Source organism: Canis lupus, chromosome 7, assembly GCF_011100685.1.
Source record: "Canis lupus familiaris isolate Mischka breed German Shepherd chromosome 7, alternate assembly UU_Cfam_GSD_1.0, whole genome shotgun sequence".
Classification (NCBI taxonomy): domain Eukaryota; kingdom Metazoa; phylum Chordata; class Mammalia; order Carnivora; family Canidae; genus Canis; species Canis lupus.
This window is the reverse complement of record NC_049228.1, coordinates 6,178,888-6,467,245: the sequence shown is the minus strand read 5'-3', so window position 1 is coordinate 6,467,245 and position 288,358 is coordinate 6,178,888. Positions and strand designations below refer to the sequence as shown.

The window sequence follows — 288,358 nt, the reverse complement described above, 5'->3', positions numbered from 1 at the left end:
ACGATGTTAACCTCTGAGTTTTAGTTAGGGATTGTGAATTTTGATTGAATACATTTTTTTTAAAGATTTTATGTATTTCTTCATGAGACACACAGAGAGAGGCAGAGACGTAGGCAGAGGGAGAAGCAGGCTTCCTGCAGGGACCCCGATGTGGGACTCGATCCCGAGGACCCCGGGATCACCACCTGAGCTAAAGGCAGACATGCAACCCCTGAGCCCCTCAGCCCCTCAGGCGCCCCTGACTGGATACATTGGTATCTCCAAGGCAGTGTGGCCTTCACCCAGGCCCATATGAAGCTCGCCTGCCATTGCACAGAGCATGACTCCAGCCTCTTGTCTGAGAGAGCAGCACCCCTCGCACTCCACAGCATCTGGGCCCCCCAAGAGTGAAACCTGGGTGGGCTGGAGTGGGCAGAGGGAGGAGTGTTCTCCTAGGGTCGCTGCACCTCTTCCCCGGGAGACCCATCTTGGGGCAGAGACACTTTCAGAGCCCTGGAGACCTCCAAGTGTGGATTCTCACGTCTTCTGCTCCCCTGGGCCCCTGACTTCAGCGAGGAAGGGCGAGGGTCACTCGAGGGCAGATCTCTTCTCGACAAGTCCCGCTCCTCTCTGCCTGTCCCTGGGTGAACCTGAAATGGACACGAGGAGCAGAGTCGTTTGGGTGGCTGGGAACAGCACTAAATTTAGCAAAACTGTAGCTGGTGGGGGGCCGGCCTGTAGTGAGCCAAACTCAGCCCCGAGTGGACTAGATTTATAGTCAGCAACGCAGCCAGCGTCGTCTCTGCTTGGGCAAGTCTGTGGTTACACAGGATCTTTCCGTTTCTAAAGCCTGGAAGCTTGTCAGCCTGTCCTGCAGGATCTCCCTGGCTCTGCCCCTGGAGGCTTGGCTCCACCTCCACTGTCCCTGGGGATTTGGTCCCTCCCACCCTCCCTCACGTGTCTGGAATTCTCACTTCAGGACGTTAGCCTTGGCCTGCACATTCTTCCGTGCCTCTTGGCCGCCTGGCCAGTCTTGATTCCCAAGGCCGTGGAGAGCAGACATGAGCTTCGGTGGATTTCTCCGTAGGGCATCCGGCGGCCTGGGACACCTTTTGGTCAAGATCATTGACTAGAGCAAAGAGAGGACCTTGCATGAACGAGGTTTTGAGGGACCGAGAGGTCTGTTCCCTCCACTTGAAGTGAATTACAATGTGGAGTGATGGGGAGTGGGGTGGGGAGGGCTGCGAGACTCTTCAGTAGTTGGCGGTTTCTTTGGTTGCTTCGCATTCTGCCCTGATGTGGACCATATCTGGAAGGAGGTGTGGGTTTTGTGAAATTGGAGAGTGGAGGTCCTCTGGTGACAGGTCATCTTCCTGTCCTGGACCCTCTCCTCCCAGTTCTCGGATCTCATGGTGGCGGCTTGCCTGGGGGAGCCTCTGATTGCCTCAGTGTCCTGGGAGATTAATGACCAGGCTACATTTTCACAGCCCTTTCCAAAGTGGACGGTTACACTTTGGCCGGGGCTGGGGTCTTGTCTGTGTGACACGATTTGTTGTTAGTCTAAGGCAGTGGTTCTCCTCCAGGGACATTTCCCCAGTGGACTTTTAGAAAAGTGTGGGGACATTTTTGGATGCCACAGTGGAGGACCAGGAGGGGGGTCATTGGTGTCTAGTGGATAAAGGCCAGGGATACTGCTAAATGTCATAACAGTGTACAGGGCAATCCTCCCCACGAAGAATTATCCAGTCCGAAATGTCCACAATACTGAAGTCCTGGCATAGGGGGACAGTCTTAATAATGGAGCTGAGAGGTCATTTCTTCTAGATCCCTGTTCTATTAGAAATGATTTGGGGGCGAGGGCACATGGATGGCTCAGTGGTTGAGCATCTGCCTTTGGCTCAGGATGTGATCCCGAGGTCCTGGGCATCGGGCTCCCTACATGGAACCTGCTTCTCCCTCTGCCTATGTCTCTGCCTTTTTCTCTGTGTCTCTCACGAATAACTAAATAAAATATTTTAAAAAAAATAGAAATGACTTGAGGGGCGCCTGGGTGGTTCAGTTGGGTGGGTGTCCGACTCTTGATCTCAGTTCGTGTCTTGATCTCAGGGTCATGGGTTTGGGCCCTATGTTGGGTTCCACGCTAGGTGTGGATCCTACTTTAAAAAAAAAAAAAAAGAAGAAGAAAGAAATGGTTTAAGACCAATTACCTTCTTCCTTTGTCCTCCAGCTTCTCCTTAGTATTTACGGTGTCTTTCATGAATTGTGTTCAGAAGGTTTCCCGGGAATTGCTTAAACCATAGATGGTACAGCTTCTCCTTGAAGCCCACCATTTAATAAACACATGTGTACCCCAGGTCGGTCATAGCGGTGGTTTGATGCAGCTGTGGCTCTGGCACACCGAGATCACCTACAGCGTGGGCGTGTTTAGATGCTGATGCCTTTGAGATGAACTTTGAGTGCAGCAGGGAAGCACTTCCAAGCAAACATCATGTGGAATGATGGGGGCTAGCCTGCCTTGCAGAGCTGAGTTGTGCTTGCTGAGTTCTCTTAAATGCAGATAATATATTTATTGCCCTGGAGAACACGATGTTGCTTACCAGATAAAGCATCCAACCTGTTGCCAGATAACTTCAGCAGCTGGGCACATCTCTCATGTGCTAGCACCCCTCTCCTGCGGTCGGCAAGGCTACCCTAAGGCCAGAACAGGGCAATGAGAACTCTCCCCAACTGAGGACCTTAGCTTACTCTACATGGTGGTGGGGGTCAGGGGGGTGGCTGTACATGGATTCTAGAATGCACTGGCTTTTTACATTTCAGAACAAGCTTCAAGGCTCTTCCCATGTGACTTCACGACTTTACTCATTAGCAGCGAAGGCATGACTGGAGCTTTACGGTTTGGGGGAAGAAGAGGCAATGAGAATGGCAGCAGGGCAGAAGCCAAGGGAAGCCGGGCAGCATTGGAGATGGACAGTTACTCCCCTGGGTGCACTTGACGTCTGTCCCCCAGGTCACTTCTCAGTGTTGTTTGTCCACTGACCCACACACTCCATTTCCATGTGTTCTGGTGAGACCGAGATAATTTTGGATGAGCCCAAGCCAGTTAGGAAGGTAACTCCACTTAGGGGAGTAAATACAAATGATGTTGGGGTTATTGGGGTTACCCGTTTTGTGTTTTAACTCAGAGTTTGCTGTCTCCCTTGGTTGGTGGAATTCACTGGAAGATGGATTAGTTGGCTGATCCTGATGTCCCTGGAGTTCAGGTTCACTGCTTCCCTTATTCTCAAGTACAGGACGAAGATGATGACTGTGGGCTCAGGAACCAGGTTCTAGATCACTGCTCGCTGGGCAGGCAACTAGGGCAGTTGAAACCAAAAGCCTCCCGAGTCCTAGTCAATGATGGTAAACATCTGAATGCAATGAACAAATGAGGGTGCGAATATTTAGAAAGTCACACCCCATAAAGAACCTCCGGGTAAGCCCCGCTTGCTCATCCCAGCCACAGGCCTGAGCACACCCAGGGTCACATCCTCTTATTCCATGATCAGCTGAAGTCACTTCCTTATGTACCCAAGGCTGCCCACACCCAGCCACTATTTCCTGCCCTGGGTCAGGAAGTGCCCATCACCCCTTTCATAACTTCTTGGTAGCTTGTAGTCATCTCCCAGCACGCTGAGCCTTCTTCCAGCTTAGCTACCATCTTGCTTTCCCAGTCCTGTGCTTGTTTTGGGATCCTTGGCTTCTGCTTGGACTTTGGCTTCCAGGCCCGATTGACTTCAGTTGCCCAGCAGCCACTGGAAATTTCAGCCCTGGGGTTGCTGATTTAGAGCTGTGTGCGCGCTCAGGCTTGGTTTTCACTCCCTTCAGCCCTGCTCCTACCGCTTCTGTGTCATGTTAAAAAATCTTATTTCTCATAAAAATTACTCCGTCTTACCACATGTATCTATAAAACCCAAATACATTTTCAGACTCAGTCACACAGAACATAAAGATTGATAAGTTAATTCAGAGTTTTAAAAACATGTTAACTTTATAGGCTTCGGAAGTTTGGTAGAGTAACCTCTCTGCCATTTGCTAAAGGCAATGGGAAGGTGATCAGAAATGTTTATGTGTCTTTTCTATTTCGTGAGTGTAGATAGTAGATAGAAATATCTCTTGGTGTTAGAGCAACAACTCATTAGGATAAAAGTTCATTTTTCCTAGGGTTTTTTTTGTTTTGTTTTGTTTTTAATCTTGCTAGCTATTTTTTTAGTATATTTTTCTTTGATAGATACCACACATACAGAAAAGCAAACAGTCCAAACACCTTATCATAAAGTGTTTATAGCCTATAACCAACATCCAGGCCAAGCAAAGAAATAGAAGATTATTAGAGCCCCCGCCGAAAACGCCTTGTCCTTCTTTCCAGTTACTAACCTCCCTTCCAAGGGTAGACACTATTTTGACTACTAAAATTTACAGATCAGTTTGGCCTGCTTTTCAACTTTATATAAATGGACATTCTCTTTTGTGCCTGGCTTCTTTCACCCGTCATTTTGTTTGTGACATTCATCCACATTGTATGTTATTGCCGTTTTCCATCCTGCGGGCTGTGTAGTATTCCATGTTATTAATAGACCACAATTTATTATCATCGTATGGTTGATGATGTTTGGACTGTGTGGATATACACCTAGGAAAAGAACTGCTGCATCATAGTTTCAGAAGATCGTGCCAGAGTGGTTGGACCAATTATATTCCCACTAGCCGCCTAGGAAAGTTCTGGCTCCTCCATGGCTTTGTCAGTATCTGGTACTATATTCCTTTTCCATCGTACTCATGCTGGTGGGCATGAAGGCGTGTTGTACTCTGCTCTGAATTTGCACTTTTCCTGAAGCTGGACATTTCAATATCCTCTTGGGAAGGGACTGTTCAGGTCTTTCGCCCTTTTTCTATTGGGTTGCCTGTCTTTTTCTCATTGGTTTGTAGGAAGCTCTTCATATATTGTTGAATATTTGTATTGTAGATATTTTCATCCTTTACCAGCATTTGGTGCCCATATCTTTAGTGATATCCCCAAGGTTAAGCCACGTGAAGGCTTTGGGATTATGTGTAAAAGTCTGTACAGAGGTCTTTTATTCTTTGTTAGGGATGCTGGGCTTGTGGCTTCATTCTGTCAATACTCCCCTCCAAAGGCATTGTTGGAATGTTAGTTATGAGGGGTGGGATGGAGACTTTTGAAGTTCTTGGAATACTTAGGTGCTGGCACCTTTGGGATCCCCTAAAAATAAAGATTGTGATATCCAGGTGCCTGCTATGTGCCATACACTGTTGTAAGCATTTTGCATTGTCTGTCTCGTTTATTCCTCTCATATGCTTAGTCGTTAGTTACTATTATTAACCCCATTTTCAAGTGAGGACACAGGCTCAGAGATTTTATCATTACTGAGTGTCACATAACTAAGACTCTGGCTGCAGAGCTCATGCTCCATAACCATTGTACTACCTAGAAAGTTGCACTTCCTAAAATTGATGTTCTACTAGAGTGTCTGGAACCATGCCTGGCACATAATAAGTGCTCAGTAAATACTCGTTGAGTGAAATAATTTGACAGTGTTGAGCCGAAGTCTTCGTTGAGTGGAGAAGTTTGTCCTGGCAGCAGATGTGTTGGTATGAGAAGTAGTGTTCCATCCTGCTGTGTGGCTTGCCTAGAGCAGTGACTGTTGCGGTGTAGACATCACAGTGGGCATTGGTGGAGTGAGTGATGCAATCACAGACAGACTGTAAACTCTGCTTTGCCAAAGGGACGAACTCAGAAGACGCTGCAGGGCCCAGGGCCAAGGCAGGCGACATCATGGGGGGCTGCAGTGATGGTCCAGGGAGAATCCAGATCCTGGCTAGCTGTGTCCTGGTTGTACATCAACAGGATAGCCCAGCATGTGGAAGCAGAACCAGGGTCCAGTGTCAGCAGGCGAGGCTGTCCCAGTTACGGGCAGTGAGGTCAGAAGAGGTCTCGGCAGCGGTGCAGGGCTGGCCGGGCGCAAGGTCAGGTACTCCAGAGTCACAAGGTTGCAAGCAGTAGAAGTTCAGGCCGGCAGGAAAGAGAGCCAGGGAGTGCTTGGAGGGAGTCATCCTCTGGGCTGGGTTCCCCTCCTGAATGAGGCCTTTCTTCTCAGGCTGCAGAGTGTCTGCGAGGAATACACCAGACCTCAGCACAGGGTGATCCAGAGACTTCTCCTGTGCCAGAGCCAGCAGCGGCCTTCCCGAATGTGTTGTCAAACCCTTTATTTCATAGGCGAGGAAATCGAAGCCTCAGAGTGTGAGGTTATGGGGAGCCAGTGGGAGAGCCTGCGTCAGAAACAGTGGGCACTGCAGTTTCTGCCTCCTTGTGTCTTCCTCAGAAATTAAGAGGTGATAGAAATGGTGATACTGGGAAGGAGAAAGGAAAGGTGAGAGCCTTAGAGAAGAACAAATAATGGGGAGAGTAATGGAGGAAGGAGGAGTCGAGTGACCCCGGACAAACCCAAGGGGCAGCATGAGTGGTGGGCTTTGGGGAAGGAAGCTGCTGGCATGACAACTGCCACCTTGACTCCAGAATGTAAGTTCCGTGAGGACAGAGTCTTTTTCATGTTTACTGAAGCGTCCCACACAGAGGGGTGCAAAGAGGGCGAGGACTTTTTTCATTGTGACAAACACCCATCACAGAGATTTACGGTCTTCTCCATATTTGAGTGTTCGGCTCAGGGGCACTAAGTGCATTCACACTGCTGTGCAGCCACCACCTCTGTCCGCCCACGGAGCTGCTTTCATCCTGCGAAGCTGAGACTCTCTGCCCATTAGCCAAGGCTCCCCACTCCCCCTCCCGCTGGCCCCCCGGCAGCCACCGTTCTTCTTTCCATCTCCAGGAGTTCAACTCTGCTCAGGACTTGTGTAAGTGGAATCCCACAGTCTTGTCCTTTTCGTGACCGGCTTATTTCACTTGACATAATGTCTTCAGGTCTCTCCATGTTGTTGCACATGAGCAGAATTCCCTTCCCTTTAGGAGCTGAATGACGTTGCGTGGTACGGATATACCCCATTTCAAGTATCCGTGCGTTCATCGATGCACAGACCTTTTTATGGTTTTCTGATCAATGACCAGACTGGGTCCTGGCTTTGTAGGCTCTCCACAAGGAACTGTTGGATAAATTTTAGTCCTGTTGAACGTGAAGGGACAGTGGGATACTGAGGTGGATGGTCCAGCAGGCATGTGTGGCAACTCAGGTCTAAACGGGGCGGGGAGGGCGGAAGCCAGTGGTGTGTGAAGAATACACGTAGGGCCTGGGGGCCGAGTCATGGGCACAGGGGCCTGGGCTTGGGACAGGTGGAGCTGAGTCAGGAAAGATGCAGGAACGGTGGTCTCAGGGTTGTGTCATGTACTTAGGATGACGGTTTCAAGAAGGGTGCTGAAGAACATCCAGGTCAAGAGGATGGGGTCTGGGGAACGGTGCTGGAATTGGCAACCAGCATCGATGAAGCCAGCCAGCCCTTGAACTCGGCTCCGTCTGACATCATTTTGGAATGAAAGCCCTATGGAGTGGTAGTGGGTGGTACAGGCCCGAATGTGCCTTCGGGGGAAACTCGCCTGCAACAGCCAGAGCTGTTGAATGCTGAGACACCAGCGCTAGCAACAGGTGTGAGGCAGCAGCAGAGAAAGGCAGGAGGCTTGGATCAGCCTCAGCCTTCAGGAAGTCTCCAACTTGCGTATGGCCTTGGAGTATGGTTGGGCTCTGTGCTGTGAGGAGGAGAGAGAGGGGCGCCCCGAGAGGAGGAAAGTGGTGAGGGAAAGAGCTGGGGGTGGTGGAGAATGGGGGTGTGCATGGGGATGGTAAGGAGAGCAGATCAGTGAGGCAGAGGGCTTGCTGGGGAACGTGGGACATAGGGTCGGCTCTTCTGTTATTTTCTCCATTTTCAAGATGATGGCAGCTGGAAAGCTTGAGTAATTCTACGTCTAGAGTGAGGCCAGAGCCTTATTTATAGTTACCAGACACCAGAGAATCCCCCAGGACAGTCCCGCTGCCCTGTAAGTATAGTAGAAAAAATATTCTGTCCTGGACACCAGGGGTTGTGAAGATTTGGTGGCGTGCGACGGCCTCGGCTGGCCCAGATGTGAGCGTGGCCCGGTCGGAGGCGTGTGATGGAGGATCAGAGCCTCCGCTCCACGTCACCTGGTGGTCACTGTGCCCCTGGCGGGTGCCAGCTGCTGGGATATAAAGCAAAAAGTCTGCGACCTACAGAGGAGGAGGTGAGCCTGGGCCGCTCCTAGACTTCACCTGAGTCTTCCAGACTTTCCTTCCCGCAGAACCCTGGGGGAGTAGTTGGACTGAAGACCGAGAATGCGGATGGCACAGCTGCCACCATCTCACACTCCGGGAAGCCTGTACACAAATGCCGAGCTGCCCACGCGCTACCCTGGGGCCACGCAGAAGTCTGTGCTCTCCTACATACCCCTTCGGAAAAAGCAGTTTGGTACATTCTTCTGTACACCCACAGGGTTGGCCCGAGATCTTAAGGAAATATTCAGAAATGGCTTTTAAAGATAATATCCAGATAACCCCCTCCTAAATCCGGCTACCTAGAAGCTATTTATCTCAAGGAAAAGGCCTGGAGCATTCCCACAGGATGCAAATGAAGGCTTCAAGCCTGTGGCACGTGAGTCCTTTGTACAGGGAACCAGTCAGATGCTGCCCCCCAGTGCAGGAAGCAGGGCGGAGGATGTGCGGCCGGAGACGCCAGGGCCCCTACCTACCTCCTCCCGAGGACCAGGGTTTTCCTGGCACAGCCGAGGAGCGCGCAGCATCGCCCTACCTGCCCCCAGCTCTCTCTGAGATGCTGGCAAGGAAGCCAAGACCCCAAAGGAGGCCTTGGATCCTGTGGGCTTGGGCTCGTGTTATCTGGCACCGACGTGCACGCCAGCCCAGAGAGGGTTCCTCTCACTTCCAGCCTAGTCTGGCTCAGCCCCTTCGAGAACCAGGTTTCTGGGAGCCTTACCTACACATCAACGACAAAAAAACCCCACAGCACTAGCTAAATTTATCGAGTGTTTACGGTGTTCCAGGTGCTGTTCTAAGTGTGTTCTACTTTATTAACTTGTTGCACCCTTACAGTAACTCTGGGGGATCGTCGTTTGACAGATGAGGAAACTGAGTCACAGCGAGGCATAGTATTTTTTCCGGAGATCAGCCCAGCGAATGCCAGGTGGGGACATCGAACACGTCTGCCTCCAGAGCCGGTTACTCTTCAGGGAAGACGGCCCCAGTGGGATGCGTAGGAGCCACCAGAGGCCAGAACAGGGAGGTCACTTGTTGACCAGTCAGACTCCTAGATCCGGTTTCTCCCTGTTGGAGCCGGCTGCCCCTGTCGCTTCGGGGAGGGGACTGCTGCCTTGTTGTATTACCCAGGCTTGCCAGGAGGATTAGCCTCTTCCTCATGTCAAAACAAGCCAAGCAGGAAAAAAAAAACCAACAAACAACCCCTGACTTTGAGCAGAAAGAGCCGTGCAGCTTACCCCCCAGGAAGGGAGACCCCAGTGCAGAGGCCCCTGAATGTGTCTGGTTTGTCCTTGTCACAGCCACGTGTTATTCCGAGGGACCACGAGAACTCTGGTTTCACAGGTCAAGGGCCCAGGCCTGGGCCACTTGGTGGCCAGTCTCCATAGCAGCCGGCATCTTCTCTGTTCTCCCCCCCAGCCCCCCACCACCCTCATCGTCGTCGTCACACCCTGTGGGATGGGACAGTGTCCTGGACGGCTTAGCCCCCGCCACCCGGCCACCTGTGGGCCTGCCCCAGCTTGGCCCCACGGCTGCCTCTGGGACCGCAGCGCAGCTCCGCAAGGCCCCGTCCTCCATCTGCGGGAGGACAACGCAGAGTGCGAGCAGTGGTTTTCTTTATCTTTTTTTTTTTTAATTTTTTCTAATTAAAATTTTTTTTTATTTTTTAAAAATTTTTAATTTTTAATTTTATTTATTTTTTTTAGTGAGCAGTGGTTTTCTTTTTCTTTTTTTAATTTTTAAAATTTAAAAACATTAAAAAATTTTTTTAATGTTTTAATTTTAATTTTTTTATTTAAAAAATTTTTTTAGTGAGCAGCAGTTTTCAAAAACAGCATTTTTTTTTTTTATTGCCGCGGAACGTTTCCTTCAGATAAAGCGTGACTGATAGGTACAGAACATGATACAGTTCAAAGCAGAGGGATACATTTTCAAGAATTAAACAAGAGGAAGAAAACCTCAGGCCAGACTTCTCTCCAGATTATTCCCCGGGCCCGCACGGTGCTGCTTCCGTGCTTTTGCACGCATCATTCCTGGCCTTTGGGTTCCTTCCATTTTTATTGGAAGGTCTGGATTTGTCAGATTCCCCCTCCGCTTCTGCCTCCCTCGTGGAACCTCTTAGCCTCCGGTGAATCTTGCTCTCCCCGGGTTCCTACCGCGTTTATTAACTGTTGTAATTACTGGGCTCCCCTGTGTTGCTCAGGGGCGGCTGAAAGGAATTTATGTGTGTAAGGTGTTTGTAAATACACATGACGTTTACATATGCTGTGTGTCCAAATATGTAGGTTCGCATGCACGTTTGCAGGTTTGTCCGTACACGCGCATGTGCAGATGTGTACATGTATGCACACGCGTAACCTGTAAGGAAAGGCCGCGCCTCTCTGCCCCCCCAGCACCTGGTATGTCATTGGCCCCTCGGTAAAATCTTAATTGGGGGGGATCATCTTCTGTGTCCGCCCGAGCATCTTGCCCACGTCAGGGACCCAGTGAAGACCAACGTCCCGTGACTGCATGGTGTGGCCTGTTGCGCCTGGGAAGTCCTGGTTCTCGCATCTACCAGCTGTAACCTTGGAAACATACTTAGTTTTTTTTTATCAGTAAGATGGCAAGGATAATGTGCATCTTCCACACGTATTTTTCGAGTGCCTGCTACGTCCTGGGGAGGGTCCTAGGCCTCCGGGATTCAGCAGCTGACAAAGCACACAAGACCCTGTCCTCGTGGCACTTACATGGCAGCCGGTTTCAGGAAGAGGCCCCAGAATGGCTACGAGCAGAGGGGGAGGCAAGAGTACCTTCTGCTGGTCAGAGGTGGAAGCGTTTTGTGGGTGAGGCTGCGCTGACTGGAGGCTGCCCGGGTGCCTGTATGGGGCACAGGGACTCCCTGGGGGGAGCTCTGTGAGGGGAGGCCCCCTGATTGGCCCGAAAGGGCAGCAACAGGGCTCTCTCCTCACTCCCGTGCTGACCAGGAGGTTCCACACCTGCCCTGTGCAGACGCGGCCTCCGCGGGCACCGTCCAGGTAGAGGCACCGTCCAGCTGGAGGGGCCCTCGTCTGAGGGCCACGGCGCCAGAGCCCTGTCCTGCCTGTGCCCCCGTGTGACGCCAACTTCTCTGCCCCAGCCCCCCTGTATGTTGCCGAGGGCTCACCTGACCCTGGCGCAGGGGCATCCTGGCTGGAGGGGGGCCCTGTGGTCCCCTGGCCACACAGAGGCTCCAGCCACGCAGCAACAAGAGGAAGAGGCCATTCAACTCACCCCAGAGGTTCTCCGCCACCACCAGCTTGTGCCAGAGGGGGGATGCAGGGGTCTCGAGCCCCCAGCACGGTGGGGTTAGATTTGCCTGCCGAGTGGCCTGGGCTTAAGTGCAGATGCTAAGAGGAGACGCTGTGGGTTTGGGTCTCTGACCACCTCTCCCTGTGACAGTGGTGGCTGCCAGTATGCACGTCCCCTTCGTGCTTTCTGCTTTCTTCCTAGAATGGGGGCGGGCAGCCTTGGGGGATGTTTTACCTGCCCCTTCCACGCCTTTCTTTTCCCAGTGGGAAGTGCCCGCTTTGGGAAGTCGAGGCGGGTGCTGGGCAGTGGCCACCCTTGTATCTGGCTCTGTGCGTGACTGTGGTCACCACTGACTGCCCTGCCAGGCCTCAGAACTGACACCTGCCTCTCCACCAAAGACGCCCCACATCCGTGGCAGTTTGTCCCTCACTTAGGGTGATTTTTTTGAGTAAGTTTTACCTGCTATGCTTCGGTTCCCTCATCTATAAAATGGGACTGGTAGTAATTGCACTTACCTCATAGGGTTGGGGAAAGGATTAAATGAGACTATAAAGTGCTTAAAATAGTGCCTGGCTCATGGTGAGTGCCCTGTGTCTGTTAATCCTAGATTACTTGCCACGTTTGTGTCGTGTTGGTGGGCCTGTGTGGCCCTGGGACCACGAGCTGACCGTGGGCAGTAGGTCTTGGGTGTTCTGTAGTCTCGGTGCCTTAGCCCCGGGCCTGGTCTACAGTAGGCATTCGGCAAGTGTGTGTTGAGAGTGCGGGGGCCTCGGATTTGGGCCGAGAGGTGGGTAGGCAGATCTGAGGACACCGTCCGGGAGGATGTGGCAACTCATGTCGGAGGGGGTGGATTGAGGCCAGATGCTGGGGGGCGGGGGGCTTGAACGGTAGGAGGATGCCTAGGCCAGGCACTGGGGAACCAGAAGACCTCGGAGCAGGAGGAGGACATGGTGGGCCAGGATTTCAGGGAAGATCCTGGTAGAGGACTCTAGAGCCCGGACGGTAGAAGAGAGAGCCTGGTGCTAGCGGGGCCACCAGTTAGGAGGCGTTGGGGACACAGCTGGGAGTCACGAGCTGTGTGGGCAGGCAGTGTGCTATCTGCTCCCCCCCCTCCCTCCTCAGCGCCACGAGGAACCAGGCCAGCCCGTCGTGACCTTCCCCCCCCCCCCCTCCGGCCCTGACTGTTCCCAGCCCTGGTACTTGACTGCGTGCGTCCCACTCACTCTGACACACCTTCTGCAGGTTGCCAGGTTACCGCAGCCCTGTGCTGCGTGAGTCCTTGTGCCGCAGCTCCGATGCCACTTCACTCTCCCCCCCGCCCCCCCACCCGGCACTTTCCAGCCTCTCTATGTCTGTGTGTTTATTATTTTAATCTTAAAGTGAGAAACAGCGAGGTTGCTGGAAGTAGGCCACGAGCTTCTATTTGCTCTTCTCACCAAGGACAGGCATGTTCCCAAGCCCTGGGAGCGGAGCCCCGGAGCCCCGGGGGAGGGAGGCGTGAGGCCGAATGTGGAGAAGAAGGCACGGGTGTGCTCGGGCTGGCCCAGGCCCGCGGCCCGCGGCCCGCGCCATCTTGTTCGCGGCCTAGCCTGCCGCCCCGGCCGCCCGGCCTCGGGGGGCTCCCCGGGGGCTCCCCAAGGGCTCCCCGGGGGGCCGGGAGCTGTTCCCCAGCCTCGCCATGGCTGGGGGGCCCTGGGCCCGGCCCCCCCCGGGCCGCCCTGCACCTGTGTAGCCGTGACACCGAGCTCACCCTGCCTGCCCGCGGCCTGTGAGTCTTGGCCACAGCTGTTTGTGCGGGGCGGCGGCTGGATCCGAATAAGGAAGCTGCTCCTCGCCAGCCTGTGTCAAGCACCTGCTGCATAGGGAGTCTTGCGTCTGGAATCCACTCTTCAGGCAGGCAGAGTGCGGGATCCACCGTAGGCCCCCCTGGGCAGCGGGGTGTAATAAAAATAACTGCCATTTAATGAGTGTTTACTGTGTGTTGATCCGTGTGCTAAATACTTCGTATATATTATCTCATTTAATCCTCACGGTAATCGTGTGTCACAGCTGTTCTTAGCACTCTTTTATGGATGAAGAAACGGGTTAGTTAAACTGGCCCCGGGTCACACGGGCGGGGATTGGGAGTCTCCCTGACTCCTAGGCCCCCACCGTCAGCCCCGATGCTCTGCGGCCTCCCGTGCGTTAGGATGTGTCGTCTGTGCATCTGGACGTCCTGGGTCCGTTATTATTACTCTGCTGCTCACGGGCTGGGCCGTCCAGGCTGACTCCCCTTGCTTTCCTCATTTGCTCATTTGTAAAAGGGAAGTAAGTGTGTATACTTCCCAAGGCTTCCAGGCAGGATGCAGTTAGGGTAGTTGGTCATAAAACTGCTTTGTAAACTGGAAGGAGCTATACCTACATAACTCATTTAAATGAGTTCGTAGTAAACACCTATTTTGGAAATACTTGTCTACAAAGAAGACGTAGGTATGTTTGGCTGCCCGTTTTAATTTTTGGATTTGTTTGTTTGTTTGTTTTTGAGAAATGTGCTGAGTCCCACCTTCAGACCAGAGGTTGTCCATTGTGAAAATAGGGAGTAGTTCATTAACGAAGGGTAGGCGTTCAGAGGAAGTTTCCTAAGAGGAAGGGATGTCACTAACATGTCTAGTGCAGCGGTTAAGAGGCTGGGCCTGCAGGTCCGGTTACTGGCTGTACATCCTTGAGCCTGCTCCTCAGATCCTAACTTGTAGAGTGCCGGCAATACCAGTCTTGGCCTCCTAGTGCCATTGTGAAGACCGAGTGAGCTGTGAGGCCTGCCATGGCCCGAGCACCAGGCCTGATGTTGGGACAGGTCCTTCATGGATACTGAGGTCCATGTTCATGAGGAGGAGGATGTGGTTGGGGTACCTCAAAGGCGAGGGGCATCCCAGTTTGGGGACTTGGCCTTAGTTGAGGGCTCTTTCAGGAGGGGGACAAAGGGAACATCCATATCTGTGGCACCGAGGGCCAAGGCCACAAGGCATCGTTGGTAGGAAGCCAAACTCCAGTTAAGGGCTTTAAGCCAAATAGAGGCTCTGCTACTGTTCCTCATCTGGGGGTCAATAGGGGTTGAGGCTGTGGGAGAGGGAGGTAGCCTCTGCCTGCAGTTCTGTAGGCCCTCAGAGAGCAGGCCAGGTCTTAGAGGTCAGCTGGCCGGATTCCAGCTCGGGTCTGAGCAGGTTACGAATCAGCAGGCGGGGAGGGATGCATTCCACAGTGTAACTTGGCTTCGTCATCTTGGCTATAGAGCAAAGTTTACTCACAAAGAGTTTTTTTTAAACTTGGTACTTGGTTCTTTGCGTGAGAGAAACGAGACAGGGGGCCACAAGTTGGGGAAGGAGGTGGGAAGGGAGGTTAACGTTGGGAGTGGCTCGCTGGGACACATTTATCGAGGCCTTGCACAAAGCTGATATGTAACAACTCTTGAGTATAGCCTGATGGTAAGAGGTGGTCAGTCAGTAATATCTGGGCATTTTATGATCCTAAAATGAAAGGTACATGTTGGTATTTTGGATATTTAGAAGTAGGCCCCAAAGAAGTTGTACTGTATTTCCACTCTGGTGTTCATTTGTCCATTCGGGCAGCGAACGATTACTGGAAACAGATGTGCCATCGTGGTGGCATATAAAGGGCCACGAGACGCAGCCCAGGTCCACGAGAAGCTTCCTTGCAGTTAGGCTGTTTTATAACTGCTCCCAAATCATGTTAGCTCTGGAGGCTATTTTGGGAACTCCTTTGGTTATGAACCATATCTTATATTTAATTTTGATTCTCTTTCTCCTTCTGTCCTGGATTCAGTAACAGCATCAACAAACACTGTGTGCCTGGCGTTGTCTTAAGCGTTGCAAGTATTTAGAGGAATCAGAGATAACTTGCTAAGAGCTCATTAATTAGCTAGACCCAGCACAGCCTCCCAAGGACGTTGGGCCTTCCCCAAGTAGCCACCACTTTCTGTGTCTCAGAGGACCCTGGGCTTCTGTCTGGAACATATCAGTACCTGTAAAATATCTGGAGCTGGGCCACAAGGTGGAGGGCTTTGCCCCCTCTTCTTTTTGGTTGGTGCATGTTTGTAATAACAGCAAGAATGTCGGCCCACCCCAGGGGGCGTCTGGAGGTGCCACGGCTGCAGCTTTCCACCTACCTCCTGGGGGCTGTGGATGTTACCCCTTTGCTCCTTTCTCTTTATCTGCCACTGGATCAGGTGAGGATACTCTTCTACTCTTTGCTGAGCCAAAGTCCAGTTAATAGCCGTGGGGAGCTGTTAGTCTCTGGTCTTTGGGTTCTCTAGATGAGGATGGGTTTGACAGTGGTCTTCCCACCTGTGGGGTGAGGACAGCAGATTTCTTCTCCTGCATTCTTAGCCTTACATGGGGCCATAGGGAGAATCGTGGAATGGACCCCAGGGTTCAGGGTTGGGGTTCACCATTCTAAGCCTGGCACATTCTTAGTACCGTGCAGCCAGAGGGCAAGGTGATCGTCCGTGTTTGTGAAAGCACAAGTTGGACGTCCCTTTGGTAATTGCTTGAGGAAGAGAAGTACACTCACATTTGACAGGTCTGGATCAAGGGAAGGTGAGAGTAGCAGAAATCTCAGAGGATCAGGGCATGCAGGGAAGGACCTTGGACAAAGGAGCCCGTTTCCAGTGTGTTTGTCAGGGGCTCGGGGTGGTCATGTCGACAGGGAGGCCTGCTCTAGCCCCAGCAGCCAGTCAGCAAGTATTGATTGAGTGCCGCTGGGAATTTAGCTTCTGGAAGAATGAAAGGATTCCAAAGCTTGCCTGGGCCCCATCTTTGAAATGTTCACGCTGTAGGTGGAGGCACCGGATGAACACACGTGATGATACACGGTAGCATGTTACCAGGCTCTCAGTTATAACAAGGGTTATACGTGTTGTAGGTGTTCGGAAAAGGGGGAACGTCATGGTGGCCGACGTGGGGCCTGCCTGGGAAAGAATAGAGAAGCAAGGGAGGTGGATTGCTTCATCTTGGAGAGACCATGGGCCTCACATTCTAGGCCAGCGCCAGCAGTGTCTGAGCACCTTCTCCTTGCAGGAGCTTGGCTGGGAAGAAAGGATCCATCCAGGGAGCATCCAGGAAAGGGGGGCAGATAAGCTAAGGATCAGAGAACAAGGCTGGATCCCCAGTTAAGGCAAGTGGAGCAGATTAGCAGACATACTACGTGTGAAAGCATCTGGCTTAGTGTATGTCGTATAGAAACAATTCAGCAGAGGTTTACCCGTCCATCCCTCAGATCACGATGAAGACAGGCCCAAGGAAGACACCAAAGTGAGGTTTTAAGAGGGGTGCTTGGCATTAGGGTGGGAGTGGGGCAGCAGGGCAGTGGCACTGGGGGATTGAGCCAGAGAGAGGGAGGAAAGAAGCAGGCTCTGCTGGAGGTCAGTCTGCTGTCCCTTGGCCTGCTAGGGCCGCTTCTGGAGTGTTGTCCAGTTGTTGATTCCAATTAGGAGGGAAAATGTCAACCTAGAGCTGGTACAGAAGAGAGCTGCTGGCCTGTGAAGATGGTTAAAAGCTGGCACTATTGATCCCGGAGAGGGAAAAATCTCGGTGGAGGGGGTTTGCTGGGCATGGCTTTGTGTATTTAAAGGAATGTCACATGATGTGGGTGTCAGGCTTATGCTGTGGCGCTCCAGAGGGCGGCTCTGGGGCCAGTGGGTAACAGTGCCGGAGAGGCCGATGTTGATGCATGGGACTTAAAATACTCGCCCAGTGTTTGAGCCTTAAAAGACGTGACTGGGGAGCCGGTGGGTGACCCTGTGAGGTAGGGAGCTCTTTCAGTGTGGCTGACAGTGCTTACAGGTAAGCTGAGTGGCCACCACGCACGGACACTACTAATAAAAACGACAGCTACCCCTCAGCGAACTCTCGGGTACCAGGCCGTATTACCACGTGCTTTACTTGTAGGGACTCCTTTGCTCCTCACAGGAACACTGGGAAGGGGTGTGAATAGCTTACTAGCCCCACTTTACAGGGGAGAAAATTTAGGCAGAGACAGTCACCCAGCCGGGGTCCTCCATTTTGGCCTTGGACACAAGGCCGATCTTGTGATTGGTGAAAGGTGAGGCCAGGTGACCTCGAGGGTACCTTCCATCACCAGGACTCTAAAGGCTTTATCTGGAGGGTCATCCCAGGCCATTTGCATGGGGCTGGGTCACTCTGTTGGGTTTGGGGCAGGATTGGTGATTGCCACTCTCAAGGTGACTTCACCAGGCGTGCTTTGGCCTGACTGTGAGGACAGTGGGCCGGCTCCGCGGGGAGGTGTTCCATTGGCTGTTGGGCTCTTGTCCCATGTCCTCCGGCCCTCTAGTGACTACAGATTCTTAGAAGCACTAGAACCACCCAATCTCATATCACCCAGCCCAGAAGCTTCTTGCTGGTACCGTCAGCGCACCTGCCTCCTGGTCTGCCCCCACCGCCCAGCTCTGCCCCTCCAGGAGGGCGCGGAGTGATGCTTAACGTGCTGTGGCCTGGAAGGGTGGCGAGACTCAAGCCCCCTCATTTGGGGGGCCCAGGTTGGGATTAAGGAGCCAGTTGTCTTCCTGATGCCCTGCTTTGCTTTTGCAGATCTGGGAAAGCCCTGCCGGTCAAGGTAGAGTTCCTTAAAATGTGCCTGGCACTGTCTCTGACACACACAGCAGGCCCCATGCACACTTTCTGGGGTAAATAAATGGTCCATTGTTGTAGGAACGTGCCGGCTTTTCCAGTACTCACCTGGCCCCTGGAGGTTTTGTAGTTTTCAAAGGGAGAATGTCAGTGAGGTGGGGGGCTCCACTCACCCCAAATTACATGGTATTGGGGGAAACTTCCTAATGTAATCTTTTGTTTTTTAAGGCATTAAAAAATGCTGCTCTGCTTTGGGGGGAAGAACATTGGCCTCAAGGGCCCACAGCAGATCCTAACCTGAGAGTAAACTGCTGCTGCCCCCAGCAGTCCCAGAGGGCCTCAGAAAGCAGAACCCTCTAGAAGAATGTTGCTCCAGCACTCTTCCTCCGTCAGTAAGACAATCACAGGACTGTCTCTCACCCCCAAAGCTTCTGGTCAGCAAACCCTCCCTGCTCACGAGCTCTCTGTAGGCAGAGGATGTGTTCATTGTCACCATCAAAGATTTTTGGAACCTTACTTTTGGTAAGGTTTCATGTTACGAAAACAAGATCCTGAAATTGAAAGCAGGGTTATGAAAATGCATCCCAGATATCGCCCCCAAATAGGACATTAACGATTACGTTTTAGAACGGCCCCCAGCCCCTCTCCCACCCACCTCAGCCCCGGAGGCCTGGTACGTGCTCCAGCTCCTTGGCAAGGCTGGCACTTCGCTGAAAGCCCAGACTTGCACGCTGGCGTGCATGATGGCCCCGGTGTCTCTCCTCTTCCTTCTTAGGCTGTGGGTATGGGCACGGGCATGCCCCTGTGTGGGGGGAGAAAGGCACTGTGGAAATTAAAGCTCAAGTCAGAGTTGTGTGGGGAACCCCCGGTCCTACTGGGGGTTTGTGACTCCTGCTGTCTAGATCTGACTCAGCTAAGCAAAGCAATAGTTTGTTCTGGAGCAGGAAAGCAACTTCATTTTTTTCAGTGACATGGTGCTACGCTTGCGTGTTCCCACAAAGGTCAGTACAGCTCCATGAGTCATCAACTGTGCAGGTTCCGCCTACCGGAGAGACCTCTCCTGCTGCCCGGAGCTTCCCTCCTGGGTCAAGATAAGGAACCCCAAGAGCAGCAGTAACACCCGAGGGTCCCAGCCTGTGCTGGAGGCACCTGGGCAAGACCTCTGACACCACCCCCTCCCTGGTCACGCCTGGCCTGTGGCATTGAGCCCACGTTCCGCCGTGCAGGGATGAGATAGGGCTCCCTTCAGCCCAACTCATGTGGCCCGGCCACACGCCATCTCTGGGGAAGTTCTTTCCATCCGTCGACAGGGCCAGCATTTCCAGAGCAGCCGGCCAGGAGGCGCGTTGGGTCATCCCCGAGTCCCAAGCCGACTTTGTCCCCCAGTGTTTAAGGCAGCCCTGGAAGCCCGAGGTCTAGGGATTTCTGGGCTGGGGGGTGGGGGGAGGGCTTCGGCCCATGGGGTGAGTGGCTCGCTCCACGTCCATGCATCGTCAAAGTAGCTGGCCCCATTGTCGGCCTAGGTTCTGCACGAAGCTGAGCTGGGAGCGCTCTGGGGCAGGAGCTTACGTTTAATGGTCAGTGGTCTAGCTGCCATCCCAGGCCTGACCATCCGTCCCCCCTTCTCCCTCTGCCCCCAGCAAACAAACACGTCCCGTCCCTCTGTTTCCCTTGGGCATATTCCATGAGGGAGTCTCTTGGTGCTGGGGCTCCTTCCCTTGTGATGTGAATTCGGGACTTGACTTGGCCTTCGCTCATCTTCCTCCCTCCCTGCAGCCGTGGGAGTCCCGTGCTCTCAGGGCCAGCGCCTGCCAGGCCACTGACTGTCTGCTGCCTGGCTCCAGCTCTAGCAGTGTCCGTCTGCGTCTCACCCCTGCCAGGACCTACCCTCCAGCACAGGCTGTCCCCAGCCCTTGTCTCGGATTTGCACTTGGCACGTGGTCCTGCATTGTGTCCTTGGAGTGTTTGTTGTCACTGCTGGGCCTTGTTTTACTTTAGCTCGGCCACCTGGGTAGAAGTGCCGTGGTCCCCTGGGCTGGGGGCTGGATGGGCACAACTCCTCAGTGGCTCTGGGGTGCTGGTTCTAGGACACTGACAGATGCAGGCTCTAGGCCGACCACATCATGGTCATTTTTATTGATTGAAGCGATTGGCAGCAGTGTTCCTTCAGGAATCCTCTCCCCATCAGACTTCTAATCTAGGAGTACCATGTCTGACACCTGCCTCCAACCCAGTACGGATTCAGACGTTGTCTAATTATATAATATTTGCAGATTCTCTGTTTCTGTTTCTTCATAAAGTACCCCGGGGCTAGACATGCTCTTATCGAGTATTTCACTGTTCTAGCAGTTTGGCTTTTACTTGGCATCTCTAACCTTTCTTCTTCAAGCCCTTCCTCTGCCTTGGATCTACCACGGGAACATACTCGGTCTTATCTACTAGCGTACCTTCTCACTACGAAGCCAGGCAGGTTGTGCTTGGTTAGTATTTGGATGGAAGACCAAGAATGGCCAGGGAGTGTTGGTCTTTCGAGGTGATAGTAGGCCTTTTCTTCCAGTGCCTGAAATGGTACCATGCCCAGAATTATCATTGTCTGTCATCACTGTTTTCATCATCGTGATAGCTGGCATCAGTTGAGCACTTACTTTGGCATTTTTTTTTCCCCTGAATCTTAAAAACTGTTATTGAAGTCTAATTGCCATACAATGTTTGATTAATTTCAGGTGTACAACATATTGATTTGACAATTCTATACATCACTCAGCGCTCGACACAATAAGTATAGTCAGCGTCTGTCGCCACGTTATTACAGTATCATTGACTATATTCCCTACGCTGTACTTTTTATCTCCAGGACTACTTATTTTATACCTGGCAGTTTGTACCTCTTAATCCCCTTTATCCATTTCACTTACCCTTCCAGTCACCTCCCCTATAATGGTTGTTTTTTTTCTCCATATTTGAGTCTGGTTTTTTGTTTGCTTGTTCATTTATTTTGGTTTTTTTAGATTTCACATGTAAGCAAAATCATATGATTTTGTCTTTCTCTGACGTATTTCACTTAATACCCTCTATGGCCATCTGTGTTGTCAGAAATGGCAAGAGCTCACTCTTTTTTTTATGGCTGAGTGATACTCCATTGTATGTGTGTGTGTGTGTGTGTGTGTGTACCACTTCTCCTTTATCCATTCATCTATTGATGGACACTTTACATATCTTGACTATTGTAACTAATGCTCCAGTAAACATAAGGGTGCATGTATCTTTTCAAATTAGTGGGTTTTTTTCATTTCCTTTGGATAAATATGCAATGGAATTACTGGATCATATGGCATTTCTATTTTTAATTTTTTGAGGAACGTCTGTACTGTTTTCCACAGTGGTTGCACCAATTTACATTCCCACCAGAAGTGAATAAGGGTTCCCATTTTTCTACCTCCTTGCCAACACTTGTTAATTCTTGTCTTTTTGACACCAGCCATTCAGACTGGGATGAGATAATATCTCATTGTGGTTTTGACTTACATTTCCCTGATGGTTAGTGATAGTGAGCATCATATCATGTATCTGTTGGGCATCTGTATGTCTTTGGAAAAATGTTTATTCATATCCTCTGCCCATTTTTTAATTGGATTGTTTGGGGGGGGGTTGGGTATAGAGCTGTATAAGTTCTTTATATATTTTGTATATTTACTCCTCATTGGATATATCAGTATCATCTCTCATTCAGTAGGTTGCCTTTTTATCTTGTTGATGGTTTCCTTTGCTGTTGCAGAAGCTTTTGATTCTAGTGTAATCCCAGTAGTTTACTTTTGCTTTTGTTGCCCTTGCTTGAGAAGACGTATCCCTGAATATGGTGCTGAGGCTAGAAGATGACTGCTTATGTTTTCTTTTAGGAATTTTATGATGTCAGGTCTAACATTTGGGTCTTTAATCCATTTTGAGTTCATTTTTGTGTATGGGGTGAATAATAGTCCAATTTCATTCTTCTGCATATAGCTGTCCAGTTTTCCAAGCATCGTTTATTGATGAAAAAATTATTTTGCCTGTTGTGTCTTTTTGTCTCCTTTGTCATACATTAATTGATCATATATACATGGGTTTGTTTCTAGGCCTTCTTTTCTGTTGCATTGATCTATGTGTTCTGTTTTTGTGCCAGTACCATGCTATAGTTTTGATTACTGGAGTTTTGGGTAGCATAGCTTGAAATCTGGGATTGTGGTATCTCCAGCTTTGTTCTCAAGATTGTTTGGGCTCTTTCGTGGTTCGATAGAAATTTCAGGATTATTTGTTTTAGTTATGTGAAAAAATGTAACTGGTATTTTGTTAAAGATTGCATTGAATCTGTAGATTGCTTTGGGTAGTATGGACATTTTAACAATATTGGTTCTTCTAGTCCATGAGCATGGAATATCTTTCTATATGTTTGTGTTGTCTTCAGTTTCTTTCATCAGAGCCTTAACAGTCAGTGTTCAGAGTATAGGTCTTCTTTGACCTCCTTGGTTAAATTTATTCCAAGATATTTTATTCTATTTGGTGCAATTGTAAATTTGATTGTTTTCTTGATTTCTCTCTCTGCTACTTCATTGTTGGTGTTTAGAAATAAACAGATTTCTGTTTATTAATTTTATTAATTTTATATTCTGTAACTTTACTGAATTCATTTATCCGTTCTGATCATTTTTTGGTGGAGTTTTCAGGGTTTTCCAGATGGGTATTTACTTGCTGGGCATTGTGCAAAATGCTTCTCTATCTTGTAACAGCCTTACCAAGAAAGCCTGTAGGTGTGGATGCAGCTGAAACTAGAAACATAGAAGAGAAATAAGTTGTTCAAGTCTACATAACAAGTAAAGGGGCTATACTAGAAGTTAGATTCAAACCTGTCTCATTTTTTTAGTCTGAGTTTTTAACTGCTCTCTGTGCTCTCTTTGTAGTACATACTCACTAAATGTTCGTTGAATGGCAAGATTGCTCCAACAGTTTGGTCTCCATTGTATCACTAACCAAGATGAAGACAGCACCCAACATCTTTTTGAATCCTTATAGTGGTAGGCTCTGTACTAAGTGATTTATAGCAGTTAACCTATTCAGTCTGCACAGACCAGTGAGGAAGATTTTCCCCATTTTGCAGATTAAGAAACTGAGACTCAAGTAGGCTGAATTAACTTACCCAAGGTCACACAGCTAAGTAGTAAGCAGGATTTGGATGCAGGTTCTGTCTTACACAGTATGAATCTGTTCTTCTGATCACTGTGTTACTGTCTACAAAATACAGGACTCATTTTTACCACTATCCTTTTATTCTTCTTTAGATTTCTTTGTCTATTCTTGTTCCTCCTTTTCCTTCTGAATGGTCCAGACTGGGGCCTGCTTCTTAGGCTATGCCTGTCCACACTGAACTCACTTTGCAAAATTGACTCTTCAATTTATATTTTCTTAAACTTGTTGGCAAATCCTCATATTAAAATCGCCCGATTTAAGATTACTGCTCCGTAACACAATAATAGAGCTATTTGTCTGTGTTTCTGGCCCAAGGAATAGAATGGGGCACCCAGAAACAGATCTGTACGTATCTGGACACCCGACTGATGACTGAGGAGGCACTGCTGAGCAGTAGGGAATGGACAGTCATTTTAATAAACAATGCTGAGACAGTTGGCTATCCACAAGGAAAGAAATGAATCTTGACCACTACCTCACTTCATGCACAAGAATAAATTCCGAAGAGATCATCCCACTATGTGTGCACCTTAAGACAAAGTAAAACTCCGTCTACGAGATAACAGAATATCTTCATAACCGTGAGGTAGCCATATATTTTTTTAGGAAGACACCAAAAGCACTAGCTATAAAGGGAAAGATTGATGAGGTGGATGACATTAAAATGAGAAACTTCTGATCATCAAAAGACATCACTGAAAGAGAAAAGATAAGCCGAGTGGAGAAGACACAAGTAGTACCTATAAGTGCCGAGTGGATTTGTACCCAGAATATGTAAAGACTCCAAGAAATCCACAAGAAAAAGAACTCCTTCCCTCAAAATGGGCAAAAGCATGTCCGATACGTATAGGATTGAGAGCCAGTTCCAGGTTTCAGCCGTTTGTCCTGGATCATTGGCACAACCTGGTGGCTGGCCTTGGGAACTCTTTAATCCCTCTGCTCTTTCTGACATTTCCTTAATGTGTGGACTGTGGGCTCTTCCTCTCGCATGTCCTGACGCTCCCAGCTGTTCATTCTGCCACAAGTGCCTCCTTTCTCATGAATACGTAATACAGAAATCTCTTCCTCTTTTCCTTTGGGTTGTTAACTTTTGATCAGCTATTTTAAGAATATTTCTCTCCGGCTTCTTCCTCCCCACCCCCACCCCCATCACTTTTTTCATTTCCCTTTTTGTACCTCCTCGTTTAGCCCTAAAAACTTATGGTGGTAAAAGTTATCCTGAGATATCTGAACGTGTTTGGGGGACCAGGCTTGTTCTGTGGGCTCCAGAGGCAGAGCAAAGACTGGAAGCTGGTAGCTACTTACCTGGAGAGAGATTTCATCCTAGCTATATTTCATCATCTGAGTCCTCCAAAGGTGGGATGGGAGTTACTGAGCCTGGGTGAGGCTGGACAATGCTTTGGTCATAGTGTTATTCTTGGAGGGCTCTGTGCCTTGGTGGGGAGCTGGAGTATCCCTTCTAATTTTACCAATAAAGCCATGAGCAGACTCTTTGACAGTGTGCAGAGTAGCAGCTCCTGACTGGGAGAGGGGGCCAGTAAATTGGAATAATTCTCTTGTCTTTCTGGTGAAGATGAGGCACAAATACTAGTGCTTTACCGGCACCTGGCTGGCTCAGTTGGTTAAGCGTCCAACTCTTGGTTTTTGCTCAGTTCATGATCATAGGGTTGTGAGATTGAGCCCCGGCCAGTGCAGAGCCTGCTTAAGATTCTCTCCCTCTTCATCTGCTTCTCCCCTGCTAAATATGAGCACTATAATGGTATCATATATATTTAAAAATAATTCTGAAGCACCCCTCCACTGATAGCCATCCACATGGGGCTAGTTGACAACCATTGACCTGATGGGTGAGATTTCTCTCACTTTTCTCTGTATCCATTTCCTCCAGTAGCAGCATCTGTGAGGTAAAGTTCTTCTCTGCAGTCACATTCTTTGTTCTTTATTTTCTTAAAATCCTCGCTCTGGCAGTGCTTGCTCCGTTTTTTTTTTTTTTTTTTTTTTTTTTTTTCATAGCAGACGTTTCATATTTTGGATACATTATCACAAAGAAAACAGATGAGAAGCTCTGCAGGTATGTTTTGACTCTTAAAAGTTTTTGACAGTGTTTAAAAATTGAACGTTTAATTTCAGTCTGTATTTCCACCTTCACCCGAAAAGCCCAACGATGCGGGCTCTCGATGGCCTCCGTTCGCAGATGGCCCCAAGCAGGCAGGGCTGGGGAGGGCTGCCGGTGAGGACTGGGTGTCCTCCTTCCACTTGGCACACTCTCTCCCCAGCCGACTTCACTCCTTTATAACCTGCCTCCACCCCAAAGGCATTGGGGTTCGTGACTTCCTGAGGTGGGTAACGTGGGCTAGCCAGGGAACGTAAACGAGTATGTTTAATGTTATTTCAGTTGGAAAATGAATTCCAGCTTTTAAAGAGCAGGTTTTCCAAATACCATTTTGGGAATGCTGGTAAGGGTCCTCAGCTAGCATGTGTAGGTCTTCGGGCGATGGCCTGCGTCTTCTCCTGTACCGTATGTTGGCTTCACACCTTGAAGGTACCTAATCAGTGATTCACCTCGTGGGGCCACTGGGTGCCTGTTGTCTGCTGCTTCCCAGGTAGTGAGCCCAAACCCTGTCTCACGGTGGACCACCTGTCCACTTATCTAGATCACCTACTCTAGCCCTAGACACTTGCGTGGAGTTTGAGATCAGCCCCCGCCCTGCACGGCTACCCTGTCTTGAGAAAAATGATTTCTTTCCTGATTAAAGATCCGGTTCCCGCAGAGTAGGCCTGAATGAGGAGAGGGGAGGACAGAGGCCTACGCTGAGCCTGCGTTCCTGACGGATGCCCACCACACTGGCGTTTGGGGCAGTTACAGAGTGATTGCATTCCAAAACCCTGGACGGGGCCTGGGTAAAAGTTCAGTTCATTCCCTGTAAAGAGAATAATTCTTTGTCGTTGGCATTTCGTAGTTTTGACCCAGATCAGTCAGAGGCCACAGAGAGCTCGCGTGTAGCGTGTGCGTAGCTTCCCGGGCCTGTCGCTGCGGAGAAGCTGAGGGGAGCTGGAGACCTGCTGGGCTCAAGGCGAGGCCCTGCCTTTTCAAGTTCGCCGTGGCCCAGCCTCCCCAGGCTTCACGGGGTGGACGGTGGACGGAAGGAGCCAGCACCTTCTCCTCGCGCAGCAGTTATCTTTACCCCCTGAAATCAAACACTGCGTGCAGCACCCTGTAAAACTTCCTTGTAGACTCGAGCGTGCTTGCTAAGTAAACATCCTCCCATGTTTTTAGAACTGAACGCATTTCTGCTTCCTGGTCATCCCATTTGGGGTTTTTCTGTTGTAGGCACCACGCAGAACCAGGGTAATAGAGGGAACACCTAGAGCCCGGGGACAGGGGTGCCTGAAATGACTGTTTCAACCCTAGTAAGATCATAAGAAGAGTAACACGGTCGTGGGAAGAACAGGCAAAGACTTAGAAGAAAAGCGAAACGAAACAAAACCTCCCTGGACACAGTGTTGTCATGATGCCGTACAAGTCAGAGCTGGGCTCTGCTGAGTCCCCGAAGTGGAGACCTTCCCCTGCACGGACGCGCACTCACTTGTGCCGCGTGGTTGGAGACCACAGTCGGAGCTCTCTCGGTAAATTCCGTGGCTGTGTGTGGCCCTCCTCTGACCCTTACTTGCTCCTTGCTCTGTCTCTCATGACTTATTTGCCTCTTCTCTCTCACTTCCACCCACCCGTGACATCTCCATCGCCATGGCAGTGAGCAGCCACGTCATTCACCAAGTTCATGGGGTGATGGGCCAACTCTGCTGAGCCCTGCTTCCCTCTGGTTCTCCCTCCTGAGGCAGGAGGCTCCCTGGCAGGGCTCAGAGCCCTTTGTTTATTTGATCCTGGGCTCTTGGATAAATCAGGAATGTCCTGACATGAACTTAGGCATGTTTTTCTTCCATGGAAAAGGAAACGACGGCAAATGGTATTTAAGTAGACAGAGGACCATTCCGAGGGACTTGCTTTAGTGCCATCAAGGCCACATTCCTTTGGTCATCAGACCAGTAGGTGACTTCTTTATTGGCATGCACTACCCCGGAGCCCAGAAGGTGTGAATTTGAAGCACTTTCCCCCCTGCTGGGAGCCTGGCACAGATGCCCTGGGCTTCTTTTAAACCCGTGGAGTGCCATGGTCGTCTTCCAAGTGGTCTTCTTTCTGCTGGGTGAAACGTTGGCCCTGGGTAGTTGCCCGAAGAAGGCTGCTTGGGAAGCGGGGTGGAGAACGAGGTGGCCACCTGGCCTCTCGTTCTCAGGTCCTCCTCCCAGAAGTCGCAAGGTTCTTGATGTGATATACCTTATGAGTCAGCCCTCCCAGGACCCGAGTATATCGCTCACTCCTGGTCCTGCCTAGGCTCAGATGGCGCAACTGGGAGTCAGAAACCTATGCGGATCTGCATTCTTTGGACATAGTGGTGTCCCTGGGTCTTTCTGGGTCTACGGGGTCTAGCGAGTGGCTTCTGGGCTGTTGCGGAGACATTTCTGGGTCTGGGAGCAGGAAGACCTTGGGAGCTTACATGCTTAGCTGCCATGGAGGCCTGTCAGTATCCAAAAACAACCCCAGGCGGCCTTCAGAGCGCCAGTGGGAAAGCCCCGTCCCCGTGAGAGTTTCCAGGTGTGGGCAGGCCTCGAACCACCATCATGGGGGCAGTGGGGGAGCTGGCCGGTGCTCATCTCACCAGGCTGCTCACCCCGGGGAGAAGAACCCAGCCGTTGGCCACTCCAGGTCCAGGCTTGGCTGCTGCTCTGTTTTGCTGCTTTTCATGTTGTCAGAGGATCTTCTTGGGAACAAATGACTCAGCAACCTGAATCTCTGGGACTGAGTGGCCTAAGCGCCTTTTGAGAAGTGATCGGACATTTCCACCGAGGCCCTAAAATTCTGAGCCCGGAAAGAATCAAGATCCAGATGGGTTTTACTCTGGATTCTTCAGGCTGCAGTTCATTGCGGTTTCTCCAGTTCTTGCCCCGATGAAAGGATAGCGTTCGTGGGGTAAGCAGGCAATGTTTTAATCACACTTTTGGAAATTCCAGGAAGAAAAAGGTCCTGGTTTGTGGCCAAAAAAGCAGAAAACAACAAAAGTCAGCTGCGGGTCATCATTCTGGACCTGTCCGTGGCAGAAAGAGTTAACAGGACGATGGTCTCGGGGTGAGGGCCATTTTATTCTCCTGTCTGGGAGAAGCTCGTATGGTTCAAGAAAAGATGAGGCAACGTTCAGTGTGTGGGACAGCCCTGTCTGGGTTGCGGGCGCTGTCACTCAAAGAGTTAAGCTAGTCTGGTGGTTGGGAAGCCCTCAGGGAAGGCGTGAGCCTGCAGGGACCAGGCCCTCTCTGCCCCAGAGCAGTGAGGTGTATGGGGTAAAAAAAAAAAAAGAAAAGAAAAGAAAAAAGGGCTGAAAAGTGTGGTCAGGGAAGTGGAGTGTAGGCCCAACTTTTTTTTTTTTTTTTTTTTTTTGCCTTGTTTGACCAGCCTTGGCACTGCCCTCCGGCTCTCCAGGGGAAAAGCTGCAGTTCTGCTCTTGCAACACAAGGAGCAGACTGGAGAATTTAGATCTGCGTCACAGAGCTCAGAGAGAGAGAGAGAGAGAGAGAGGAGAGAGAGAGCGCTCCGTCGATAGGTCTGCTAGCAACAGCCGTGCTGCAGCAGAGAGAGAGAGAGAAATCAAGAAACAAGTCATAGCAACACCGGGCACCAGGTTCTGCTAGCTCACTTGCCAAGCGTTCAGAAATCTGTCGGGGGCTGGAGGCCTCTGGGTAGCCCGGGCTAAGGAGATGACACGCAAGGTGGCACGGGCGGTTCCCGCGGGGGGGAGGTGGGTGGTGGTGGGGGGCAGGGGTGGGAGCAAGAGGTTGCGGGGCGATGGTGGAAGGTTTAACGGGACCAATTTCTGGAACATTCGGGACTGCGGCACCCTACGGCCAGACCGAGATTTGGGTCTGCGCAGGCGACGATGGGTGGTCCGACGGGCTTCAGGACTTGATGGCGTAACCCCCTTCTTCCCCCACGTACGTATCTGCTGGGATCGGGGGCGATGTCTCTGCGTATGTGGGTGCTCTGTCTTTCTCACCTTCTTTCTCGCTTTTTGCTATTTTTTTCTCTGAGAGAGGGTTTTTTTTTTTTTTTTTCCTCCACTTTAATTTCTTTTCTCTTAGTGTCAGCTGCTCAAGCCTGACCGGGGTAGAGGAGAGAGGAGCAAGCTGTCCCTGGCGTCCCACCTGACCTCCCAGCCTTTGCCCCCATTTCCTTCTGTTGGACAGACAGACAGACAGACTGGTTTACCAGGCTGTTTGGGTGTCAGCGTCTGTCTGTCCGTCCATGCGACCCTTCGGTGGAAGGTAGGGAGTGAGGAGGAGAGGTGCTGGGAGGAAGGTGAAAGGCACAGTTTTCCAGGGGTTGCCTCGCTGCAACGTTGGGCCCCGGGGCACCTGGGGCTGGTGAGGAGCAGGTGGGCAGGACGGGGCGTGGGCTGGGAGGAGTGGGGTGAAGCTGGGAGGTTTGTCACTGCGTAGTTGGGAAAAGTGGGGAATGGTGACGCAGTCACTGTTGCATCTTGTTAGGAGCTCCAGGGGGACAGGTAGTGAGGCTCCCGGCATCTGTAGGGCCAGCTGAGAGGGGTTAAGGAGGAGCTGAGAAGGGAAGCTAGCATTTAGAGATTAAATGTCATCCTTTTGGCGTTGGAAAGTTGTTTACCTTGCGCTCTCTGTGTCTCCATGTTGGCACCCTTCCAGTTCACATGTGATGATGGCCTTCCTTGTACTGCTGCATCATTAACTAAGTGACTGAGCTGGCCTTCCATTGGCCAGGGGAGGGCTCTCCCTCCAGCCGCTCCTTCCCATTGGTGGGCGGGCCAGTGGCAGGTGAAAACCTTTTTTTGATTGGTTGAGGGCAGGGTATCAAATCTGAATTTGCATTTCACTTGCTTAAAGGGGAGGGGGGAGCAGCCCAGCAGCTTTCTAAAATCTGTTTAGGGGTGTGCGTATGCTCCTGTGTCTGCCTGCCTTTGGCTGACCAGTCGAAGCCTCTTCCTAAGCCTTTCTTATTTCATGCACTCTGAGGGAGAGGAGCTCAGGGTGCCCCAAACTTTTTTCTTTCTCTCTCTCTTTTTATTTTTTTCTTTTTTTTGAAGGAGGGGGTGTAGGAGAGATGGGTGCGCAGAGGGTCGACCAAACTGGAAGGAAAGGTTTGTCCTTTGGTCTGGTGTCGGAAAAGGGGATTTTCAGTCTGCCACACCTCAGTGTTGCGGCACAGTAATTCTTGGCTCCCCTGGAAACGCTCGGGCAAGGTAGGACAGAGCTGCTGCTGCTGCCACTGCCACCACCATGGGCTTCCTGCTGCCTCTGGGCTGCTCCCCGGGGACGAGAGATTTGCATTGACGGGGCTGTCCAGAGCTGAGCCCAGTGTGGGAAGGACCTGCCTTCTGGAAGCTGCTGCTCCCTGGTGCTTGGAAAGGTGAGGACGGGAACCAACCCCAGGACGTAGCTCGGAAACTGCGTATTTGGTGGGATTTCTGGGGAAGCCACTGGGCCACGAGAGGCGTGGAGGTCCCGGGTTAGAAAGGTTTGTCGTTCTGGGGAGCGAGGAGAGTGAGAGCAAAACTAGGGCAGCAGGCTGTTCGCCTGTGGCTGGGGGAGGGAGACTTGGAAAAATGAGGGTGCTGGCTCCCCATCGGGTCCTTGTGGCAGGTGGCAGGTTTATGGGGAGGGGGTTTCCGAGCCCTGCGCCTTGCGCAGTGGCCCCCGCCCGTGACTGCGCATCCGGGAACGCAGTGCGCCCTGGGTCGCCGGCCTAGGACAGCACCGCCCTTCTTATTACATAACGGAGGCACGGCCGTGCCTTCTCGGCCCTTCTTTGCAACCCTGCCTCTGGGCTCCCCGGGGCCCATGGAGCTGGGGAGGGTCTGGTTGGGAGCAGTGGGAGACTTGACTCCCTCGGAGGGTCAGCTCCGGTCCAGGAGCTCGGTCTGAAGACAGAAGTGGGCTGCCGTCCCCCCCTTGGGCTACGGAACGCAGAGTGTCCTTCGGGATGCCCTGCGTCACCCGTGGCCCCCAGGACCTGTCGGGGGCATGGGGGCGATGCCCTTCTTCTCCTCTTAGGCTCTCTGCGTTCTGAGAGGAAGTTTCTGACGGGAAAGACGTGACAATCGTAAGAGTGAGGAAGGGTGGGGTGGGGGGGCCCAGCTGGGAGGTGGTTGACAGCTCATTCCCCCTGCCACTGGCTCCTCTTTCCTTGGGTGGGTTGGTAATATTTTTGGACTCCTTTTATCCTAAGGCTGCCATTTTGAAGGCATTTCTGCTGGTCTCCGACATGGTGGCGTTGGTTTTTCTGGTCCTGCTGTGCCAGTTCCGCAGAGTGGGCGGGGGGCGGGGGCTGTGACGGAGGAGGGGAGGGGGGGCAAAGGCGCAGCAGAGGCGGGCGCAGTGGTGGCTGCCGCAGGAGGGTGGCCCCAGGGGCAGGACCGCCCAGTCCCACCCTCGGACACGGCCTTGGGTGGGGGGTCCACCCCCCGGGGTCTGGGCTTGGCCAGAGGGTGGGCGTTGCCAACAGAAGGCCTGGGTCTCCCGAGCCCTGGTCGGCGTGAGGCTTAAGGCAACCCAGAGGAAAAGCTGAGGGTTTTTTGGGGGGGGCGGGGGGTGTAGTGGAGACAGACACACGGCTGCTCATCCCAGACGTGTCGGACCTGTGGTGTGTGCACCCCCCCCCGCCATAGGCTCTGTCTCCGGCAGCGTCTCTGTGGGGCCAAGGCAGCTTTGAGGATTTGTTCGACGGCCCTCCCTCCTTATTGCTTCCCTCCTCTGCTCCTCGTCATGCCCCCTGCCGGCACCCCGGTTCCAGCTGTCGCCCTCGGGTGAGGCTCCCTGCTGCCCGTCCCTCTCCAGGCCCCTCTGCGTGCAGCAGCCATCTTGTCTTCTCTTGCTCAAGAGCTTTAAAATGGTTTCTCATCGTTTCCAGAGTAAGACTCCCTCCTCTGTAGCACGGTGCCGACGGCTGTCTGCAGCCAGCCCTAGCTCTCCTCGCGGGTCTTACTTCCCTGCGTTTCCCCGGCTGGACCACCTGATTCCCACAAAACCAGGCAACTTACTTTTTCTTGCTTTTCCGATGCCTTCTGGTTTTCACCACTGGTGTTCCCCGTGACTGTTGGGCCCTACCGCACCCACCTGCGGCAGCCCGGCCGCCCTCCGTGGACCTTTCTGGAACCCCTTTCACGAAGAAGCAATCCTCGTAAGGGCCCCTCCTTGCTCCCTCCGGCCAGGCCGTCACACGCTGTGTCCTTCTCGTGTGCTTACGTCGTCGTCTCCATGGCCCTCAGAGTGTAAGTCTTATGTCACCTATTAGATGGTGAGCTCCAAGAGGCCGGGCAACGAAGAAGGAAAACACTTACTATTTGGTGCCTTCTGTTTGCCAGGTACTACGTCAGGCTCTTGCACGGGGCTTATTTCATTTCTTGCTTGTTACCACAACCTTGCGAGGAGAGGCCCATGGCTGGTAAGTGTTCTGCTCATGATTAGAACTATAGCCTATTCTCCCAAAGGCTTTGCAATTTTTTTTTTTTTACCTGTCAGTTGTCAGTGTCTACAAAATGCCTCTTGCAAGGTAGATTCCTCAAAACGGGCCTATTTAAGGAATTTTGTACATCCCTGATGCTATATGGGACGTTGGGTGGCTGACCTTCCAGCGCCCGAGGTCCATGCTACCCTCTCTGCTACCTCTTTCATTTTCTCCTCTTCCTTTGCAGTCAGGTTCACCCAAGATGATGACTTTCTTTTTTTTTTTTTTTTTTTTTTTGGTTGGTTTGTTTTTTGTAGCTGAACTTGGTGGATTAACAAAGCTCAGTTATCCTGGTTACCTTCCTCCTAGAAGAGGAGGTGGAGGTGCGATGGTTGTAGCACCTTCAGAGCAGAATGAGCTCCAGAACCCAGGATCAGTGGGGATCCTACAAGGGAGGGAGCAGCGCCATTGCACTTGGACAGCCCTAGGTCTGCATCCTGACCCTGCCTCGTCTTGCTGGGTGGTTTCTCTAAGGCTTAGTGACCTTAGTCAGTGACATGGAGCCACTACAGTCTGCACAGAGATGCCTAATACATTGCCAAGCAAATAGGATCCCAGCAGAAAGTGTTACACCTCCTCTCCCCGTGCCCAGCTGTTTTATCGGGGGCTTAAGACGGGAACGTAAGGGGTGGCTGGAGAAGGAATGGGGGGAAAGGGAGCTTACATGCCTTCAGTGGTATCAGAAGCAGAGGCAGGGGCGGAGGTAACCAGGCGGTAGGCACCTGAAGCCTACGAGATGATGCCTTTCCCCCACCTGGAGTAAGACCCCTGTGACGTCAGCATCGGGAAAAGGCCGTGGGAGTGGAGCTGTGAGGACAGGGCAGGTGGTGGCAGAGTGAGGGTTAACCAGTGGTCCTTCCTGGGAGCTTTGCGATACCAGGGTAGTTTCCCTTCTTTCTGAACGGCGGTGGTGGCTGCCTGCTTCCTGACGCCCTTGCATCCCGTGGGAGGGGAGTTGGGCACCCTGAAGCCCCTCGTCACCAATTCCGGGGCTGCAGAGCAGAGAGTGACGACAGCCCGTGAGTCGTCAGCCGACGGCAGTGGGGACCCTGGTGACGACTGCTTTGTTGTTTTTTTCCTCTTTGGATGATGACTCAGTGTGTCGGGAGCTGGGAGATGGAGCGCTCAGCCGAGTGGCCAGGACGTTCTGTCAACATGAAAGCAGCAAAAACAGCTTGTCAGGGCTTGGAACCGACCTTTGGGCTGGGGTCACTTTCAGGAAGGGCTTGGCAGAGAAGACCACTTCCGGGCATCGGGTGGGGGTGACACCAGACACCCCAACGGGCCTCTGTGGACTCTTGAATTTTAGAAACCAAACAGAAAATGCAGCTGCTTGTGTTATTATTATTATGCGCTTGGCAAACAGAGCCACTTTTCAAGCTTCTCTCGCTCGTCCCAAACAAGAGGCACCTTCTCAGGGCCAGGAAACCTTCTGGGATTTCTCATCGTGGCCTATTGCCTTGGATAGAGGGTGAGTCCCATCTCAGGTAGGGTGGGCCTGGTGGTCTGTAGTGAACACTGGCGTTCCGGGGGCCCCGGGAGTGAGTGCCCATCATGGGGATGTAGCATCTCAGGTGTCCTCTGCAGCTGTCACGCGAAGATGGCAGGTCCACGTCCCAGCCTCGAGCTGAATGAAGGCCAGCTCTGGGGCAGCCTGCTTCAGCCTCCCCTCTCCGTATTGTCCCACATCAAACTTCTCCCCTTTCGTGTTCTCCAATTCCTCCTTGGGCGAAATCGTGGGCCTCAAGTCCTTGACCTTCGTGCGCATATATGTGCGTCATCATGGCGGCTCAGGGTTCTAGGCTTTTCTTGAATCTGCAGCACTGCGCTAAGTGCGCGTGACATTCCCCCCCGCCCCGCCCGCCCGGCCCCGCCCAACCACATCAAACCAGGCCCAGCCATGCCTTCTCGGGAGCGAGGGACCTGGACCTCCACCGCCACCGAGTCGCGGGCAAACCATCATCCTCAGCATCTGGCTTCCCTTCTCTACTCTTCTCTGTCCCTCGGCCTTGGCCGGACACGGAGAAACAAACAACTTGTGGGGGGAATTGAGGGGCTGCATGGCCCGGGACCACTCTGCCTGTGCACCCCCTTGTGCCATGTTTCAGGCTCACACTTTCCTGTCAATGATGCTTAGCACTGACATTTGTCACCGAGCACCTCCTCCTCTCCCCAAGGACCTCCCAGCGTGACTCATTTGGGATCTTTGGAGGGAGTGGCTTTGGGGCCTTGGGAGCCAGAGAGAGCGAGGAGACCTGGCCGAGGTCACGGTGAGGGGTACGCAGGGCAAAGGACAGGAGCCGGCTGTCCCTGCCCAGAGCGCAAGGGCAGCCCCAGCCCATTTGTGTCATGTCTTTTTGGGCCTGAATAGAGAACAACGTGACCTAAAAAAAAATGGTATGTACGTGGATGTTAGGTCCTTTGTGTCTTTGTCTAGAAGCTGTGCCTATGACGAGAGCCCAGATGCTGTACTTCCGAGAGCTCTCAGTTGTGTCTCAGGTTTGTTTTCCAAGAGGTGGTAGGCCCTTCTTGGTGAGACCCAGTGCCCAGGGGGTCTGGCCTTCCTTCAAGACAAGGGGCCCAGCCTTGCCTCGTTTCTGCCATTGGCTGGTGAGCAGCAGCCGAGGGCCGTAGGCCCCGGGGCCTCATATTAGCCCCAAAGGGGACCCAGACCGAGGCCTGCGCAGTCCATTGCTTGCTTGCTTGGCCCTGAGCGCCAAGCCTACCTGCCTTCTTTCTGCTTCCTCCCCACAGAGAACTCAGAGGAGTTGTGCTCCGTGAGTAGGTGACGGCCTCTTGGAGACTCCGGCTAAGCTGAGGATGGAGCTGGTGTGCAGAAGGCGGCCACCATACGGCCGCGTAGAGTGGCCCCTCTGCGTTTATTTGGAACAAAAGGAAGGAGATGCCTGTCAGCCTGGCTCTCTGCAGTAAGTACCCGTCTGCATTTTTTTATTCCTTCAAACATCGGAAGCGATAGATGTTTATTGAAACCACCCAGCTGCTGTGCCTTCTCCTTCCTTTCCCTGCAGACCCCTGCCCCTGGTCCTCCAGCAGAGAGGACGAGATCGATTTTTCTAGTGCTGCTGAAGAGCTGCAGAGAGGCTAGAGCTCTGTATTTAGCCCCTGCGCGCCGCCCTCACAATTCAGGAGAAGTCGATTTTCCCTAAAACGGAGCCAAAGCCCGTGTCCCTCAGTGCGGCGTTATTAATGGGCGGACGGGAAGGGCCCCGCTTGCCCTCACTGCCCCCAGCAGGGAGGTGAGGCTCTCAGCTGGCTGGCTGGGGGAGGACGGTCTTTGCCAGCATCTAGCGTGGTTCTCTGCCAAGTTCTAGCTCCAAATCTCTAGGCCGCTAGGAACCTAGACTATATATAGCATTGTGCTAAGCAATTCTTATCGGACATGTCTGCCCTCCCCTGCGGGAGAGGAGCCCTTCTCCCAGGGAACCGGAACCTCGAGAGTGTGAGCCATCATCTCCGAGGGGGCCTTTCGTTCCAGGAAGCGCTGTGTGTCTGTGTCTGGTTCCGGGCTGCCGAGCGTTCTTTCCTTTTCCCTCTTCCAGACGCTGATAGATCGGAAGGTCTGATGTGGGAGGCGGGCCAGGAGCGGGGCTGATGGTTCTCGCTGGATTTGGGGGTTTGGAGGAGGACAGGCAAGAGGCTCGAAGTGTGGCCGACGGCACGGGGTGGCCTGCGTCACCCCCCAGCCCCTTGCGTGTCGCCTTGGTTTCCTGTTAGCCTTGTTTTGCCCCTGGACGCCCTCTGACCTCTTGTGCTTCTTGTGGACCTCTCATCTTCCCTGCCCTCCTCTACCTCTTCCTCCTCCGTCCTTTGGTTTTTTTGTTTGGGATCTGACGGCAGATGTGGCTGGGGCCTCCTGCGACCGTGTCTGCTCCCTGCCCTCCCCCGCCGTCCATGCGTCAGGGGTTTCGGGGAAATCTGCCGTCAGTCCGCCGTCCTCAGGGCCGGGTGGCAGAGGGCAGAACGGGCCAGATGTTTGCCTCTCCTCCCTCTCGTAGGTGCGGCGGGGCCACCCGCGGCTGTGGTTCTGTGGCCCCAAGTGCTGAGTGATGTGACATGATCCAGTCTTGTCAGCGAGTCATCACCGCCCGGCTGCTTATTGGAAACCAGATGGCTGTAAGAAAATGCGATTTAACCCCTTCTCTGCCTCCCAGGTAAGTCAGGTGTGGGCCGCCTCCTCCGGCCTTCCCCTGGCCCCCTTGTCTTTTTGCACCCGGACGGTTTCCTTAGTCGGGAGGGAATCCTCAGACGTCTCCATTCAGAGTCTCCCAGACAATGCCCTCTTCTTTCCATTCTCCTACTCCTGGCTTTTCTGTGAATGGGGTTAGTAACCAGCAAGGGCCTGGGGGAAGGGCCAAGTGATCCTCTGCGGGCGGCTGGGCTGCGGCGTGTGGGAGACAGCCAGGATGCGTGGCTGGGTGTGGCAGTCACCACGGCGACTGGTCTGGAGCTCTCCTTGCCCCCCCCCCCCACCCAGCGTGAGGCTCTGGGTTAGAGCCCCTTGGGTGCTGGGAGCCTGCGGCCGTTCCCTTCCTCATGTCCCCGGTGTGTGTTTGCTCTTACTCTAGATGCCTTTAGACATGTACGCTGGAGCTTAGACTGTGGCCTGGGCAGCGGACCTCAGGGCTCTTGCTCTACTTGAGGGGGAGGGTTGCTTTGGGGGGTTTTCTTCTTTGCTTGAGTGAGTGAATCACTTTTTCTCCTCTAGGCCCTCATTGCCTTCACCTTAAAAAAAAAAATTCTGGGCCTGGTAAACATTGCAGAGCATCTCTAGGCAGCTGACATAGAAATCTCTCTCTCTCTTTTTTTTTTTTCTCTGCCTCACTTGATGCTGGTCACAGGCATAGCAACGGTGATTAAAAATGATGGTGGTCCGCAGAACCGGGCAGGTCTGTCGCATTCTAGAGACAGTTCAGATCGCACACCGTAGGCGCTGGCCTGGCTCGCCGCCGCGCCGTCTCTCCTATGGGACGCATTCCGGCGGCGTCCTGGGCGAGCAGGGGCCAGGTTGAAGTTAGCCAGCAGCAGATTTGTCTGGGGGCTCAAGGTAAAATGGTTGGTGCTGGGCAATTTTATGATGCGCTCAGCTAATTTCCCGAGGCACCCGTGGGACCCCCACCTCTGCTCGGGTCTCATGGATATCTCCCCACCTTTTTCCCACTGTTGTCCTGGAGCGACTGGTGAAGCCTGCCCGTCAGTGTTCCATCTTCTCTTCTCACCATCTGAGATGCATCTCTGAGTTGGCCATGAGCAGCCCGAGGTCCTCACCGAGTGAGGAATCAATCCAGGGCTGTTGGGAAGAGTCCGGTGTCTCTTCCCTAAAGGAATTTGACAAGTCTCAGCCCCTCCGGGAGTAATGTAGGGAGGGTTCGCTAGGGGCGTTGGACCTGGAACGTGAATAAAGAGGAGAGATCAGCCTTGGTGCAGCTGGGGAGATGAGGAGGAGCCGGCCAAGTCCCTCAAGATGTGTCGGCCAGAACCTGGCCAGCGGCGGCTGCAGGGCTGAGGCCGGATGAAGCTGCTGGCCGTGCTCGGGAGCCTCTGCTCCCATATGTGTGGTGCAGCCCTGGGCCTGGCTTGGGGTCACTGCTGCTCCCATTCACAGCCCTGCCCTGCCCTTGGCAGGATTGAGATAACCAGAGTGGGAAGCAAAGGGAAAGTTGGTTTTGCTTCCCTATGACGCAGTTGTCTCTGGGGCCTCTGATGTTTCCAGAATTAGGGTGGATGCTTCCCTGTTGATTTTCCTATTTTTGTTCCTCATTTAGTTCTTTCCTCCCTGCTTACCAGCCTGGCTTCTACTGACATGACACGGGCATTATGTGTCACCAGCCCAAGCCAGCAGAACAGTTGGCATCCCCTGAGAGGGGGACCGGGCATATCTGGCACTTCATTCTCAACCTTTGAATCCCTGCAGTCCAGGAGCCAGGAGGCAGTGTGGGGCTTTTCCCTCTGGGGTCCAGCAGAGGTTAACAGAGCTGGTGGCACCGGAGCTGTGCTGGTGTGGCTTGGCCAGGAGGTGTTGGGGAGGGGCCCTGCCTGGGGACCTGATTGGTCAGCACCTTCTCTGTTCCGCTGAATCCTGGTCTGGTCAGGGCTGTGAATTGTTTAATGCATATCTTGGCTCTGTCCCCTGGCACAAGTGCCTCTGAGGCTGCAGCCCCAGCTTTAGAGAGGATGTGTACCTCGTGCTGGTCACTGTTTTGGGCACATTGCCTCCCTGTGAGCTATGTAAGAGATCCTGCCTTTTCCACTAGCCGGCTGTCCATGGGAGGCCCTCATTTTGCTTGGCTTTTCTGGGCCTGGGAGTGTCTGTGAAGAAAGCATAGGCTGAGTTTGGTTTCTAGCTGGCTCCTTCCATAGGAGCTGCTCACGAGCTGATAGAGCCGGAGAATACCTCCAGCCAAGGTCTGTGCAGAGCCTGATGCAGGAGTGTCGAGCCTGGGCAGGAAGGAGTGGGGGCATGGGGATGGATGGAGGCCCTCGGGGTCAGGCTTGTGCACTGTCTGACCAGGATCGAGGCGGGGGGTGGGGGTGCACTGGGGGAGGACGTGTCTCATGTTCCTCCAGCGTGGCCCCCTGCAGCCTGCAAGGGGCCTGCGTGTGCCCTCTGTAATGAGGCGTGAGGGTAGGAGACGGGCCCTGCCAGGGGAGGGGAAACTGACCTTTGCTCAGGGTCTCCCTTTGCTCATCTGATTTCATCCTCAGGAACCACATGAAGGAGGTGTCATTTCCCTTCTACAGTTAAGGAAGCCGTCCATAGCATGTGACTCCACCAAGGTCACACACTCAGCGAGTGGACTTGCTGAGATTGAAAGCCAGGCACTACTGATTCCAGAGCCCACACCTTCCCTTCACCCTCTTCTTGGGCTGAAGTCAGACATTTTTGGGAGCTAAGACCATCAGAGACGAGGCAGCCAGCAGAGCGGATGGCAACCCGAGGGAAAGGCCAGATCTCTAGGGGAACATGGCAGGCAGCGCAGGTGGCTGTGCAACATCCCCCTCTGGGGGAGGCCGGGCAGAGGCAGCGCCCTGGTGGTGTCCGCAAACAGGCGCGGCTGTGCATGGCCAACGCAGCCCTCCTGCACACACGTGTCTGGCCCCTGCTGCTTGCCATGGGCTGTGTGAGGTGCCGGGGACGCAGGGTTCCACGAAACCAGGCTTCCACTGGCGTGGGGGGAGGTCATTCATGATAGCGAGAAAGGGAGTTGGGAGATACATGATGTAGGCACACAGGGGAAGGGGGCCAGCCACACGCAGAAGCAGCAGGGATCCAGCTGTTGGTCCAGGAGGGAACTTAAGAGACTGGGGAAGCCGTCCTGACAGAGCCCCCTATGTGCTCAGACTGGTGCGGTGGCTCACCCCTCGCTTCTCCTAACAGCTGGCAAAGTCACCCAAGGTTCCCATAGCTTCCAGGAACGTGCAGCAAGTCAGGGATCAAGGTGGCAGTAGACGTCAAGCGTCTGGTCGCCGGCAGTGAAGGCTTTTCCGCCGGCCATGGTTGCTCTGGGCCTTCTGGCTCCCACTCCAGCAGGTGCCAGCTGGCGTCTCTGGCTCAGCCTCATCTCTGTGCCCCTCTTGTCCACACAGACAGGGGAACACCCGGGTTAGGTCTTCACCACGTCGCTGGTAGTGACTTGGGTGCCTGCAGGAGGCGGAAGTCAGCTCAGCCTCTCCGCCACTGCAGGTGGTTGCAGCGTTATCTCATAGGCAAGGGGCAGGGGGAAGGAGAGGGATAAGTCACCTTGTGCCCGAGGCTTGTGCACAAGATGTCTTGAGAGGTTGAGGCAGGTGGGTGGTGGCGGGAGATGGGGGAGGGGAAGTTTCCAGTGTGTGCGGCTGCAGGGCCCAGGACTTGTTTACCGGGGAGAGGCTGGCTGGGCTCGTGATGGGTCTGGCCGCGTGATTCTTCCCTCTTTGGCCCCGTGATCGAAGCCTGGCCCACCTGGACCTCAGAGACTGCCACCTGTGGCGGTGGCCAGTGGGGGAGGGGGGTCACCGAGGTCACACAAGGACAAGGTGTGCACCTTGGGCTGTGGTTGTGGGGGGCTCAGGGAAAGTGGGGCCTGTGTGGCGAGGTATAGAAGGCTCAGCTGTTCTGGCCCCGGCTCCCTTGGAAAAATCTTACTCGCTTGACCTGTCTGGGACTTGGTCTCTTTCTTTATAAAATGAGGGGGTGGAACCAGAATCTCTTCGAAGGTGCCTGCCAGCTAGCCCTGACGAGGGGTCTCCCTGGATGTTCTTGGAGGTATTTCTTCGGCAGAAACTCAGAACAGAAGAAAAGAGGCCTGAGTTACAGGCGAGCGGAGGGGCCTTGGACAATCTGTCCGAGAACAGCTCGAGTCCTTTCTTCTGAAGAGATGCTATCACCATCTATCAGGGTGGGCGGATGGAGATGGCCTTGCGGGGACCCCTCACTCCTGGCGGGGAAGGGGCCAGGGATTGTGTGACGGTGGCTGACAAAGGTCACCCAGGAGACAGAGGATATGGGCTCTGGCTCCCACCAAGGCGCCTGTCTGCAGATGGGCGGTATGGGAGCTGCTGGGGGGCTTGCTGTGCCACAGGGCCTGATTGCAGACGCCACCGTGCTCTCGGGGAGACATTCTGGCCTTTCCTGCTCTAAATCCGGGACACTGGGTCCTGCCTCCTGGGCCTTCCCTGTTCAGGGTCTGTGCCCCTTGCCGTCAGGAAGTTTTCCTTTATATTTAGCTATCTTTTCTCACGTGGTTGTTGAAGCCCTTCTATTTAAAAAAAAAAAAAAAAGAAGAAAAAAAACAAAAACAAAAATATCTCTGTTCCATTTTGGCTTTTTAGTCTCCAGTGACTCTTTAAAAGGTAGCAAAAATAGAGCACGTGCAGGCCAGCCCAGGGTCCCAGACCCTCACAGGTTGTTGTGATAAGGGCCAGCCTGGGCCCTGGTGGCCTCGGTCGGCAGCGCCCAGAGCTTCTCCGAGGCTGCGAGGGGAGGGGTCCCCGGGGCTACGGGCTCACACTGCACAATCCACCACTGAACAGGAGGCAGAGTTTTAAAATTAGCAACATTTCTTCAGGACGTTCTCTGCGTGCCGCTTTGCTGGACCCTTCCCTGGGCCTCGTAGCCGTGAGCCCACCCCGTGCCGCCCCCGGAGTGATGTGGTGAGCAGGGCCTTGGGCCAGGATCCAGTCAGGAGCCTGATCGATGAGTGACTGGCATCTTGTGCACGCGGTACAATGTTTTGCAGCTCTTTTCAGATTTGCTGCCTTGTCTGGTCCTCACACCGCCTGTGAGGGCAGTGGGTGGGATCCCCATGGTTGTTGAATCTGAGCCGCCGACGGCCCTGCTAAGATCCACTTGCACGTACTTGCAGAATTCGGGTCACCCCCCCCCCCCCCCGCCCCAGGTCCCCTGACTCCAGACGTCACTCCCTTTGGTTTTGGTGGCGGTTCCGCCGGCCAGTGGGGCAGGGATGGGGAGTGGGTCTTCGGCCCACTCTGACTTGATCTCTGTGATCGCAGATCCCTTTTCTACACATCGACTGGGGAAGGGAGCCTCAGGAGGGGCAGGTTCTACTGTTCTCGGATTCTTTCAGCTTCTTGGAGCTCTTACAAAACCTGGCTTGCGCTCCTTGGCCGGGAAGCCAGCCCTTCACCATGTGTTTCTGGTGAGACTTCCTACGTTTGGAAGCTTCTGGAATATGCAGTGCTTTTCAAACCATTCCAACACGTTTGTAGGCACTTCGTGCTCATGCCTATAGTCCTGTTGCTACCAAGTAGCTCACTTAGAAACGAGGCTTCATTGTGGGATCTTTCCCAGCAGATTTCTCAGGTGTGCCCAGAGCTTTGCCCAGCGTGTGCGTTGTGTGGATGTTACCTGTGTGCTGGCTCATTAATATACAGCACCCGCTGGAAGAATTGGCTGCTGTATGGTGTGAGATACTAGAACCACTGGCTTCAGCTCTGAATATCGCTTCCTGATAGAGCTGAAAAAGTGGGCCTGACACAAGGGGAGGAAGGTAAGTCAGAGAATGCCTAGACGACACCCTGGGTACCGAGTGTAGGCCTATTCTTGAGGAGGAGGCTCGAGGCCCAGCATGGACTGTATGTCTTCTTGGCCGTGTGGGCCTCTGAATGGCCTTATTCAGGTAGACCCAGAGCCTGTATGAAGGGAGAGAGAAGCGTGCGTCCCTATTTATAGCACGCTAACTCATGATGGCGTAGGCTCTCCTCGGGCATATATCTTGAAGGACGGGGGTCATGCAGGGTGTCTGTCCGTTTGTATTCCCCAGATGCAAGCTTGGCTCGAAGAGAAACCCCATCATGGGGAAGCCCCAGGGGAATTGTTTTTGCTGGACAAAGCCTTTGATAACTTTTGCGTGAAGGTTTGTCATATAGAACCCAGAATCTTCCTCTCCTCCCGGAGGATGGGAAGGAGGATGCCGGAACCCACAGTCGGGAGGTGATCCAGGCCACGCTTCAGGGAGAACTGGGGTGGCCCGTTTGCTCAGGGCTCCCGGAGAAACAGAGAGAGCCTCTTTATCTGGGAAGAGGGACTGGATGTCCCAGACAAGGTCCCTCCAGTGCCGAGTCTGTGTGACTCTCAGACCCGTCCCTGGAACAGCACAAGCTTTTAGGGTGCCAGGACCTAGAGTGGGCTCCGTCTTTTCTTTTTAGAGATATTATTTATTCATGAGAGACAAAGATTGAGAGAGAGAGACACAGGCAGAGGGAGAAACAGGCTCCACGCAGGAAGCCCGATGTGGGACTCGATCCCGGGTCTCCAGGATCACGCCCTGGGTTGAAGGTGGCGCTAAACCGCTGAGCCACCCGGGCTGCCCCGTCTTTTCTTGTCACCTCGGAGGCGAGCCTGACCTGGGTGGGAGGCACAGGAGCCTCGGGCCTGGAGCGCTAACCTTGTTTCTTTATGCAGAGAGGACTTCTGGAACTGACCCTATAGGACTGATAGTACTTGTAAATAAAAAAGGACAAAGCCATGTTGTCCCTCATCGCTGCCAGGGAAGGGCCGTGAGCTGCTGTAATCCTGCGTTTGTACCCCTGCCACCACCCACCCTCGCTGGTCCCCCAGCCCTAGGGAGCTTGGATAGGCCCTGGAGATGTGCATGAGTTGAGGGCTGGGCCAGGAAGCAGGGACGGACGTGATCTCCTGGAAGGAGGGTAGGAGATGGAAGAAGACTAGCTCAGGGCAGGCCCACGGCACTGCCTGCTGTGCAAAGGCACACATGTGCTCACGTGGGCAGCTATTTATTGGTCACCCCAAAATCTCAAACCAGTTAATGGCGGAAGGAGGGTTGCTTTCGTATGCAGGCTCGTGTATCCTTGGGTGTCATTCCTGTCTGCACATTGAGCATCTCAAGGCCTGGCAGGCTGGGGACCTTTCACCGGGGCCCTCCTGTCTGTAAGATCATGCTTGTTTTATATTGATTTTCTCTCCCCTCTCTTTCCTCGTTCCCACTCTCGCTCAGTCCTTAGGTCACGTGAATATTTGTCCGGGCGCTCGCATTACCATTTCCTTGGGATGCTGTTCTTTCAGGGTCTCTGACTGTCACTGAATGTGTTACTTTTATTTTTGAGTGTGAACAGACCCGCCTCGCTCACGGCGGAGGAGAGCCATCTCTGAGATGGGGCGGCTGCCCACGGAAGCCTCCTCCCGCCTCGTCCTGGAGTTGGGTCATCCAGAGACCTGAGGAGCCGGAGGTCAAGGGTGTCCTTGCTGGGCCCCCGCTCGGCCCCTCAGGGGTGGGGTTGCCCCCACCCCCAGCGCTACTAGCTCTCTTCTTTTCAGCTTGAGCCTGAGTTGTGGCCTTGAAAGTCTGAGACCCCACGTCCCCCTGCTAGGTGAGGACGACAGAGGGGAAGAGAACACATGCTCCTGGCCACTGGCCTCTCTCCAAGACAGGTGAACTCTGTGTTCAGAGAGGAGCTCATTTAATCTTTTGGCCCTCATGAAAGTTGTTTGTATTTTCTCTCCCTCGCTCTCCTCCCTCCTCTCTCTCCCTCAACGCCCCCGCCTCCACCCTCCAGCCTCCAGAAGAATTTAATCTGCTGGACAACAAACAATACTGTTATAAAACTTTGAAAACAAGAGGGTGAGGCCTCCCTGACAAGGAGAAGGGCATGCCGGGTAACGGCCGGGGGAGCCTGCCAGGCCCAGGATGGAGCCGGGCGAGGGCCCAGTTGGCCGGGTACCTGGGCGCCTGCCCCTGCCCAGCCCACCAGCCGAGACATCCCCAGTCCAGAGGGAAAGGAACCGAAACAAAGGCAGGGGCAGAGAAGCTCCCGAAAAGGGGAAGTTGTACATGTTCCCTTCTCTCTGATCTGATGGGAGTGTGCTAGACTGTGAAACTTCCTCCTCCACCCCTCCCCCGCAGCCTCCCTCCCCCCTCGCCCTCCCTCCCCGGCCTCCTCCCTCCACTCTCTGTTCCAGGTCCCAAGGCTGGCAGGCCAGGCCCCAGAGAGCAGAACAAGGCCGGCCTAGCGGTGTAGGGACAGCCACCAGCCGGCCAGCTGCAAGGGAGGCGGGCAGGAGAGGTGTCCCAGGTTAGCTTTGGAGTCTGGGCAGCCTTCCCGCCCACACCCGAGGAAGCCGACCCATGTCACGGGGTGTACCCCAGCCTGTGTGCCCTGCCACGTGTGTGCCCAGGTACTGAGTAGAACCGCCACTCTGAGGTTGGCAGGTCTATGCCCGGCGTCCTGGCACCTGCTGGGGGCCGTGCTCCGGGGAGGCCGTGGGGCTTGTGCCGATGGCGATGGCGAGGACCCGCTCTCCCTCCAGGAGGAGTGGGGGCTGAGCTCCGGAGCCCTGGAGCCTCCAGAGGGGCTCTGGGGACAAAGATGGACTTCCCCCAGCCAGTAGGCACGGGGCCCCGTGAGGTGGGCCCGCTGGGGTACTGTGTCTGCTAGTTACTCTTGGCCACTGAAGGCAGGGGTGAGGGTGACCCAGCTCCACCCGGGCAGGCGTGGGAGGGGGGGAGCTGGGCTCTGGGACATCTCCCCACAGCCTTCCCAGTTCATTTCAGCTGAGACTGAAGTTGCATGGCCACATCCATCTTTGCTACCGTGAGCACCTGATTGGGAAGCGATGGGGGAAGATCCGTGGTCGGCCTTTGGTGGGAGGTTGTGTGGACCTGTGAACTCTGTGGTGGGCACGTGTATGTGTGTAACGGGCCATAGCGTGCTTGCTTTCCGCTTGCTCTGCCTGAGCTGAGCCACTGCTGTCTGGGCTAACGTGGGGGCCTCTGTGCTCCCCCTCCCCTCCAACGTTCGGCCTCTGCACACCCCGCTATCTCCTGCTGCCCCCCGCGCCCACCCAGAGCATCCCGAGGCACCCCATCCTCCCAGCCGGCCAGCTAGCCCACCAGTCTGACTCTGGGAGATCTCCGGATGCAGGCCTTCGTCCATGGCGCCGAGGGAGGGACGGGGAGCTGGCGCTGCTGTGGAAAGCGGCTGCCTGGGTACCTAGGCCTCCGGACGGGCGTCCCAGGGAAAACCCCAAGTTGCTGCTGCTGAGCTCACGTGAGCTGAGGAGACTGTGACCTCTTGCCCTGTCACCTCCACAGGCATCTGAGGGGCTCAGTGGGTCTCGAGCAGGTTATTCCCACGTCAGGATCCAGGGGCCGGGAAGCGCACTGCTCCCTGGATGCTGAGCCCTCCTTGGGGGGCGCCAAGCGGCCAGGAAGAGAGCCAGCCCCAGGTTCTCCTCCTCCGTGGCCCCCCATCCACATACCCTTCATTTTATCACCCTTTCCTCTGATTCATTAACCACAGCTAGTTGGCAACAGGCCCCACCCTGACAGCTCAAGACAAAATGTCCAGGACACTGGGTCTGGCCCGGAGCCGACTGACAGGAAGCTAGGCCGGGCCTCTCAGTTCACACATACAATGGGCCAGGACCATCTGGGGGGTGCAGAACGGCCCCCGTCTCCCCAGGGGTCTTCCCCAGGCCCCTCGCTCCCCGGGAGGACCTTTGCTCGGGCCTGGAGCCTGGAAACCAGCATTCCAGGGGCAGGAAGGCTGTGCTCCTGGGCTTCCGGCGCCCCTCCCCCGCGCTGGCTGGAGCCCGGCTGTCGTGTAAGTAGCCGTGACTCAGCACCCAGCCCGCGGGCGGCAGAGGCTGCGGGCTCGCGGGAACCTGCCCGGCCTTCTGGATTTGAGCACGTCGTCGCCGTAGCACGGAGCGAGCCGGCAGCATTTGCTTGCTGGGGGGCCTGTGTCCTGGTGCCCTGGGTTTGCTGATGCGTCTCCCACACCGGGAGCCCTCTCCTCCCCGTTTTCCTCCCGTGTTGTTATTTTGTGGGCACCATGCCTGGCGTGGGATTTTCAGGACTTTAAAAGACACAGACAGCATCATTTCTAGAATGCAGTAGAAGCTCTCTTGGCAACCCCCAGACCGTTCTTTAACCCATGGCCTGTGAATTCTATTTAACCCTCCGATGTTTGTGTTTGGCTTGCCCAGAATCGGTTTTTTGTTTTTGTGTTTAAGGTATCTGACTTTGCATGCCTTTAGACAAAACACAGCCTCTCCAGGTCACTGCCCTGCTGCTGCTGCACGCCGTTGAGGCTTCTCTGGCCCATCCTGTTTCCTGTCCCAGACCTGGAGCGTTTGAACCGGTCTTCGTGAGCCGTCGCTCTTTTTAGGAGAACGGAGGGCCGTTCCGGGAAAGTGCAGGCCCCTGTTCTCAGAGTCTGGGCCGAGCAGGACTTAGAGCCACTGTGTTGTGATTCAGTGTGTGGTGACCTTTCCTCCACCCTCGGGCCCTGCCCAGGCAGAGGAGTGTCCACGGCACGAGGGGGTGGAAAAGCCTCCAAATAGAATGTCTGCACAGAAATGGACGGGGGCTGCAGCGTGCTTCCCGAACCCTCTTCCTGCATGGGGGCCCCTCCCAGAGCTGACACCCCCACCCCTGGGTTTTGGGAGGTTTTCCTTCCTGGCCAGCCCTGCAAACCCTCCCCACTGGCCAGTTTGCGTGGGGCCACTGGGCTGGGCGGGAGGGTCACACCATCCGCCTCTGACGGCAGAGCCCTAGGTGGCCTTCAAAGCTGGGTGCCAGGGAGAGCACACCCCTCCTGGCCCCCTTCAGAGCACCCAGCTACACCCAGCTCGGGAACGAAAACACCAGCTAGCTTCAGGTAAGTGAGTCATTGCTCAGCAGACTCTGTGAGCCAAAGCCTGGTTCTTCCGGGAGGGCTGAGACCCGAACAGAAGCTTGTATCCAGGGCGGTTGGAAGGGCGAAAGGCTTTGGTGCTGAGATGACTTTCTTCCCCCTCATCTTGTTTTAGATAAGTGTTCTGGTGATGTGTTGTCAGTGATGTCTCGCTTCCTGCAGAGAACGGAGTTGTAGAGCTCAGGTGGCGGGAGCCCAAACTCTAGTTCATGGCTGTTGGCGCCCTCGGTGACCGTTGCACCTCTGCCTTGGGCCGCTCCTCCTCTGAACTCTGGGCTGATGCTTCCTGGGCAGCAGGGGACACAGTAATTCAGCACCCTGGTGACCACGTGACATACGTGCATCCCAAAGACGCACAAGAACCAGGTGCTGTGAGAGGGTGTAACCAAACCCCTGGCTCCCCTGGGGAAAGCTTCAGGCGACCTGTGTTACTTGGGGGAGGGTTGAGGGGCGGGAGCTTTGGGAGGGTGGACTGAGAACGTCCTGGGAAGAAGGAGCAGCATATGGAGGAGGGGGCCTCTGGATCACGGAAAAACACTGTGTGGCAACACGTTAGGAAAGGTGCTGCGCTTACTGGCAGTTGGAAGTTGCTAAGGAGGGAGCGTACACCTGGAATCAAAAGCAGAAAAGCTAGAAGTACCCAATGTAGAGCTCCAATTGCCCCCCCCCCACGCCCTCCATTTCATAGGACCCTACAAAAATGACTATTAGTTTCCACTTACTTCCTGACCTTACAACCCTGGAAGTTACCTGCTTCGTGGGGTCCAGCTGTGGACAGCAGGTGTCCTCAATTGGAGCCGCTGCCTTGCTCTCCCATCAGTGCCTGAGGCCATGCAAAGGCCCTGGGCTCAGATCTGTGTGCTGGGGTCAGAATCTGGAGTCCAGCACAGGCATTGATGCGGTTCATCTCCAGCGCTTTCCCCACCCCACCCGCCCCTGACCACAGCCATGCTATGGGTGCAGGAGGACACAGTAGGCCAGCTCAGAGCACCAGGTCCCCCTCCCCCCCACAAAATCAGCTGGGCTCCTGTGGACCCAAGCTAAACACATTGTCCACATCTCCATGGCCATGCAGAAACCTTGCCGAGGACTCCCCCCGCCCCCGCCCTTGCTCACAGTTGAGCTCAGGAACATAGTGAGATGATAGAACAGCCAATAGAACAGCCACAGAGCAGGCCTGGGGGCAGAGGGGCAGAAACAGGGACCGCGGAGTGAGACGTGGGATCTGCTCCATGTCCTGATCACGTGGCAGTGAGCAGGCTCCTGAGCCACGTTAAGGAGCAGCTTCTCCCGCGAGCGTGGGAACAGTACCTGCTTCGTGGGACTGACATGAGTAGAGAGCCCTAACCCTCAGTGCTCGACTTTTATTTCCCGCCCTCTTTCCTGGAGCAGCATGTGCTGTTATTCCCAGGAGCCGCAGGAAATGCAAGCCTGCGTGCGGAGGCCTGCAGAGTGAGCGGGTCGAGAGCCTGGAAGGTGCAGGCTCCACTCCGTCTCCTCTTTCCTTGGTTGTGGCATTCCGGGAAATAGACATGTTGTCCCAGCCTCAGACAACCCCAAAGCGTCGCATTTTAGGAGATGGGGAAATCTCATGTGAACACAGGATGCAAATCTTCTTTTCAGATAGATTTTGAAAACAACATGAAACTCCGTTTTCGTGTTAGAGGATTATCTGCTTAACACAGTTTTAGGACACCACATTTTTGGGTGTCATGGCAGAGGATAAATAAGATTTGCCAGTGTTCCGGGCCTTACATAAGGCTGGGAAGGAGGAGCCCAGGCGCAGGGAAGAGTGGACCTGGCCCGGGTGAACTCCCCTTTGTGTACTGGCTAGAACCTCAGGGGCGGAGGGGGTGCTGCTTTCCCGAGGACGTGAGATAGCAGCAGAAAACACTTCACGTACTGTGAAATATTTTACAAAGCAGGGCAATGCTAATGAAAATATCAGTGCATTTTTCATAATAGCTCCGGGAGACTGTATTTTATCATAGAATAATCTGTTAGGACTGGTTGTGGAATTGAACATAATTAACTAGGCTTCATGAGTTTTGTATTGCTGCTGTCCATGTGAAGCCCCTGTCGGGACTTTAACATTCGTCCAGCGTCACTGGGTAGCTCTTTGCTGTGTCTAATGGATCGCGATGTCACGTCCCAAGCGGAACTCTGAGAAGACATACCTCCTGTCGAAGAGCCTGGCTCTTCCAGCTACACCTTCATTCTCTCTTCAGTGAGATCCTCTTCTTCTGGAAGCTGGTTTCACATGGTGGCTTAGATTTTTCCATCTTTGTATCTAGCACCATTTGAAATCAGTGTTTTAGGAGTAAGAATTGCAGCGCAGCAGAGGGCCGCCTGCAGAGGAGCTTCCGCTGGTGGGACAGGCGCCCTCCTCCTACCGCCCGAGCTGACTCAAGAGAGGAAGGCCTTGACAAGGAAGATGCACCCTAGCGTACGTGGGTTGTGGAGGGGTGACAGTGTGGGGAGGGTGTTGGGTTTAGAAGCATCTCTGCCTTTGAGCAGGGGCAGAGGTTGTGCCAGCTTGCAGCAGCCACCAGGGGTCACCTGTCCCTAGGGCCTTAGAGCGCAGGGCAGTGCTCCATGTGGTACCTGACTGTACCCGGGGAGGGGCGAGGCTGCAGACCCGGAGGACGGTTCCATCCACGTTAGCACTGCACCTGCTCCTAGACGCCCTGGAACATTCAGCTGCCGTTGCGGTGCAGCTGGAGTCAGACTTGCCACCGCACGGCCAAGTGCAGGACCCCCAGGAGCACCACCGGACCCATCTCTTACACAGGCTGACCGATTTCTCCTGGTGTTCAGAGTCTGTTTTTGTCTAGCACCATTTGAAATCGGTTATGATGTAGGGGGAAAAGCAGCAGCCTCGAAGCCTCATGCCAACTCTGGTGAGCGGCCGCCTGTGGTTTCTTGGAAGAAGGATGGGCAGAGAGTGGGGAAGGACGATCTGGCACTTTGTTCACTAACTTCTTTAGCTGCATCTATGATACCTTATTGCAGAGGTAAGAGAGAACATAATGTATTTTTTAAAAAACAAATGGCTACAATGTATCTGATGTCCTGGGTTGCATTTTGCTGAAATGTGGTGCTGTATGTGCTATAAATGGTGCTGTTGAATTATCTTTCTGTGCAGAGTCTATTCCTGCATCCTGACCTGAATAAATATTTTACTCTATTCTATTAGTCACATCTTTGTTTTTCTTCTGTCATTTCCCATTCATGATTCCATGATAACGTGGGGTCCTGAAAAGGCGACTTGCGATGCAGATTTTACCTACCTTCTGAGACTTTACGGAAGGTTACACAGACACACATTAAAAACGAAGCCAGCCCATTAAGACGAGACTGCAGTTCTGTGAGCCAAGAAACAAAAGGAGAGAAAAGATCACAGAAAAGAGAAATGTTCAAGCCTGGTGAAGGGATGCTCCTTCCTGATGGGGAAACTGAGGTTGGTTCCCGGTGGGCAGCAGCCCTGGCACCTCTGTGGTCAGGGATCCTTCGAGAAATTTTGTGTAACTGAACACACGTCACATGGCTGGTCAAGGAGAGCAGCCTGATGATTCTCGTTACTTTACAAAAGATGCAGGAGGTCTACTTGTGAATCTAAGTTTCTATGAACCCTTGAGGGCAGGGCGAACCAGTTCTGTAAGGTGTTCAGTGACTGGCCAGATTTGACTGTAGGGGGGCTTACACCTGGGGACTCTTCAGGGAGAAGGGCTGTGGCCCTTGAGTGAGCATTTGGCACCTGACATGTGGCCACCTGTGAGCTACCTGCAGTACTCGCATTCCATGCCAGTGGTTCACAGTAAGTGGTGGCAACTGTACCACCTGGGAAGCTTTCCCAAGTCCGCATCCCCCAGATGGCCGCCCTGCCCAGTGGGGTGGGGATGGGGGGTGGTGCAGCATCTGCTGGGAACACTGCCCAGGGGATGGGCCACACCCCCTCGCTGCAGCTGCAGCGCTATTTCGGGCTGTTGAGTGAAGAATCCATGTGCTCGTCCGCAGGAGCAGGATGTGATGGTGGGAATCGTTAAGACCCACAGTTGTACCAAAAAAAAAAAAAAAAAAAAAAAGGCCCACAGTTGTTTTACTCCCTTTTTGGCTAAGCGAGGTACAGGAGACCTGTGGGTATAACAGCTTTGGCTCGCTTGTAACTAATTCAACCGACTTTTGGTTCCCTGAGGTGTCCCAAGCTCCAGCCTCGGTTTACACATGAAGCAAGTAGGCAACATGGATCTTCCTTCCAGTTCCTGTCCCCAACTGCTAGACATGCTAGAAGGTCCAGTTCAGCATCAAAACAGCAAAACAATGACTCGAGACATCGTTTCCATAGAGGTGGCCTCTTGTGCCCTTAGCGAGTGCAATAGGGCCACGCAGCTCGGTCCTGAGGAGCAAAATGCATGCCCCATATAGCAGAGGTGCCTCTCACTTGGGATTCATTCATTCGCTTGATTCATCTAGATGCCACAGCTCTTTACCTAAAATTGCTGCTCCAAGGTAGCTCTTCCTAACAAATTGGTAAGCAGGATGTTTCTTCTGGAGACATCTTGAATCCAGTTTTTAGGGCCATGCTGTCCACTTAGGGAGAAAATGCTGTGTCAGACAGGAGTCCCCATTACCCAGGTTTTGCCACATCTTTAGCTGTAGGTGGGTAAGTGGAGAGAGGGAGGATTGGACTGAGGCCTCACACAGCTTGTCAACTGGCGAATACTTCCCATCTGTGGAAATGAGCGCGGGTGAATTAATAGGATGTGAGTCTGATCTGACCAATTTAGGCAAAAGAGAACGTGTGAAGTCTGGAACCTGGTAATTCACCTAAGATGTTGGCCCTGGGCTGCAAGAAGCTGGTGTATGGTTTTAGGGACAACTTAGCAGGTGGGGTATCCATGTTTGGGGCAAGGTTAAGGGCTTTGCTTGAACACAAGAAAAGTTCTAATTTGGGCGTATTCTTACTCACTAGGGCTCCACACTACCTTATAATTAGACTCACCCAAGTAGCCTTTAATGATTCTAAGGGTGCACCACATAGGGTCTGGTTATACTGTTCTGGGATTGGGACCTACCGTTTGGTCCCAGTTTCCCCAGGTGACTGATGTGCAGCCACTCCTCTGTGGGCTTGCTTCTAAGAGGCTTTCCTACACAACACGGGTGTGAGGACCCCTGGCGTGGGTGTAGGAGTGTCCTGTAACAAGTACAACAACTGGGGGTTGGTCTTAGCCTCCTTGGGCGGCTGTAAGAAGACACCAGGGACCCGGCAGCCTAGACACAACACGCACTTCCGGTCTGGGATGCTGGGAAGTCTAAGGTCGGGGTGCCTGCAGATTCAGGGCCCAGTGAGAGCCCGCGTTCCGCTTCAAGACACTGCCTTCCCAGGCCAGAGGAGCTGAGGGGTCGCTCCTGGGCCTCTTCACAGGGCCACTCATCCCATTCATGAAGGCTTGAAGGCTCTGCCCTCCTGACCTAATCCCTCCCCAGAAGCCCCACCTCCTAATCCTGTCACCTGGGGTGGGGGTGGGGGTGGGTAGGATTTTAACGTGGGGATCTGGGTGCCACTCAAGCATTCACACATTGTCTTAAAACACCACCGCCTCGTTTCTTTCAGTCCTGGAAGTGTGACATCATTTCCCGAGGCTGGACTCCAGGCCTTGGCAGGGCTGGGCTTCCGCCAGAGGTCCAGGTCCGAGGAGGATCCGTTCCTTTGCTTTTCCAGCTCCCAGAGCTGCGCTCTTGGCGCGAGGGCCCTGCCTCCACCCCCAAGGCCGGCAGCAGAGCACAGGGTCACACCGCCCCTCCTGCTGTCAGCTTCCCCAGGGCTCCCCTGCAGGGAAGCTGGTGATTACAGTGAGGGCCCCGCCCGGATCCCATGTGCCAAGGCCCTCAGCGCCAGAGGTAGCATCACAGGTCAGGGGCAGGGCTCCCAAACCACAGAGGGCAGGGCTCAGCCTCGGGCCCCAGCCGGCTCCCCGGACTCAGAATCTGCGTCTCAGCAAGACCTGCCTGCACACTAGAGCGGGAGAAGCATGGTGCCATGGGGTCCTGCCCAGGTGCTACCCAAGCCCCAGGCCAAAGACAAACGGAGGGGGTGTTTTCCCAGGAGCCTCTGCAGGTGGTGCTGGGTGATCAGATGAGTGGCGTTTCCCCAGGCACCGTGACGAAGTGCTCACCTAAAGGGCCGAGGTGGCCAGATGCGCCCTGAAGCCACCGGCCCTGAGCACCGGGATGCCGGAGCTCTCGCTTGGCTTCCATAGTTCGGCACAAGGCTTGCCACTGCCACATAAAATCGTTTTTTTTTTTTTTTTTAAGCTGTGTGAGGGGGATAAATGACGTAAACATAAGCAGCTTCTCCTGCTAATGTAAGTTTTACTCCCCCTGTACAAGTTTTCTTGGGATCCCAAGTCAGGAGTCCGGGCAGGTAACTTTCTCACTGTGACCTATACCTGTGGCGACTCGTTTGCCATCAGATACATAAGTGAAGGGAAGGAAAAAGTGTAAGGATCACAGCCCCCAATAGTCTACTTTTTCCATATTTAAGCAACAAGGGACAGAGCCCTTTTAAGATGTTGGATTTCACAGAAGGAAAGCAGCAAGGACCTAGTGAGTACTAGATCCAAAATGAAATTAAAAATTTCTGGGAATCACAACAATGACTGGAACCTCTGAATAATGACCAAGTTGGACGGACTCCGGGAATGGCCTATGCCCGCAGAGCCCACAGGAGGGCAGCAGTGCTACGCGGTATAAAGATTGACCCCTTTGGGGCAACCTTTCCGGAGGATCCTGGAAATGATGAAAGCAGCATTGCTTAGGTGGAAAAAAAAAAAATCCACGTACACAGGCACTCAATTTTGCACTGTTTCTGGAAGTCAGTAGACTATGTTACATCTTGCTTTTGAGTAGAAATATGCAAATGTTTATGCGAGGAAGCTCCTTCTTGGTTGCAGCTAGCTGTCAGGCATTACTAAATTTTAGAATACTTCAGTTGCCTATGGGTGGCTCAGGGGTTGGGCCTCTGCCTTAGGCTTAGGGTCCTGGGATCCTCGGGTCCTGGGATCGAGTCCCACATAATGCTCCCTGCAGGGAGCCTGCTTCTCCTTCTGCCTATGTCTCTGCCTCTCTCTCTCTCTCGATCATGAATAAATAAAATTTTAAAAAATAAATGAAGTAGGCTGAATTAATAAAACCCTAATTTGCTTTTGTAAATAATAAGCCTTTACTTTGTCACTGTAAATTTATAAATCGCTTTATAAATCACTAATGCAGAAGTTCTCAACCTTAGCTGCATATTATAATCACTTGGGAAGCTTAAAAAAAAAAATCCCATACACCCAGGCCACATCCCACACGAGGAAGGCAGGTGTCCTTCCAGACCCAGGGCACCCAGGGCGAGCAATGAGGGGCGGCGACCGAGGCCCCGAGGGCTGCGGGCCGCAGGGGAGCAGGTGCACAGCAGGTGCAGGCGAGGCCGGGGGGCAGCTGGGGTCTCCCCGCAGGAAGCCCTCGAGGAGGGCGGCAGCTCTGCGCCCCGGGGTGGGAGGGGGGCTCCCAGGGCCCGGCCCCCCGCACCGCCTGCACTCTGGGGGAGGACGCTCTGCCAACGCACACGTCGCCACCCATACGGTTCTCCACGGCTCACGGTTTATTTTTTGCAACATCTGAAGATCCACTTTTCAAGCAATGAACGGTAAAGACCCCTGCCCACGAGACTTCTTCTTTCACTGCAAATCCATTCTGACAGCTGTAGCAAACTGTTCACAGGTTCCAAGCGTTTCTTTCCATGTAATTCCATGGAACTTTCCATTTGAAGGTTTGCCCACGCATTTGTCAATATCTGACAAACAGAATTTATATTTACACATATACATCCGTTTCCCATATAAATCTACTAAAATGAAAAATCTAAATCTGAAGCAGAAACGACTATAAAAGTCCATATATTTTCAAAAGCATAATGATCTTTGGTTGAAAAACGCTCCATTTCGGCTTGTCAAAAATAAACAGTACAGCCATCCCTTGCTTCTAAGCAAGTGCTACGTCCCTGAAAAGTATGTGCATGGGGATTATAAAACTTCACCTCTGTGCTTAATTCAGATTTCCTCTTTCTTTATGTTCAAGCTTCTCTTCCCCAAGTCCCTGGCCAGATCCCCGAGGGAACACTCGCTGTGCCTCACGAACGGGCCTTTATCTGTAGGACAATTCTTAACTCCGGTCCGTGCTCCATTCCCAATCACATCCTTCTCCAGGAAACATTTCTTTGGCCTAATTTGTGCTACTAAATATATAAAAGTGCAAAACAAAACAAAACAAGGGGAAAAGCATCATCTGAATTCCAGGTGCCGTCCTCTGCCCACGGGGCTTCTTTGAGAGACCCTGCCTGGTGTGAGGACTCACAGGCCCCCTTCTGTTGGGCCCGAGCATCAGATGCTACCTCAGCTGTTTGCTTTTTCTGTCCCCTTGTGTGACCAAGGCAGAAACCCCGTTTTCTTTTCTGAAATACATGGCTGAATTTTTACTCGGGTTTTAGCCTGCGATGCTCTTAAAAAGTAAGATTCTGATGCAACCTGAGGTTATCTGATGGATATATTCCTGCTAAACTCACCCCTTTCACATGACATTGTTTAAGGCTCTCTGATGTCATACAGGAGTTTGCAACGGATTTTGAATTCCTAATTGATTACTCAGACTGCTTATTGATGTTCTAAAAAGCGAAGCACCGATGCCATACATTTTTTAGCTTCCTTAAATCACCAAGAAATTACAAATACTTAAAAAAATATATATATGCAATTCTATCCTCGAGCATTTTCCAACATTCTTAGTTAATAAGGAAGTCAAATGTTCAAAATCCCAATATGCAGTGTTCTTTTTTCTAATTTTTTTTTAAAGATTTTATTTCTTAGTGCATGAGAGACACAGAGAGAGAGGCAGAGACATAGGCAGAGGGAGAAGCAGACTCCCTCAATGTGGGACTCCTCACTCTGCTTCGATGTGGGACTTGATGCCACCCTGAGCTGAAGGCAGACACTCAACTAACTGCCCCACTTTTTTCTAGTGTTTAAGGGCAGAAGCAGCATACACATATTTGTAAAGGCATTTGACACTAAACAATATCTAAAACATAGAGTTGTTGAAAGAATGAATCAAGACTTGGCATTAATCTTTGAACAAAAAAGATTTTAAAATCCCCTTTTTTTTAAACAATGAAATGTAATTTATCTTGAACTATATAGTTCTCTACAAATGGAGTTATTTTAAAAATTATTTCCCCATGGGACGAGCACTGTGCACTCAGAGTGTAGTTTCCCCTGTCTCTGTGTCTCTCAGGATTAAATAAATAAAAAATTCTTAAAAAAGAATTATTTCCCCACTTATATACTAGCAGGCAAACTGTGCCGAGTTGTCCTTTAAGTGCACGTGTTATTTAAGGGAAAAGAGGCCAGAAGTTCATACCCAAATTCATACACTGTTCAAAGCAGCATCAAAGGATGGTGACTACATTCAAACCACATTAAAATGCTAGCGTTATGCCTTAAGGGTTGCATTCATGGGAGTGAAAAAAACTACAGAATAATTATAAATCCTTTTCTCCCCTTCCTGTTTTATTGATGTAACTGACATATAACACTGTCTATGTTTAAGGCATACAGCATGAATTGATAATGTATATATTCCGAAATGACTACCACAATCAACTTAGTTGACAGCTATCACTTTAGTCACAAAAATTTTTGCCTTCCTGATCAGAACTTTTAAGATCTGGGGCACAAAAATGAGTGGCTCAGTGGCTGAGAATCTGCCTTTGGTTCAGGTCATGATCCTGGGGTCCTGGGACTGTGTCCTGCATTGGGCCGCCCACGGGGACCCTGTTTCTACCTGTCTGTGTCTCTGGCTGTTTGTCTCTTTCATGAATAAATAAATAAAATCTTTAAAAAAAATATACATACAGCACTGCTACTGACAGTCACCAGGCCGCACGTTAATTAATTATATCCCAGTTCTTGCTAATTTTAGAACTGGAAGTTTGTCCCCTCTGACGACCTTCATCCAATTCTGCCCCTAGCACTGGCAACCACCAATCTGGTTTCTGTTTCCAGGAGTTTGTTGTTGTTGGTTGTTTTTTAGTTTCTACGAATAAGTGAGATCATACAGTATTTGTCTCTGACTTCTTTCACTTCGCAAAATGCCTGGAGGGTCCATATATTTTGTCCTCAAGAACAAGATTTCCTTCTTTTTAATGGCTGAATAGTATGCCACCGCATTTGTATACCACGTTTTAACAATTCATCTGTCCGTGGACACTTGGGTTGTTTCCCTGTCTGGGCTCTTGTAAATGCTGCTGCAGTAACAGTGCTACACAGTTATTTTGTTTCCTTTGCATGTATACCCATGAGTAGAACTGCTGGATCATCTGGTAGTTCTCTGTTCTTAATTTTTTGAGGAAGGTTTATACTGTTTTCCATAGAAGCTGTGTGAATTTACTGTGGATCTCAAAAGATAAACTGATGTGTAGAAACCATTTAGCGCATCTACTCTGCTGTCGTAGCTGATTTATCCTGGTATGCACTGTACTCCGCTCTAATATCACTTTTCCTATAAGGCGAGATAAAAAGTATTAAAGATAAATATCATTAAGTACATAAGTTCAATTCCAAAGTCTATTTAGAAAATTGACAATTAAAGAAACTGGAAGAGGGCCTGAACTAGGAAATAAATGACTTTTAAAAAATAATTTCAAATATGCTACTAGTCTCACTCTAGAAACCCTTCTATCCCTGTATTATATTTTTGATTCTCTCCAAAACAACAGAGCAGTATGACACAAAGTACATAGTAAATATTTTCTCATTTAAATTAAAATGAGGGCTAATGGGAAAGACTGGAGAGAAACACCTATTTTGCTTATACTGAAATTTTAAACCTGGCTCTGAGATGAAACTATTAAGAAGGTAACAATTCCACCAGGCTTCAGGTCTAACACTGCCCCAGTTAGCCCTACTGTCAAGCAAATCATATGTTTCACTAAGAAATTGTCTTCAATAACTAAGGGTAACATCACAATTTTATGGTAACGATAGACATCTTTCTAACATCTATTATTCTAGCCCAGTGCTGTCCAAAGAAATGTGCTGCAAATCACATGGCTTAAGTTTACATTTTCTAGATGCCACGTTAATAAAAGTAAAAGAGGCTAGCAAAGTTAATTTTAATGTATTTTACTTTTAACCCAATATACGTGTTATTTTACATTTTTTATACTAAGTCTTTAGAGTCTGGTGTGTATTTTATGGGTACAGCACAGCTGATACAGGACTAGGCACTTTGAAGTCCACAAGACTATCAACTATTGAATTGGAAAACACAGGTCCAGTCCCTGCCTTAGTGAAATGACTAGGAGGGACAGACGAAAACCAGCTCTGGACAAGTCAGCTGTTCACCAGTCTGTGTGCCACGGCGAACATTTCAGGGAGGCCTCCCCACCCTAAGAGCTAACTAATAACCATGTTAGTTTTGGGATACCCTCAGACTTCTTTGGCGGGGAGGCCATCAGATGAGCCACCACTGTCACAAAAATATACTTGTGATGGAGCCATTTCCGGAGGACTACTGTGAGCCAGTTGATATTGTGAGTTAGGACCGTCCGTGAATTCTCCATGACTGCCATATTCTTCTACTTTTTGGAGTCAGTACTTCTTTTGTTTGTACAGTGGTGGAATCCTGTTCTTTGAACAGAATTTTAAATAGACTCCAAAAGAGGAGAAAGACACAAAGGATTCACATAAATTTTAAGAAACACTTATTTGAGAGCACAAAGAAGCAGTTTAAGGGTGGTGAAAATCTAACCCTGGATTACTAATGATGGGTGTTTTATATTACCTTCAGCATCCAACAGATTACCTTCAAAGGTTTATAGACACCTTGAAGCTCCCAACAGACTGAAATCTACCTTCCTGGTTGGCTGTAGCCTTTGCAAAGGTCTAAGAAACCAAGAAGATTCACGGGACTGGGCGGGCTCCGACTGCCACTTCTGGTTGGTGTGTCCTATCTTCCTCTTGCTCCTGTGACCCAAGATACCACTCTGCTTTTACCAAGACATTGCCCTTCCTATTGGCCTTTGTAGAGTCTGCTCCCCAACTCTTGGCTGTAACACAAGGTAGCACCTCACACGGTAAGTGGTGAGAATCACCTCTTCTCTCCTCCTGGCCAGGGAGACACACATTCTGGTGCAAAGAGAGGAACACTTCCAATTCATTTCATTCGACAACCCAAAGTGGATTGAATCAAAGGGTCTAAGGCAAGCCAATTCAGTTTTTCAAAATCTAAGGAGTTTTTGTTTGGTTTCTCTTTGTACACTAAAAATATTCTGTTCATGGAAAACAGATAAATGCCTTTTTTAGAATTTTTTTTTGATAAATGCCTTTAAAGTTAATATTTATGAATTGAAATTGAATGCTTTTACAAAATTAAGTGAAATGTATTTTGGTTTCTGAAAAAGGATATTTTCCCTCCCTGCACTTAAAATGAACAGACTTTATGATTATTTCTCACTGGGCTAAAAAATTTCTGCCCTTTTGGGTTCACAGCTACTAAGAGGTCAAGGAAGCCAGACAGTCTGATAAAAGGACAATGGAGACATTACTCAGTTGGAGCCTGTGTCAAAGTAAAAGCCTACCAGGACATATTATTTAAAACAGGAATAGTATAAAAAAATCAATAATTTAGCAAAGGGAACAGGAATCTAAGTGTCTGCCTGGATGTTTACTGCCAATATATGTTAGTTCAGGGTACTGATATCTAAATATTCATTGAATATTTTCTGTTCTAGATAGGACATCTCTGACAAGAAACACACAAAACCAATACCTTTTAATGATAAAAGCAAACCTTTCTCTCATCTCTTCTTCTCAGAGAGAATTAAACTTTACTTCTCTGTGGCTCTCACCAGTTTGGTATGTGCTGAACAGAGGAAGGGAAGAGGGCTGAATAAAACAGTCATATCAAACCAAAAGGAAGTAGAACAGCGTCACAAGTGGGATAAAAATCAATGACAGAGGAAAAGGGAAGTGCAGCTGACAATTAGATTCATAAAATTACAACTTTCTGATTCTCATTTAGGTACTTGAAGCAGGAATTTCGTGTAAGAAGTGACTTTAACTCTGATGTCTTATAGATCACCCAGTAGATGAACAGATTCTAAGTTTCTGTGTAATCTGTTTACCTCTGAATCCATTTAGCCTGATGCTAATAAAATAAACTTTCACAGTAAGACTGCGTGAGGACAAATGGCCCTTTGTCTCTCACACCTCAGATTTAGACGGAATACACAGAGCATATGTTAAATCCATGCACTACTGTCTGAGAAGTCAATGTCGTATGTTGGCAAATTGAACACCAATAAAAAAGTCAATGTCATGACAAGGCAGACTTTTTCAGGCATGTCAAGTACAGTGTCCTCCTGAGGTATATCTGTTTGCACCCCCAGGGAAGGCGTCTGCAAATCTTACGACTGGACATCCCATTTTTCTGGGATGGATCTAAGGCTGCTCTCTTGACTAACTACAAAATCCTTTCTTATTTATCAGTCATTTAAATTTTCTTAAGAGTTTGTTGAAAGCTCAAGAATTTGAGAGCCAAGTGGAAAAATGTTCAAAGTTGATTTGATCCTTTGGTTGCTTTGCCCCATGTCACTACCCTCCCTACTGCCTCATCTGGCCACTGGATGTAGTAAATCCCCAAACCCCCTGTAACCTTCATTGAAGCACAGACAGCTTAAAACTTATAAAGTTACTGGATCAGTCATTATTATAGAAATACGTTTCAGTTATACCAAATAATAAGTATCCTTAATAGAAAGAAAGGAAAACCTATTTAGTCACAGGTAATAAACTGCATCAATTGTGTAAATAATTCGAATGGATGTTGGTAAACTCTCATTTCCCCAGGGATGATATAACCAGAGTAGAGAAAATCATGCATATATGAAATGAAAATCACTCCCCATATATGAACACATCAGTGTAAACCAGTGGCATCTGTATTCCTGAGCTATGTAGTCATGACAAGCAAAACAGGACTCAAGCCATCACAAAGCACAGGGCAAGGAAGGGCTGGGGACTCCCAGACCAGAAAGCATGGTGGCAGATTAGTTAAGAAAGGAAACTGGAATGAAGAAGGCAAGGGTGTGTTGGTGTGGCCTGCTTCACACGCCCTGGGATCCCAATCTATTCCTAGCTGGGACTAAGGAACAGACAACCTAGCAGAACACTTTGGCATGAGGCCATGTTCATCAAATAATTCATATAAGTTTGGTGCTCTGAAAAATGACAACTTACACTATTTGTGTCCTTTGGGATTGAGGCTGCAGAAGGGGAACTGTGTTCCCAAGTGATCACAAGTTCAAGTTTACATCAAAATCCATTCTGGACCAAGTGTTAGCAGGAATCTGGGCCTGTCTGTGCCTAGTGCCCTGCTTCTAGGGTTAGCCGCTAGAGAGAGAGAAGGAACTGCATGCACCCAAGAGTCTCATGAGGAAGTTTCGAGGCAACACCACTCAGGGGGAAAGACGATGGACATGAGGCAGTGCAAAGAATAAACAGAAATCTTGTTGGTTTTTTGGTTTGTTTTTTTTTTTTTTTTTGAAAAGCAACATAAAGCTAAACATTAGCCCACACAGTTTTAAAAAAAACAATACACACAGATGTGGCATTTTTAGAAAATTCAATTATCTTAAACGGGAAAAGTTTACCATTAAGTTTGATGGTGTTTCTTCACATTTCAAGAATATAGGTACAACAATAATATTCTCCACCCTGGTAACTCGGCAGCACTATCACCGCGAGCTCACTGGACACAGAATCTCAGATCGGTAATGCTACGGAAATCTTTCACCTGTGGTACACTGCTCAGATAATTGCTCACTTTTAAAAGACCTGTTAACAGTAGCTACAGAGAGTATCATTAACACTTGTTAAGGAACTTGTATGTGTTTTGATGCAGTGTTTTGTTTTGTTTGTAAATATATTATTTTTGTATTCATGAGAGACTCACAGAAAGAGGCAGAGACATAGGCAAAGGGAGAAGCAGGCTCTGTGTGGGGAGCCTGATGCGGAACTCAATCCCTGGACCCCAGGATCATGCCCTAAGTCAAAGGCAGACACTCAGCTACTGAGCCACACTGGTGCCCCCGACACAGTGTTGTTTAAACAAAGTAAGGGCAGAGAGCTATTTTGTTGTGTTTTTTATTTTAGAACCTATTTCTACACAAAAATTTTGAACTTGTAGAAATATTTCCCTGATCGTATTTCCTACTCAGAACGCTATGTATACATAATTTTACTGCTGATTTAGAAATCAAATATGCATATCATGTGTTCTACAAATATAAGATTGAAGACTCAAATGAAGGCACTGTGGGTATTAAAAAAAAATAACTAAGCAGGGGCGCCTTGGTGGCTCAGTTGGTTAAGTGTCCGACTCTTGGTTTTGGCACAGGTCCTGATCTCAGGGTCATGAGGTTTAGCCCCGTGTCAGGCTCCAGGCTCAGCATGGAATCTGCTTGAACTTCTCTCTTCTTTTCCCTCTGCCCCTCATGCTTTTGCACTCTATCTCTCAAATAAATAAATTAAAAAAAAGAAAAACTAATGTTTTAAAAATCTGAGCTCTTTATGAGTAAGTAATGTACTTTTATTACATAGCCTAAGCCAGATGATTAAATATATGAGAAAATATATCATAAAACCATGAATACCAAAGGTCTTAAAGTTATTTGTTTGATTTTAAAGCTATTTTCAAATCAATAGGGAAAAAACAAATCACTAAATATCAGAAATTTCAAAGCACCTAATTTGGTCTGTGTTCTGGAATTTATTCTAAGTCTTTCCTAAATCATTTAAGTCTGAGGCTTAGAAACCCTCCTCTGCTCAGAAGATATATACTGGTAAATTTTTTCTATTTTAAGCTTCCTCACCTTTCATTTATATAGATTAAGACACAGATAAAGTTAATAATGAGGTGCTTTGTAAATCTTACCCCTGTCAGCAACCCCCAACCATTTTACAGCAACCTAGTAAATTAAGAACATAAGAGGGAAATCAAATACTGCTGCTTTTCTTTCCCCAGTTTAACAAGGTAAGTAATGACTTAAAAAAAAACAAAAAAAGCAAATCAGATTGAGAACCCATGTAGCCTCTTACCTGAGTTACATAGATAAATGGAAAATTTCATTGTAAAAATTCCAGTGCATACAACTAAGTCTCCATAGTGAACAGTTCTAAATCTAATCTCGGCCACTAGTCCAATCTAGGAAATAGGGTCAAACTGGGTGGGAAAGGACCCAGAAAGGTCCATGATTTGCTATAGAACTTAAACCTCAAATCCCACAGAGATGTTTCTTGCAGTCCTAATAGCTGGAGCCACTCTGCAGAGAGGGCTCTGGGTGCAGTGACAGTACATGCAACCTAAGACATTTTTAGTAAAGAAATGCAACTGGGATGGCACACTCATGTAGGCACAGTTTAGAAAAACACAGCATGCAGGACAAACAGAAAAGCTGCACAAATTATGTCAAGAGTAAGAAGAACAATAAATTAGAAGGGATATGCTTTTATTTACCCTTTCTTCTTTTGTCGATACACTACGAACACGACGATGACAATGACTACAAGGCCAGCAGCTACAAGAAACCAGGAAACAAGAGTATATAACAGAGAACTGATTGTCAAGATTCAAAATTTAGCAGCAGAAATAAGTAAGTGTTGGTTGCATTTCAGTGGTCAGAAAAATGTTATTTTATTTAAGCACATTATCTATTTACATTTTGTCTGGACTCTTCACTATCCAAAGCTCATTCCCTGGAGTCACTTGAACAGTCCACAGTAAACCACAGAAGAATCATTGCTTAGTTTAGAAAATTACTCAAAGCATCTTTGGGACACAAACTCATGACCAATCATCCCAAAAACACATGTAGTGTTTAGTAGGCTTTGTTACTAAGTGGACATATATAGTATAAAAGGACATATATCCACCAGCAAAACATAGTGTATCATATACAAGGTCAGGCTGTTCTAGACTGGTGTACCTCATTTCAAGCTACATAAACTATAGACACTGAAAAGTTAAGTTTAAAATAATTTTAAAAATAAAATCAGTTAATTAAATAAACATATAATTAACACACTTTTTCTGAGTAATATTTTTATTTAAGTGGCATCAAAGTTTGGGGTACTTACAGACACAGAGAACAATCACAACAACAATGTATCCTTTGCCTGGGAAAAAAACGAAAACATTTTAAGGATTGTGCACATAAGGGTGTGCATCTAATTTTGATCAGATTACCTATACACTATGGCAACAGAACTATTCCTCAGTCTGGTTCTAGCACAAGTGCTAGCATGTCCAGTTCATTCTGATCACAGAACCCTTGGAATCGGATCCCATGTTTAGGCTCCACCTTGTAAAACTGACTCTTTGTTAGGAACTTTACTTTTGATTGTTTTGTGCTATAGTTACCATATCAGTAAAACTTAGGACAATTATTATTTAGTAGATTAGAAGAAAATTGTTTCAAAAGGGATTACTCCATTATAGTTGGTTTAGTTCAGTATTCATTCTATCGTTTGTGATTTTGTTAGAAATTCATACTTTTTCCACAAAAGTGGAGTATGTGGACTAAGTCATAGATCAATTTCCATTTGTCTATCACACAGATGTTAGTTGTAGAATCTTCAACATAATACTTTATCTTATCATCAACCCCTTCTGATCCTCCATCCCCTAAAACTAAAACATAATCCCAATTACCAAGGAAATTCTAAGTACATAAATGAAATGAAATACCAGGGCACATGGATAAAAATAATGCATAGAAACTTAAACATTGTTTTTGACTACCCAGAAGGAAATAAATCATACTACAAAATCTTAATTCTTAGCAATGATGTCAAGAGTACCCCTGCTTCTAAACTGCTATTATTTATATTAAAGTTCTGGAAGTCAAACATAAAATGTCACGTTTAAGTCTGATCTTTTCATTTCATAAGAAATTATCAAGTGCTTAATACCTTAAGATCGCACTGTTTTTACTGGCACAATGAGAGTCTGACTACAGTGTTCAGAGCAAATAGAACAAGCCTAAAGAGTCATAAAAAGGTTAACCATATGACGCTAGTCTAATATAAATAGAATAAATACTTCTCTTCATTTACGTATCAAGAAATCATTATATTTAACTGTCACAACTATACTTTTTTTTTTTCATATTCTTTAACATACATTGTGTGGACTATCTTAGCCTACGTGAAGTTTGCCATGCCAGTGTGTCATAGGAAAAACTAAATCAACCTGTAGCACTTTAAGGCATATGTATATAAGATACAAGGAGAAAGAAAACTGATCTACAAATTGCCATAAAAAATAACACTACCACATGGACAGCAAGTTATGTTTTATGTATTTTAACCTATATATAATTATAGCATTTAAGAAAGTTACCTCACCCTACTAGGAATCCTATTTGGGGAAGTACCTCTTAATTACATTGTCTATATGTATTCACACATACTGCTGCTTACATCTGCCATGGTATCTACACTATTAAAATAACTCCAAGTGTCATTTTTTTTAAAAGATTTTATTTATTTATTCATGAGAAACACACAGAGAGAGGTAGAGACATAGGCAGAGGGAGAAGCAGGCTCTGTGTGGAGCCTGATATGGGACTTGATCCCAGGACCCTGGGATCACTACGCCCTGAGCCAAAGGCAGATGCTCAACCACTGAGCCACCCAGGTGCCCCCCAAATGTCACTTATTACCAATTTGTGACATGCTGTTTCTTCTCTAACTACAGGTAACTGAAATATGATATTTACATAGAATGCTAGGGTCTCATAATACAAGGCTATTAATAACCAAAATAGTACCTGAAGTGTCACTAGGTGGTGTTTCATCACTGGGCTTGGGAGATCCTAGGGAAAAAAAAAAAAAATGGAAATAAGTTAAGAAAAAAGAGAGAGAGAGGAAAAAAATAAAGCTTGAAGACATCTAAATTCATAGGTTTTGAATTTTTGTCTTCAGGCAAAAACCCATAATTTTGTTTTACTTATATACATGAATGTTTCCCATTAAAAGTAGCATCATAAAATATTGTAAATTTGTATGTGATCAGCATTCTTCATATCCAGTAACATTTCCTGTGACAATAGTCTGTGGTATGTTATGCAACTATATCATAAGTATATTGTTAAAATTATGGGGGCACCTGAGCGGTCAGTGGTTGAGCATCTGCCTTTGGCTCAGGTCACGATCCCAGGGTCCTGGGATCAAGTCCCGCATCAGGTTCCTTGCAGGGAGCCTACTTCTCCCTCTGCCTATATCTCTGCCCCTCTCTCTTTGTGTCTCTCATGAATAAATAAAATCTTTTAAAAATTCAAGTATTTATTGTTAAAATAAATTTATGAAATTAATAAAATAAATTTATGAAAAAGCCATCACTAGCATCATACTCATTGGTCAAAGACTGAAAGTTTTTCCCTTAAGTTCAGGAACAAGACAAGAGGCCTGGATTTTCCACTTTCACTCAACATATTAGAAGTTCTGGTCAGAGCAATTAGGCAAGAAGAAGAAATAACAAGCTTCCAAGTTGGGAAGGAAGAAATAAAATGATCCCTGTTCTAGATGTTGTGACCTTTACATAGAAAACTCTAAGGATCTCTCTCTCTCTCTCTCTCTCTCTCACACACACACACACACACACACACACACACACAAAATTAGAATAAATGAATTCAGCAAGGCTGCAGGACACAAAATCAACACACAAAAATCAGCTATGTTTCTATATACTAACAATGAACAATTCAAAAAAGGAAATTAAGAAAACAATCTCATTTACAATAGCATCCAAAACAAACAAAATAGGAATAAAACAAGCAAGAAGGTAAAGGGCTGAAAACCACACAACGTAGCTGAAATGAACTGAAGATAGGTGGAAAGACATTCCATGTTCATGAATTAGAAAACTTAATATTATTAAAATGTTAATACTACACAGAGCAATCTACAGACTGAATGCAACCCCATCACCATCTTGAATATGCATGTTGCAGAAACAGAAAAAAAAAAACAACCTGTAATTCATACGGCATCTCAAGTGACTAAAAATAGCCACGATAATCTTGAAAAAGAACTACAAAGTTGGGAGGACTCACATTTCCTGATTTTAAAACTTACTACTTACTACTACAAACTACAGCAATCAAATAGAGAAGCAATTGGCAAAATACAGACACACAGACCAATGGAACAGAATAAAGAACTCAAAAAATAAACCCTTATGACTATGGTCAACTGATTTCACTAGGGGTACTAAGAATATTTAACAGAGAAAGAGCAAAATTTTCAACAAATGGTTCTTAGAAAACTGGATATCCAAACTCAGAAGGATGAAGTTGGACCCTTGCTTTACACCATCCACAAAAATTAACTAAAAATGGATACAAAACTAAATATAGAGCTACAAGTATAAAACTCTTAAAAGAAAACATACAGAACAAGCTTTGTGATGTTAGATTTGGCAGCTATTCTTGAATGTGATAACAAAAGCACAGGAAACAAAAGAAAAAATAGATAAACTGGACTTCATGAAAATCAATGGGCACTGATTTTGTCCATCAATGGACACTGTAAATAGAGTGAAAAGGCAATCCACAGAATGAGAGAAAACATCTGCAAATCACACACTTGATAAAGCACTAATACACAAAATATATGAACTCAAAAAACTCAATACCAAAAAAAAAAAAAAAAATTGCCAATTAAATGACTTGGCAAATGGGCAAAGGACCTGAATAGACATTTCTCCAAAGATCTGCAAAAGACAATAAGCACACGAAAAGACGACTAATCACTAATCATTAGGGAAATGCAAATAAAAACCACAATGAGAAGGTTGGCTCAGTATGTTAAGCTTCCAACTCTTGATCTCAGGGTTGTGAGTTCAGGCCACACATTGGGGTCCATGCTAGGCATAGAGCCTACTTCAAAAAAGCAAAACAAAACAAAACAACAAAAATCAATGAGATGCTACTTCACATGTGTTAGGATGGCTATTATCAAAGAACAGAAAAAGAACAAGTGTTGCGGGATGCCTGGGTGGTTCAGTGACTGAACGTCTGCTTTTGGCTCAGGTCATGATCCTGGGATCCTGGGATCGAGTCCCACATAGGGTTCCCCGCAGGGAGCCTGCTTCTCCCTCTGCCTGTGTCTCTGCCTCTCTTTCTGTGCCTCTCATGAATAAAAAAAGAAAATCTTAAAAAAAAAAAAAAAAGAACAAGGGTTAGCAAAGAGGTGGAGAAACTGGAATCTTACTGAGCAATTATACTACTGGGTATTTATTCCTAAAATACAATGTAGTGATCTGAAGGGGCACCTGAAGCCCAATGTTTATAGCAGCAATGTCCACAAAAGCCAAACTATGGAAAGAGCCCAGATGTCCATCAACAGATGAATGGATATAGAAGATATATATACACACACACACAAATACACAATGGAATACTACTCAGCCATCAAAAAAAAAGAAATCTTGCCATTTGAAATAACATGGATGGAACTAAAAGATATTAAACTAAGCAAAATAAGTCAATCAGAGAAAGACAATTATGATCTCATTTATATGTGGAATTTAAGAAACAAAATAGGATCATGGGGGAAGAGAAGAAAAAAATAAAACAAGATGAAACGTAAGAAACAAACCATAAGAGACTTTTAATCATAGGAAACAAACTAAGGGTCGCTGGAGGGAGTGGGATGGGGGATGGGGTAACTGGGGGTTGGGCATTAAGGAGGGCATTTGATGTAATGAGCATTGGGTATTACATAAGACTGATGAATCACTGACTTCTAGCTCTGAAATCAATGATACATTATATGTTATTTAATTGAATTTAAATAACATTTAAAAAAGAAATTGTAATCTTTGTGCATCACTGATGGGAAGGGTAACATGGTATGGCCACTGTGGAAGATAGTGTGGCTATTTCTCAGAAAAGTAAACACAGAATTACCATATAACACAAGCAATTCCATTCCTAGGTAGATAGATGAACCATCAAAACTGAAAATTGAGCCTCAAACAGTTACTCAAATGCTTTTATTCAGAGTAACATGATTCAGAATAGCCAAAAGGTAGAAATGACCCAAGGGTCTGTCAACAGATGAATGCATAAACAAAATGTGGTACATAATACAACAGACTTATTATTCAGCCAGAAAAAGAAATAAGTTTTCTATATGCTATAAGATGGATGAAATTTGAAAACATTATCCTAAGCGAAATAAGCAGAAATACATTATGCTAACTGCAATAAGCCAGAAATTACTCCACTTTTATGAGGTACTTGGAATAGTCAAATTCACAGAGACAGAAAGTAGAATAGTGGGTGCCAATGCTGGGGGTCAGGCTGCAGTGGCGGAAGGGTGGAGAGATGGAAAGTTGCTGTTTAGTAGGAATTAAGATTCAATTTGAGATGAAAACATTTTGGAGAAACACGTAGTAGTGATGGTTATAAATAATGTGGATGCACCTACTGCCACTGAGATGTACATTTACAATGGTTAAAATGGTAATAAAAGTTTATTTAGAGCAATTAACACACAGGGGCACTGCGCCTGAGTGGCTCAGTCAGTTAAGCATCCGACTCTTGATTTCAGCTCAGGTCATGATCTCAGGGCCCTGATACCAAGCCCCATGTCAGGTTCTATGCTCAGCATGGAATTTGCTTGTCCCTCTCTCCTTTGCTCCTCACCCACGCACTCTCCCTCTCTTTCTCTCAAATAAATAAATGAATAGAATCTTTAAAAAATTAATACACAGAATAGTCTATAAACATTTCTGAAAAAAAAGTGTTCCGCCAGATATTGAAACGTATCATAGTACTGTGATAAAAACATAATCTGGTGCTGGTGCAAGAACGTAGAGCTCAAGGGAATAGAAACAGGACTAGAATTTTATAATAAATTTGGCACTTGAAAATAGCTGGAGAGAAGACAACTTAATCAACAGATGTTCTTACTTTGCCACTGAATGGGGATGGGTAGGGTAGAGAGGGACCCTATCTCACTCCACCTACCACAATGAGTTTCAAATGCATCAACAAATTAAATGCAAAGAATGCAATCAGAATGCATGGTTGAAATATATGTTTCAGCATGGGGAAGACCTAAAGACTTTATAAAAAAAGACAAAACACATAGCCATTAGGGAAAAGATAAATATACCCAACTACACATATAAAAGGCCCCTGATGATATCTTAAAGTCATCATGAAAAAGGATGGGATATAATATATCTAAATACAACCCCAATCCATGAAGTGGAAAAAGTACAAGTTTTAGAAAAATATGAACAAAATGATGCCATTTTAATTTAAGAACAAAGGAAAACAAAACACAAAAATATATATAACTACACATAAAAGGATGCTTATGTACAGAAATAGATAAAAAGACACCCTAAAACTATTAAGTGATTAACTCAGGTAATGGACTAGAGAAAGAGAAAAAAAGCTAATCTTTTATTCTATATAAAAGCTAATCTTTTATTCTATATACTTTTATAGTGTTTGAAATCTTAGACTTATATTCATATACTACTTATGTATAAAACTATAAAAAGCAATCTATATCCAATAGTATAAAAATCTGAAAAAGAAAACTGACTAGTAAAATTAAGGCAAAGGAAAAAACCTAGAAAAAAACTGTTCATTTCATTAACAGGGCTTTCATTTATAATGAATTCTGACAAATCAACAAGAAAAATATTATAGAAACATAAGAGAAAAATAAGCAAAGGACATGAATAAATCAAAGTAGACCAAAAAAAGTTCAGCTTCGCTAATAGTTAGGGAAATGCAAATTAATATATGACATCATTTTTAACCCATCGCCTTATAAAGCTCTTAGTAAAAGTAGGATACAGAGTTGCTGATCCTGGATGACCTCAACTCAGATGTGTAGTCATATGAGGTGGCTTGGATTCTGAAAAAATTAATTTCTTTTGGTTCACCAACTTTATCGATACAAAATTATGGGTTTAATCTTGATTTCTGATATTAAAAAGATTGACCATTTCTCAAAGTGAAAATAACATACATTTTAAACTTTTTAATTCTACTTCTGGTAATTGTGCAAATATGTATTTGCACAAATACATCAGAATATATGCATAACAAAGTTTGCTATAGCTTTGTACTTTAAGATGTAAATTCCAGATGTTAAATGACAATAAATCATACAAATAATGGTGTTCAAAGATAGCAACTCTGAAATCTGGAAGATATTTCCTTCTGGCCATAGCAAAATATATATGTTAAAACAAGACAAGGACCTTCCTCTTCACTCATATTAATTCGAGTGATGTCATATAAGCTACCTTTAGGAACTTCTCATATGCGAGGCACTGTGCTGTTTTAAATGAATCCTATTAAAAGTTTGCCATCACTCCATGAGGAAGGCATTAAATCATTTTACAAATACAGACACATTTAACGTTTATATAACTTGCCCAAGTTTGCATATCTGTTTATATCTGTACACTATGGCAAATAGTTTTAGAATCGTGAACAATTTAAAAGTGGCTATCAATATGTTCTTTCTCTTTTCATTACTGAACATGATGAATGCATGTAATTAATTATTTAGAGGATTTTTAAAAATATAAGCAGGAAGGTACTAAACCTGAGACACTCGGAATTGGAGAGTTTGTACTGGGAGGACTCGACACTGGAAAACAAAATAATGTAAATGTATCAAATGACTGGGAGTTATTACCGGCACATAACACCAGGAATTTTAAAGATTTCTGGATATAAGCAGTAAGTTACTAAACCTGTATGACTCAAAATCGGAGGACTGGTAGTAGGAGGAATCAGCACTGGAAAAAAGATAATGTAAAATGGATCAGCCACCTGGGAATTATTGTGTTCTTTTCATTCATATGAAGTATGCCTTTCATTCTTGACTTATTTAGGTAGAAAGTCTCAGCTTCAATTTTCTGGAAAATGGCTATTCCTTTTTACACAGAAGAAAAGAGCCACATGAGAGAAATTTATATACATTGGTATATACATAACATGCAAAGACCCTAGCAGAATTCTTTTTGTCATTTATCTGTCAGGGAAATAAATCCAAGACAGAGTTAAATACTAAAATTGCTTCTTTTCAACTATCTGGCATCACTGATATTTAATGTCAAAGAAACAACATCATAATAATAAAAAAAAAAAGACAAGAAGGAAAACGATGTCCATTGTACCTTTAAGACACATCGGCATCTCAGGCTCCCAAGTACTGTTACTGCCACAGATTGCAAAATTGGTACTCTTATGGTAAAACCCTGAAAGGCATTCAAATTCAATTCTTGCTTTGTAGTAGTATTTCCTGCTAAATCCCAACACCAGTTTGCCATTTTCGGGGTCTGGAAGTGGACATCTGACCACTGAAAAGTAAAGAAATTCCAGAATTAATGGAAACCTGCGTTAACACAGGGACAGAAAAAATAATGCAAAGCAGTAATTTCCAGTGGGAAGAAACAGACAAGGAATGAAAGGCAAGTTGTTAATTAAGGAAAAAAAGTACCCAAGAACCCTGTATATGTATGTACATTTTAACTCCAGGGAAATGGATTTAGAGAAATCTAGTAACTTTTTTCCTCCTAGAAAAGACTCACATTATAGTTTATTGGCTTTCCTACATTTTTTCCCATTAGTGACAAGTTTTGAGAAAGGTCTGACCGCCACATACACATTTGGGGTAAGTTCAAGAGCAACTTTTGATCGTCCTTTGCTCTAGGGATTTTTTTAAAGGTCATGCTGACACTGATTGCAGTACCCTGCTTTCCCAGGAAAGCAGGAAACACATACTCTTCTAAGAAAGTAATACTTGAGCTCAAACTTAAAAGTCGAAAAGCAGGTAGTCATGCACACATACGCAGAAAGGTCGTTCTCAGGGAGCAACAACATACACAAACAGGGATTTGCAAGAAATGGAAAGGCCAGTGGACTTAGGGCAGCATTTTCCAAACATCTTGGCCTGCAGCCTAGAGATCAAATGGCACATTTTACCCTGTACACCAGTATGTGAGCACGCAGGCCTGAAATACAAGTTAGCCTCATGCCAGTGGACTCTGCTCAATTTCCCATTCTACTCTGCTTCTTACCAAGGAAACTACTGGTCATGACCTGATAGATCGCTCTCAGGATCTACTAAGGGGCTTGGCAGAATTTGGAACCAAAAACCAACACCACAGGGTTGGGGCAGGGACTACAACAGAACATCCTAGGACGTTCAATCTGACCAACAGACAAGGGCCAGAAAGAGGATAGCCTTTTCAACCTGAGGACTGCTCTTCCTCTGTTCCCCAGGGTTCTGACTTTCCATCAGCTCTCATTCCCCTTCTGCCTGAGGAACTTCCTATAGCAATTCCCATGGTGCAGGTCGGCTCATGACAAATTTCCTTGGCATGGGTTTATCTCAGAAGGTTTCATTTCATCACCTTCAGTCTTGAAAGATTTCTCCTTGACAGAGAATTCTAGATTACGCGTTTTGGGGTTTTTCCAGCATGCTAGCAGATACTGTCTTCCAGTCTCCACTGTTCCTCAGCACGAGTCAGCTGTCACTCTTACTTGGGGGAGGACACTGTGACATGTGTTTATTCTCCCCTCTTCCTGGCTGCTTTGCCTTTAACCTTTTAGTTCTACCATGATGTGTTTAGTTCAGTGGGGGTTTCTTGGTAAATTAGAACAATGTGTTTATCCTGCTGGGGTCAGACTTCCTTGGTTCTGTGAGGTTATTGTTTTGGGACAAATGTGGGTAATTTGGGGCCAATATTTATTCAAATCACCTCCATACTGCTCTTTCTCCTCTCTTTCTGAAGCACCAACAGCACGTATGTTGACTTCCTGCTCCCCTTCCACGGATCTGTAAGTCTCTCTCTTTCTAAGCATTCATTTCCAATCATATTCTCCTGACGTCAGGTTCACCGATCTTTTCCCTGTCGCGCTACACTGCTGTTAACTGCACTAATGGTTTTCCTTATGTTTGCTAGACACAGTTTACATACAGTAAAACTCACCCTTTTAAGTGTACAGCCGTATTAGGTCTGACAAATGCAAATAATCATGCAATCACCACAGTAAAGACACAGAAGAGTTCCATTACCCCCCAACATTTCCTCATGCCCCTTTGTAATCAACCCTCCCCACCTCCACAACCCCCTTCACCAACCAGCCAAACACTGATCTGTTTTCTATCTCTATACAGTTGCTTTTCCAGAATGTCATAATGGGACCACTGCCCCTGAGTATGGCTTGTTTCACTTAGCATCATGCATTAGAGATTCATTCCCGTTGCTGCATGGATTAGAGCACACTCCTTTCTATTGCTGAGGAGTATTCCATTGTGTGGATGTACCGCGGTTGTTTATTCACTCACCAGTTGAAGGACAAGTGGGTTGTTCCCAGTTTGGGGTGATTATAACTAAAGCAGCTGAATATTCTCACACAGATTCCTATGTGAGCGTATTTTCATCTTACTTGGATTGCTGAGTTGTATGGTAAGTGTATGCTTAGTTTTATAAGAAATCACCAAACTGCGTTCCAAAGAGGTTATATCACTTTTCATTCTTAAAAAAGTGTATGAAAGTTGCAACTGCTTTCTATTTTTACCAGTATATGGTATTTTTAGCTTTTAGTTTTAGTTTTAGTTTTTTTTAATTTCAGCCATTCTAATAGGCATCTAGGTATCTCACTGTCATTTAAATTACATTTCTGTAATCGCTAATGATATTGAGCAACTTCTCATGTACTTTTTGCCATCCATATATCTTCTTTGATTAAATAGATAAATGTAAACACTTTGCCCATTTAAAAAAATGAGCTGTTCTATCTATCTATCTATCTATCTATCTATCTATCTATCTAGTCCATTATTAGGTATGTGTTTTGTAAATATTTTCTCTCCAGTCCATGGCACTTTTTAAAAAATTCTTTTAACAGTGTTGTGTGACAGCAGACATTCTGAGCTCTTAAAAAGTCTGTCATTGATTTTTTTCTCCTTTAAAGGATCGTGCTCTTATGGTTGCATTTAAGAAATCTTTGGCTAGGTCACAAACTTTTTCTGTTTTCTAGTAAAACTTTTTTAGTTTTGGATTTTACATTTACATCCATTATCCATTTTGAGTAAACATTTTTATACTGTATTAACATGAATTAAGGGTTCTTTTTGATATTTTTGAATATTTATGTCCAATTATGTCCTGTACTTTTATCATTTTTCCATTGAATTGTTTGTGCAACTATGATAAGATCAATTGGACACATCTGGAAGGGTCTATTTCTGGACTATATTCTGTTCCATTGCTCTATACCCTTTCGACAATACTACACTGTCTCGATTATATGCTTTAATACTATATTTTATAATTAAGTCCTGAGATCAGGAAGAATGAGAGTTATAAAATTCTTTTCAAAAATGCTTTGAGTATTTTGTTTCATTAGTTTTTTCATTAATTTTAGATTCAGCTTGTCAATTTATATAAAAAATTCTGCTGCTTGGGCATCCTGGGTGGCTCAGTGGTTGAACATCTGTCTTTTGCTTAAGTCATGATCCTGGGGTCCTGGGATTGAGTCCCACCTACATCAGGCTCCCCACAGGGAGCATGCTTTCCCTCTGCCTATGTCTCTGCCTCTCTGTCTCTCATGAATAAATAAATAAAACCTTTAAAAAATTTTTTTCAAATAAAAAATAATTTAAAAATTCTTCTAGGATTTTTGTTGGGCTTGTGAATTTATAGATCAACCATGGAGAATTGACATCTTTATTATACTGAGTGTCTAATTCCTGCTACCAAATTTCTATTTATTAAGGTCTTCTTTCTTTTATTAAGTGTTTAGCTGTTTTTAGCCATTCAAAATCTTGCACATGGGGATCCCTGGGTGGCGCAGCGGTTTGGCGCCTGCCTTTGGCCCAGGGCGCGATCCCGGAGACCCAGGATCGAATCCCACATCGGGCTCCCGGTGCATGGAGCCTGCTTCTCCCTCTGCCTGTGTCTGCCTCTCTCTCTCTCTCTCTCTCTCTCTGTGACTATCATAAATAAATAAAAATTTAAAAAAAAATCTTGCACATGTGTTATTAGATTCATACACAAGTATTTATACAAGTTTGAAGTTGTAAATGGTACTTAAAATTTTTGTTTCTAATAGTTTACTGCCAGTATGTAAACATATAGTTGCTTTCTATACATTGATCTTGTGTCTTGCAAACTTGCTAAAACTTCAGTATTTCAAATCTTCTAAATAATCACCTCAAGCATTATATTTTATTTCTTTCTTTCCAGTATGCTCCTATTTCTATCTCTTGCTGAAGGTTGAATATGATACAATGCTGAATACAGTGGTGAGAGTAGATATACTTGTCTTCTTCCTACCTTAGGGGGAAATAAATTCATCTTTCTTCATTAAATATAATGCTAGCTGTGGCATTTTTATCAGATTGAGATAGTTCTGTTTGATTCCTAGTTTGCTGAGAAATGTTATCATGAAAAGATGATTAGTCAGCTGCCTTTTTTTAAACTTCTATTAAGATGATCATGTGTAGTTTTTCCCCTTCCATATAGTCTTGAGACGATAGATTGCACTGACAAATATTTGAATATGAATCAACCCTGCATTCATGGAATAAACCTTACTTGATTATGATGCATTTTTCTTTTCATATATGAGAGAATTTGATTTGTTAACATTTTGTAAAGGAGTTTTGGTTCTATCTTTATTATGGATATTACTTGTAATTTTCTTGCAAGGTTTTTGTTTGGTTTTAAAATCAGGGCAATGCTGTCCTCACAAAATGAACTGAGAAGTAGTCTCTCTCTTGTATTTTCTTGAAAAGTTCGTACAAAGCTATTATTTATTCCTTCATATTTGGCAGAAATCCCCAGTGAGGATATAGGATCTAAATAATTCTTTTTGTGAGAGGTTTCAGTTGTCAAATTTATAGGCATAAAGTTGTTCCCTTATTATTTTTTAAATGTCTGCAAGATATTTAGTGATGTCCTCTTTTTCATTATTGATACTACCAATTCGTATCTTCTTTTTTCTTGTCAGCCTGGCTAAAGAGGTTTATTCATTTTATTGACCTTCTCCAAGAGCCACAGGTTGGTTTTACTGATTCTCTCCATTTTTTTTTTCCTTTTAGTTTTGTTCATTTCCTCCTTTATTGTTTCTTTCTGTTCCTGGGTTTTGAGCTTAATTTCTTCTTTTCTAGTCTCTTCAGGTGGAAGCTTGAATCATAGGTTTGAGACTTTCTCTTTTTCTAATATAAATATTTCAGGCCATAAATATCTTTCTAAGCAATGCTTTTGCTGTATCCCACAGAGTGATATTTTGATATGTTGTGTTCTTCATTTTTTTTTCAATTCAAAACACTTTCTAATTTTCCTTGTGACCTCCCCTTTTACTCTTGGATTGGTAAGAAGTATCTTGCATAATTTTCAAATACTTGGGGCTTTTATAGAAATTTTTTATTTCTACATTCACTCCATTGTGATCTGATATAATCTGCACGATTTCAACTAAAAAAATCTTTAACTATCATATTATGATATGATAGTTAAACTACCATAGAATATGGTATTAAAGGATGTTCTATGAGAACCTGAATAGAGCAAATATTTTGCTGTCATTCAGTGGTCCCTTTCTTCCAAAAGTCAATCCCTTCCATAGTCTCTCTGCTTTTGGTCACTCTCTACATCCTTACACATTATTTTAAATATGTTTTATCCAGAGTTTATCATTCTTATTTGTGAGAGTGTTAGTCTTTTACAATTTGCTCTACCATTTCCTGTAGCCAGAACTCTCAGATTTCTTGATAAATAGAAATAGATAAAACTTACTTTTAAGCCAGTTTATGCTGAGCTTTTTGATGTTTCCAGGAAAAAAAATTCCTACCTCATGCATACATACAGGAGTATTTCACAATGTATTAATTAGAATGCCAAAAACATGTATGGTAAAGGCTGGGGAGTTCTATAAATAGAACTACTTTTGAGTCACTTTGACCAACATTAAATTATATCAGGGGAGCCTTAGTGGCTCCATTGGTTAAGCGTCCAAGTCGATTTCAGCTCAAGTTGTGATCCCATGCATAGTGAGACAGAGTTCTGCACTGGGCTCCCCACTCAGTGAGGAGTCTACTGGAGATTCTCTGTCTCTCTCTCTCCTTCTGCCCCTCCCCACCCTGCTCTCCGCCACCCCCCCCCCTCAAATAAACCTTTAGAAAATTAAATTAGAAACCAGTTTAATGGGAGCAGCAAGCACAGGTGGCTGTTTTGTTTACTTGGTAAGTATTTACTAAATATTTCCAAAATATTTACAAATGAAGAAGGAAAGAAATGGAAATATTACCTTTACACTCAGGAGGGTTACTACTCCATTCACCATCGCCAGAACAAATAAGCTTATTGTCTCCAATAAGTGAATATTCATCTGTTCCTTGTGACTTTTCACAGCTGTAAGTTACCACTTCATTATATTCAAATTCATCCTTGTGGCTATCAGAATATTTTCCATTTTCTATTTTTCCAGGTGGCTGACACAGTATCTCTTAAAAAGTAAGAATAAAAAAGGACATGAAAGGCAGAAGGAAAGGAAATGATTATGATACCTTCAATAAATTCATTAAGGCATGAATTCAAGCTAGCTATAAATCCACTATCCATTTAGAAGAAAGTTTCTGTGAGAAAATGTATTATTCCAAATTCGAAACCAGTAATGTAAACATGAAATTTTAGAAGAAAACTTTTTTTTTTGTTTTTTTTTTTTTTTGTTTGTTTTTTTTAAGAAAACCCGTTTTCTTAAATACTTATATAAGATCTCTATATAAAATGCCTAAGTTTATCTGGAAGGCCATTTAAGTTCTCATTATAAGAGATGCTGACAATTTATAAACAAAATCTTTTTAAAAAGAGAGAGGTGTTGACACTTTAATGAGAAAATATACTTGTGATTAAAAATAAAACTCAGTGCTAGTTGAGAAATGCTTTATAATTTATAAGTCACTTGACACTTGAACAACGTAGGGGTTAGGAGAACTGATCTCTTCATAGTTGAAGTTCCTCATATTTCTTTTGACTCCTCCAAAATTTAAGTGCTAATAGCCTACTATTGACCAGAAGCCTTACTGAAAACAAAGAGTTAACACATATTTTATATATGTATTATATACTATATTCTTACAATAAAATAAGCTAGAGAAAAGGAAGTGTTATTAAGGAAAAACATTAAGAAAATATATTTATAGTGCTGTACAGTTAAAAAAAAACACAAATAAGTGGACCTGCATAGTTAAAATTTGTGTTAGGGGTCAACTGTATATTCATTCACTAAATTAGTAGTTCCCAGTATCAAGATATTACTGTCTCTTTTTACTTTAATCCTTCCCAGTATCAAGATATTACTGTCTCTTTTTACTTTAATCCTTATGTGTCTACAGTGAAATTATCCAGATACTACAAACTGAGTGATAGCACAACAGACTGAACTCAGACATCTTCCTTTAAGCCAGATTTTGAAGAGATTTGCAAATTATAAAGCAATGCCACTATTCTTTGCTTTGGAAAATTCTGCTTTTTTAATAAAAAATATGTGGCAATATTAATATGCATTGAGCTTACAGTTCTTAAAAGTGAATTAATAATTATTTTAGGGCACCTTGGGTGGCTCAGCGGTTTAAGCACCTGCCTTCTGCCCAGGTGTGATCCTGGAGTCCCAGGATCGAGTCCCACGTCAGACTCCCTGCATGGAGCCTGCTCCTCCCTCTGCCTGTGTCTCTGCCTCTCTCTATCTCTGTGTCTACCATGAATAAATAAATAAAATCTTTTTTTTTAAGTTATTTTAAAAACTTCTAATTCCATTATAATGAGTACCAGTAGACATAGCCCACATAAAGAAAAGCTCTCTGTATTTTCTAATTTTAAAGCATAAAAGGATCCCAACAACAAAATTTTAAGAACTAGTGTTCTAGATTCTAACAAAAGAATATACTTACTTGTACACAGTGGGGGATCATCACTCCAAACCACTCTATTACTGTCAGTACTAGAAATTTCACAGTATAGATTTTTTTGTCCAACTAACCGAAAACTAAATGAGAAAAGAAAAAGTTATTGGATTCGTTAGCAGTTAACAAGATGTATATAATAATGAATGCAAATTTTACATGGTTGTTTCTCTGTGCTACAGTAGTTTGTGGCAGAAATTCTTTGAAGGGCATATAATGAGAATGCTAGCAGTATCTGTAATTTAACCAAAACAGAGTTTCTGCATTTAAATAAACACTGACCTAGAACTAAGACATCTAAATAAATCTGTCCTGTCAGTCTGGTCACTTTGCTATTTCCAGGATTCACCTTATACATTTACTTCTATGCCTATGCTCCTGTCATTCTTCTCCGTAAGGACAACAACCAAGTAGAGAGATTAGGCCCTAGAGTTTACCTGCCTGAATCTGAGTCCCAGATCCATTACTCACTTTCTATTTGAGCTCAGGCAAGTCCCTTACTTTTTCTCTCGCTCAGCTTTCTCATCTATGCAAAGAGGATGACAGTTTATACCTCAATGGGCTGTTTTGAGGATTCGATGAGATTGCATCTGGCATATACTGAGTGCTAGGTGAGTTTTAGTTCTTACTGATGATCTTTGGAGTATCTTTCTAGGAGTAGCTCAAGAATATGCCTATTCATTATCTTCCCTGATGATTTAAATTCACAGTACTCTCTTCTCCTTCTGAGCTCTCATTGTAATGATCATGAATCACTTTATTTGGCATTTCTCATTTACTATTTTCCTTTGACAATTCTCTGTACATATTTTGTTTCTCGATATGGCAACAACTTCTCTGAGGAGAGAATATGTCTTAGATGTTTGATATTCCCTCAAAGTGCCTAGCATGCTCTATTAACTACATGTATACCTTGCTTTATTGCATTTTACTTTATTGCATTTTGCACATACTGTATTTTTTTTTTTTTTTACAAATTGAAGGTCTGTGGCAATTCTGCATCGTGCAAGTCTATCAGAGCTATTTTTGCAACAACATTTGCTGACTTCCTGTCTCTATGTCAACAAACTATTTTTAAACTAAGTTATGTACATTGTATTTTTTTAGAGAGAATGTTATTACACATTTAATAGACTACAGTATGGTATAAACATTAACTTTTCTAAGGACTGGGAAATCAAAAAATTATTTTCACTCACTTTTTTGCAATATTCTTTTATTGAAGTGGTCTGGAACCAAACCCCTAATCTCTGAGGTATGCCTGTACAGACAACATGCTCTAATATTTCTACTTCATCAAGTTAAAAAATAGACAATGAAATTACCTGTACACATTTCCAGTTGACATTTCCCCCAAGGCTCACTCATTATTTCTCTATTATTATGTATTAGGAGATGATTCTGGGACAATAGGAAGGTAGTAAACACCAGGAATCTATCTCCCCATCTAACAATAGTTGTACTCTAAGAATCTATGCAATGTAACTATTTTGGAACTCTGAACTCTGATGATGGCTGACAACTTCCAAGGAAAGACTTGGACAGGTAAATTGCATTGATTTCAGTCAATATCATCTTCACGCAGTGTCAGGTATGCATCTCCCACTCCCAGAAGGCAGGTGTGTATGTGTTCCCGAAGCAGCTTAGAAGCAGTTTGGGTGAGCCGGAGGGAGGGGCAAAAAGAACCCTGTCCTCCAAATATTGGGAATCTGTGCTTTTATCACTGAATTCTACTTCTGATCACAGAGAAGCAGCCAACGAGGTGGGCAGCCACTCTTGTCATATCTACCCCTAACTCTCATAAGCCTCTTTTTAACAGTCTGAAGTGACTTCCAGAGGATTCAACTTCCAATATCCTCTGCTCTCCACATCATTTTTCACCTTTTCCCTCTCAGGAGCCAGACAGTGAAGACTAAAACACTGAAGAACAACTGCATATGTGGGGGAAATTAAAAGTGAGTGTGCATGACCAGGGAAAGGCCCGAGACAACTGAAAAGACCTTCAGTTTACGTGTCAGGCTGATCCTTGGCCCAGACATGTGCTACAACAATAATATAAAAGAGCAAGTCGGGATCCCTGGGTGGCGCAGCGGTTTGGCGCCTGCCTTTGGCCCAGGGCGCGATCCTGGAGACCCGGGATCGAATCCCACATCGGGCTCCCGGTGCATGGAGCCTGCTTCTTCCTCTGCCTATGTCTCTGCCTCTCTCTCTCTCTCTCTCTCTGTGACTATCATAAATAAATTTAAAAAAAATTAAAAAAAAATAAAATAAAATAAAAGAGCAAGTCCTAGGGAAAGGGTAGAATCGGATTTCCAGAATTACATTAGTAGATTCAAATGTATAGTTCAACAAAAATTACAAGGCATAAAAAAAAGAGGTAAGTTTGGTCCATTCAAAGGAAAATGTAAATTAACAGAAATTGCCCCTAAAAGTCCTAGTAGCGGAACTACTAGACAAAGACTTTAAAATAACTGCCTTAAAGATGCTCAAAGAACTAAAGAAATGTAGAAAGTCAAGAAAACAATGTGAGAACAAAATAGAAACATCTATTAGGTGACAAAAAAACCTAAAATGAAACTTAAGTGAAATTCTGGAGTTGAAAAGTTCAATAATTGCAATGAAAAATTCATTAGAGGAATTAAATACAGATTTGAGGATGCAGGAAAAAGAACTGGCAAACTTGAAGAGAGGGCAATGGAAATTATTGAGCAGAAAGAGAAAAGACTGAAGAAAAGTAAATAGCAAAAGGGACTGCTTGGGACACCAATTAGCAGACCAAGATATATACTGTAAGACTCTCAGAAGAAGATAGAAAGGGCACAGACAATATTTAAAGAAATGATTGCTGGAAACTTTCCAAATTTGATGAAAGATGTGATTATAAATATCTAAAATGCTCAACAAACTCCAAGTCAGATGAACTCAAAGAGACCCATAGTAAGACACATAATAATCAAACCTTCAAAAGACAAAGAGAGAATCTTGAAAGCTAGAAGAAAGAAGTGAATCATCACCTAAAAGGGACCCTAAATAAGATTAGCAGATTTCACATCTGGAATGTGGAGCCCATAAGACAGTGGGCTAACCGAATGTTCAAAGTATTAAAAGAAAAAAAAATCTGGCAACCAAAATTCCTTTACCCAGCAATACTGAGTCAGCTTTCAGCTCATGGTTGCCTTATACTGTGAATGGTGGCACAGTCAGCATGACGCTCTCCAAGCAGGGACCTAAACAAATGGCAGGAGTCCACAGGGTTTAGAGCCCTGAAATGGGGTCGCACTCCTGAAATAAAAATGCTGGTCACAGGCTGGGTGAGCATGGAGAGGTCGGAGACCACGGAAAAAGGAGGAATTGACTGCTTTTCCCTGAAGGTGTCCTGAGGAGTGGGCCCTCCAGCTAGGGGCTGGAGATAGGGAGGCTAACATTTTCATTCTCATCCTCTAACACGATATGGAAAGCCTTCCAGAAACAAAGCCATACAGAGCAATCTGGAATAGATTACTTAGCCTGGATCCCTGGCAAGGGTGGTACAATTCTGCCTTAGAGAAAGAAATATGAGAATCAATGCAACAGGCCCCTCCCCTAGAAGATCAGCAAGCACATCCAGCCAAGACAAAATTTACCCATCACTGAGAACTGTAAAACTCCAGTGCTAGGGGAAAATAGGACATAGAATTCAGTCTTTTCCCCAAGATTCTTTAGTCTTTCAATTTTAATTCTTTTCTCTTTCCTCTTACAATAAATTTCTTATTTTATGAACTCTTTTTTTTTTACAGGATCTTCTTTAATTTTCATCCAAAATACACCTAGAATCTAGTGTATGCCTCTGTTCTCTTCATCTTTCTGATTATATTCTTTTTTCCACTTTTTTGTTGTTTTTTTTGTTGCTGTTGTTTTCTTTTGTTAAAGTTTTTAAAAATTTTCATCTTTATAATTACTGTATATATGCAAGTTTTTCTTTTCTTTCTTCACAATTTTGAGATGTAGTTTCTCCTAAAAAAACCAACCAAAATACCCTCAGGATATAGTATATTACTCTGTTTTGTTCACCTATCTGTTTATATATTTTTTTCTGCTTGTCTTTTAATTTTCATTTTTACAGTTACATTCTATCCTTTTATTGTATTTAACTTTACTTTTGTACATATATAAGTTTTTCTTTCTTTAAAATTTGGGGATATGTTTTTCTAACAAATGGACCAAAATGGAATGCCTGGGTGGCTCAGTGGTTGAGCATCTGCCTTCAGGTCCAGGGCATGATCCCTGAGTTCCAGGATCGAGTCCCACATCGGGCTCCCTGCAGGGAGCCTGCTTCTCCCTCTGCCTATGTCTCTGCCTCTCTCTCTCTCATGAATAAATAAAATCTTTAAAAACAAACAAACAAAAAACAAAAAAAACAAATGGACCAAAATACAGGATCCACTGTATTGCTCTATTCTCCCCAACCTTCTTTTTTCTTAAAAAAATATTTATTTATTTATTTATTTATTTATTTATTTATTTATTTATTGGTTTCAAAGCTCTTCTGATTTGTTTAGTGTGTATTTCTCTGGGGCTGTTGTTGCCATTTTAGTATTTTGTTCTCTCACTCATTTATTCATCCATGCACAGAATGACAAGATGGAAAAACTTACCTCAAAAAAGAGAACAAGAGGCAGTACTGACTACCAGGGACCTAATCAGTATGGACATATATAAGATGTCAGAACTAGAGTTCAGAATAATGATTATAAAGATACTAGTTGGGCTTGAAAAAAGCAGAGAAGACATTAGAGAGTCAAAATCAAAAAGCCTATTAATGAGATGCGATAAAAAATAGAGGCTCTAGCTGCTAAGATAAATAAGGCAGAAGAGAGAATTAGTGATATAGAAGACAAAATGATGGAGACTACTGTAGTTGAGAAAGAGAAAAACAACTACTGGATCACGAGGGGAGAATCTGAGAGATAAATGATAACATAAAGCAAAACAATATTAGAATAATTTGGACCCCAGAAGAGTAAAGAGAAAGAGGGGCAGAAGGTATATTGGAGTTAATTATAGTGGAGAGCTTCCCTAATCTGAGGAAGAAAGCAGACATCCAAGTTCAGCAGGCACAGAGAACCCCTTAAAAATCAATAAAAATAGGTCAACACCCCAAAAATAATAGTGAAACTTGCAAATGTCAGAGACAAAGAAAATCCTGAAAGCAACTCAGAATAAGAGGTCCGTAAACTACAAAGGTAGAAACATTAGACTGGCAGAAGATCTACTGACAGAGACCTGGCAGGCCTGAAAGGACTGGCATGATATATTCAGGGTGCAAAGTGAAAAATATGCAGCCAAGAATACTGTATCCAGCTAGGATGTCATTCAAAATAGGAGAGATAAAAAGCTCCCAGGACAAACAGTAACTAAAAGAATTCCTGATCACCAAACCAGTCCTGCAAGAAATATGAAAAGAAATCTTTAAGCAGAGAGCCCTAAAATCACAAAAACCAGAAAGAAACAAACACAATACAGAAAGAGTGACTTTATAGGTAATACAAAGCACCAAATTCATATCTTTCAATAATTACACTGAATGTAAATGGATTAAATATCCCAATCAAAAGACACAGGGTATCAGATTGGATAAAAAAGGAAGACCCATCAATATGCTGTCTGCAAGAGACTCTATTAGACCCAAAGACACCTCCAGATTGAAAGTGAGGAGGTGGGAAATCTATTTATCATGATAATGGACATCAAAAGAAAGCTGGAGTGGCAGTCTTTATATCAGACACATTAGATTTTAAACCAGACTATAATAAGATGAGGAAGGACATTATATCATAATCAAAGGATCTATCTAACAAGAAGATCTAACAATTATAAATATTTATGCCCCTAACATGGGAGCAACCAATTAATAATGAAACTAAAGAAATACATTAATAATAATACAACAATAGTAGGGAACTTTAACACCCAACTCACTGTTATGGACAGATCATCTAAGCAGATTAATAAGGAAACAAGGGCTTTGAATGACACACTGGACCAGATAGACTTCACAGATATATTCAGAGCTGGGTCACAAATCAGGTCTCAACTGGTACCAAAAGACTGGGATCATTCACTGCATATTTTCAGACCACAATACTCTGAAACAAACTCAGTCAAAAGGTGAAATTTGGAAATAACTCAAATACATGGAGGATAAAGGGTCAACCAGGAAATTAAAAAAGAATCTTTAAAATTCATGGAAACAAATGAAAATGAGAATCCAACTCTTCAAAACCTTTGGGATGTAGCAAAGGCATCCCCTTCACTATATACTAATAGGGATGTATATAGCAAATACAAGCCTTTCTCAAGAAACAAGAAAGGTCTCAAATACATGACCTAAATGAGCTGGAGAAAGAATAGTAAATAAAGCCTAAACCCAGCAGGAGAAGAGAATTAATAATTAGAGCAGAAATCAATGAAGGAGAAACCAAAAGAAGAGTAGAACATATCAATGAAACTAAGAGCTGGATCTCTGAAAGAATCCATAAGATCAATAAACCCCTGGGCAGACTTATCAAAAAGAAAAGAAAAAGGACTCAAATAAATAAAATCATGAATGAATGAGGAGAGATCACAACCAACACCAAAGAAATACAAACAATTCTAATAACATACTATCAGCAATTATATGCCAACAAATTAGGCAATCTGGAAGAAATGGATGCATTCTTAGAAACGTATAAACTACCAAACTGAAACAGGAAGAAATAGAAAACCTGAATAGACCCATAATCAGCAAAGAAATTGAAGCAATAATCAAAAATCTCCCAAAAACAAGAGTCCAGGGCCAGATGGCTTCCCAGGGGAATTCTACCAAACATTTAAAGAAGAATTAATACTTATTCTTCTGAAGTCGTTTAAAAAAATAGAAATGGAAAGAAAACTTCCAAACTCTTTCTATGAGGCCAGCATTACACCTTGATCCCAAAACCAAAGACTCCACCAAAAAAAAGAGGATTAATGACCAATATCCCTGATGAAAATGGATGCCATAATTCTCACCGAGACCCCAACCAACAGGATCCAGCAGTACCTTAAATGGAGTATTCACCACAACCAAGTGGCATTTATTCCTGGGCTACAAGGGTGGTTCAACATCCACCAATCAATGTGATACACTACATAAATAAAAGAAAGGACAAGAACCATAGGATCCTCTCAAAATATGCAGAAAAAGCATTCAGCAAAGTACAGCATCCTTTCTTGATTAAAGCTCTTCAAAGTGTAGGGATAGAGGGAACATACCTCAATATCATAAAAGCCATCTATGAAAAGCCCACAAGAAATTATCATTCTCAATGGGGAAAAAAAGAACTTTTCCTCTAAGGTCAGGAACATGGCAAGAGTGTCCACTATCACCACTGTTGTTCAATACAGTGCTAGAAGTCCTAGCCTCAGCAATCAGACAACCAAAAGAAATAAAAGACATGTGATTGGCAACATGTGATTGGCAAAGTCAAACTCTTACTCTTCACAGATGACATGATGCTCTATGTGGAAAACACAAGAATCTTCTCTGGCCACAACGGGATGAAGTTAGAAACCTATATTAAAAGGAAAACCAGCCAAAAAATAAAAAATAAAAAAATAAAAGGAAAACCAGAAAATTCACAAAATTGTGAAAATTAAACCACATGCTTTTAAACAAGCAGTGGATCAAATAAGAAATCAAAAGGGAAATCAGGAAATGCTTTTAAGTGAATGAAAATGAAAACACAGCATACCAAAACTTATGGGATACAGTAGAGCAATGCCAAGGGGAGATTTAGGACCATAAAGGCTTACCTTAAAAAATGAGAGATCTGAAATCAACAACCAAACACTACAACTAAAGGTATTAGAAAAAGAAAAACTAAACCCAAAGCTAGCAGAAGGAGGTAAGTATTAACGATTAGAGAGCAGATAAATAAAATAGAGGGGAAAAACAATACAGAAAATCAATGAAACCAAAAGTTGTTTCTTTGTAAAGATCAACCGAATTCACAAACCTTTCGTTAGATGGACTAAGAAAGAGAGAAGACTCAATTTATTGAAAAAAAAATTAAGTGGAAACATTACTATCAACTCTACAGAAATACAAAATATAATACAGTACTATGAATAATCTTATACCAGCAGGTTTGATAACAGATAAAATGGACAAATTCCTGGAAAGACAAACCTACCAAAACTAAACCATGAAGAAACAGAAAATATGAAGAGACATAACCAGTAAGGAGACTGGATCAGTAATCAAAATTCTCTCAATAAAAGCTCTAGACCTGATGTTTTCACAGGTGAATTCTACCAAACATTTAAAGAAGAAGTGATACCTATCCTCCTCAAATTTCTCCAAAAAATTCAAGAGGGAAGTCTCAAATTCATTATGTGATCAGCATTAACATGATACCAAAGCCAGACAAAGACACTACATGGAAATAAAATGATCACTGTTATATGCCCCATCAGCAGAAAGGACAAAAACTACATCATCATCTCAACTGATGCAGAAAAAGCATTTGAGAAAGTTCAACACTCTTTTATGATAAATATACTGGATGAACTAGGAAGACAAGAAAACTATCTTAGGATAATAAAGACCACTCATGAAAAACCCACACTAAATATCATATTCAATGGTGAAAAGCTGAAAGCTTTTCCTCTAAGATGAGGAACAAGTCAAGGATGCCTGCTGTTACCACTTCTATTCAACACAGTACTGGAAATTCTAGCCATAGCAGTTAGGCAAGAAAAAGAAATAAAAGACATTCAAAACATCCAAACAGGAAAGTAAGAAGTAAAATAATCAGTTTGCAGATGATGTGATCTTATCTGTAGAAAACCCCACAGATTCCACCAGAACAAATAAAAGGGTTAGTAGCACTAATAAATGAATTCAGTAAAGTAGCAGTCAATATAAAAAGTCAATTAAAAAAAAATCAGATGTAGGGCCCCTGGTGGCTCAATTGGTTGAGCTTCTGATTCTTGATAATGGACTCAGGTCATGATCGCCGGGTTGTGAGATTAAGCCCTGCTTCAGGCTCTGCACCAAGCATACAGCCTGCTTAAGATCCTCTCTCCCTCTCTTGCTGTCGCCCACCCCCCATCCGCTACTCATATGTGCTCTCTCAAAAAAAAAAAAAAAAAAAAAAAACCCAAAACAAAAAAAGTCCTATACATTTCCATATTGTATTCCATTTACCCTTTAGGCGAACATTCTTCATAAATGCCCGGTGTCCCCAATATATATTATTAAGAGTCCTATGGAACAAAGGTTGTAATTCTTAAGCGCTCAGTATCTCTTTTTGAGATACTTAAACCTTTGTAGCAGTCACAAAAATCCAACTAACGAATCCTGATCAATATAATGGTCCAGGCTAACTAGGTGAATTTTGGCATGGTAACATCTTAGCATTATCTCAATATAAGAATATCTTCAGTTGGTAATTTGATCTCCCATTTCTATAAGCCCAACTTCAACTTTGAGAGTTGGTCATTTTAAATAGGGTGCATCTTGTTGGCAAAATGAAGTCATCATTGTTAATGCTTACAGGTATGTTTATAGTAAATATTATAGAATTTTGCTTTTCTTCAATTTAAATTTCTTTCTACTAATTACACACCTTCTCAGTTTAAATAAAAAGCCTGAGACTTGTTAGGCTCCAAGTACTCCTTCTCATATAAAAGGACAATGAAATCAACTTTATGGGAATGCTTAAGAAGAGAAGCATAACAAAAATGGAATTGGCAATTATTTATCTTATTTATTACATTAAGGAACAACTTACCCCTCATTACAGGAATATTGAATCTTTGAACCAAAGAGCAGAGATTCATCTACGAGGACTACCTGGCCATTGCTGGGTTCTCCTGGATGTAGACATGATTTTTCTAAAAGAAAATTTTTAAATTCATTGTTTCATAGCAATTTCAAAGCATCTAAAAATGTCTAAATGTTTAAATTAGCATATTTCATAGTAATTTCAAAACATTTAAATTAAAATCAAAATTCTACATTGCTCATCTGAATTCATGAGAGTATTATTTTATTTCTTTGACTATTATAAGGCCAAACTTAAGATTCAAATTCAACCAGGTAACCAGCTTCCAAGAGAGATTTTTCAAAGTCTGAAAAACTACACTGCTATCTAAAATGTACATTCACATGAGAAAACAATCACTGTATTAGTGCAATATGCAGCCTAAAATGTGTGAAATCTCTAGAACAATAAAAAAAAAGTTTTGTACACTTACTTGTACAACCCTCCTTGAGAGGGGTCCATGTATTATCAGGCTGACAAACAGAAGACATGGGAAGGAGAGGCCTAATAGGCCTGTATCCTAGATTACAGGTAAAGAATATCGTGTCCCCAGGGTCAAAGTTCATTTTGCTAACATTTGGCTTCATAGAGATGTATGCTGGACGATCACAGGCATCTAGGGATAAGAGAATGAGAACATGAAAATGAAGGATCTTATCTCTTTCACCAACCAGGCACTATGGTCTCCCAGCAGATTGGTAATACAGAAAAAGTGGAAAAATTCTTGGTGAGATTTTAAATGATTCTTCCATGTTTTTACTCAAGTTGAGATAGTATTTGAAGATATGGCTTGCTTATTTTCAGTAACATCTTACTAGGTTTTAATTTGTTAGGGAATAAGATGGAATTTTCTTTCAACAATAAAGTGAAGAAATAAAATCATTGGTTTAGGTTTTCCCCACTTTTTTCTCAGTTCATTTCAAAACTCACCTTTCCTCTAAGAAGCCTTCTGTAGTGGGATGCCTGGGTAGCTCAGTGGTTGAGCATCTCCCTTTGGCTCAGGGCAAGATCCTGCGGTCCCAGGATCGAGCCCTGCACTGGGCTCCCTGCACGGAGCCTGCTTCTCCCTCTGCCTCTGCCTCTGCCATTCTCTCTGTGTTTCTCATGAATAAATAAATAAAATCTATTTTTTTTTTTTTTAAAAAAAAGAAGCCTTCTGTAGTACACAGCACTCTGCCCTGATTCCTCTTCCATAGCCTAAGACAAACTAATGATAACTTGTCACTTCAGGCTCAGTCTCCTCACAGAAGGCAAGTTCCTAGAGGCCAGAGATCACAGATCTTCTTTTTCTACTGCACTCTGTTCTCAGTGGGTGCTTCAGAAATGCTAGAGTAACAAGGGATTATTACATAAGAATTATGTAGTTCAGAGATCAAGATAAGTAGGCATTGAAGTCTCTCATATAAGACTTCATTTTGTGTTTCATATGAGTGACTGAGCGTCTCACAAGTGAACAGACAACATTTAAATATCAAAGTTTACTACTCTGAACAGCCTTACAGGAAAAAAAAGCTTCCTTTTTGGGGCATTATTTTAAATATAATGTCATCTTCCTCTGCTGATCAAAGGATCCTTCATTCCTTCAACTAGAAATGTGATATAACCCCGTTCTAGATACAAATGAGTTACAACATTAGAAATCATGGAACCACCAAGAAAGAAATCAAGTAACAGCATGCCCCTGATTAAAAAATAGAAGTATTCCTTGTTTTATGCATTCAATTTCAGTAACTACCTTGAAAGCAGATAAAGATAGAATTCCAAATACAACTTTCATATATAGTGATTTGTATGGAAAAAGAAATGTCAGTTGGATGATTTATTCGTTCAACTAATTTGAAGTATTTCTTCTTCCTCACATGTGCAGTTATAAGACATGATTTCAAAAATGTGCAGATTTTACAACTGGGTTTGCAAGCTTTATACGCTTTAATAATTGAGTGCAACATCACATTTTTACAATAAAACTGCTTTCTTGCTCAGAACACTCAATGTTTTTTTTTATCCTCTGGCTACCCTTTCTTCTCTGGCCAGTTGCAGAGATGTTCGTCTCTGGGTTGCTGCTGCAATGTTCGTCATGGGTTGCTGTAGGAACTCTTGTTACTTCATTCTGCACATCCCTCTGGGTGACTGTGTATACTCCCTTGACCTCATTACAACTAAGAAGAGCTGCCTTCCAAATCCTGGTCTCCATCCTTGATCACTCCCCTGGGTGCCGACTGTATATTACCAATTGTCTCACCACATGCTCCACTTGAAATGTCATGCTATCTCAAATAATGTCTTGAAGCCAGTGTGGTCTCTTGATTCTTTACACTCATACACGCCCCACAGGTAAGACAGATGGGTTCTTAAATTTTTAATTCCTGAATAATTAACACACAGTGTTATATTAGTTTTCAGGTGTACAGTATAGTGATTCAACAATTCTATATATTACTCAATGATCATCAAAATAAATGTACTCTTAATCCTTCACCTATTTCACCCACTTCCTCACCCGTCTGTTCTTTATATTTAAAAGTCTGTTTTTTAGTTTATGTCTTTTTATCTTTGTTCATTGGTTTTGTTCCTTTGATTCCACACATAGGGGTGCCTGCGTGGCTCAGTTGGTTAAGTGTCTGACTCTTGATTTCGGCTCAGGTCATGTAAATCATGATGGGTCTTGGGACTGAGCCTCACATCAGGCTCTGTGCTGAGCATGGAGTCTGCTTGAGATTCTCAATCCCTCTCCCTCTGCCACTCCCCACCACTCATGCTTTCTCTCTAAGAAACAGCAACACAAACAAAATTCCATATGTGCCTGATATCATATGGCATTTATCACTTACTGACTTATACTTAGCATTATACCCTCTAGATCCATCCACATTGCTACAAATAGCAAGATTCCATTCTTTTTTATGGCTAAATTATACTCCATTGTATATATACACCACACCTTCTTATACATTCATATATCGAAAGACCCTTGGATTGCTTCTATATTTTTGGTATTATAGATAATGCTGCAATAAACATAAGGGTGCATATGTCTTATCAAATCAGTGTTTTCACATATTTAGGGTAAATACCAGTAGTGGTATTACTGGATTATATGGTAATTCTACTTTTAAATTTCTAGGGAACCTCCATTTGCTTTCTACAGTGACTGTACCAGCTTGAACTCCCACCAATAGTGGACAAGGAGGCCTTTTTACCCACTTCCCTATGCTTTTGATATTGCCATTCTGACAAGTGTGAGGTGATGTCTCATTGCTCTTTTGATTTGCACTTCTCTGATGATTACTGATATTGAACATCCTTTTTTGAGGCTCTTGGTCATTTGTCTTCTTTGGAGAAATGTCTGTTCATATCACCTGTCCATTTTATACCTAGATTATCTGGGATTTTTTTGGTGTTGAGTTGAAGACAGATGGTCTTCCTGCTTGATATCTGATCCACCGCTCTAATTCTACCTTTGCTTCAAGTTCACACCACTGTCATTTCTTCTCTAGAGTGCTATCAGCGTTTCTGAACAGGCCCCCTTACCTATCTCATCATCTTTCATTCATTTCATGTTTCACACTGATGCCAGAGTCACATTGATATGACAGTGACCAAAACTCTTCCAAGTCAGATACCTTACCATGACTTCCCTAATGCCCTCATGACAATGCCTAAGGGTTCCTTATCATGGCTAGCTGACTTGTAAAGCCTGTCCCTATCAGGGCTCTGCTCACTTTTGCATAATATTCTCAAGCCCTATTCGATTCCTTACAGTGTCCATTCAATTGCCTAAACTACATCAACACTCCAGATCTCCCTGCATCATTTAACTTCAGCTTTGACCAGAGATCCCACATTCCTCCCACCCCACTCATCTTTCAGTTTCAGTGACATGCCACTTCTTGTGGCTCTTGACATCTCTTATCAAAAAACTAGCTGACGTGTCCTCACGATGCTCCATTTACTTCTTCCACAGAATGCCTCATAGCCTAAGTCGTTATTGTTTGTACTCCCTCCGAGACTGTTACCTTCTGAGGACCACGTATGACATATCACTGCACGTGTAATGCCCAGCGCCACAGCTGAATGAGTGCAGTTAGCAGATCTTCTTAGACAAAAACTTAAATTCTTTTCTGCTCAGCCAATGTCTTCCAGAGAAATCACCAAATCATCATTTTTGTCTTTGTTGTTTTATGCCTCTCCTCAAACTTTTTCATTGGTTGAATGACAGCTCTTTCCCTTTATCAGAGTATTTGATTTCCCTCATGTCAAAATATTTATGTTTTCTTGTTTTATCATGGACCCAATATCCATTTCTGCTATTATTACAAACAGTATTTAACATTATCAAAAGAGAACTCCAAATAATGGGGTTTTTTTTCCCCCAAGTACGGTAACCAAAGATTCTACATCTTCTTTCTTAAAACAACAGTGGTCATATTATAATTTTAGCAATAGCGAACCTTCAGCACTACCTGTGTACCATTATTTTAAGGGCAATTTAACTAACTTCATACTCATCCTATGAATAGGATACTATTTCCCCCTCTGTAAGATGAGCAAACTAAGGCACAGCAGCTTAAGTAATTTGTCCAAGACAACATCCCCAGCAACTAGGCAACAGTGCTTCCCACCACACTCATCTGAAACCCTCCCGTGCTTCCACCAACACACTTAGCGATGTAGTCCTCAAGACATGGTCTTCTACTGAGTCTGGAAAAATTAAAGTAACCCTGGTTTCAATTCGCTATGTGTTAAGTCAAACAAAATGGCTCAAGGTGCCCTGAAAGAACAGATAATAACGTCATGTCTGAATTTTAATGATGGTGATTGTTCATTGCTGACTACCCTGTTGCTCTTCACAATGTTTGGCTCTGTGATCTAGTCCTCGGGCTCTCTCTTGCCTCCCTTGTCCTCCTGCTGCCACACCGGGTAGCTCTGCAGTCATCGAATGCCCCAGCCATGTCATATGTCCAAGCCTCTGATCAATCACACTGCTCCCTCTGCTCTGAACACCCTTCCTTCCTGCTCAGCTGTGGCTCCTGCTCAACCCCTGACTTCTTAACACTGAACCCAGTCAACTGCTCCTCTAGTAAGCATTTTCCACTTCCCCGGGAGGCAGTGCCCAGTCCCCTCCTCTTGGACTGTCCGCAGCATGGATCTTTCAGTCACTATCACAAGTTTTTGTGTTTAATAGTCCCCCTGGCTGACTCCATTCACACATGCAGCCCTAACACCAAGCACAGGATGTCCCTTGGAGGGGCTAGGCAAAACATCTGGTGATCAAAGGGCCACCGCAGTCAAACAGAACACCATGCTGAAGAATACACTGAGATGCATCTAATATTGAAAATAATCATCTTTAAGTTTCATGCACTGGAGAAAGATCTGGCCATGCAATTTCTTCTGTTGCCTATCTCCCAGTATTCTGGTAACCTAACAATTGGCCAGTTAAGGACTGATCTCTCTGCTTTATAATCTGCAGAGGAAGGAGACCAAGAAACTGCCCTGTAAGCAAGCACTTAGGGATCTTGGCTTCTTCATTAGAGAGAAAGGAAAGACCTAAAGACACCACTCACAACAGGAGATGGTGGGTTTTGTCCACCGAGGCAGAGACTCCTTCTGGAAGAGTAGGACTGGTCCCGAACTGGACAAATGTTCCCTTCTGCGATCTCACGCAGCTGGCAACTGAGTGCCTTGGAGATGGCGAGCCCCCAGGCACAACACTGTCTGCTTACAAACCTGCTTCTGGGCGTGGGAGCTGCCTCAAAATGGACATGTGTACTCTATTTCCGTATTTCCCTGCCGACATAATGAGGCCTCATTTGGGCTTTCTCTAATTTCATACCTATCCTGATTTTACCTTTGAACCTGCAACTTCCTTTTCCGCATTCCTAAATATCTGTGACCTTCCAATTTTCACCCTATTCATTGTATTTCCTCTCCTCCAAACAATATTCATGGTCTCCTTCATTGTTAGCTCCATAGCTAACCTCAACTTGATCCTTTTTAAAAACTTTTTTTTTCTTTTTGGTTTCTTTTTATTGCCACTGGCCCCTCCCCACGCTAATTCTCCCATGGAAATGAACTTTTGATGATCAGTAATAAAAGCAAGATGAGAGTACTGTGGGCACCACAGACTCTATATAAACAGTAGGAGACAGAGCCTCGCTGACATCAGCTGCCCCCGCCTTAGCTTAGGCACCACAGAAAGGCCATCCTAACCCTGGGTCTTTACTTTTTCCCTGGAAGCAGGAGGAGTTTTTTCTAGTAGCTTGATTATATTAAATTACTATATTTCATTTCCTGGTACTAAATAATTATACAAGAGTGTTGACACTGGGCAAAATATTGCAACTCTGGTACCACAAGTGTGGCAAGACAGACAAGCTCTGCATTCTAGCGGGGAAACCAGAAAACAGTTTTGCAGCGGTGACTTCCAGTCAGAGAGGGATCTGAGCTGGAGTGTGTGTGTCTGAGATAGGGTGGTTAGAGATAGGGTGACATCTCAAGTAAGCTTGAAGGAGAAGGAGCCTTATATACAAAGGGCGGGAGGAGAATGTCCCATATCTGAGGGAAAAGCAAGTACAGAGGCCCCAGAGAGTAAGAGTTTTGCCTAGGTCAGTAAGAAAACATTTCCCTGCCTCCAGCCATTGTTACATGCTATTAGAGAATCAAACTCCTTTCCTCCAGAGCACTTTTCTTGGGTTACTTACGTATGTTTCGATTTGTCTGCCTCACCCAATAAATTCTAGCAACTATTTCTTGACTGCCACTGTGTGCTGGCACCGGGGTCCTAACAGTCAGCAAACCCGCTTCTGCTTATATTTGTGTGAGTGCAAGCCGACCAATGGTGATATTAGGATCCTGGAAATGGACAGTTTTGTTTTCACTCACCAGCGTATCCTCAGGACCAGCACAGAACCTGGTACACACAAGGCAAATAGGTGCTGAATGAATGCTACTGATGAAAAGAATGCAGCATACAAACTGTACATGTAATGGGGTCCTAGAAAGTACTTGGGCAGAGAAACACAGGTTCAGATAAAGACAGAAAGAAATATGCCAAAGTACTAAAAATGGTGGCCCCAAACGAACTGCTTCTGTGTTCCGGAACAAGCAGGTCATCTTTAGCTCATATGTATATAATATAAACACTAACTGTTATTCCACGACACAATAAAACAAATGTAATGGATGGGCTTTCAGTTTCAGTTCATGGGTATACAGGAAAACCAGACTGACATGACTTATCCTGTATTTCTTAGGTGACTCATTTGTCAGTAAGCTACCAATGCATTCAGAATTCCCCTTAAATATGACCCACCCTTATGAAAATAAGAAGACAATGGCAAAAAGCGATTAAGTAATGGAACTGGGCAATGTCTATTGCACGGAAACAGGAAGATGATTCTATGTCCAAAGGGGGAAAAAAAAAAAAGACCAAAAAAACGGAAAAGGAACAGCCTGCCGACCAACGCTAATATGATCTCGGACAAGAAGACTGCTGTTTTTAGGTACAAAAAGCAAAGTGTGGGCATGGGCAGCCCTGGTGCAGCCTGGGGTGTGATCCTGGGGACCTGGGATCGAGGCCCACGTCGGGCTCCCTGCATGGGGCCTGCTTCTCCCTTTCCCTGTGTCTCTGCCTCTCTCTCTCTCTCTCTCTCTCTCTCTCTCTCTCTGTGTGTGTGTGTGTCTCTCATGAGCAAATAAATAAAATCTTTAAAAAAAAAAAAAGCAAAGTGTGGCTTTCCCTCCCCCTCTGGGCCCCAGGGACCCACCGCGTGCTCCCACCCAGAGTCCCCTCTCGCCCCAGCCCCCACGCAAAGCAAGCGGTGAACTTCCTGACCCCACACCCACACCCAGGCTACTTCCCTGCAGCACACGCCCCGTAACACCCAGCCCGTCACAAACAGCAGCCCTCTCCCCACGGCACCGCCCCGCCAGGGACAGAGAACATACCGCTCGCAGGCACACCGCGGATCCTAGGAACAGCCCCAGGCACTGGGCACGGACACCCAGCCCACCGCAGGCCCTGGGTCCGCGCTGCCCAGCCCCCTCCCCGGCGCGTCGGCCTCGAAACCCGCAAGCAATCGCCGGCTCGCAGCTCCACCAGGTGACCCCGCTGGCCGCGCCCAGCACCCGCAGGGCTCACCGCCCTAAGCCCCGCGAGCCTTCGGCCCCGCACACCCGCCCCGGGCCGCGCCGGCTCCCGACCCACCAGGCCAAGCTCCCGGGGCCCGGGCCCAGGCCTGCCCCCCCGCTCCAGCTCGCCTCGGCGGCGCACGCCGGCTCCAGGCTCTTACCCACAACCCAGGAGTGTAGCAGGAGGAGCATTAGGAAGCCCCGGAGAGGCTGAGAGCAGCGCGGCGAACAGGAGGGGCTCAGGGGGCAGCAGGGACCGCGGGTGCGCGGTGCGCGGGACGCCGTCATCTTGCAGGTGCCCAGCGGGAGCCGACGAGCCGGCCGGGAGGACTCCTCGCCGGGACGGGAACTGCACGCCACTATCCACCCCCCAGATATCCCCCGGCAGGTGCGCAACGGCGGGGCGGGGCCGGGGCGGAGCTTGGGGGGGGCCTGAGCGGAAGGTGGGCGGGGCCTGGCGGGATCGGGCGGAACTTGGGCTGGGCCTGGACGGAAAGTGGGCGGGGCCCGGCGGGATCGGGGCGGAGCCTGGGCGGGGCGTGGGCGGGCCTGGGCGGAAGCGGCTCGCCTTCGCGGAAGGGGCGGGGCCCGCGGGCGGCCGGGGGCGGGGCCGGGCCGTGGGACCCAGAGGCCTCCGCGGCCGGCGCGCGCGTGCTGGCGTCGCGCCCCCGGGTCGCCGGGCCCCTGGGCCTCGTCCCGCTGGCGACCCCGTGTGCGCGCCGAGCGGAGGCCCCCGGCGGCTTCGGGAGCTCGGCCAGCGCGCCGCCCGGGCTCGGGAAGGGCGGGAAGGGCGGGAAGGGCCGCGGAGCGGGCGGGGCCGTCGCCGCCGTCGTCCGGGGCCGGGGCGGAAGGGCGCGCCGAGGGGAGAGCGCGGAGCCCAGGCAGCGGGGTCGTCGAGGCGGCGGAGGGCGGCCTCCTGCCCGCGGCAAGGGAGCGCTTCCCTGAGGAGAAGGTAAGGGCGGGGCGCCCGGGGGGGCGGGGCCCGGCGGTGGACGCCGCCTGCAGCCCGGGGCGTGACCCCGGGGACCCCGGAGACCCCGGAGACCCCGGAGACCCTGCGTCGGGCGCCCTCGGGGAGCCTGCGCCTCCCTCTGCCTGTGTCGCTCGGCTCGCTCGCTCGCTCCCTCCCGCCCTCCCTCTCTGTGTCTCTCATGAGTAAATAAATAAAATCCAAAAAAAAAAAAAAGTTGCTCCGCAGGAGGGAGACCTTTTCTGGTGAAACAGCCTCTCAGTGGAAAATCAAGCGGGGAATGAAGAATGAGCCAGATCTGTTGGAGAGTTGCGGTTGGACCTGTGCGACTCCTAAGGGGGAAGAGTCACGTGGCCTGCATTGAAAGCGCGCCTGAGAGGAACAGACAAGTTCCTGCCCTGAGCTGGCAAAGCAGGAACTACTGGGGGGAGGGGGGCTGACACCCTCACGCTTAGGCTTTAATATATGATTATATATATATATATATGTATATATTTTAAGATCTTATTTATTCATGAGAGACACAGAGAGAGAGAGGCAGAGACACAGGCAGAGGGAGAAGCAGCTCCCAGTGGGGAACCTGATGCGGGACTCCATCCCGGACCCCGGGGTCATGCCCTGGGCTGAAGGCAGATGCTCCACCGCTGAGCCACCGCGGCCCCAATCTTAGCCGCTTAATTTAACTTTTCTGTGTGGTAAGTTTTCCAATGGTCAGGACTTAAACCACCAGTTCCACTTGGAGTTTATCCCAAATAAGTCGTCAGAGCTGTGACCGAAGATAGATGATCTTGGGGAAAAAGAATTTCCTAAGTGTCTAGCAAAAGTATAAGGAATTGTTGATAGGTGCCTTTCCGGTTAGGAAGGTCTATGCAGGAAGCACTTAAAAAAAAAAATTCCATGTGAGAAACTGCAATATATATGTGTCCAGAAAAAAGGACTCCCAATAAGCATTTGCCTTTGGTATTCCCAGTGAGCTACTAGTTGAAAATACTCCAGACTTAACTAATATCCATTGGAATTATGCGTTTTTCATTTTCCTTGTTTTTCCTTGTACTTTTCAGTTTTCTTTACTGACCCTGTGTCACAGGAATCAGATGAAGAAAAACATTTTTCAGTCCAACCTATATATCAACTGCTATTTTGTTCATAGAATGATGAGGGTTGAACCTGCATCACACAAAATTAAGGTATATAACAGAATAGTGATGGATGTAAGCTTTCTGTATTAACTTCAAAGAGAGAGAGGCAGAGATATAAGCAGGCTCCATGCAGGGAGCCCGACGCGGGTTGGATCCTGGGTCTCCAGGATCAGGCCCTGGGCTAAAGGCGGCGCTAAACCTCTGGGCCACCGAGGCTGCCCATAATGCCTTTGTAATAAACAGAAAATACTTCTTTCCCTAGAGAACATAAAAACTGATCTAGCTAGATTTTACTCTGATCTAATAGGAGATTTTGCTCTACATAAAAAAAAAGATGTGTGTATAAAAACATATATGAAGAAAGGTTAGCAGAAAATCAAATATTAACAGCAGTTACCACTGAGTAGTATAATTGTACGTGACTTATATGTTTTTCGCATCTTCAACCTGGATTTTGATATTCTTGTTAAGAAGACCATTCTGTGTAGCAAGAGCATTTGAAAATAAGAAAGGTGAAGAACAGACTTGTAAACAGAAATCCTAAGAGACACCTTCCTTTAAGTTATTGAGGCTATTTATATAGCTTTAGTGCAGACTTTTCCCCTAACTAGATGATGTGTGTTTCCAGCACAAGGAAAAGGCATATGGAGTGTCCAAGCTCCTGGGAGCACTTCAGCATCTTCAGGTGCACATGTTTGTATCTCTGTGAGGTCACTTCCAAGAAGTTACGAGTTTCACATCTTCCTCTGTTGAATTAGCTCCTTTCCAACAACATTTTAATTCAAGATGTTCTCCAGCATGAGAGTACTTTCTCAAGGAAGGGCACTGATATAACAGGATATTTTTATTTGGGTGACAGCATGAGTGACAAGCGAACCCCCCAGAATTTACTCATTAAAATCGTGTTACTAGCATTACACATAAGTCTGAGTTTAGAAGAAGTGTTTACGCCCTCCTTGGTGGTTGCTAGGTAGGGCACAAGAAAATACTGAGACACTGAGTAGATAAGAGACATTAAGGAATAAATTGACCTTTCCTCATTGCCTTTTTTGTCAAAGGAAGCCTGTTCTCAGTGTTGAGCAACTTGTTAGAAAGGCCTTGTTCCAGAAACATAAAGGTCCCTCATAACGCACAAAAAAATTCTGCCTCTTGTTTCTGAGCCATGGCATGGCAAGGGGAAAGTAAACAGGAGCTGGCAGTTTGGAGGAGGGTCAGCCTCAGAGAGCATGTCCTCTTTCCCTAACACAGTCAAGACTGAAAGAAGATGTTGTTTAGTCCAAGACGTCCAAACCCTTCCCTGGCCCTGCTGGAACCTCTCCTCTTCCTTAAGGCCAGGGGACAGACCCCTCTTGAGGCTCATCAGCTCAGCTGACACCCCTGTTATTCTTGCCACCTGATGCCTCATCATTGTTCTCTTTCTATCTCACGAGGCTTCCCAACATTATGTGTTACCTGCATCATCTTTCAACGTTCTCACGTCCTTCAGCTTGCAGCGGTGTCTTTGTAATCTGCCTCTTTACCTGTATCACCCTCTCTGTCCTTGTGCCTGGTTTGGGTGCCCAGGTCTTTTTTTTTTTTTTAAGATTTTATTTATTTTTTTATGAGAGACACACAGAGAGAGAGAGAGAGAGAGGCAGAGACACAGGCAGAGGGAGAAGCAGACTCCATATAGGGAGCCCGACGTGGGACTTGATCCTGGGACTCCAGGATCCGGCCCTGAGCTGAAGGCAGACGCTCAACTGCTGAGCCACCCAGGGATCCCTGGGTGCCCAGGTCTTAAGCAAGCTACAGACTGTGACTCACTCCTGGTCTACCACATGATCAACCTTTCTCCTGTAGAACTAATGGCCAAAATTCCAGTCTTAGAAGGAGATTGGAGACAAATTCATTAATGACTTCCTCCCATTTTATTAAAAGTTGATCCACAGTCAATGTACACAATTTGACCCATACCTTGATGTAAGAGAAAAATTCTAAATGGTTAGTTATAATGAATTTCTGATAAATTTTCTCTCAAATATTTATTTACACTTCTCATTTGATTAAGTCTCTATTCAGAAATTTAGGGAAATTTAAAAAGTGAGCCTTTACTCATAAGTTAGCACATGAGAAAAAAGAAGCACAATATATGGTACATTTTATAAATGACTAATGCATGTTTGAAGAATGCAGGAATGAGCAAATGAATACAATAGTGTTAATAGGCAAAATAACAAATGAAATACTGACTACTATAGGATATAAGTTTTTTATAAAGGAAACGGTTGTCATTTGGTGAAAACAAAATCAGAATTCAATATTATACAGTCAATATGATCTCTTTATAATCCTGCAAATGTAAAACAACATGCAAAGAAGCTTAAGAATACTAACCAGTGGGTGGAGGCTATTTCAGGTAATTCTTATATTTTTTATATTTTTCTTCATTTTCTATGTTTTTGATAATGAGTACTTAAGAGGAAATAGTTTGCTTTTAAAATATTGTTATAGACAGCAAGTGCTTTGAGTTTTAAAGAAAGACATCATTTTGGTTTGGAGCACTTAGAGCTTCTTGAGTAAGTGGATTCTGAGCCAGGTTATTGCAACTAAACTGGAAGAAAGGTAGTAAAATGTTTGGGAAAGTCACTTGGCAGGAATGAGGAGAAATTAAATGCTATTTTAAGCCCTCTTGTGAAATAGTTTTTAAGTTAACTTTTGCAGAGACAATCATACAGTCTCAAGGTCTCTGTGGCTTCTTCTTCTTCTTCTTCTTTTTTTTTTATTTATTCATGAGAGAGAGAGAGACAGGCAGAGGGAGAAGCAGCCTCCCTCTGCAGGGAGCCTGACATGGGACTCCATCCCAGGTCTCCTGGGCTGAAGGCAACACTAAACTGCCGAGCCACGGTGGCTGCCCTCTCTGTGGCTTCTATTCACTCAGCTGTTGTAGTGGTAAGTAGGCTGACAGTGGGTGAGAATGTGTTGCAGTAAAACTTTAATTTTTAGTTTGGTGATTTCTAATATTCAATTCTAAGTTGTGTGCCACTTTGGGTTGTAGTATAATTTCCCTTTCACCCCAATCCTGTAGCAAACAGCTGAACATTCAGGACAACAGCTATGCTAGTAAGCTGGTATCTGAATTCCTGGATTGCAGGAATGAGGTGTGGTGACAAGCCTCTGTGGGGGACAGATAGAAAGGACAGAGCAGTCGGGAGGCCAGCTGTGGCAGAGAATTCAGGGAGAGTGGGGAAGCAGAGGAGGGGAAGTCCAGAGTCTCCTCAGAATCCTGAGGTGACACTGCACATTGAAGGGAAGTGGGGGACTGGGAGGCACACCCAAGTGGCAAATGCGTGGGTTCCACAAGGAAAACGAAAGCTTCCTTCTCAAAGGTTCGTGGCATCACTGCACAAACCTGCGGAAAGCTTTGTGAAAACAGTGCCTGGGCACAGCGCTGACAGTCCTCACCCAACTCCCTGGAAGCAACCAGAGTCCCAAGAAAAACAACCACCAAGGCCTTTCCACTTCCTGAAGTACTTTCTAACTCCCCTGGTACCAGTGATGCAACTAGAGCATCATCATGTGCAAATCCTGTTCTCATTTTCAGTATTTGAGTTCCTGACAACATTATGAATTCGATATGTACAGTAGGTACCTGCTGTTTTCCTGATTTGTTTGCAGAGTTTGAGGTTGTATGCCGCTGTCTTCTTGAGGACTTAAATGGGTATTCTCTTTAGGTTTTTCATCTGTATTGGTGCTAATTGGCAGAGGAAGAAAAACAGGAAAATATCTTAGTTATATGTATTTCAGTCTTGGGGAAAATTAGCCAGCAGCTTTCATCTTGAAATTGAGGGCAGAATTTGACTCAAGTTTTTGCAAGATATGTAAAAGGAACACATAACCAAATCCCACCTTTCAGGACTAAGTCAAAACTCAGAAGTTTTGAAATGTGAAAACCATCCTGTACATTGTCAGAAGACTCTGAATTCTTATAGACAGGTGTCCATGCCTTAAAACAACACTTATTTCGAGAGTAATTCTGACTGGTAAATAATCATTTACTGCCCGATTGTGACATTTAAGCCTGGCAAGGTCAAAAGCTCTGTACGGCAATCTTACATAAGGCTTCCTTCTTCCACTTTAGCAAAGATAGTTCTGTTTTCTGTACAATTAACTCCCATGGTGTGGAGAGCAGCGGTCCTGGTCATGAGGCATATGAGGACTGAGAATAATTCCAAGGATTTAATCCCTTCTAAATGCCAATAACAGTCACGTGTAAATAACAATAGCTAACGTTTTCTGACCTTCATCCTAAACGAGGCACTGTACTAAGTGAGGTCAGGATGATTATCTCTATTTTACAGACAAGGAAAATGAGGTTTTGAGAAGGTAAGTGTCCTGCTGAGGGTTTCATACTAGTAAGTGATGTGAACACATCTCTTACTGACTGCAAAGCTCATGATCTCTGCCTCTTCCAGGGTTAAGCAAGCACTTGATTGTACATAAATGAAATGATAAGTGATTCAGTGCCAGTACCTTGAGATTTCAAATATGTTTAATAATAATAGGGACTTTAGGGGGATCCCTGGGTGGCGCAGCGGTTTGGCGCCTGCCTTTGGCCCAGGGCGCGATCTTGGAGACCCGGGATCGAATCCCACGTCAGGCTCCTGGTGCATGGAGCCTGCTTCTCCCTCTGCCTGTGTCTCTGCCTCTCTCTCTCTCTCTCTGTGTGTGACTATCATAAATAAATAAAATCTTAAAAAAAAAATAATAGGGACTTTAGGGAGGAAGCACAAAGAGCTGACTCATTACACCACTTACCAGTACTTCCTATTTACTAGTTACTCTTACCTTTTCTTGGAAATTGGAACAAGGAAGGGCATCATCCCTCACAACAGAAAGGAACTGAATCAGGTGTCAGAAGTGTCAGGGAAGACTGAATCAGGAGCCAAAGTGGTCACAGGATGAGGAAGAGCAAACAAGTGCCACACACAAGGAAGAGTAGAGGGTGGTACCGATAGGTGTTCTGGGAGGGCTTCCAGGAGAGATGACTACGTGGTTAGCTAAGGAATGGCTGAAATTGGTTTTGACCAATGAGTGGTACATGGGTGTGGGACAATGCAGCCTTAGTGAGTGCTGAAGGAGTGGCTGTCCACCTAATTGATGGTAGTTCCTGCGAACATGGAATTATGCAAGGATGCTTTATAGGGAACGGTCTTAATAGTTCTGTCACCAGTGAAGACTTGAGAGCTCTGAGTAAATGCAGGAAAGCTGGGTTATACAGGAATGGGAATGGATCAGAGGCAAGGATAAATGGGCTGTGAATGGAGGAATCTGACTATTATTCCTCAGATTATCAGTGCATGACTTACCTTGCTTAACCTTTGTCACAAATTATCGTGTAAATATATAGTGAGATATAAGGTATGCAGATGACACTTGTTTCTGACTAGTGAAAGGCCACTAATGCAAATCACAGAACCTGCTAGTCTGTGTAAATGGACAGGAATATTTTCACCAAACCTTAATAAGGACAGAGTCCCTTACAGAAATACTTTAATTTTCTTATAAGCTAGTAACTCAGACTACAGTAAAAAAAAAGGGAGGAATTGCCTACTATTCTCTAAAAGGATACTGGTTTAATGTACCAGAGTAGCTTAAAAAAAGATCAAGTAAAATTGATGGGAAGGAGGAATATTGAAAGAAAAAAGGAAATATTCCACCTTTGTAATGTATGCAGTTCTTGGTGATACAGAATCAGATTCAGTAGCAGTGGCAGCTGAAATTATTTCCAGATAGCTGAATGGGGTCAGGATTCTGAGTCCAATCATCAGGACTGAAGCAGTACCCCTGAACAATTTCCTCCTGTTGTGATTTTAAGCATGTCACTGAATTTCTCTGCTCAGAATCTTCTCTGCTTTGGGATAACAATGTTATTGGGCCAAGCTACCTCACAGTTGCTTTGGAAGCCAAAGAAGACAACAAATTTTAAAATATTTTGTAAACAAATATATATTAGCTGTTACTATTCTTATTAATCCTGACGACTGTACCAGTGGAAGTCAAAAATCATTAAATAAAAATGATTTTGAGTACCTATAGGTGGTCTCTGCTCACGAGAAGCTCATTTTCTGCTGGGGCTGAGGGGCCGGGGAGGAGTGTATTAGAGACCAAGGAGACAAGAGGATGTAATAGAGTGGGAAGTGCAGTGTGGGGCAGAGGGAGTGCACCCATAGACATACAGAAACTGGGAAAGCTAAGGATCGAGGAGGCATATGCCATCATCAGCCATGTGACACAAGTGTGAAGCAGGCTTGCTCCCCAAGCTCAGTGTTAGTATATTAAAAGAAAGAGCAACCTTGAAACCTATGGTAAGTTTAGGACAATTGAAGATATACTACCTGGTAGACGGTTGCAGCAGAATTCCCTGATGGAGGAGAGAGCTAGTTAGAGCCATCAGGTCCTTCCGTCTCGGATCACAACGCAACTGCCAGAAGGTGCCACTAAATAACAACACTGCTTTCTCCTGGACGCTAACCACCACCTCAGACAGCTGACTCCTATTTTGTAGCTCCTGTTTTCCCTGTTAACATCACTTCTGGCCACTTCACTCCTAAGTTGCTGGCTAAACAAGGCATTAAAAAAGTAATCTTTAAAAAAATAGCTTAAAGATTTACTAAAAAATTAAAATTTAAAATAGAAAGAACACAGACACAATCTCACTTTAAAATGCTGCTCAGTGGGGCCATCGTATTAAAGATTGCGTCTCTTCCTCACCCGTTCCCGAGCTCTCTCACTCTGCCCTGTTTTCTCCTAGCCTTTATCCCCCTTTATTTTAATTAATTATGTGTCTTGTTTCTAGTCTGTCTCTTGGCACTGGAATGAGAACTCCATAAAGGAGTCCATCTTCACTGATGATGGGTGCTTAACAAGCCTCAGAACTGTCCCTGGAACAGAGAAGTGATCAATAAATACTTACAAAATGAAATGTGTGTGCTAAACATCCTCTAAGAGTGCTACCACAAAAAACCTGGGTAGTTTCTGAGTTGTCTCCTGCATCAGACACAGACTTGTGCCTGCACCCCTCCAGGCCTGGTTTGATCCTGCGGCTCCCACAGAGCAGGCCTTCTATCCTGTTCTGTGTTTTGGGGCTCTGACGGAAACTGCATGGCTGTGGAAGCAAGAGCCAAGGTCCCCTCCACTCCTATTCTGTGCCTGTCATGTGGCTTCCCTCTTGTTTCCCTGATGGGGCCTTCCTGCCCTTCCTGTGAGAAATGCTTTAAATCCAGAATAGTCAGCTCACCCTATGTAGATGCAGCCACTTAGTCTTATCAGCTTCACGCACACATGGACATAGAACAATGATTAATTACCCAGCTGCTTCCACACCAGGATCTTGGGCATCCGACACTTCCTCGTGCTGATCTTAGTTATGTGTTATTTCTAACACAAAAATAAATGGCATTTTCTTATAGTAATCTCATATCCCAAGAAGTGAAAACAGGCCCAAAAAGTAAAGGCTTAGAGAAGTTTTGAAATGTTCATGGATTACATATATGTGATAGGTTCTCTGGTGGGTTACTTCGATGTTTGGGGGTTTACTCTCTAAGCTTTAAGGTTAAAGACCGTGATCTTACTCCCAGCCACATCCCTGGTCGCTACTGATCACAGAATGCTTGTGTGAGGCTGTCACACTCAGAAAGAACATGGGCACAACAGGGGCAGATTTTAAGACCTGGAATACATGAACATACACAGGGTGTATGATCTGAGGGTGTTTAGATGAGACAAGATAATTGTTTTGTGTGTGTGTGGTTTTTTTTTTTTTAATTTATCTAAGACAGGGGAGGGGAGAGAGAGAGAGAGAGAAGCAGGCTCCCCATTGAGCAGGAATTCCAGAAGACCAGGGATCATGACCTGAGCCAAAGGCAGATCCCCAACCCACTGAAGCACCAAGGCACCCTATCATTTCTAAAGAAATAATTTTTATGAAATGGCTATTGAATCCGTTTTGTGCCCAAGGATGATAATATGAAGAAATGGTATTAAGTTACATGGAGGAAACAAATCAATGCTAGACTTAAGAATTTGATCCTTCAATTGAACTAGGAACAGGCCATAGGAATGCAGAATGAAGTCCTTGGGAGAAGAGAGGATGGGAGAGGCAGTCATGAATGTTTCTAAGAGAGTCATTTGCCTGGGCTGGTTTTAACTTGATATATTGGTCTAGAAATAGAAAGTGAGAAGCCTCAACTACTTTAGTTCAACCTTAACTTAAAAAAAAATTTAAGACTTAAAACTGTAGTAGTACTAAAAGAGACTTTAAGGGGAAGAGGTTATTGATAGACTTGCTAATAGAAAGCATCAAGGCTACTTTTCACTTTTTTTATAATGAAGAAGAATGAAGTGTCTTTACCTATCAAGCCATAACATGTAGAGAATATTAGGAAGAATAAAGATTTAAATGTAAATCTCTGCTAATTATTTTATCATGAAATTGAGTTCCTGACTAGATTATAAGGTGCTCTGCTGTAATATTCTGCTTTTAAAAAGTGTACACTGGCCTCCTCTGAAAGAGCAACTTTAGTTTCTGTTAGGTTTGTTTTAATTAGGAGACTTTATTTAGAACATTTGCTATAGCAAGCTATTCTCTTAAAGGTATAAACTGTTCCTCATGGGTATAGAATTTATCATGGTTAAACTCTGATAGTATTGACTATGACCTTGCAGATTTTATTCTAAATAAATCAGCAAAGGGGTACCTGGGTGGCTCAGTGGTTGAGCATCTATCTTCCGGCTCAGGGCGTGATCCCTGGGGTCCAGGGATCGAGTCCCACATCAGGCTCCCCGCAAGGAGCCTGCTTCTCCCTCTGCCTGTGTTTCTGCCTCTCTCTGTGTATCTCATGCATAAATAAAATCAGTCAATCAGCGAATACAAAAGCTGGATATGTTCTCTTCCTAGTCAGAAATGTTTATTTAGATCTAATCCTTGTAAGGTTTTAGAAAGTTTAAATATTGGGGCACCTGAGTGGCTCAGTGGGTTGGGCATCTGCCTTTGGCTCAGGTCGTGATCCCAGGGTCCTGGGATAAAGTCCCACATCGGGCTCCACAGAGAACCTGCTTTTCCCTCTGCCTGTATCTCTGCCTCTCTCACTCTCTCTCTGTGACTATCATAAATAAATTAATTAATTAATTAAAAAAAAGAATAAATAAAAATCTTTTTAAAAAGTTTAAAAACTAGGTGGGTTTACAAAATATTTATTTTTTAATGCCCTTCAAAAAGCCTCAATTCTTTGACACTGGCAACCTGTAATGTGTGTGCCAGTGGGACACACTACGTAACTTCTAGTGCTTTGATAAAGTCTGCATACAGAGGTATGGGTTAGGAATGTTTCAGCAAAACTGGGATACCAACTGTCTTATCAACACGGGCAATTTGGAAAAATTTCTTCTGCCTATTTTCCCTTTTTGTAAAATTTGAATCCTTCTTAAAATTCTAAGCTTTTTTTTTTTAAGTGTTCTTATTGTCATATATATTGCTTTTAGTGTGAATAATTCTCTACCCATAATATACATCAAGGGCCTTCTTTATAATTATGGATTATTATATATCATGTAGTAGTGCTTTTTTTTTAAGTTTTATTTTACTTCTCTGTGGCTTCCAAAAGAGTAAGGTACAGTTACAATATTTTTTAGAAGAATATGGCTGTACTTACCGTTTTTGTATGTTAGAATTATTCAACAGGAAACGACGATGGGTGAAAGAAAGATTGCACCAAAGAAAAGGCCCAGGCAGTAAAACAGGGTCACTGAATGCATGGAAAACATAACCCATAGGTTTTAAACTCTAAATACCTAGTCCCACTAGTGGTTGCCAGTGAGTTTTTTATATGTAACTATAAATTCTACATTTAAGAAACACCTCACACAGGCTTACCTTTAAGAGTAAGTTTACCTTTAAACTGCTCCCAGCTTAATCTGGTGCATTAGTAGTATTACCACAAAGTTTTAGATAAGGGGTGAGCAGAGCAGTTTGTGACCTTTGATCCAGAGCAGCCTTTCAGCAAATAGGTGAGAACAGCACTGGAGCTCCTGCCTCCAGCACCCCAGGACCTAAAACTCCTGTCTTTGTGTAAGACACAGGCACAAGCTCTTCTAGGCAGCAAAGTCTACCCCTAAACCACTCCTCTTATGTAGGCAGGTCATGGAAATGGGCTTAGGAGATTGGGCTCTGTGGCTTCCAGTTTGTGCAAGTGGGCACAACTACCATCCTGAGAAGCTTCCCGGGTTATCAACCGAAGAGGAATTGTGCTCTCCAGCTCCATTGGAAAAGGAAGGATGCTTATTCATTTGTAACAATTCAAAGCCAGTATAGACACTTCCATAAAGGGGGCGCTTGGGTGGCTTAGTGGTTGCGTGTCTGCCTTTGGCTTGACGTGATCCTAGGGTCCTGGGATCGAGTCCCGTATTGGGCTCCCCACAGGGAGCCTGCTTCTCCCTCTGACTCTCTCTCTTATGAATAAATAAATAAAATCCTTTTTTTTTTTTAGTTTTAAGAAACTTCCATAAAGGACACTCACTCTACATGCCTGTAGGGATGCCAATCTTGCCACACTGTGGCCTGAATTTGGACTTTCTTTCCTTCCAGCTGGAATTGTAAGAGATGTTGATCTCTCATTTTACATTTCTTTCATTGTAAGTGAATACTTACTGTGAAAGGTGCTAGAGCTCCTCATCAAACCCTTCTCAAAACTTACCAGTTGTGAGAGCATCCCGTGTGCCTGAAGGGAAGACAAAAGCCAGGATGACACAAGTGTGGCATGCAGCATGATCAAACAGGAGCTTTCAGCCAGGGACAGATTCATCCTGATTTCTTTTCAGCATACAGTCTACTGTTTTTCTAATATAAAAAGCCATCGGTCTCCCTCACACAACTCATTTTATCTTGTGCACTCCACAAAGTATGTGTTTTTTTTCTGTGTTAACTTAATACTTTTAAAATAAAATAATTACAGCAGAAAATTTACAGAACAAAAGATACCATCTATAATCCTCCTATTCTGACATGTTTTGTACAATCCATTCTGGTACATTTTCCCATGCATCTACGTTTTTACACAGTAAAAACGTGCATTCCCATGCATTTACGTTTTATACAGTAGAAATCCAAATAAAGACAGAGCCAAATAAAAAGAAACTCTAGTGGATATATCAGTGCAATCCAAAATGTCTATTGTATAATTAAGTTGTTTCCAGTTTTATTTGTAATGAAGGCCTTGATAAAAATGCATGAAATATTTTTCAAATTAAAATATTCCATTAGAGTGGATTCCTAGGAGGGCTAATTGGTATGAATATTTGTATTATTCTCTCTATATATTCCATGTTTTTCATAGGCTTTTTGCCAGTTGCTGTGGTATCTTCAACATATGAGGATATCCGTTTCATCACATCCTTGATTTTTATTAGATATTCACATAAGAATTTTTCTATTGGAGATCCCTGGGTGGCTCAGCAGTTGAGTGTCTGCCATGGGCTCAGGGCCTTATCCTGGAGTCCCCCATGGAGTCCACAATGGGCTCCCTGCATGGAGCCTACTTCTCTCTCTCTGCCTCTCTCTCTCTTGAATAAATAAACTTTTTTTTTTTGTTGTTAAATAAAAAAGAAGGGATCCCTGGGTGGCGCAGCAGTTTGGCGCCTGCCTTTGGCCCAGGGCGCGATCCTGGAGCCCCGGGATCGAATCCCACATCGGGCTCCCGGTGCATGGAGCCTGCTTCTCCCTCTGCCTGTGTCTCTGCCTCTCTCTCTCTCTGTGTGTGTGTGTGTGACTGTCGTAAATTAAAAAAAATTTAAAAAATAAATAAATAAAAAAGAACCTTTCTATTGTCATTAACGTAATGGGGGGGGGGAAGGTATCTTGCCCCTTGCTTTTGCATTTCTTTAGTTTTAATGAGGTTAAAGTTTCCAGATTTACATGCAGGGTAAATATATTCTTTCTCCCTATCCTGCATTCTAAGATAGTTTCTGCATTTCCTTGCTCCTTTTTTAGTGCTGTGTTGCGTTGAACTCCGCTAAAGAAACTTCACTTACCTTAGAAAGGTCATGGAGACTTTTGTGAAGTAGGAGATCCAGGCAGTGAGATGGGTAGTAGAACAATAAGCCAACTTCAGCTGAAGGTTTTGAGAGACAATCTGGGTAGAAGAGAAAGAAGCTAGGTTCTCAGAAAGCAGTTGCATTAACACATGGATCCTTGGAGAACTGAAATGGGTAAAGTGGATTTTAGGATATTTTTTTTTAATTTATTTATTTATGATAGTCACACGGAGAGAGAGAGAGAGGCAGAGACACAGGCAGAGGGAGAAGCAGGCTCCAAGCACCGGGAGCCCGATGTGGGATTGGATCCCGGGTCTCCAGGATCGCGCCCTGGGCCAAAGGCAGGCGCCAAACCGCTGCGCCACCCAGGGGTCCCTAGGACATTTTTATAAGGGTCACATAATGTAATACTTCCTTGAGTCTTGCTGGGATATTCCAGTAAAGTCTTACCTTTTCCATGATTTCTGGAGTTAAATTTATTTAGTGGCCAGGCAATACTGTGTTATGGTAGTCTTGAGACTACACAGTTAAATATAGGCCATACATATTTTAGCATCATATTCTAGGCTTAAAGGGGAGCCCAAGATCACCCCTTACTGTGAGGAAGATTATATAAATCAGGTCTCTGGCATAACTGGGCCATTGAAATAGGAAATATGGTATTTTTGAGCATCCCAAGAAGTTCTTCATTCTGTGATGCTAGCATTCAAATAATTCTTATTTGGCTTGCTGTTTTCTCTCAAACTGCTCCCTGTGTATTCTTGCAAGTCCCTAATTGGTTTCCCCAGCTTCCTTTTTAGGAAGGCCTAGGGCTGGTATCTTGAGCAATTTACCCTAAGTCTTAAGGAAAATACTCTTTTTTTTCCCCCCTGTTTTCCATTGTCTTATGTTTGTTTGCCTCTTCTCACTAGAGAGTGGTAAGATTTCAAGGACCAGGTAACATGATAAAGAGTAGGAACAAGAGTGCAGGGAGAGGTACTTTTAGTCTGGGTCTGTTTTAACTCCAGAGGGATGAAAGGGTTTACATGTGAACATGAGAAGTCTACCCTAAGGTGTGAGTTCCAGGAATCTACTGGTTAATAGTTAGTTGGCCTAATCTAATTCTCTTTGTATGTATCTTCCTGACTCAGAACTGCTTATTGTCTGGTGTTTGGGAACTTGACCTGATAGCTTTCCATTTCATCATGACTCATACCGGGATTTTCTCCTCTGTTATACCCGGAGGACGATTCCATCCACATCAGCACTGTACCTGCTCCTAGACGCCCTGGAACATTCAGCTGCCGTTGCGGTGCAGCTGGAGTCAGACTTGCCACCGCACGGCCAAGTGCAGGACCCCCAGGAGCACCACCGGACCCATCTCTTACACAGGCTGACCGATTTCTCCTGGTGTTCAGAGTCTGTTTTTGTCTAGCACCATTTGAAATCGGTTATGATGTAGGGGGAAAAGCAGCAGCCTCGAAGCCTCATGCCAACTCTGGTGAGCGGCCGCCTGTGGTTTCTTGGAAGAAGGATGGGCAGAGAGTGGGGAAGGACGATCTGGCACTTTGTTCACTAACTTCTTTAGCTGCATCTATGATACCTTATTGCAGAGGTAAGAGAGAACATAATGTATTTTTTAAAAAACAAATGGCTACAATGTATCTGATGTCCTGGGTTGCATTTTGCTGAAATGTGGTGCTGTATGTGCTATAAATGGTGCTGTTGAATTATCTTTCTGTGCAGAGTCTATTCCTGCATCCTGACTTGAATAAATATTTTACTCTAATCAGTCACATCTTTGTTTTTCTTCTGTCATTTCCCATTCATGAAAAGGCGACTTGCGATGCAGATTTTACCTACCTCCTGAGACTTTACGAAAGGTTACGCAGACACACATTAAAAACGAAGCCAGCCCAATAAGACAAGACTGCAATTCTGTGAGCCAAGAAACAAAAGGAGAGAAAAGATCACAGAAAAGAGAAATGTTCAAGCCTGGGTGGAGGGATGCTCCTTCCTGATGGGGAAACAGGTTGGTTCCCGATGGGCAGCAGCCCTGGCACCTCTGTGGTCAGGGATCCTTTGAGAAATTTTGTGTAACTGAACACATGTCACATGGCTGGTCAAGGAAAGCAGCCTGATGATTCTCGTTACTTTATAAAAGATGCAGGAGGTCTACTTGTGAATCTAAGTTTCTATGAACCCTTGAGGGCAGGGCGAACCAGTTCTGTAAGGTGTTCAGTGACTGGCCAGATTTGAATGTAGGGGGGCTTACACCTGGGGACTCTTCAGGGAGGACTGTGGCCCTTGAGTGAGTACTTTGTGTGATATCAGAGACATCTTGAATCTGGTTTATAGGGCCATGCAAGTTTTAGGGTACACCCATATGGGGTCTGGTTATACTGTTCTGGGATCGGGACCTACACAGGTTTGTCCCAAAGTTTCCCCAGGTGACTGATGTGCAGCCACTCCTCTGTGGGCTTGCTTCTAAAAGGCTTTCCTACACAACACGGGTGTGAGGACCCCTGGCGTGGGTGTAGGAGTGTCCTGTAACAAGTACAACAACTGGGGGTTGGTCTTAGCCTCCTTGGGCGGCTGTAAGAAGACACCAGGGACCCGGGAGCCTAGACACAACACGCACTTCCGGTCTGGGATGCTGGGAAGTCTAAGGTCGGGGTGCCTGCAGATTCAGGGCCCAGTGAGAGCCCGCGTTCCGCTTCAAGACACTGCCTTCCCAGGCCAGAGGAGCTTAGGGGTCGCTCCTGGGCCTCTTCACAGGGCCACTCATCCCATTCATGAAGGCTTGAAGGCTCTGCCCTCCTGACCTAATCCCTCCCCAGAAGCCCCACCTCCTAATCCTGTCACCTGGGGTGGGGGTGGGGGTGGGTAGGATTTTAACGTGGGGATCTGGGTGCCACTCTAGCATTCACACATTGTCTCAAAACACCACCGCCTCGTTTCTTTCAGTCCTGGAAGTGTGACATCATTTCCCGAGGCTGGACTCCAGGCTTTGGCAGGGCTGGGCTTCCGCCAGAGGTCCAGGTCCGAGGAGGATCCGTTCCTTTGCTTTTCCAGCTCCCAGAGCTGCGCTCTTGGCGCGAGGGCCCTGCCTCCACCCCCAAGGCCGGCAGCAGAGCACAGGGTCACACCGCCCCTCCTGCTGTCAGCTTCCCCAGGGTTCCCCTGCAGGGAAGCTGGTGATTACAGTGAGGGCCCCGCCCGGATCCCATGTGCCAAGGCCCTCAGCGCCAGAGGTAGCATCACAGGTCAGGGGCAGGGCTCCCAAACCACAGAGGGCAGCGCTCAGCCTCGGGCCCCAGCCGGCTCCCCGGACTCAGAATCTGCGTCTCAGCAAGACCTGCCTGCACACTAGAGCGGGAGAAGCATGGTGCCATGGGGTCCTGCCCAGGTGCTACCCAAGCCCCAGGCCAAAGACAAACGGAGGGGGTGTTTTCCCAGGAGCCTCTGCAGGTGGTGCTGGGTGATCAGATGAGTGGCGTTTCCCCAGGCACCGTGACGAAGTGCTCACCTAAAGGGCCGAGGTGGCCAGATGCGCCCTGAAGCCACCGGCCCTGAGCACCGGGATGCCGGAGCTCTCGCTTGGCTTCCATAGTTTGGCACAAGGCTTGCCACTGCCACATAAAATAATTCCATTTTTTAAAAAAGCTTTGTAAGGGGGAGATATCTATTTAAGATGTAAATATAAGCAGCTTCTCCTGTGAACAGCAATTTTACTACCCATTTGCAAGACAGCTTGCTCCATATGCTCTATATTTGTGGCCATTTGTTCACTTTTCTAAGTGAGGAAGGAAATGAAAGAGGAAGGGGAAAAATGATTGACTACAGGCCCCAAAGTTATACTTCCCCCGTATTTAAGCAACAGGAACAGGGTTTACCCCTTATGAAAATGTTAATTTCACAGAAGGAAATACAGAAAGGCTTAGTTAATACTAGATCCGAAATGAAATTTAAAATATCCTCTGGGAATCACAGCGATGACTGGAACCTCTGAATGACCAAGTCGGAAGGACTCCGGGAACGTCATATGCCCAGAGAGCCCACAGGAGGGCAGCAGTGCTACGTGATATAAAGATTGACTCCCTTTAGTGCAAATTTTCCTGGATGGAATTGGAAATGGTTAAAGCAAAAATAAGCAGAGAAAAAATTATGTACGTGCACAGGTAGTTGGCTTTTCATTTCTGGGAGTCAGTAGACTATGTTAGATCCCGCTCTTGAGTAGAAATATGCAATTATTAAAATATATAAGAAAGTTCATTCTTGGTTAATATGTTAGCTGTCAGGCATTATTACTAAGTTTTCAAATACCAAAGCTGCCTATTTTTTTTAAAGCAAAAATATTCTGAAACAATGCAAATTCAGATTCCTGCCAATCCTCTCTCTCTTCAGCATTCCTACAGGAGACTTTTTGGTAGTTACCTTAAAAGCTCCTTTGTACATTTTATGCCAATTTGAAAAAGTATTCTGTAGTCTCTAGCTAAAGCCAAATACAGTTTAATAAATTGTTTTCTTATAGACAACCTAATTTTCATCCAGTGCTATCAGAAAGATTGCCTCTGGTTTTTCCAACCACAAATAGCCATGTTTCGTTAACTAGGCAACATCTTATGTCTCAGACTGTATTCTGATGGAATAGGCTCAATTTAAAAAAATAGCATTTCATGGAGCACATGGGTGGCTCGGTCAGTTAGGCGTCTGACTCTCGATTTCAGCTCAGGTCATGATGTCAGGGTCATGGGATCTAGCCCCGAGTGGGACTCCGAGCTCAGCAGAGAGTCTGCTTGAGAGTCTCTCTCCATCTCCCTCTGCCCCTCCCCCAACTTCCTCTTTCTTTCAAAAAATAATAAATCTTTCAAAAAATAAATAAATCTTTCAAAAAATAATTTAAAAGACCCAGCATTTTGTAAATATAAGCCTTTACCTTCAGTGTTTATATGTGGAAACGGCAGTGGAGCTTGAGAATCACTAATGCAGAGCTTCTCAACCTTAGCTGCATATTAGAATCACTTGGGAAGCTTTAAAAAAAAAATCCCTATACCCAGGCCACATCCCAGATCAAGTCCATGAGAAACTTTTGGGAGGTGGGACTCAGGCCTCTGCAAAACTCCCCAGGTGACTCCCATGTGTGACGGTGGCTCCAAAAATATCAAGGACGTTTAACAATCTGATTTAACTCGAATCTGGAAAATGACCAAGATTTTTTTTTCCCCCTGAACAAAAGCAAACCGTTATTATTAAACAAATCAGCTTTGATGCTCTCATTGTTGGGACATGGGCTTCCGGGTCCCCCAGTGTAGCCCTGATCCCAGGACAAGAAAGGCAGGTGTCCGAAGCCCCGAGGGCTGCGGGCCGCAGGGGAGCAGGTGCACAGCAGGTACAGGCGAGGCCGGGGGGGGGCAGCTGGGGTCTCCCTGCAGGAAGCCCTCGAGGAGGGCGGCAGCTCTGCGCCCCGGGGCGGGAGGGGGGCTCCCAGGGCCCGGCCCCCCGCACCGCCTGCACTCTGGGGGAGGACGCTCTGCCAACGCACACGTCGCCACCCATACGGTTCTCCACGGCTCACGGTTTATTTTTTGCAACATCTGAAGATCCACTTTTCAAGCAATGAACGGTAAAGACCCCTGCCCACGAGACTTCTCCTTTCACTGCAAATCCATTCTGACAGCTGTAGCAAACTGTTCACAGGTTCCAAGCGTTTCTTTCCATGTAATTCCATGGAACTTTCCATTTGAAGGTTTGCCCACGCATTTGTCAATATCTGACAAACAGAATTTATATTTACACATATACATCCATTTCCCATATAAATCTACTAAAATGAAAAATCTAAATCTGAAGCAGAAACGACTATAAAAGTCCATATATTTTCAAAAGCATAATGATCTTTGGTTGAAAAACACTCCATTTCGGCTTGTCAAAAATAAACAGTACAGCCATCCCTTGCTTCTAAGCAAGTGCTACGTCCCTGAAAAGTATGTGCATGGGGATTATAAAACTTCACCTCTGTGCTTAATTCAGATTTCCTCTTTCTTTATGTTCAAGCTTCTCTTCCCCAAGTCCCTGGCCAGATCCCCGAGGGAACACTCGCTGTGCCTCACGAACGGGCCTTTATCTGTAGGACAATTCTTAACTCCGGTCCGTGCTCCATTCCCAATCACATCCTTCTCCAGGAAACATTTCTTTGGCCTAATTTGTGCTACTAAATATATAAAAGTGCAAAACAAAACAAAACAAGGGGAAAAGCATCATCTGAATTCCAGGGGCCGTCCTCTGCCCACGGGGCTTCTTTGAGAGACCCTGCCTGGTGTGAGGACTCACAGGCCCCCTTCTGTTGGGCCCGAGCATCAGATGCTACCTCAGCTGTTTGCTTTTTCTGTCCCCTTGTCTGACCAAGGCAGAAACCCCGTTTTCTTTTCTGAAATACGTGGCTGAATTTTTACTCTGGTTTTAGCCTGCGATGCTCTTAAAAAGTAAGATTCTGATGCAACCTCAGGTTAACTGATGGATATATTCCTGCTAAACTTACCCCTTTCACATGACATTGTCTAAAGGAAGACACCTCTTTATTCAAGTGTAGGGAGAAGATGACCCATTGCCAGAATTTAGAGGGGAATCCAATTTCCTTAAAGAGTAGAGTCCCCTGCAAGGCCGCAGTGTTCACTCTTTCCACCGGCTGGCATTCTTGTTAGGAGAGCCAGGGCTCTCTGATGTCGTACAGGAGTTCGCAACTGATTCTGAATTCCTAATTGATTTCTCAGCCTGCTTAAAAAGTTCTCAAAAAAATAAAAATCAAAAAAATAAAAATAAAAACAGCAACAACAAAAAAGTTCTCAAAAGCGCAGTACCGATGCCATACACTTTTTAGCTTCTTTAAATCACCAAGAAATTAAAAACAGTTAACATATAGAATCCTACCCTATTTAGAATATTTTCCAATAGTATTCTTAGTTAAGGAAGTCAAACTTGTTCAAAATCCCAATATGCAGGTTTCTGTTTTGTAATGTTTAAGGGCAGAAGCAGCATAGACATATTCATAAAGGCATTTAACACTAAACAATATATAAAACACATCTTAGAGCTGTTGAAAGAATGAATCTTAAGGCTTGGCATTAATCTTTGAACAAAAAATTTTTTAGATTACTTTCTTTGCAAATGAATAATTTATTTTGAATTGTAGTTCTTTACATATGGAGAGTTTTTTTTTTTTTTTTTTATGATAGGCACACAGTGAGAGAGAGAGAGGCAGAGACATAGGCAGAGGGAGAAGCAGGCTCCATGCACCGGGGGCCCGACGTGGGATTCGATCCCGGGTCTCCAGGATCGCGCCCTGGGCCAAAGGCAGGCGCCAAACCGCTGCGCCACCCAGGGATCCCACATATGGAGAGTATTTTAAAAATTGTTTCCCCACCTATATACTACTAGGGATGCTCTGCTAAGTTGTCCTACAAGTGTCATTTAAGGGAAAACAGGCCAGATGTTCATACCAAAATTCATGCACAGTTCAAAGCAGCATCAAAGGATGGTGACTACATTTAAAACAAATTAAAATGTCAGCATTATGGCTTAGTGGTTGCACTCATGAGAGTACTAGAACTAGAAAATAAGTTCAATAGATCTTAAGATTTTAATTGGATCAAAAGCTAAACTGATGCACTGGTTTGTGGAAACCATTTGGTGCATCTGCTCTGCCTCTGAGGTGGATTTACTCTGGTTAGTGGTATATTCACCTCCAACTTCCATTCCCTAAAGGGCAACATATTCAGAAAACATCAATTAAACAGAAATTAAATCCCTCAGGCCTCAGCTGTGTGGATAAGCTAATAGGCCTCTTTCACAGAAAAACTGGGGAGGCGGGGGCACTTCTGGCTGCTGCCTCAGTGCCGTGTCCTAGAGTATAGCCAGTTAATAGCTCCTTCTCTGTTACAGTCTTGCAAGCCCCATGGATGTTAGTGCCAGGCAATCAAGGGGCATTCTCTGGGTGGCAGCCACAAGCACCAAAGCCTCGGATGTGGACACAAGCTTCCTTCTGAAAGATACCAGCAGCTGAGAGCCAGGGAGAGGGACAACAGGAAGATGGGGCCCTCCAGCCTTCATGGGCTTTGAAGAGTATTTCAGTTGCCTGCTAGGTGTGTATGACATTAGATGCCTGCCCTTCACGCCAAAGTTTTTAAGACATGCAAATAGGTCTCTTTCACTGGAAGACAAGGCGTTTCAGACAGCTGCCTCTCCATTGTACCCTGGGGGGTTAGCCAAAGTCAATCCACAGAAGCACTACAAGAACTGTTTCTCAGTTTGCTATATATAGCCTGCTAGACATAAACCCCATTGGCTTTCAAAGCTAGATGTTTTGCAGACCCATCTCTCCAGGTGCAGGTCTTAAAGGATGGGGTGCCAGATGTGGGGTTCAAATATTTTGCTTCCCAGGAAGCCGCTCAGAGTTGTGAGTTTCCTGCCTGACTGTGGGTTACCACATTTGGGGAGGAGTTTATGGTGAGATACTATCCCAGTCTCTCCTATCCATTTTGATGTGAATTTTGTTTTTTGTTTTTTTTTTTTTTAAAGCAGGCTCCACGTCCCATGTGGGGCTTGAAGTCATGACCCCAAGGTCAAGAGTCAGATGCTCCATTGACTAAGCCAGCCAGGTGCCCCTTGATGTGTGTTTTATCCACCAATGTATAGGAGTCCATCCAGTTAGTTTTCAGATTTCTTTCCAAGAGAACTGCTCTGTATGTAGCTGTAGATTCCGTGCATGTGAGAAGGAGGTGAGTTTAGGGTCCTCCAACGTTGCCATCTTAAATTAAACCAGAGGCTCAGGTTGCAAGATCCATTAATTGGTAGCTGGAGAGAGTAATACTTGTTAAGGAACCAGTAAGTATTTTGATGTAGGAGAATTTAAATAAAAAGGGAAAACTGAGGAGCAGAGAGCTATTTTGTTTTGCTTTGTGAGAAGTTCTTTCTACACAAAACTTATGGACTTGTACAAATAGTCCACTGACAATATTTCCTACTCATTACTATTGTGTATTTGTAATTTAAAAGATATACTACTGATTGAGAAATCCAATATACATATCATGCGTTCTACAAATATAAGATTGAAGATTCAAATGAAGGCTTTGTGACTTAAAAAGGATAAGCAATAATATAAAAAACTTTGAGTTCTTTGTGTAAAAAATGTACTTTTTTTTCATAGCCTAAACCAAATGATTAATATAAAGATAAAATATATCATAAAACCATGAATACCAAGAGCCTTATAATGATTAGATTTGGGGTGACTGGGTGTTTCAGGCAGTTAAGCATTTGCCTTGAGCTCAGGTCATGGTCCTAGGGTCCTGGGATGGAGCCTCACATCAGGCTCCCTGTTCAGTGGGGAGTCTGCTTCTCCCTCTCCCTCTGTTCTCTCTCCCTCTATCTCTCAAGTAAATAAGTAAGTAAGTAAGTAAATAAATAAATAAATAAATCTTTAAAAAAATTGTTAGGTTTGATCTTAAAGCTATTTCCAAAGCTACAGGGAAAGAAAATTCCTAAAAAAAAAACAAAAAAAAAATCACTACAAATCAGACATTTCAAAGCACCTAATCTTGGTCTATGCTCTAGGATTTGTTCTACGTCTTTTGCTAAATTGAAAGAGATTTCATTAAAATTTAAGTTTGATGTTTAAAAACTCTATTCTCCCTAGAAGATATGTACTTGTACACCTTTTTTTTATTATAAGCCTCCTCTTTTTGCAGTTCTATAGATAAAAACAAGAATAGAGCTGATGCAGTGCCTTGTAAATCTTACAAATGTTACAAATCTTACAAATCTCAGTAATGTTAATAAACCCCATCAGTTTTATGGCAACCTAGTAAATTAAGAGAACATAAGAGGGAAATGAAATAGTGCTGCTCGTCCTTCCCCAGTTTAACAAGGATAAGTATCGACTCTAAATAAAAGCAAATCAGGTTGGGCATTTGCATGAGAACCTACATACCTTTTTATAATTACCTGAGTTGCATAGACAGATGGAAACTTCTGTTTCCAGTGCATACAACCGTCCCAAGTCTTCACAGTGAACGGTTCTAAATCTAATCTCGGCCACTAGTCCAATCTAGGAAATAGGGTAAAGCTGGGTAGGGAAGGTGCCAGAATGGTCCATGATTTGACACATATTTTAAACCTCAAATCCCACAGAAATGTTTCTTGCAGTCCTAATACCTGGAGCCACTCTGCGAGGGATCTGGGTGCAGTGACAGTAAAAGCAGCCAGAGATTGTTTCAGTAAACTCTGAATGGCACACTCACAAAGGCATAGTTTTCAAAAAAGACAGCATGCGGGACAAATAAAAAAGCTGCACAAAAGTATGTCAAGAGTGAGGAGGATTATGAGCTGGAAGGAATATACTTTAATTTACCCTTTCTTCTCCCTTTTAAGACATCTGTACAGGCAGGTGCAAAGTACCACGATGCCAACAACTGTAAGAAACCGGGAAAGGACATAGAACTCTGAGAATGGATTGCCAAGACTCAAAATTTAGCAGCAGAAATAAGTAAGTGTCGGTTGCATTTCAGTGGTCAGAAAAATGTTATTTTATTTAAGCATATTATCTATTTACATTCTGTCTGGACTCTTCACTATCTAAAGTCCATTCCCTGGAGTCACTTAACAGTCCCCAATAAACCACAGAAGAATCATTGCTTAGTTTAGAAAATTACCCAAAGCATCTTTGGGACACAAACTCATGACCAATCATCCCGAAAACACATGTAGTGTTTAGTAGGCTTTGTTACTAAGTGGACACATACAGTATAAAAGGATATACATCCACCAGCAAAACGTAGTGTGTAGTGTAGTAGTGTGTAGTGTATCAGTGTATCATATACAAGGTCAGGCTGTTCTAGACTGGTGTACTTCATTTCAAGGTATATAAACTATAGATACTGAAAAGTCATTTAAAAAATAATGCACTTCTTGGCAGTCATATTTTGATTTAAGTGGCATCGGCGTTTGGGCTACTTACGGATAGTGAGAACAATCACAGCAAGGATGCCTACATCTGAGAAAAAATGAAAACAGTTTGAAGATTGAGCACACAAGGGTCCTAGGGGGTAGCTGCATCTAATTTAGATCAGATCCTCTATATGCTATGGTAACAGAACTGTTGCTCAGGTTAGTTTGAGCACAAGTGCTAGTACGTCCAGCTCATTCTGTTCACAGAACTCTTTTTATCAGATTTAGGATAGACTTTGTGAAACTCTTCAGCAGAATCTGACTTTTCATTGTTTTGTGCTGTCACTGCTACACCAGGGTATTTAGTAAAGCTCATGAGGACCATTAGAATTTCCTAAATTAGAGTAAATTACCTACAGGTCTCCATACATAGTACCACTTACATTTATTATCTTATCTAGACTACTAAAATAATTATAAATGTCAAATTTTGTGAAACTTTGTTCCTTCCTTAACTACAAATAATTGGAACACAATAGATATGCCCATGTAGAACTCCAAGACCTCATAATGCAGAGTAAGTAGTAGCCAAAATTATACCTAATTCTTCAAAGTCTTCAACTGATAGATATTCATTGGCCTCAGGATAACCTAGGGGAAAAAATGGAAATAAGTAAAAAAGAAAGACAGACTAAAGCTGAAAGATCCATAAATTCACTGATTTTTGTTTTTTGCCTTTGTATAAAACTATTTATAATTTCATTTTCCCTAATGTTTCTCAGTAAGAGTGGTATCATACATTATAAATTTATTTTTTTCTATTTTTTTAATAATAAATTTGTTTTTTATTGGTGTTCAATTTGCCAACATACAGAATAACACCCAGTGCTCATCCCGTCAAGTGCCCCCCTCAGTGCCCGCCACCCAGTCACTCCCACACCCCGCCCACTTCCCCTTCCATCACCCCTAGTTCATTTCCCAGAGTTAGGAGTCTTCCACGTTCTGTCTCCCTTTCTGATATTTCCTACCCATTTCTTCTCCCTTCGCCTCTATTCCCTTTCACTATTATTTATATTCCCCAAATGAATGAGACCATATAAGCTTTGTCCTTCTCCGACTGACTTTTTTCATTCAGCATAATACCCTCCAGTTCAATTCACGTCGAAGCAAATGGTGGGTATTTGTCATTTCTAATGGCTGAGTAATATTCCATTGTATACATAAACCACATCTTCTTTATCCATTCATCTTTCGATGGATACCGAGGCTCCTTCCACAGTGTGGCTATTGTGGACATTGCTGCTAGAAACATCGGGGTGCAGGTGTCCCAGCATTTCATTGCATCTGTATCTTTGGGGTAAATCCCCAGCAGTGCAATTGCTGGGTCGTAGGGCAGGTCTATTTTTAACTCTTTGAGGAACCTCCACACAGTTTTCCAGAGTGGCTGCACCAGTTCACATTCCCACCAACAGTGTAAGAGGGCTCCCTTTTCTCCGCATCCTCTCCAACATTTGTGGTTTCCTGCCTTGTTAATTTTCCCCATTCTCACTGGTGTGAGGTGGTATCTCATTGTGGTTTTGATTTGTATTTCCCTGATGGCAAGTGATGCAGAGCATTTTCTCATGTGCTTGTTGGCTATGTCTGTGTCTTCCTCTGTGAAATTTCTGTTCATGTCATTTCCTGATTGGATTGTTTGTTTCTTTGCTGTTAAGTTTAATAAGTTCTTTATAGATCTTGGAACCTAGCCCTTTATCTGATATGTCATTTGCAAATATCTTCTCCCATTCTGTAGGTTGTCTTTTAGTTTTGTTGACTGTATCCTTTGCTGTGCAAAAGCTTCTTACCTTGATGAAGTCCCAATAGTTCATTTTTGCTTTTGTTTCTTTTGCCTTCGTGGACGTATCTTGCAAGAAGTTACTGTGGTCGAGTTCAAAAAGGGTGTTGCCTATGTTCTCCTCTAGGATTTTGATGGACTCTTGTCTCACATTTAGATCTTTCATCCATTTTGAGTTTATCTTTGTGTATGGTGAAAGAGAGTGGTCTAGTTTCATTCTTCTGCATGTGGATGTCCAATTTTCCCAGCACCATTTATTGAAGAGACTGTCTTTCTTCCAGTGGATAGTCTTTCCTCCTTTGTCGAATATTAGTTGACCATAAAGTTGAAGGTCCACTTCTGGATTCTCTATTCTGTTACATTGATCTATGTGTCTGTTTTTGTGCCAGTACGTAGATTATAAATTTATATTTGATGTCATCAACAACCTTCTTCCTGCCCACTGATATTTCCTGTGGACAGTTTTCTATTGTCACAGGAAATATTCTGTGTAGTGGAAGCAAATATTGGACTACCATATCTTCAAAATTAGCCTGAATTCAACATGATTCTACTTAAAATTAAAATACAGAGGAGGACGTTACAACAGTTTCAAAGTTGGTCTGAAATAGAAAGACTTTTCAACCTAACAAAAGCCATTTATGAAAACTCCATGACCAACATATTTATTTATTTATTTATTTTTTTCCACTTAATATGTCTTGGAGGATTTTCTTTTTTTATTTTATTTTTTTTAAAATTTATTTATTACAGTCACACAGAGAGAGAGAGAAAGGCAGAGACACAGGCAGAGGGAGAAGCAGGCTCCATGCACCGGGAGCCCGACGTGGGATTCGATCCCGGGTCTCCAGGATCACGCCCTGGGCCAAAGGCAGGCGCTAAACCGCTGCGCCACCCAGGGATCCCCCAACATATTTAATAGTGAAAGGCTAAAGTTTTTCCCTAAAGGTCAGGAGCAGGAGAGGGCGCCTGTGTTTGCCACTTCTATTTAACATAATATTGCAAGTTTATATCAGAGCAATTAGGTAAAAAAGAAATAAAAGACATCTAAATTGGGAAAAAATAAAATGATCTCTGTTCATAGATGACGCGATCTTTTGCATAGAAAACTCCAAAGATTACACAGACACACACAGAGACATACACACACCACAAACTTGGTAGAACTAATAAATGAATTCAGTAAAGTTGTAGGACAAAGTCAACACGTGAAAATCAATTGCATTTCTACACTAAAAGGAAGCAATCTAAAAAGGAAATTAAGAAAACAATTCCATTTACAATTGAATCAAAAAGAGTAAAAGACTGAAATAAACATATATACTGAAAAACTATAAAATATTGTAGAAAGAAATTTAAAAAGACACAAAGGGAAAGCAATCCTGTGTTCGTGGATTGGTGGATCTACTAATGTTAAGATGTGTATATATATATATATATATATATATATATATATATATTTTTTTTTTTTTTTATTTATGATAGTCACACAGAGAGAGAGAGACAGAGACAGGCAGAGACACAGGCAGAGGGAGAAGCAGGCTCCATGCACCGGGAGCCCGACGTGGGATTCGATCCCGGGTCTCCAGGATCGCGCCCTGGGCCAAAGGCAGGCGCCAAACCGCTGCGCCACCCAGGGATCCCAAGATGTATATTTGATACAAAGCAATCTACAGATGAAGTGCAACCCCTATCAAAATCCTAATGATGCTCTTTGCAGAAATAGAAAAATCCATCCAAAAATTCATTTAGAATCTCAAGGGACTAGGAATAGTCAAGGCAATCATGAAAAGAGAAAGCAAACTTGAAAGGAGTCATACTTCCTGATTTCAAAACTTACTATAAAGCTACAGTAATCAAACAGAATGGCACGGGCATTCAGACCAATGGACTAGAAGCCAAAAAATAGACCTTTGCTTATATAGTCAAGTAATTCTCCACAAGGGTGCTGATAACATTTGATAGGGAAAGAGAAATCTTTTTCACAGATGGTTTTGAAAACTGGATAATCACATACACAAAAGGATGAATTTTAACTCTTGCCATACACCAAACACGGAAATTAATTCAAAATGGATCAAAGATGCTAAAGATCTAAAACTATAAAACCCTTCGAAGCAAATAAGAGCACATGCTTCATGATGTTGAATCTGACAACGATTTGTTGAATGTGACACCAATAGCATAGGCAACAAAATAAAACAGATAGATTAGACCATATCAAAACTAAAAACTTTTGTGCATCAAAGGAAACTAACAATAGAGTGAAAAAACAGCCAAGAGAATGGGAGAAAACACTTGAAACTTGTGTAATAAGGGAGTAATATCCAAAATATAAAATGAACTCCTAAAACTCAAAAATAAAACAAAAGCCCAACCCATCAACAATGGACAAAGGACTTCGACATTTCTCCAAAGAAGATATGCAAGTGGCCAATAAGCACAGGGAAAGATGTGTAACACATTATTAATCATTAGGGGAATGCAAATAAAAACCACAGTGAGATACTACCTCATGTATATTACCTAACATATATTATGGTAGCGATTATCAAAAAGCAGAAAATAGGGCGCCTGGGTGGTTCAATGGTTGAGCATCTGCCTTTGGAGCAGGTTGTGATCTGGGAGTCCTGGGATCGAGTTTTGCATCGGGCTCCCCGCAGGGAATGAGAAATATTACTCAGAGTAGCCAAAGCAGATGGAAAAATACGCAAAATATACAAAACCAATGTAATATTATTCAGCCATCAAAAGGAACAAAACTCTGATATATGGTACCAGGTGGGTGAAACTTGAACACATCATGTCAAGTGAGATGTGGCAGAAATGATTTCACTTCTATAAAATACCTAGACTGGCCAGATTCCTAAAGACAGAAAACAGAATTGTTACCAGGGCTGGTGGGGGGAGAGTTACTGTTTAATGAATGTAACGTTTCAATTGGAGATGATAGAAAAGTTTTAGAGATGGCTGGTAGCGATGGTTACAAACAATGTGGGTGCATTTCATGCCACTGAAATGTACACTTACCATGGTTAAAATAGTAATAAAATATAATAAAAGCTTATCTTTTATTAACATACAGAATGGTCCAAATATTTCTGAAAAGGTGTTCCTGCCACATATTAAAACAGATCATAGTTCTGTTAGAGTGGGGAGAAAAAAAGAACAATTCAGTGCTGTCCTGAGAATTGTCAGAGTCCAAGGAAACAGAAAGATGACCAGAAGACCTATGAATTTAATGACAAAAAAAGTGGCTCTTGAAAATTGTTGGAGAGAGGACAATTTACTCAACAGATGTCCCTCCTTGGCCACCGGGTGGGGGTGGGTGGAGACAGGAACGCTGTCTCATTCCATGCACCATAATGAATTTCAGATGCACCAATGATTTAAATGCAAAGACTGCAATCAGAACTCAGGGTTAAAATGTTTATAAAGTTGTAGCATGGGGAAAGCCTAAAACTTTTATAAGGAAGACACAACATGTGTAGCCATTAGGGAAAAGATCATTACATCTGCTAATCCATCTATCTATTGATATAAAATAACGACACGTGTAAAAGAACACTAACAGAATAGCTAACCAAATCAATATGGTATACATTTCAAGGTCATCACTGAAGAGAATGGCAGTAAATCTAAATACAACCCCCCATATAAGACATTAAATGGAAAAAGTGCAAGTTTCAGAAAAATATATACAATATGATGTCAATTTTATTTAAGATAAAAGAAAAGATGTCCAACTATATGTATAACTACATATCGAAGGACGTTGATGTACAGAAATAGACACCCTAAACTATTAACTATGATTAATTCAGTTAATCAACTAGAGAGAAAAAGAAGGGTAATTCTTCACTCTGTACACTTTCACAATGTTTGAAAATTTACAGGGGAACCCTGGGTGGTGCAGCGGTTTGGCGCCTGCCTTTGGCCCAGGGCACGATCCTGGAGACCGGGGATCGAATCCCACGTCAGGCTCCCGGTGCATGGAGCCTGCTTCTCCCTCTGCCTATGTCTCTGCCTCTCTCTCTCTCTCTCTGTGTGACTATCATAAATAAAAAAAAAAATTAAAAAAAAAAAAAAGAAAATTTACAAAAATATATTTGTATGCCACTCATGCAACAAAAAGTTATAAAAAGCAATCTAGAGGTGCCTGAGTGGCTCAGTCAGTTAAGTATCTGCCTTTGGCTGAGGTTCCAGGGGTGGAACTCCGCCCCCCCCAATCAGGCTCCCTGCTCAGCAGGGGTCTGCTTCTCCCTCTCCCCTTCCCTCTTCATGCTCTTTCTCCTTCCTTCCTCCTCAAATAAATAGATAAAATATTTTCAAAAAAAGCAATCTATAACCAATTGAATACAATAAAAAAAATCTTAAAATAAAATTGACTAGTGAAAATAAGGCCAAAAAGCCCCTGAAAAAAAATGTTCACTTCATATTAGAAGGGTTTTAACTTATAATAACGAGCTTTCACAAATCAACAAGAAAAATATTTTAGAAACCTAATTTCAAAAAATGAGCAAAAGGCATGGATAAATCAATGTAGACCAAAAATGTTCAGCTTCATTGGTAACTTAAAAAATGCAGGGATGCCTGGGTGGCTCAGCAGTTAAGCATCTGCCTTTGGCTCAGGGCATGATCCTGGAGACCCGGGATCGAGTCCCATGTCGGGTTCACTGCATGGAGCCTGCTTCTCCCTCCCCCTGTGTCTCTGCCTCTCTCTCTCTCTCTTTCTCATGAATAAATAAATAAGATTTATTTTAAAAATGCAAATTATAACAAGATATAACTTTGCACTCATCATCTTATAAAGTTGTTAGCAATATAAGCAGGAGAAAGAATTACTGAACCTGGATATCTTGAAACTGGAGGTTTGGTTGGATGAGTAGGCTTGAAACCTGGGAAAAGAAATTTGATTCCGTTCACCAGCCTTATCAATATAAAATTATGGATTTAATTTTGATTTTTTATTTTTAAAAAGGATTCATTATTTCTCGAAATGAAAAACACACATGCTTTCGAAGCTTTGCAATTCTACTTCTGGGGATTTAACCTAATATATATCTGCGTAAGTACACAAGAACATTCACTACAGCTTTGTATTTTATATGGAAATCCTGGAAGTTAACTGATAATAAACCATAAAAATAATGTGTTCAGAGTAAACACACATATCTTAAAAAAAAAAAAAAAACATCCAAGTGGTATCATACTACATAAGACATATCTTTTTTCTTCTCTGCCTAGTATTTCTTGGGCTTTTTAAAAAAATATTTGCACATTTAGATATGCCTTAACACCATTCTATGTTGCTGATCTTTTGATAAAGACTTTCTCAATTGATGATAAAAAAATGACAATCCCATGGAGAGTTTTGATTTTATTTTTGAAAAAGATCCCTGTAGCTTCTCCTCTCCAAAAGCTTTTTCTCATGATTCTTTCAAAAACTAAACTCTATCAGTTTTTTATCTCTTATGAAATGTTTATGGTTCAACTCCTTCAAAAGAGCATATCAACAAACATAGTATACCACAGTGTGTATACCCACCAGGACTATGTGAGTAAACATGGATGGGTCAAGGAATATAAATTTCACATGCAATCTTATTTTATCAGCCCACCAAAAGAACCATTTATTTCCCCTAAGCCTCACAGCACTCAACTAAAGTACACAAGGAGGCTATCTGGTACTAGGTTTATAGGAATTATAAAAAGAAGTGTTCTCATTACCATGTTAACATGCATAATTCTTCCAAATCCTTTGAGATAGTATGGCCATAGGAAATATACAAACAAATTAAAAGCCAATAATCATTATGTGTTTGAGGTCAACACCTTCATGACATAGGAAATTAGAGTCCACAGAAATGAAGTTATCTGAATAAGCAGAGCCAATCAAAACCGTGAGTGAGGTCAGCCCAGGCTAATGCTCTTCCCACTATTCCTAACATCTCCTTCTTTCTGCTGCAAAGAGAGGCCAGAGACAGCAGCACTGAAATCAGGAATATATTTCCTTCCATCATAGTAAAATCATCTTTCAAGTCTTAAGTAGAGTAGCTGACAAGCAGTCTCTGAAAGAAATCTCCATTTCATTTCAATTAATAAAGATTTTTCCAGGCTTTTGGTTGCTATGAAATTTAGGTGCAGTTGTCAAATAAAGATGCCCAGTGAAGAAAAAAAGAATAATTGTATGAAGCAGGAAGGGATGGGGCTGGAGGAAAACATACAGGTCTTATTCTGGAGACAACAGAAATTTCCCAGTTTAAATTGTGCTACATAGGACACCTGGGTGGCTCAGTGGGTTAAGCGTCTGTCTGCCTTCGGCTTAGGTCATGATCCCGGGTCCTGGGAATGAGCCCCACATCAGGCTCCCTGCTTAGGGGGGAATCTCCTTCTCCCTCTCTCTCTGCCCCTCTCTATGCTTGTGTGCTCTCTTTCTCTCTCTCTCAAATAAAATAAAATCTTAAAAAAAATATACCGTGCTACATAAAAAAACAAAAACTAAGCTGATTGCAGTCCAGCAATTGAGACATAGTCCTGGACCAGGAAGATACCCTGAAGGAGCTAACAGATTACATCACTTTTAAAAGGAATAAAACAGCAAATGCAATGACACAGAAAACATGCATGTTAAAAAACAGAAGCTATAGGCCTTCTTCACTAATATTAATTCGAGTGATCCTGTAAGTCATATAAGCTACCTTTAGGAGCTTCCTATATGCCAGGTACTGTGCTAAGTGCTAAATGCATCCCATTTGCACTTTATGTAACTTGCCCAGCTTTACACACCTGTTTATATCTGCAGACTACACCAAATAATTTTAGAATAATTAGATATAACAACTAAAATGACTATACACATATCCTTCATCCTTTCATCACTAAAAATGATGAATGAGTGTAAATCACATGAATGTAAAGGATTTTTGTAAAACATAAGCAGGAAAGTACTAATCTGAATGACTCAAAATTAGAGGCTTTATGGGGATCCCTGGGTGGCTCAGTGGTTTGGCGCCTGCCTTTGGCCCAGGGTACGATCCTGGAGTCCCGGGATCGAGTTCCGCATCAGGCTCCCTGCATGGAGCCTGCTTCTCTCTCTGTCTGTGTCTCTGCCTCTCTCTCTCTCTCTCTATCATGAATAAATAAATACAATCTTAAAAAAAATTAGAGGCTTTACATTGGGAGAAGTTGGTACTGAAAAACACAATGATGTAGAACCAACAACTTGGGAATTACTGCTTTCATTTCATTTATATGAATTATACATTTTATTGTTGACCTATAAATGTAAAAATTTTCATGTTTCAATTCACTCTAAAAGTGGCTGCTATGCATTCTTATACATAAAAATACTACACCAGGGGCACCTGGGTGGCTCACTCGGTTAAGCATCTGCTTTCAGCTCAGGTCGTGATCCCAGGGTCCTGGAATAGAGCTCCATATCCGGCTCCTTGCTCATCAGGGAGCCTACTTCTCCCTCTCCCTTTGCCTGCCGCTCCCCCTGCTTGTGCTCTCCCTCTCTCTCTCCTTCCGTCAAATAAATAAATAAAATCTTAAAAAAATACTATACAGGAGAAATTTATATACCTGACATGTTAAGACTTAAGACCCTATGAAAATATACAGAATCACAACATAGAAATTATGTCATGTCTCTGTCATGGAAATAAATACAAGACAGAGTTAAATACTAAAATTTCCTTTTCTAAGTGATTCAGTATCACTGATATATAATGTCAAAGAAATAAAAACTAAAACAAAAAGATGGAAAAAGACATTTGTACCTTTAATACATTTTGGTATTTTAGGATCCCAAGTACTATTCTCACCACAGAACACTCTGTTGCTGCCATTAAGATAGAAGCCTGGGAGGCATTCAAGTAGAACCATTGCTTGGTAGTAATATTTTTCTTTGATTCCTGATATCAGTCTTCCATGTTCAATTACTGGATAGTCACATTTGACCACTGAAAAATAGAGAAACTCTAGAATTAATGGAAAGCTACTTTAGCACAGGATCAGAAAAAATTGTGCAAAATAATAATTCCCAGTGTGAAGAAAAATACAAGGAATGAAAGGTAAGATGTTAATTAAAAGGGAAAAAAACTACGTAAGAACCTGGTATATATATGTACATTTTAACTCCAGGGAAATGGATTTAGAAAAATCTAGTAACTATTTTCCTCCTAGAGAAGACTCACATTATAGTTTATTGGCTTTCCTACATTTTTTCCCATTAGTGACAAGTTTTGAGAAATGTCTGACCGCCACATACACATTTGGGGTAAGTTCAAGAGCAACTTTTGGTCATCGTTTGCTCTAGGGATTTTTTTAAAGGTCATGCTGACACTGACTGCAGTACCCTGCTTTCCCAGGAAAGCAGGAAACACATACTCTTCTGAGAAAGGAATACTTGAGCTCAAACTTAAAAGTCGAAAAGCAGGTAGTCATGCACACATATGCAGAAAGGTCGTTCTCAGGAAGCAACAACATACACAAACGGATTTGCAAGAAATGGAAAGGCCAGTGGACTTAGGGCAGCATTTTCCAAACATCTTGGCCTGCAGCCTAGAGATCAAATGGCACATTTTACCCTGTACACCAGTATGTGAGCACGCAGGCCTGAAATACAAGTTAGCCTCATGCCAGTGGACTCTGCTCAATTTCCCATTCTACTCTGCTTCTTACCAAGTAAACTACTGGTCATGACCTGATAGATCGCTCTCAGGATCTACTAAGGGGCTTGGCAGAATTTGGAACCAAAAACCAACACCACAGGGTTGGGGCAGGGACTACAACAGAACATCCTAGGACGTTCAATCTGACCAACAGACAAGGGCCAGAAAGAGGATAGCCTTTTCAACCAGAGGACTGCTCTTCCTCTGTTCCCCAGGGTTCTGACTTTCCATCAGCTCTCATTCCCCTTCTGCCTGAGGAACTTCCTGTAGCAATTCCCATGGTGCAGGTCGGCTCATGACAAATTTCCTTGGCATGGGTTTATCTCAGAAGGTTTCATTTCATCACCTTCAGTCTTGAAAGATTTCTCCTTGACGGAGAATTCTAGATTACGCGTTTTGGGGTTTTTCCAGCATGCTAGCAGATACTGTCTTCCAGTCTCCACTGTTCCTCAGCACGAGTCAGCTGTCACTCTTACTTGGGGGAGGACACTGTGACATGTGTTTATTCTCCCCTCTTCCTGGCTGCTTTGCCTTTAACCTTTTAGTTCTACCATGATGTGTTTAGTTCAGTGGGGGTTTCTTGGTAAATTAGAACAATGTGTTTATCCTGCTGGGGTCAGACTTCCTTGGTTCTGTGAGGTTATTGTTTTGGGACAAATGTGGGTAATTTGGGGCCAATATTTATTCAAATCACCTCCATACTGCTCTTTCTCCTCTCTTTCTGAAGCACCAACAGCACGTATGTTGACTTCCTGCTCCCCTTCCACGGATCTGTAAGTCTCTCTCTTTCTAAGCATTCATTTCCAATCATATTCTCCTGACGTCAGGTTCACCGATCTTTTCCCTGTCGCGCTACACTGCTGTTAACTGCACTAATGGTTTTCCTTATGTTTGCTAGACACAGTTTACATACAGTAAAACTCACCCTTTTAAGTGTACAGCCGTATTAGGTCTGACAAACGCAAATAATCATGCAATCACCACAGTAAAGACACAGAAGAGTTCCATTACCCCCCAACATTTCCTCATGCCCCTTTGTAATCAACCCTCCCCACCTCCACAACCCCCTTCACCAACCAGCCAAACACTGATCTGTTTTCTATCTCTACACAGTTGCTTTTCCAGAATGTCATAATGGGACCACTGCCCCTGAGTATGGCTTGTTTCACTTAGCATCATGCATTAGAGATTCATTCCCGTTGCTGCATGGATTAGAGCACACTCCTTTCTATTGCTGAGGAGTATTCCATTGTGTGGATGTACCGCGGTTGTTTATTCACTCACCAGTTGAAGGACAAGTGGGTTGTTCCCAGTTTGGGGTGATTATAACTAAAGCAGCTGAATATTCTCACACAGGTTCCTATGTGAGTATGATTTTATTTTATTTTGATTGATGAATCATATGGTAAGTTATTTGTTTTTGATTTCAGTCATCCTAATAGATGTTTAGTGGTATCTTTTTTTGGTTTTAAAATACATTTCTTAAATTACTAATTATATTGAGAAACTTGTCACATACTTTTTTGCCGTCCATATATCATGTTTATTGAACTAGGTCTACTCAAATACTTTGTTTGTTTTTAAAAACTAGTTTGTTTTCTAATTATCGAGCTTGAGAATTTTTTATGTATCATAGATAAAAGTCCATTATCAGATAGGTGCTTTGCAAATATTTTCTCCCAGTCTACTGCTCACTTTTTACCCATTATTTTAACAGTTCTTTTGTAGACCAGAAGTTTTGAGTTTAGAACATGCAATTTTCTTTCTTTTTTTTTAATTTTTTTTCTTTCAAAGATCATGCTTTATGGGTGGTATTTAAGAAGTCTTTGGTTAGGTCACAAATATTTTATATGTTTTCTTGCCAAAATTGTACAGTTTTAGGTTTTACATGTAGTCTATGATCCATTTTTCCTCTAAATTTTATTTACTTTTAATTTTAAAAATTTGAATATAGTTGACACACGTTATCTTAGTTTCAGGTGTTCACCAACTCTATATGTTATGCTATGCTCACCACAAGTGTGGTCACCACTTGTTACCACACAATATCACTGAGTACATTCTCTATGCTGCACCTTTTATTTCCATGACTTATTTATTCTATAATGGGAAGTTTGTATCTATCACTCCCTTTCACCCATTTTGTTCATCTTCTACCTCTCTTTCCTTTGGCAACCATATTTTCTGTATTTATGGGTCTGAATTAGTTTTGTTTGTTTCTTCATTTGTTTTGTTTCTTAGATTCCACATATGAGTGAAATCATATGATATTTATTTGTTTCAGTCTGACTTATTTCACTTAGCACAGTATCCTCCAGGCCTATTCATGTTTTCACAAATGGCAAAGTGTCATCCTTTGTTATGGCTATGTAAAATTCCTCTGTGTGTGTGTATGTGTGTGTGCATCACATCTTTAGTGATTCACCTATTGATAGACACTTAGGTTGCTTCCATATCTTGATTATTGTAAATAATACTGTAGTAAACAGGAGTGCATATATCTTTTCAAATTTTTTTTTCTTTTTCATTTTCTTTGGGTAAATAACCAGTAGTGGACTTACTGGATCTCTATGATCCATTTTGAGTAACTGTTGGATTATGGTGCTAACATTAGTCAAGGTTTCAAGGTTCCTTTTTTTTTTTTTTTTTTGGCACATGTATCTCTAATTGTGCTATACCATTTGTTGAAAACATCGTTTTTCCACTGAATTGTTTGTACACCTGTACACCTGAAGAAAATCAACTGGATATATTGACAAGCATCTAGTTCTGGATTCAGTATTCTATGCCATTGTTCTATATAGCTATGCTTTCACCTATACCACATTGTCTTGATTATATGCCTTAAGTATCCTTTATATAGTTTTAATATCAGGTAGAGTGAATCCACTAATTTTTGTCAAAATTGTTTTCACTATTCTAGTTATTTTGTCTTTCCATATAAATTGTAGAGTCAGTTTGGTTTATACAAAAAGTTCTGCTGGGATTTTTATTGGGATTTTGCTGAATTTAGATAAATTACAGAGAACTATTATATTGAATCTTCTAAACCATAACTAATGTATATCCCTTCATTTATTAAGGTTTAATTTCCTTTAGTAGTGTTTAGTATATTTTAGCATTAAAATATTACATATATATTGTTAGATTTATACTCAAGTATTTTATGTTTTGGAGCTACTGTAAATACTTCTTAAAATTTATATTTCTAATGGTTTATTGCTATTATACAGACATATAACTGTCTTCTGTACGTTGATCTTATATTTTGCAACCTTGTTAAAACTTAGGTCCTTGGAATCTTCTACATAATCAAGTCATAAGGAAACAGAGACTTACTTTCTTATTTTCCAACACGTATGCCTAATTCTCTCTCTTGCCTTGTAGTAGCTAGGACATCCCATACAATGCTGGATAGAGTGGTGAGAATGGACTTCCTCCTCTTTTTCCTACCTTGGGGAAAATTAGTCTTATTTACACTTAGGGAATTAAGTATAACGTTAGCTCTGAGATTTGTTGATGCCTTTTATGATGAGATAGTTGCTTCCTTTCCATTCCTAGCTTGTTGAGAAATTTTATCCCAAAAAAGATCAATTCTGTCAAGTGCTTTTTTTAAACATCTATTAAGAAAGTCACATTTTTTTCTTATCCAGTGTCTTGATCTAGTAAATTACACTGATTAATTTTTACATTTGAATTCTTGCATTTATGAAATAAATATTACTCTGCTATGATGTATTATTATTGTTATATAAGGCAGGATTTGCTTTGTCAATATTATGTCGAGAAGTTTTGATTCTGTGTTCATTAAAGATATTGTTTGTAATTTTCTTGCAAAGTTTTTGTCTGGTTTTGTCATAAGGATAATGCTGTTCTCATGAAAGGAGTTGAGAAGTATTCTCTTTTCTTATATGTCTTGAAGAGTTTGCATAGACATACTATTTTTTATTTCTGAAATGTTTGTTAGAACTTTCTATGGAGGCCATCTGGGCCTGCAGTTCTCATTGTGGGAAGGTATTTAACTAAACATTCTATTTCTTTAATAGATATAAGACTATTCAGGGGTGCCTGGCTGGATTAGTGGGTAAAGTATGTGACTGTTGATCGTGGGGTTGTGAATTCAAGCCCCACATTGGGCACAGAGTTTACTTAAAAAAAAAAGATGATGACTATTCAGGTTATGTATATCTGAGTGAGCTTTGGTTGGTATTTTGTATCTTCCAAGGAATTTGCCTATTTCATATATACGTTGTCAAATTTATAGGCACAGTTGTTTTCATAATATTCCCCTATTATCCCTTAAACATCTGTAGGATATTTAGTGTTGTCCTCTTTTTCATTCTTGATACTGATAAAGTATCCTCTCTTTTTCTTTCAGTCTGGCTACATCGTTACATATCTTATTATCTCCAAGAACCAGGTGTTGGTTTCATTAATTTTCTCTTTTCAATTTCATTGACTTATTTCTATTGATATTATCTCCTTCTGTCTCCTTGTTTGTTTGCTTTTTAAAGATTTTATTTATTTATTCATGAAAGTCACAGAGAGAGAGAGGCAGAGACATAGGTAGAGGGAAAGCAGGCTCCCTGCAGGGAGCCTGATGCAGGAATCGATCCCAGGACCCTGATCATAACCTGAGCCAAAGGTAGATACTCAACCATTGAGCCACCCAGGTGTCCCTCTGTCTCTTTGTTTTGAGTTTAATCTGCTCTTCTTTTTAGAAGCACAGATTATTAAGACTTCTTTTTTTCTATCATAACTATTTCATGTTATGAATTTTCCTCAAAGCAATGTTTTTGTTGTAACAAATTTTGATATGCCATGTTTTCATATTTATTCAATTCAAAACACTTTCTAAATTCTCTTATGAATTCTTCTTTGATTCATAGGTTGCTTAGAAGTGTCTTGCAAAAAAAAATAAAAATAAAAAGTAAAAAAAGAAGTGTCTTGCATAATTATCAAATATTTGAAGATTTTCTGGGTTATCTGTCTTGATTTCTACCTTCATTCCATTGCAATAAACAAATGTATTCTGAAAAATTTCAGTTTTTTGAAATTTGTTAAAAATTATCTTGCTCGTTTTACAGAATGTTCCATGTGCACTTGAAAAGAATAAATATTTTGCTGTTATTCAGTGGTTCCTTTCTTCCAAGAGTAAAATCCCTCTAGTGCCTCCTTGATTTCGATCACTCTCCAGTGTCTTAAACATGGTTTTTATTTATTTATTTTTTTAATTTTTATTTATTGATGATAGGCACACAGTGAGAGAGAGAGAGAGGCAGAGACACAGGCAAAGGGAGAAGCAGGCTCCTGCACCGGGAGCCCGACGTGGGACTCAATCTCGGGTCTCCAGGATCGCGTCCTGGGCCAAAGGCAGGCGCTAAACCACTGCGCCACCCAGGGATCCCTTAAACATTGTTTTTAAAATATGTTTTGTCCAGAGCTTATCTCTTGGCAGTGAGATGGTTACTCTTTTACAATTTACTCTGTAGCCAGAACTCTCATATCTTATAAGAAAAAAATTTTCTTATTTTTAACCCAGTATGTGTTGAATTTTTGGGTTCCTTCAAGCAAAAAAATTCCCAACTCATGCATATACACAGTCCACCATGTGAACTAGAATGCTGAGAACATTTGAGATGAGGAGCAGGAAACTCTATAATTGGAACTGATTTCACTCGACCTGTATTAACCTACATTGGAAGTCAATTTACCAGGAGGAGGCACAGATGACTATTTTGTTTACTTACAGATAAAACTATTTACAAAATGTTTCCAAATTTACAATTTACAAATGAAGAAAGAAATAAATGGAAATATCATTACCTTTACACTGAGGAGGGCGACTACTCCACTTGTTTTTCTCAATACAAGTAAGTTCTCTTTCTCCAACAAGGGAATATTGATCTGATCCTTTTAAACGATTACAACTAAAAGTAATTAATTCATTATATTCAAAAATAGTTCTGTGGCTATTGGTGTGTTTTCCATTTTTTATTTTTGCAGGTGGTTGACAGTAAATCTCTTATAAAGGAAATTAAGAGAAGAAATAAAGGAAAGGTGTTAAGAGAGCCTTATAAAGTCCTATGAGCTACCTTCAGTAATTCATTAACATAATTTCTATAGGCTAGCTGTGAATCTAATATCTATTTAGGTTTCTATGAGAAAATGTATTATTCCCAAATTCAAACCATACACAAATGAATTTTTAAAACAAAGTTCATTTTCTTGAATACCTACATAAAATACTTATTATTACTTTATAAGGCCATGCTAAGTTTTGTTTTAGTCATTATTAAAGGTACTGAAAATTTAATGAGAAAATTAAATATGCTAAATTTATTAAATAATTAATAAATATGCTAAATTAATATGCTTGTAATTAAAAATAAAATTTACTGATAGCTGAGAAATTCTTGAAATATTTAAATACATCAATTTGTATTTAACATATATATATACATATATATATACCCATTTGCTAAATGAGTGATTCACAATAATACCAAGATATTGTCTTTCTTCACTTTCATCCTTATGAACATAACCATGAAATTTTCCAAGGCTACAAATTGTGTGATTTCACAAGAGACTGAATTCAGATATCCTTCTTTAAGCCAGATATTCAAGAGATTTGCAAAAATGTAAAACAATGGGACTACTTTCAGTATTTGCTATGGAAGATTTATTTTTCATAAAAATGTGTTGCATATGTTAACATGTATTGAGCTTACTATTCCTAAACATGAATGAATGATAATTTTTAAAACTTCTCATTTTTTTATTCCAATATGATGAATATCAATAAACACAGCCCACATAAAGAAAAGCTCTTTGGGATCTTTGTCAACTTAAAAGCTTAAAGGGGATCTGAGGCCTAAAAGATTGAGGCTTGCAGATCTAAATTCTAAAATGAAAATTTACTTACTTTCACATTGTGGGAATTCATCACTCCAATACACCTCATCTCCTTGAAGGTTGCAAGTCAAAATTGCTTCTCCTTCTAAGTGATAACTGAGAAAAGAAAAACTTTATATTTTCTCTGTTAGTTAACAAGATGCACATAAAAATGAAAATTTTAATACTGTTGCTTTACTACACAACAATAGTTTGAGGGAGAAGTTTCTTAAATAACATTATATAGTGAAAGTGCTAACCATATCTACAATTAATTAGAGTTTCTACATTTTGAGTACTCATTGACCAAAAGCAAAGATGTCTAAATAAATCTGCCATATACCTGTCAGTCTGGTCTCTTTGCTATCTCTAGCGATCACACTACACATTCATTTCTATGCTTATGTTCACACCATTCTTCTCAGTAAAATCAACAACCAAGTAGAGAGATTAGGCCCTAGAGCTTGCCTGTCTGGATCTGAGCCCCAGCTCCATGAATCACTTTGTATTTGAGCTCAAGCAAGTCCCTAAATGGTCCTATTACTCAGCGTCCTCATTTATGAAAAGGGGATAACACTGCATACTTCATGGGACTGTTTAAATGATTAAATTAGACTAGCACCTGACACATAGTGAGTGCTAGCTAAATTTTAGCTCTTGTTAATATTTTGTAGGTAAGAATATTTTTCTGGGTCTAGCTCAGGAATCTTACTCAATGAAATTTTCTCTTGGGTTTTAAGTTCATGGTATACTCTCTTCTCCTGCTAGACTCCTACTGTAGTAATCATGAATAATTCCATTTATTCGCTACTTCTCATTTATTATTTTGCTTTGACACCTCTCTGTATATACTGTGTTTCTTAACAAGGCTACAACTTCTTTGAGAAGAGAATATGTCTTAAGTGTTTGGTACCCCTCAAACTGCTTAACGAGCTCTCTCTATATAACTACCAACTAGATGTTCCAATATTTTTACTTGGTCAAGGTAAAAAAATAGTTGGTGAAACTGTTTATATATTGATCCAGTTGCCTTTTTTCTACACAATGGTATTTAGGAGAGGATTCTGGTAAAATGGCAGAGTAGGAAGTACTAAGAATCTATTTCCCCAACCAGACAACAACTGCAAGGACAGAATCTGCCTGATGGAGTTATTTTGGAACTCCAGAGTCTGTTAATGGCTTGTAATTTCTAAGGAAAGACTTGGACAGGTGAATTGCATTGATTTCAGTCACTATCATCTTAACACAGTGTCAGGTACGCATCTCCAACCCACTGCAGGCAGCTGTGTATTTGTTCCTGGAGCAGCTTAGAAGCAGTTTTAGGAGTAAGGGGGGGAGGGGCAAAAGGGACCCTGTCCTCCAGACATTGAGGATCCGTGCTGTTATCATTGAATTCTGCTTCTAATCACAGAGAAACAGTCAAAGAAGTGGGCAGCCACTCTCATCATACCTACCCTGACTCTCGTAAGTCCCTTTCTAACTGTCTGAAGTGACTTCCAGGGCATTTAAACATCCAGTGCTCTTTGTTCCTCACTTCATTTTTCACTTTTTCCCCTCTCAGGAGCCAGACATTAAAAACCAAAACATTGAACAAAGAGAGAATCTCAAAAGTAGGAAGAGAGAAGAGAGTCATCATCAAACAAGGGGGGATCCTCAATAATAATATCAACAGATTTCTTATCAGAAGCTTTGGAGGCCAGAAGACACTGGGAGAGTATACTCAAAAAAGTGCAAGAAGAAAAAAAACCATCAACCAATAATCATCTATTTAGCAAAGCTATCTTTCAAAAGTGAAGAGAAAACTAAGACTTTATAAATAAACAAAAGCTGAAAGAGTTAGTGACCACTACATATCCCCTGCAAGCAATAAGAAATGCTCAAGGGAGTCCTGCAAGATGAAGTGAAAAGATATGAGAAAGTATATTGAGCCATATGGAGAAATAAATATCTCACTAAAGGTAAATACATGAGCAATTATAACAGTTTATATTATTGTAACAATGGCTTATGATTGCAATTTTTTGTTTTCTTTATAACTTAAGACTGATACATTGAAAGAAAAAAAAAGAAATATAAAACAGTATTACTGTAACTTCAGTTTTTAACTCCAAATCTTGCTTTCTACAGAACTTAAAGGACTAATTTAAAGAACTATTAGTTTATGTTTTGGGACACACGATGTATAAAGATGTAACTTTGTGTAATAAACAACCAAATGGAGTGGGGATGGAGTTATAAAGGAGCAGAGTTTTTGTATGTTATGAAATTAAACTGCTACAAATTCAAATTAGAGTGTTATAATTTCAGGATGTTAAATATAATCCCCAAGATAACCACATAGAAAACAGTCATAGAATATACACAAGAGGAGGGACACCTGGGGGCTCAGTGGTTGAGCGTCTGCTTTTGGCTTGGGGTGTGATCCTGGGGACCTGGAATTGAGTCCCATGTCGGGCTCTCTGCATGGAGCCTGCTTCTCTCTCTGCCTGTGTCTCTGCCTCTCTCTCTATATATATATCGCATGAATAAATAAATAAATAAAATTTTTAAAAAAGACAGAGATTGGTAGAATGGATGAAAACACATGACCCAACTATATACTTGCTTAAGATCCAAAGACAAAAACAGGTTGAAAGTAAATGAACTAAAGAAGATATTTCAGCAAATAGTAATCAAAAGAGAGTAAGGTTGACTATACTTTTATATCAGACCAAATAGACTTTAAATCAAGATATTACAAGAGGCAAAATACATTATATATTAATAAAGGGTTCACACAGTGAGAAGACTTAACAGCTGTAAACATTTATGCCACCTGATGACAGACCATCAAAACATATGAGGCAAAAACTGACAGAATTGAATAAAGAGATACACATTTCTACATAATAGTCGTTCCTGCTAGTTGGAGACTTTAGTACCCAGTTCACAGTAATGCACAGAATAACCAGACAATACAAGTAAGGAAATGAAGACAGTATTTCTGTGAGTCTTCCTTCAAATGTGAGAGTTGGCATTTTAAATAGGGTGCACTTTGTCAATAATTAAATTGCTGTGATTACTACATTTTGATGCTTACAATAAACTTATTATTAGATATAGTAAGTATTAGACAATTTTGCTTTCCTTCAATATAAATTTCTCTGAATTACTTAGGCATCTTTTCAGTCTCTATAAAAAGCCCAAGGGTTGTATGGCAATAAGTGTGACTTGTCACATAGAAAGCAAATAAAATCCACTTTCTGGGAAAGCTTGAGAAACAAAACAAAAAAATGGAATTAGTAACATTTACCTTATTTCCTCTAAGGAGCAACTTACCCCTCATCACAATGAAAGTGAACTTGATCATTAAATCCCGAGGTGAAATTTGGGAAAATGAATTCACCATTTTTGAGTCTTGGATAATTACATTCTTTCTCTAAAATAAAAATTTTAAAATTTGTTTTTTTTTAACACTGATTTCAAAACAGATTTAAATCAAAATCAAAATTTTGCACTACTCTCTGCAATTAATGCAATATTATTCTCTATAACTAACTGGTGCACAAACTTAAAATTCACATTTAACCAGATAAACAATCACCAAGAAAAAGATCCCCTACGGATTTCTCAAATACTGGAAAGAGTACTGCTATCTGAAACCAATTTTCACATGAGAAAAAATCTTGCTATAAAATTTATAAAAGTCTCCAGAGAAAGCAAACACACACACACACACACACACACACACACTTTTTTGTTCACTTACTTGAACAACCTTCTGGGATAGGGAACCATGAGTGATTCTTCTCACAATAAGTCGAGACAGGAAACGTAATGTAGTACCCTGGATTACACTTATAAAATATTTTCTCCCCAACTGCATAATAGTTTTTAAGGATACTCTTCAGCGTCATAGAGTCATATTTTGGTGGTTCACCACAGGCATCTAAGGATAAGATAATAAGAAAATGAGAAAATGTTAATGTTTTATTTTATGTATTTTTTAAAAATATGTAAGTATTTACTTCATTCACCAGCCAAGGACTGTGGTCTGGCAGTAGGTAGGTAATACAGCATAAATGGAAAGACCCTTGGCAAGATTTTATTAATTCTTAGATGCTTTTACCCAGGTGGTGGGAGTCGTGGAGGATGTCCCTTGCCTTAAATAACAGCCTAATAGCTTTTTATTTGATGGGGAATAAGTTGAATTTTCTTGCAATGATAGATTGAAGAGACAAAAAAAAACCCCAATGTTTATAGTCTTAAAAATATATATAGGTATGCAACCTTCCCCATTTTTTTCCTAAATTCATTTCAAAACTCGCCTTGCCTCTAAGAAGCCTTCTGTAGGCCATAGCACTCTGCTCCAATGACTATTCCATAGTCTGAAAAAAACAACGATAATTTGTTACTTTGGGCTCAGTCTCCTCACAGAAGGCAAGTTCCTAGAGGTCAGAGATCATAGGTCATCTTTTTCTACTGCACTCTGTACCCAGTGGAGGCTTCAGAAATATTAGAGTAACAAGTGATTAGTCCATATTCAATTGCCTCCCTGAAACTATACCCCATAAGGTTAATGAGGTTAATACTACCAGAAAGTTATATCTCCCCCCCCCATTTTTTTTTAACATAGAACTATGTCTCCCTAATCAGATATTGTATCTTTTCAGACCTATCAACAAACTGATGAGCTGTCTCTGCAGAAGCCTGGAATCAAGGTAAGCGGATATGGCTCTATTCCATGAATAAGCAAGGTTGTGCATTCTTTACCAGATATAAGGAGTCTAAGACCCAAAGCAGGTTATACAGGCTTTCAGCACAGGACCATAGCCTCTGCTCCTGTCCTAAGATAATTTCCTGAGGTCAGGGGCTAAATTTTGCCTCCTTCTGATGCTGAGCATCCACTTCAAAGGGAACATGGGATGTATGCGTATATGTCACTAAGGTACATGCTCCATCTACCTCATGGATAAGACCCTGCCATTTTCATCAACATGTATATAACCTAACCCCTATGATTATTAAAAACAAAACAAAACAAAATTTGTTCTCTCCCCCTTTGGAGAGGATAATTTCAGGCTTACTCTCCTGTCTCCTCCATTGATTGCCTCTCAAACTTTCCTGTAAGGATGTAAGACATCCTTACAGATGTCTCTGTAAATGGCTTTGCTGTGTACCAGGAATTGGGTTTGGTTCTAGCCACACATGCTCCACTTGGAAAATGTCATGCTCTCTCAAATAACATAATGAAACCAGAGTGTGACCCCTTGCCCAGCAAACAAGATAGATAGTTTTCACACATGCTCAGCAAACATAACAGATGGTCTTCACAGCTCGAATGTCTGATCTACCGCTCTAATTCTACCTTTGCTTCAAGTTCACACCACTGCCATTTCTTCTCTAGAGTGCTATCAGCGTTTCTGAACAGGCCCCCTTACCTACCTTGCCACCTTTCATTCATTTCATGTTTCACATTGATGCCAGAGTCACATTGATATGACAGTGACCAAAACTCTTCCAAGTCAGATACCTTTTGATGACTTCCCTAATGCCCTCATGACAATGCCTAAGGGCTCCTTACTTATCATGGCTAGCTGTCTTGTAAAGCCTGTCCCTATCAGGGCTCTGCTCACTCTTGCATAATATTCTCAAGCCCTATTCGATTCCTTACAGTGTCCATTCAATTGCCTAAACTACATCAACACTCCAGATCTCCCTGCATCATTTAACTTCAGCTTTGACCAGAGATCCCACATTCCTCCCACCCCACTCATCTTTCAGTTTCAGTGACATGCCACTTCTTGTGGCTCTTGACATCTCTTATCAAAAAACTAGCTGACGTGTCCTCACGATGTTCCATTTACTTCTTCCACAGAATGCCTCATAGCCTAAGTCGTTATTGTTTGTACTCCCTCTGAGACTGTTACCTTCTGAGGACCACGTATGACATATCACTGCACGTGTAATGCCCAGCGCCACAGCTGAATGAGTGCAGTTAGCAGATCTTCTTAGACAAAAACTCAAATTCTTTTCTGCTCAGCCAATGTCTTCCAGAGAAATCACCAAATCATCATTTTTGTCTTTGTTGTTTTATGCCTCTCCTCAAACTTTTTCATTGGTTGAATGACAGCTCTTTCCCTTTATCAGAGTATTTGATTTCCCTCATGTCAAAATATTTATGTTTTCTTGTTTTATCATGGACTCAATATCCATTTCTGCTATTATTACAAACAGTATTTAACATTATCAAAGGAGAACTCCAAATAATGGGGATTTTTTCCCCCAAGTACGGTAACCAAAGATTCTACATCTTCTTTCTTAAAACAACAGTGGTCATATTATAATTTTAGCAATAGCGAACCTTCAGCACTACCTGTGTACCATTATTTTAAGGGCAATTTAACTAACTTCATACTCATCCTATGAATAGGATACTATTTCCCCCTCTGTAAGATGAGCAAACTAAGGCACAGCAGCTTAAGTAATTTGTCCAAGACAACATCCCCAGCAACTAGGCAACAGTGCTTCCCACCACACTCATCTGAAACCCTCCCGTGCTTCCACCAACACACTTAGCGATGTAGTCCTCAAGACATGGTCTTCTACTGAGTCTGGAAAAATTAAAGCAACCCTGGTTTCGATTCGCTATGTGTTAAGTCAAACAAAACGGCTCAAGGTGCCCTGAAAGAACAGATAATAACGTCATGTCTGAATTTTAATGATGGTGATTGTTCATTGCTGACTATCCTGTTGCTCTTCACAGTGTTTGGCTCTGTGATCTAGTCCTCGGGCTCTCTCTTGCCTCCCTTGTCCTCCTGCTGCCACACCGGGTAGCTCTGCAGTCATCGAATGCCCCAGCCATGTCATATGTCCAAGCCTCTGATCAATCACACTGCTCCCTCTGCTCTGAACACCCTTCCTTCCTGCTCAGCTGTGGCTCCTGCTCAACCCCTGACTTCTTAACACTGAACCCAGTCAGCTGCTCCTCTAGCAAGCATTTTCCACTTCCCCGGGAGGCAGTGCCCAGTCCCCTCCTCTTGGACTGTCCGCAGCATGGATCTTTCAGTCACTATCACAAGTTTTTGTGTTTAATAGTCCCCCTGGCTGACTCCATTCACACATGCAGCCCTAACACCAAGCACAGGATGTCCCTTGGAGGGGCTAGGCAAAACATCTGGTGATCAAAGGGCCACCGCAGTCAAACAGAACACCATGCTGAAGAATACACTGAGATGCATCTAATATTGAAAATAATCATCTTTAAGTTTCACGCACTGGAGAAAGATCTGGCCATGTAATTTCTTCTGTTGCCTATCTCCCAGTATTCTGGTAACCTAGCAATTGGCCAGTTAAGGACTGATCTCTCTGCTTTATAATCTGCAGAGGAAGGAGACCAAGAAACTGCCCTGTAAGCAAGCACTTAGGGATCTTGGCTTCTTCATTAGAGAGAAAGGAAAGACCTAAAGACACCACTCACAACAGGAGATGGTGGGTTTTGTCCACCGAGGCAGAGACTCCTTCTGGAAGAGTAGGACTGGTCCCGAACTGGACAAATGTTCCCTTCTGCGATCTCACGCAGCTGGCAACTGAGTGCCTTGGAGATGGCGAGCCTCCAGGCACAACACTGTCTGCTTACAAACCTGCTTCTGGGCGTGGGAGCTGCTTCAAAATGGACATGTGTACTCTATTCCCATTACTTCCTTGCCCGACATAATGAAGCCTCATTTGGGCCTTTCTCTAATTTCATACCTATCCTGATTTTACCTGTGAACCTGCAACTTCCTTTTCCGCATTCCTAAGTATCTGTGACCTTCCAATTGTCACCCTATTCATTGTATTTCCTCTCCTCCAAACAATATTCATGGTCTCCTTCATTGTTAGCTCCATGGCTAACCTCAACTTGATCCTTTTCAAAAACTTTTCTTTTTCTTTTTGCTTTCTTTTTATTGCCACTGGCCCCTACCCACCAGTAACAAGCAAGAGGAGAGTATTGTGGGCACCGCAGAGTCTACATAAACAGTAAGAGACAGAGCCTTTCTGACATCAGCTGCCCCGCCTTAGCTTAGGCACCACAGAAAGGCCACCCTAAACCTGGGTCTTTAAAGAACCTTTCGCTGGTACTCTATATAAGCCTCAGCTGAATATTATATTTCATTTTCTGATACTTAAAAGTTATACAAGACTGTTGATACTGAGCAAAAAGCTGGGCATTTTGAATGACAAGTGTGACAAGACGGAGAGCTCTCTGCATTCTAGTGGGGAGAGCAAGCAGTTTGGCAAGAGTGTCTCCCCATCAGGGAGGGATCTGAGCTGGAGTGTGTGTGTCTGAGATAGGGTGGTCAGAGAGGGGGTCACATGTGACATCTCAATTGAGCTTGAATGAGAGGAAGGAGCCTTATATACAAAGGGCGGGAGGAGAATATTGCAAGTCTGAGGGAATAGTAAGTACAGAATCCCACAGAGGAAGAGTTTGGCCAGTTTTAGTGAAAGATTTTCTCTGCCTTTAACTAGTCCTTGTTAAATGCTATCGGAGAATCAAGCTCCTTTCCTCCAGAGCACTTCTCTTGGGTTATGTATTCGCTAGCAGTATGTTTTGTCTGCCATTGTCAATCAGTCTTAGCATCCTTGTCTTGACTGCCACTGTGTGGGTTCTAACAGGGAGCAAAACAGTTTGTGCTTGTATTTGTGTGCGTGCAAACAGATCAATAGTGAAATCAGGATCAGGAGGTCAAGGACGCAAAGCTCCAGGGCCCTGGGTACATCCGGCCAGCTCCCCGGACCCGCTCCAGCTGAGGGCCAGAGGGCATAACCTCTCCAGGCTCTTACCACAGTTTAGAGAAAGCAGGAGCACTGGGGCCACCAAAAGGATCCCGACCAAGCGCCAAGAAAAGCGCTTCTCCGGGCAGCAGGGACAGCAGGTGCGCGGTGCGCGGGACGCCTTCATCTTGCAGGTGCCCAGCGGGAGCCTACGAGCCGGCCGGGAGGACTCCTCCCCGAGGACTGGCACCCCACGCCACAATCCCCCCACCCCAGGTTATCCCCCGGCAGGTGCGCAACGGCGGGGCGTGGCCAGGGCGAGATAGGGGCGTGCCCAGGGCGGAAAGTGGGCGGGGCCCGGCGGGATCGGGGCGGAGCCTGGGCGGGGCGTGGGCGGGCCTGGGCGGAAGCGGCTCGCCTTCGCGGAAGGGGCGGGGCCCGCGGGCGGCCGGGGGCGGGGCCGGGCCGTGGGACCCAGAGGCCTCCGCGGCCGGCGCGCGCGTGCTGGCGTCGCGCCCCCGGGTCGCCGGGCCCCTGGGCCTCGTCCCGCGGCGACCCCGTGTGCGCGCCGAGCGGAGGCCCCCGGCGGCTTCGGGAGCTCGGCCAGCGCGCCGCCCGGGCTCGGGAAGGGCGGGAAGGGCGGGAAGGGCCGCGGAGCGGGCGGGGCCGTCGCCGCCGTCGTCCGGGGCCGGGGCGGAAGGGCGCGCCGAGGGGAGAGCGCGGAGCCCAGGCAGCGGGGTCGTCGAGGCGGCGGAGGGCGGCCTCCTGCCCGCGGCAAGGGAGCGCTTCCCTGAGGAGAAGGTAAGGGCGGGGCGCCCGGGGGGGCGGGGCCCGGCGGTGGACGCCGCCTGCAGCCCGGGGCGTGACCCCGGGGACCCCGGAGACCCCGGAGACCCTGCGTCGGGCGCCCTCGGGGAGCCTGCGCCTCCCTCTGCCTGTGTCGCTCGCTCGCTCGCTCGCTCCCTCCCTCCCGCCCTCCTTCTCTGTGTCTCTCATGAATAAATAAATAAAATCCAAAAAAAAAAAAAGTTGCTCCGCAGGAGGGAGACCTTTTCTGGTGAAACAGCCTCTCAGTGGAAAATCAAGCGGGGAATGAAGAAAGACTACATTTCAGTGAGATGAAAACATTTTCCCAACCATTTCTACTACTTTAGAGGTTGGCTTTTGTTTCTTTCTTTTTTTTTTTTTTTTTCCTCATGACTAAATTAGAAGATGGGATAATACACCTGCTGTTTGGTTTCCTAGTTACAAAAGCTTGATTACATTTAAGAATTGGGGTTTTACTGGAACTTTCTTTCAATCAGTAAAATATATACCTGGGGTTGATCAACCATTCTAAAAATAATTGAAGACTCTCACATTGATTTATTTTCATTTGAATCAATTAAGGCTCCTCTCAAAAGGTTCTGAGCCCTGTTCCCTATTTTTCTGGAAAAGAAAACTTTTTTTCATATCCATGAGACAGGGATAGAGTTTTCTTCTGTAGCTCCAGTGCTAAGAAAGTTGTAGGTCTGTCGTAGGTGCATAATAAATGCCTCTGAATACAGTATGAAATAAACAGGTGTTGCTGTCGGATGCATCTAACGTGTCTCTGCCAATTTCCCCCAGCATGGATTTACCAAACAAATGCAGGGAAAGTTCTGAGAGATTTTAATAATTTTAGACACTAGGAACAAAGTGGGGCTTGCCTGGAAAGGAGGGAACTACAACTGTCTACACACAGAAAACACTCCTGTATCAAGCAGAGCAAACTATGATATGAAGTGGAGGTACTGTCTCTTAGCCTTGAGATCATTTTAGTGACTTAGTTCAAAGACCGAGTGTTGACAATGAACATCCTGTAGCCTTGACAGGAATAAAACTCAAGAGTCAAGGCTTTGGGGGTGGCGCCTGGGCGGCTCGGTCCATTAAGCATCTGCCTTCAGCTTAGGTCATAATCCCAGGGTCCTGGGATCAAGCCCACATCAGGCGCCCTGCTCAGTGCAGAGCCTGCTTCTCCGTCTCCCTCTACCTCTCCCCCCACCCCCCGCCCCCCAGATTTGTGCGTGCACGTTCCCCACCATCATAAATAAAGTCTTTAAAAAAAATAAACGAGTCAAGGCTTTGAGTGATGTAGGGCAGTAAAGGCTCCTGTTTTCCTGCAACTGCCCCTGAAGATTTTGTCACGCTGCCAGAGTGAAAAAGAGCATGGAGGATATGCCTGTGTGTACACCAGGTTTTGAGCTATGTGCTAGATCTCCTTTATGAATGGCAGTACGGCTGAGGTAGATGTGTGGGGATGTCATCAAACAGGCCAACTTCTGTAAAAGAAATCACAATGTTGGATGAGACTTGGCCTCCTACATTCGTGTTTACATCATGCTTCTCAGAGGTGGCAGTAGCAGCATGAATGAGCCTGTGAGTACTCTGAGACAGAGCTTTCAGTGTCCTGGTGAATTACACATTAGGTATCTGAAAACCTGAAAAAGAATGACTAAACACAGGATAATTTTAAGCCATCATTTTGATGTTGGCCCTGAAGTGGTGCCGCCTCTATTTGTACCTGGTACACACCTGCCAGCCGGTTGGCCATACTCAGCTGTTACCAGCAAGAGCATTCCAATGGTAAACCTCACCCTACACAGGATTCTGAACACATTCATGTCCAGAAAGGAGGGCCTGTCTCCGAAGGAACATTTTGTTTCCGCTTGGCTTTGAAAGGCTTCAAAAAGTAAACACATTACAAACCATATACCGGCATAGATTTAGAAAGAAAAAAAATCTTTTATTCCTTCCCTGTTATACAAGTGGACACAGAACATTTTATTTAAACGGCATAGACTTGAAATTACGTCACACTTACGTGTAAAGTATACAAAAAGGAAACTAGAAGAAAAGTTAGATTGTTAGCAGTAATAATAGCTTTGGAGACTAGTTGGTCCAGCCCTACGTTCAGATGAAAAATGGAAGGCCAGAGGCTAACAGAATTGCTCAGCGACACAAATGAAAGTAGGCAATTCAGTATTTTGCCTGTGTTAGTATATACAGCAGTTCCCATGTATCACTGATGTCACAGACCAAAGAATCTCATGAATTTCTTTAAATTCAATTCCCAGGCATCAGATACCAGTTAATCACAGTACTCACTGACCTACTGCATTCTGGGAAGAAAGAGGAACCTATATTTTTTTCTTGTGATAGGGAATTTTAATTCTAAGAAAGTCCAATTGCCAGCAGTTAATTTCTAGCCCTCCTTTAAAGTGTACTTCTTCAGACACTCAAGACCTACTAGATTTCCCTAAGTTTCAACAAGCAAAACCATTGAGGATCTTTTCATATATTCATGGGTGACCTGCCTCTCTCTTGGTGGCTTGGCGGTATGTCCTTTGTCTATTTAAGGCAAGTAGGGTGGGGAGGGTTGGCCTTTAAACTTTTAACTCTCCAAATATGCCAGTTATGCTTGTCTGTGATACAAGTTGTAATTTTTTCCTCCTAGTTTGTCAGTTGACTTTGCTGCTCCTGTTTTTTTCTATCTTCCTGATTTTAAAGAAAACTTCAAGTTGATGTGCAGTTCATTCTGTATGTTTTCAAGGTAAGTGTGACAGACTAGACTCTAAAAGCCACCTAAACCCAAATTGTACAGTGGTTAGCAGTAGTCATATGCAAACCTATTGTTAAATATCCAGAAGGGCTCTGATATTCTCTAGATCATTAGCACGACCCATGATATCATACTAAATAAATTTTTGATCTGTAAGTATGTGAACCAGTGTGGGAATCCAGGGCCACTTAGTTCTATACTTACTTGTATGTTAATTTTGCAATTCTTAAAAGTCATGGTTGCTTAATTTATTGATGTGTTCTGAGTCTACACACAACTAAGTCCCTTCCTTTTATAATGAAACTTCTTTTATTTAAAATAGTATTTTTTATATGGAACATAGTTCAAATTGATTTTGAAATAGAGCTTAGGAAATATCCAAAGCTCATTGTTTAAAATGTTTCTCCTGAAAACCTCTCTCCCAGATTCACTTAATGCCTTTTTTTTTTTTTTTTTAAGATTTTATTTATTCATTCATGAGAGACAGTGAGAGAGAGGCAGAGATATAAGCAGGTTCCATGCAGGGAGCCCGACGCGGGTTGGATCCCAGGTCTCCAGGATCAGACCCTGTGCTAAAGGCGGCACTACACCGCTGAGCCACCGAGGCTGCCCATACTGCCTTTGTAATCAACAGAAAATACTTCTTTCCCTAAAGAACATAAAAACTGATCTAGCTAGATTTTACTCTGATCTAATAGGAGATTTTGCTCTACAGAAAAAGTAAGAAAGACCTGTGTATAAAAAAATAAACATCTATGAAGAAAGGTTAGCAGAAAATGAATCAAATATTGACAGCAGTTATCACTGAGTAGTATTGTACGTGACTTATTTGTTTTTCATATCTTCATCCTGGATTTTGATATTCTTGTTACGAGCCCATTTTATAGCATGAGCATTTGAAAATAAGAAAGGTGATGAACAGACTTGTAAACAGAAATCCTAAGTGACACCTTCTTCTTTTAAGTGATTGAGTCTATATAGCCTTGGTGCAGACTTTTCCCCTAACTAGATGACATGTGCTTCCCGCACAAGGAAAGAGCACATGGAGTGACAGTATCCAAGCTGAGAGGAGGGGAGCCTTTACCAGCTCCTGGGAGCACTTCAGCATCTTCAGGTGCACATGTTTGTATCTCTGTGAGGTCACTTCCAAGAAGTTACGAGTTTCACATCTTCCTCTGTTGAATTAGCTCCTTTCCAACAACACTTTAATTCAAGATGTTCTCCAGCGTGAGAGTACTTTCTCAGGAGGGAAGGGCACTGAAATAACAGGATATTTTTATTCAGGTGACAGCATGAGTGACAAGTGAACACCCCCCCCCCCCCGAATTTACTGCTTAAAATCATGATTACTAGCATGACACATAAGTCTGAGTTTAGAAGAAGTGTTTATGCCCTCCTTAGTGGTGCTAGGTAGGACACAAGAAAATATTGAGACACTGAGTAGGTAAGAGAGAGATTAAGGAATAAGTTGACCTTTCCTCATTGCCTTTTTTGTCAAAAGAAGCGTGTTCTCAGTGTTAAGCCTTGTTCCAGAAATATAGATTCCTCATAATGCACAAAAAATTTCTGCCTCTTGTTTCTGAGCCATGTCATGGCAGGGGAAAGTAAACAGGAGCTGGCAGTTTGGAGGAGGGTCAGCCTCAGAGAGCATGTCCTGCTTCCCTAACACAGTCAAGACTGAAAAAAGATGTTGGATAGTCTAAGACGTCCAGACCCTTCCCTGGCCCTGCTGGAACCTCTCCTCTTCCTTAAGGCCAGGGGACAGACCCCTCTTGAGGCTCATCAGCTCAGCTGACACCCCTGTTATTCTTGCCACCTGATGCCTCATCATTGTTCTCTTTCTATCTCACAAGGCTTCCCAACATTATGTGTTACCTGCATCATCTTTCAACGTTCTCACGTCCTTCAGCTTGCAGCGGTGTCTTTGGAATCTGCCTCTTTACCTGTATCACCCTCTCTGTCCTTGTACCTGGCTTGGGTGCCCACGTCTTAAGCAAGGTACAGACTGTGACTCACTTCTGGTCTACCACATGATCAACCTTTCTTCTTTGGGAAAAATTCCAGTCTTAGGAGGAGATTGGAAACTAATTCATTAATGAGTTCCTCCCATTTTATTAAAAGTTGATATAGTCAATGTACACAATTTGACATATACCTTGATATAAAAGGACATTTCAAAAAAGTTGAGGATATATGAAACTCTGATCAATTTATTCTCAAGTATTTACTGTACTCTTCTCATTTGATTAAGTCTATACTTAGAGATTGGAGAAATTTGAAAGGGGGTCCTTACTCATAAGCAATTTAGCGTGGTAAAGAAAACACATTGGTACAGTATTGGTACATTGATTAATGTTTGAAGAATGAGCAAGTGAATGAATGCAATAGTGCTAATAGGTAACCATAAATGAAATATTGAATACCTTGGGATATAAGTTTGTATATGGTTTTTAATGATACATGAATGGTTGTCATTTGATGGATACCAAATTAGATTTAATATTATACAGTCAATATCATTTCAATGTATAACCTTGTAACGGTAAAGTATGTGATGAAGCCTAAGAATACTAGCCATTAGATGGATGGAAGCTATTACAGGTAATTTTTCTATTCTTTATAATTTTCTGTATCTTCTCTATTTTCCAAAGCACATATTACTTATAAAAGAAATTATTTTTAAAAATGGCATAGACAGTAGGTGCTATGAGTTCCAAAAACAGACATTACTTTGGACCAGAGCACTTTGGGAGAGAATCTTGGGTGAATGAATTGTGAGGTGGGTTAATGCAAGTTTGATTGGAAGAAAAGTGGTCAAGTGTTTAGGTAGGTAACCTGGCAGGACTGAGGAGAAATCAAAAGATATTTTAAATACTCTTGTGTATTGTTTTTAAATGCACTTGTGTAAAGACAACCATTTCCCTCACAATGGGCAGTGTTTATTTTGTGTGTTTATATTTGGTGGCAGCACAGCTGGCTGTAATCAGTTTCGCTCAGCTTTTCCATAATAGTAAAAGAAATGCATCAGTCCAAGGGCCTTGGAGCATAAGGCAAAACATCCCTGAACGCATAATATTCTCTGTCTTATTTTATCTTAAAATCTCCTACATTGTTTGACTTCTGTTCCCATATGTATTTATTTGTGTTAATATAATGCTGTTTTCCCTTCAAACCATTGGAATAACATTAGAAAAAAACTCCTTGAGAGTCATGTCATTCTTATCTCAGGACTTCTATACCCTATGGATATAGGAGTCAAGCTTTCTAGGGTATATGCAAATACTCTTTTGAGAAGAATCAGGCTGGATGGTCATTAAAGCTTCAAAAAGTTAATTAGCAATTCTGAATTTTTAAAAAGCAATGCGGATTTCAGTTGCTTCCATAAACAGTTGTGAAGAACAAGTTCTTCAACAAAGGCAAAGTGAGTACAAGTGAGATAATAAACCTAGGGATTCAAACATTCTATTTAGGAAAAAGTCAACCATACCCTCTATGTTTGCTTAGAAGATCTGAAATGCCTCTATCTTGATTAACTATAAAATGCCTCTCCTACCCCATTACCTTTTTCCATAGCTGTTCTACTGTCCTTTGTTGAATTTAAGATTTCTGACAAGTTTGTAGATATAAACTACCAGGTTTAAATTAGCATACATTGATATATGGGAAAGAGGACGTTTATTTAAAAATGTGATACTTTTGCTTCTGCTTTCTACAGGAGTGGACCTAATCCCCTTTATGGGCTTTTGGTGCTGGTGTTTCTGACCCTGTCCCAAGGAACTGGATAGATGTTTTACGATACTAGGGCACAGCCAGAGTATAAACAAGGACTGGGCGAATTGCCCTGCATGAAAAAGAAAAATGGCATTTTGAATTTATCAGAAAACCAAATCAAAATAGGTACCCTGAGAATACATTGAAGATTTTAACAAAACTAACATGCGTCTAATGTGAGAGAGGCCTAGGGAAAGGGTGGAAAGCCAAGGCCTACAAGGAGGACTAAGCAGTGAGAAAATCCTGATCACATGACACAGTTCAGGGTTTGGCACTTTTCTTCTTAAGGACCAGATAGTAAATATTTTGCCTCTGTATGCCACCCAGTCTTGCTTTCTGTGGCTTCCATTCAACTGCATATGAGGACTGACAATAATTCCAAGGATTACAGCAAGAAAGCAATAAATAGGCTAACAGTGAGTGAGACTGTGTTCCAGTAAATCTTTATTTGCAAAACAATTACTTTTTAGTTCAAGGATTTCTAATATTCAGTTCTAAGTTGTGTGCCACTTTGGGTTGTATAATTTCCCTTTCACCCCAATCCTGTAGCAAACAGCTGAACATTCAGGACAACAGCTATGCTAGTAAGCTGGTATCTGAATTCCTGGAATACAGGGATGAGGTGTGACAAGCCTCTGTGGGGGGCAGATAGAAAAGACAGAGCAGTCAGGAGGCCAGCTGTGGCAGAGAATTCAGGGAGAGTGGGGAAGCAGAGGAGGGGAAGTCCAGAGTCTCCTCAGGATCCTGAGGTGACCCTGCACATTGAAGGGAAATGGGGGACCGGGAGGCACACCCAAGTGGCAAATGCGTGGGTTCCACAAGGAAAACGAAAGCTTCCTTCTCAAAGGTTCGTGGCATCACTGCACAAACCTGCGGAAAGCTTTGTGAAAACAGTGCCTGGGCACAGCGCTGAGAGTCCTCACCCAACTCCCTGGAAGCAACCAGAGTCCCAAGAAAAGCAACCACCAAGGCCTTTCCACTTCCTGAAGTACTTTCTAACTCCCCTGGTACCAGTGATGCAACTAGAGCATCATCATGTGCAAATCCTGTTCTCATTTTCAGTATTTGAGTTCCTGACAACATTATGAATTCGATATGTACAGTAGGTACCTGCTGTTTTCCTGATTTGTTTGCAGAGTTTGAGGCTGTATGCCGCTGTCTTCTTGAGGACTTAAATGGATATTCTCTTTAGGTTTTTCATCTGTATTGGTGCTAATTGGCAGAGGAAGAAAAACAGGAAAATATCTTAGTTATATGTATTTCAGTCTTGGGGAAAATTAGCCAGCAGCTTTCATCTTGAAATTTAGGGTAGAATTTGACTCAAGTTTCTAAAGTCTTTGCAAGATATGTAAAAGGAACACATAACCAAATCCCACCTTTCAGGACTAAGTCAAAACTCAGAAGTTTTGAAATGTGAAAACCATCCTGTACATTGTCAGAAGACTGAATTCTTATAGACAGGTGTCCATGCCTTAAAACAACACTTATTTCCAGAGTAATTCTGACTGGTAAATAATCATTTACTGCCCGATTGTGACATTTAAGCCTGGCAAGGTCATAAGCTCTGTACAGCGATCTTACATAAGGCTTCCTTCTTCCACTTTAGCAAAAGACAGAACTTGAAAAGTTCTGTTTTCTGTACAATTAACACCATGGTGTGGAGAGCAGTGGTCCTAGTCATGAGGCATATGAGGACTGACAATAATTCCAAGGATTTAATCCCTTCTAAATGCCAATAACAGTCACGTGTAAATAACAATAGCTAACATTTTCTGACCTTCATCCTAAATGAGGCACTATGCTAAGTGAGGTCAGAATGATTATCTCTATTTTACAGACAAGGAAACTGAGGTTTTGAGAAGGTAAGTGTCCTGCTGAGGGTTTCATACTAGTAAGTGATGTGAACACATCTCTTACTGACTGCAAAGCTCATGATCTCTGCCTTTTTCAGGGTTAAGTAAGCACTTGATTGTACATAAATGAAATGATAAATGATTCAGTGCCAGTACCGTGAGATTTCAAATATGTTTTAGATAATAGGGACTTTAGGGAGGAAGCACAAAGAGCTAACTCATTCCACCACTTACCAGTACTTCCTATTTACTTACTCTTTTACCTTTTCTTGGAAATTAGAACAAGGATATCCCTCTAGACAAGGAGGAAAACTGGGAGTCAGGAGCCAAAGTGGTCACAGGATGAGGAAGGGCAAACCTGAGATCCATGCATGAGGAAGAGGTAGAGGGTTGTACCGACAGTTGTTCTTGGGGGGCTTCCAAGAAGCAATGATTGCTTAGCTGAGGAACAGCCTAAAAGTGGTCTTGGATGTAAGTGGTACATTGAGGTGTGAGAAAATACAACCTTAGTGTATGTTGAATAAATGGCTATCCAGTTGATTGATGGTGGCTACGAGATAATAGAAAATATGTATTACTTTCTTCCCTTGATACCAGACACAGGTCCCTGAAATGCTTATATAGTTTCAGTGATATGAGCACTAGGATGCTCTGTTGTTTTAATATTTATTTTTTGACCCCATCTCTGATGTAATTCTAAAACCCTTCTAAAGGCTAGTGATAAGAGCCCTAGGAAAATCTTTTTTTTCAAAAGAGGTGACTGGGGGACTACCTGGCTAGCTCACGTGGTAAAAGCATGCAACTCTGGTCCCTCAGGGTTGTGGGTTCAAGCTTCATGTTGGGCCTAGAGCCCACTGGGAAAAAAAAAAAAAAAGCAAATGAGGTGACTCTGGGTGGGCTTTGGATGGCACCTGATGGCTCATTGGTCACTAGAACAACCAAGCCAAGATTAGAAGGTTGGAATTTTCAGCCCCATCCCCTATCCTCCAGAGGGGGGAGAAGGGCTTGAAATGGTATTAATAATTGATCATGCCTACATGAACAAGCTTCCATAAAATCCCAAAGATATAGTGTTCAGAGAGCTTTCTAGTATGCAGAAGTATCCATGTATAGGAAGAATAATGCACCCCATCTCCTTGGGGACAGAAGCTCCTGTGCTTGGGACCCTTCCAGACTACACATGTATTTCTTCCATCTGGCTGTTCATTATATGCATTATCATAGCATTTAATAAATGGATAAACAGAAGTAAATGTTTCTCTGAGTTCTATGAACCGCTCTAGCAAATTAAATCAAACTCAGGAGGGGTTCATGGGAACTTCAGATTTATAGTCCATTCTGTCAGAAACACAGGTGACAAGTTGTACTTGAGATTGGCATGTAAAGTAGGGTGGGAATAGTCTTGAACTGTTTTCTTAACTGTGGGATCTGACATTATTTCTTGGAAGTTTTAGAATTGAATTAAGTTAAATTGTAGGACACCTAGCTGATGTCACAGAATTGCTTGTTGTGGGGAAAACACATATATAGTGACCAGGAGTTAAAAGTGAAGTGTTCGGGGATCCCTGGGTGGCGCAGCGGTTTGGCTCCTGCCTTTGGCCCAGGGCACGATCCTGGAGACCCGGGATCGAATCCCACGTCGGGCTCCCGGTGCATGGAGCCTGCTTCTCCCTCTGCCTATGTCTCTGCCTCTCTCTCTCTCTCTCTCTCTCTCTCTCTCTCTCTCTCTGTGTGACTATCATAAATAAACTGAAACTTTAAAAAAAAAAAAAAAAAGTGAAGTGTTCGGGGATCCCTGGGTGGCTCAGCGGTTTAGCGCCTGCCTTCAGCCCAGGGCGTGATCCTGGAGTCCCGGGATCGAGTCCCACATCAGGCTCCGGGCATGGAGCCTGCTTCTCCCTCCTCCTGTGTCTCTGCCTCTCTCTCTCTCTATCATAAGTAAGTAAGTAAGTAAGTAAGTAAATAAATAAATCTCTAAAATTAAAAAAAAAAAAAGTGAAGTGTTCTCTATGTGTAGTTAAGGTACCCACAGAAGGAAAGACAGGTATTTCTAATACAGTGGGTAAGGTGAACATAGGAAAACAGGGAGCCTTTGCAATGAGAGGCCTTAATAGTTTTGTCGTACCAAGCATTATACTAACAAGGACTTTAAAGTGCTGTCTTATGGACAGGAAGGCTATATAGAAAAGGCAGTGGATCTGAGGCAGAAACAAGAGGCAAGGATGAATGGGCTCTGGATGGTGGAGCCTAACAGTATTATTCTTCAGTGATCAAGGCATGACTTACCTTAACAATTGTGTAAAGTACTGCTAGAGTAAATACACAGTAAAATGCCACGCGTGCAGATAATAGCATTTTTTTCACTAGTGAAATACCAAGCCAATGAGGTTTTTTTAATCACAAATGAACAATTTCAACCTGTAAACATACTGTCACTCAAGATGAGTAAACAGAATATTATTCAAACTTTACAAATAACCGTTATATTTTAGCCTGAGATTAAGCATGAAAAAATTCACCTGAGTATTTGCCCCATTAAGCATCTGAAAATAAAGCATTTTCAATGAACATTATTTATCAAACATAATTAAAGCATCCAAATGAACTTTGACAATGAATAGTGACCCAAACCAAACTATAATTTGCTCTGATCTACATGATCTTCAGAGTCTAAAAGTACCTATCACTAATGATTTTTAAAAGTCACAGAAAGAACTTCTAAGTCTGTGTGAGTGGAGTTCCCTAAGTCTTCAGTAAACCAGATAAGGCCAAATGAAGAGCCTGATAAGAACAGAACCCCTTACAGAAATACTGTAATTTTCTTAGAGGTTAATAACTCAGAATAGAGTGAAAAGGAAGAGATTGCTTGCTATTCTCTATAGAAGGATACCGGCCTAATGTACCAGAGTTACTTTAAAAAAAAAAAAATCATTAAAATAGATGGGGAAAAATATTGAAAGAAAAAAGGAAATATTCCACCTTTGTACCATATGTAGTTTTGGGTAATACAGAATCAGATTCAGAAACAAGTGGCTGAAATGATTTCTAGGTAGTCAAAGGGTTTCAGGATTCTGAGTCCAATCATCAGGACTGAAGCCCTACACCTGAACAGCCTCCTGCTGGGGTGATTTTTAAGCAAGTCACTGAATTTCCGTACCCTTCAGTCTTCTCTGCTTTAGCATAACAATATTATTGGGCCTACCTACCTCACAGAGTTGGGAACTGGAGAAGACAATAAATGGTAAAGTATTTTGTAAGCAAATGTATTGGCGGTTTCTATTCTTATTAATCTTGACTACCAGTAGAAGTAAAAAAATCATTAAACAATTATTTTTTAACTACACTTACTGTGGTTATCATTTTGCAATGTATTACAAATACCAAATAATTATGTTGCACACCTAGAACTAATGTTACATGTCAGTTATACCTCAATTAAAAAGAAATCACCCAAAAGATGATTTTGAGTGCCTATAGGTAGTCCCTGCTCACAAAAAGCTCATTGTCCAGGGAGAGGAATATTGAGGAGTATAGGATAGACCAAGGAGACAAATACTTTAATAGAGCATGGGAAGGCCCAGTGTAGAGCAGAGGGAGGGAATGACAGATTGTTTGCAAGAAGTTCTGCTATGATATTCTGCTTTTTAAAAACTTTACATTGGATTGGCATCCTCTGTGGAAATACCAAAATTTCAATTTCTATAAAGCTGCTTTAGGAGACTGTGCTTGCTTACAATGTTTGCTATAGGAAGCTGTTCACTTAAGTTCTAAACTATTTTTCTCATGGGTATAGAATTTGCTGTTCAAGCTTTTAACATTGATCTCATTGAGTTTGACCCACTGTTTTTATTGTAATTAAATAGTACAAAAGCTGTAGACATTCTTTTCCCAAAGTCAAAATGCTGCTTTATTTAGATCTTCATCTAAGTTTAAAAAGTAAGTGATGTTTTAAAAGTTTTGTTTTGTTTTTTTTTAATACTCCAAAGCAAGTCTCAGTTTCTCCACACTGGCAACCTATAGGTGACAGCCAGTGGACACCCTAACTTCTAGTGCCTTGATAAGGTCTGTATATACAGGTCAGAGCCAAGGTGGGATGTGAACTGCCTCACCACCACCTTTGGAAAAGTTCCTTCTGCTTATTTTCTCTTTTGAAAAACTTGAGTCCTTCTTAAAATCCTAAGCTTTTTTTTTTCTTTTAGATGTTCTTATTATATATATTTCTTTTGGTGTGAATACTTCTCTATCTATAATGTACATCTAGAGCCTTCTTTATAATTAAGTTATCTGTTTATGTAGTAGTGTTTTATTTTTTTAGGTTTTAAGTTTTCTTTTACTTCTCTTTGGCTTTCAAGAAGAGGTAGGTACAGTTGTAGACATTTTCTAGAAGAATATGGCTGTACTTACCGTTTTCTGTGCTTTATAATTATGCAACAGGAAACAATGATGAGTAAGAGAAAGATCACACCAAAGACAAGGCCTAGGCGGTAAAACAGGGTCACTGAATGCATGGAAAATATAACCCATAGGTTTTAAACTCTAAATATCTAGCCCCCCTAGTGGTTGCCAGTGAGTTTTTTATATGTAACTATAAATGTCTTTTTATTATATACATTGCTAAATTTTTTATTTATTTTATTTATATATATTTTAAAATGTACTTTAAGAAACATCTCACACAGGCTTTCCTTTAAGAGTTACCCTCTGCTCCTGGTTTAATCTAGTGCATTAGTCCTTACTACATAAGGGGTGAGCAGAGCAGCCTTTCAGCAAATAGGTGAGAACAGCACTGGAGCTCCTGCCTCCAGCACCCCAGGACCTGGAACTCCTGTCTCGTGTAAGACACAGGTACAGGTTCTTCTAGGTAGCAAAGTCTACCCCCAAACCACTCCTCTTATGTAGGCAGGTCACAGAAATGGGCTTAGGAAATGGGTCTCTGTGGCTTCCACTTTGTGCAAGTCTACCATCCCGAGAAGCTTCCGGGGTTATCAACCGAAGAGGAAGTTGTGCTCTCCAGCTCCATTAGAAAAGGAAGGATGCTTATTCATTTGTAACAATTCAAAGCCAGCATAGATACTTCCATAAAGGGGGCACTTGGGTGGCTCAGTGGTTGCATGTCTGCCTTTGGCTTGGCGTGATTCTGGGGTCCTGGGATCGAGTCCCATATTGGGCTCCCCAGAGGGAGCCTGCTTCTCCCTCTGACTCTTCCTCTGTGTCTCTTATGAATAAATAAATAAAATCCTTTTTTTTTTTTTTTAGTTTTAAGAAACTTCCATAAAGGACACTCACTCTACATGCCTGTAGGGATGCCAATCTTGCCACACTGTGGCCTGAATTTGGACTTTCTTTCCTTCCAGCTGGAATTGTAAGAGATGTTGATCTCTCATTTTACATTTCTTTCATTGTAAGTGAATACTTACTGTGAAAGGTGCTAGAGCTCCTCATCAAACCCTTCTCAAAACTTACCAGTTGTGAGAGCATCCCGTGTGCCTGAAGGGAAGACAAAAGCCAGGATGACACAAGTGTGACATGCAGCATGATCAAACAGGAGCTTTCAGCCGGGGACGATTCATCCTGATTTCTTTTCAGCATACAGTCTACTGTTTTTCTAATATAAAAAGCCATCGGTCTCCCTCACACAACAACTTTTATATTGTGCACTCAGCAAAGTATGTGTTTTTTTCTTTTTAACTTAAAATTTTATCATACAATAACAATTTCAGCAGAGAATTTGTAAAACTGTATAAAAGAAAAATATCACACATTATCCTAATACCCTGAAAATTTTTTTCTTGGTGAAACTGTCCTAAAATTGTGTACATTTCTCCAGGTTCCTGGGCAGAGTATGCCTGCCTAACTACCTTTTTCTACATTCAGTTCCAGAAAGCTATTTCTGGAAGCTATTATTTCAGGATGCCTGTAATAGGTTTTCAGGGACTAGAGAGCCTTAAATCAATCTTACTTTTCTAGGACTAATTCTACTTCTGTCTCTTTCAGCTTGTCAGCTTTAAAAAGAATCATAATAGAATGATAGGGGGACCTGGGTGGCTCGGTGTTTGAGCACTGCCTTTGGCTCAGCTCGTGATCTCAGGGTCCTGGGATGGAGTCCCACAACAGGCTCCATGCAGGGAGCCGGCCTCTTCTTCTGCTTATGTCTTTGCCTCTCTCTGTGTGTCTCTCATGAATAAATAAAATCTTAAAGAAGATAGAATGATAGAAGAGGGTACAAGTCCTTGGAGTCATATAGGCTCTTTTAAAAATCCTTTTTTTTTTTTTCCTAAGTAGCCATATATTTGCCATGCTAGTTGATTTCTCTGTATCTCATATATCTTATCTGTATAGTAGAGATCACAGTACATCTAACTCATAAGATCATTCATTCCCTAAACATTTATTGAGCACATATGAGCTATTTCTGGGTACTGGGGGACACAGAAGTGAAATAGGCAAAAATTCCTGACCTCTTGGAGCTTTTATATATCTATATATTTATATAAATGTACAGATATATTTCTCCCCACTTAATCTTGAAAACCACTTAATGGGACAACTTTGGGGGGGTATAATCATGAACTTGCTCAAGAACTCATAAAATTAAAAGAACAAATGTAAAGGACTCAAAGAAGTGCTTGTCCTATCGGAAGCACTAATAGATGGATATTTGTGTTTATTGCTTAAAATATATATATATTTTTCTTCATCACAAATGTAATAGTATCAAATAATACAGAAATATGTGAAGTAAAAATAAGAGTCCCTGTAATTTTCTCCTGTATTGTTAAGAATGTGTCTCATTTTTTTTAGTGGACTTCTCTTCCTAGGGCATATATGAAATGAAGTCTCAGGATGTAAGAACTCGAAAATTCTGGTTATAATCAGTATTCACTGAGGAAGCATCAAGTGATTTCTTGTCTTTTTTTTTTCTTCTTTGCCAGTGTTCTCTGGAGAGCAAAATCGCTTTGGCTGAGAACCACTGATTTTTAAAAAAAATATCCTGAAATGTTCTGGTACATTCCTTTCCAGGACATTTTCCCATGATCTAAGTTTTTATATAATGATAGAATCTCTCTAATATTTCAGCAGTGGGATTAAGTGCTCAATGTGTCAACTTGTACAATCATCACAACCACTGTGACTACTATTTACATGATAACACTATTAACCCTCCATTATATTTGTACATATTTCTCATCTGGCTGGTGTCTTCTAGTTTACTTTTTAAAGTACATAAATTCTAAGTCAATTTTGTTGACATTTTATGATTTTCTCTCTGCTATCAGAAAGTTCAAAAAGTTGGTCTTCTAGCTGTTTCGTAAATATCTTTTTTTTTATGTTTTACCTTAGCTTTTCCATGTTCACTTTTCAAACTTCTAACTCTTTATTTAATTTGGTAATTATTATAAGATAAAATGAAAGGGTCTAAATTTTCTTCAGTGCTACCTATAGCATATGATCATCTTTTCCTTTCCCAGGAATTGGTGTCTGTTACTACATTTTATCTGTAAGGTACTTTTATTTTTTATAATAGCCTTTATTTTATTAACATCCATTTTGTTCCACTTTATAAAAATAAGTTTATTTTTTGTGCTGGCATAAAGTGACTTATATATTGTGGCTTTATGTTTTGCTTTGCTATGTGATAGGGTTGCTCCTCCAATTATGCAAATTTTCTCTCTCTCACAGCCACATCTTCAGAATACTCTAAAGGCATCCAGTCAGTTCAACAGTGAGGTTTTTTTCCAAAGAAGCAAATATAATTTGACTTTAAAGGAGTGTCAAATTCATAATTCGGAAATATGTGAGTCAGCTTGGTTAACATGTTTAAGGGATTAACTACAAAAAATAGATCTTGAACAATCTTAGTATTCAATCATGTAGCACTAATTTCAATTAAGGATGATTATACATTGTTAATTTTGTTCATCAGCAACTTGGTGTGTACGAGTTTAAAGTTATCTTACATCACTATCTTATATCACTCTCTAGTTGCCAGCAGAGGGCTACTCTTCTATGGAACTCAATGATACATGATTTCTTTTTTGTTTAATAATTTTTACATTTACATTTAATTTAGTTAGCATATAGTGTGTTATTAGTTTCAGGGGCAGAGTTAATGATTCATTAGCTGAATACAACACCCAGTGCTCATTACATCAAGTGCCCTCCTCAGTCCCTCCCCATCACCCAGTTACCCCATCCCCCCACACTCCTCCCCTCCAGCAACCCTCAGGTTGTTCCCCAGAGTTAAAAGCCACTTATGGTTTGCCTCCCTCTCTGATTTTATCTTATTTTGTTTTTCCTTCCCTTCCCCTATGTTCATCTGTTTTGTTCTTAAATGGATAAAAAAGATGTTTATATTATATATATAGCATATGATCATCTTTATATCATCAGCATATATATGTAATATATAATCCATATATATATGTAATATATAATCCATATATATATAATGGAATATTATTCAGCCATCAAAAAGAATGAAATCTTGCCATTTGCAACAACGTGGATGGAATTAGATGGTATTATACTAAGAAAAATAAGCCAGAGGAAGACAAATACCATATGATTTGACTCATGTGCAATTTAAGATACATGATTTCTAAATCTGCTCTATCCAGCTGTACCAACTTAAAACCCTGTGACCTACACCAGTGAGGGACACCACCTGCTTGTCTCTGCACCTTGGAAAGTGTTCCTCACTGTGTGCGAGCACGGACTACCTGGAGTAACTGAACCAAACCAGGCCCGGACTTGTGTCCCTCATTCACTCAAAAGGCTCGGGAGGGATCCCTGGGTGGCGCGGTGGTTTGGCGCCTGCCTTTGGCCCAGGGCGCGATCCTGGAGACCCGGGATCGAATCCCACGTCGGGCTCCCGGTGCATGGAGCCTGCTTCTCCCTCTGCCTGTGTCTCTGCCTCTCTCTCTCTCTCTCTCTCTCTGTGTGTGTGTGTGACTATCATAAATAAATAAAAATTAAAAAAAAAAAAAGGCTCGGGAGCCTAAAGGGTGAATAATTGGTTGATGCTTGAGAAAGGGCTTGAGCGGTGGTTCTCAGAGCTCACTTGTATGTGATCGCCCACATAACACAATAGATAGAATTTATCCTGGCCCGGTCATAAATGTAAATAAGGGTCTGTGCTGTCCTTGCTGGTCTGTTAACCGTATCTAATATTCCTTTGAAGTATGCACATCTGGAGCAACAAGCTTACCTATTTACCAAGGTCTTCTGGCACCAGTGGGTCTGTCTTGCATGCTGAAAAAGGGGTGCTTTGGAGGGTTTCACAAACATGCTAAAAATAGATACCTTCTTAGCTTTGTTTTGCTCATGCTATATAATGTTGTAGAACCCTGAATAAAGCTGGCACTGCTTGGATGTCATCCACTGTGTCCCTCCTGTCCCCATCTCTTTACTTTTATTTTCCTCATCCCCTTACCCTCGGGACCCTGATCGTGTTGCCACAGAGTGCGCAACACCTCACTCATGTTGAAATATTGAAGGCCTGCACTACTCCTGACTTTTAAGGAACACAGGCTCCAAACAAATCATTACTACGCCATGCAATCAACAATAGAGTAATATAGACAGAGAAGTTTCAGAGGGAGTCCTGAGGAGAGATGAATGCATTTGAGAGCAATGCGAGAATAAAGCTTGCCTTACTTGCATGGCTAAGGGCTTTCTGGAAGAACTAGGAGCTCCTCCTGTACTCCTTAGCGCTTAGCAGGTACCATAAGCATCACACCACATTCAATGATGGTAGAGATGAATGAATGAATAGGAACAATGACTAAGGAAGGACCTACATGTCTTGCAGCTGCACTTACTCGATGTACATACGGCCAGAGGAGGGTTCCATGTGTCATCTGCCTGACACTGACTCTGGCGACTGCCTTTTAGAGTATACCCAACTTCACACTCAAAAGTTACATTATCTCCATAGTGGTATACTTTTCTCATGTGCAACTTCTTCTGGATTCCATTCATAAACTCTGGGAGTATACATTTTATCTCTGAAATTAGAAAAATCAGAAGAAAATAGAGATTTTATTGTTAATTGTTAGTTGAAAACTTACCAAATGGAGGGCTCTATGATCCTGAACTACTTTGTCTTCAGCGAAGAGGAGTCAAGAGGAGTCCTGTTTTCAATCAAGAACTATTGACACCCACCCAACATCTTAAGATTTTAAATCCTCTGACTTTAATTTCTTGGGTAAAGCAAGAGAGTATGCAACGTATGACACACATCCACTTTTAATTGTTGACAACTCTGCAACTGGAAAGTTGTGGAAAGATTGGGAGTTAGGATAACCATGTTCTAACCCTGGAACCACTTCAGTCACACCAGAAGGAAACAGGTATATCACATTAACTCCCTTGTAGCTGTACAACAGATACTGGTATTTTGCTTCTTGATTAAATGCATGTTTCTGGCTCATTTCTATTCATAGAACAAAGAAGATTGTAAATCATGATTCTAAATTCAGATACCAGTTTTGCAAACAGGAATAAAGGAAGTAGTTCCTGGCATTTGTTCTAGGGAAGAGATGAAATAAGCACTTCACCTTTGGTCATGGAAATTATAATGAGGACCCCTGTTCCGTAATTCCAGAAATTAATTGCTCTCAACTTTATTCCATGCTTCAGTTTTCCTCACAAGAAAGTGCTTCTCGTATCTTATTTAAGGTATTTGTGAGGACCACTTGTGATCCCCTGAGGTCCTTTGGAGCTGAGATATATTACTAGTTAAAAGCCTGCAAAGCATTTTAAATTGGTGTTTAACGTCTCCTGTGTTACTGGAAATCCCATCAGTTCTTTCACTAATTTGATAGAGCTGAGAATCCTTGGGCAGCCTCCTTCCTGTCTTTTTTTTCTGCTTTCCAACCCCCCCTCTACCAACACTCATATCACAATCTTTCCAGCCTTATCAGTCTCATGCGTCAATTTTCCATTAAAAAACCCAGCAAGAATAAGAAATACCTTTGCAATAATGATCAAATTGGCTCCAGGTTCCCTGGTAGGTGCAGAATATGAAGGCTCTTCCCACCAACAAGTAGCCTGGATCACAAGCATAGCTGACGATCATCCCAGGAAGATATGGAGACACATGTCTTCCAATGTAATGCCCGTTGTGGATCTTGGGTGGATATGGGCATGCTAAGAACAAGATGCCCCCAAATACAAGAAAAGATATTCAGTTAAATACTGGGGTACCTGGGTGGCCCAGTGGTTGAGCATCTGCTTTCAGCTCAGGGCATGATACTGGGGTCCTGGGATCAAGTCCTGTAGGGAGCCTGCTTCTCCCTCTATGTCTCTGCCTCTCTCTCTGTGTCTCTCATGAATAAATAAATAAAATCTAAAAAAAAAAAAAATCAAAGAAATACAAATATGCCAACACATCTAATAATATTTCTAACTATTAGAGACACAGGAAGACCCAAGTCAGGACAGGCTCCAAAGCGCTACTTATTTACCTATCAGTGGGAAGACTAATGCTTTAAATGTAGACATCTCCCCCTTCAAACAGAATCATCTGTATTCTCTACCTGCAAACCGCATCAGATGGGAATACCACTAGGCCCTACACACAGTGTTGTCTGTCCTCACTGGGGCACGGAGCCTATGTGGACAATCACAGCCACAAATGAGCCCCCAATTGTCAGGCACTATCATTTAACAGCAGACTAATATGTAAAAGGATGAGTGGCCAAGCGCATAACCTTGATCTCTACTTCTCTAAGGTATCTTGAGTCCTCCTTGCTAAAAGTGAGACAAAGCGTCAACAAAATGCTGTCAGGGGCTGAGCAGAATACTTAGAAGTAAGAAAAGGAGTACAAATGCCTACATCAGAGTTTCTTTGTTTCTATAGCATCAAATCTGAAGCTATCAACATGTGCTTTTTGTTCCCCACACTCATCTATCGAATATAAAAACAACTTTTTTCTTTTTTTTTAAAGATTTTATTTTTTTAATTTTTATTTACTTATAATAGTCACACAGAGAGAGAGAGAGAGAGGCAGAGACACAGGCAGAGGGAGAAGCAGGCTTCATGCACTGGGAGCCCGACGTGGGATTCGATCCCAGGATCACGCCCTGGGCCAAAGGCAGGTGCCAAACCGCTGCGCCACCCAGGGATCCCCCCCCCTTTTTTTTTTAAGTAGGCTCCAACCCAACAGGGAGTTGAACTTGGCCAAACCCACAGCCCCGAGATTGAGACCTGAGATGAAATTAAGAATCAGCCACTCAACTGACTGAGCCACCCAGGCAACCCTAAATACAACTTTTAATAGAGATGACACGAAAAAGTATTTTCTTTGGCATTTGTTCTAGTGCTTTGAAAATATTCTCTATAAGTTCTGAGCCTTGCTGATTCTCCTCACTCTCCACCTCTTCTTCTCACTCTTCCACATTCCTCACACCTGCAGGAAGGGTCATCAGAGTACCAACACATGGGACACAGCATAGAACATCTAGAACCTGTATGTTATTTTCCTGGAAGGTATTTCTGTGTGTCTTTTATCAGAGAAAAACATTCACAAGCAAAAGGACTGTTCCGTAGGAATAGGGAGGTTCTCACCTAGATATTTTGATCTATATGGGGATATGGAAATATGCACCGACCTGTAGGACCAGCAGGTTCACAGTGAGGAGCAGGGCCGCTCCAAATCCCGTTCCCTTGATTGTCACTGGTGCAGAGGATGGTGCTCTCCCCAACGAGTTTGAAGATCATCCCGCTGGCTGGCTGGTAGTCACAAATGTAAGTAATTTCTTTTCCATAGGGAATGCGTCCCCAAGAAGTTCCAGTGTGGTGCCCGTTAGGGATAGATGGAGGATTTGGACAAAAGATTTCTAGAAAGAAAGAAAGAAGCAAGCACGAACTTTAGGTTGCATTAGAGTTTCAGTCAACATCATACAACCACGGTGCCCTGAGACTGTATTTTTTCCCTGAGAACACAACTAAGGTGGGTGGATTTAAATATGTAAGGCTTCTTCTGAGACAGAACTACCAGAAGTAAAACTTGAATTACAGCTTATTGCAAAAGCCTCAGACCATCCAGGTAGCTAAGATACATTCTGAAAAGCAACTAATTTCTTTTTCGGCCACTGTTGTCTGCCAGCTTGATGTGTGGCATAACGACAGTCCTGGGTTGATACTAGGGGCATCAGACAGATGAAGTTGGCCCTCAGAGATCTGAAGTTGCAAAGAAATCTTAGTGAATCTTTATGAAACATAGACTGTCATTTTCAGCCCAGATGTAAAAGTTTCTTGATGAACAAGACCATTATCATCAGTACCAATACCAAATACACAGTAGCGTCTTCAGAATCCACTGATTCTTATGGGGCTGTTCAGAGCCAGATTAAGTGCTCTAGGGAGCATGTTTTTTCCCCTTTTGTTTTTGTTTGTTTGTTTGTTTGTTTGTTTGTTTGTTTCATCCAAGTGACTGGCTGTCATTTCTTTCTGCTTTAAGTATATCTCTTTCTAGCAGTTCTCTCCCAAAAACTATTTTGATGCTTTGAGTCTGCAGTGACTTTAGGAACAGATACCCAGCCTGTCAGAAGTGTGTGAATAAACAAAGTGAAGGCCTTAGTATACCAAACACGATTCACTTCTCCTATCTGGATTTTTGTGTTTGTGTCTATCTAAAGCTTACTTATGTATTTACATTCAGATTACTATGTCTCGGGAAGGTAGAATTTGTTGGATATCTGAGTTTCATTCATATTGAATGTTCCTATAAATGTTCCATGGCAATCCCATAAGATGTCCAAATAGATTTCTAGCAAGATATTTTAACAAAATCCAGATTGAAAGGGTGGCTCACAAACAAACAAAGGTGGTTCTGTACATTACATTTCTGCGCACCTGTGCTTCAAAATGTAAGTGGCTAGTATCTTGGAGGCTGCTATGGATCCAAGGGAGTTGGAATCCAAGGGAATGGGATGGGTGGGGTGTGGGGGCACATTGCCCATACATGTTTGCTGCAATTGAGGAAAAAGCAAAACCGGAGAGAGCCAAGCATACTGGATACGCACCAAAGACAGCGCATTTGCAGAAGTCCAGCCAGCCTTACAGGAGAAGCAGGTGCCCATCCAGGCAGGACAGAGAGGAGTTTGGAGGCAGAGGAGAAGGAGGATCTTGAGGAACCCACTCCCAATTCGGGGCCAGTGACGTCCATCACAGAGGAGGAGAAAGTGGAAGCGATTGAGTGACCCACTGGACCCATTTCCCTCCAGCTGCACAGATTTCTGAGGGGAGACTTCTGCAAGTAGGGGAGGGAGGAAAGGGAGAGAGGCAGACAAGAATAACAAAGGGCACTGAAGGAGGCTGATCCCTGGCTATCAGCTTTGGGATCAGCAGGAGGTTGCTCTCAGACCTCTGGGAGTCCTGACTTGAGGATCCCCCTGGTGGGCTGTGGGCACCAACAACACAACGGGTGCTAAATCCAACCTCCCCCAACTCTGCCATCAGCTATTTCAAAGTGCTCCAGTGCTCCCCAATGCAGCCTGGAGCCAATGCAGGGAAAGAGGTACCAGAGACTTGAGATATATCGCTCACTTCTGGAAATCAAAGGAATGGTTTTGAATTCCAAGTGTTGAACTGCAATAAAGAAATAGGGTATGTGCTACTTCAGATGGGATGGCAGAGATACATTGCCAAACACTGTGAAAAAAAAAAAAAAGAAAAGGCACAGGAATATCATGTGGCAAAGAGGTAAAGTTGATTCTCCAGCAATTCAGCTCAGAGGCATGGAGTATTGCAATCGAAGTGATCATTCAAAAGAGCTATTAGGAAGGGATTCGGCGAGCTTCAAGAAAACTCAGAAAGGCATTTCAGTGAACTGAGGAATAAAATTACTGAATAGAGGGACACCTGGGTAGCTCAGCGGTTGGGCATCTGCTTTATTTTTTTTAGATTTTATTTATTTATTCATGAAGGACACACAGAGAGAGACAGAGGGAGAAGCAGGCTCCATGCAGGGAGCCCTACATGGGACTCGATCCCAGATCTCCAGGATCAGGGCCTGTACTGAAGGCAGTGCTAAACTGCTGAGCCACCTGGGCTGCCCGGGCATCTGCTTTAAGCTCAGGGCATGATCCTGCCGTCCCAGGATCGAGTCCCACATAGGGCTCCCTGCATAGAGCCTGCTTCTCCCTCTGCCTATGTCTCTGCCTCTCTGTGTCTCTCGTGAATGAATAAAATCTTTTTAAAAAATTACTGAATAGAGTTCTTTACCAAGATGTGGTATACATATGGGTAGAAAATTACTCCGCCATCAAAAAGAATGAAATGTTGCTCTTTGCAACCACGTTGATGGTGCTAGAGAACTATGCTAAGTGGAGTAAGTTCGAGAAAGACAAATGCCGTATGATCTCACCCATATGTAGAATTTAAGAAACAAAAAAGGTGAACATAAGATATGGGGAACAAACAAAAGGAGATAGAGGGGAACAAACCATAAGAGGCGCTTAATGACAGAGAACAAACAGGGTTGATGGAGATGAGTGGGGATGGGCTAGGTGGGTGATGGGTACTAAGGAGGGCACTCGTTCTGATGAGCACTGGGTGTTGTACATTAATGATGAATCACTGAATTCTACTCCTGAAACCAATATTGCACTGAATGGGAACTAACTAGAATTTAAATAAAAATTTGACAAAAAAGAACTCTCTATCAAAGAGACTGAAATTAAAAAAAAAAGAACCAGACACAACTAAACCACCCTTTTATTCATGCACAATAAAGTTTTCTGTATCTCTAAAACAAACAAACTGGACAGAAAGTCTGGAGATGACGAATTTAATGCATCAGTTGAAGAACAGATTAGAGAGTTTAGGAAAAAGGACAGATTAGATTGAAGAACAAATTAATAATCTAGAGGATAGAAGAGGAGAGAGAACTAGGAGTTTTAAGAATTGGTGAGACCCTATGAGAGATACTAGACGTGAGAAAAACAAATATAATTGGTCTCCTAGAAGAAGAAGAAAGGGAGAAGGGAACAAGAAGTGTCTTAAGAAAAATAGCAGCTGAGAATTTCCCTAACATGAGAAAGGCATTAAACATACAAATCCAGGAAGCTAATAGAACACTCTGGAACACCCCTATTATCTCATTGCAAAAAGACCCATCCGAGATATCTGGTGATGAAAGGCAAAAATCAATGATCAAGAAGGAATCCTAAAAGCGAGGAAAATCTTTACACTGCAGAGTGTTCACTCTCAAAGCAGGAAAGGAGAGCAGTTTTACCTGAGTTCAGATTCAGTGTTAGATAAATAACCTCCTAAAATAGAGAAACATCCAGAGGGCGATGTGACACAGGACTCCAAATTGCAAGTATCTGAGAGACTACTCTCTGCAAGACGGATTGGATTTCTTCTTCATAACCTGGGGCAGACTTGGATGGAGCGGAGAGAATTAGGGCAAAACAACACTTCAACTCACTTTCACACATAGGTGCTTCCTTATCCCAAGTGACAGTACTGCCCAAGAGGAGACACGCAGCGGAAGGGGAGCCAATGAGTCGATACCTAGAAGCAAAGAATGAAAAATGATTCTATCCTACACTGGTTTCCTACTTAAGTCATCCTGAGGAAATCATTGCAGGTAGATGTTAGACATCGCAGGCAGATTAAGACACAGGAGATGTGTGAACCTCTGCATCTGCAAATTGGTCCTTTATTTCTAAGGACAAGTTTACATTCTCTTAACCACTTTCATCCATGTTGATTGCTAGTCCTTCACCACTGAATACAATAATTCCCTTCCTCATGGGACATTCTGTACTTGTCTTTAGGGAGCCTCCAAAGCTATTTTAGGGATGCCTGGGGTGCTCTGTCGGTTAAGCGTCTGCCTTTGACTCAGGTCATGATCTTGGGGTTCTGCGTTGGTCCTGAGCAGGGAGCCTGCTTCTCTCTCTTTCTTTGCTGCTCCCTTTGCTTACACTCTCTCTTTCTGTCCAATAAATAAAATCATTTTTTCTTTTAAAGAGCTACTTTATCCCTGTGTACTTCCATTCCAGGAAATAATTGGCTCCTTGATTAACCGGGAAGATGTCTTATTAAAATAATCCCATTCTCTGGCACCTCCCCTAGAGACTTTCAATCATGTGGTACTCAAAATCTATCTGTTGAGTGAAGGATAGGATGATGGCTTTACGAAGAAGAGTCAAAGGTGAAACGCAGAGGGTCCTTACCTATTGTGCCACAAAATCACTCAAAGTAGGTCACAAAGGTTGGAACATTTCATCATTCATTTTTATTTTTTAGGTATCTATACTGTCACTGTAAGAAATGTCATACAGGATATCCAACCGAGCTATTCACATGCTCCATGTAGAGTAGGGTTAACCTTGATGAAGATTAAGTAAAAGGTAAGGGGTCTAATGCAATGTCATTAAATAGTGAGTAGTTACAGGAACAGCTAGGAACTTGGCAGAGTCTGCTGGTATCTCTAGTACTACATTCCCCTTTCTTTCTTTCTTTTCTTTTTTTTTTTTTTAAGATTTTTATTTATTTATGAAAAAAGGCAGAGTGAGCAAGAGAAAGAAGAGAGCCCCAGAGCAGGGGTGAGGGGAAGAGGCAGAGGGACACGCAGACTCCCTTCTCAGCATGCCATGTGTTGATGACATGTGGGAGTCCATCCCAGAGCCCTGAGATCATGATCTGAGCTGAAGGCAGATGCTTAACCAACCTAGCCACCCAGGTGCCCCCGCCTTTTTCAGTAGTGAGGGACCCTGTATTTTTAACTGGGCCATTGGCCACCTTCCTTGAAGATTCCCTACAATTTTGTATAGCCGTGTGAGTAGCAGGAACCTATGAAGACTTTCAATAGGCTGCAGATGATAACAAGTAGCTTACAGACATGATTCCTCAGCACATTCAAGTGTGCGTTAAACTTTGTCACAGAGAATGTAAGCTTTCTTTCTAGGAGCCATTTATGAAAGTTGTAACATATCACTCTGCAGAGTGTACTGCAGTGAATTAGCACAAAGGAGAAATCAAAACCGCTCTACACTCTTATTACAAAACAGTAACTCTAGGAATCAACAACCACAGAACAAATACAAAATCCAAAGTTTTGGATCTTGGTCAAAGACAAAAGTAAACTAGCCCTTGCATATTGCTACAGGATAACAATAACACATGATCAGTGAGTCATGTGCTCCAAACAGTGCTTTACAGGGACTCACTTACTTCATCTTTAAAATGATGCTTTGAAGTGAATATTATGCATAGAGCCCATTTTACAAAAGAGAAAACGGGGTTTAACAAATCTTTCCAAATTCACACGTTAGATAGTAAGGTTAGAGTTTGAATAATGTTCATTGTACTCAACAGCCTTTGATGATAAACCTTACATTATTCAGTGTATTCAGTGTCTTCATCATAAGTGCTGATGCAAATATTAGTCTTCAAAAATTCCCGGGATGCTGATGCCAAAAGTGTTCTTAGAGGAATATTCAGTACTTTGGTTATTTGACAAGAAAAATATCAGGGGTGCTGGGTGGCTCAGTCCATCAAAAATCTGACCTTGGCTCAGGTCATGATCTCAGGGTCTCGGAATGGAACCCCACATTAGGCTCTGTACTCGGTGGGGAATCGGCTTGTCCTTCTGTCCCCAACCCCCATTCTCTCTCTTTCTCTCTCTCTCTCTCTCCACAAAATAAATAATCTTTTAAAAAAGAAAAAGCAAAAAGAAAATTTTCAAATACATGAACCCAATATTTTACTTTAGAATGTCTTCAAGGTTATATACATGAATATAAAGAAAGCTGAAAAAAAAAAAAAAAAAGAAAAAAAAATAAAAAAAAAATAAAGAAAGCTGATCTGGGGAATTAATAAAATCAATCAGTAAGTAAGAAAAATAGAATGAAATGATAAGTATATCTAAGAGGAGTTCCTTTAAAGTGGCTGGTTAAACAAATAGAATTTGGCCAATAGTGACTTGAGAAAATCATGCATCTACAGATACACATGAATGAGAAATTATTGTTATTATATATTTTGAAGAAACTTTATGAAGTATACATTATAAAATACTTTGCAAAAACGACTTCCTGTCTATCCTAATGAAATTGAAAACATCTGTGAAATGTGTCATTTTGTAGAAAAAATAGAATTTATTAGGATGTACTTACAAATAGGTGGGACAGCTGATAAACCCACATCTGTCAGATTCCCTGTTTGCAATCTGTTTGGATACATACCTAGGATTGGAATTGCTGGGTCACGTGGTAATTCCATGTTAACTTTGGAATCACCGAACTGTTTTCCACAGCAGCTGCCCGAATTCACATGCCCACTAGCTATCCCACTAGCAGCCAAATGGATTCCATATTTCCCACATCCTGCCCTCACTTCATTAAAAAAACTATTATGATAGCCATCCTATTAGGTGTGAAGTGGGTTTGATGTGCATTTCTCTGATGACTAATAATGCTGAGTATCTGTTCTTGGGTTTCCTGGACATTTGTACATCCTTTTTGGAGAAATGTCTATTCCAATCCTTTGCCCAATTTTTAAAATTGCATTGTAAACATTTCTGTTGTTGCATTGCAGGACTTCTTTTATATTCTGTATAGTAAACCCTTGTCAGAGAAATGATTTACATTTATCTGTGGGCTCTCTTTTCACCTTCTTGATGTCTCATTGATGTGGACTGAGGCTACAGTGATTTGAAGGCCTGGTGAACTAAAAAATCAGAAGTTCTTATTGGTGGCAGGAGGGCGGTGATGAGGACAGAATCTATACTTTCCAGATACGGATTGATGCTTGTGTCCAATTTAACCAGCTCTCCCCTCTAAGGGTAGTTGAGCTCCACTGGCATCTATCTGGGTTACATGTGCATTTTCAGATAAAAATCCTAGAGTCCAATAAAGTTCTGCGTTTGTCTCTGAATTTCTGGTGCCAACTGACAAGTAGTACACATTGTTTCATTGCTCCCTCTATGTTGAGGCAATGGTTTCTAGCATGGTTTCCTGGGCCAAGGAAAAGTTGAGGGCAAGAACTCCATTAATGTTCCCACTCAGTGTCCATGTTAATACTTTCACTTCCCAGAGCTGTTATGTTAAGACTTCCTCTCCAATCCCTACTTCAAGGTCCTCCAGCCCACCTATAGAACTGGCTGATCTTAGTTAAGAATGGCGCATGCAGGGTTCTGCTAGCATTTTTCCTTTTACTCACTTAGCACGCTGGTCTTTTTGATCCAGTGACTATCTTACCAGGTTTCAACAGGAGCCTGGTACCCTCCCCTCATTAAAATACAAATACAGGGATGCCTGGGTGGCTCAGTAGGTTAAGAGTCTGCCTTCAGCCCAGGGCATGATCTCCAAGTCCTGGGATCAAGCCCTGTGTTGGCCTTCCAGCTCAGCAGGGAGTCTGCTCTCTCTCTCTCTCTCTCTCTCTCACTCACTCTCTCTCTCTCTCTCCCTCTGTCTGTTCCTCCCCAAAACTAGTCCTCACTCTCTCTCTCTCTCAAACACATAAATAAAAATAAAATACGAACACAGATTGCTACTACTTTTTTTATATTCCTTTGATCATACGCCAGTGTTTGACTAACATGTCTATCCAGCAGAACTCTTTGCTAACTTTTTGAAATGCAGGGGATACTGTAGTTTGCTTGTGTTAGACTAAGTCAGAGATAGCCTTGTTGTTTGGAACTCATAACTCAGGGATAGTGCTCCCAACTCACCCTTCATTACAAGAGTAATGAACTGTTGATCCAAATTGAGTATCTGTGATTATTTGCACCATGCCATTGATGGGTTCTGGGGGAGTTCCACATGATTTTCCTGTGAGAAAGAAGCAGAGTTTGGGACTAGGTGTAGAGTTCAATTTACTTTTGTTTTTAAGTTTCAGCCTGAAGTGTAGCATACTGAACAGCCTGTCTAGGCTGATTGTGCCACAGGTTTGACCACTTTGAAGACATTCGCCGTACAAGCCCAGAATCAAGCAGCTAGAGAGCACTGCTTTTTAAAGGACTACTCCTGAATCACCCGATAGAATTCATTTATGGATAAAGAATAGTTTTCTCATCCCATCAGCCTCCATCAGAGGCCTTGAAATTTGGGATTTCCCCTCCATCTTGCTTTGTCAGACACCATTCCCTGTGTCCTACATACTTTTCTTTTGTGTCCCTATTTCATTCTAATCCTGGTATTAGCCATCAAAGGCAAACACCGGGGAATGGAAATTTTGCCTGTGATTCCTTTTTTTTACATTATTTTTTTAATTTATATTTTAGTTGATTAACATACAGTGCAATATTGGTTTCTGGAGTAGGATTCAGTGATTCTTCGCTTACATACAACAGCCAGTGCTCATCATAACAAGTGCCCCCCTTAGTGTACCCATCATGTCCATTGCACACCCACCTCCCTCCGTCAATCCTTGGCTTGTTCTCTGTCATTAAGTTTCTTGTGGCTTGTTTCCCTCTCTGCTTTTTCTCTTTTCCTTATTCCCATATGTTCATCTGTTTTGTTTCTTAAATTCCACATGTGGTAGTTGTCTTTCTCTGACTGACTTATTTCACTTAACATTTTACACACTAGCCCCATCTATATCTTTGCAAAAGGCAAGATTTCATTCTTTTTGATGCCTGACTAATATTCCATTATTTATATACATATATGTATATGTAGGTGCCATGTCTTCTTTATCCATTCATCAGTCTGTGGAAATTTAGGCTTTCTATAATTTGGCTATTATTGATAATGCTGCTATACATATTGGGGTGCATTTGCCCCTTTGAATTAGTATTTTTGTATCCTTTCAGTAAATACCTAGTAGTGCAATTGCTGGGTCATAGGATAGTTCTATTTTTTTTTTTTTTTTGTGATTCCTTTTGTGAGAGACATTCCTGCAAAATAAATGTCGAGTCAAGTTGTGGAGACTCCAGGCAAGAAGAAAGGCTGACCTGTAAGTCTACACTCAATTCACATATCTTGGACAAACTTCAACATCTTGCCTGCAAAAGGTGAACGTATTATATCGGATCCCACAGATGCATTGACGTACATGAATTAGCTCCCAGGATGGTGTTACTCACGTCTACAGATATCTTTGGCACTCGACCAGACCAAGTTTTCTAAACAGGTGATAGAAAACGTATTCTCAGAATACCCAGGCAGACATTTATAATTCAAAGACGTCCCAATTGGAAACTCAGACTCATTGATCGCGGTCAAAGGTTTGGCAAACGGAAACTCCTCTGGAGCTTTACAGTAACCTGGAGAGCAAAACCACAGGAATTTCAGAGTGAGCAGAGAGACTTCCACCCTACCTCCTCATGCTTTCCAAAGAACTGGTAGATGGGCTCACAGGAACAGAGACTTAAAATAATAACAAGCTCTTCTTCCCCATCAAGTTACCTTAGGATGGGGCTTTCCAACAGCATCTACTCATCAGGAAATTTTTGCTACTTGGAAGACTATTCCCTTTCAGGCCTTTTTGTTCTTGTGTTACCAAAGTAGAATTTTAGCTAATGGTTTCATGTGTCAGGCCTATCAGACTGCCTGCGTGTAGAGTTAACCGTTCCTATCCACCTTTATTGGTGTTAAGGAACACGTGGTTTTACCTTCTCTTTCCATTTATTCCTCCTGACGTCACTGTGAGTGTGTCCACCGTAAATAGTCTCCCTGGCTGAAAATAGCAGTCACTACTTGTAGTGGGTTGAATGATGACCATCCCCCCAAAGTATATCCATTCAGTACCTCACAATGGAAACCTGGAATAAGGGTCTTTTCAGGTATAATTAAGGTAACAATCTCAAGATGTGATCATTTTTGAAAGGTATATTTTCTTTTGAACTGAAAGGTATTTAAAAATCATTTATTTCCTTGGCAAATTCTATTTAAAATTGATATTTGTAATGCTTTTGTCATATATATATATATATATATATATATATATATATATATATATATATATTAGCTTTTCTTTCTCTGGATTACTTGTGCTTACTGTTTTAGGAGAAGCTTTAAATAGTGTGATTTAGAGAATAAAATTTCTAAGGAAAAATGAAAAAAGAAAAAAAGATGAGATGGATCTTCCTAGATTACCAGAGTGGGATATAAATCCAATGACTGGTGGTGTCTATAAGAGAAAGGACAGGGACATTTGCGACATAGGGACAAGGAGAGAAGGCATGTGAAGACAGGGGCAGGGATTGGAGTGCTGTGTACAAGGCAAGAAATGCCAGGAACCACCAGATGCTGAGAGAGGGAAAGAAGGATTCTCCTCTAGAGTCACTGGAGGGAGTGCAGTCACTGGAGGGAGTGCAGTCAACTGCTTGATTCCAGACTTCAAGTCCCCAGATGTGCGAAAAAATACATTTCTGTTGTTGTAAGCCATCTAGTGTGTGGTAACTTGTATGGCAGCCCTAGGAAAATAAGATACCACTCTTCTCCTTCTGATGCTAAGTCACATCTATTTAAGGACAAGGACAAAACAGACTAATCCACCAGGCAGCTTCATCTAAAAAACTATGTCTTTTTTATGAGAGGGTGTATTGTGTACCACATTGTTTGAACAGAGCCTATACTCAGCCACCTCCTTTATTTTGGAGGAGTTTGCTTCCATTTGCCCATTCAATCAGTAAGCATGGCCCGTGGCCTAGGTAACTGCATTTAAAGAAATCTCATTGGATTCTATAAGGATTCTAAAATAACCACCCAGCTGGAAGAGGAGGGAGAGCAAAGAAAGGTTAAATGCCTTTCAGCATGTGTTGCCTTTTGTCATTGGGTTCCTTCTTTCTCGCATGCAGTATTCTAAGTCTGGTGCCACATCCCCAGCATACTTCTGCTTCTGTCTTGGAAAGGCCCCCAGTCAGGCCTCAAGAACCAGGTAAGGTAACCTCCAGTCCTCAGGAAGAAACAGACTCTTCCTTTTTGTAACTCTTTCCTTGAGCTGATCTTTCCTTGCTTCTAACTCTCAGGATGGAAAAGTTCAAGGACAAAGATTAAGGTGGGGCCCAGAAGCCAGCTGACAAATGGGCATACTTTGAGTATGGGTCCTAAGCTACAAAGGTAGAGTCTTTTTGGTTACTTAGTGGATTCAGTATAGAACTAGTTAAAGCCTTAGCTAAATAATATCCACATTTCCAGTTTTAGCCTTTGCATGCCCACAAACTAGAGGGAAGTGTATCAGTTATCCTAGTTTTGGTTAGTGCTCATAGCCAGCTGTTCTCATGTCCTCTCCATGAATACATTTTTCTTCTAGATTTATACACGGTGTTTACTACCTACCTCTCACCTTTCCCTCTCCTCTCACCCCAGTCTGCTCACCACTGCACCAAAGAAGAGTTCTTCACATCTTATTATTCACACCCTGTTGGTACTTTGGAAACATCAGTTTCCACTATGGCATGGAACTTAGACACTTGATCTTATGAAAATGCTGAACTCACAAACAGACACCATAATCTTATAAAAATAGGAAGGATCACGGCCAGATGTTCTGAATCGATTTGGCGTACGTGGGTACTGACCAGCAGGACCAGCAAGTACACAGTGAGGGGCAGGGCCGCTCCAAATCCCATTCCCTTGATTGTCACTGGTGCAGAAGATTGTGCTCTCCCCAATGAGTTTGAAGATCATCCCTCTGGTTGGGTGGTGGTCACACGTGTAAGTAATTTCTTTTCCATAGGGAATGCGTCCCCAAGAAGTTCCAGTGTGGTGCCCGTTAAGGATAGATGGAGGATTTGGACAGAAGATTTCTGGAAAAAAATACAAGTGTTTAAGGTTACATTAAAATGTTTATATTTTGATCTGAGTTTTCCACAATTATGGGATGCTGTGACTGTGTTGCCACTTAAATATTTAAACTCTGAAGGATAATATAAATCACAAAGTAAATATATTAGGGCTTTGCTGAGATGCTTCTAAATGAAATGACACTGAAATCAGAGTCCAGATCTCTTTGGAGAGTTAAAGCTTCTGGATAATTGAGAGCTCATTCTTTAAAATAGAATAAAATCTTCTTAACTCCATTGAGAAGAAAATTATCCATTAATTCTACAGGAATTTTTTTGAGGATCTACTCTATATCAAGTACTATTTCAAGTACAAGATAGACAAAATCTTTTTTTTTTTTGACAAAATCTTTTGACATCAAGGATCCTCACTCCAGAGAAGTCTTTCAAAATATATTATACACTTACTATTCGTCTACCAGTGACTTAATCTTTCCTTGATGACTTGCGGCTCTTATGCTCAAAAACAAAATGAATGGTTATAGTAATGTCATCACAATGAGTGAAACATCCCAGTGCTCATATGCATGCTTTGGAAGATGCAGAAATATTATGACTTTTGAGATATTTATTGGTTTTTACAGGGATTTTTTTTTCTCACTGAAAAGATACACATTTCTTCCTTTGAGTGTAACTATCTAGAGAAGCTTCTTTCCCCTCTGATTTGATCTGTATTTGGGAAGAGGCTACAATACCTTGAAAGAATTATGAATAAACTAATCAAAGTGGAATAGCTTAACCAATGTTTATACTCTAGTAAGTGATTTTAGGTGCACTTAGGTTCGTGGGAGAATTTTTTCTTTGTTTCTTGCATACCTCATAACTATATTCCAGGGTAGTTATGATTTTCAAATGGCTGACTTCCAGATATGAAGGATGGAATTATCAAGTTTCATTATATAAATCAGTACAAAATTTTCAAACAACTCTAGAGTAAAATATACATTTGAAAAAATTCTATTAGAAACATATATTTTTCAAAGTTATGATCAAAGATGAAGCAGTATCCTGTTTGATTTAATGAAGAAATAAATAAACAGATTGAATATATTAGTAGTGTTTCTGTTAACACATTATATTTCTGTCCTCTTAAAAATGAATATAAACAACAGGAATACAAAGTCTTAGTCTGTCTTGTTTACCGGTGTATTCCTAATGTCTAATTATTTTATTGCATTACCCTGGTTTTTTCTTAATAACATTTGATATTATTTGAAATAGTCTATTTAAAATCGTGTTTGCTTGTTATTTTTAAAGATTTATTTATTTTTTTTTTAGAGAGAAAGAGAGCACAAACGTGGTGGGGGGCAGAGGGAGAAGGAAAGAAAATCTCAAGCAGACTCCGAGCTCAGTGCAGAGCCTGATGTGGGGCTCGATCCCATGATCCTGAGATCAGGAGCTGAGCCAAAACCAAGAGTCTGACGCTTAACTCACTTTGCCACCCGGGTGCCCCTGTTTTTTTTGTTTTTTTGTTTTTTTGCCTTTCCTTCTACACACGAACATAAACAACATGAAAACAGAGTCCTAGTCTGTCTTGTTTACAGGTGTATTCCCAGTGTCTAGAAGACTGAAGACTTCTGAAGACTTTTGAAGACTCAAAAAATTTTGTTGAAAGAATGAGGCTAGCAATGAATAGATGATCGAGGGAAGGATAGAAATGTTGAAGTGGAACTCACATTTTTGACAGGAAAAATGTTTCAGGATCTCCATTTCCCTCTATCTATGAAGTATTTCTCTCAACTTGTAGCACACATTATGCTTATAAACATTTATAGGATGATACCCAAAACATATGGTGCTCAGATTTATCTCCCCTGGAAACAATCTTTGCAACAAAGGAATGTTTTGATCAAAAGTGAAGTTAAACAAAGGGGCAAGTATTAGATAATTTTATAAGCAAAACACAGTAGACAAACAAAACAAGAAGGGAGGTGCAGACCTGAACATACATTCCTTGTACTCACGTTCACACACAGGAACACTGTTATTCCAAAGGCTTTCCGTTCCAACCAAGACACAGTAACTAGCAGAACTCCCCTGTAAGCGGAACCTGAGGAGCAAAAGCAGTAGTGACCGGGTGAGCCCACCATTTCTCTCTCCCCTTTGCAGAAATACAGTTGAATGCCTATGTTAAAGCCCAGGTGACAAAGCTCAGCTCACTTGCTTTCTCAGTGGATAGAGGCTCCAAGATCAAAACATTTGGAAAGATTGACGTTTCCAATGAGGACAGAGCAATAACAACTGTCTCCGGTTTTCAACCTTTAGGAGGTCACCTGTCCCGCCTGCCCTCCGACAGCTCCCTGTTTGTCTCTATAAGGAACTCTGTTCTCTAAGGCAAACCATAGCATTTTCCTCTTTTCATGGAACCAGGGGGAAAAGAACTCCCCGATTCAAGTAAATCAGAAAACATGAAGAAAAACATCAGAGACTTGTTTTTTTTGTTTTTTGCCAACACATTCAGAATGTTCCTGAATGACACCTGCAGCATATCCACATTATCAATGGGTAAAACCACATTATCTAGGAAACATAAGAAAAGGTGAGAAGAGAGGATTCTCTGGAGGATCATCCTCCTTAAACATCTGGCTTATTGTCAGCCCAGTGGCTGCTTGTATTGCCTCCAGGTCTCTGTTGGGTGACAGATGCCTGCCAGGCATCCCTGGAATATATTGAGAACACTTGCTCCATCGTCCATGCTTTCTGCCTGTCAATGGTGTTGGAACATAATACCAAGATCATTTAGATTCCCATAATTGGTTAATGACATCACTTGAAACATGAGCATCCGTCTTCATGCTCCTTCAACACAGCCTGATTCTAATTAGATGATATATAATTAGATTTTAAAATACTCCTATTTACTCTTTCACTCCAATTCCAAATTCCACTGTGGATTGGTTTAAATTTTTCTTGACAAATTCTCACATGTTACTTATCAATGACTTTCTTTTATATACCAACCTTTTTTTTTAAACAACCCCTCTGCAATATTTATCTCCTCATGCCTCCAGGTCACTCCAGGTCTCCTCATGCCTCCAGGTCACTTTTTATTCATTCATGTAATGTTTAGATATTCAAGATCTGTTGTCAGACCTGCTGCTCATTATATTTATCAAGTTTCCTTTTTAAGCATCTGTTCATGGTTCTGTCTGGCTCCTACCATCCTTCCCAGTCAGGGTTTCAGATATTAGTCCTCTTGGGAACTTCTTTTCTGTTAGGCAGCTTGCTTTTTGGATAGATTCCCCACCTCCCACCCCCCACCCCATTGCCCCTGGTGTCAGCATATCGGCATCAAGCCCTGAGACTCTTGTCTCTAGGCCGGGTCACACTCACCCCTCATCACACACGAAGGACACTTTTGCCCCAAGTTGAAGACTAATTGGAAAGAGCACATGACCATTAGGGAGTTGGTCCAGGAAGTCAGCACATGATTTCCCTAGGAAAATAGCAACAACGGCAACAAACAGAAGTAAGACTACCATGTGAGGAACAAAAAGACTGGCCTGCAAACAAGTGAAAGTGAAAGTGTAGGCACCTTCACATCTTGGGGCTGCTGGGCTCCAGTCTCCCTGGGGTGTACAGCGCAGAGAAGCAGCCCCTTGGAGCTCATAGCCAGGCTCACAGCTGTAGAACACTTCCTGTCCGGGGGCAAAACTGTCCTTGTTCCTTGCGCTGTGCTTACCGTGGAAAATTTCTGGAGGTGCCTGACATGCTGCGGAAAGAACAGGGGCAAAGTATCAGTCAGTTAGGGGAAATGTCTTTTGCTAAACTCTTACCCTTACCAGGAGGTAGGACCTCATCCTTAGAGGAGTTCAAGTGTAACAAAGGAAATCAAATGATACTCCCGCCCCCACCCCCCCCCACCCTGTTACTGCTATAGAAGTGAAGCATATGGCAGAGATGTAGCCAAAGATCTCACAGCTAGTAAGAGGCAGATGATTAGAACTGAGTTCTTCCCAGCACAAGGTAAAATGCATTCCCAGAGAAGGGAGCCCTTTCTCTAGTGTTGGCTATTCAACATGGAATTATCAGCCCTATTGTAAAGGAGCGCTATGAAGCGGAGCTGAGATGATGCATTTAAAGTGCTTATTGTACAGCTGATTAGAAAGTCCACTTCAGCTTTCAGTATATTTGAGAGAGACTGAGCTGGTGTTTTGCTCTGAGAATTGCTCAATACGAGATTCCCTTTCAAAATGAAGGCGCATATGCATAAGTGCACACACCTATACAAGCCTACACGCTTTCTTAATTTCATGCTTCATCTCCCCAGATTGCCTCACACCGCTCACCATGCATCCTTCTTCTGGAACAAACACTGATCGGGATCCTGATCCTCTCTGACAACTCATGCCTTTTGTAGATCCCTTCAAAGCCTCAGTCGGACTCACCCCTAGTGCAGCTTGGCAACTCCGGCCCCCATTTGTTTTGGCGTTGGCAATACACGTTGGAGGGTCCTTCCATGACAAAGCCAGGCTTACAGATAAACCTCACGGTTTCATATAAGAAAAATAAACTTTTGTTCTCAGATATCCTTATAGCATTTTCAATGTCTGGAGGTGTGCATCTATTAAGTACAATGCACTGAGGGGGAAGGTCGCTCCACGTGCCAACTCGATTGTCTTCGCTGGTACAATATATTGATGGGTTGCCCACAAGCTCATACAGCTTTTCCCCTCTATGTCCAGTATTGCAGCGATAGGTCACCACGGTTGCATATGGAAAATATTCTCTGTTGGTGCTAAGGAAATCTCCATTGGCAATGTCCGGGGGTGGCTCACAATGAATAGCTGGGAAAAGAGACTGCAACTTAAATCATAGTGAATTAAAAAAACTAGTAAGAGTCATCCAATGAGTATAACTATTTTTACATTTGCTATTTGTTTTAATCTTGGATAACATATAGATACATTTTTACAAAGCTGTAATTTAGGTGGGCATAATAGCATGCTTTCTGCCTTTCCTACTTACACTATTTCCTATAAGCATATGCATTTAAAAAAAAACCCCACATACTTTCAATTTTAAATAGCTCTTTGATCATATTATTATTATACCATAGTTTACACAGTTTTCCCCTACTCCTTTCCACTGGCCTTAATTTCCATTTTTGTTATTAGCTCAGTATAGCTTAAAGAAAATAAAAAGACCCTTGCTAAAAGAAAAAAATGGAAGAGGAAACAACCCAGATACACAAGAGTAGGAAATATAATTCAAATATATTTGCATATGTATAAGAAAATTATATGAAACTGCCCAAATGTTAAACATTTTGAAAATCTAAGTGATATAAATAGAAATATAAATTACCAATATTCATTCAAGAAAATATAGAAAGCTAGAATGGAGAAGAAACTTGTAACAATAGAAAAAATATTTTACATAAAAGTTCTATCAAGTTACTTTCAGGTAATACATACTTCCAAACGTAATTTCAAATGTCTCGCAAAATGTAAAAGACAGAAAACTTACCAACTCATTTTATCAAGCCTAAGTTTGATATCACAACATGATACCCATGTAGAAGTGATCATATATTAGTCCACAAAACACCCTCCATACATTTGAACATGTAGAAGTAGGACATAGTACATTGTATTACTGTAATACCATATAACTAAAACTAAGCAACTTTATCAAAAACTCCCAAACAGGGCAGCCCAGGTGGCTCAGCGGTTTAGCACCGCCTTCAGCCCAGGGCATGATCCTGGAGACCCAGGATCGAGTCCCATGTTGAGCTCCCTGCATGGAGCCTGCTTCTCCCTCTGCCTGTGTCTCTGCCTCTCTCTCTCTGTGTCTCTCATGAATAAATAAATAAAATCTTTACAAAAAAAACAAAACAAAACAAAACAAAAAACTTCAAAACACTTGTAATTGAAAATAAAATTTCTTGGGGCTCCTAAGTGACTCAGGTAGTTAAGAATCCAACTCTTGGTTTCCGCTTGGGTCATGATCTCAGGGGCCTGGGACGGAGCCCCACATTGTGCTCTGTGCACAGTGGGAAGTCTGCTTGAGGATTCTATCTCCCTTTCCACATGCCCTTCCCCCACTCACTCTCTCTTTCTTTAAAAATAAATAAATACATCTTTTAAAAAATAAGTAAAAATAAAAATTCTTAAGGAGGCTTCTCCTTCTGGTAAGGGTAATCTTAATAATTCAAATCCAACATCACCCTCCTTCCATTTTCTCCCCCCAAGAAAGACTAGAAATGCTAGATAAAATATAAAATATATCTGTGAATGCACCAGAAAGTTAATAAACTAATGAAGCATCACTGGACTATGATCTGATAGAAGATAAAAATCTAGGTGAGAGTCAGGCATTTGGATTGCTCTTCTGCTGGAAGGTTGGCTGAATTGAGAAGGGGCATCTGAATGGTGAGTAGACTTTTGATAGTTTGATGGAGTCAAGGAACAAAAAATGGAGTCCAGGTCCTGCAAAAGTGGAAGCCTTGGTAACACCTTCTGATGTATACTGGGACCTCGAAGCAATAGGCCCTGGGGCTTAAGATTATTGGAGTTGTTCCTCAAGCACTGTAGGTGGCCCAGAAAAAAAAAAGTTTCTGAAATTGAATGAAAATGGTCCCAGATTGCTAGTGTCCCCAGGTTTCTGAAGAAATTGCAACAAAAATCCTTCCTGAAGAAGGTTGATTATCTAAGATCTTGAATTTATTTCCACAGAAAGGTTTTCAAATATAATTCCTGACATACAATCAAGGTTCACCCATTACTGAAAGAGAAAAAATAACATGAAGAAGAGCCAGCATAATCACTGACAACAGAAACTGAACCATTAGGACCCCAGATGTTGGAGTTTTTACTCACAGATTTAAAATAATTACGTTTATCTATTTGAGGATGAAATATATAAAACTTGAACTGTTGGTAAGAACTAGAAGCAAAAACAACAGGGCAAATTTTGAAGGGAACCAAATACAAGTTTTTATAGTTGTAAAATACAATTATTGAAATGAAGAATCTGATAGAATTAACAGCCAGTAAGACACGGTTAAATAAAAATCAGTGAATTGGAAGCTAGGACAGAAGGAAATATCCAGAATAAAACACAGAGAGACAAAAGGATCAAAATATGACAAAAAGAATAATAGACTTATAGGATAGAGGGATGAGGCCTACCACATGTTTAAATGAATTCCCACAATGAAAGGAGAAAGATATTAGAGCAGGAACATTTGAAGTAATGACTCAGAATTTTCCAAAACTGATGAAAGACATCATTGAACCACAGATTCAAGAATCCATACAAACTCAAGCAATACAAATATTTAAAAAATCTTTAGCTTGACACATCATAGTAGTATTGTAAAAAAAAAAAAAATCAAGAGCAATTACCTTTAAAGGCAGCCAGAAAATAGAGATGATAACTCTTAAAGAAACCATACTTAGAAAGATATTTAAAGAACTTATTGTCAGAAGACCTACACTACAAAAATGCTAAAAGATAATTTTTTAGATTGAAGGAAAATAGTGTCATAAAGAACTGATAGAACAGCAATACGGAGGAAACATAACTGAAAGAGTATGTTTAAGTATAAATAAATACTGTTTTTATAAAAACAATAATGTCTTGTGAGATATATGTAAAAGTACAAAAATTAACACAGTGAAGAAGAAACAGGACATGATCATCTTGATAGATACACAGTGATAAATTAGAGTATAAATTCACAATTAATCTTTTCTCAAGTTAGGAATAAAAGTGTATTTCCTTAATCTGATAAAGAATATCTCCCCCAAACCTTCAGTAAACACTATGCTTTATAATGACTATTAAAAACTTAATATCATCTCTTCCATTCAACATTGTATTGGAGGTTCTAGCCAATGCAGTAAAGCAAGAGAAATTAATAATAATAAAAAAAAATACGAGAAAGGAAAGGATTAAAACAAAGGATAATTATTCACCAGTGAATGATTATTGATGCAGCTTATCCAAAAGAATATACAGATACACTATTGCATTTATAAGTAAATTTAGCAAGATTGCTGGGTCCAAGTTCAAGTGATTGCATGTTTAAGAAACAATTAGGAAATGTTACATTTTCCAATGTCTATGATGTAAATCGGCAAATATTATTGAAAGAAATTGAAGAAGATTTAAATAATGGAGAAATATATCATGTCCGTAAATTTAAAACTCAAATATGTGAATATGTTAATGGTCCACAAATTGATTTACTGAGTCAAGAAAGTCAATACAAATTCCAGTAGGATTCTTTTTGTGGAAACTGACAAGCTGATTCTAAATTTTATCTCAAAATGCAAAGGGCAAAGAATTACCAAGTAAATTTTGGAAGAACTGCATGGTTAGGAGATATGCCACCAGATATCAACTCTTAATATAATGCTATAGTAATGAAAATAGTGTGATAAATAAACCAGAGGAACAGAACCTCTCTGAAATGTCACCTGATTTATGGTATTATACTATTGCATTGTGATATACAAAAAATGGTTTTTTAAGTAAATGATATTAGACGAATCACTTATCCATTAGGAAAAAAAACAAACAAAATAAGCAAACAAATTTCTTGACCACACTCCACACCATACAAAAGTAAACCTGAGATACATCACAGACTTAACTTGGAAGATAAAATTATGGGCAAAGATTTCTTACGTAGAACACAAAGTAGTGACCAGAAAGGGTAGACTTAGTAAGTCTTATTAAAAGACACTATTAAAATGTATATTTTCTATCATCAAAAAACATCATTAAGGAAGCAAGAAGATGAGTTTTAGCCTGGAAGAAAATATTTGTGTTACATTTATTGGAAAATCTGAGAATGTATAAAGAATTTCTACAAAACAATAAAAGAGATAAACCAGCACCCAGGAGCCCAGAAATTATAAAATATTATGACCAAGTTGAGTTATTCCAAAAAGGTAAAATTGGAATTCAAAATCAGTTTGCCTTTGAAAAAGTAATTAAAACAATTCATTACAGGGACACCTGGGTGGCTCAGCGGTTGAGCGTATGCCTTCAGCTCAGGTTGTGATCCTGGGTCCGGGGATCAAGTCCTGCCTTGGGCTCCCTGACAGGAACCTGCTTCTCCCTCTGCCTATGTCTCTGCTGCTCTCTCTGTGTCTCTCATGAATGAATGAATGAATGAATGAATGAAAATCTTAAAAAAACCCAATTCATTATATTAAGAGAGCTATGAAGAAACAATATGATTATTTCAATATATGTAGCCAAAGTACCTGAAGAACTTCAACATGATTTAATGATAAAAAATTCTTAGCAATGAGGAATATTAGGAAATTACCTTTATCTGAAAATGGGTATCTACAAAAAGCCTATAGCAAACAATAGAAATATTTCAATCTTTCCCTTTGAGATGGAGAACAAGACAAGGATACCTTCTATCCCCATCAATGTTAAATATTTTAGTGGTGGTCCTAGGTAATATATGAAGGAAATAGAAATAGAGAAAGAGATGGAGGAAGGAAGGAAGGAAGGCAGGAAGGAAGGAAGGAAGGGAGGCAGGCAGGAAAGAAGGTAGGGAGGGAAGGAAGAAAGAGTTGATTGGTTGCTTCTTTCTAAGTGCACTGGAGAATTTAAGAGAAAGAAAATACTTTAAATTCCTGCTCAAGGTCTGGCTCTGAAAGCTTCTATTATCTGCCCTAAAAGAAACACATGCACTCTGTAGCCACAGAGCCAAGATTTCTGAAGAACAAATCCAACATCTAATCCTGTGGCTGGATTCCAAGGTAAATTGAATTCACAGCTTAACAGGGTCTCTTATGTTAAAGTTTGAGCATTGATTGGGAGAAAGAGGACTCTAAAAATTGAGATGGAAAAAAAATTGAGATGGAGCTAAGTGGGCAGAGTCTAAGGAAGCTGAATACCTTGAACCTGGAAATTCTGCTGAGCTTTCTTTGCTAGAAGCAGCAGCCTCTCCTCCCCTGTCTGAGGAGGTAAGCCTCCCCTTGTGCAAAGAAACTCTGATCATCTCTCCTGAGGTAGCTGCCCTGATAGGGTTGCCAAAAAGAATACAGGATATCCAGTTAAATTTGAATTTCAAATTTAAATTAAAAAAAAACAATGAAAAATTTCTAAGTATATCCCAAGCATTTCAAGGTACATATTTAGAATGCAAAAATATCTGTGGCTTACCTGAAATTCAACTTTAACTGGATATCTTGTATTTTTATTTACTAAATCTTGCAACCCAAATTTCAGGGACTTCTGATCTTCCTCAGGACCTACCCTTGCTACTACACATTAATTCTGGTCCTTTAACCTGTTCTAAATCCTGGTAGACTTGGAAGTGGAGTTAGGAGGTGTTGTGGGAGGGAGTACAAATTATGACCTGCAAGAAGGCACACACACACAAAAAAAGAATTAAGATTGTGAATTCAATGTTGTTAGAGCATGACTTAGATTAAATGAAGCTGAAATACAAGAACTTTCTTAGTGTACCCTTGAAGAAGAAATCCTATGGCTTTGGGATTTAGGAATGCCATAATGGACTTATGTGAGCCCCCTGTTTGTCCACTTCCTATGTGCAGGTGTGGGGGGCGGGTGTTGCAAGAGAGACTTTTTATCCTTTCACCCAGGGCTTTGAGAAATACATTTCATGCAGAATTTTCAATATCCTTGAAAAACTCTGTGATGGTTATTCTCTGTAGGCCGGGAATGACATTGGGAACTTTGTTATTGAGCTTGGTTTCCTAAATTCAATGGAGACAGAAGACCTCAGGATGGCAGAAGCCAAGTGGCAGCACTTAATATCCGGAGACAACTGAAACAGAAATCGGAATAATTTGCCTGCAGAGATCTTTGTCCCTGGCTAATTGTTGTGGAGCTTCTAAAACTGAAATAGATGAAGAGTGGAGTAAAGTATTATTTGTTGGGTAAAAGCAAAAGAGATCTAGGTCTGACATGAATCACTCAAAACAAAACAAAACAAAAAAAAGTTATGGTTTTTTTGTCAACCAGCTCCCAGACTTGAGAGCCCATTGATAGACCTAGAGCAGCTCAGATAAATAGGAGACAGGATCTTCTTGAGAAAGCATGCTGCTACACAGCCAAAACGTGTACCAGAAGTTTCCTCCCACCTCCACTAAGGAGCTTTGAAGCCATTCACCAAAGTTTAGATATAGGAAAAGTTACAGAATTAGAATAGAAATAGAAAATGAAATAGAAATGAAAATCTAGGAGTAGATATAGGTGTATTATTTTTAAATAAAGAGATCTACCAAGATTACTGTTTTGTCATCTGATTTTTTCACATAAAAGTATATAATTAACATCTTTGTATGTCATTAATTGCTTCTCCGTGACATCAATTTTTATTTTAGCTGAATAACATTCCAGCGTATGGATGTATTTCTTCTCCTTCTCTTCCTCCTCCTCCTCCTCCTCCTCCTTCTTCTTCAGTAGGCTCTGCACCCGGTGTGGAGCCCAACATGGGGTTGCAACTCACTGCCTTGAGATCAAGAGCTGAGCTGAGATCAAGAGTCAGATGCTTAACTGACTAAGCCACCCAGGTGCTCCTGGATGTATTTCTTCTAATTATGTATGGCTATATTTTATGTTTTATGTTTCTTAAGGAATTCTCTAAAATCATTTCTAACACGACTTTCTTTCTATCCAAATCATAGCTTGAAACATTTAGGTTACTTTAACCTTTTTTCTCTTATAAAGAATGAGGCAATGAAAAGTTTATAGTGGACTTCTAGTAAAAATTTGTGTTTATTTTCCAAGTATAAATTCTAAGAAACGGGTCAAAATATATGCCCATTTTGAGGCTTATAATACATGGTGCCTTTCAAGAGGTTTTGTGGAACTCTAAGTATGTGAAAGTGTTGATTCATTCACAGCTTCACCAACCTTGGAGAGGTTAAAAAAAAAAAACTTTACTAATTTGCCAAGTAGAATGATTGTTATACTGGGGGTGGCAAATCAACATAATTCTGAATTAACTGAAGTAAAAATAAAATTTGAAGGCTTTTATGAATTTGAGTTCCTAGATTCAGGGATCCCTGGGTGGCTCAGCAGTTTAGTGCCTGCCTTTGGCTCAGGGCGGTGTGAACCTGTGGTCCCAGGATCGAGTCCCATGTCAGGCTCCCTGCATAGAGCCTGCTTCTCTCTCTCCTGTGCCTCTGCCTCTCTCTCTCTCTCTCTTTCTGTGTGTGTATCTCATGAATAAATAAATAAAATCTTTTAAAAAAATAAGTTCCTAGATTCAGAAAAGGCACAAGATAAGGAAAAACTTAAGGAAGCAGTTACCAGAAACCCCATAGCTATTGAGGGATAGAATGCACAAAAGCAATTCAATTAAGATTTTTATAACTTTAGGGGGAAACTTAGAATCTCTTGGTGAAGGTAAATAGGAAAGAATATTTCAACTTACTTACTCTCACAAATAGGTGGATCATCATCCCAGACGACAGTATTATCTGAGATGATGCATGAAATAGAGGAATGACCAATAAGTTGGTATCTAGAGGGAAAGAAGAATGAATGTTATTTTCCCACTTAAATTGCAACTTGCAAGAGATTGCAATCTTGGAGAATTCAGAAGAACAATTTCCATTTGTAATAGTACTATCACTTTTCCAAATTTAATGTCTTTATTTGGACTTAAATTTTTCTTCATGGCTTTTAAACTAACTGGGCTCTCTCTTTCTATATTACTTTGAGCCATGTCTTTGTATCAACCTAAATTATTTAAGATTCATCAAGCTAGAACCAAAGCAAATCCAAGTAGAATAAAAAAAGTTGAACTCTGATTTCACATTTAAAATGTTAAAGGTAGAAATTCTGACTTAGTATGCCACAAACTGTTCAAGGTGTACCATAAAACTTGGAAAATTTAAGTTTCCCCCATTGATGATGTCTTGAAAAACTATAGTAGAATATTAAAACCAGGATACTGACATAGTATGATCCACCAATTTTATTCATATTTCCTGTTTGGTTTGTACTAATTTGTGACTAATTTGTGTAAGTATGCATGTGTGCGTTTGGATATTTACATCTATTCAATTTTTTATACAGACTATTTTTAAGAGGAGTTTTAGGTTCACAGTAATATTGACCAGGAGATACAGAGATTTATGATATACTCCCTTTCTCTACACATGCATACTTTCCCATGTTATCAACAGCCCCCACCAGAGTGGTACAATTGGTTGCAACTGATGAACCTGCACTGACACATCGTTATCATCTTTAGTACACAGTTTATATTAGGGCTCACTCTTGGCGTTGTACATTCTGTGGCTTTGGACAAATATATAATGACATGTATCTACCATTACAGAATCACACAGAGTAGTTTTACTGCCCTAAAAATCTTCCATATTCACCTCTCCCTCCTCCCAACCTCTCGAAACTACTGATCTTTTTATTCCATATTCTCTTTTCCAGAATGCTACTTACCTGGAATCATAGACTATTTAGATTTTTCAGACTGGATTCTTTCACTTAGTGATCCAGTTCCTCTACATCTAAGCCAGCATTTGGTGTTTTCACTAGTTTGTATTTTAGCCATTCAGATATGTATGTAGTATTGTTCCATTGTTGTTGTATTTTGCATTTTCCTAATGACTAATGAAGCTGAATATCTTTTCATGTACTTTCCATCTACATATTCTCTTCAGTGAAATGTCTGTTCATGTCCATACTGGGTTCAGTACTGTGCCTTTAAATTTATGTCCTGAAACCTCAGAATCTGACTTTATTTGGAAATAAGGCCTTGGCATATATAATGGAGTTAAGATGATGTCATACTGGATTAGCATGGGCCCTAATTCAATGACTGGTGTCCTTAGAAGAAGGAAACTTGGACAAAGAGAAAGAGGGAAGACAATATTAGCAAAGCCATGTGAGAACAGAGGCAGAGATAGGAGTGATGTGTTTATAGCTAAGTGATACCAAGGGCTGCTGGTAATAGACCACATATTTGGTCACAAATGAGGTCTCAACAGGTAACAAAAGATTGAGTTCCTGCACATTTTCAGAATATAGTGTTTTGAAACTTGAACTCAATCACAAGGGAAAATTTGGAAGGAACTCAAATACTTGGAGGTTAAAGAGCATCCTACTAAAGAATGAATGGGTCACCCAGGAAACTAAAGAATGATTCAAAAGATTCAAATGAAAATGAAAACATAACTATTCAAAAGGTTTGAGATGCAACAAAGGTTGGTCCTAAAAGGGAAGTACATAGCATTACAAGCCTTTTTCAAAATAGAAAAGTCTCAAATACACAAGCGAACCTTACACCTAAATGAGTTAGAGAAAGAACAGCAAATAGAGCCTAAACCAGGTAGGAAAAAAGAAATAATAAAGATTAGAGCAGCACTCAATGAAATAGAAACCAAAAGAATAGTAAAACAGATCAATGAACTAGAAGTTGTTTCTTTGAAAGAATTAATAAGGTTGATAAACCCCTAGCCAGACTTATCAAAAAGAAAAAGAAAGAACCCAAATTAATAAAATCATGAATGAAAGAGGAGAGATGACCAACACCAAGGAAATACAATTTTAAGAACATATTATGAGCCACTATATGCCAACAAATTAGGCAATCTAGAAGGAAGGGATGGATTCCTCGAAACCTACAAATTACCAAAACTGAAACAGGAAGTAGAAAACCTGAACAGACCAATAACCAGTGAGGAAATTGAAGCAGTCATCAAAAACCTCCCAACAAACAAAAGTCCTGGGCCAGATGACTTCCTAGGGAAATTCTACCAAACATTTAAAGAAGACATAATACCTACTCTACTAAAGCTGTTTCAGAAGATAGAAATGGAAGGAATACTTCCAAACTCATTCTATGAGGCCAGCATTACCTTGATCCCAAAACCAGGCAAAGACCTCACCGAAAAGGAGAATTACAGACTAATATCCCTGATGAATATGGATGCAAAAATTCTCACCAAGACACTAGCCAATAGGGTCCAACAGTACATTAAAAGGATTATTCACCGTCATGGTGAATTGGTGGGATTTATTCCTGGGCTGCAGGGGTGGTTCAACATCTGCAAATCAATCAATATAACATATTGCATTAATAAAAGGAAGGATAAGAACTTTATGATCCTCTTAATACATGCAGAAAAAGCATTCAGCAAAGTACAACATCCTTTCTTGATTAAATCTCACAGTGGGGATGCCTGGGTGGCTTAGCGGTTGAGCATCCACCTTCGGCTCAGGGCATGATCCCTGGCCCAGGGATCGAGTCCCACATCAAGCTCCCTGCATGAAGCCTGCTTCTCCCTCTGCCTATGTCTCTGCCTCTCTATTTCTTGTGTGTCTGTCATGAATAAATAAATAAATACTTAAAAAAAAACTCCTCATAGTGTAGGGACAGAGGGAACATACGTCAGTATCATAAAAGCCATCTATGAAAAGCCCACAATGGATATCATTCTCAATGGGAAAAAACAGAGCTTGTCTCCTAAGGTCAGGAATATGACAGGGTTGTCCACTATCACCACTGTTGTTCAATATAGTTCTAGAAGTCTTAGCCTCAGCAACTAGACAATGGAAAGATATAAAAGGCATTCAAATTGGCAAAGAAAAAAAGAAAAAAAAAACAAATTGGCAAAGAAGTCAAACTCTCACTCTTCCCAGATGACATGATACTCTAGGTGGAAAACACAAAAGACTCTGCCACAAAATTGCAGGAATTCAGCAACCTGGCAGGATAAAAAAAATCAGTGCACAGGAATCACTTGCATTTCTGTATACTAACAATGATACAGAAGAAAGGGAAAATGAGTCAATCCCATTTACAATTGCACCCAAAACCATAAGATATCAAGGAATAAACCTAACCAAAGAGGTAAAGGGTCTGTACTCTAAAAACTACAGAACACTTATGGAAGAAATTGAGAGAGACACAAAGAGATGGAAAAATATTTCATGCTCATGGATTGGAAGAATAAATATTGTTAAAATATCTATGCTGCCCAGAGTAATTTACACATTCAATACAATCTCTATCAAAATACCATTGACATTTTTCACAGAGTTGGAACAAATAGTCCTAAAGTTTGTGTGGAACCAGAAAAGACCCAGAATAGCCAGACAAATATTGAAAAAGAAAACCAAAATGGGTGGCATCTCAATGCTAGACTTCCAAGCTCTATTACAAAGCTGTGATCATCAAGACAGTACAGCACTGGCACCAAAACAGACACATAGATCAATGGAACAGATTACAGAACCCAGAAATGGACCCTCAACTTTATGGTCAACTCATCTTTGACAAAGCAGTAAAGAATATCCAATGGACAAAAGACAGTCTCTTCAACAAATCATGTTGGGAAAATTGGACATCCATATGCAGAAGAATGAAACGGGATCATTTCCTTACACTATACACAAAAATAGATCCAAAATAGATGAAAGACTTAAATGTGAGACAGGAATTCATCAATATCCTAGAAGAGAACATAAGCAGCAACCTCTACAAGCTTGGCCACAGCAACTGCTTGCTATATATGTCTCAAAGGCAAGGGAAACAAGACCAAAATGAACTATTGGGACTTCATCAAGATAAAAAGCTTCTGCACAACAAAGGAAGCAGTCAACAAAACTAAAAGGCAACCTACAGAACGGGAGAAGATATTTGCAAATGATGTATCGGATAAAGGGCTAGTATCCAAGATCTGTATAGAACTTATCAAACTCAACACTCAAAAAACAAATAATACAGTCATGAAATTGGAAGAAGCCATGAACAGACAGTTCTCCAACAAGACACACAAATGCCAACAGACAGATGAAAAAATGTTCCACATCACTTGTCATCAGGGAAATACAAATCACAACCACAATGAGATATCACCCTGTACTAGTCAGAATGGCTAAAACTAACAAGTCAGGAAACAACGTGCTGGCAAGGATGTGGAGAAAGGGGAGGAGCCCTCTTACACTGTTGGTAGGAATGCTAGCTGGCAAAGCCACTTGAAAACAGTAGGGAGATTTCTCAAGAAGTTACAAAATAGAACTACCCTACAATCCAGTAATTGCACTACTAGGTATTTACCCCAAAGATACAAATGTGGTGATTTGAAGGGGCACCTGTACCCCAATGTTCATAGCAACAACGTCCTCAATAACCCAACTGTGGAAAGAGCTGAGATGTTCATCGACAGATGAATGGATAAAGAAGATGTAGTATACATAGACAATGGAATATTACTCAGCCATCAGACATGGATGGAACTGGAGGTTATTATGCTGAGTGAAATAATTTAATCAGAGGAAGACAATTATCATATGGTTTCTTCCTTCCAATTTTGATGCCTTTTGTTTCTTTTTCATGATTAATTGTCCTGGCTTAAACCTCCAGCACAGTGTTGGTTAAAAGTGGTGAGACATTTTCGATACTTTAATTTATATAAATGTGTGTGTGTGTGAGGTGTATGTGTGTGAGTGTGTTGTGTATGTATCATAAAAATATAATTTTAGCTGAGGATCATAGTAAAATAAGTGTGAAAACTACTGTCCTAGAGAAATCTCTGTGCATGTGCATTTGGAGACATGTATATTGGGAATGCTTATGATGATAGCTGAAACCAAACAAAGTAAAACAAACTAGAAACAACCCAAATATAACAACCAAGAAAAATAAATTGTGGTATATCCATACAAGGAAATACTATCAAGCAAAAATGAACCACAACCACATGGATAAGTGTCAGAAACAAACTATCAATAGAAAAGCAAGTTGCAGAGAATACATATAATATGGCGTTTGTATAAAGTTCAAAATATGCAAAGCTAAATATAAACTGTTTAGGAGGATTATGTGTGGGGGAAAATTGAAAACACATGCAAGGGAATGAACGACCTAAAATTTAGGATGGTGATTTCCAGAGAGATTCTGAACGTGAAAGAACAGGAAAGGCACATAGGAAGCTTTTTTTTTTTTTTTTTTTTTTTAAATTTTTATTTATTTATGATAGTCACAGAGAGAGAGAGAGAGGCAGAGACACAGGCAGAGGGAGAAGCAGGCTCCATGCACCGGGAGCCTGACGTGGGATTCGATCCGGGGTCTCCAGGATCGCGCCCTGGGCCAAAGGCAGGCGCCAAACCCCTGCGCCACCCAGGGATCCCCTTTTTTTTTTTTTTTTTTTTTAATGGAAGTTCGATTTGCCAACATATGGTATAACACCTAGTGCTCATCCCATCATGTCCCTCCTACATAGGAAGCTTCTAAGGTCCTAGCGATGTTTCTTAAAGTAGATAGCATATACACTGAAGTTCATTTTATTGTTATTACTGTTTTTAATTATCACTTATATTTATTTTAAGTGAGCAATAAATAGTAAAAACAAAGCAAAAGTTAATATTAAAGATAAAGCAGTCTCCCTATTTCTTTCCTGAACTGGTTGTCTCCCTTAAGGATAAGCCAAAAAAAATATGCTCACAGCAAAATTTCTGCACTGTGTGCATTTCGGAGAGGGGCTATAACAATCAAGTTTTGCCTGTCCATCACATGAGCTCCATTTTCCCGAACAAATCATTCCTTCCCACTTCTGACTCCACCATCGACAGCTCTTATGGCTTCAGGGTAAGAATATATGCATGGATCAAATAATGTTTGTTCCATTTGCTTCTTTAAAGAGCTGGTCCTTCCCATTTAATACATGCTTCAACTGGTTTTTAGGTGCATTACTTTGGTGTGCAATAGGCATCTTTCCTCCCCATCCCTGGAGTTCCTCTCATGGATATAAAAGTTTTTCCTATTTTTTCAAGTATTTGTTTAGTCATTTCCAGTGTAAATACCTAGATCCAAGCCATCACCTCCACCTAGAAATCTTTTTGCTATATTTTTGATGGACAAGTAGACTTTCTAAGACTTTTTTAAAATATTGGTGCTACAGTTCTGGAACTATCATCCCAAATAATGCTGCTGCCAACTCACCCTACATTACAAGCATAATGAACAGTTGATCCAAACCGGGCGTCTCCGTCTACCGTCAATTTGCCATTCAGGAGTTCTGGAGGAGTTCCACATGATTTACCTATTGGGAAAGAAGCAGAATTTGGGGATTGGGTATTGAACACTCTGGACTTCTTTTAGTAACTACATAAGGTCCCAACTTGACTGAAAAGTATCTGTAGTTCCATAGATTTCTCCACCTTAAAGAAACTTACAAGACTGCCTCAGGACCAGCCACCTGCTAAGAACCACTTTCAAAAAGACCTCCCCTCCAAATCTATCTTGTCCCTGTACTGTGCCTCCCAGAAAAATGTAAACTTCCCTTATTACCGAAGTGTTTACTCTGTAATTCAACCAATGAAAATCAGAGCTCTCGAAGTCTGGGATTCTCTCCCCACCTACACTTTTCTCTACTTTTTTGAGTCATTCATTACTTAGTTGCAGTGGTGACAAAGGGAAACCCCTGCTGAAGGGAGATTTTTCCCTCAATCATGCCTTGTGATGGTCATTTCTTATGAAATGAACTTGTAATGAAGGTGCCAGGAAGTCAAAGCAGTAGGAAGATGTGACAGAATAGCTCTCACATGTGCTATATTTTAAGCAAACTTATCAAGTCATATGTGTCTGAGTTCCAAAATCTGAATAGATGTTTGATTGACACAGAGGAATTCTCAGTGCAGAGGTACTTACGTTTACACATATTTTCAATGCTTGACCAGACCGAGTTCTGTAGGCACTTCATGGAGAACACTCTCTTTTGGTAACCAGGGCGGCACTCATACTTAATAGATGTCCCAATGGGAAACTCAGACTCATTGAACAGTCTTAAAGGCTTGGCAAATGGAAGCTGTTCTGGGGCTTTGCATTGACCTGGAGACCAAGACCACAGTGACATCTAGATTAAGGAAGAAATTTCTACTCTACTTTCTCTTTTTCTCCAATATGCTTCATAGTCGTGATCAAAGAAAAAGAACACCTAATGATGGTAAAATGATTGTTTCTCTTAGTAGTGATCTTAGAAATGAACTCTTAATTTTTTTGAAGATTTATTTCTTTATTCTGAGGAGAGAGGAGAGAGCATGCATGAGTGAGAAGAGGGGCAGAGGGGGACAGAGAGGGAGAGAAAAAAATCTCAAGCAGACTCCCTGCTGAGTGCAGAGTGAGGTGGGGCTCAATCTCATGACCCTGAGATCGTGACCTGAGTTGAAATCAAGTTGGAGGCTTAACTGACGAGGCCACCCACGTGCCCAGAAATGAGCTTTTTAAATCAGCATCTACCCATTTAAAAAGCCCTTGCTGTTTTGAAGGCAATTAAGATACAGATACAGTTTTTGACTGAAGGGAAATTTTAGTCCATCGGGAAGTCCTGTGGCTCAGGCTTCATCGACCCATCCTCCCTCCCTTTATTACACAAGAGAACCCATGATTGTTCCTGTGTGTCATACAACACGTGTGTGCATTTCACCATCCAGTTTCACTCTTGGAGTTTCATCCAGACCTCACGAGACTATTCTCTGGCCTTCAGTATGGGCACCACTGTTAAGGATCTGTTACCAAGTCAATTATTTCGGCATAGGGAAATTTCAGCACATGCTCTGTAGACAAAGCTCAACAACTAAAGCTGTACTTCATGAAAACATACATATAAAAATGTATATTTTAAATTAAATATTAGACTGCAACTTCCTTTTCAGGCCCAGTAGGCTTAAGTTAAGGGAATAAAAATAGCATTTTTCTTTTACTTTTTTTTTTTTAAGATTTTATTTATTTATTCATGAGAGACACACAGAGAGAGAGGCAGAGACACAGACAGAGGGAGAAGTAGGCTCCATGCAGGGAGCCCGATGTGGGACTCGATCCTGGGTCTCTAGGATCATGCCCTGGGCTGAAGGCGGCGCTAAACCCATTGGGCCACCGGGGCTGCCCTTTCTTTTTTCTTTTTTTTTTTTTTAAATAGCATTTTTCTGTTGGAAAAAAATGTCATTTTACTTAGTTTTGGAAATCTCTTCTATTTTTTAAAAATCACCTGTTCCTTTCCATTCTCACTACTTATTAATTCAAATAATGGAGGGTAAATTGAGACCAGTCAACCATTTGGCCAATTTTAATAGTCTTCAAAGAATTAACTTTTGATTTTGTTGATCTATACTTACTTTCATCTTTACTGCAGTTTTCTTGAGTTTCTTTGCTGTTCTTTTTAAAAAGTAAATTTCTTGAGGTGATTAGATTTTAAAACATGTTCAGCTTTTCATACTTTCTGAAATAAACATTCAATTACTTTTATTCTAGCATTTATTTAGCTGCATTCTACAAATTTTGATATTTCATTTTTTTCAGTATGAAATATTTGATGATGGTCATTGTGATTTATTCACTGACCCATGGGATCCCTGGGTGGCGCAGTGGTTTGGCGCCTGCCTTTGGCCCAGGGCATGATCCTGGAGACCCGGGATCGAATCCCACATCGGGCTCCCGGTGCATGGAGCCTGCTTCTCCCTCTGCCTGTGTCTCTGCCTCTCTCTCTCTGTGACTATCATAAATAAATAAAAATTAAAAAAAAATTTATTCACTGACCCATGGTTTATTTAGAAATGTTTTGCATAGTTTACAAATATTTGAGGAAATTTTTTCGCTGTATATTTATGATTATATTTATTAGCTGCATGTGTATTATTGTGAAATTGATTGAGGCTTGTTTTATGGTTCAACATATGGTCAGTTGAACCATATGTATCACTTGTATTTGTAAAAATATCTGTCTACAGTGGATACAGTGTTCTGGGTATGTCAGTGAGGTCCAATCTGCTAATCAGATTTGTTCAAATCTTCTAGATACTTACTGATTTGAGAGGGTCTGCTTACTCTACTAGGAGTTGTGTTAAATATTCTTATTGTACACTGTCTTATTTCTTCTTCTAATTCTTTCCATTTTAACCTTAAAATTTTTAAATTATATTTTGGGTAGATTGACCTTTTATCATTAGAAAATACCTCTCTTTATCTCTAGTAATGAAAGTTGCCTCAAATTCTACTTTGTCTACTTTATTTGTAGGGACAAATAAAAATAAGATTACAGACTTAGTTCTCAATACATCAGTAACTATTTTAAATATACATACACAGTGATAATTTAAAGACAAAGATTGTTATGCTACATTTGCCAAATCATCTTCGTTTTGGTTTGTTTTTGCATGGCAGGTTTTTCATCCTTTTATATTCATCCATTCTGTCTCTGAACATGTATATTGTTTCTTTTGTATGGACCACATATTTTTTATTTTTAATTCATTATAACAGAATGAATTAAAAATAATTCCTAAACTTATTCAGTTCATAGTGCAATCTAGGGTCTCAGTAAGTTTTCCACATCATTACTAGCCAAAAAAGAAATACCTTACAGTTCCATTTATTAAATAATTAAGTCCTAACAACTTAATAAGTCTTCTGTCCATAATTCCCCTGTGCAAGCATGAGCAGGAGAAGGGGCAGAGGCTGAGGGAGGAACAGACTCCCCACTAAGTGCAGAACCCAAGGGGGGTCGATCCCAGGACCCTGAGATCAGGACTGGAGCCGAAATCAAGAGTGGCACTCAACCAACTGAGCCACTCAGGCACCCTTATTGTTATTTCTTTTTATTAGATTATTTGTTTTTTTTTAATTTATTTTTTATTGGTGTTCAATTTACTAACATACAGAATAACCCCCAGTGCCCGTCACCCATTCACTCCCACCCCCCGCCCTCCTCCCCTTCTACCACCCCTAGTTCGTTTCCCAGAGTTAGCAGTCTTTACGTTCTGTCTCCCTTTCTGATATTTCCCACACATTTCTTCTCCCTTCCCTTATATTCCCTTTCACTATTATTTATATTCCCCAAATGAATGAGAACATATAATGTTTGTCCTTCTCCGACTGACTTACTTCACTCAGCATAATACCCTCCAGTTCCATCCACGTTGAAGCAAATGGTGGGTATTTATCATTTCTAATAGCTGAGTAATATTCCATTGTATACATAAACCACATCTTCTTTATCCATTCATCTTTCGTTGGACACCGAGGCTCCTTCCACAGTTTGGCTATCGTGGCCATTGCTGCTATAAACATCGGGGTGTAGGTGTCCCGGCATTTCATTGCATTTGTATCTTTGGGGTAAATCCCTAACAGTGCAATTGCTGGGTCGTAGGGCAGGTCTATTTTTAACTCTTTGAGGAACCTCCACACAGTTTTCCAGAGTGGCTGCACCAGTTCACATTCCCACCAACAGTGTAAGAGGGTTCCCTTTTCTCCGCATCCTCTCCAACATTTGTTGTTTCCTGCCTTGTTAATTTGCCCCCTTCTCACTGGTGTGAGGTGGTATCTCATTGTGGTTTTGATTTGCATTTCCCTGATGGCAAGTGATGCAGAGCATTTTCTCATATGCATATTGGCCATGTCTATGTCTTCCTCTGTGAGATTTCTCTTCATGTCTTTTGCCCATTTCATGATTGGATTGTTTGTTTCTTTGGTGTTGAGTTTAATAAGTTCTTTATAGATCTTGGAAACTAGCCCTTTATCTGATACGTCATTTGCAAATATCTTCTCCCATTCTGTAGGTTGTCTTTGGAGTTTTGTTGACTGTATCCTTTGCTGTGCAAAAGCTTCTTATCTTGATGAAGTCCCAATAGTTCATTTTTGCTTTTGTTTCTTTTGCCTTCGTGGATGTGTCTTGCAAGAAGTTACTGTGGCCGAGTTCAAAAAGGGTGTTGCCTGTGTTCTTCTCTAGGATTTTGATGGAATCTTGTCTCACATTTAGATCTTTCACCCATTTTGAGTTTATCTTTGTGTATGGTGCAAGAGAGTGGTCTAGTTTCATTCTTCTGCATGTGGATGTCCAATTTTTCCGGCACCATTTACTGAAGAGACTGTCTTTCTTCCAATGGATAGTCTTTCCTCCTTTATCGAATATTAGTTGATCATAAAGTTCAGGGTCCACTTCTGGGTTCTCTATTCTGTTCCATTGATCTATGTGTCTGTTTTTGTGCCAGTACCACACTGTCTTGATGACCACAGCTTTGTAGTACAACCTGAAATCTGGCATTGTGATGCCCCCAGACATGGTTTTCTTTTTTAAAATTCCCCTGGCTATTCGGGGTCTTTTCTGGTTCCACACAAATCTTAAAATAATTTGTTCTAACTCTCTAAAGAAAGTCCATGGTATTTTGATAGGGATTGCATTAAACGTGTATATTGCCCTGGGTAACATTGACATTTTCACAATATTAATTCTGCCAATCCATGAGCATGGAATATTTTTCCATCTCTTTGTGTCTTCCTCAATTTCTTTCAGAAGTGTTCTATAGTTTTGAGGGTATAGATCCTTTACATCATTGGTTAGGTTTATTCCTAGGTATCTTATGCTTTTGGGTGCAATTGTAAATGGGATTGACTCCTTAATTTCTCTTTCTTCAGTCTCATTGTTAGTGTATAGAAATGCCACTGATTTCTGGGCATTGATTTTGTATCCTGCCACGCTACCGAATTGCTGTATGAGTTCTAGCAATCTTGGGGTGGAGACTTTTGGGTTTTCTATGTAGAGTATCATGTCATCGGCGAAGAGGGAGAGTTTGACTTCTTCTTGGCCAATTTGAATGCCCTTAATGTCTTTTTGTTGTCTGATTGCTGAGGCTAGGACTTCCAGTACTACGTTGAATAGCAGTGGTGAGAGTGGACATCCCTGTCTTGTTCCTGATCTTAGGGGAAAGGCTCCCAGTGCTTCCCCATTGAGAATGATATTTGCTGTGGGCTTTTCACAGATGGCTTTTAAGATGTTGAGGAATGTTCCCTCTATCCCTACACTCTGAAGAGTTTTGATCAGAAATGGATGCTGTATTTTGTCAAATGCTTTCTCTGCATCTAATGAGAGGATCATATGGTTCTTGGTTTTTCTCTTGCTGATATGATGAATCACATTGATTGTTTTACGGGTGTTGAACCAGCCTTGTGTCCCGGGGATAAATCCTACTTGGTCATGGTGAATAATTTTCTTAATGTACTATTGGATCCTATTGGCCAGTATCTTGTTGAGAATTTTTGCATCCATGTTCATCAGGGATATTGGTCTGTAATTCTCCTTTTTGGTGGAGTCTTTGTCTGGTTTTGGAATTAAGGTGATGCTGGCCTCATAGAACAAATTTGGAAGTACTCCATCTCTTTCTATCTTTCCAAACAGCTTTAGGAGAATAGGTATGGTTTCTTCTTTAACCGTTTGATAAAATTCCCCTGGGAAGCCATCTGGCCCTGGACTCTTGTGTCTTGGGAGGTTTTTGATGACTGCTTCAATTTCCTCCCTGGTTATTGGCCTGTTAAGGTTTTCTATTTCTTCCTGTTCCAGTTTTGGTAGTTTGTGGCTTTCCAGGAATGCGTCCATTTCTTCTAGATTGCCTAATTTATTGGCGTATAGCTGTTCATAATATGTTTTTTAAATCGTTTGTATTTCCTTGGTGTTGGTAGTGATCTCTCCTTTCTCATTCATGATTTTATTAATTTGAGTCTTCTCTCTCTTCTTTTTAATAAGGCTGGCTAATGGTTTATCTATCTTATTAATTCTTTCAAAGAACCAACTCCTGGTTCTGTTGATCTGTTCCACAGTTCTTCTGGTCTCGATTTCGTTGAGTTCTGCTCAAATCTTTATTAACTCCCTTCTTCTCCTGGGTGTAGGATCTATTTGCTGTTTTTTCTCTAGCTCCTTTATGTGTAAGATTAGCTTTTGTATTTGAGTTCTTTCCAGTTTTTGAATGGATGCTTGTATTGCGATGTATTTCCCCCTTAGGACTGCTTTTGCTGCATCCCAAAGATTTTGAACGGTTGTATCTTCATTCTCATTAGTTTCCATGAATCTTTTTAATTTTTCCTTAATTTCCTGGTTGACCCTTTCATCTTTCAGCAGGATGGTCCTTAACCTCCACGTGTTTGAGGTCCTTCCAAACTTCTTGTTGTGATTTAGTTCTAATTTCAAGGCATTATGGTCTGAGAATATGCAGGGGACGATCCCAATCTTTTGGTATCGGTTCAGACCTGATTTGTGACCCAATATGTGGTCTATTCTGGAGAAAGTTCCATGTGCACTTGAGAAGAATGTGTATTCAGTTGAGTTTGGATGTAAAGTTCTGTAGATATCTGTGAAATCCATCTGGTCCAGTGTATCATTTAAAGCTCTCGTTTCTTTGGAGATGTTGTGCTTAGAAGACCTATCGAGTATAGAAAGAGCTAGATTGAAGTCACCAAGTATAAGTGTATTATTATCTAAGTATTTCTTCACTTTGGTTAATAATTGATTTATATATTTGGCAGCTCCCACATTCGGGGCATATATATTGAGGATTGTTAAGTCCTCTTGTTGAATAGATCCTTTAAGTATGATATAGTGTCCCTCTTCATCTCTCACTACAGTCTTCGGGGTAAATTTTAGTTTATCTGATATAAGGATGGCTACCCCTGCTTTCTTTTGAGGACCATTCGAATGGTAAATGGTTCTCCAACCTTTTATTTTCAGGCTGTAGGTGTTCCTTCTGTCTAAAATGAGTCTCTTGTAGACAGCAAATAGATGGGTCCTGCTTTTTTATCCAGTCTGAAACCCTTCACCTTTTGATGGGGTCATTAAGCCCGTTCACATTCAGAGTTACTATTGAGAGATATGAGTTTAGTGTCATCATGATATCTATTCAGTCCTTGTTTTTGTGGAATGTTCCACTGAACTTCTTCTTAAAGGGGAATTTTAAGAGTCCCCCTTAAAATTTCTTGCAGAGCTGGTTTGGAGGTCACATATTCTTTTAGTTGCTGCCTGTCTTGGAAGCTCTTTATCTCTCCTTCCATTTTGAATGAGAGCCTTGCTGGATAAAGTATTCTTGGTTGCATGTTCTTCTCATTTAGGACCCTGAATATATCCTGCCAGCCCTTTCTGGCCTGCCAGGTCTCTGTGGAGAGGTCTGCTGTTACCCTAATACTCCTCCCCATAAAAGTCAGGGATTTCTTGTCTCTTGCTGCTTTAAGGATCTTCTCTTTATCTTTGGAATTTGCAAGCTTCACTATTAAATGTCGAGGTGTTGAACGGTTTTTATTGATTTTAGGGGGGGATCTCTCTATTTCCTGGATCTGAATGCCTGTTTCCCTTCCCAGATTAGGAAAGTTTTCAGCTAGAATTTGTTCAAATACACATTCTGGCCCTCTGGCCCTTTCGGCGCCCTCGGGAACACCAATTAAACGTAGGTTTTTCTTCCTCAGGCTGTCGTTTATTTCCCTTAATCTATCTTCATGGTCTTTTAATTGTTTGTCTCTTTTTTCCTCAGTTTCCCTCTTTGCTATCAACTTGTCTTCTATGTCACTCACTCGTTCTTCCACCTCGTTAACCCTCGTCGTTAGACTTCTAGTTTGGATTGCATCTCATTCAATTGATTTTTAATTTCTGCCTGATTAGCTCTAAATTCTGCAGTCATGAAGTCTCTTGAGTCCTTTATGCTTTTTTTCTAGAGCCACCAGTAGCTGTATAATAGTGCTTCTGAATTGGCTTTCTGACATTGAATTGTAATCCAGATTTTGTAACTCTGTGGGAGAGAGGACTGTTTCTGATTCTTTCTTTTGAGGTGAGGTTTTCCTTCTAGTCATTTTGCTCAGTGCAGAGTGGCCAAAAGCAAGTTGTTTTGGGAAAAGGAGAAAAAGAGAGGAGACAAAGAAGGAAAGAAAAGAGAAAGAGAAAAAAAAGGAAGAAAAAAAACGAAAAAAAAAAAAAGAAGAAAAAGAAAGAAAGGAGAAAAAAAGGGGGGTGGGGGAAGGAAACAAATCAAAAAGCAAAACAAAACAAAACAAACAAACAAACAAAAGAACCACGGGGGAGTATCTTCTGATTCTGTGTACTTTAAGTCCCTTGGCTTCTCCTGGAAGTTGTCAGTCTAGCTGGTGTTCTGGGGGAGGGGCCTGTTGTGCTGATTTTCAGGTGTTAGCAGTTGGGGGAGCTGCTCTGCCCCTGCCTGGTGCAGGGCTCAGTGGGGGTTGTTTACCCCGTGAGGCCCCAGGAGCAACAGCCCTAGTGGCGGGGCAGCTCTGCAGCCCTGGATTCAGCTCCGGCAGGAACTCCGGAGCTCTCCGTCTGCAGGGCCTGGAGGCTCCGGGGCGGGCCGCTGATCTGCTCAGCTCGGGGCAGGAGCGTCCTTGGGGTCCTGGGCCCTCCCGGCCTCTGCCTGTCCCGGGGAGGGGGAGGGGGGGGAGGCCGGATCCTGGGCTGTGTCCCGGCGCCCTGTGCTCCGGAGCCTGCGCTGTTGGATTCGCGCTCCCGGGCCGCGCAGCCCCCTCCGCGGAGCCGCCGCCCGAGCCCCGCCACCTCCCCAGCTACTCCTGGAACCGCGCAGGCCCCTCCGCACGGAGCCTCTTCCTCTGCCCGAGCCCCTCCGAGCTGCTTCCGGCCCGCAGCCCCCTCCGCGGAGCCGCCCCCGAGCCCCTCCAGCTGCTCCGGGTCCCGCCGTGCGCGCTGCAGCCCTTAGGGAGCTCGGCGCACTCTCCCGGGGCGCAGGTGCCTGTAAGTGTCCCCGGGAGCCCGAGGGCATCCCCGCCCTCCTGGGTCCTGCTCCAACTCCCTGCGAGCCCCCTTTCCTCCCGGGAAGGTCGGTGCAGCTCCTGCTCCTCCGGGACGGGGCTCTCCTGTCCTGGGGACACTCGCCCCGGCCTCAGCCCGGCTCCTTGCGGGGACCCTCCCCCTTGGAGGCCTTTGTTTCTTTTCTTTTTTCCCGTCTTCCTACCTTGATAGAAGCGCGAACTCTTCTCACTGGAGCATTCCAGCTGTTCTCTCTTTGATTCTCAGGCCGAATTCATAGATTTTCAGGATAATTTGAATGTTTTCTAGGTAATTTGGTGGAGACGGGTGATTTGGGGACCCTACTCTTCCCGCCATCTTGCCCCTCCTTATTAGATTATTTGTTACAAATTCTTTTACAGCTCCTTTAAAGATAATGTGCATCCTTACCATATTAACATGCAATGAACAATTATTTCTCCAGCGATACAAGAACCATAGAAAATGCTAACTCCATTTACTTCCTTCCTATCTTTTGTTCTATCATGGTTTTATTGATTAAATTCTATATATATTTTAAGTTCCCTAGTCATATTCAATGTTCACACCACTGGCTGTTTTCTGAGATACAGCCATTTGGTACTATGCTGGACCCTAATGGCAATGGATTCCCTCAGCAGGTTTAGCTAAGATTTTGACAATCTGTAGAAATGTGTGATTGCCTACATAATGAGCTCCCAAAGACATCGGTGCCCTAATCCCTGGAGCCGGTGAATGTTACCTAATATGGCACTAAGGCTTTGCAGGTGTGATTAAATTAAGAATCTTGAGGGGGAGATTATCCTGGATTATCTGGGTGGGTCATAAATGTAATTACAAAGGTCCTTAAGAGACCTTAAAGGTAATTACCTTTGTAATATAATATTAAATATTATATAAGAGAGGGAGGTAAAGGCTCAAAGACAGAAGAAAGATATTTAAAGGTGCTCCATTGCTGGCTTTAAGGTAGAGAAAAGCAGCCATGAGCCAAAGTATGCAGGCAGCCTCTGGAAGAGAAAAGAGCAAGGAAACCTAATCTGCCATGGAGCCTCCAGAAGAAACACAGCCCTACAGATCCTTTTTAGAATTTGACCTCCAGAACTGTAAGAGGATAAATTTCTGTTGTCTTACGCCATTAAGTTTGTGGTAATTTGTTAAAGCAGCAATAAGAAATGAATACAAAAGAGAACAGTGTGTAAGTGTTAGACACTGGATTCCTAGAGACCTGGACTTGAACCCAGGGTCTTCTACTTGCTAACTGGGAGGTAAAAGTAAAACTGCAAATTTGGATAATAGCTGAAATAGAAAGGAACGTATGAGCCTTCACTAGAGAAAGCTTGATCTTGTTTCCTTTTCCTTTTTTATTCCCAATCCCTCATTGTTCCTACAATAAGTATATTAACTTGAATTCCATAAACTCAAGACCTACCACAGTTTATTTAAAAAAACACTTCTGCATAGCTTTGTGATATATCAAATATAATAGTTGAAAAATATTTAAAGTACACAATTTGCTGAACTTGACATATGTGTGCACCATGAAACCATCACCACATGAAACCATTACCACAATCAAAATAACAAACATTTCCATCCTGCCCCCAACAGTTTTCTCATTTTGCTTTATAATCCATCTGTCTCTTTACCCCCTTCTTTAGGTGATCTCTGACTTGTTTCCTCTTAGATTGATTTGACCTTCTAGAATTTCATATAAACCAACTCACTTGGCTTGTACTTTTTTTCTTTTTTGGTCTAGCTTTTACACAGAAGAATTATTTTGAGGTTTATCCATGTTGTTGCATATATAAAAAATTATTTCTTCTTTTCCTTGGTAATATTCAGTTGTACAAATATACCATAATTTAATTTGCCTATTTGGCTGTTGAATGTCATTTGAATTGTTTCCAGTTGTTGGCTATAAAGCCACTATGAAAATCCATGCACAAGTCTCTGCGTGGCCAGATGTTTTCATTTTTTTTGAGCAAATATCAAGGCATAAAATGCTCAATAATATGATACATTTGTGTTTAACTTTTTAAGAAACTGCCAAACTGCTTTCCAAAGCTGTTGTATCTTTTACCAATGAGCAATAATTCCAGTTACTTCACTTTATTGCCAATATTTGGTATATTCAGTTTTTAACATTTTACCTATTCTAGTGGGTGTACACTATCATCTCATGTGGTTTTTGTCTTAGGTGACACAGTCCATTTTGAAATATTCCCGATTCAAACTTTCCATTCATGGCAGATTGATTTATTCTGTGCCAGAAGCACAATTTACTTATTACTCCCATGTCCTTGTTCAAACATAAACTGTCAACCTGGAGTACACTCTGTTCTCCATTCTGCATCTTCTACTCTTTTGTGAAAAGGACTGCAAATGTTTTATTTAAACACCTCTGTCGGGATCCCTGGGTGGCGCAGAGGTTTAGTGCCTGCCTTTGGCCCAGGGCGCAATCCTGGAGACCCGGGATCCAATCCCACGTCGGGCTCCCGGTGCATGGAGCCTGCTTCTCCCTCTGCCTATGTCTCTGCCTCTCTCTCTCTCTCTCTCTCTCTGTGTGTGTGTGACTATCATAAATAAATAAAAACTAAAAAAAAAAAAAACACCTCTGTCATCTAAAGAAGAGTCCACTTTAAAAATTTTTATATATTTATATTTAATGTTCAAAATTATTTATATATTAATAATATCCAGTATACTATATATTATATGTGGCATATTATATAATCTAATTTACTATGTAATATTATGTACTGTAATATATAATTTTGTAAATTATATATGACATTAATTTATTACAATATATATCATAGAATATATATTTCACAGATTAATGTATACCATAAATTATTTGTAAACACATAAACTATAACAACTTAATACTATATATCAAATTATATTTGTATTATATAGCTTATATGATGTAATCATATGTGTTAATTATGTACCAATAAATTGTAATATGTCATGTCATGTAAATAAGTATAACATAATGTATACATAGAATATTGTTATATAACAGAAATATAACCATATTATGTTACATATATTATGCATAGTAAAATATTAAATATATTTAAATGCTTGCATTTAATAATTTCATATTTCTAAACATATATAAATAGAAAAATTTAAATTATGATACAGATGAGAGAAACATTTTAAATGCTTTGCTAGGGGGATCCCTGGGTGGTGCAGCGGTTTGGCGCCTGTCTTCGGCCCAGGACGCGATCCTGGAGACCCAGGATCGAGTCCCGCGTCGGGCTCCCGGCATGGAGCCTGCTTCTCCCTCTGCCTGTGTCTCTGCCTCTCTCTTTCTCTCTCTCTATCATGAATAAATAAATCTTTTTAAAAAAAAAGTTTAAATGCTTTGCTAATCATGATGATTTAATATGATCGTTAACATATCTCAAAGGACAAGATAGTCACAATGAGTTTCTCTGTTCACAATAGCGGATGTGTAACAGTATCACTTCAATTAGTCTTGATACTTTCTGAGTTTTTAGTTTTTGCCAACCTTTGGTCACTTGTGACTGGACTGACAATGTTTCTTCCTCTTTTTTTTTAAAAAGATTTTATTTATTTATTCATGAGATACACACACAGAGAGAGGCAGAGACATAGGCAGAGGGAGGAGAAGGCTCCCTGTGGGAAGCGCAATGTGGGACTCAATCCCAGGATCCCGGGATCACAACCTGAGCCAAAGGCAGACGTTCAACCACTGAGCCACCCAGGCATCCCTGTTTCTTCCTCTTAATGTCTCTGACAAAGAGCCTGAATACGTGTGTGCCTGTGTGTGTGTGAGGGCCTGTGTATATGTGTGTTTGGAAGGTATTGTCAGCTATGCCATTTTCTTGTTTGCTTAAGTTGGCCTTATTACAATTATCTTCATTCTGTTTCCATGCAGAAAAACTGTAAAGTTACTCGTCCAATCATAAAGATCATATTCTATAAAACTTGGAACTATAAACCATAAATCTGCTCATCTGAGTATATGTTAACTGAAGTCTTGGCAAATCACAGAAAGAAACCCTTCCCTCTTTCTACCTTGCGTTTTTATACAGTGAGGCAACAGGGTGAGATCTGACGGAAGGGCCAGGTGAGGGCGCCAGAGACTGCCATTCCACACCATTTTAGCGTGCTTAGTAGGCTAATTTGGAGGAAAAATAACTATCCCTGTGAATCAGCCTGTATGATCATTTCTTGGTGGGCCCCAGGCCCATAGCTACTAAGTAGCAGACGCCAAAAAAAGCAGAACCCTGGCCTCCTAATTGTGGAGATTTCAAAAAGAAAACAACAACAACAACAACAACAACAAACCCACCACCCAACTTCCACATGCAAACACACCTGGAAGACACAGCTCTCTCATGAAGTCCAGAGTGCAGTGCACTGGGTCAGCATTCTATCAGCACTTTCTGTATCAAAGTTCCTTTGGCAAGTAAATTACTGGATAGTTTAGCTGTTTCACATTTGAAGTTGTTATTATAATCTTTATATGTATATATTTCTATATTTGCCGTTAACATACTAGTAAGAAGGAGATCAGATATTTAAAAGGTCCACAAACATTTCTAAGTGTTGATAACAGATTGCTTAATGTACTTGGCCTGCCTTTCTTCTGCAAATAAAACCTAAGGTTTCTTCACTTGACAGATTACGATGTCTAAGGAGATAAAATATTAATAACCACTTTTGTGGAAACTAGATTTTTTTGTTGTTGTTCAGCAGAGCACAAAATGAGCCGTCAAGAAGAGGCCCGACAGAAAGAATGAAGACTGTCATTTCAACCAAGATGTTGCCAGTGAGTCCAAGCAACTAAAAGACCCCTTGAAAGGCCAGGAGTGAGAGGCACTAACTGAAGATGTTTACCTATTTAGAAAGAAGGAAGGAAGGCAGGCAGGAAGGATGGGCTGGAGGGAGGAAGGAAGGGAAGATGCAGCCTCAAAATTTTCAAATAGTTATGAAAGGCTTTACTATGTGCTAAGCACACGACTAGAATGCCGGTGTAAACACGTCTACACTTCCCTTCTATCTGCCACGATTACACTGAGGGTTCTAGGGCTTTCCCGGCCTTCTAGCCCCAAGTGCCGCTGTGGGATTTGTGTTAACAGAGGCTCCCACTAGGTGCCGGCGGTGATTTGGGATGGGAATGGGGCGAGTGCAACTGCGCCCCCCCAGGATTGCCTGTCCACCGCCTCTCCGCCCCCCCCCCCCCCCGCCCGGGTGACCGAGGAGAAGTCAAGCCCGGGGGGCAGAGCCTATTGAAGGGACAGGCGGCGCCCTGATCGCGTCCCCACCGCCCAGAAGAGGAAGCACACACCACCGACAGTTGCGACAGGTGCGGAGCCTCCCTTGCCGCTGAGAACATGCTCAGGTTCGAACCCACGTTGGTCGCCTCCCCCGGGCCCCTCTCCTTGCAAGAGAGGGCTGGGGTCCCCCACGCGAGGGCGGGGACTGTCGAGGGCGCCCGGGGCACCTGCGCGCACATCCCGAGCCCCGCCAGGTGATGAGGGGGGGAAGGCCGCGGTCACCCGGAGCCCACCAGGGTCCTGCACAAGCGGGGGGCCCGGGACTCCCCCTCCACCCCCGCCGCGCTAGGGACCCGAGAGCCCCGCCCCGCGTCTCACCCCAGGCCTCGGGCAGCGCGAGCAGCACCAGGAACGCGGGGAGAGCTCCTCCCGGGCGGGACCGCGGGGCCTCCTGCGGGCTCCTGCTCCGCGGGGCTCCCGTGCTCCGCGGGGCTCCCGCCCTCTGCGGGGCTCCCATCCTCCGCGGGGCTCCCGCCCTCTGCGGGGCTCCCATCCTCCGCGGCGCTCCCGTCCTCCGCGGGGCTCCCGTCCTCCGCGGGCACCTGCCGGTGCAGGCGCGACCTCAAGGGCAGCACCGGCCGCCCCGCCGAGAGCCCAGAGCGCGCCCTGCGCCCGCGGTCTGGGCAGCGCTGCGCGGGAGGCGGGGGCACGAGCCTGGGCGCCGCTTCCCCTTCGCGCGCGGGCGAGGTCTCGTTCATCCCTCATTTGCATGGTCTCTAACCAATTGCGCCGAGTTTCGCTTCCACGCACCCGCTTAGGGACCCGCGCACAGGAGCCTCGCATGGTGATGCCTGGGCTGGGGGCTGCGGTGGGCGTGGAGAGGATGCGCGGCCCGGGGCAGGCGGCGGGTTCTCCAGGCCTGGCTTCCAGACGCCCAGGGCCACCTTCCCTCTGCGACCCAAAGGCCAGGGGCTGCTGTGCTGGAGCCCCAGCTGGGGGCAGCATGCGCAGGGGCCGGGAAACAGAAAACCCCAGTCCCCTATGTTGAATTGAGCTGTGCCAAGCCGTTGGGGGGAAAAAAATGACCCAGTGACTTATTCACATTTGCATTTTTAAAGTAGGCTTGTCTATACCACTGGGAGACTGGATTCGAATAAGGCGCAAGGAGGTGTTGCCATCATCCAGATGAGATTTGGCAGTGGCCTTGACTGCACCATGGTGGACAGTGAACATTTTGGAGGCAGAATGAACAAAACGTCCTCAGGCATTGGATTTGGGTTACCTCCTTTCCTAAAGTTAGTGGTGAGGAAAAGAAAGAAAGCTGTAGAGAGGGCTTCAGGCTTCAAAACAAATGATGGTGCTATTTACTGAAATTAAAAAAAAAAAACGTGCAGGAAGGACAAATTTGGAGCAGGGGTTAAGAATTCAAGGCTGAGGGAAATGAGGCTGGGCGGTGGGCTGGATAACGGCCCCTGAGGGTGTCCACATCCTGATTCCCTGCAGATCAGCGTCTGTGCTTAGTAAGTGGCAAGAGGGGTTTTGCAGAGGTGATTAAATTAAGGGTTTTGAGTTGGGAGACGGTCCTGGATTACCCTGGTGGGTAATCACAGGGGTCCTTGTGGAGGGAGGCACTAGATCAGAGCTGGAGAAGGTAGTAACCGAAGGCAAGACTGGGGAGATGCCGTCATGAGCTAAGGAACGACGGTCACCTCTAGAAGCTGCAAGAGGCCAGGGAGACAGATTCTGTCTCCCCCCGGAGCTTTCAGAATGAACCAACACCTGCCAACACCTTGGTCTTAGCCCCATAAGATACATTATGGATTTCTGACCTCCAGGCTTGTAAAAGAATAAATGAGTCATTTTTGGCTACAAGGTAACTTGTTACAATAAGAACCATATGGGAGAGAGAGGGTGACTTGAACAAGGGGAAGTGTTGAAGGACTTTTTTTTTTTTAATGGAGAAGGAGTTGGGCCCGAGACAGATGGAGTTTTAGTGAGGAGCCAAGGAAGCGTGGCAATGTTCTAAGAAACGATTGGGAATATAATTTGTTGATAACACTGGACTTCCAGAAAAGTCAAACAGTCAGCCTTTTGAAAAGGAAATGGGTGGAAGAGAGTTAAAATCTCAGGAATTGATGTTACTGTCAAGTGGGAACATGTAGAATAAATGATAGGAAGATCAGGGTGGAAACATCAGGCTGTGGTTCATAGGTGGTTCTTGGCTTTGAATATTTTTGTGTATGGAGGACCCCTTTGCTTCTTTGGCCAAGCGCATGGACCCCTTCTCAGAATTAATTTTTTAATGCATAAAATGGAGTACCTAGGCTTACAAAGGAAATGGGTTATACTGAAATTTAGTTCTAGCCACCAACCTTTGAAGGTCTGTGGCCCCGAAGATAAGGACCCCCGATTTAAAAATCAGTTAAAAATAGAGTCAGTTGTGGGTCAAGACTCAAGAGTTGGAACGAGTTGCCTGGAGAGTGGAATGATTGCATAGGTCACAGGCTGCAGAGAGGGGAGGAAGGGAAGGGGTGGGGAGGTAGCATGGCAGATATTTCAGTAAATGTATTAGTCCTTCTCTCCTCCGTGCAGAGTTGTGATTCCTGGTGGGGAAAAGCTGCTCAGGGTGGAAAACTGCTCTCCCTCTTCAGTGTAGCTTCACTAATGGAGACCTACATACACACAATCCAGCAAACCTGTACCACTCAGCGTGTATAGCCTCAGCTCACACAAGCATTCTAGAACACGGCCTTACTTCATTTGTCCCTCGTCCTCGAGCCTCAGCTAGGTGAGAAAGGGAAGTGCCCCAAAGGCCAGCTGTGTTTCTTATTTTCTAGAAGTTTGCATATTTAGGCTCTCTCCCATGACTCTATTGCAAGAAATACTTACTTTGATCATATCACATCTCCTTTTGAATGTACCCAATAGCAATCTCTCAGGGATTTGATATCGTCCTTTTAAATCATTCTCCACAGAGCAATGGAAGGGGAAGTCAGAACATGGTAGGCTGATGAAAGGGGAATGGAAGATCCAACTCCCCAGCCTTACATCACAAGCTAGCAGAGCACCTAACTCATTACCACTTCTTTTTGCGCCGATCTCCTGACATTTGCTTTCTCCCATCATGCCATGGAGGTCTAGTTCCCAGCTCACAACAGCCTTCTCTGCTGTCACCCCTCTCACAGTCCCCAGACTCACAGAAGCTAAAGAAGCCATACAGGCCAGAGGCGGGTATTTTGGGTGAAGCAAGAGAAGTGCAGGGAGAGGAGGTAGAGGGAGTTATTACCCTGTGAGGTTTTCATCATCTACTAAGAGAAGGAAGGAAAATGGAGATGAGGTGGAGTGGGATAGACAGCTTAAGGTGAACCAACAGAGGAATAAGAGGAGGACTGGTTGTGAATGAATAGAAGATACTGAGCCACATCCCACTTCTGCGTACGTATCCAAAAGGACCGAAAGCAGGGTCTTGAAGAGCTATTTGCACGCCATCAGTCGTAGCAGCGTCATGCACAAAAGCCACACAGTGCAAACAACCTACATATCCTTTGACAGATGAATGAACTAAATGTGGTCCATACATGCACGGAAAGATCATTCAGCCCAAAAAAGGAAGGAAGTTCTTCCACAGGTTACAACATGGAGGAACCTTGAGGACACTGTGCTAAGTGAAGTGAACCAGTCACAGAGGGACAAACACTGAATGATTCCACATATAAGAGGTATCTAAAGTAGTCAAGTTCAGAGAAACAGGAGAATGGTGGCTGCGGGGGGCTGGAGGAAGAGGGGAATGCAGAGTTACGGTTTAACGGATACAGCATTTCAGTTTTGTCAGATGAAAAAGTTCTGGAAATCTGTTGGACAACAATGTGAATATACCTAACACTTCTGTACACTTAAAAATGGTTAAGATGGCAAACTTTATGCTCTCTCTATATATTTAAAAGACCCCTCAAGGATGCCAAACAGAATAGTCTAGAAGATGGTGAGAGAAATTTGTGGGATTCAGTGAGCAAGATTTTATTTGCTCAATAGTGTAAGTGCTAGAACAAGGAATACTGGCAGCTGGATTTAGAGTGTGGTAGGAGGGGGCTATGGGAAGGCGTTGGCTAGACCAATAGAAGAGCCAATCTAAGATGAGGGAGCTGAGTTTGTGGATTGAGACTTGGCTAACACGGCGAAGTGGTGGGATCCAGAATGCATAATGCATAAATGTTAATTTGGGAACTCTAAAAACCCTAACTAAATGGAATTAAAATAAAAACCCTAAGACGAGAGCTCATTAACTCTAGGGGAACAACAAACATAGAAGGCAAGTGTTTTTTTTTTTTTTTTTTTCAAATTTTTTTTTCAAATTTTTTTTTTTTTATAATTTTATTTATTTATGATAGTCACATAGAGAGAGAGAGAGAGAGAGGCAGAGACATAGGCAGAGGGAGAAGCAGGCTCCATGCACCGGGAGCCTGACGTGGGATTCGATCCGGGGTCTCCAGGATCGCGCCCTGGGCCAAAGGCAGGCGCCAAACCGCTGCGCCACCCAGGGATCCCTGAAGGCAAGTGTTTTTGTTCAAAGATAAAATTTATTTGAGTAACTACTATATACATTTTTAAAGGAATGGCCAAGGAAATATCCAAAGCCTGAATTTGTACACCAAAACCTTAACGATTAAAACCTGACTCCCATAATGGGGGAAAAAAATGTGCAAGTTGTAATTACTGATTATGGAAAGGCAAAGTATATATTGTGATAAAAACCTCAAACCCACGTGGAAACAAAAGTGAAATGTTTAACCGTATGGGAGCATAATGCTATGATGAAAATAAAATTAGGCTTCGCAACAAAAGTATGCCCATCGTAACCACGTGAAATGTTCTCTACTTTGCTTAAATAATTAAAAGCACACTATTACCAGAAGTATATGATAATGGCAAGTATGCTGATTACAAAAGAGGAGTCAAGACAGGACCGCTCTTTTTACTGCCTTCCTTAAAATGGGGACACTTTCGGAGTCACCATAGCCATGGCTTGGTTCCAGGCACATTACAGGGGAGACTTCCCAAAGTCCTTGATGAGCATGCAGCAGTGAAACTGGGCCCCCAGCTTTATTACCAGGAAACTTTCTTCGTCCTGCTTGGGAATAAGTGCACATGGAAAGTTATAGCTTATCAAGTCGTTTCCCTGGTGTTGAGACCATACATGTAGACTTGCTCATGTCCACATGGTTTCTTCTCCACCCGTGTTCAGCTGGATCCAGACAACGAGGCACACTGAAATAGAGAATTTCGGTTCAGGAGGCAGCATGAAGGGCAGGTGTGCACCTTAGTGTTTAAACAATGACAGCGTCCACGTTCTCTAGGCACCAATGCTAAGTGCTATAACCAATAGAGCATCAAGCCTCCTAGATGATAGCATTCCCTCCAGAGGCCCCCTTCTTCAGAGAACACGATCTGAAGCAAATAATAAAGTTCATATTGATAAATACGAATAATACTACATGAGGGAGAAATCGAAGCAAGAGTCTCCCTCTTACTCAGTCATGCATTCATTCAACAAATATGGATGTCCTAGCATTACTTCGATCCCCAGTGGTTTGGGTTTAGACATCACTCTGGCCTGGTCTCCCCTGTTCCCCTTTCCTCTTCCATGACTCCCCGGCAGCAGGTGATCTTTTCTTCCTCAACTACCACAGCAGTTTTTCTGTAACTTGTTTGTGGTTCTTATTCTTACACTATCACATGTAAATGTCTATTTCTTGATACTAAAATAAGTTCCAGGAGGGCAGAGGTGGTATCTTTATAGAGTCTGTAGGAGAAAGCAGTCTGAAGGCAGATTTGAGCTTGAATTCAAACCTTCGCCTCTTACTGATTCCGAGACCGTTGGCCAATAGGTTAGCTTCAGTTTTCTCATCTTGGATGCTGTTTGCTCACCTCGGGCTGATACCTTTCACTGTGTAGGGAGGGAAAACGGAGATAAGGCAGGAGAGATGCTCAGCACCATGCCTGGGCTTGGCAGACAAGTCCTGGGGACCTTAGGGGGACCCTCCATGTTCTCTGCCAAGCTTCCTATGCTCCTTGTCATTCCATCTTCAACTCCCACGGTGACTCACTCTTCGGTGCCTTCTCTTTTCTCCTTAAAACCCTACCATCTCCCTTCCCAGTCAGGTGACTGTCTTGCTTTCTAGCCACTGAGAAAACACAATCGCCAGAAGAGAACTTCCATAGGAGCATCTGCACCTGCACCGCCCGCCCTCTCTTCTGTTGGGGAGGCCACACTCCCATCGAAGCTCTGCCTCCGGGCTGGAGCACTCGACCCCCTCCCTTCTCGCTTATCCAGATGTTGCTCCAGCAATTCTTCCTTTTCTCTCCTGTCATCATTTCCCCCTTCCTACTAGATCATTCTCATCAGCATATGGAAATGGTGGCCTGGCTGCGGTTTCTCCATTCTTTAAGAGTGGGTGGTTCCTGGGATCTTCCTTCTTACTCTTGCCATCTGCTCCCTCCATCAGGTGCCTCTTTGTAGAAAACCTCCTTGGAAGAGGGGTCTACAGCTGAGACCTCCGATTTATCTCCTTTCATTCTCTCTTAAGCTGACCTCCATCAGGAGTTTGTCTCCTTCCTCTTCACCAAAATGATTCTTGTCAAGTCCACCAACGATTCCTGTGCTGCAAACACAGGGGTCGGTATTCACTACTGCTCTTGATCAGTCAGTAGCATTTGACAGAGTTGGTCACTCCCTCCTCCTCAGACTTCTTTCTTCACATGACGTTTACCACACCATGCTCTCGGGGGTTGCCCCTGTGTCAGAGGCTGCTGCTTCGCCCCTTTGCTGGTTCCCTCTCACACTGTGTGATTCCTGATGTGGAGGGACCCAAGGCCGGGCACACAGACCTTTCTTCTGGCCCCTTTCACTCCCTTGCCCATCTTACTTGCTTTCATTATTGCATCCATCCATATGCTGACAAGGCCCAAATCTAGGTCGTGAGCCTGGACCTACTCTCTGAAATACAGACTGGTACACCCAGCTGCCTTCTTGATACCTCTCCATGGAGGCCTATTAGAGGTCTCCTTTCTAACATCTCCAAGGGAAACTCCTGGTTTTTCTCCCTAATCCTGCTTTTATCACATTGTCAGTCATCCTAATTAACAGCAATTCCATCCTTCTGGTTGGCAGGCCAAACACACACACACACACACACACACACACACACACACACACACACACAAACAAAAAACAACCCTACCATCATCACCACCTCCTCCCTTACAAACTGCCAGCAAATCCTCCTGTCACTATCTTAAAAATACAGATGCTGGCCTCTTCTCCCCAGCCTGGTGGTAGCCACTCACAGCTTCTTGCCTAGATAATTGTGATAAAGTCTTCATTGGCTCCCCATCTTCCACCTTCAGCTTCCCACACTCAATTCTTCACAGAACACTTAAGGTGACCATTCTCTCCTCCACCTAAAACCCTCCTTTTGTTTCCATCTCAGAATACACATCAAGCCCATTACAGTGACCTAGCATACTCTATATATCTTCCTCACCCTCCTCCCCTTACCCCCTCTCTGACTTCATCCCCACCTCTCTCTCCCTTGGTCAGTTCAACTAGGCCACGCTGCTCTCCTTGCTGTACCTCCAACACAGCAGGCACACACTACCTTATAGTCTCTGTACTTGCTGTTCTTTCTTCCTGGAATGTTCTTCTACCACCAATAAGGCCGCCTCCTTACTCCATCCTAGTCTTTGCTCAAATGCCATTTTCTTAGTGAGGACTTCCCCTCCAATTACTCTGCTCTAGCTCCTTTTCTGCTTTATTTTTCTCCAAAATACTTTTCATCCTCTTTTTTATTTTATTCTTAATTATTATGATATGTGTTCAGTATTTGTAGAATGGATGAATGAATAAAAAAAAACCCTAGGGGCATTAATTAGCAATACGAAGTAGGTAATTAGCGATTTCTGTGCTTGATTACTAAAGACTTGTGCAATAGAACCATACATATTTAGTACTATGATTATTGATAAATATAAATTGAAGACATTTTGACATAGAAATGAATAGAAATATTTCAATTTCGTTAGATACCAGTTTGTCTTCTGATTAGCTTCCTGGGTTGTATGGATCCATAGAATATACTTCTCGTGTTTCTAAATGAAGATCTCCTTCATTAGGGCTTTGATTTGTATAATAATTGCTAAATGGAAAAAGAAAAAAGTAAACTCTTTACTCACTGGCATGATTACTATAAACATGTTATAGTTGTTTGTTTTCCATAATTCCCATCACATGAGAAGTACTTTTCATGAATGATTCATTTTGTTGTCCTAAGTATCATAGAAGATAATCACTATAACCCCTATTGTTTGGAAGAGCTCATAAAAATAACTCGCTAGGATGACAAATGTCCATGTCAGAAGTTGATATTAGGTAGCTTTACTCCAGATCCAAGACCCTCAATGACATAAATATGACCCACAGTTTGAAAAAAAATCAATCAAAAAGCAGCTTTTATTTTAGGACATGACCACAAATTTATCTTTTTGGGGCACAGTCTTTCAATGTAACTTAAGGGGAAATTCTTATATTTGATGTTAAATTCAGAATCCTTGTGATTTTTTAAGAGGACAATATTACTTTTACTCCTTGAAAGCCCATATGCTTTACTGTGCTTCTAAAACCACTTAGCCAAAATTAGCAAAAGGCAGTAAAATGTGATTACACTATCATGTGGAATTCCGAAATAAGGTATTACAAAATTACTGAAGAAGCAAGATTTCTGCTAAAGGTACATAGAGAGCATGTGGCTCATACCATATTTAAAAGGTCAGCTTATAAACATAAGTGGTGTACATTAAGAATGGTGCCTCTTAAATGTTTGAGTGGCCTTTAGAATTATTTAATTTTGTTACTTAGACAACATTTCTGGGTGACCAATGACTCATCTCATTTACAGAAAGTATTTAAGGCAGCTCAAATGTCTATATCAACTAGAAAGTAAATTGAAGTCCGTTACAAATTAGAAATAAAACAAACGAGGGATGCTTAGGAATACAGTTTAGCATATATGTTTGGTTTATATCAATGAGGGCACTTAAACAGAGTATTTGATATAATCATATTCATAAACTTAATAATCTGCCAGGAACATCATAAATTATTTCAACTTGTAGGCATTCCTAAAGTTTGCCAATTTTCCTACATGTGTAATCCTCTGATAACAAACTTAGGAGCATGAAGGAAAGAGATAGAGGCCACATTTTCTATTTATTTAAATTTCCAATAACTCTTGGCTAAAATTATCTTCTAACTTCCTGTGAGGAAAGCCATGTAAATGACATCTCCATTTTTTTTTTTTTTTGTCCTGAAGACCCTCATTTCCCTTGAATTCTGTGAAACTCCTCCTTCCTAATTCTCCTCCTACCTCTGACTGTTCCTTCCTTTACTCCCTTTTAGGTTTTACTGTCCTGCTGAGACCTGTCCTCATCCCTATTCATACCTTTTTTGTTCTTCTTGGTCACAAGGCTTCAAATGGGAGTTAATAAATGTTGCCTACCTGAGTCCAGGCCTTTTTCTGGAGTTTTACCTTGTAGGTGCCCCAAGGTAATAGGGCACAACTGAACTCCTCTTTCTACACAAAACTGCCCATCTTCTCTATTGGTGAACCACTGGATCCAATCCACATGAATCATTCTTTTTGTCCCTTTCTCCCTGTATCTGGCAAGTCCTAAGTCCTGGAAATCCTCTTTCCTTAATGGCGAGGATAGCTCTCGATCCCCACGCCCCCCCCCCCCCCCCCCGCCCCTACTACTTTAGTGGAGAACCCGGTCCTGGCCCTCCTGTTGAAAATGCATATCTGAACATATTATTTTACCTTAAGATCCTACAGGATAGACCCCAACTCCTTGTCATGGTACGTGGGGCTTTTGATGCTCTAATTCCTGCCCACCTTTCTAGGATCCCCAGTGACTGTTAAATGAAACCTTAGTTCCATGGGATGAGAAAGCATTAAATGAGAAAAAGAGTTCTGTGGTCCAATTAGTTTGGGGAATTCTGGTATAAAAATAAAATTAAACAAGCTTCCTGCCTAGAGGACCTGAAATATGCTCTTGATTATTGTGAATTTTCATGAGAAAAATACAGCATGTAGTACCTTCCCAATCTTATTTGGTCATAGAACACTCTTTTTCCTGAAGTCTTTCACTAAACAAAGATTATGGGATACATCTTCTGGTCAACATTACAGTCTAAAGTATATCACAATTGTAGACCCTTTTAAGACTCTTGTATGGTAAGAACCACATAAGTGATTTGATATAACTGTGATGGCACCTGTGAACCGGAGGTGCCCAGGTCTGGCAGGCTTAGAACAAATGCCTCAGGTTCACAGGTGCCATGAGTACATAGTATCAACATAGCCCCTTCATGTCTAATGCCCATACCAGGCATTTCACAACTGTGAATGGGAACATATTACAGAAAAGATGTCAATTTCTCACAGACTAATCCATAGACTTAAATGGAATCACAACATATGTTTTTTGGAAATGCCAAATGATCTAAAAATCACATGGTAAGAACAAACAGAAGAGAATAGAAAGGAAAATCCTAAAAAATTATAGCAAAGGTATTCCTGCCCTACCATATAACAGCAGAAAGCCATATTAATTAGACATAAATGAATTTGAGATAGAAGGACAGATCTATACAGCAGGAAAAGAAGTCCAGAAATACAACATATCAAAATATATTAATTATTTGATATATGGTCAAGTTAGAATAAACTTTCTGGGAAGTCATTTGGCAATATTTATTAGGTATCTTAAATGTTCATACTCTTATCCTTAGTAATTCTACATCTATGCTACAGAAATAAGTAGATGTGGAAAAAGATTTATTTGAAGTTGTTTCTAGTATCTTTATTTATTACCAAAATAAATGTGGAAGCAATCTAAAATTTCCAGGATATAGAAATACATAGGACAATATAGTATTAAATAACTAAAAAAGAAAACACAACATAAAGATATAAGAGACAAAAGCCAAACTAAAAAAATTAAAGCAGGGGATTATAATGTCAAAATTTTAGTCAAAAAGAGAAAGAGAAAGAATAAAAGATCAGATAGGAATATACCAAAGTATTTGCAGTTGTTATCACTGGGACTTTTTAAATTTTAATTTCCTAGATTTTAAAATTATAAACCATCTGAATGAACTTCATTCAAATAAAACAAGTGCTATTTTTTAAGTTCTCACAGAGAGGGCTTTCTTCTATATGGCACAAGGTCCCTTACTCCAGTTACCATACTACAATATTCGTGTCATATAACTTGTGCTTCTGAGTTTAGTTTCAGGCAAGAAGCCGAAACCTTTTGTGCCTTTTGGCCAATCATGCACTGAACTTACCGTTCTCGGTGTTTTAATATTGTGCATAAGGTGACACCAATCAAGAATATAAGAAGTACTGAACCTGCAGAAAGACCTAGAAAACAAAACAAGTATCAAATGTCAGAAAATTGTGACCTATATTGCTTTGAAGGGATTGTGGGGCTATTCCTAGTGGTGGGGAAATTGTTATGTGACTTTATACTTATCCTTTGTCAGTCATATAAATGTTAAATTCCTAAATAATCATACTTGGACTTAAGTTTTTTCTGATCCAGCCCAGTTCACATTTAATCTAAGGCACCAAGCATTTGACCACAGGGCTCTAGTCAAGTGTCTGTTGAGCTTTTCTGTCCCTTTCAGTTTTATTAATAATATTCTTGTTACTGGGGTGATATGATACTAGGAGCTCAAGACACAAGGATCCCATGATGTAGCATAACAACATTTACCTCTCAGTTGTAAAATCTGTTTTGCTGCTGCAGAATAAGTCACCCTGTTTGATAGTACCAAATCATGCAAAAGATCAAAAGTTAATATAAACTAAACTGTCAATTTAAAAACTGGGCTTTTAAAATCATTTAGTCAACTCTATTCAAAAGTGTCAGTTTGTAATAGGCAGTACATATGAAAAGACCATTAAAACCCCAAAAAGGAGAATTTCCTAGGAGCTAAAGTGAAAAACAAGAATAATAGCAGGATATAGAATGTCAAATGTCATATTTTTTTAAAAATAAAACATCATTAGAAATTTAATTCAAATATTTAAGAAAACTTACCACTAAGAAGAGGAGCAAGTGAGGCTAAGGAGAATACAAAATCATGAAAATATTAGTCTAGGTGTATGCTCCAGTGCACCCCCAAAGCCCCAAGATAACACACAGCTCCTTTCTCTCGAAATATGCTCAAAGAGCATATGGACCCTGGATTGTATGCATTCTTCCTTCATTTTTTATGTAACAATTCACTGGACACTTAAATATCACTTTAAGTTGGGATAGTTCACGAATGAAAAAAGCCAACATACTCAATTTGATAATCAGAGATTTCTTGGGTTAGAATGCAAATATGAACTGCTCTAAAAGTTTGTGCTTCATACTCTTTGGAGGTCCTTGTCACATTGGTAAGTACTTACAAATCAAGATGCATCAAGGGAAACCTCAGTAATGACTCCTTTCAAAATGTTAGGTTGTTGTTTTGCACCTTATAAGTTAATACTTCTTTCCTTACTTTCCCCATCCTCAGAAAGGTTTGTTTTTTTTCTAGAATAGACCACTAACTTCAAATTTGCCCAATACTGTAGCACTGGTCATAGACCCATATTGATTTAAAACCTACAGGTCCCTGACATCGAGGGCGACCTTTCACTCTCTTCTCTCCAGTGAGACAAGTAAGAGCCACATGTGTGGAAGCCTTCTGCAGTTACCTGGTGATTTGCAGACAGCCAGGGGCGGGTTCCATCCATGATCATCCTGGCACTGGCTCTGGGGACTGCCTTCCAGGGTATACCCCTCTTCACACTCCAAAGTGACAACTGCACCATATTGATACATTTTCCCAGGCTCCAGCCCCTTCTGGATTCCATTAATATACTCTGGGGAGCTACAGTTTACCTCTGAAATGAAAGAAAGCTAATTGAAGCTGGGTCATATTTTAGCCTTTTCTCAAGAAAGGAGAGTGCCCTGAATGGAAAGGGTTACAAACCCAACTACATTCATTCTCAGTAAGGAAAGCCTCACTGTGGTAACACAAAAGGCTATATCCTAGGCAGAGTTATTTCTGTGTCAACCATCAATCTCAATTACCTTTAGATAGTTTAAGCCAGATTATTTTTCTTCTTTGTGCTTTAGTTTCTAAACTAATAGTGTTGGATAATTTTAATGGCCTCTTAGAGAAACGGAAGGGCTGAGTGGGTAATATTAAGAATTCTGAATGACTAGTTCATCTGCTCCATCCTTACCCTATAATTAATTGTCCAGATGTGAACACACTTACTCATTTCTTCTTTCATCTTGCCATGGAGGGGGCAATAGTGGGAGATTTTGGATTTGGGTCATGACTCTAGGACTTCCCAGCTGTGTGACATTGGGTAGGTTACAGGTCTCTCCATTCTACCAAGACCTCATGTGTCATACAGGAATAAGAATGGCACCAACTTCACAAGGTTCTCAGGAAGATGATCAGGAGATAATGCATGTAAGATGTGAGCAGTTTCTGGCATTTTGTAAAGAGTGCCCAATAAATACGAGGTATTAACTCACTACTCCTATTTCATATGCATTATTTATGTTTGGAAAATGAAATTCTGAAGCTTTTATCAAAAAAAGATATAGACCCGTAATTCCTTTTTATTTTATTTTTTTTACAATAAATTTATTTTTATTGGTGTTCAATTTGCCAACATACAAAATAACACCCAGTGCTCATCCCGTCAAGTGCCCCCCTCAGGGCCCGTCACCCCCACCCCCTGCCCTCCTCCCCTTCCACCACCCCTAGTTCGTTTCCCAGAGTTAGGAGTCTTTATGTTCTGCCTCCCTTTCTGATATTTCCCACACATTTCTTCTCCCTTCCCTTATATTCCCTTTCACTATTATTTATATTCCCCAAATGAATGAGAACATATAATGTTTGTCCTTCTCCAATTGACTTACCTGTAATTCCACCACCACTCAGAGGAAACATACTGACAAAATCATTACGTTTTTATCAGTATTTTGCCAAACGCACACTCATAACTACAACTACAGTGTAAATTCAGCCTGCACTTTAGTTGTTTAATTTGTATAAGTACTTCAATTTTCTATATTTAAAGGACTATGTAAGTGATCACTCCTCAGATAAGCTATACCCTAAGTCATTTTTTCTTATTTTGTGGTATGCAGACTAACTAGTGTATTCATCCAATTGAATCCATCCAATTAAATGCATTAAATAAATGGTCCAATTAATGCATTTATTTGTCTATTTTAAGTTGAAGGTACCTAACTGAATGCCTATTTGGGAGAAATTTGATTGAAAAAAACAAGAGAGTAATAAACACCACACCTTTACAATAAGGGGCAGGTTGGCTCCAGGTTCCGTCATGTGTGCAAAGGAGGAGTGCCACTCCCACAAGCAGGTAGCCTTGGTCACAGTTGTAGAGGATTGACATTCCGGGAGAAAATCGAGCTATATCCCCACCGGTATGATTCCCATTGGGTATCTTAAGTGGAAGTTGACATCCTATGAAAGCTTAGACACCAATAAAAAAAGGATCTTTAATATAGCACAGAGGAACATACAGCCAGCACTATCTGTGGGTGACACCAAACTGAGAGGTAGGATATAAGCCAACTAATTGGTATCCAGAAATATTCATTCCACTGAAACCAAGCAGCACTGGACAGAAATTTGCATTGCCTACATATATGTGATTTGAAGAATAATGTCAAAAGTAACATAATGAAAGGTCAGTGGTCGTGGCCCACGATCGTCATCTATTAGCTAATAGTATTCTTCCCTTTACCCCTTAAATAGCTCAGAAGCTGTAGTTTAAGGGTCTGACACTCCAAATGCTTCCAGGAACCAGGAAGCAAAGCCACCACTTATGACCAGAGAGCATTTGTCCTGAAAATGGCAGCCGTCGCCTGGTTCCAGATACAGGTGCCTTGCAGGAAAGCAAAGGGGGCCCTCACTGTGTTACACATTCACTGTTTATCCTGGGCTGTGCAAATGGGTTTCACTTAGGATGAGAAAACCATTCTGGTGAGCTGAATTCAGTTCTTGGGGCACCGATTGGCAGCCTCTTTTGTAGACAGTTATTGACAGGAATAAAGCTTCCAAGTGATAACTAAAATGACAGGAAAGACAATTCGATGGGTTTGAGGGCTAGCATTCCTCTCCACAAACCCCAAGTTCTCTTTCTGGCTGGTATCACAGCCTTAAATATCAAATTATCAAGCAATATTATTGCCAAATACTTGCCCTCCCAAAAGTATGTGTTTTTTTAAAAATTATTAGTAAAAAGAATAAATTTCAGAGACTCCATCAGTTTGGAAGTTAACCATCATCTTCTCATGTACTTTTGCTCAACATATCTAGAAGGGGAAGGGGGGGATCCCTGGGTGGCTTAGGGGTTTAGCGCCTGCCTTTGACTCAGGGCGTGATCCTGGAGTCCCAGGATCGAATCCCACGTTGGGCTCCCTCATGGAGCCTGCTTCTCCCTCTGCCTGTGTCTGTGCCCTGCCCCCCCCCCGCCCCGCCCCTCCCCGTCTCTCATGAATAAATAAATAAAATCTCAAAAAAAAGGGAAGGGGGGAAAGGATGAGATAAAAAGATAAGGCAGGTGTCTTATAAAACAACGAGATTGCCTTTGCTCTCACATGCTTTCCTATAGTCTGAATGGTCAGTGTAGATTCAAAACCCTTTTTCTTCATTCTGGGCAATAGCCCACACTTTGTTCCTTAAAATATCTTACCCTTTTTGATACAAGTCGGTACACCTGGCATCCATTTGTTATTGGTATGGCACTGAATCACATGACTGCCGTTCATGATGAAGCCAGCATTGCAGGCAAAATATACCGTGTCGTTGTGGGCATATGAAGCATGAGTTTTGTTGAGCTTGTACCCATGTTTGACTTCTGGGTTAGGGCAGTGGGTCACAGGAGGAGGTTTTAAGCACTGCGGGAGAGGTTTACTCCAAGATCCATGTCCCTTAGGGTCACTTATGCATCGTATATTTTTCTCTCCCAGAAGAGAGAATCCTTGGTCACATTCATAAGAGACTTCATTTCCATACAGAAAGTGCTCTGCCATCACTCCCCTAGGTCTTCCATGCTCAATCATGGGTGGGGGCTCACAGTGAATAACTGCAGAAGAGATTAAGGAAATTCTGCTTCAGCTAGCACACCAGGGTGGACAGTCTTCAGTCGGGCACAAATAAAACTAGGCAACTGCATGTACTACATGGGACCACAAAATAATTTAGATTTTGGGACCCAGATTATGCTTCCTGTAAAACAGCATTATTGGGGCGCCTGGGTGGCTCAGTCGGTTAAGTGTCTGCCTTCGGCTCAGGTCATGGTCCCAGGGTCCTGGGATCAAGCCCCGCATCAGACTCCCTGCTCAATGAGGAGTCTGCTTCTCCTTCTAATCCTCCTCTCAACTTGTGTTCTCTGTCTCAAATAAATAAGATTTTTTTAAACCACTGTTATTTAATTCTCTACATGAATAATACATATTCATTCCAAAACAATTCAGAAAACAAAGTATTAAGAAAGGAAGAAATATAGCTATGCTCCCATAAACCAGAAACATAGGCTATATTTTTTTTTCTTAAATCGCAGGCAGATGTATGGCAAATATTCAGTTCCTCTTTGACAACTTTGTTTCCCAATGCCAGTGCCGACCAAACACGGCAAGAGTTGCCTTATCTTATGTACAATGAAATAGAACATATAGACAGACTATGGACCTATAAGGCTAGTTCTTCAGTGGCCTGCCTTACTACCTCACTGACAATTTTTTTTTTCTGACTTACCCTTACAAAGTGGAATCTTTTGGAACCAAACCCTATTCTCGGCATCTTGACACTTCTGATAAGCATGTCCAGTTAACCGGTACCTGGAGAGAGATTGTACTGTATTTCCTCTTCTCAATATCACATCTCTGCAACCTAGCTTCCTTAAAGCACAGGTACAGGGGCACTTCTAAAGAAGAGGTCAGCAGACAGGAGCTAAAACTCCTGGCCCTCCAAGTAAGAAAACTACTTTAGACATAGAGTTTTTCCACAGCAAAGCCATTTCCGTGTCAAGAAAGAACTGAAAGAGAGATGTAGTTAGACCAATGGAGCCTCACATTCTCTAGGAATGGGACAATGAGGGACCTCTAGGAGGAGTCATCAAGACAACTTGAGGACAGAATTAACGCCCCAAAAGAGGAGGGGACCCCTTTTCAGAATGGACCATCTCATACTCACCCATCTTGACAGGATGTATTAACTGGTATCACAGGTGATTGAATGGGAAGCTCTTGAAAATCATCTCTTACAGGTTGACATGGTGCTTCTAGAAGAACAAAGTTTGAATTATGTATGCATGCCTGATATCACAGAGAAAAACAACTCTGCAACTGAAAGTACCTTCACACCGAGGGGGAGAAGGGCTCCAAGTTCCCGAAGGCATACAGTGAATGGATTTGTTTCCCACAAGCAAGTAGCCAGGGTCACAGGTGTAGTCTACGGTCATCCCAGAGACAAAGAGGACCCTGTTTCCACCTGTATGCCGACCATGCTGGAGCCCAAAAGGTGGCTGGCAGTCTGAAGAGAAAACTCCCCACATAAATACCAACAACAACAAAAAGGAATTTATACACAAGAACATTAAGTGTACAACACTGAACAGCAGACAATCTGAAACTTTTAAGCCAAAGATTATGAAACTCTAATTATCAAATGTTTTCTGCTCTTTTGTAGGAACCAGTCACCTTTAAAAAAGTCCTCTTGAAAACCGAGAAACAGACTCTTAACTATAAGGAACAAACTGATGGTCACCAGCGGAGAGGTGGGCCAGCGGAGAGGTGGGTGGGGCGATGGGGGAAATAGGTGATGGGGACGAAGCAGGGCACTTGTGAGGAACACTGGGTGTCGCATGGAAGTGTGGAATCACTACACTGTACACCTGAAACTAATATTATACTGTATGTTAACTAACTGGAATTTAAATAAAAACTTGAAAAAAAATAAAAACATAAAAAGTCTTCTCATTATCTACCCTGAATACATCCCAGATCCAAAGGGGCATTTACATGAAGAACATATAAAAACACATAGGACATTCGATCACAGAATGGAAGAAATGGGATAGTAATCTGTGCACCTTTGTCTTTTTCCATGACTAGTTTTGGATTGGAGATGATAAATAAATAAATACCTCATTTTTCCCCCATTGGGTCTTTACCTTTTTCACAAACTGGTATTTCAGGATCCCAGGTATTATTAGCCTTGCAACGAATCTGACTGCTGCCCTTCAAAGTAAATCCACGATTACACTTGAATGCCACACTGTCATTGTAGAAATATGGGGCTTCCTTGCCAGAGATCTTGTATCCGTTTGCAACATAGACAGGTGGACACTGGAAAGTGGGGAGGGAAAGTTTACAGAAAGGGGCAGGGCCACTCCAGGTGCCCATCTCTTGGTCATTGCTTGTACAATGGATGGTGCTCTCCCCAACGAGGTTGAATTTCACTCCACTCTCTGGCCCGGGGTTGCATGTGTAGGTGACCATGGTTCCATATGGAACATTTTCTGAGGAACTCCCTGTGTGTTTCCCATTGTAGATAACAGGAGGTGGTGGGCAGGTGATATCTGGAGAGATGAGAATTTACTGTCGAATTCTGTTCCAGTATTAAACACGGAAGAAGAAAAATGAAGCTGGTTATGAACCCATTGTTATCAGGTTTCTTGGAGGATATGGATGAGTTTTGATGATAGGAGTTACACCAAAGCTCATTCTGTATGTAAAATTCTATTTAAACAGACATTGTAGCCGAGATTTTTGTAATGGAAATCTTTGTTAAAAGTGAACATGTTCTTCAGTATCATATTGTGAGGCAGTAAAGTCCAGTAGTAAATTGGCAATTAAAATCATTGCTTTTTAAAATAACCAACAGATTAATAAAAGGCACAGGGGGTAGAAAGAGAGTATCATCTTTGTGGTGAGGTGATATGATAGGTTAGCCAAGAATCACTGTCAACTGAGCATCTACTTTCGACAGGTAATTTTCTCATCTACAAAGTAGGGACAGTACCATTTGAATTTAATAACATTGAAGTTTGCAGTCTTAGGTTAACTTTCCAGATAAGAAGCTAGAATTAATTAATTAATTAATTAATTAATTAATTTTATTTTTAAGAAGCTAGAATTTCTAAGAAATTACATAAATTACCCCAGGTTAAATTAAGGAACAGAAACAGAATCTGAGTTCAGATCCCACACCAAACCCCTTTCTCTCCACTAAACTACAGCATTCCTCAAATTAAAGATGGTGGCTCATATACTCACTGTCCTCATTATTCTTAAACTCCTCAATCACAAAAGAGAATCAGAAACTAAGTATGCTTAAATTGATTGGCATACAATGAAGTAGAAAGGGGTGACAGCAGAAAACAGCAAAACTGTGCAACTGGAACTGTTGACAAAGTTAATCGAATAGAACCTAATATTCCTATTTCCATAACATGGGCTCAAACAGAAATCTCCCAGGAAATGCATACATCTCACACTGTTTCAGGTCCTCCATGATTTTTGCTACTCACCTTCACAAAGACGAATCTCCATAAACCAAGGAATTGCCCCTTGACACGACTGATAAACACTCCCACCTAACCGGTACCTAGAGACAAAGAGCCACGTCGTTTTGCCATCTGGTGACCACTAAGCTAAGCAAGAGCTATTGGCTCAAAGCAGACTCCTCACTTTTAGGACAGGAATAGGAACAAAACTATAGCCAGCACTGGCACCATCTATCTATCGCATAGGCAGCGTTTCCATGCACCCAACAATAGCACAATCAACCCTTCTGCGAACATGTGACAGGGAAGGGTCTTTAAGACAAATGCTGACAACAGAGCTTGTAGCATGAGCCGATAAGGCAGACCTGGCTCAGGCTGAGGCAGCCTTTACTTACCCTTCATCACAAGAAGAGTTAACATCTGGTCTAATAAATCCATTTTGGGGTTTGTCGAAGACTTGGTTTCCTATAGGTTTACACTCCGCCACTAGAAAAAGAGACCTGGATGAGAAATCAGTTCAAAGCAATCTCGAAACCATAAAACATCTATATCCAAAGCCTGGCACCTTTACATTCCGGGACAGTGGGTGTCCACACCCCCTCAGAGGTACAAAGTATGGATTCTTTCCCCACCAACACATAGCCAGGGTCACAGCTATACTTTATGGATGTTCCTGGGTCAAAGCGGACCAGGTGTCTATCTTCCTTTCGCCCATTGAGGATTTTAGGAGGAGCTTGGCACTCTAAAGGAAAAGAAGAAAAAGTTTCTTATATAAACAGCAGAAAGAAACAACCAAAGAAATTATCATTAATGTGTCACCCAGTTTGGGGTAATTTTAGATCAGTGGTTCATCTTTCTTTTTCTTTTCTGCGCTTTGGTTGACTTTATTCAGTTCCTACTTGGTGCTCTAAGTCTTCTCCTGTCTCTTCTTTTCTTAAGGAAACGCACATGTGTTTAATGGGAAATATCCCTGGGGTGGTGGCTTTGCTGACTTCCCTTAAAAACATTACTATTGAAACAACAACCATTTTCTTCCCTAAAGAAGGAGGCAACTTAATGATCCCCTACTGCTTCACCCCCTCCCAAGGATACTTCCACAAAATGGAAATAACGGCTGAGGGGCAATGTTAAGAAAATCTATATAATCTATATTCACTGTAGGTAGTAGAATGGAGAGGACTAGAAACTGGAAAAGAAGGCCCTGCTTAAATCCATAACCCCATCATCTAGCTCTTCAAAAAAAAAAAAAAAAAAAAAGAAAAGAATCAGTGCACCTTCACTGAGTATTGGAACACTCACCCTTTTCACAGACTGGTACCGATGGCTCCCAGGTGCCTTGGGCATTACATCGGATTGCCTTACTGCCCTTCAGGGAGAAGCCAAACGTGCAAGCAAATACCACAGTGTCATTATAGGAATATTGCTCTTTCTGCCCCCATGATATTTGGCCTCTTAGAATCTGGGGAGGTGGACAGTGAACAGCAGAACTAGAAAGTTCACAGCGTGGGGCAGGAGCACTCCAGATCCCAATCTTCTGACTGTCGGCAGTACAATAGATAGTCTTCTCCCCCATAAGAATGAATCTCACTCCTTCCTCTGGGTCCGGGTTGCAGGTATAAATGACTATGCTTCCATATGGAACATTCCTGAAGGGCTGCCTGTATGTCTTCCATTGAGAATAGAAGGAGGTGGCGGGCAAAGAATTTCTAGAGAAATTAGAGAGAAATGACAAGATTGCAGCTATACTGCAAAGAATACCTCAGATGTTGCTTGATACCGCTGTCCCATCCTAGGTTCAGGGACAGTTGATAACTTGCATCTGTAACATGCCTTGATGTACCAATCAAGGCAGCTATAGCAGTATATACATTTTTAAAAGCATGCTTTAGAACCTTATTCTTGACTATATCTACTGGGGTGATCCTCCTTTCTGTGCCATGCCTGGCTGGCAAGTCTACAGAGCTTTCAGAGAAAGAAAAGCCTAGGAACCCTGTTTCACTTGAGTAGGCAGGGTAAAGAGGTGGCCAAAGGATGCTTCAGTAGAGAACATATCCCTTTGAGATGTCTATGTGAGATTTTTGCTCTATAAGAATCTGTATAGTAATGACTAAACCAAAAGCTTTTAGTTAAGCTGAGAATTAAGGGTTCTGCTCAAGGACCAGGGAGCTAGCTGCAAACCACAGTGTTGCAACTTACCTTTGCATACTGGCATCTTGGTCCAAGAAGCCTGCTGTCCGGCAATTACACATCGACTGGAAGGTTGGCCTTGTAATCGATACCTGGAGACAGAGTGGGGTCATTCAGGACTATTAGGCAGTGGGTGTTGCAGAGCAACAGCCTCCACTTAAAATCCAAGATAAATTCACTTAATTGGGTGTACCAACCCCTTTCATAAGCATTATCTCTCCGAGACTTGCCATAAGCTGTCCCTGGATTCTCATAGAGGAGTCCTTGGCAGGTCACACTACGCACACATAAACCAAAGGAATTAGATCTCAAAGGCCCTCTTGACACTCACCCTTCATTACAGTCAAAGTTCAGAGTTGCACCAACCCGAAGACTTGGAGGGCCCTTTATCTGTCCATTGAGAAATGGTCCTGGAGGTTCACACTGTGCCTCTAAGGAAGTAAGCCAAAGATGAGCAAAGCATGGCAAATAACAGCCCAAATTCTTTTTTTTATTGTATTTACTTACTTATTATTTTACACAGAGAGAAAGCACATGCACATAAGGAGGGGGAGGGACTGAGGAGGAGGGAGAGAGGTGGAGAGAGGCAGAGAGAGGGAGAGAGAGAGAGGAAGAGATAGAGAGAGAGAGAGATAAGGTGAGAGAGAGAGAGAAAGAAAGAAAGAAAATCTCAAGTAGGCTCCACACTCAGCATGGAGCCCTATGTGGGGCTTGATCTTAGGATCCTAAGATCACGACTGGAGCCGAAATTAAGAGTCAGATGCCTAACTGATTCAGCCACCCAGGTGCCCCAGAATAGTCCAAATTCTTAAAATTGGTTGTAAATTGAGGTACCTTTACATGTGGGAATAACGGCATTCCACTTTCCTGAAGACAAACATCTAATAGTCTTTTCTCCAACAAGCAAGTAACCAGGTTCACAGCTGTAAGTCACAGATAATCCTGGGGCAAAGGATTCAACCATCTCCCCTGTGTGATATCCATTGGGGATCATCGGAAGTGGTGGACACTCCAGGGGGAAATCTTTACACACACACACACACACATTAGGAAAAAGGCCATCAGATGACACATCCTTCGCAATCTAGATTTTAACTTAATACATAGATCCAAGTATATGACATGTGATCCATAGTAAACAGTCAACATTAGTTTTCAACTCAGCCTTCCAGATAGGTGTGGCTTAAATGCATGTATTATGTACTACAAATGGTACATTATTTTTTATTTTTAGCTACATGAATCACATATACCTTGTGAAAAATTTCAGTTACCAAAAAAAGTTCATTTTCACCCATAATCTCCTCCTACCCATAACCTATTCTCTGCACCAAAAGTAGTATGTTATTATTTAGGGGGTCATCTTGCCAGACATTAGTAATATATCTTTTGGGGATCCTACATGTGATACACACATATACTCATAGTACAGTACATGTATGTAATGTACTTAATACATATTATTTTATGTTTTTTCTTTGCTTAATAATCTGTTTATATTTTTCCATGTCAATACATATAGATCCATCTAAATCTTTCACCCCATTCTATCTTAAGATCTTCCCTACTTCCAAGATTATATACCTAACTATAGATAGATTCATATTTTTCTAATGATTTGACATCAGAAGCCCAATTCAACTCAATTGATTTAGAATTGATCACGACTATTTTTTTATGAAGAAAACAACTAATTTTGATGGTATAGTCTTTGTCAAGTGCTGTCAGTCCCTGTAATCGTATAAATGAAGTTCAGCTTTAGGGTTCAACAACAACATAAACCAAGCCAAATGATAAGAAAATGAAGAATTTATAGTAGTCCCTATTTTCAAAGTCATTTGATCTGAAATGCTATGGCTTCATAGGTGACTTGGACAGCAGGGGACCTCTTCAGAAAATATTCATAGAGCCTACAGATAACAGGGCATCATTTCTGCCAGAATAGCCCAACGACTATTCAAAGATGAGTTTTAAATCCACTGGGTATATTTTGCTATTAAATCCCACATTTCTTCTCAGTTTAACAATAACTCAGATATACAGTTTAAAAACCATTGAATTTCCACATCCCAAACAACTATGATCCCCATCCTTGTGAGACTTATTCGATTCAGTTATTAGGTAGGTATGTTCAGTTACATTTTCCGATTAGTTTTTGCTCTATTGATGTTTGCTGAATGAACACTTATATCCCTCCAGGACTATGAAAAAAAAAAAATCAAGAAACCATAATTTTCACCCTTTCTGGCCCTCCCACTCTTCCACATCCACACTGTTCTTCCTTCAGAATAAAAACTTGGTCTGCACAGAGATGGAAGGTCCCAGCCTCTCCACTTAGCTTTGTGTCTGTTTTTACTTACCACTCTCACAGGTCGGTAGTGGTGTTGGCCCCCAGGTTTTATTTGCTTGGCACCAAACAGATTTGTTTCCTTTCATGGTGAAGTTGGTATTACAGGTAAATGTTACTGAATCACCATGTCTGTATGGTGGTCTAGATCTTTTGTCTCTGTATCCTCCTGGTACTGTGGGCTCAGGGCAAACAGAGTATCTATTATAATATTCACATGTAGGAGGAGGTTTATCCCAGATTCCTCTCACTTGGTCTTTACTTATACAAAAAAGGAGTCTTTCTCCAATGAGACGGAAGGCGTTAAAACACTTGTACTTTACCGCAGTGTTAAGAGGTACGGGATCAGAAGAATGACCACTCCAACCATTTTTGATAGGAGGAGGAGGCTCACAACGAATCTCTGAAAAGCAGACAACGAAATATGTGGTCATACTAATTCTGAAAATGACAAGATTTACATTTAGATGAAAGGTCCAAATATAGGTCATGTCACTGTTTCAGAAACAGACTTAGAAATTTGTATAATTTATTTCTTACTCATAGTCCATGCTTATCCCCGACCTCCTAAGTTCTTACATTTCTCTCCATTTGCAGCAAACAAATCATCTGGTTTATAAACACTATCATAACCAAACAGTAACAATGAACCAATTTATTGCATAGTTTGGAGTCTCATCAATTTCATAGTGAATAAAAGGCAAACGGCACATGAAAATTATCTTAATAATATGTTAACCAATGCACTAATGAAATTTGGGCTCAACAGACCTGATTTCAAATCTCAATAGCTGTGTGACTAGGCAAGCCTCACCCTCTCTAAACCTCAATTTCTTAGTTGATAATATAATCCAAAGCTACTTCATAAGGTTACAAGAAGAATCCAGTGAGATTAAAGTACCTGAAATGACAAGTACAATACCTGGAACATACCAATTATTCAATGCCTGTTTCAAACCCACAACTGGGGCTGCAAGTGGTGAGAACATTCATCTTTAGATAGATGATGATGATGATGATGAAGATAGATAGATAGATAGAGTACCTGATACAATATATAGTTGATTAAACAAACTTCGTTTTGCTCTGCAAACTAGACCACATACAGGAGACTGGCATACGTATATTCAAAGCACACATATGAATAAGAAGTTATAATTGATAAATGTATGAGAATTCACCAAAAATCAAGGGACAAGATCCATAATTGATTATTTTTGTTTTCTACTCACGTTCACAGACAGGAAACTTATTATTCCAGAGTACGCTCATTCCTTCTGAGACACACTGACTAGAAGATTGGCCATTTAATCGGTACCTTAAACAATAAGGGGTAGCAAATCATCACCAGAACAAGTTGATTCTCAGCTGCATGGAATTAATCACCTCTCTCAAGTCTGCAGTATTAATGGCTTCTATTTTTTTTTAAATAATTTCTGGCTTAAGGAAAAAGTCCAAGGTTGAATCAGCTCAGCTATATAATGACTTCAGAGCAGGTAAAAACACAGGAAAAAATCCTAATGGCCATAGTCTCTTTTTGAAATCTCCCTTTCCTCTTTGGCATCCAAATGTCAAGATTCTTTTGACCATTTAGAAGGAAAAAATTGCAGTTCCTAATGAAGAAAATCTTTAATACCTTGTTACCTAAGATCATCCCAAAGAACCTCTCTTACTGAACCCCCATTACTCTCCATGATAGGAGCCTTAATTTCTGCCCCCAAATTTTGCCTTTTCACATGATGAAAGGACAATTCCTAGCTCCCTCTGAGCATGCACAATATACAGAATTGAAGAAAAATCAATAGGATTTGCTTCCTATTAGGATTATTAGTCATACAAGGTAAAGAAAATAAGAGAAAAAAATCAGAAAGAGAAAAAAACTTTAGCTATATTGCGAGATCATTTTTTGCAATGCTTAGCTATGGATCATGGGTCTCAATTCAAGCCCTCTCACCTCACACTCACCCCTTATCACAAACAAATGAAACCTCAGCCCCAAGCTGGAAATTAGGAGGAGCCACCACATGGCCATTGAGAAGCTGGTTTGGAATGGCATCACATGATTTTGCTAGGAAAAAAAGAGACAAGGCTGGCACATGAAGAGTCAGGAAATGGTTTCCTTAAGATGAAATAAAGCTTTAGGCACCTTCACATTTGGGGGCTGTGTGGCTCCAGGTTCCCAAGGATGTACACTGCATAGTGTTAGTCCCAAGGAGGGTATAGCCAGGGTCACAGCTGTAGGACACTTCCTGTCCAATTGTAAAGAATTCCTTATCCAAGTTGTTATAACTACCATGGTTGACATGTGGAGGTAGTAGACACCCTGAGAAAAGAACAGGACCAGAGGCCTTTTATTTCTGAAATAAGAACTTTCTCCTCTACAACCTAAGCAGAGGTGGAATGAAGGTGGTTTTGGCAACACTCCTAAGCATAAGGCAGAGACTCCTTTGGCTCGGATGGAGGTGGAGTGGAACTAATGTGCATTACTTTTTTTTAGATATGATGAACCATGAAACTCTGCTTTCCCTATCATGATCTATGCTGGGACACATAACACCCACTCATAATATTCCATTTAACTAAAAAAAATATATTAGTGGATATTCTCTCACTAATATTGTAGCCGAGGGAACCTAATTATTATAATAGATTTTTTACCATCAGAATCTACCTCTTTCTTCCTGCTGTCCCCAAACCAGGTTGATAACATTTCTAAAGCCTTGTGGGAGGGGCTCCCCATGTTGCCAGGTTTTTAGTAAGTCAGATGTTTCTTAGGAAGAGTAGGGGGAAAGGGGGAGTGGAGAAAAGGACTCAGTCTTAATTCTAGCCTTATTCCATAAGGGCCACATTTCTCACAATGAGAACATAAAACTTCAATGGTATTTTTAATCCAATTCTGACATCAGCCAATTTCCTCCATTGGCATGGCCAATAGGATTGAGAGCTTATTTTATTATTAACTAAAATTGAATCATATATATGTTATGGAAAAAAAATCTCATCAGTGGCTGTTTTTCTTCTTCTTCTTCTTCTTCTTCTTCTTCTTCTTCGAAGTGTCTCCTAATCTGCCCTACTTTAATGCAGATCTTGCACTGTCCCAGAATATAGTAAATTTCCTACTTCTTCAACATTTGCATATTACTTTCAAAGTTTACTTACAAATTCTTTAACCAAGATACCCAACTAGCTATACTATCTTTCCCCTCCCTCCTCTATAAGTACCATGTATCTATTTCTCTAATGGTTTTGTTTCTAGATCCCCAAAGTTTCAACCCAACTCACCCTTAAAGCAACTTGGCAGTGGAGGATCCCATTTGCTGTTTGGCTGGCACCATACTATGTTGCTGCCTTTCATGGTAAAGCCAGGCTTACACCTAAATATCACAGTATCATTTAAAGAATATGAACGTCCAAATCCAGATTCTATAATTCCATTTTCAACTTCTGGAATTGGGCATTTGACTAGAGGAATACACTGTGGGGGAGGGCCACTCCAGATGCCAACTCTATTGTCTTTGCTGGTGCAATATATTGACTTCTCACCCAGGAGGTCAAACAGCTTTTTTCCATTCTGTCCAGCATGGCACTTATAAGTCACCACCATTCCATAGAAAAAGTCCTCTCTACTGCTGCTGTAAAAGTCCCCGTTGGAGATGGCTGGGGGTGGCTCACAAGGAATAGCTTTTGAGGGGTAGGTGGGAAAAGAAAGAAGGCATTTAAAAGTTAATACCTTCTGGGAATTTTGTCTTCACTCTTGCAAACCAAACTTCAACTCAGCCAACAATTAACCCAGATTGTTGAAATTCTGTATCCTCATCTCAAAGAGGATTCTAAATAGGAAGTGTCAAGGTCAGAAGATTCATGGAACTGGCCTGACGAAAAGTAAAACTATGATCTGCTCACTATTCCTCCCACTCCCCACCCCAAAGTATAGATAAACTATTATGGGAAACACCTAGGATGGCCAACATTTTGCACAGAATAAAGATGCCAGAGTGTAATCTCATAGTATATTTTAAGCACTTATTCACTATGAAATAACTTATCATCAAAGAACAGTAATCAAAGGAAAGTGTGGTGGGATTGGGAGATACAGTAGAAGGGAAACTACAGCTCTGTGCCCAGAACTATCCAAACCAAGTGTAACTCTCCTGGGTACTTATTTTGATGTGTAGATGCTCATTTTCTCTGTAGCAGGGGACAAAAGGAATTACATAGGCATTAAAGGGATCATTTTACTCACATTCACAAAAAGGCATGTCTCTATCCCAGGTTACAGTATTGTCAGAGATAATGCATGTAGCAGATGAATCACCAATAAGTCGATATCTAAAGGCAAAGAGATGAGTGATCATCTCCTAGCTAGATGGACATTTTAGGAAAGCTTAGTTCCTTTTCTACTGAAAGAAGGGCAAGGGATAGAATATCATGCATGACAAGTAACGATGATCAACTAAGGACTCATGCAAAAAAATTCAACAATCCAAAGTCAAATAAAATTTGGCTCCTGTTCAGTAATGTTGGAGATTTAAAATCAGAAGAAAAGTAGCCTAAATTTCTCTTCTAGTGGGTAATCTTGAAGAGTTGTCTCTAGAGCACATGAGGGTGGCAATTTTCTTCTTGTTCATCTATTTTTAAGGGTGGGTGGCAATTACCCGTATCTCTTTTAGAGAACTGATAGTTTCTGATTGAAACCCCTGTTCTAATACCTGTGTATTCCAGAGAGGTCTCCTGCCAACTCACCCTTTATCACAAGAATATGTGATTGTTGACCCAAACACGACACCCGTGGTTATGAGAACAGAGCCATGGAGAAGTTCTCCAGGACTCCTACATGATTTACCTATAATGGAGAACAAAACAAAACAGAATTTGGGACTGGGATTTGGGGGGGTTCTCTGTGTTTTATATTAAATACCAACCTGACTGGAGTTGCCAACTAGCCGACTTATACTTACTCAAGGACATTTTTGACATTTATAAGACTTCTATCTTCCAAAGGATCAATTTCAGGACATGATTTGGTCAAAGCATACACTGTATATTTCTGAGCATGGATGCAAACATTACTTGTGGTCAACCATAATTGATAATCTCTATTTCCCCTTTTTATATTCTGTCAGTTGATGGCATCATTTACCAAGACTGTGGCTTAAAGAAAAAAACCCTCATAGTCATTATTTCCCTTCTGTAACTCATACTCCACATCTACTACTCTTCATTCAAATGGTAACCAAATTTTAGGGACTAGATTCCAGAAATCTCTCTCTAAACCAGCTACTTAGTTATTGTAATAATCTCTGATTGGGTCATTAAATAACAAAATTTACCTAACTGTGGTCCCCATTTGGTCTAGTACATCTTCTATACCACTGCATACATTTTCTTTAAGAAGCGCAAATGTGGCCATGCCCCTCCACGCATTTAAAAACTTACAATGACTTACCATTATTTATTGGGGAAAAAATGCATGGCCCATCACAACTAAGCTTCAGTCCACTTAATTAACTACTATTCCCCATCATGAACCGTATACTCCAGCCACACTGAATTATTCTTTTTTTCCAAAGACCTCCTGTTCTTTTGTACCTCTAGGCTTTTTTTTTTTAATTTTTATTTATTTATGATAGTCACACAGAGAGAAAGAGAGAGAGGCAGAGACACAGGCAGAGGGAGAAGCAGGCTCCATGCACCGGGAGCCCGACGTGGGATTCGATCCCGGGTCTCCAGAATCGCGCCCTAGGCCAAAGGCAAGTGCCAAACCGCTGCGCCACCCAGGGATCCCGTACCTCTAGGCTTTTGAATATGTTGTCTCTTCTGCCTGTAGTGCCTAGATTTCCCTAGTTCTCCAACAGCATTCATTATTTACTTCTCTATGGCCCCATAAAATTTTGTAAATAAAGAAATTACATCAGAGTACAGCATTTATTTAAAAGCCAATCATTACAGCTAGTATAGGAGTTCTTCAACGGCCTAGACTAGCTAATTCTTATGTGTATCCTCAGCCCTATCATCTAGCCTAATGCTTCATACCTAGTGGTTACTGGAAAATATTTCTTGAATTGAATGGGCTAAGAATGAAAGGACATGAGTGTTCTTTATATACTAATTTTTAATCTCACTCTAACACAGTATAGAGACCAGAGAACAAAGTTGTTGAGCTTACTAGATAAACAGGGCTGGCCAGCTGTGATGACTTAACTCTAATACCCAATGGTTTTAGGAATAAAAGAAACAAACAACAACAACAACAACAACAACAAGGAATAAAAGAAACACAAGGAACCCAGGAGCCCCCTTCCTTTGAGATTATTTACTAATTTGCTGGTCTTTTATCTTGAAAATAATAGGTTTGTTCATAGAGAGACAATGCTAGATCCAAAGATGCCCCTATTACAGATTACTCACGTTGACAGGGTTGCTGAACATCTGACCACTTGGAAGACTGTAGGCAGGTGACAGAGAATGACCCCTTGATATACCCAGGAAGGCATTCATATTCCCAAGATGTCCCAATTGCAAACTCAGACAGATCACTCTGAAGTTTAGGCTTAGCAAAAGGATACCTTGGCAGGAACTTACACTGACCTAGAGACAAAGACCACAGGAATATCAAAACTAGGAGAGCCTAAAACTTTTACTCTGCTTCTGTTCTGTCACCAATTATCCCAAGAACTTTGATCCTTAGAAATTAAACCTAAAATATGGCAATATTTTCTGGGACAAAGAACAGGTCTTACAGTATGGGTGCATGTACAGAGATATAAGATCAGAAGTTCAAAGGCTTTTTAGGATAGACTTGGAGGAAGAACTGGAGAAAATAATTTTTTATAAAATTCCATAAAGACCCTGGAGTTGTTCCATCTTCTTACTCATTAAAAAAAAAACCCTCTAAGATACCATAAGTAACCTCTTCTGGGATAGCATAGGGAACTAAAGTACTAGACAAAAGGAACTAGACATTTTGAAACAATTCCCTGTGATTTTAAATAATAATATTATTATTACTATTAATGAAACAAATATTATCCTAGGAGATGGTTAAGAAACTGTAACATTCATATACTTGAGGATATACCTGGAAAAGTCATTTTTCTGGGTATTGAAAGAGAGCTCAAGTTTCAACTCCAGAATGGCAGTATATTTTAATGTCAAATTTACAAATCTCTTTCTTTTTCAAACAAGTTTGAGACAGGTACAGGTGAAAGTCAAAAAATAAACATGAACTAAATGAACAATGTCAAACACAGAACTCCCAAGGTTACAGCCAGACTCAACCTTCTTGTAGCCTGACACTTCTGTTGGAGAAGTCATAGACAGGATCTAAGAATAGCCATTACTGTTAGGACCCAGATATCATGGTAGGTCTTCTTCTATTTCTCTCCTCAACTCCTTTGGTTTTCTTCATTGACCCCCACAAATGTCTCCAAGTGTATACCTGTGCAAAACAGCAAGACTATAGGGAAGGTAAAGGTTTGACCTCAAAGAAGACCAACTTCACAATCTGAGCATTATTACTTGTACCAATTCATCCCAATCAAGTGATTTAATATGTAATTATATAATATAAATAAGGACAATACCAATAATTCACAAGCAGGAAGACTAATTAAACTTGTAATAATCAGTAGCAATGGTGTGGGCTATATTGGAACCAAGATCTAAAAGCAGCAAGAGCAGAAGGGTACTTTATAAGGTTATCATCTGAAGAGAAAGAGATAAGAATCATATTTTCTGGATGAGAAATAATGGGAAAATCTCATCCCTGATAAGACTTGAGACTCTCTCTTTTGGGGACAATAATTCTTATTTGGAATGAATTGGCAAAACTCCAGGTCACAAGAATTTCCATCAATTGTGTGTTCTCTTCCATGTCAGAAAAAAGGAGGTTAGTCCATGAGCCATTAAGTAATAAAACTTTTCTATGGGTCATAGGCTCTCTTCACATCACCCCACAATCAAAAGGAAAAATCAGAGTAGATCATGACTAGATCTAAAATAGAAGAAAGTGGCAAGACACTGACATATGCATTCTTTAAACAACGTTAAAAACTAAGGAGGCAAAGCAGTCTCTGGAGAACAAGGATATATTTAACTCTATTTGGGTCCAAGGGGCTTTACCTGGAATGGCTTAGAAATCGTTTGAAATGAATGAAGAATATATAAGATAATAAAAATAAAACTGAAAGTTAGGTCAGAAAGCAGATAGGAAGAAAAACTAATAATAGCTTATTTTAATAGTTTATTCTCATTCTCAATAATGAGAATGAGAATTATTATAATCAAATACCTTAACACTGAATTCCTGGCTATTTGATCATTTTTGAATGACAGTTATGCATACTAACCAAGGTACCGTCCCCAACATAGGAGATACACTGTGAACATTAGAAACTAGGTTCTCACCTTCCTGGAATTAATATTCCAATAGAGGGAGACAGGTAAATACCAATAAATAAATGGTATGTAAAGGAAATAAACAGTGATGTGTCAAATTGTAATGCACCAGGAGGAGGAGGAGGGGAGAGGAGGGCATATGACTTCAGTTGTGATGGTTGAGGAAGGCCTATGAAGAGGAGCCATTTGAGTTGTGACTGCAGAAGAGCCAATCAGGTAAAATGCTGAGTAAAAGCCTTTGAGATGGAAGCCTAATGGCAGGGATGGATTTGCTCTGCTTTAGGGACAGACGGAAGGCAAGTGTGGCTGGAATGTAGTGATCACAATAGGGGGATAGAAGATCCAGTTAGAAAGCTAGCAGGAGGGATCATATTAGACTTCTTAGGCCACAGTAATTTACCTTTTAAAAAGAATAGTCTGACAAGTGAGTGAAGAATGGACTGGATTTTTATTTTTAGTAGTAACCTTGCAGAGAGTAGCTTCAGGAGAATGTGGGGGAAAGAAGCCTGTTTGGAGCAGGTTAAGGAGATAAGGAGATGAGCATATTGAGCATATTAAATATGTTCATCCTTTCAGCAAAACATCTCATGAGAAGGGAGACAGGAAAATGGACTTCCACTGGGTCATGAGAAGACCCCTGAATACCCCCAATAAAGGATGCTCTGGAGCATATTTAACTGCTGGTAGGGATGATCCAACAGAGAGATACAAATGGGTGATACAAGACAAGATATCTGCAGAAGTCAAGTCCCTGCACATGCAAGAGGGGATGGAATGGGACCATAATTCAGAAGGAGGAGTTGACTTTTGTTGGGAGAAAGGACATTTTTTCTATTGTTACAGGATGAAAAAGAACTTTCTCAATCAACTCCTCATTATATGCTAGTGTGAGGGATTCATCAGGCAATAAGACAGATAAAGAAAGACCTTGCTTTCATGGAACTTGTATTCCAATGAGAGAACAAACAGCAAAGTAAAAAAAAAAAAATAAAGTTTCATGTGATGATAGGTGCTCTGTGGAAAATAGAACACGGGTGTGTGATAGAGCGTGACCTGGGGTACAGACTACTTCCGATGAGAGTCAGAGAAGAATGGCCAGTGGAGGTGACACCTGAATGTCGAGGAGATGGGCAAGAGAGGATACGTAGGAAGGGCACATCAACAGAGGGAATCCCTAGTGCCAAGTTTTAAAAAACATGACTGTGTTCAAGGAACAGAGAGAAGACTAGTGTGGCTGGAGCAGAGGGCATGAGGGAGAACAGAGAATTTCAGAGAGAGACAGAGATGTATAGTCAAGGTTAAAGAGCACAGATTTTGTTCTCATGTGATGGGAAGCTCTTGACAGGTTTTAAGTAGGGGAGAGAAAGGATCTTGTCTCTGATGGAGGTAGATGACTGGTAAATAAGGAATTCCTATTTAGTGATTTTTTTTTTTCCTTAGTGTAGGATGAAATGAAGCTGGCAGTCTAGGCAAGAGCGAAATTTAAGAGTATAGGAAGTTAGAATCTGTTCATGGAAATAGACAAAAGGAGAAAAGTAGGAAAATGCTTAAAGAAGGGAATTTGTTTCCCATAGGACTTTGTTCATAGCAGAGTACCCTATAGACACTTGCTTCAAAATCTTCCAGAGTATTTGTTAAACTCAGCTTCCTGGGCCACATCCCAAACCAGTGAATCTCTGAAGAATGAGACGGAACCCAGGAACCTGCATTTTATTTTTAAAAAATGCACTTCAATTTCTCAAAAAAAATTAAAAATAGAACCACCAAATAATCCAGCAGTTCCATCTCTGGGAAGATATTGAAAGGAAATGGAAACACTAACTCAAAGAGAACTGTACCCCCATGTTCATTGCAGCATTATTTGCAAGACATGGAAACTACCTAAGTGTCCATCAGTACATGAATGGATAAAGAAGTTGTGGTAATAGAATATGATTCAGTCATTAAAAATGACAAAATCCTACCATTGGTGACAACAACATGGATGGACCTTGAAGGCACTCTGGTGAATGGGATAATTTACACATGGAAAGACACATACTGTGTGATGATCTCACTTCTATGTGGAATCTAAAACAGTAAGCAAACAAAACCAAAAAAGAAAAAAGAAAAAAAGAAAACCACACCAAATCCATAAAGAAAGAGATGAGTCTGTGACTGCCAGAAGTGTGCTGGTGGGAGGGCAAATTGTAGGAAAGTGGTTAAAAGGTACAAACTTCTAGTCATAAGACCAATTAGTACTAGGATATAATGTTCACCCTGGTGCCTCTGGTGAATACTCCTGTATTATACGTAGGAAAGTTAAGAGAAGAGATCCAAAGCATTCTCATCACAAGAGAATTTTCTCTTTTGATTGCATCTAAATGAGATGATGCATGTTAACTATACCTAATCATTTCACAGTATATGTAAATGACACCATCATGGTGTATATTAGATATATAGCAATATAGGACAATTATTTCTCAATAAAACTGGAAAAATGAATAAATTTTGTAAAAGGTACTTCAAGAGTTTGTTAACATGTTCCAGGTCAGGAACTGGCCAAGAGTCCAGGGATGGTCTACCAGAAGCAAAAGTCAGGAGAGGTGTACGGGCAAAGTAGAGCAAAGGACATGGGGGGTGGGGGGGATAGTCAGGCAAGAAGGTGAATCGTGCATTCATGATTGGAGGCAATGGGGAATCGGGATGTTAAGATGGGATCCAACTACAAAAAGCTTGGAAGGCTGAAGACATTTGATTTTTTTTTTTTTTAATCCCACAGGCAGTAGGAAGCAAAAGAGTGGAGTAATGAAAAACCATATTTTAAACTTTTGGTTTTCACCATTAGCAAGTTAAAGGCTGGTATCAAGAGTGACCTTTAAGAGACGAGGTTGTGACACAGGTAATCATAATGCTCACGATTAGAATATTGGTGTAAGAATGCTACGGCAAAAGACAGAAGCACATTAGCTGGAACAGCTGACAAGCAGACCCGGGCATCCACGTGTCCGGAATTCAATGACCAGAGGATGAGCGCTGCACGCTTGTGCTGAGAGGCGCTGGCAGGGCTGGGCAAGAGCCTGATTTTCAATTGATAACATCAGCTCTAAAACGTGGAAACGGAATGCTGATTCAGGTCTGGAGCTGTGCCAGGCAGAGAGGATGGAGAAATTTGTGAACCTGCACTTGTTCCAAAGGAGTGAAATCGGGAGGAAAGGGAGATGAAGATGCTGGTCCAGGGAAAAATGTTCAGCTCCGGGTCAGGAGAGATCTGGATGGGAGGAAGCAAAGTGTAATAGAACCAAAGTACCCAGTGGCCCCTTAACAAGCCGAGGTGATTATACTTAAATGTGGGCTCCGCAAAAACGAATCTAAACAGTAGTCTTATGACTAATACTTAGTAGTCACAAGTAACACCTAAGGCTCATTTGCCTAAATTCATCTCATATTCATAAGGTGGTAGTGCCGCTTTCCGCCAGCTCCACCTCACAGAGGAGAAACCAAGGGTCAGGGGGCTGGAAGACTTGCCAAGAGTCACCCAGTTACTGAGGTCTGCTGACCGTAAACTTCTCAACTAGGAATTCACTGTACCCTGGAGATAATTGGAAAGTCAGATCCATGTTGTGGCCAAGAGACTCTAACCTTAACAAACTACTCTGCTTCTCTAAAATCAAGCCAATCTGGGGGTGGGTGGAGATGGGGGCAGGGCTGTTAATAAACGTTGAAGGAGATCTTCTGGAGCCCTTACCGTTAAAGATCAACAACACGACCACGACCGTAGTTCTAATTCACAGACCAACTTTTCTCAATAGCTCCGGGTGTTTTATCATCTAGAATCTCTTTACCAGCATCACATCAAAGTGCAAAAAACCCTGAGAACCGCGCCTGGGAACCGGGCGTGATTCTTATTCGGGGGAAGGCAGCGGGAGGCCTCTGCACACCTCGCAGGTGGGTGTGGGTTCCCGGGGCAGCCCTAGCGCTTGCAGACCTCGGGGAGGGTGGGGAGCACCTGCCGGCGCCCCGGGCGCAGATGGAGCGGCCCCGGCCCCCCGAGCAGCGAGTGCGCACGTTCAGGACCAGGAAATCGTGCTGGTGGGGGGCCGGGGGGGGGTGTCCCCCAGAGCAATTGGGGGGCTGTAAAGCATCCGGCACCGACCCCACCTTCTCGCTTATTCGCTCCGCTTGGCACAGAGGCCGGCCCTGCCCCAGACGCGTCCCTACCTCCGTGCTCCGCGAGGACCCCCGGCGCGATGAGAGCCAAGGAGACGCAGAGCAGGCCGGCGGAGCCCATGCCCGTGCAGCCAGCAGCGCCGCACGACCGGCTGCAGCAGGCGGCAGCTGCGCCCCGCACCGGGAGGGGCCTTAAATAGAGTCCGGCACCACGTGCCGGCTGGGCGCGCACACCTGCGGCGGCCCGGGGGCGGGCCGGGGGGCGGGGGGCGGGGGGGCCGGGACCCGGTCCTTGGCTCAGGCTCCAGCCCTGGGGCTGCGGCTTCCCGACTCCTTCCCCCGCGCCAGGCAGTGCATCCAGGCCTGCCTCTCTGCAGAAATGAAACGGGTTTCACAAACTAGTCCTCACTCCTCTTACTAATGTGTAATGCCCTCTTTATTCTATTCTATTCTATTCTATTCTATTCTATTCTATTCTATTCTATTCTATTCTATTCTATTCTATTCTATTCTTTCTATTCTTTCTATTCTATTCATTCTATTCTATTCTATTCCATTCCACTCCATTCTCCTTTTATTTTATAAATTTATTTTTTATTGGTGTTCAATTTGCCCACATATAGAATAACACCCAGTGCTCATCCCCTCAAGTGCCCCCCTCAGTGCCCGTCACCCAGTCACCCCCACCCCCCGCCCTCCTCCCCTTCCACCACCCCTAGTTCGTTTCCCAGAGTTAGGAGTCTCTCATGTTCTGTCTCCCTCACTGATATTTCCCACTCGTTTTTTTTCCTTTCCCCTTTATTCCCTTTCACTATTTTTTATATTCCCCAAATGAATGAGACCATATAATGTTTGTGCTTCTCCGATTGACTTATTTCACTCAGCATAATACCCTCCAGGTCCATCCACGTCGAAGCAACATTCCATTCTCTTTTATTCTCTTCTTTTTTTAATTTCTTTTATTTTTTTATTTTTTAAGATTTTATTTATTTTTTTATTTTTTTATAATAAATTTATTTTTTATTGGTGTTCAATTTGCCGACATACAGAATAACACCCATGCTCATCCCGTCAAGTGCCCCCCTCAGTGCCCATCACCCATTCACCCCCACCCCCTGCCCTCCTCCCCTTCCACCACCCCTAGTTCGTTCTCTCTTCTATTCTCTCTTCTATTCTCTATCCTATCCTATCCTATCCTATCCTATCCTATCCTATCCTATCCTTTCCTATCCTACTCTACTCTACTCTACTCTACTCTATTCCATCCCAAAATTCTCATTTGGATCCACTGAATTCATTTCAAAAGCTATTAATATTTCAACTCCTCAGTTTAAAGAAACAGTTCACTTAGGAAATTTATAAATAGCAACCACCTCTGCTCTTTGCTTTAAAGATTTTATTACTTTTTAAAAAAGGTTTTATTTATTTATTCATGATACACATAGAGAGAGAGAGAGAGAGAGAGGCAGAGACACAGGCAGAGGGAGAAGCAGGCTCCATGCAGGGAGCCTGGTGTGGGACTTGATTCCGGGACTCCAGGATCACACCCTGGGCCAAAGGCAGGCGCTAAACTGCTGAGCCACTCAGGGATCCCCTTATTACTTTTTTAATTAGAGAGAGAGCACAAGTCAGAGGAGTGGCAGGCAGAGGGAGAGGGAGAAGCAGGCTCCCCACTAAGCAGGGAGCCCTACACAGGGCTCCATCCCAGGGCCTTGGGAGGGTGACCCCAGCCAAAGGCAGCTGCTTAACCCACAGAGCCACCCAGGTGCCCCTAATCACCTCTGCTCTTATGTCCTTTTTTATTTTTTGAAGCGATTTCTACAGAAAGTTTCGAGAACAGTGCAAAGAATTTCCATATATCCATCATCCAGATTACCCAATGTTAACATTTCACCGTATTTTCTTCTTTCTAGAGAGAGACATAGAGACAGATAGCTATAGGTATAATTATATATATATATATATATATTCACATATATATGATTATATAATTGTAATTATACAATTGTTACTTTTTAAAAAAGATTTTATTTATTCATTCATGAGAGACACACAGAGAGAGAGAGAGAGAGAGAGAGAGAGGCAGAGATACAGGCAGAGGGAGAAGCAGGTTCCAAGCAGGGAGCCCGATGCGGTACTCGATCCCAGGACTCCAGGATCACGCCCTGGGCGGAAGGCAAGCACTAAACCCCTGAGCCACCCAGGGATCCCCCACATACTAGTAATTTTATTCTTCAAAATTTTTTTGACTAGCTGGTGTTCTTTGGAGATGAAATTGTGTCCATAGAAACTGGAAAATACGTCCAGCTTTTCTTTGAACATGGTCTCCCCTCATGACACTGCTCCCTACTGACTTTAGATCCTTTCAGCTCATAAAGCTAGATTATACCAGATGAAATGAGCTTGGAAATGCAATCCCCAGGACCAATTGCAATGAAAACTTGCATTGGAACCACCTATTATTTTCAGACACTGATGGATACAAAGTTTTCCTTTTGTAGGAGAGTGTGCCTGTCTTTTTTCACTGATCATAATAAGTCTCAACAAAAGGGGTTTTCATTTTTATTATTTTATATTCAAAAAAAGTAAAACATTAAAATATGTACTTCATAAAACCCAAAAACTGTAAAGTGAAAATGACTTGTTAGGGATTTCCAAACTGTTATCAAGTAAATATTTGACAATAAAGATTTCCAGAAATGAAAAAAAAAAAATTTGTTAAGGATAAATAACCGTTGATGGGGGAAAAAAGCTAAACTGGAGGAGAAAAAGGTGATTCCAAATCAAAATATTCCAAGGCTTATAGCCAACATGCTAATGTCATTTACAGAGTAGTTTTATATTTATTCTCTTTGGCCAGGTCTCTTGGGTCCTTTCTCTGGATAAATATCTTTAATTAGTAAAGTGATTAAAAATGAAAACAAGGCCACTAACGTGACTACTATCTTAAGGGCTTTGAACCAATTGGGATAATGTCGCAAGAGAAGAAGTTCAATGTGTAATGCTATCCCCAAACCTATTATTACTGTGACTATAGCTTCACTGAGTCTTTCAGAAATAAGGAAGGCAAACCATGAGAACACAACAGGAGCTGTACTATTAGCTAACTTGAAGAAATCTGGTTTGGCTGCACTACCTTCTGGCAGAGCAAAACCCCATCTGATCCCTCCCAAGAGAGATAGGAGACTGGCTCCATAAGCCTTCTGAGTGAAAGCTAATAAGGGGATGTAGGTCTTTGTCATCACCATGACCACTGGTGGAACAACAAAGGGGATTAGTCCTGCCAGAGTTATGTATGATGCTGGCTTTGGGCTGTCAAGCAGGTAAGTGATGGTGATTAGGGGGCTTGGCTGGAAGTACTTCTTGCTTCTGCTTCTTCTTAAAGCTGCATGGGGAATATGATAGTACTGTGTCGTCCTCATATACACCGGAAATGATGAGAAAAACCAAGTCCTTGGAAACAAAGGGGAAAAGTTCTGCTGGGGACATGTCTTGAGAGAAAGTGTTTCTATTCTGCTGACCTACTTGGACTGGGAAAGGGTACTTCAGCATCTTTGAAGATGCTTGAGAAAACTTCTGGATGAAATGAAGCATACTGGGTAACTACTGAAAGTCTTGTTCGGAAGATGCCAGGCAGTTCTGATTAATGCATTTTTACAGCTAGGTGGGGGAGCAGTGTCGAACCAGGAGATGGAAAACTGGGCTGCCAATTGTTACTTTGGAACTGAGATAAGATATAGTCACAATACTTCTCCTCTAAATACTTGGTGTATTTCCTAAAAACAAGGACATTCTCTTGCACAACTACAGTACAATGAACAAGAACAGGAAACAAACACCGAAATATTATCTAAGTGACAGGTTACACTCAAATTTCTCCAGTCATTTCAATAATTTTTATTACTACAATCTCTCTCTCTCTCTCTGTCTCTTTCTCTTCTCTCTCTCTCTCTCTCTCTCTCTCTTCCTTTCATTTTTCTGGTCCAGGATCATTCAAGGATCACACATTACATTTGATTGTTATGCCTTTTTCCTCCTCATTTATCTGGAAAAGATGCTTGGTCCTTTTTATGTCTTTCATGACCTTGACATTTTTGAAGAGTGCACAGCAAGTATTTTTACAGAATGACTTAAATTAGTTATCTATTGCATAGTAACAAATTACCCTAAACTTAGTGATTCAAAGCAAGAATAAATATTTGTGATCTCACACAGTGTGTGGTAGGAATTTGAGAGCAGCTTAGCTAAGTGGTTCTGGCTTGGGATCTCTTGAGGTTGCATTCCAAATATCAGCCAGAAGTGCAGTTATCTGAAGCCTAGACTGGTACTGGAGGATGTCCATCTCTAAGAGGGCTCACTCATGGCTGTTGGCTGGAGACCTCCTAGCCCCAACATGTAGACCTCATCATAGGACTCTTCGAGTGTCCTTGCGACATGACAGCTGACTTCTCCCAGAAAAAGAGAGAAAGGCAGAAGCCATAATATCTTTTATAATCTATTCTCAGAAATCACACTATGTTATTTCCACAATATCCTATTGGATACTATGATGATTAATTTTATGTGTCACTTGACTGGGCTATAGGATGCTCAGATATATAGTCAAAAACTATTCTGAATCTTTCTGTTAAGGGAGTTTTGGGATGAGATTAACGTTTTTTTAGAGTAGTAACTGATATATTCATTTATTCTTTCCCTTTTGTCTTTTGTTTTCTCCCCCAGTTTTATTGAGACATAATTGACAGTTAAGGTATACAACATAATGATTTGCTAATGATTGCCATAGTAAGCTTAATTAACTACCATCCCCTACATAGTTACAGTTTTATGATAAGAACTTCTAAGATCTATTCTTTTAGCCACAGTATTGTTAACTATAGTCGGTATGCTGTACATTATATCCCCAGAATTTATCTTTTAACAGGAAGTTTGCACCTTTAGACCATCTTCACCCATTTTCTACACTTCCTGCCTTGGCCACCTCTGGCAATCACTGGTCTGTTCTCTGTTTCTACAAGGTCAATTTTTTTAGATTTCATACATAAATGAGATCATATAATATTTGTCTTTGTCTGTATGGCTTATTTCACTTAGCATAATGCCCTTATAGTCCATCATGTTGTTACAAGTGGCAAGATTGTATTCTTCCTTATGGCTAATATTCCACTATATATCATATATATATATATATATATATATATATATATATATATCACATTTTCCTTATCAATTCATCCACCATTTTTAGACAGTTATTTCTTTTCCTTTGGATATATATTCTCAAGTGGAATTGCTGGATCATGTGGTAGTCTAACTGTAATTTTTTTGAGGAACTACTGTACAGTTTTCCATAGTTGCTGCAACAATTCACATTCCCACCAATAGTGCATGAGGGATCCTTTTTCTCCACATCTTCACCAATATTTATCTCCTCTGTTTTTGATGATGGTCATTCTAACAGGTACGAGGTGTTATCTCATTGTGGTTTTGATTTGCACTTATTGATGTTGAGTATCTTCTCATGTTTACTGTGCAGGAGCTTTTTAGTTTGATGTAGTCACATTTATTTTTGTTATGTTGCCTTTGCTTTAGGTATCAAATCTTAAAAAATCATTGCTAAGACCAGTGTGAGGGAGCTTATCCTATGTTCTCTTCTAGGAGTTTTATGGTTTCAGGTCTTATGGTCAGGTCCTTAATTCATTTTTAGTTGATTTTTCTATATGGTATAAGGAGTCCAGTTTCATTCTTTTGCATGTGGCTGTCTAGTTTTATCAACACTATTTATTGAAGAAATTATGCTTTCTCAATTGCATATTCTTGGCTCCTTTGTCATAAATTAATTAGCCATATATTTGTGGGCATATTTCTCAGTGCTCTAAACTATTCCATTGATCTACATGGCTGATTTTATGCAAATACCATACAGTTTTGATTTTTATAGCTTTGTAATATAGTTTGAGATCAGGAAGTATGATACCTCCAACTTTGTTCTTTTTTTCTCAAGATTGCTTTCATTATTCAGGGTCTTTGGGGTTCTATACAAATTCTAGGAATGTTTTCCCTGTTTGTGTGAAAAATGCCATTAGAATTTCAAGGGCTTACATTGGAATAAAGATCCCTTTGGGTAGAATGGACTTTATAATAATATTAATTCTTCCAATTCATGAGCATGGAATATCTTTTCATTTATCAGTGACAACTTCAGTTTCTTTCATCAATGTCTTACAGTTTTCAGTGTGGAGATCTTTCGCCTCTCCAGATAAGCTTATTCCTAGGAATTTTATTCTTTTTGTTGCAATTGTAAATGGGGATTGCTTTCTTAATTACTCTTTCAGATAGTTTATTGCTAGTATATAGAAATGCGACAGATTTTTGTATATTGATTTGTACCCTGCAATTTTACTGAATCATTTAATTAGTTCAAACACTTTTTTTTTTTTATGGAGTCTTTAGTGTTTTCTATATGTATTATGTCATCTGCAAATGGAGACAATTTTACTTCCTCCTTCCTGATTTGGGTGACTTTTGTCTGTTTTCCTTAAACTAATTACTCTGGCTAGGCCTTCCACTTCCAGTACCATCTTGAATAAAATGGCAAGAGTGGGCCTTTTTTGCTTTGTTTCTGATCTTAAAGGTAAAGCTTTCAGCTTTTCACCATTGAGCATGATGTTAGCTATGGGCTTGTCATATATGTATGGCCTTTGTTATGTTGAGGTACATTTTCTCTATTGCCAGTTTGTTGAGTTTTTGTCATGAATTTGTCAAATGTTGGATTTTATCAAATGTTTTTTCTGCATCTATTGAGATGATCATATTATTTTTATCCTTCATTTTGTTAATATGGCATATCACGTTGATTGATTTGTGGATGTTGAATCATCCTGGCATCCCTGGGACAGATCCCTCTTAATCATGGTGTATGATCCTTTTAATGTATTGTTGAATTAAATTTACCAATACTTTGTTGAGGATTTTTGCATCTATGTTGATGATGTAATGTTCTGTAATATTCTTTTCTTTGTCTAGTTTTGGTATGAGGAGGTAATGCTGGCCTTGTAAAATGAGTTTGGTAGTATTCCTTCCTCTTCTATTTTTTTGAAAGAGTTTGAAAAGGATTGATATTAATTCTTCCATAAATGTTTGTGAGACACTCAGCCATAAAAAGGATGAAAATCATTCCATTACATAGGAGGGTATTATGCTGAAGGCAATGAGTCAATCAGAGAAAGACACTTATCATACAGTTTCACTTATATGTGGAATATAAGAAAAAGCACAGAGGATCATAGGGGAAGGGAGGGAAAACTGAATGGGAAGAAATCAGAGAGGGAGACAAACCATGAGAGACTCTTAACTATAGGAAACAAACTGAGGGTTGCTGGAGGGGAGGTTGGTTGGGAGATGTGGTAACTGGGTGATAGGCATTAAGGGGGGCATGTGATATGAGCACTGGGTGTTATATACAACTCATGAATAACTGAACTCTACATTTGAAAGTAATGATGTATTATATGTTGGATGATCGAATTTAAATTTAAAAATGTTTGGTAGAATTTACCAGTGAAGCCATCTAGTCTGGGCTTTTGGTTGTTGGGAGGTTTATGATTATTGATTCAATCTTTTTACTAGTAATTGGTCTGTTCATATTTTCTTTTTCTTCATGATTCAATCTTGGTAGGTTATATGTTTCTCAGAATTTCTCCGTTTCATCTAGATTGTCCAAACAAGATGTCCCAGGCTCACCTTTTATTTTTCCAGATACAGCACTGAAACTTGTCATTTCTCCTAAGAATATACTGGTTCATTTTAGCAGGGAATGGTTTTAGAAAACCAAGATCTGGTACTATTGGAATGTCATTGCTTCTACCCCCTTTCAGAAGGCAGTGCTTGGAAATAAATATATATATATTTCTATATTTAAAGCTATTCCTATTTATATTTATATCTAAGTCATGAATTCGTATCAATTCTTCAAATTCCAAACCAATACCACAGATGTCTTTTTAACCTTCCCTCTTTCCATATTTGTACCTCCTCTCTTCAACAGTAAGATACCTAGTACTCATTATGCACAATATAGTATTTGCTCAATCCTAGAATACACAGAATAATTTTTGGAATTGTTAATCCTGTATCATAGTGGAAAGCAAACCTAGTTCTTAAGATTTTTGCTTTGTTTTTAGCCTGGGAGCATCAAAGTAAGATTGCACTGTTCAAAAATTGCTTAGATTAATTATCACATCCCATCCCCACTGACTTCCCTATGGTTATGTTACACAGAGTTATTTGTTGTTTTTGTATTTCATTTTAGCTTCTTCCCCACTTTTTAAAAAAATGTTTGAATAATTTTATTTTTTTAAAGTTTTTATTTAAATTCCAGGTAGTTCACATACAGTGTAACATTAGTGTCAGGTGTACTAGTGATTCATCAGTTCCGTACAACACAAGATGCTCATCACAGCAAGTGCACTCCTTAGTCCCCAACACTATTTCACCCATCCCCTCACCCTCTCTCCTCTGAGAATGATCAGTTAACTATTTTCTTTAGTTAAGAGTCTGTTTCTTGATTTGCTTCTCTCTTTTTCCCCTTTGCTCATTTGTTTTGTTTCTTAAATTCCACGCATGAGCGAAATCATATGGTATTTGTCTTTCTGCAACTGACTTATTTTGCTTAGCATAATACTCTCTAGCCCATCCTTTCTTATTTTTAAATTTTTGCTAGGTGAAGCATTGTTATAGCTCCAAAAGTCAGAACTATATAAAAAGATATGATCAGAGAAATGACACTTCTGTCCATCACTTTCTACTCCCACCCCTTTCCTTTCTACTCCACTTCCACCCATCCTTTATAGGTACCCAATTTCAATAGTTTCTGGCCTATGTGTCTTCTTCAACTTTGCCCAAATAAAACACATATATGTCTTCTTATTTATTTTTCCTTTTCACATGAATATAAAGCATGCTCTGGGTACTTTTTTGCACCTTGCTTCCTTTTCTTTTCTTTTCTTTTCTTTTCTTTTCTTTTCTTTTCTTTTCTTTTCTTTTCCTTTTTTACTTAATAGATAAGCTGGAATTCACTCCATATAAGTTCAGAGATATTCCTCCTTTGTTTATAGCTTATACTATCTCATTAGGTGGATCTACCATAATTTATTTGACTATTTTCCTATATATGGACATTTAGATTGTATTTACTATTTTGCAATTCTATGCAGTGCTATAAAGAATAACTTTGCACATATTTATTTTTTTATTGTTGAAAATATATCTTCAGTGCAAATTCCTAGAAGTGGGATCCTTGATCTAAAAGGCAAATATACATTTAGTTTTGTTATATATTACCAAATTCCCTCAGTATGAGTTACATCAATTTCCATTCCTACCTGGAAGGTATGAGAGCATCTCTTTTCACAGAGTCTTGTTAATCAAATGTGTTATCATTATAGTTTTAAATTTTAGTCAATCTAATAGGTGAGCTATTGTATCTCAGTGTCCTTTTAGTGTGCATCTCTCTTATTATGAGTGAGCTTGAACATATTGATAGGTGTAATAGCCATTTTTTAATTCTTTTGTGAACTCTCTGTTCATATTTTTTCTATCATTTTTGCATATGTTTTCTCCCAGTTAGTCAGTTTTCTTTTATTTTATGTTAATTTATTTATTTTTCCAAATTTTTATTTAAATTCTAGTTAGTTAACATACAGTACAATATTGGTTTCAGGAGTAGAATTCAGGGACTCATCAATTACATACAACACCCAGCGCCTAACATGACAAATACCCTCCTTAATACCCACCACCCATATAGTCCATCCCCTACACACCTCCCTCCATCAATCCACAGTTTGTTCTCTATCATTAAGAATCTCTTATAGTTTGTTTCCTGCCCTCCCTTCCCACCTTCCTATAAGTTCATCTGTTTTGTTTCTTAAATTCCACATATGAGTGAAGTCATATGGTATTTGTCTTTCTCTGACTGACTTATTTTGCCTAGCATAGTACAGTCTAGTGCTATCTACATGATTGCAAAAGGCAACATTTCTTTCTTTTTTATGACTGAGTTGTATTCCATTGTGTGTGTGTGTGTGTGTGTGTGTGTGTGTGTGTGTGTATACCATATATTCTTTATCCATTCATTAGTCAATAGACATTTGGGCTCCTTCCTCAGTGTGGCTGTTGTTAATAATGCTGCTAAACCTTGGGGTGCATGTATCCCTTCAAATTAGTAATTTTGTATCTTTTAGGTAAATACCTACTAGTGCAATTGCTGGATTGTAGAATAGTTTTATTTTTAACTTTTTGAGGAATCTCCATACTGTCTTCCAGAGTGACTGAACCAGTTTGCATGCCCACCAACAATACAAGAGGATTCCCCTTTCTCCATATCCTTGCCGATACCTGTTGTTTCTTGGGTTGTTAATTTTAACAATTCTGATGGGTGTCATTGTAGTCTTGATTTATATTTCCCCGATGATGAATGATGGTGTCTTTTCATATGTCTGTTGGCCATGTGTATGTCTTCTTGGAAAAATGTCTATTCATATTGGCCCATTTTTAACTGGATTATTTATTTGGGGGTGTTGAGTTTTATGGGTTCCTTATGATTTTGGATACTAACCCTTTATCAAATATGTCATTTGCAAATATCTTCTCTGACTCCATAGGTTGCCTTTTAGTTTTTTTTTTTTTATTGTTTCCTTCCTGCTATGCAGAAGCTTTTTATTTGGATGAAATTCCAGTAGTTTGTTTTTGCTTTTGTGTCCCTTGCCTCAGGAGATATGACCTAGATGCCTTTAACTCTTTGCTATTACAGTGCTATAATGAACATCCTTGTATATATACTATATGAAACTATAAAGTAATTTCTTTGAGAAATATATCTAGGGGCAGAATTACTGGGTTATAGAGTATGTGTGTTATTCAATGGAATAATACCAGATTGGATCCTTGCATCGTTCTGTTTGCCTAACAACAGTGAATTAGGGTCCTTCTGCTTCCATATCCTTGCCAACCCTAGACATTACACAGCTTTCTATATTTTCCCTTCTCCTAAGTGTACAAATAACGTGTTCGTGTGTGGGGATTGCCTTGTAAACATTAAAAATTTTTTATGTATTCAAGTTGATCAACCTTTTAAAAATTGTATCTGGATTATGAACCATAGTGAGAAAGCCTTTATATACATATAGGTTATAATGTAGTTCATATTTTCTGACACTTGTATCATTTTCTTTATTTTACAGGCAAGTTATTATTTACAGGCAAATTTATTCTGGTGCTTGTTCTCAGCTTTTCAAACTATATTCATTTGTAGATAAACACTTTTCACCAATACTAAAACCCAAGTCCTTAGCAGGTAAGAGTACTGATATTGCAGTGACCCTATGTAAGTCTTTGTCAGAAAAAAATCACTTCTTTGCACCCCAAATCATCCAGTAATTTCCTATCTAATTCAAAGCAAAAACTAATGTCTTTATTTTGACCTACATAGTCCTATGAGATCTAGTTCTCTATAACCTCTCTGAGTTCATCTTTTGCTGCTTTCCCTTTCTTTCTCCTGCTCCCAAGGCAGAGGCTTCTGCTGTTCTAAAATATAACTATCATGCTCCGACAGAGGTCCATAGACCTCAGGATGCCTTGTTTCTTCTGCCCAGAGGCTCTTCTGAACACTTGTAAAGAAGAAACTCGGCTTCCTTCCTATGTGGGGAAAAACCCAGTACTTCCTCACCGTGTTTCTTTCCTGAGTTCCCTTCCTTTGTTTTTATGTAGAGCACTTTACTTTTGATGACCAAATGCTTGTGGGGTTTTCCCTGAAACAACAAGCAAGTCTCAAAACCAGCAAGGTGTCCTATAATTTAATTCAATTCTGACACTATCTGAAGATAGCACCAAAAATCACAGGTTAAGGGGTGAGTCTCATGAGACTACCACTCCCTGCCCCCACTTCAGACACCAGCTGCAAAATCTGCTTATCACCTGGCTTCTGACTGACCAGCTATAGATCAGAGTTTCCAATGACCTCCCCCCCCCCCCTCAGTGGCTCAGAGAACTCAGGGAAACACTTACTTATGTTTACCAGTTTATTAAAGAACAAGATAAAGGATACACATGAACAACCAGAGGAAGAAATAGGATGACCCTCTGGGAGGGTCCTGAGGACAGGAGTGTCTGTCCCTGTGGAGTTAGGATGCATCACTCCCCCTCCAGTGTGGATGTGTTCATTCACCTGGAAGCTCTCCAAACCCTGAACTATTGAGATTCTATGGAGGCTTCCTCACACCGGCATGTGAGGAAGCAAAAGGCAGGATCACAAAAGGCAGGTTGCATTGAGGGAAAATGTCAAGCTTTACTGCAATCAGAAAACTAAGCTTTGTAAGGAATTGCACAAGGTAGGAGATTTGACCGAAAATTTTAAAATTAAGCTGGGTAATACAGAAGGAGCTATTGTGGTCTATGTTTTACATCTGAAACCAATATACTATTGCATGTCAACTATTCTTCATTAAAAACAAAAATTTTTAAACTCTACGCTCCAATAATCCAGTTAAGAAATGGACAGAAGACATCAATAGACATTTTTCCTTCAAAGAAGACATCTAGATGGCTAACAGACACATGAAACGATGCTCCACATCACTTATCATTAGGGAAACACAAATCAAAACCACAATAAGATACCACCTCACACCTGTCAGAATGGCTAAAATTAACAACCTAAGAAACAACAGATGTTGGTAAGGATGCAGAGAAAGGAGAACTCTCTTATACTGCTGGTGGTGATGCAAACTGGTTCAGCCATTCTGGAAGACAGTATGGAGATTCCTCAAAAAGTTAAAAATAGAACTACTCTACAATCCGGCAATTGCATTAGTAGGTATTTACCCAAAGGATACAAAATTACTAATTTTAAGAATACATGCCCCCCAACGTTTATAGCAGCATCATCAACAACAGCCACACTGTGGAAAGAGCCCAAATGTCTATTGGGTGATGAATGGATTAAGAAGATGTGGTATACATACACATGTGCATTCACGCACACACACAGAAGAATATTACGCAGCCATCAAAAAGAATGAAATGTTGCCTTTTGCAGCCATGTGGATGGCACTAGAGTGTACTATGCTAAGTGAAATGAGTCAATCAGGCAAAGACAAACACCATATGATTTCACTCATATGTGGAATTTAAGAAACAAAACAGATGAATGTATGGGAAGGAGGGAAGAGAGAGAGAAACAAACTATAAGAGACTCTTTTTAAAAAGATTTTTATTTTATTTATTCATAAGAGATTCAGAGAGAGGCAGAAACATAGGCCGAGGGAGAAGAAGGCTCCCTGCAGGGCATGTGGGACTCTATCCCAGGACCTCAGGATCACGACCTGAGCCAAAGGCAGATGCTCAACCACTGAGCCACTCAGGTGCCCCCGTAAGAGACTCTTAATGATAGGGAACAAACTGCGGATTGATGGAGGGAGGTGAGGGGGGTAGGCTAGATCATAATGGGTATTAAGGAAAGCACTTGTTATGATGAGCACTGGGTGTTGTATGTAAGTGATGAATCATTGAATCCTACTCCTAAAACCAATATTGTGCTTTATGTTAACTAACTTGAATTTAAATAAAAATTTAAAAGGAAAAAAATTTTAAAATAAAAATTTTAGAGAGTAAGAAAAACAATTTCAAAGATTGAAATCATGAAGTGTATGTTTTCTGACCTAAATGTCATTAAGCCTAAAATCAGTAACTAAAAGACAAATCATTTTTAAAAATCTATGCTTGAAAATTAAGATAGACATCTTTAAGTAATACATGCAGCAGAGAAAAATCATAATAGAAGTTAACATACATTCATATGTATTTCAAAGTGAACTATAAAGGAGATAGCACATTAAAATTTTTGGGATTCAGCTAATGAGGGTTCTAGAAGGAAGTTCAAAGTCTTAAATGGATATTGAAAAGAAGAAAGTCTAAAAAACGTCTCTTTCAAGAAGTTAGAAAAAGAAACCAAAGGAAGTAGATGGAAGGTGATACTAAAAGTAAGAGTAATAATCAATCAAAAATAAGAGACAAGTTCTGTTCTTGAAAAAGTCTAATTAGTGGACAAATAACTAGTGAGAGCAATTAAGAATAGAGAAAGGATAAAAATGAAATTAATGGTGGGTATTGGAAATGGACAAGGGGCCATTACTGCAGATGGATCAAGAAGACCCCCTGAGTTTGTTGGATAAATCAACCCAGAAGTCTCTAGAAAAATGCTTCCCAGTCTGTGATTTACCAAAAGATATTATCTATGACCATATCAGTTTTGGAACTTCAAAGATTCTGGTGAATTATGGAAAAGATTAATATCAAATCATCCTAAACAATTTCTGTCTAGTCCCCCTTTCTTACAAAAAAAGTTATATTCATGCTTCGGTTAACCTTAGACCATAGGTTGTGGATGAAATCCTTCCTCCAGCACAGAGCAACAGCCAAGGTACACATGGGTCTAGCACATCTATAGCTTGTGGTTTTCATTGGTGACACTGCCTGGGACCTTCTGGGGAATTGCCAAGAGCACATGTGTATAGTGGCTGTATGGGTGTGGTCAAGAGCACCCATAAAGCCGCAAGAGAAGAGATTCATTCTCCATGAGATTTAATTTTTCCCAACTCAAGTAGTGTTTTAAAAAAAACTATCAGGACACTAATCCTATCATGACATTAGTATGGGATTTAAAAACAGCTGCAATGTTTCTATACCTAATTAGATGAACATTGCTTGGCATGTGGGTTTCCTTGAATATAGTAAAAAGTCATATGAGAAAAGAAAGAAGAAAGAAAGAAGAAAGAAAAAGAAAGAAAGAAAGAAAGAAAGAAAGAAAGAAAGAAAGAGAAAGAAAGAAAGAAAGAAAGAAAGAAAGAAAGAAAGAAAGAAAGACAGACACATGGGCCAATTCCTAGAGATTTCCTGGAAAAAAAAACTCTGATTAGTTCATTTAAAAAGCAGAAGAGGAACTGCTCCCTTTGGGGGATTTCCACACTGGCTTAGGGGTGTGTAATGCTGGATGCTCAATGGTGAAAGAAGTTCATTCAGAAGTCACATAGAAAAGAAGATTCTTTCCCTTTTGGAAAGCAGGATTCAGGTAATGTCAGATTGAGTAGAACCAGTGCCTAGATCCTAACTGGGACCATTCCTCCCCCCTCCCAAATTACTTGGTTATTTCCACGAGTGGTCAGTTTAGAACCAGTGCCCTCAATAGTGAGTTACCTCAGAATACTTCTGTTACATAATGCCAATCAAGGTATGACTTGTTCACAAAAATAGTCAAACATTGACTTGCATTTTAGAAACTTAAGACCAGCTGGTGGTGCTCATGGTGATGATGATGTGGGGTGGTCAGGAGGCCAGAGGACAGGGACATTATAGGGGCTTTCCAGGCTACCTAAATCCTTACAGACATTATCTCACCATTTCTGTTCTCATTCCTTCCAACTCAAGGCCCAAGAGATTTTGCTTCCATTTGGTCCCACCTTCTGTAAAAATCGTGGATTTGCATATCACAGTTACCTGTATCTAACCTATTTCAGATCTTGTGTTTGTGGGATATACTGAAGCAAAGGCATGACACTTAACAGCTGTCAGAGGTGCAGAATGCTCAAAACGTGCATCCTGCCCATGCCTCTGCAACTGAGACGGATTGCAGTTATCTGTGGCCTATCTGCCTCCTGGGGTGGCCCGAATTCAGAAGAGCTATGAGGGATTACGAAGTAGTATAAGAGGGTGCCCTTTCACACTCCTTCCAGAATTCTCCACTTTCTCTTCTTAGCATTTCTGTTTCTGTTATGTGGGGTTTATCCAAATTTTCATGTAATCAAAAATCTTTGGCTTCAAGAAGACACAGAATTAGTCATGGCCCATTGTCTTTATTTCTCCTTGCTCCTGATGGGAAGAAGTCTTGTAGTTGTTCTTCCTTGCCTGGAGTTTACTTTAAAAAGAACCTGAGCAAGCTAATTTACTGATGATACTAAATTATGTTCCAAAACTTAAGACACAATGTCATTTAAAAGAAATCAAGTTCCCTAATTTGCTCAGCAATCAAGTGTAATAATTCTTTTTAGAATTATTTTACTGAAAATTTGAAGATTAAGGAAAGACATGCCAAGTTATACAGATTACTAGTAGTTGATTAAAATATATATAGAAGCTTACAAATAATGAAGTGGGCTTTTTTAAAAACCCAAGAGTGTTTGGTATTCTAACAGGAAGCAAATTTTCCTAAGTTGGAGTTCAGTTTGTGCATTAAGGAAAATTAGAAAGAATTATTCTCAGCACTAGAAATAAGACAAAGAGTAAGCAAGTTAAGTGATCGTGAATTTTATCACAATCTCTAAGCTCTAAAATTGGTAATGAATATAACAATGTAAGGGACTCAGTGGAAAAATAAATTTGTTCATGACAAAAATAATGACATACACAAAAAGTTGATAAACTTCCTAAAGCAATTTTGACACATCTGTAAAAGCTCCAAAATGGTATGCTGTCTTGCATCCATAGAGTTTGAAAATTAAAATGAAAGCTATTAAACTCAGAAACAAAAAACAATAGCAACAATTGACATGAACAAAAACTTCATTTTATAAACATTTCCAAAGATCCCTTTTAAAACCTCCCAGCTCATCAAAACAATTTGAGTATGCTATTTTTATATACATTTGGTAGAAGTAGATCAATGATAGCTAATATTTGCAAATACGGCAAGTAGATGAAAAGATCAAAGTTCATAAAGGGTTTACAACTTGGAATCCCAAGACCCTGGACAGTCAGTATATGGAGGCACACACACACATACACAATTTCACCTTTGATTCCAGTTAGTATGGAGCAAAGATACGTAAAATCAATAGCGACAGCAGATAAGAAATTTAGAAAAAAAAAAAAAAAGGAAATTTAGACTGTCATACCCAAACTGTAAATCTTCCGGAAAGTCGATAACTTCTTGCCAACCGACACATAATTCAAAGCAAGAATTAGCAATCGTTTTTAAGTTCTACTGTAATATATGGCAAATAAAAGAAAATCTTTCTCCCTTCAGAAGGAAAGAAAACAGTTCATGCATTCAGGTTAAATAATGTGTGAAAATATTAATGAGCCACTACATCAAAACATATCCTCTATTCCTATTAAGGAATCACTTATCTTGTAACACCTTGGATGTGTTCAGCCGTCCTAAGTTACAGATAAAAATTCCCCGGTATACTGTAAATCGTGCATCTACAACTTTGCTTCCCCAAAACTCTTCGTATAAGGAGACTAAGTAATAAAATGTAAACTTGCTCAAAGCGATTAGACGTGCACTTTTTCCTCTAGGGATCCTTTGTTTCCTAAGCCATTGCTGCTGCTTGGGCTGGTGATTTTGTCAGCCTACCAGTAGTCACGAAGATTGGTTGATAGACTTTGTGATAGCTTCCAGGACAGGGCTTCCTTGAGGCAGAAAGAGCTCTGTGGGGAGAACCTCACTTGGACATCAGTCTCTACTTTGGCTTTGGGGAGAGCAAATTACCTCATCCATATGCAGAGGCTCTGTGTTAGGTCTCAGTAAAGGGTTTTGTTGGTGTTGTTTGCTTATTTCTCTCTTTTACTGCATTAATTCTGGATTACTCCCACATTGCATCACTCTCACCCTGTATTTTTAATAACGTTAGTTTCTTCAGCTCTTAAAACTTCAACTGCCCCAATTTTCCCACTGTCTTCACTTAAGTCTATCTGGAAAGGTAGAGAAGCTTCTGGTGAGCCAGAAGTCAGTCTCCCATTTTAAACCTGTAACAATACATCACGTAGTTTCTTCCTTGCATAATGTCCTTTTTCTGGGCTAACTGCCTTTCAGTTCTTTTCCTCGGCTCAATATTCTGTTTTCACTGCTTCATCAACTATTTCTGCCAAGGCTGGTTCGACACTCGTAAAACAATCAATGTGATTCATCATATCAGCAAGAGAAAAACCAAGAACCATATGATCCTCTCATTAGATGCAGAGAAAGCATTTGACAAAATACAGCATCCATTCCTGATCAAAACTCTTCAGAGTGTAGGGATAGAGGGAACATTCCTCAACATCTTAAAAGCCATCTACGAAAAGCCCACAGCAAATATCATTCTCAATGGGGAAGCACTGGGAGCCTTTCCCCTAAGATCAGGATCAAGACAGGGATGTCCACTCTCACCACTGCTATTCAACATAGTACTGGAAGTCCTAGCCTCAGCAATCAGACAACAAAAAGACATTAAAAGCATTCAAATTGGCAAAGAAGAAGTCAAACTCTCCCTCTTCGCCGATGACATGATACTCTGCATAGAAAACCCAAAAGCCTCCACCCCAAGATTGCTAGAACTCATACAGCAATTTGGCAGTGTGGCAGGATACAAAATCAATGCCCAGAAGTCAGTGGCATTTCTATACACTAACAATGAGACTGAAGAAAGAGAAATTAAGGAGTCAATCCCATTTACAATTGCACCCAAAAGCATAAGATACCTAGGAATAAACCTAACCAAAGATGTAAAGGATCTATACCCTCAAAACTATAGAACACTTCTGAAAGAAATTGAGGAAGACACAAAGAGATGGAGAAATATTCCATGCTCATGGATTGGCAGAATTAATATTGTGAAAATGTCAATGTTACCCAGGGCAATATACACGTTTAATGCAATCCCTATCAAAATACCATGGACTTTCTTCAGAGAGTTAGAACAAATTATTTTAAGATTTGTGTGGAACCAGAAAAGACCCCGAATAGCCAGGGGAATTTTAAAAAAGAAAACCATGTCTGGGGGCATCACAATACCAGATTTCAGGTTGTACTACAAAGCTGTGGTCATCAAGACAGTGTGGTACTGGCACAAAAACAGACACATAGATCAATGGAACAGAATAGAGAACCCAGAAGTGGACCCTGAACTTTATGATCAACTAATATTCGATAAAGGAGGAAAGACTATCCATTGGAAGAAAGACAGTCTCTTCAGTAAATGGTGCTGGGAAAATTGGACATCCACATGCAGAAGAATGAAACTAGACCACTCTCTTTCACCATACACAAAGATAAACTCAAAATGGATGAAAGATCTAAATGTGAGACAAGATTCCATCAAAATCCTAGAGGAGAACACAGGCAACACCCTTTTTGAACTCGGCCACAGTAACTTCTTGCAAGATACATCCACGAAGGCAAAAGAAACAAAAGCAAAAATGAACTATTGGGACTTCATCAAGATAAGAAGCTTTTGCACAGCAAAGGATACAGTCAACAAAACTACAAGACAACCTACAGAATGGGAGAAGATATTTGCTAATGATGTATCAGATAAAGGGCTAGTTTCCAAGATCTATAAAGAACTTATGAAACTCAACACCAAAGAAACAAACAATCCAATCATGAAATGGGCAAAAGACATGAAGAGAAATCTCACAGAGGAAGACATAGACATGGCCAACATGCACATGAGAAAATGCTCTGCATCACTTGCCATCAGGGAAATACAAATCAAAACCACAATGAGATACCACCTCACACCAGTGAGAATGGGGAAAATTAACAAGGCAGGAAACCACAAATGTTGGAGAGGATGCGGAGAAAAGGGAAACCCTCTTACACTGTTGGTGGGAATGTGAACTGGTGCAGCCACTCTGGAAAGCTGTGTGGAGGTTCCTCAAAGAGTTAAAAATAGACCTGCCCTACGACCCAGCAATTGCACTGTTGGGGATTTACCCCAAAAATGCAGATGCAGTGAAATGCCGGGACACCTGCACCCCGATGTTTCTAGCAGCAATGTCCACAATAGCCAAACTGTGGAAGGAGCCTCGGTGTCCATCGAAAGATGAATGGATAAAGAAGATGTGGTTTATGTATACAATGGAATATTCCTCAGCTATTAGAAACGACAAATACCCACCATTTGCTTCAACGTGGATGGAACTGGAGGGTATTATGCTGAGTGAAGTAAGTCAGTCGGAGAAGGACAAACATTATATGTTCTCATTCATTTGGGGATTATAGATAATAGTGAAAGGGAATAGAAGGGAAGGGAGAAGAAATGTGTGGGAAATATCAGAAAGGGAGACAGAACATAAAGACTCCTAACTCTGGGAAACGAACTAGGGGTGGTGGAAGGGGAGGAGGGCGGGGGGTGGGGGTGAATGGGTGACGGGCACTGAGGGGGGCACTTGACGGGATGAGCACTGGGTGTTATTCCGTATGTTGGCAAATTGAACACCAATAAAAAATAAATTTATTATTAAAAAAAAAAACTAAAAAACTATTTCTGCCAGTATTAGCATATCACGGAGGGGAAGGTCTTGAAGAATTTTGAGTACTAATCAAGCAGCTTAGTGTTTTTGTTGTAATGTTGATAAAATCGATGAATAACAATGGTGGTGTAGCACTGAGTTCTCCCCGGGGTGGGAGGGCAGTCAGTGGTGGAGAAGGAGGCTGCTGACACCTAGGCTGACAGTTTCTTTGAAAACATGGTGGTCACTGCTTCGCCACAGTGGGCCTTTCTCCTGAAAAGGACTTTTAGTTTGAGAAAACTCTACCCAGAAACTCCATATTCGTATTAAATGTGATTCAATTTATCTTATGCTTATCTTTAGTTTTCTGATGGTTGAAGGGGCTTTAAGTCCTTAGCGATTTTAAAGGCAGAGTGTCCAAGAGAACTGGTCCACCCTGCTATCATATTCTATTCCCTTCCATTTGCTATTTAAGAACCAGGTTCCCGTGGGTTCTGACAGGGAAAGAGAATATATTTTTGGAAGAATCACAGGCAAGAGCAATAATATCTTTACATGTTAGCATCATTTTATCCATTTGTCGTTCATTCAATAAATACTTATTGAACAAATGGTGTGGGCCAGGCATTAGTCTAATTGCTGGGGAAAAAACATACAAAACTCTCATTCTAATGTAACTGAGTAATCCCAAAGGGTAGCTTTAAGTGTCTGTGAATAACAAAATGATCCCACACATGTTCTAGCTCCCAAAAGATTTCATTGAAATCTCTCCTTTCTGGAAGCACCATATGATGTGATAATGCACATCCCCTCTATTTATGGAATCCATAATGAGACAGAATTTATCTGGTAGATAAAAACGTGGAGTTTATAAAAGCTATGAAAAACCTGTCTCCTTTGCCAATGAGATAGCGGAACCCCTTTCTTTAAATAATTTCCACTGTTCCATCCAAATCCTTTGCTTGCCTAAAACATTTAATTGCCTATGTTTTTCTACTTTCTGCTTTTACATGTCAGCATACTTTTCATATATTCCTCCTATAATCCATTATTTGTAATAATCCATTATCAAATGGGTAATTAGTTCTCCATTTCCACTGATAAACATAGTTTTGAAATATTTGCCCCTGGAGAACATCATACATTTTTCTGGCTAGCTAAAGTCATTTCATGACTTTTGTTTTCTTACAAAGGAAAACTGCATGGCAAGTAAATGTAGGAAAAGATGCTAACTAGTAATTGAAGAATTACAAATTAGGACCAATTACAAATTAGGAAAAGATGCTAACTAGTAATTGAAGAATTACAAATTAGGACCAAACAAATTGTTTCATACCCATTAGATTGGCAGTAATGTTGAACGTGCGATTGGCATCAATACATGAAGATGTGACACAAGGAAACTTCCACACCCTGCTGGTGGGAAATTGAATTAGAACTTCTATAGAGAATACTTTGATCATCTAGTAAAGTTGAAGATGCATATACACGTGGACCTAACAATTCTACTTCTAGGTATCTGCCCAAGAGAAATCAGAGCATGAAAGCTACATTTATACAAATTTATGTAATTTATACATCAGTGAAAATAGTCGAATTAAAACTACATGTATCTACATGAATAATTTGCAAAACCATACTTAAGCAAAGATGAAAAATTGCTGGCTATATGGAGACTGATGCCATTTATATAAAAGTTATAAATATACAAGCAATACTATTTTTATATCACTGTAAAAATGCAACCATTTTTGGTAAAAGGATAAAACATGCATGGAAATAATGAATACCCCTTTCAGGATAGTGGTTACTTCAAAGCAGAGAAGGAAAGAAATTGGATTTGACAAGGATGTATAGGGCACTTACATTCATATCTTTAATCTTACAAAAAATCTGAAGCAGATTTACGAAATGGTAAGCTTTGGCAAAGTTTGGTATTGGGTTCATAGTTGTTTATTATTTTAACTATTTTTCCCTGTGTATTTGAAATATTTTTTAAATGCAAAAGGAAATATATGTCATTGGAACAGAGGTGGTTTACATCAGAAGCTGGAAAACCTGGAGTGAGAAATAAGAAAGCTGGTAGTGTGTATCCTGTCTTGTCCAGGCAAATGCTGACACTGTAGGAATGTCAACATCTGGTCAGCAGAGAAATTGTCCCAGGTCAAACCAAGGGTCCATGATAATGGCTTAATATTTGAGTCATATGAGAGGTTTACAAAAATAAATTGGAGCTCACTCCCAGAGATTCTGATTTAATTGGTCGAAGTTCCTTGAGTGATTCTAATATACAGTCAGGGTTGAGAGCCACAGGGTGAAATTGGGTATATTTCATAAATATCCCTCAGTATACCTTCCTTGTCTATTTTCTCAGATTCCAACTTAAAAAGTGACCTTCTGAGGTCTGGATTCCTACAGAGAAGGGAGGGGAAGGCTTTGTGTAGGAGATATGAATATACTAGTCACTGGAATATTCATACAATTTAGATAAACAGTTCCTGGGAAGTTCTGTTAGTGTGAGTCTGTCTAACAGAGAACAATCCATTTCGCCGATAGAAGCAAATTTCTGAAAAGTCAAAACTCAGGCCTTGGGATGTGGGGACTCAAATATAACCTTCAGAAACCTTGTCTAGGTGGCCATCCGGTCTGATTTTCTTGCAATCTCACTCTTATCCTCTATCTGATCATCTATAACCTCTTGATTGATCATTTACCCTCAAGTAAAGCTCAAGTATCTTAACATGATCTGTAAGACTTTATGATCAGGAACCTCTAGCCCCCTTGGTCTTGTCTTCCCCTTCACACAACTGAATTGCTTACCTTACCACCTGGACTTGCCAAGTCCCTGAGGTTTCAACCTTGAACAAACTATTCTCTTGCTGAGAATTTTTTTCCGACTATTTACCATGACCGCTACCCCACCTCTCTTTTGGACAGCTCCCATTCATGTCTCAGGTTTCAAACTTAGAGCTCACACACATCCCCTGGGGAACCTTCTCTTAAAGGTCTTCAAAGTTTGCAGTCACATTTCTATCAATTAGCATGAATAGTTCTCTTTTAGCATCAATATTATTTATCCCATATGAATAGGCACTCCTTTCCTATCCATACAATGTCCTTACCATTTGCCCAAAAGCACAGTGATTTCTCTGAAAATCTTGAGTCTCCTATGTATTTTTATATCAGTCTGATATGTTTTTTTCCTCATTCATGAATTTGGTAAGCATTAATTGGAAATTTACTGTGCTCTAGGCCTTGTGCTGGGTCTTGGGAAAACAGTCTTTTTTTTTTTTTTTTTAAAGATTTTATTTATTCATGAGAGACACAGAGACAGAGAGAGAAGAAGGCCCCCTGAAGGGAGCCTGATGCCGGACTCGATCCCAGGATCCTGTGATCATGCCCTGAGCCAAAGGCAGATGCTCAACCACTGCGCCAGGTGCCCCAGGAAAACAGTCTTGACAAGGATCATTAACAGCTACTCATTCTTTGGGTCACAATTTAGATCTTACTCTTTCCAAGAAGCATTCCTGACTCTCATCCAGGTTTAAGTCCCTTTGTCATCTCCTGGACTCTGGACTGCCCTAAAACCCAGAGCTTTTCATGCTCTAGAATCATCTGTTTGTTTGCCTATATTCCTATATTCACCTCAGACTTTGAAATCTGTGAAGGCAAATCTAGTTTATTTACAAATATGTTATTTACTGATAAATAAATACTGATATTAAATTTATTTATTTTTATTTAAATTTATAATATTTACTGATAAATAAACCACTACCTAGCCAGTGCCTGGCACCAGAGTTAGGGCTTCACAAATGTTTGTGAAAAGAATAAAGTTTTTCTCTGACCATGAGAAAGGATTTGGAATTTTGAAGATGACAATGAGATCTCTGAGTGGCCTTATGCTATTGACAGCCAGGCATATGGAACCAGGGTTTTGGGGGAAATAAAGACTAAAAATTTGCAGTGTGGTGAAGATGAAAGCAATAAGTAACAATGTCTTTGAGTGCACTCAGGAGAGAAAAACCAAAGCACAGAGATCTGTCCTGAGGGATATCTTTTGTCCTTGGTGAAAAGGCCTCCAGGTGCTCCTTGTCAGTACCTCTACTCAGCTGTTGACTGAAAACCCTGCAATCCTCCACCTGAGGGCTTCTTCCCCTCCAGGGCCCACGGAGGGCAAGTTGGATCTGTTGAACATTCATGTTCTCTTCAGCAGTTCGACCACTAACGACAAATGGAGAGTCGGTGGGGGAAACAAGGGCCTAATGTATGGAAACTCTGACTCCTGTTCCAGCATTTTCAGTTCAGCCATCCTTGCTCTATGGAAACAAATTACTGTCTGAGGTGCTGGTGCCACCTACCCCATGAGCATGGATACAGAGCGCGACCAGAATCCAGGTGTAGATGGCAGGTTTTGAAAGACACAGCTCCTGAGTTTTACTGGCTTGTGTTCATGCTGACTAAGGACAGGGGGACATCTGTGTTTTGTGAAACTTTTAATCATAGCAGTTTTTTCCTAATGTGTTTTGTTTTTTTTTTAAAAAAAGTGGCAATCACAATACAGTTGGCTATTGGGACAAAAGATCCTTTGCTCTCTTTTGGAAAATCCCTATATCAAACTAAGAAAGACCGGTGCTTTCTACAGGATGGCAAAGGAGTATTATATTTGACCCCAGAACATCTAGCAAACACCAAGGTTTTTAGTTAATCTAGTGGAATAACTAGACAATAAACTAACTAGTGTTTGCTTTTGTTTCTTAATTCTTCCAAATTCTCTTTCAGATCACATTACTAGCATATTCATGCAAGTTAACTAGTGACAAATTAATAAATATAAATTGAATCTTAGCCTTGTTGAATATTTCATCAGACATTTCAGCCAAGAGAGTCATCCTTTGTAAGTATTTGGAATTATAGCATTTAGAGTAGGAATATATTTTTAGAAATAATATGATTCAGTGGCTTTTGAACATGGCTGGTCATCACAATCACCCAAAAGCACATTAAAAAATAAAGATTCCTGGGCTACAACCCAAATTACTTCAAATAACTTAAAAGCCTCAGGTGAAGGATCTAGAGCTTTCGTTTTTAATCATCTTCTGGGTGACTATTTTGCAACTTGGCACCAATATTTGAATAGCTTTTGAAAGCCACTGAACATTTCATTCCTCTGCCTTATGCAACAATCTCTGCGTTAATATTATCCCCCAAAGAGCTTTACTAGCTTCCCCTTGGGTTTGAGGTTTGCTAAAGTATTATCTCCTTTCTTGTTTTGGGGTGGAGACAAAATTTGTCTAGCTACTTTTTTTGCCCATTGGCGTTATTTGAGCCCTGTCATTTGTAACTGCACAGAATAAATCAAATGCTACTTCACGTTTTTGATACCAGCTGTGTCCTTCTCTTCTTTAGGCCAAATATTTTACGTCTTTCATTAACTATATTATAGATTCAAGTTCTTGTACCATTGTCTTCATCCACTATTGGATACAACCCACTTTGTATACTCTGCTCCTTCTAAAGTATAGTGGACTCAACAACGTGCAATGTAATCAGCAGAGAGGAATGAGATCATTTCCCTTTTCCTGAACACCATATTTGCATGAACGTGTCTCAACAGAAGTGACTTATTCTGTTCTATCACATTATTGGCTAATATTAAGTTAATTAAAACTTGAAGTTGGTTTCATAATGTGCTGCTCTTAATCCATGTCAATTACTGGGTTGAATTTACACATTTGAACATCTAAAGATTTTTTTTTAAATTAAGTACCAGTATTTATAGATACATTTGTCACATTTCTTTATATTCGATCTGACCTAAGGTTTTCCAAGGTCAATGTTATTTTGCATCCTCTTTCTTTCAACGATCTCTGGCTATTCATTCCTGCTTTATATCAATCACAAATTTTATACGCAAGTTATCAATAATTCTTTCAAGTCATTGAGGGGGCCAGAGTTAGGCTGTTGTTTAGGGTACAATATCATTTGCAAGGAATCATTATTTTGTAAGGATTAAGTAAAAGTAAAATGAGTTTAACTTAAGCACAAATTCATAGATGATGCATGTACTTCATGATCTTGCATGTTCAGTCATGTTTTATAGACATTGACTAGATTTCCTAACATGTGGACTTTAAAAGGGTTTAATCTCTCCTATCTGGAGTTGGTGAGTCTTATTACTATTTTACTCTAGATACTCTCTGGTTGATCTGACTTACATAATTAAGTTCACTTCCTCCCTTCCCCCATGGGTTTTATCTTAAACTCTCCTAAGAGTTCCCATAGGAAATAGGAACCAAGGTACATTGCATCTGCTTTTCGATTCTTCTTTTTCTGGTCCTGAGGTTAAAGAGTGTGACAACATCCACTCTGAAAGCTGGTTTAAAATCTGTGTGTTTTTGTTAAAGAATAAGCTAATGTTAGGAATAATCATATGATTTGAAATAAGACTAAGTACACAGTCTTTAAACCAAAATAAAAAAGCTTTCTACTTAGTGGCACTTAAAGGTAAAGCTCATACAAAGCAAGATTCAGAGCTCCTGTCAGAACCTGAAGACACCTTTCCCAATGCCACATTGTCTCCATCCTATCTTAAAATCACTTGCAACTTTTTCTCTTGTTTAGGTTCCTTTTGCAATTTTTATAGTTTCCACCATCATCATCTCTAATACAGTCTTCTACAAGAGGTTCCCAACTTATCTTTTTCCAGTCACCAAAAATCAGATACAGAGAAGAAGATAAAACAGTAAGGAAACCTTGAAATCAAAATAATAAATAATGTCACCACTTTATGGTAAAGTCTATCATATAACTACTATATAGTAATGTTTCAGTAAAGTTACTAGCATCTGAATGTTACTCATGGAGAAATTGTGAAATAGCCCCTTCATTCCTTTTTAAGATGAAAAGGTAAAGTAATGGAATGTCTTGATGTCTTTAAGTTATTCAAAATTCACAAATTAGCTCTTCAAAATGTAAATTTCTTTTTTTTAAATATAAATTTCAATTCCATTTCTTTCTAGTTTGTGTCCCCTTCTTCCAGCATTCCAGCTATGTCCTTTGAGATGTCTAGCTCAAGAAGTTTGTATTGAGGTGTTAAGAAATGAGAACCAGGCTCCTTCCCCATGTCTCAGGCCATTGATTGCCATCTGCGGTGATTTATTAAAATTACTTGGGAAGTTTTTTGCTAATATACAGGTTCTCACACCTGACCTGAGAACTACTGAATCTAGTTAACCATAAGCAGGCTGGGAACTTATGAATTTCAAAAGCTCCCCAGGTGATTCTAATGACCAGTGAGGTTGTAAGATCACTGCCTTAGGAAATTGGTAAATGGGTAAGAGTAATCTGAATGCCTTGAGAGGAAGTATGCACCCTAAATATAAAATTTCACAGTTGCTACCAGTTGATGATATGTAAATGAACTCTATGAGAATTGATTCAGAGACTGAACATGCAAACCTAACCTAGTGGATTTGATTTTTTTTTAAACCATATAAACCCCAATGTTGGGGTTCAAAATGATAATTATCATTATACTGACTTGAAGAGTGAAGTTATATTTAGCATGGTTTCAAGCAGATAATTTCAACAAAGTACTTCCTTGGTAACATCCTAGACCTGATTATGTCATAATATCACAGGACTTCCAAAGTCACTAATTCAAACATCCTGACCCCTATCTATAACCTCTAAGCTTACTTATTTAATGACTCACTCTTGAACTTTGACCACATTAGGCCTCTGTTACCCTCTGCACCCCAAATCCACCTGCCCACTCTTTCTTCGGTTCCTTAATTAGTGAAGAGACTGTAAACCACAAATTCAACAGCACTCCTGCCAATAACACAAGCACATTGCTTTTCTGTTTTCCTACTACAAGTGTTTAGAAAGCCCTATTTTTCACTTTCTCTGCACCTTCTTCTTCATCAACTGTAGGTGGTAATCATGGATAAATTCAAGGTAACCAATTTCAAATGGGTCATCCACCTTGGATGGCAACCTTAAAATTGTTTTCTTCCTCACTCTTCTATGAGCTTGTCTCTTTCTTCACTGAGAAGCCATCAGAGATCTATTGTCTCACTTTCCTGCTACCAATTCCATGAACCCCCATCTGTACTCATCATTTACTTCTTCCCTCCTGTCTCTCAACTCCAGCTTAAAGTCGATCTCTCACCTGGGTCTTGGATTCTACTCTTCCCTGATTTTTCATAAACATTACTTACCAAATAATTTCTCTCTCTTTCCTGCATATTCTAACTGTTTCCTAACATTGGATCATCTCCAGTGACATTGAAACATGCTAATGGGAGAGGAGGCAAGATGGAGGGAGAGTAGGGGTCCTCATCTCATCTGGTCCCCCAAATTTAGCTAGGTAACTTTCAAACCATCCTGAACACCTATGAATTCAACCTGAAACATAAATAAAGAACAGGTGGAACGCTGCAGAGAGAAAAGTGATCGCTTCTTACAAGGTAGGAGTGTGGAGAAGAGAAACAAAGGGGATGTATCAGAAGATAAACAGCAAGGGAGAGAGCCTTTGTAAGCCACTTGCAGGAAAGCAATGCAGCACACGATCTGGACCTTTAGAAATCTGCTCCTCGGAGGGTCTTCCCTCCCTAAAAAGTGCTCAGTGGGGAAATAGGGCAGAATCACAGGAGGGGCAGTGAAGTCTCAATAGTCCCTGAAACACAGTAAGAATAGGGGTGCCTGGGAGGAAGCTCAACTTGTGCCATAAATCCCAAATCTCCATCAGACTCTGAGACTGATGCTCTCCTAGGTCCTGGTAAAGGACTGGAATGCAGCAACCCTCCTCAGGCATCTGGGAGAGAGGGACAGGGTACACACCCAAGCAGGTGAACACTCTGCCCCAGGGCCTTGCAGCAGACAGAAGCAGGCCATCCTCTCTTCCTCCAGGAGAGGTGGAATTGGCGAGCGCACAAGATGGCAAAAGCTCTCCCGCCCCCTCCCCAGCACCCTTCAAATCAGTTGCCCCCAGGCCTGCCCCCAGGAGGATCTGAGCCAGTGGGCACTGAGAGACTGCAGTTCAGTAGCTGCTGGGAGCTCTTGGATCCAGGGCTGGAGATCTGGCCGACGCCATTTGTTTTTCTCCTTTCACCCTAGAGGGGTACTGCCTCCAGGAAACAAAGGCCTCGCAGGGCAGACAGCTCACACTGAGTCCGGGCACCTGGCAAAGGGCAGGACATCTCCACCCAGAGACAGACACCTGAGAATCAACACAGCAGGCCTCTCCTCCAGAAGAAAAACTGGAAGAACAGGGGAAGAGCAAGTTTACTGACCAAGCAGCACTGGAAAGCTCCACGACTGAGGAAAAATAGTATATAGTACTTGAGGGTTTTTTTTTTTTTCCTTTATGATACGTTTATCTTCTAGGTTAAAAATTTCCAATATTCTTTCTTTTTTCCTGTCTTAACTACAATATTTTATCAACTCTTCATTTTAAGTTTTTTTTTTTCCTTTTTGACTTTCATATTTTTACAATTATATGTCATAGAGATCATTTTCATTTTTGGCTTCTTTCAACATATTCAACTTGATTTTTGTAGATATATAAGTTTTGGGGTTTTTTGGTTTTTGTTTTGTTTTGTTTTATAATTTTGGAATTTAGTGCCTCCTAATATATGGACCAAAATACAGTCAGAGCCAAGTGGAGCACTGTTTTGGTCCACTCTGTGAAATTATATTCTCTCTTCCTTCCCATTCCACCCCCCTCTTTTGTCTTCTTGTTTTTGTGTGTTTTGTTGTTGTTGTTGTTGCTCTTGTTTCTCTATATAAGTTTCCCTTGTGTATATAAACTTGGAATTTAGCACCTTCTAACATACAAACCAAAATATACTCAGGACCAAGAGGATCATCTTGGGCCACTCTGTGAGACTATATTCTTTCTCCTCCACCACTTCCTTCCCCCTGCCTTTTAAAAATTTTTACTAATTTTTTAAAATTTGTTTTTCACTTTTGTGGCCTTTTTTTCTTTTTCTTTTATTTTCTGGTCCCTGACCTCTTTGGAATTGTCTAGGGTGTATTTTACCTAGCTCATGGTTGATATTTTTTACTCTTCTCACTCATACAGCCATTCTGCACTGGACAAAATGACTAGAAGGAAGAATTCACCACAAAAGAAAGAACCAAATCCATCCAGATTAATGGATTTGGATTTAAGTAAGATTTCAGAGATACAATTCAGGATTACAATTTTAAAATTACTGGTGGCTCTTGACAAAAAGCATAAAAGACGCTAGAGATTCTTTTACTGCAGAGATCTAATGAGGCCAAAATTAAAAATACTTTAATTGAGAGGCAGTCTAAACTGGATGCTCCAACAGCTAGGATTAATGAGGCAGAAGAGAGTGAGTGACATAGAAGACAAGTTGATGGAAAGGAAGGAAGCTGAAGAAAGAAAGAAAAACAACTAAGAGCCCATGAGGAGAGACTCTAGAAATTAAATGATAGTTTGAAAAAGAAAAATATTAATCTTATCAGGATTCCAGAGGATAAGAGAGAGAAGACCAGAAAGTATGTTTGAACAAATCATTGCAGAGAACTTCCCTAATCTGGGGAAGGAAACAGGCATCCATATCCAAGAGGCAGAGAGGACCCCCAAAATCAGTAAAATGAGCAACACCCCAACATGTATAGTGACACTTGCAAATTTCAGAGATAAAGAGAAAATCCTAAAAGCTGCTTGAGACAAGAGATTCCTAACTTATATGGGAAAAAATACTATATTAACAGCAGACCTATCCACAGAGACCTGGCAGGCCAGAAAGGGCTGGCATGATATATACCGGGTACTAAATGAGAAAAACATGCAACCAAGAATACTTTATCCCGCAAAGCTGTCATTCAGAATAGAAGGAGCTATAAAGAGCTTCCAGGATAGACAGAAACTGAAAGAATATGTGACCACCAAACCAACTGTAAAATAAATGTTAAGGGGGAACCTATAAGTGAAGAAGGAGACCAAAGAAACAATCTGTGGAAACAGGGACTGTATAGGTAACACTATGACACTAAATTGATTTCTTTCAATAGTTACTCTGAATGTGAATGGGCTAAATGATCCTGTCAAAAGACCCGGGGTATCAGACTGGGTAAAAAGCAAGATCCATCTATATGCTGTCTATAAGAGACTCATTTTAGACATAAGGATACCTTCAGACTGAAAATGAGGGGGTGGAGAACCATTTACCATGCATATAGTCCTCAAAAGAAAGCTAGGGTAGCAATCCTCATATCAGATAAATTAGATTTTAAACCAAAGACTGTAATAAGAGATGAAGAGGGACATTATATCATACTTAAAGGGTATATCCAACAAGAAGACTTAACAATTATGAATATTTAAGCCCCTATATGTGGAAACAATTATATCAACCAATTAATAACCAAAGTAGTGACACATGCATAGTACATTAATAGTAGGAGACTTCAAGATGGTACTCTCACTAAAGAAACAAGGGCTTTGAATGACACATTGGACCAAATTGATTTCACAGATATATACAGAACATTCCATCCTAATGCAACAGAAAACACACTCTTCTCAAGTGCACATGAAGCTTTCTCCAGAATAGACCACTTACTGGGTCACAAATCAGGTCTCCATTGATACCAAAAGATTGGGATTATTCCTTGCATATTTTCAGACCACAATGCTTTAAAACTAGAACTCAATCATAAGAAGTTTGGAAGGAACTCAAATACTTGGAGGTTAAAGACCATCCTACTAAAAGATGAATGGTCAACCAGGAAATTAGAGAAGAATTAAAAAGATTCATGGAAATTAATGAAAATGAAAGCACAACTGTTCGAAATCTTTGGGATACAGCAAAGGCAGTCCTAAGAAGGAAATACATCTCAATACAAGTGTCCTTCAAAAATTGGAAAAATCTCAAATACACAAGCTAACCTTACACCTAAAGGAACTGGAGAAAGAACAGCAAATAAAGCCTACACCAAGCAGAAGAAGAGAAATAATAAAAATTAGAGCAGAAATCCATGAAATAGAGACCAGAAGGACTGTAGAACAGATCAACAAGGCCAAGAGCTGGTTCTTTGACAGAATTAATAAGATAGATAAACCCCTAGCCAGACTTATCAAAAAGAAAAAATTCTAATTAATAAAATCATGAATTAAAGAGGAGAGGTCATGACCAACACCAAGGAAATACAAACCATTTTAAGAACATATTATCAGCCACTATATGCCAACAAATTAGGCAATCTAGAAGAAAAGGATGCATTCCTGAAAACCTACAAATTACCAAAACTGAAATAGAAAGAAATAGAGAGCCTTGACAGTCCAATAACCAGTGAGGAAATTGAAGCAGTCATTAAAAACCTCCCAAGAAACAAAAGTCCTAGGCCAGATGACTTGCCAGGGAAATTCTACCAAACATTTAAAGAAGAAATAATACCTATTCTGCTAAAGCTGTTTCAGAAGATAGAAATGGAAGGGAATACTTCCAAACTCATTCTATGAGGCCAGCATTACCTTGATCCCAAAACCAGGCAAAGACCTCAGCCAAAAGGAAGAATTACAGACCAATATCCCTGATGAACATGGATTCAAAAGCTCTCACCAAGACACTAGCCAATAGGGTCCCAACAGTACATTAAGAGGATTATTCACCATGACCAAGTGGGATTTATCCCTGGGAGGCAAGGGTGGTCCAACATTCATAAAACAATCAACATGACAGATCACATCAATAAAATAAAAGACAAGAACCATATGATCCTCTCAATAGATGCAGAGAAAGCAGTTGACAAAATACAGCATCCATTTCTGATTAAAACTCTTCAAAGTGTAGGGATAAAGGGAACATATCTCAATATCATAGAAACTACCAAGGAGAAGCCCACAATGAATATCATTCTCAATGGGGAAAAACAGAGCTTTTCTCCTAAGGTCAGGAACACGACAGGGATGTCCACTATCACCACTGTTGTTCAAAATAGTACTAGAAGTCCTAGCCTCAGCAATCAGACAACAGAAAGATATAAAAGACATTCAAGTTGGCAAAGAAGAAATCTCTCACTGTTTGATACTCTATGTGGAAAATGCAAAAGACTCCACCCCCAAATTGCTAGAACTCGTACAGGAATTCAAGATATGGCATGG

The 288,358-nt window shown here is 42.2% G+C and overlaps 3 protein-coding genes, 3 non-coding genes and 1 pseudogene across 15 annotated transcripts; 3 read left to right on the top strand and 4 right to left on the bottom strand.

Moving 5' to 3' along the window:
- The first annotated feature begins 50,397 nt into the window (after nucleotides 1–50,397).
- MIR29B-2 (microRNA mir-29b-2) lies at nucleotides 50,398–50,463 on the top strand. The gene has a single exon (NR_049347.1). It is a non-coding gene; the product is annotated as a microRNA mir-29b-2 (primary transcript).
- Nucleotides 50,464–50,944: 481 nt separating this feature from the next.
- Nucleotides 50,945–51,002, top strand: MIR29C-2 (microRNA mir-29c-2). Its single transcript, NR_049527.1, has one exon. It is a non-coding gene; the product is annotated as a microRNA mir-29c-2 (primary transcript).
- A 4,772-nt stretch (nucleotides 51,003–55,774) lies between these two features.
- LOC609365 (CD46 molecule, complement regulatory protein-like) lies at nucleotides 55,775–99,643 on the bottom strand. Of its 7 annotated transcripts, none has more exons than XM_038542024.1 (13): nucleotides 99,396–99,643; nucleotides 91,535–91,717; nucleotides 91,069–91,171; nucleotides 81,260–81,354; nucleotides 79,618–79,815; nucleotides 73,473–73,655; nucleotides 73,047–73,091; nucleotides 72,896–72,940; nucleotides 67,081–67,125; nucleotides 65,387–65,425; nucleotides 64,767–64,827; nucleotides 64,185–64,218; nucleotides 55,775–58,748 (listed from the first exon to the last, which is right to left on the bottom strand). In XM_038542024.1, the coding sequence occupies exons 1-12, from the start codon at nucleotides 99,520–99,522 to the stop codon at nucleotides 64,209–64,211; spliced, it is 1,134 nt and encodes a 377-aa protein (XP_038397952.1). In that variant the 5' UTR covers nucleotides 99,523–99,643; the 3' UTR covers nucleotides 55,775–58,748; nucleotides 64,185–64,208. The 7 variants fall into 7 exon arrangements, 6 of the variants coding, with proteins under 6 accessions (XP_038397952.1, XP_038397949.1, XP_038397950.1 ...); XM_038542021.1 differs by lacking the exon at nucleotides 64,185–64,218 and adding an exon at nucleotides 61,020–61,112; XM_038542022.1 differs by lacking the exon at nucleotides 64,185–64,218 and adding an exon at nucleotides 61,041–61,112.
- A 15,141-nt stretch (nucleotides 99,644–114,784) lies between these two features.
- On the top strand, nucleotides 114,785–114,842 carry MIR29C-1 (microRNA mir-29c-1). The gene has a single exon (NR_049348.1). It is a non-coding gene; the product is annotated as a microRNA mir-29c-1 (primary transcript).
- Nucleotides 114,843–120,683: 5,841 nt separating this feature from the next.
- On the bottom strand, nucleotides 120,684–150,736 carry LOC102156626 (membrane cofactor protein-like). Of its 4 annotated transcripts, none has more exons than XM_038542027.1 (12): nucleotides 150,553–150,735; nucleotides 145,493–145,672; nucleotides 145,063–145,162; nucleotides 141,776–141,861; nucleotides 140,674–140,871; nucleotides 133,954–134,136; nucleotides 131,020–131,067; nucleotides 124,936–124,986; nucleotides 124,406–124,441; nucleotides 123,800–123,860; nucleotides 123,380–123,496; nucleotides 120,684–122,241 (listed from the first exon to the last, which is right to left on the bottom strand). In XM_038542027.1, exons 1-11 carry the CDS (start codon nucleotides 150,668–150,670, stop codon nucleotides 123,487–123,489), a joined length of 1,071 nt encoding a protein of 356 aa, XP_038397955.1. In that variant the 5' UTR covers nucleotides 150,671–150,735; the 3' UTR covers nucleotides 120,684–122,241; nucleotides 123,380–123,486. The 4 variants fall into 4 exon arrangements, with proteins under 4 accessions (XP_038397955.1, XP_038397956.1, XP_038397954.1 ...); XM_038542028.1 differs by having other exon boundaries at nucleotides 123,394–123,496; XM_038542026.1 differs by lacking the exon at nucleotides 123,380–123,496 and having other exon boundaries at nucleotides 150,553–150,736.
- Nucleotides 150,737–153,222: 2,486 nt separating this feature from the next.
- LOC490269 (complement receptor type 2) lies at nucleotides 153,223–255,121 on the bottom strand. Its single transcript, XM_038542030.1, is given in 41 exon segments — nucleotides 153,223–155,320; nucleotides 158,945–159,046; nucleotides 164,092–164,164; nucleotides 165,151–165,174; nucleotides 169,509–169,694; nucleotides 170,662–170,838; nucleotides 172,303–172,530; nucleotides 176,127–176,212; nucleotides 180,378–180,477; nucleotides 181,734–181,913; nucleotides 184,173–184,400; nucleotides 186,401–186,486; nucleotides 187,770–187,872; nucleotides 187,972–188,148; nucleotides 188,825–189,223; nucleotides 196,820–196,905; nucleotides 203,353–203,452; nucleotides 204,061–204,240; nucleotides 225,916–225,927; nucleotides 234,249–234,437; nucleotides 235,109–235,191; nucleotides 235,547–235,634; nucleotides 235,709–235,885; nucleotides 236,526–236,933; nucleotides 237,885–237,961; nucleotides 238,256–238,346; nucleotides 238,426–238,602; nucleotides 239,160–239,513; nucleotides 239,516–239,566; nucleotides 240,057–240,139; nucleotides 240,379–240,478; nucleotides 240,882–241,070; nucleotides 242,408–242,797; nucleotides 243,627–243,712; nucleotides 244,360–244,462; nucleotides 244,541–244,717; nucleotides 245,677–246,075; nucleotides 246,638–246,723; nucleotides 247,138–247,237; nucleotides 248,803–248,982; nucleotides 254,995–255,121. Coding segments are annotated over 41 exon segments (6,201 nt in total). The 5' UTR covers nucleotides 255,065–255,121; the 3' UTR covers nucleotides 153,223–155,304.
- Nucleotides 255,122–257,786: 2,665 nt separating this feature from the next.
- Nucleotides 257,787–258,537, bottom strand: LOC100684580 (annotated as a pseudogene).
- Nucleotides 258,538–288,358: the final 29,821 nt, after the last annotated feature.

Excerpts from the sequence above, each read along its gene's own strand:
- LOC102156626 (XM_038542026.1), bottom strand. The coding sequence starts at position 150,670 with ATGAAGGCGTCCCGCGCACCGCGCACCTGCTGTCCCTGCTGCCCGGAG. Across the intron at positions 124,442-124,935 it reads TGAAGACTTTGAAGAATTAG|ATGTAGGCATCCTTGCTGTG; the intron begins GTATAATTTTGG and ends ATTTTTTCTCAG. Across the intron at positions 123,861-124,405 it reads TGTGATTGTTCTCACTATCC|TTGTTGGCATCGTGGTACTT; the intron begins GTAAGTAGCCCA and ends GGTTTCTTACAG.
- LOC609365 (XM_038542020.1), bottom strand. The coding sequence starts at position 99,522 with ATGACGGCGTCCCGCGCACCGCGCACCCGCGGTCCCTGCTGCCCCCTG. Across the intron at positions 91,172-91,534 it reads TCTCAAGGAGGGTTGTACAA|AAAAATCATGTCTACATCCA; the intron begins GTAAGTGTACAA and ends ATTTTCTTTTAG. Across the intron at positions 72,941-73,046 it reads TCCGATTTTGAGTCATACAG|TGTCGAGTCCTCCCAGTACA; the intron begins GTTTAGTAACTT and ends TTTGTTTTCCAG.